Genomic DNA, 288,358 nt, shown 5'->3' on the forward strand with positions numbered 1-288,358 from the left:
TTCAGATGGAAGGCATGGACCAAAAATAGATTGTTCCTGGAATGGATCGAATATTGACTGAAATGGAGCAAGAGAATGAAGGATGGATGGTCACGGTTGGAGATCATTAATGGAACACTTTCGGCATTTCTAATACATATAAAACCGATTTTGAAGCAGTGACAGAAACAAAACTTCGAATGGTTGGAAAGAATACCAACCTGGAAGGGGCTTCAAACAAAATAGAATGGATGAAGCAGATAGCAAAGGAGCAGATAGAGTTGGAAGTTGGATGCTGATTACCAGATGTCAATTAATGCAACAAATACAAAGAATAATAAACAGTGCCAATATACATTAAATTACTTGATTCTACTAGACCTGAACAAGAGAAAGATTTGTGGAGTTCTGGATCATTGAAGTTGCCAGCAAAGAATGCACAGCAGGAATGGGAGCAAGTAAAATCTTGGATTGTAACCAAGTAAGCAACGAGCGCTTGCTTGCTTGCAATTTAGCATTTCACTTAAATTTACAGTTTTAAGTTTCAGCTTGAGCAGGGCTAATCAGGCAAATCAAGCACTCTGCTGGAGAGCCGTGAGATCAACAAATGAAGTAACTGGCCTAATCCGGCTTTCTAAGTGCCACATCATGGACTCATCTGAATCTCAGGAGGGTCAATAACAGAGGTTAATTTTCGGAGGGCATGGAGTGCAGTTGGAACAGGGTGTAATCACTGTCAGTTTGCTGACGAAGGGAGTTTGGGAAGGAGGGGAGGGAGGTTCCGTTTTTTTGATCTTTTCCTTTTCTAGTGTCTTTCTAGTGACATGTTCCCCGGGGGAGCCCAAACTTCCCCTCTAACTCCCCCAAGCTCGCGAACCTCCCCTCCACAAACAGGTCCCTCAACCTCCTAACCCCTACCCTGTGCCAGCCCCGGAATCCGCCATCAGTGCTCCCTGGAACAAACCGATGGTTCCCCCGTATCGGGGCCTCCATCAAGCCCTCCACTTCTCCCCTATGCCGTCTCCATTGCCCCCATATTTTGAGGGTAGCCGCCACCACCGGACTTGTGGTATACCTCGTTGGAGGGAGCGGCAACAGCGCCGTTACCAGCGCCTCCAGGCTCGTGCCCACACAGGACGCCATCTCCATCCTCTTCCATGCTGCCCCTTCCCCGTCCATTACCCACTTACGCACCATCGCTGCGTTGGCAGCCCAATAGTACCCACAGAGGTTGGGCAGCGCCAGCACCCCCTATCCCTGCCCCGTTCCAAGAACACCCTTCTCACCCTCGGAGTCCCATGCACCCACACAAATCCCGTAATACTCCTGTTGACCCTCCTAAAAAAGGCCTTCAGGATAAGGATGGGGAGGCACTGGAACAGGAACAAAAACCTCGGGAGCACCGTCATCCTAACGGACTGCACCCTCCCCGCCAGTGACAGTGGTAACATATCCCATCTTTTGAACTCCTCCTCCCCCATCTGCTCCACCAACCTTATGAGGTTGAGCTTGTGTAGGGCCCCCCAGCGCCCAGCCACCTGGACTCCTAGGTACCTGAAGCTCTTCCCTGCCTGCTTCAGTGGGAGCCTACCAATCCCCTCCTCCTGATCCCCTGGATGCACCACGAACAACTCGCTCTTGCCCAGGTTCAGCTTATACCCAGAGAAGCCCCCGAATTCGCTGAGAATCCTCATCACCTCCGGCATCCCCCCCACCGGGTCCGCCACATACAGCAACAGGTCGTCCGCATAAAGCGACACTCGATGCTCCTCCCCACCCCGCACCAGGCCCCTCCAGTTCCCTGACTCCCTCAACGCCATGGCCAGGGGCTCAATTGCCAACGCAAAGAGCAAGGGGGACAGGGGACACCGCTGTCTCGTCCCCCGGTACAGCCGAAAGTACTCCGACCTCCTCCTATTCGTGGCTACACTCGCCATCGGGGCCGCATAGAGCAACCTCACCCAACGGACAAACCCTTCCCCAAACCCAAACCTTTCCAACACCTCCCACAGATACCCCCACTCAACCCTATCAAAGGCCTTCTCCGCATCTAATGCCACCACTATCTCCTCCTCCCCTTCCACAGCCGGCATCATAATAAAGTTGAGGAGCCTTCGTATGTTTGTATTCAACTGCCTTCCCTTCACAAACCCGTCTGGTCCTCGTGAATGACCCCCGGCACACAATCCTCTATTCTTGTGGCTAAGATCTTTGCCAGCAGCTTGGCGTCTACATTTAGCAGCGAGATCGGCCTATATGACCCACACTGCAGAGGGTCCTTGTCCCGCTTCAGGATCAAGCAAATCAGCGCCTGTGACTTAGTTGGGGGCAACGCCCCCCCACCTCGTTAAAGGTCCGGACCAACAGGGGGCCCAACAGGTCCGCATTTCTTTTATAAAATTCGGCCGGAAACCCATCCGGCCCCGGCACCTTCCCCAACTGATCGCTCCCTATCCCTTTAACCAGCTCCTCCAGCTCAATCGGTGCCCCCAGTCCCTCCACCTGCCCCTCCTCCACTCTCGGAAATCGCAGCTTGTCCAAGATGCGCCCCATTCCCCCCCCTCCACCGGGGGTTCAGGCCGATACAGTTCCCAATAAAAGTCCCTAAAGACCTCATTAATGTCTACCCCCCTCCGCACCACCTTCCCAACTCGATCCGTCACTCCCCCAATCTCCCTGGCCGTGTCTCGCTTTCGGAGCTGGTGTGCCAGCATCCTGCTCGCCTTCTCCCCATATTCATACACCGCCCCCTGTGCTTTCCTCCACTGAGCTTCCGCCTTTCTGGTAGTCAATAGATCGAACCTGGCCTGAAGGCTACGCCGCTCCTCCAGCAATCCTTCCTCCGGAGCCTCCGCATATCTCCTATCGACCCTCACCATCTCCCCTATCAATCTCTCCCGCTCCCTCTGCTCCCCCCCTCTCCCTATGGGTTCGGATGGAAATCAACTCCACTCTAATCACCTCCTTCAATGCCTCCCAGACCGTCCCCACTCGGACCTCCCCGTTATCGTTGGCCTCAAGGTACCTCTCAATACACCCCCGAACCCTCCCGACCACCTCCTCGTCTGCCAGCAGCCCCACCTCCATGCGCCAGAGCGGATGTTGGTCCCTCTCTTCCCCCAGCCCGAGGTCCACCCAGTGCGGGGCATGATCCGAAATGGCAATGGCAGAGTATTCAACATTCTCCACCCTCGAAACCAGCCCCCTGCTCAGGACAAAAAATTCAATCCTCGAATAGGCCTTATGCACGTGGGAGAAAAACGAGTACTCCCTGGCCCTTGGCCTCGCAAACCTCCAGGGATCCACCCCTCCCATCTGAGCCATAAAACCCCTCAACACCTTAGCCACCGCTGGCCTCCTACCCGTCCGGGACTTGGATCGATCCAATGGGGAAATCCAGCACCATGTTGAAGTCACCCCCCATGATCAGGCCCCCTACCTCCAGGTCCGGAATGCGGCCCAACATGCGCCGCATAAACCCCGCATCGTCCCAATTTGGGGCGTAAACGTTCACCAACACAACCCGCTCCCCCTGCAGCTTGCCACTCACCATCACATACCTCCCGCCACTGTCAGCCACCACCCTCAACGCCTCAAACGACACCCTATTTCCCACCAGGATCGCCACTCCCCGATTCTTCTCATCCAGCCCTGAATGAAATACTTGACCCACCCATCCCTTCCTCAGCCGAACCTGGTCTGCCACTCACAGGTGTGTCTCTTGGAGCATGGCCACATCCGCCTTCAGCCCCTTCAAGTGCGCAAACACCCGGGCCCGTTTGACCGGCCCGTTCAGCCCCCTCACATTCCAGGTTATCAGCCGGATCAGAGGGCTCCCTGCCCCCCTCCCCTGCCGATTAGTCATAACCCATCCCCTGCCCGCCACTGGCCAGCGTCCCCCGCTCGGCCTGTTCCCCACGGCGGCAAGTCCCCCCCCCAGCCCCCCCTGCACACTCCAGCTCCTTCCTGGCCATTTCAGCAGCAACCCAGTACCCCCCCTCCCCCCAGGCTAGGACCCCTCCTAGCCACGCCCCTCCCTCCATAGCACTCCCGTGAGCCAGCTAACTTCTGCTGACCCCGGCGACTCCCGCCATACCTCCGACTCCTCCCCACGTGGGACTACTCCTCCTCCTTCGTGCCCATCAGCAGGCCCCCCCCTCCCCGCTCTTGTGCGGGAAAATAACAGCCAGCAACGGCCCGCGCTTCTCAGCCCCGACCCCGCCCCATCATCCCACAGCGCGGGAAACCAGAGAAAAGCCCGCACTTTCGCCCTGCCCAACCCCACCTCCTCTAGGGCAACTCCCATTGCCAGTCCCCACCACCAGCTCCCCGCACTCCCAGTTTACCTCCCTGCCCGAACCCGTCCACCAGACCCATACAAAAAGACATAACGACATCGCCCCACCCACCCTAAAGCCAACACACACCTTGCATTAAACAGAGAACCCCCCCCCCCCCACCGCAAAAATCAAACACAATTACATTATCATACATAAACCCCCATCTTTGACCCTCAGTTTGAGTCCAGTTTCTCGGCCTGCACAAAGGCCCACGCCTCCTCCGGGGACTCAAAATAATGGTGGCGGTCCTTGTAGGTGACCCATAGACGCGCCGGCTGCAACATGCCAAACTTCACGCTCCGTCTGTGGAGCACCGCCTTCGTCCGGTTGAACCCGGCCCTCCGCTTAGCCACCTCCGCACTCCAGTCCTGGAAGATCCGCACCTCCGTGTTCTCCCACTTGCTGCTCTGCTCCTTCTTGGCCCACCGGAGTAGGCACTCTCGATCAACGAACCGGTGAAACCGCACCAACACCGCCCACGGCGGCTCATTCGGCTTGGGCCTCCTAGCCAGAATTCTGTGGGCCCTCTCCAACTCCAGGGACTCCTGGAATGACCCAGCCCCATCAGTGAGTTCAGCATAACGACCACATAGGCCGCCAGGTCCGACCCCTCCAGCCCCTCCGTGAGGCCCAGGATCCGCAAATTCTTCCGCCTCGACCGGTTGTCCAGCTCTTCGAACCGCTCCTGCCATTTTTTATGGAGCGCCTCGTGCATCTCCACCTTCCCGGCAATGGCCACGGCCTCATCCTCCCTTGCGGAGGCCTGCTGCTGCAGCTCCCGGATCGCGGCCCCCTGGGCTGTCTGAGTCTCCATCAGCTCTCTGGTGGTAGCCTTCAGTGACTCCAGCAGCTCCACCTTAAGCCCCTTGAAGCAGCGAAGCAGAGTCTCCTGCTGCTCCTGTGCCCACTGCCTCAGCTCCTCGAGGGCTCCGCCGGCTGCCATTTTGTTTCCCTTCCCCCACTTTTCCAAGGGCGCTTCCACTGCTTTACTGCTCACCCCACTCCTGGTCCGGACCATAGGACCCTAAGGATCTACTCCAGACCCCTTCCCACATCGGGAATCGTTGAAGAAGCTCCGTTAGGGGCCCTGAAAAGAGCCCCAAAGTCCGTTTTTAGCGGGAGCTGCCGAACGTGCGGCTTAGCTCTGCATAGCCGCAACCGGAAGTCCACTTACCTCCTCCTTGACCTGTTATTTTCGGTGGGACCTTTAAACTCACCTGCTTGATGCAGCTAGTGCCGTAAAAAAGGGGACGTGTCCTCCTTCTCTCCGATTATATTCGGGGACCCGCTGTGCCACCGAGATCTCCTCCATCCTTAGTGAAGAAGGTGGGGTAAGGCAAGTGGTGAAGACAGCGCAGGTAAGTGGGTAAGGAGTGGTAATCCAACGCTGACTGCCACTCCAAGGATGTTATGACCCAATGTGAAGAGCTGGTGGGACTAGAGGTAGACACTGGTGCAGCACATGAATGCACTGTGTAGTTCCAAGATCAGAAACGGTATGATTTCTGAAGGAACGGCACAAGCTGCCTGTAACACTTCAATTTGGTGTAAACTACTGCACAGCCCAAGACCACAATTTTCACCACATGTTTTCCAATTTCTTCTCTTTCACTTCTCTCCTGAAAATTGACACTGATGCAGGGGATGAAACTTATTTAAAATGTTCTTACCTCGCACAGGAGACTAGGAAGTGCAGACTGGTTAACAGTTAAAGTAAATTTACATTTAACAGGTCTGAATTACAAAAATATGGTTTTGTTAATGCTAACAACTGTTTGTACATTGCCTGTGATAATCATTTTACTCTTCAGAAGCAGCTAATTACCCTCTTCACCCCAGTGAAGCAGGAAATGTTCGTGGGGCCAGCTGTGAAGTGTGGAAGTCTCAACAGAAGTGGCAAAGAGAGTACCTTATGCAAAGCTTGCTTCAGCAACTGGGACTTGGGAGGGAAAAGTTATTTTTGCACATACACTTGCAAGTAATTGCACTAAAATGTGATTGGTAGCCATACTTTGAGATCCTGAATACACGCCCACCTTAACCAAAGTGCATGGTGAAGGGTTAGTTGTTCAGTTGTTACTTATGGAGAGTGAAGAATGCCCTGATGCCAAGAGTGCCCAAGGTTCAAAAGGGAGAGTGGCTGTTGTGTTGACTTGTCTGCCCTAGGCCCTAGAGTTGAAATTTTCCATGGTTCTTGGCAGTGAGAGAGTGGAGGATCAGTGTCAGTGCCACCTCCTTCCACCTGCTACAAAACATGCCTCTGATGCCCAACTGTCTCCTGATTTCAGTTTCATTGAGGAGTGTTTTGCACGTCCAACTCCATGAAATTGTTTTCTATTTTCCGGGCTCTGTGTAAAGTCCTTGCACCTTCTTTGACTATCTGCAAAATTGCTCTGTGGTAAATATCCCTGCCAAGTCACAAGTTAAATAAAATATATTCATTTGTTGACGGGATGTTTGCATTGCTGGCGAGGGCAACATTTATTACCTGTGCTAGTTGCTCTTGAGAAGATGATGATGAGCTGCCTTCTTGAACCCCTGCGGTCCATGTGGTGTAGGAGTGAATGACAAAACATCCAATCAAGTAGTTGACAGTCCACTCACAAAAGCGAGCGCGAGTTTCCATGGTGGTAGCCCAGCTAGCTGATGCTGCAATCATCATCTGCATCTGGCATTTTCAAAAGTTGTACTCTAATTTACAGGATTATTCCTATTCCACAGAGCTTTTACCAGTCACTACTGCAGCAGATATGCACTGAAGGTGATCAGGAAAATCTCGTGTAACTGCCTTTCCAAATTATTGGTGACACAATTTATTTCCCATTGGTGTAAAAGCAGGGCAAATGATGATGGAGTCATTCTTCAAACTGCACCGCTGAATGGGATTTGTTCCGTGTTGGAAGCCAATCTGCAATGCAGTCACTGAAAAATCCCACTCAATCATTTTGGACCTGAAGTGATGTAAGGTGAATAAGATTAATGTTTCATCACTTTTAGCATCCTGTAATCTAAGGTTGACTTACCATCGTTTATAAGTAGTCGCAGTTTGTATCAATCTAACCTGCTGCATGTGATGAAACATGGAGAACTAGCCTTTATACATGATACTCACGCTTCCCCCGTTCTGTGTTTAGTTGAACATTATAAAGTGGCCTTCGTACAAAACATGACAAACATTCACATTACATACATTTTGTTTAATTTTCTGAATACCCTCTCAGAGTTTGCACCATGTGCTCCACTTGAGCCTCATCCCATTTTCTCTTATCGAAATCTGTCATTATAACCATCTACTTGCTCTCTCCTCAGAAGCTCACATAGTTTCCTTTGAATTTCTGCCACGTTTGGTCACCGATCATGCTCACTCACATTAATCTGTAATTATATTTAAGCTATTGTATTTGTTGTGTTTTTTTAAAATATCTGTGACAAATTTACCAACAATAATCAACATAGGAGGTTAACAATGATCGGTGATGCTATTCAATGATTGCTGAATGTATTGGTCATTTTTTTTTTGTCCGCCAACGTTAATGGGAGCGTCATTAACCCTATCATTTTAAATGTGTGGCATTTCTCACTTAATAGCAGAGAAAAGCTGAAGTTAGCAGCCTCTGTGTGAATTGTGATCTTGAGGCTCGATCATTTGCATCAGGAAAACAGTTATGTAGTAAATGAGGGAATAGGAAGGATGATCAATGCAGATATAGCGCACGATGTGGCGGTCTTAAAACAAAGTCCGCTGTCAGGCACGTTTAGCGGTGTGTTTCTCGGTGGCTGCAGCGCTGAGAATCACCCCGCTATTCAAAGGCACTTTGCCGTTTTTTTGGGCCTTGGGCCGCGAGTCTCAAGGCCGAGACCACACTGAAATATTTCCTGCTCACGAGCTGATCGCGTCAGCAGGAAAGGCTGCTCTCTGATCAGGGTGCCATTTTGTCTGACAGCCTTGATTTCCCCGCCCCCCACCCCTCCCCAACCTTCCCAAGGTCCCTGGGAACCTCCCTTCAATCCCCTTATGGGTAAGGCCCAAACCGTGGCAGTGTCAACCTGGCATCGTGCACCCTTGGCAGTGCCATCTGGCAGCCTAGAAGTGCCAGGGTGGCACTGCCAGGGTGCCAGGCCAGCAGTGCCAAGGTGCCTGGGTGCCAGGAGGAGTGCTAGGGTACCACCTTGCCCTGTCCCCAACCACGCATGGCTCTCCAATTGCCTGTGAGCCGCTCCCCCCCCCCCCCCCATCCCCCGAGGTGCCGTTGCACATGGTCCATTTTTGTGTGGACCATCACTAAATGTGAGGTCTCGCAGGCACGGTCGTTCAGTCCCAGGTGTCAGGTAAATCCAGCATCCGGGTATTCAAATGAAAAATTAGGCTGATCTGCATCACGGCTAGTGAAGGTGAGATCCAGATCACGGTGGGTAACTCACAATTGGCCCGGCGCGGAGCCCGTTTCATCCGTTGGGCCGGGATCCCCGCTAGGCACGATGGAGTCACTGAATCAGGTCCATAATTTCTTCCAACTGTTAATTATTTTAACCAATCATTTGCATAAAGATTACCATCCTTTGACACATATATTTACAACCCTTAAATAAATCTTAACCATTCTCAGAAATAAAACTGATGATTTATTAATTGTCGTTTGCTGATATTTACCTTTGGTATTGCTGAAAATAAACATTTTGTCAAAGTTTTTTCTTTTTGTACTCATCAGGACAATCACAAGAATACCAATGTGAGGGGAAACTACAACTCTGTACTGTTTGAGAAGAGAGTGCTGATTGGTTGGCAAGTGCACTCTGGTTAGTAAAGGTGGTGGCATGGAGAATGCACCAGTTATTGGTGACTGCCAGTTTTTAAAAAAAATAATTTTTATTGGAATTTTTTGAAAAATATATATCAACAGAACAATAATAATAATAACAATAATAATAAACACTCCCCGGCACCCATAACAACGCATGTAACAGACCCCCCCCCCAACCCCCCCAAACCCAATAAACAACAAAATAAATTAACAATGAGCAAATTAACTTAAACAATACCCCCCTGAAACCCCCCCTTCCCCCCTTCCCCCCTCCCCCCCCCCCCCCCCCCCCCCCCCCCCCCCCCCCCCCCCCCCGGGTTGCTGCTGCTGCTGACCTAGTTCAGCCAGAACGTTGAGCCAGAACGTCGAAGAAAGGCTACCACCTCCTGAGGAACCCTTGTACCGACCCCCTCAGGGCGAATTTGACCCTCTCCAGGTTAATGAATCCCGCCATGTCATTGATCCAGATCTCCACGCTCGGAGGTCTTGCATCTTTCCACTGCAGCAAGATCCTCCGCCGGACTACTAGGGACGCAAAGGCCAAAACATCGGCCTCTTTCGCCTCCTGCGCTCCCGGCTCCATCCCAACCCCAAATATCGCGAGTCCCCAGCCTGGCTTGACCCTGGACCCTACCACCCTCGACACCGTCCTCGCCACCCCCTGCCAGAATTCCCCCAGTGCCAGGCATGCCCAAAACATATGGGCATGGTTCGCTGGGCTCCCCGAACACCTAATGCACCTGTCCTCACCCCGGTGACTGCCAGTTAAGTGCCAAGCATTATTTGAAAATGTAAACTGGGCAGCTTGACTCTGGTCAAGGCATTGCCTCGAGGAATGAACCATTAATGGCTATCATTTATTTTGTCAGCTGAAACAGGTGCAATTTGTGCACATGTTTTTTCTGTATTAATATGTGGCTTCCAGTACATGCAAATGTGCCATTCTGTGAGCTCATCTGATGATCGTAAATTTGTTGTCAACATTATTCTTAGCATATTGAGGATTGTTCAATTGCAGAATCACATCTAATGTTGGACACTGTGGGTGGAATCTTACCAAAATTTGGCAAAGTGACAGGTTCACACAGAAAACTAGCATCCATAGACCGGTTTTCACACAGACTCTTCAGCATCTTTGGCAAAAAACAGTGACTAGGCGTGGTTTACACCGTAACTCTTGCTGGGCCTCTTAGAGCCAAGACCTTGCTCCAAATCGATTTGGGCGCCTTCTTTAAAGTGCGCTCCGTCCAGCTCTAATGGCACCCAGCCCACAACCAGGAGGTCTCAGAGGCTTTACCCCTCCCGACCACATCGCCCCCCACACTATTCATCATCAGCAAAACACCCAACAACCCCCCCCCCCCCCACACCGATATTCATCACTGGTGTCACCCCCACCAATGTCCGCTCTCTCCATCCGCCCACCACACATATACACTGCCCCCTGGTGCAGGTTGATCTGTGCAGAGGCAGTTCCAGGGCACTTCCCAGGCCTGTCCCTCTACACCCCCCCCCCCCCCCCCCCCCCCCCCCCCCCCTTTACTGGGGGGCTATACCCATCTCTCTCTCTCTATGCTCCTGGAGGGATCCCCTCACCTGCCTCACACCTGGTCCAACCTGTTGTGAACAATATTCAGAGAGGGGGGCTCATTTGGCATGGGTGGAGGGGGGGGGGGGCGCTAGATGTAGAGGGAAATGTATTAGAATTGATTAAAATGAATTTCACACGCTATGCAGGCATGAATCTCGTGACATCACTGGCAAGGGATGGGAAAAATTAAGAAATGTGATCACCCTTACTGCAGATCCTGCGGGCGGCAGGAGTGGCCTCAAGATTTCCCCAGTGTTTTCAGTTTTTGCAAGTACGGGTTGGTTGTGTTTGGTCTGTACCTTTCTCAATGCAAACAGTGAAAGGATGTTCTGTTTGATACGATTTACCAGCGAAAGGGGCATAGGGCCGACATCACACTGGCACTGAAATTTGCATACCACATTACTCATCTGTGTAATGGGCAGAACGTCTGTTTGGCTTGACGGCAGCATTCTGTTAGCGAAGAATACCACTTGTGTTGCTACTGCACAGTAACACTGTGAAACGGCGAGCTCCACTTGTTTCTCAAAAGCTTTGTCCTTTTTCAGCAATTTATCAATTGATTGCATAAAGTTTACCAGCATCATAAATCAGATTAATAACAAAATGACCTTGAACTACCATCAGGGGGACCCCTCCAGATATTCCCATGCAAGGATTGCATGGGAACTTTCTGGGAAATTAAATTTAAACTTCCAATGGGCAATTATCATACACCAGGAACCATCCAAAACTCTGATTTAAAACAAAACATTCAGATGGTTCCTACCCACTTGGCAGTAAAGTTACCCAGAAAAGTCTAGATGAATTAAGACCACTTCTAACTCTGGGATAATTATGGTGCTGAGCCCACTCCCTTGACTACTATCCCATCGAGCACCCCCACAACTACCTTCCTCGACCGGCCAACTACGCCCCAGTTCCCATCACCCTTCCCCATCCGTTAACTACCCGCATGAACCCCCCCACCCCCACAACTACCCTCTCAAAGCCTGCCAAAAAGGAGCAGAATGGCAATTTGACAGTACAAATAGGATTGTTAGCATGATCATTTAGAAATCAGTTTGCGTGTTATTTTTAAAACGTGTGCAGATTGTTGCTGCATCTGCAGTTGCTTAATTATGAGTTGTGTTTCAGTTTCTCAATTAGATTGCGTGTGGTTCCATTTTGAAAGTGTAATTTTCACACGTCTCTCAACCTTTGAATTGATAAATGTTCCTGATTGGCTGGAAGTGATGCAATGATTTATAACAAGGCTGCAGTCTAATCAAGGAACCCAGATGGCATTATAAATTGTAAAGTTGGTGCTCTGATATAAATGCCATTGATTCAGAAGATATTTAAATTGTTTACATGTTTACTTTGGATGGGTGTCACAATACTGGATTTTACGCATGACCTTTTGAAAATACAGATCAGTTATGAACTGTTGACCTCTGTTCCCAGAATAAGGTGAATGTGCTGGTGCAAACTGCACATAGATGTATCAATGTAATTAGCCAAATCTTTACCCCTGAACAGCATGGTAGTTTATCCATTATGTTTGTCTGGTGATGTGCAAGTAGTGTCAAGCCCCACATCACAATGTGGAGCAGCTTCTGGAGGTCATTGCACATAATTATGCTCGGTCAATCGAAATTTTCAAGATTGAGATTTTAAAAAATTGATTCGGAAAATATATCAAAAGACATGAATCAATGGAAGGTGAATAAAGTTGAAGTAAAGTTGAAGTACAGATTAGGCATAATCTAATAGAACGATGCAAGTGGTTTGAGGATCAAATGGCCTATCTTTGTTTGGATTCTCCTATTTAACTATATCAAAACTGTACATTTCAAATGCATTTCATTCACATTGTTGGTTGTATTTTGGATGACATCTATGTTTTAATCAGCACCTTTGAATGGTGGAAAATATGCCCGTTTATTCCTAGATTCTAAAGATGTGGCCACATGGAGTTGACCTTCTCCTGCTGGTGTTATGTATAATGAAAATAATTTAAAATAAATGCAAGAGGCCCTACCAAAGAAGTTTTGATATCAGTTTTTGCAGGGGGGATTGGGGAGGAAGATTGGTGATGGAGAAAGGGAAGAGGGGAGGGGAAAGGCATGAGAAAAGGGGGTGAGGGGGAACGGGTATTGGGGAGGGATGAGGAGCCTGTCAGGCGGTTGGGATGAGCGGTTAGATGGGGGGTCACTGGGGTCAATAGCATAGTTACTCAGGACTGATTTAAATCCTTCCGATTTTTCCGAGGTGACTGTTTTGCAAAGAAAGTAGAAAGCCATAGAATCATAGAATCCCTACAGTGCAGAAGGAGGCCATTCGGCCCATCGAGTGTGCACTGACTCTTTGAAGGACCACGTTACCGAGACCCAATCCCCCGGCTTATTCCTGCAACCCCACCCTCAGAGGCAATTTAGCATGGCCAATCCACCCAACCTGAACACCTTTGGACTGTGTGAGGAAACAGGAGCACCCAGAGGAAACCCACGCAGACACGGGGAGAATGTGCAAACTCCACGCAGTCACCCAAGGTTGGAATTAATCCCGGGTCTCTGGTGCTGTGAGGCAGCAGTGCTAAACCAATGTTCAAGTCCCATTTTAAGGCGAAGATTCGAATGGGTCCAGGCACAGGGTAATTGACTATTGCAAGTGTAAATGGAAAATTCCCTTACCTGGTAGATGTCGGGGGGTGGAGTGGGGGAGTCCACCAGTGCATTTTCCATGGTACCTCCGCAGTATGACCTCCTGGGAACGAAAGTTCCAGGGTCCTTTAGAATTATATATCCTACTGGATGTAAACCTGGTTTAACTTCTCAAGTACCTGTCAGGGAGTTCTCACTCATCATGGAATAGGCCAGTCACTCTTCATGACTCTAAGTATGATATACACAGTACATTTTTCCCACATAAAGCTAACATTGTGGTTTCAAAGGTCCTATTCCAAGATTTCAATGCATAATCAAGATAATAATCCATTGTGTATTATCAGCAGTGTTGTCATTCAGATGTGATGCCATGAAAAATGCTTTTGACGATTTCTGAGTTTTCTAATATAAATGTTGACTTTTGCCAAATTTTGTCTGATACTCCGAGGACATTTTAAAATTAAAAGCATTATATAAACTCACACTGTTGTTGTTTTGTAAAACAATTCATAATTTATTTTGGAAAATTTGCCAGAATTTGTTTAATGCACTGCTCCTCCAGATCCTGATATCCCCACTATTAGAATCGCTATAGTGATTTGAGCACTGGTCCTATGTTAAGCAACCTGCACATTGCATGCACTGCATCAGCTGGAATTTCAGGAAATACGTCTGAAACTTTTCAGCTCCGTGATGACTTTAGGCATCAGTTGAATATCTTCGCTAAGTACATTAATGCTGATGATGTTGTTTCAGCTTCATTACCATAGCACTTGATCGCCAAATGATGTCAGCTGAATGTTTTATCTAAATATTTGTAATTGATGTGGTTTGAGTGTGATTTCGTTTCAGGACAGTGATTTCATTTGATCACTATTAGCTGTCAAATGATGACTGAGAGATCGCTTTGGAATGCAGATCATTGCAAACTGCTGCAAATGGACACGAGTGCAGAACGATGTCAAAGGTTTGGGGTGAACAAGTGCCTTTACCATTGCAGTAGACTGCGAATGCGCTGACCTGGTTATTGTAGTTTTCACCTCGACTCAGCTGTTGGGTTTTCTGAGCTCCAATAAACCGAGCCAGCAAATGAGCTGAAGCATGCCAACTGTTTCTGGAAGCAGGATGGTCTCCAGCCCTTCCCAGGTTTCTTGGAAGGTGTGGTGGAGTGGGGGGGGGGGGGGGGGGGGGGGGGGCGGCTGCAGGAGATGGTGAATGGTTAGCGCTCACACACTGGGAAGTGCTGAAATGCAAGGTAGGCTCACGCTAACCCCCCCCCCCCCCCCCCCCCCCCCCCCGCCCTCCGCTGCCCATGCTCTGCCACTTCTCAGTGAGGGTGTCACCATGTGGAATGCTCATCTGTCATGGTCACTGTGCCCCCCGCACCCACCCTGCCCCCCGTCCCACCCGGCAGATTCACAGCTCCCACCCCCAAACCCTCCTTCACACCCATGAGAGAGGGGTTAGAGGCAGATTGGACTGGTGGTGCAAAACGGTATTTAATTGTGTGTATTTCCAATAAGTGTACCTTTACCCCTAACTATTTTCTATCCACTACACAGGTGCCAACATAGGTATCATCTGTCTTCCTAATCCTTTGTGGCCTCCCACTCCTCTGATGTATTTCCCAGACAGCATATCAGAAGTGGAGGTGGCCTGCTGCTTGTCTCGCCCTCTGACCTGCGATGCCCCTGGTAATCGTCCTCTGGGTTGCCTAGGCCTGGATGAGCCAACATTCAGTGTCAAAGGTGACAACATGTCACCCTTTTCTGTTTGCTGCCCATGAGGTGCGCGAGTGTCAGTTAGGGGAGGATTCTGAAGTGCTAAAGTGTTCCAGCACCTCCCTTACGGGAGGCACCGGCATGGACTCCTTCTCCCTCAGGGGCCCAATGGCCCCTGGTTACTCCCTGATACAGAGGTGAGGTCGGAGTGAGCTCTGGAGGCACCACTGTCACCTGCCACTGCAAGTCCTGGAGGCCTACTCTCATTTGAGCCATTGTCAATGCACTCAGCCATGGCGCAGTGAGACTGGGACATGCCCCTCAATGAGTACAACATGCCTCTAAGTGCCTCAATGACTGGCCAAGATCAGTCAGTGCCCAGCCAATGCTTTCGATGCCTTCAACCATGACCTTTTGTCAATGGGCCAAGTTCTGGAGCGCTGCTGCAATGTCCATCTGCACCTGAACATGTCCGCCTGTGACTGCTCTCTCCCTGGGATCGGGCAGCCCTCCGATTGAATGCTCACTGGGGAGTCCCTGACTCCACTTAATGAGCTGCAGCAAGTGTGTGGTGCTCCCCAGATGGTGAGCCAGGAGTTTAATCACTAAGCTTGCCCAGCGAGGTGAAAGTCTCTGTGATAGTGGATGGTGCTGGTGAAAGCAGTGGCGAAATGGCAATGTCTTCCCCAGAGTGGTGCTCTGGGGTGTGCTGGGAATCTTGTTAATGGGCAGTGACCCCGGTCGGCCCTTCCTCATCTGATGGTGATCCTGCGAGACAAAAGACCTGGACCGGGATTCTCCCCTACCCTGCAGGGCGGGTGGTCCCGGCGTGTTGGAGTGGCGTGAACCACTCCGGCGTCGGGCCGACCCGAAGGTGCGGAGGTCTCCGCAACTTTAGGGGCCAAGCCCTCACATTGAGGGGCTAGGCCCGCGCCGGAGTGGTTCCTGCTCGACTGGCTGGCGTGAATGGCCTTTGGCGCCACGCCAGGCGGGGCCGAAAGGACTTCGCTGGCCGGCGTAAGTCCACGCATGTGCCGGAGTATCAGCGGCTGCAGTGGAGGGGGTCTCTTCCGCCTCCCCCATGGTGAAGACCATAGCGAAGGCAGAATGCCCCCATGGCACAGGTCCGTCTGTCAATCAGTGGGCCCCGATCGCGGCGCAGACCACCATGGGGGCACCCCCTGGGGTCAGATCGTCCTGTGCCCCCCTCACCCCCCATCCAGGACCCCGGCACACGCCCGCGCCGCCAATCCCGCCGGTCAGGTAGGTGTTTTGATTCCTGCCGGCGGGAGAGGCTTGTCAGCGGCGGGACTTCAGCCCATCGCGGGCCGGAGAATCGCCGCAGGGGGCCCACCGACCGGCGCGGCACGATTCCCGCCCCCGCCAAATCTTGGGTGATGGAGAATTCGGGACACGGCGGGGCAGGATTGACACCATCCCCGGGCGATTCTCCGACCCGGCGGGGGGTCGGAGAATCCCGCCCCTGGGGTAAGATCTTGGAAAGAACTGATCTGTGGGAGAAGGGTGACTCACATGTGGGCACATTTGCATTGCTTTGTATTCTCATTTGTTTGTCACTTGTCAATCTCCACCGCAGCCACTGCCCTCCCCTTGGCCTCCCCTGCAAGTTGCAGGGACCACTCCTCTGACAGACTGGAGCTGAATGTCTGGGATGCCCCTTCCTATTTTCTGACGCTCCCACTGATTATGGGCCGCTTTATCCTTAGGGACACAGAAAGGACATAATGAGATGCTGGGAGGCAAGTTCTATGGTGGATTTGTAGCTAGTGGCATGTGTATGCGAGGCTCCTTGCCAAAGAGGACGTGAGTTGGGGTTTGGTGGAGGGGGTGGGTTTGTAAGGGAGATGAAGGGAGGTCGTGTTGTCGCCCTCTAGAGGATTGGGGGCTGATGTGAGGAGCGATGGACGGGAGTGATGCAAGGGGCACAGAGGTGGTGACTTACACGAGCTGCCCCAAGAGGTTGTTCATCCTCTTCCTGCATTGCCTGCCGATCCTTCAGGTGAGGCCTGTAGTACTGGCAGCCTCTGTCACCTCATCTCAGGCACTGTTTGTTTATTTATTTTTTTAAATGTAGAGTACCCAATGATTTTTTCATTTTTTGTTTCCAATTGGGGGGCAGTTTAGCATGGCCAATCCACCTAACCTGCACATCTTTGGGTTGTGGGGGTGAAACCCACGCAGACACGGGATAATGTGAGAATTCCACACCGAGAGTGACCTAGGGCCGGGTTTCGAACCCAGGTCCTCAGTGCCGCAGTCCCAGTGCTACCCATTGCATCACCATGCTGAACTATCTCAGGCACTGTTGATAAGGATGGGCTTGAGTCTCTGACCCATTCTGGGGAAGAGGGTGTTCCTCTTCTCCCGATGGCATCCAGCACCGTCTCATGGAATCGAGTGGCTGGTCTTCATGTAGCCATCTTCTTGGCTGGATTGACAGTCTGTGGTGAGTGGAGAGCATAAACCCTGCTCCTGCTTGTGAGGCTTTTTAAAACGAATCCCGATCCCAGTGAATCAGACGCCAGCAGGGCCGGGAATCACTCGGTTTCAGGTGGGCAGTGTGCTGGCCTATTTGCCTCTTAGTCTCCCAAATGGAGAATCCAGCCCCTGTCAATAATGCCGCAGTGTTTTGGATTTCTCACAACCAAAGGTCGCAGTAAAAGATCTCACAGGAGAGTGGGCAAATGTTAGTGTCATAATTGGCACGCGGTTGGGAGAATAAAATCTATACCATTAATTTTGTTTCATATTTGCCAAATTTCTTCATGGCTCGTTTGTTTATACCCAATCGTCAATAAATATTTTAGTTGCTTTTACCTTTGAAACCTTTGGTTTGCATTTGCTCTTAGAAGCGGTTCAAAGAAAGTATACTAGAACACAAGGTCACACGGGCGGCACGGTAGCACAGTAGCTAGCACAGTTGCTTCCCAGCTCCAGGGTCCCAGGTTCGATTACCGGCTTGGGTCACTGTCTGTGCGGAGTCTGCACGTTCTCCCCGTGTCTGTGGGTTTCCTCCGGGTGCTCTGGTTTCCTCCCACAGTCTAAAGCTGCGCAGGTTAGGTGGATTGGCCATGTTAAATTGCCCTTAGTGTCCAAAAATGTTAGATGGGGTTACTGGGTTACAGGGATAGGGTGGAGGTGCGTGCTTAGATAGGGTGATCTTTCCATGGGCCTGTGCAAGCTCGATGGGCCGAATGGCCTCCACTCTATAAATTTTACGATCTATGGATACCGCAGATAAATTAATTGTTAACCCGACTGTCCATGTCCCCCTGCAGAAAAGTGTAGCTTTTGGGTTGGCGGGGACAAGTATCGGAATCTGTAACACCTGCCTGAAATTAGTTTAAGATTTTCAGGACAGGCAAACGGCCAAGTTGGAGTCATGTTTGGACGTAGATGGCAATCTGCAGCTCCTCAAGTGGCCACTCTGCTGTAGTTCACCAGGTGTGTTGAACTGAGTGACAGGACAAGTTGGGAGTTGGAGTTGGAAGCTGGGGCCAGTCAACACATACCGGCAATGAGCTGCCTTATTGTTGCTGGAACCACAGAAATGGAGAAAATAAAAGTTTGGGGTCCTCTTGCGAAGTGACCATCAGTGACTCTTAAGGCAAATTTGCCGTTGGCAGACCTTGGCCATCAACGAGGCAGTCCGGGTCTCCCCCACCCCCCCCCCCACCTGTAATTCTCCGGTCAGCTATTCCATCAGGTGACAAATGGCAGTTGAAAATTGCCCTGCACATCTGCTTGCAGGAAATGTACTGCAGCAGTTGAAAGAGAAAGTATTCTCCAAGATCTCAAATGTTAAAATTATCAATCTTGTCCAATTATCAGGTAAATTGAAACAGACTGCCTAAGCTTTCGAAGTGTGTGTGTGTGCAGGTGGACACACTGTTACAGTGTGTGCTGAATGCTGCTGATGCGATCTCATCACTCAGAGAAGGAGAGCTTGTCATTTAACGAAACAAGTTAATTAAAACCAGACTACAGTGTTATTCACTTTACATGATGTATGAGATAACAGTAATGGAATAATACAAATACATCTTCAATAAGGATCAGAGGAGGCGTGTCAAATGAAAAAGTTCCAAATGTTAAAAAAATTGTTTCGATACAATACTTTTTTAAAAATGTATTCTTGGAATGTCGGCATCATTGACAAGGTTGACATTTATTGCCCATCCCTGGTTGGCCTGAGAACTTTATTCTTGAATGGTTGCATTAACAGTTGTTTAGAGTTCAGTTAAGAAACAGCCATCTGAATATGAAAATAAACAAAAATGGATTAAATTGGTCTGCCCCGGTAATGTAATCGCCCATTTAACACAAAATAGTTAGTTTAAAATTAATTCTACTTTAGATGCAATTGCTACAAATTTGCATTTTGGGTAATAAATTACTGGGGAGATATATTGCCACATGAAGAGCAAAAAACAAATGAGCTGATTATTAAGTGGCTGATCTAGCTGAAATAACTCAACCAGCTATTTAGTATTTCAAAATGTCAAAAAATGTGCCTATGCTGTAAGTCAAAATTTGTGTAATATTAAATAGTGCTTGCACAAACTATTGCATCGAGGAACAGCAATGTCTTGTGTGAACACATAAGCAGCAGATGCCGTCAACAGAGAAAGAAGGGAAATCTTGAAGTTCAGCTATATCCTTTTAGCTTAATTTACTACTACAGAACAATGATTTGATAGCATAACATATAGCACCTCGGTAAAGACTCTCTTCATTGATACCAGCAGTTGCATGGAGCCCTTAACATTACACTTAGTGATTGCTTTGAATGTGCACATTAAAGCAATCAGGAATCTTATTCCATCACATTCAACCATTAAGCAGTTTAACAGGAGGTGACTGACTTACTGTTAATGATGTTTTTTAACTGTTCATTTTCTCAACTAATTACTGAACGGGGGTTCTCTTCCTTGATGGAGTTCCAAATGTGATGGTGTTATTAACAGCATGAATATTGAAAAATGTGCATCTAGTCGGAATGTCTTTCCCTATATAGATATTCAGATGATGGCTACAAGTGGAATCACCTGATTCAGAAAATTATAACCTGGTCCTCAACACAATTTGTATCAAAACAAGGCTGCAATATGACTCACTTCACAGAACATAATAGGCATTGGTACTGAAACAAAATGGATATAAATACTCATACAACTCAGACTAAACACATGACTCATCTATTAACTCTTCATATTTGAAAAAGGAATGATAACCATCAGAGAACTTTTACCTGTACTTGAGCCTCAACAATTCAGAATATATTTAATGACTTAGACAACACATTATAGAGCCATATATCCAAGTTTGCCAATAACATAAAGGGTCTAAAATTGGGTTTGGTAGTATTAGTTGTTTCGGCACAATGGATTCTGTTCAGGAAACAAAATTACTTCTGACCTTGGTGCACAAGTGGGTATTCTGCTTAAAAGGTAGTATGACTGGGAGAATGTGTAAAGTAGAGTCTGTGTGGAGTCTGCACGTCCTCCCCCTGTGTGCGTGGGTTTCCTCCGGGTGCTCCGGTTTCCTCCCATAGTCCAAAGATGTGTGGGTTAGGTGGATTGGCCATGCTAAATTGCCCGTAGTGTCCTAATAAAGTAAGGTTAAGGGGGGGGGGGGTTGTTGGGTTACGGGTATAGGGTGGATACGTGGGTTTGAGTAGGGTGATCATGGCTCGGCACAACATTGAGGGCCGAAGGGCCTGTTCTGTGCTGTACTGTTCTATGTTCTATGTAGAGCAAGACAAGATGAGAGAAGAGGGAGGAGGGGATAATGGTTTACTGCAGCACCATTTTCAACCCAAAGTGTTCAGAAACCAATTCTCCTACCTGAACCTTAGCGAGGAACAATGTGTGAGTCATCTGCACTGAATAGGGATGTCATCGCTGAAATCTGCCTCCTGCTGCAGCCAAAACAGAACAGCTCAATTATTGCATTGCCTGAGGCCGTGAAGATGATTGTGGCAATGGACATCTATGTGTCTGGTTCCTTCCAGTTTGGAGCTGGAGGTACGTGTTCTCAATGTCTTGTCAATTACATTCTTAAATTTTGTTAATGTTAGTTATTTCATTAAGGGAAACAGGTGATGGGTATATGAACACAAAAAAATAGGATAGCTGGGACACTGGATGTAAGTGAGGAGTGTTGACGCTGAAGAAAGTAAATAAACTCTCTCTGACAGGGAAGGTTCTGTGTCTTAGTTTTGACTTCACAAACCAGCATAAACCCTGTTAACATTCGTAGCAGAGGCTGGTTGGCCTAAAGGCGAAGATGGGAAATTACGATACCTATTCAGACAGAAGATTGTAATTTGAGTTATTTGGAGAAGAATGGCTGAAACCAAGTGTAAAGTATCAGGGAATGATTTTCCACTGTTGTTATATGAAGCTGAACCTTATGATCAATGGAAGGTGGATGCATAGACATGGGTTATGTCCTTCCTAAAGAAAAAGCAAGGTATGGCCTTGGCACTTTGCTTCCCACCAGAAGCAAGATCAGGGGCAAAGTATGTTCAGGGCTAGGGGCTCATCATTTGGACATTGAGAAAGGTTTGGGCATTTGAACATTTAACGGAAAGGTGATCTGTTAAATGCATAGGAAGCATTGTCAGGTTTTGATAACTTTAGACAGATGAACAGTTATTCCATAAAATAATATTTCATGGAATGTCACAGGTTATATAACAAATTGCAAAAATCCTGGACTGGATTCTCCGTTAGCCGACACCGAAATCGGGAAACGCGATCGGGCACAGAATAGCTTCCGACGACGAAATTGCGGTAGACGCTGGTTTGATGCCAAATCGGGATTCTCTGGCATCCCGCAAAATGGTGTAATGCGGCGCTCGCTGAGTGGCCTGAAAGTACAGTAGGCATATAATTAGCGGGTCTGCCACCTGTGCTCAGGGGCCTCTGTGATTCAGCGCCTCCAATGGGCCAATTACCCGATGGCGTGGTTCACTTGTGGTTTTAAAAATCGTGAACCTGGCGTCCTGGCTGCTGAGCGAGAGAGAGGCGGTAGGAAATGGTGTGGAGTGACTGTGGGCTGCTGGCCCGGACACCGGCCGTGTTGGCTGCGGGGGGGGGGGGGCTGCCAAAGCCGGGGGGAGGGGGAGGGGCAGGGGGGAGTGCGGGCCAAGCAGCCAGGGAGCCCCTCCCCTCCCAAAGGATTGGGGCGGTGCCCAGGCACTGACCGCCTTTCAGTGGCCACCTTGCTGACCACTCACCTCGGCCCCTGGTTCTACACAGTGACACCGGCCCTATGGGTGTGCCCCCTCACCACCCCCCAACACCCCACCCAACCGGCAGCCACCCACCGGGGGACCACCCAGGACCACACCGACGGCAGCCCCCAGTGAGGTCAGTTCCAGCCAACAGTGCCCCTGGCAGCAGGGACGGGCGTCAGGGCCAAGGGCACCGATGTGGCTGAGATGCTGGTGGAGGGTGAGACATGTGTGGGAGGAGTCCACATTGCCAACGGGGACACCATGTAGTCCATGGCACCTGGTTGGGCATGGGAGTATGCGCCATGCTAACATGTGTGCCTTTCACCCCCTGCAGACAATGGCTTTCGGACACCAACCCGTGATGCTGGCCGCCGTGGCGATGGCCGCAGCTCTGCATGAAGCCCTGTGGCAGCGTGAGCGGGGACCGCTGCAGCAGAGGAACGGGCTGCAGAGGGGCAGGTGGCAGCCACTCAGGCTGGAGGGCCGGATGCCCAACAGGCCGCGGAGGAGGAGGAGGAGGTGCCAAGGAGGCACCGCATGATGCCCCGCGTGTACTGCACCCGCATGTCGTTTGAGGACCTGCCAAACTGGGCATGCAGGAGGCGACTGCGGATGAGCAGAGAGACAATGCGACACATCTGCCAGATGATGGCATACCTGGCACCGCATTGGCATGGTGGAGGACACCCGCTCCTGGTGGCTGCCAAGGTGACAGTAGCGCTCAACATCTACACCCGGGGTCGTTCCAGTCGCAGAGTGGGGACCTGTCTGGAATTTAGCAGACCTCGGTGCACAAGTGCATCCAAGCCATCACGGATGCCCAATATGCCCAAGCAGACCAATCCATCCAGTACCCTGTGGTTCATGCCCACCAGGATGCCAGGGCAGCTGAGTTCACTGCCATCGCCGGGATGCCCCAGGTCCAGGCGGTGATCGATGCGATGCATGTTGTCTTACGGCCACCCGCTGATAATAGGCCGCAATACACGAACAGAAAGGGCGACCATTCGATGAATATTCAGCTGGTCTGCGACCATCAGATGTGCTTTATGCACGTCTGCGCCTAATACCCGGGCAGTGTGGACGACACATTCATCATGGCGCACTTGGTGATCCCTGACATGTTCAAGGGGCACCCCCCCCCCCCCGGCTGCGGGGCTGACAGCTGGGCGACAGGGGTTACTCGTTGCGGTCGCAGCTGATGACGCCTATACAGAGGCCACAGACCAACGCGGAGACCCACTACAATGATGCCCTTACAGCGACGAGGAGTGTTTTCAAGATGTGCTTCAGGGTCCTGAAGATGCGCGTCAGGTGCCAGCACCGCTCTGGAGGGGCCCTCCAATACGAGGCTAGGAGGGTCGCCCGCATCGTGGTGGTCCACTGCGCCCTCCACAATATATCCAGAGGGGCAATTGCTGGAGGAGGATGAGAGGAAGGGCAGGCCTCATCAGATGAGGAGGTTGAGGGGGAGGGGGACAATTAGCGGGACATGGGGCCTGGCCAGGCATGGGAGGCCGCACAACGCCCTACACTTGTGCCAACTGGTGTCTAACTTTCTGGCCTTATGGGGCCTAGCACTGCGCCTAGGTGGTTCCCCAAATGGTACAGCAGGAGTGGAGGCGGCCTACTGTGACTCCTGCCCTGTGAACAGGGCCACCGTTGGTGGCCTCCTGGGGCAGCCTGGCTTGGATGGGCCCGGCTGCTGCTTGAGTGTCCCAGGTGGCATGGTGCTGCCCTGTTCTGCCCGCTGCCCACCAGATGCACTCGGGACAGGAGGAGTGGAGTCCGAGGTGGTATAGTGTTCTGGCACCTTCCCTGCAGGGGTCACCGGCAAGGGCCCCAGCACCACCTCCTCCTTCGGGAGTGCCCGATGGCCCCCGGGCTACTCCATGGGACAGGGGTGCGAGCGGAGCCATCCCCTGAGGACCTCCCGCTGCTAATCCAGGAGACACACTCTGGTCTCGACAGGGGTCTGAACATTCGCAGCCATGGAGCACAGGGAGTAGACCATCTCCGTCTGGGACGTCACCACATCACGCTGCGACTGTGCCATCACACTGAGGGTCGGTGCTACATCAGCCAGTGACTGGGTCACGTCCCTCTGGGTCTGTGCCACTTCAACCAGTGACTGGGCTGCGTCCCTCTGGGTCTGTGCCACATCAGCCAGTGACTGGGCCGCGTCCCTCTGGGTCTGTGCCACTTCAACCAGTGACTGGGCTGCGTCCCTCTGGGTCTGTGCCACATCAGCCAGTGACTGGGCCGCGTCCCTCTGGGTCTGTGTTACATCAGCTAGTGACTGGGCCACGTCCCTCTGGGTCTGTGCCACTTCAACCAGTGACTGGGCCACGTCCCTCTGGGTCTGTGCCACTTCAACCAGTGACTGGGCCACGTCCCTCTGGGTCTGTGCCACTTCAACCAGTGACTGGGCCGCGTCCCTCTGGGTCTGTGCCACATCAGCCAGTGACTGGGCCGCATCCCTCTGGGTCTGTGCCACTTCAACCAGTGACTGGGCCACGTCCCTCTGGGTCTGTGCCACTTCAACCAGTGACTGGGCCACGTCCCTCTGGGTCTGTGCCACATCAACCAGTGACTGGGCCACGTCCCTCTGGGTCTGTGCCACTTCAACCAGTGACTGGGCCACGTCCCTCTGGGTCTGTGCCACATCAGCCAGTGACTGGGCCGCATCCCTCTGGGTCTGTGCCACTTCAACCAGTGACTGGGCCGCGTCCCTCTGGGTCTGTGCCACTTCAACCAGTGACTGGGCCGCGTCCCTCTGGGTCTGTGCCACATCAGCCAGTGATTGGGCCGCGTCCCTCTGGGTCTGTGCTACATCAGCCAGTGACTAGGTCACGTCCCTCTAGGTCTGTGCCACTTCAACCAGTGACTGGGCCACGTCCCTCTGGGTCTGTGCACTTCAACGAGTGACTGGGCCGCGTCCCTCTGGGTCTGTGCCACATCAGCCAGTGACTGGCAACATCCCTCTAGTTGCGGGCGACGTCCCTCTGCGTGTAGCCCACCTCGTTCTGAGTCTGCACCACGCTGGCCGGCACCTGGGCAATGCCACCAGCACTCTCAGCCATGGCATGCAGTGATTGGGCCATGCTGAGGAGCACCGCTGCGATGTCCAGGTGGCTCTGGCACATGGCTGCCTGTGAGAGGGCAGCCCTGTCCTGGGCCTCGGCAACCGCCTGCACAGAATGCTCCAGGCCTTGAACACTCTGACCCATATCCGACAAGTCGCCCCCACTGCTTCCACCGCGGTGTTAGCCTGGGTGGCATACATGACCAGCACCACCCCCTGTTCCTGCACGTGGATGGACTCATCCACCTGTGCCTGAAGTTGTTGGATGCTGGCCGTGATCCACTCCCATAGTCTCTGGGTCTCTGCTTGCCTCTCCACTGTGGGTGGGACAGGATGTTCCAGGAATCCGGAACCAGTCTGGGACGCAGCACATTCCTGGGTCCGGCCTGCCCTACGACTGTCCGGCCCCTTGACAGCTCCTACCTCCACCTGGGGGGTTGCGGCCGGGGATGAGGGTGAGGGTGAGGGGGAGGTGTGGGGGGTGAGGGGGAGGTGTGGGGGGTGAGGGGTGAGGGTAAGGGGGTTGTGGGGGGGTGAGGGGGAGGTGTGGGGGGTGAGGGGTGAGGATGAGGGGGTTGTGGGTGGGGAGGGGGTGTGTGGGGGGTTGAGGAATGAGGGGTTGTGGGGCTGTGTGGGGTGGTGGGGAGTGAGGGAGGAGAAGGAGGGTGAGGGAAGTGTGGGGGGATGAGGGGTGAGAGTGAGGGGGTGTGGGGGGATGAGGGGTGAGAGTGAGGGGGGTGTGGGGGGGTGAAGGGGCGGAGAGTGTAGGGGGGTCCACACATGTGTCCTGAGGATCCACAACTAAGCAGGGGGTCTCACTTCCTCGCCCACCGACCTCCCTTTCCTCTGGGCCGCTGAACTCATACAGTGCCCGCTGCTCGGGCACGGTAAGGGGCCACAGGTCTGCTGGTCCCCCTCCGGTCTTCTCCTGCTCCCGGTGGTTGTGCGCAGCCTTCTCCTAGGGGAGAGGGGCAAACACAAACAGCGACACTGTTAGACAGTCCAGCGCATGCAGCCCAGGGCTTGAGTAGATGATGGTCTCTGTGGCAGGCATGGGTGCAGGCATGTAGGGCAGGGTAGGGGTTCGGCCGTCTCCCGGGGTGGGGTGGGGAGGCGCTTACTTTATTTGGGGGGGGGGGGGGGGCTAGGGGGGTTCATGCCAGGGGCACAATGCAGCCTACTCACCCTGGCCGCCCTGAGGAGGTTGTGCAGTTTCTTCCTGCATTGGATGCCAGTGCATCCAATACGTCGGCAGCGGAGCTGACCGCGTCTACCACCTGCGCCCAGGCACGGCGAACCACGGCGCCTGTTGGTCTTCCTCCCGAGCCGGGATATGGGGTCATCTGCCTTTCCTCCACGGAGTCCAGGAGGGAGTCCAGCTCAGCGTCCCTGAAGCATGGCGCTGCTCTCCTTCCAGCCATCTTGTTGACTAGGACGGTGTGTGTGGGGGAAGAATCATTTAAATGCGGCTGTGACGTATGAGTCTCATATGCGGCAATCACTGATCCAGCGAATCCGCCGCCGTTTCGCTTGGTTGCGTTCCATGTGGCGTTGGTGCTGAATCGGTACACCTGTTGCGCCGTTTTTGCTGTCATAAAACACCACTGTTTCCATGCCGGCGTCAGCACTTAGTCTCAAAATTGGAGAATCCAGCTCCTTATTTGGAAACCCCTAATTCTGTGCATTCTTTCAAATTGTTGGATTATGCTAAACACTGATTGGCCTCTGGCCTTGACCACAGTTGGCTTCACAGAAAGATTTCAAACTGATTGCTGAAGCTTTGAAGATAAATCTGTAGATTGTGCCCCAAATAAACTAAGTTTGTAATCCCTGGAACAGGAAAATGGTCAGGCGTCATTTGATTGCCGATTTGGGGATTTTGAAAGGAACTGGCAGGGTAGAGAGAAATGTTTTTCAGCTGGCCATCGTGATTAGGTCAAAGGGACTGTGATGATATGATCTGCATACTCGTCTGCCATTGGGCCAGAACGTCGGCTTACCATTGGCCCTGGTCGGTCATGTGCCTCTCGACCGATTGGCCGAGAGGCTGAGTTAACCACGCCTCTATCAACGAGGTATAAATGCTCAGAAGCCTGACGATCGTTCCTTTCCACTGTAGACGATCGCCAGGCTGTGTTCTAGTTAATTAAAGCCTGACATTGGTAAATCACTCGCCTCGCGTGCAATTGATGGTGCATCAGGGACATAACTTAAAATCAGAGCCAAGCCATTCTGGGGAGAATTTCACAAACAGTGGTTGGAATGTGGAAATTTCTTCTGAGGGAAGTGAGTGAACAATGGCTTTAGATGCTCCCAAGAGGAAGAAATCAAGGAGGGAATAGAGAAGTGTGCTGAAAGGCTGAGTTGAGGTAAATGGAATGAGAGGAGATTTGTGAGATAGAGACACCTAAACAGACTTATTGAGTTAAATAACCTGTTTCTCTGCTGTATATTTTATGCACTTTCCTCTCCTAAAGGCTGCATTCCCTCCAAAAGGAAAGCAATTGTTATGTAGATTAATCATTTTAATTTTGAGATCAATAGGTTATAGTTAGCTGGGAATGTGAAAGAATGTGAAGCCAAGCCAGGTGGATACATGATCTCATTAAATTTGGTAGCACAGTGGTTAGCACGGTTGCTTCACAGCGCCAGGGTCCCAAGTTCGATTTCCGCTTGGGTCACTGTCTGTGTGGAGTCTGCACGTTCTCCCTGTGTCTGCGTGGGATCCTCCGGGTGTTCCGGTTTCCTCCCATGAGTCCCGAAAGACATGGGGCTGGATTCTCCGCACCCTAACACTGAAATTGCGTCCAGCACCGAGGCGGAGAATCCATTTCTGCCCATGGGTTCGGGACCGGCGCTGGTTCCTTGATTTTCCAGCCCCCGTAAAATGGCGTACTCTCCTCCGGCCATTGCTGAAGGCCCGCCCCGCCATTCTCCGCCCCCAACCGGTCCAAGTCCTGACGGCGTGGATCTAACATGGTCCTGCTGTTCGGGATATTCGCGTGGCGGCTGCAGACTCAGTCCACTGGCCGCCATGGTCGGGGACGTGCCGATTGGAGGGCAGGGGGGCCTCAAACGGCACCGGACTAATTTTGGCCGGGCGGTCTGGGTCGGGCGCGCGGCTGATCGGGGGCACTATTTGCGAGGTATAGCTCCATGGTCTGAGTCCGCCATGGAGCACGGCGCGGCCGCTGGAGGCCCCCGCCATGCGCATGCGCAGCCTCTGACCCAGAAGTGAGGAGGCCCGTATCTGCAGCAAAAGCTGCTAGATTCACGATGGGTCCTTGCTAGTCCCCTGCAGAACTATGAATATGTGGCCTTTTCACGCATGTTTTTCTGGCGTGAAAGGCCGCAGTTTTTACGATGGCATGGGGACATAGTCCCTGAAATGGAAAATCCAGCCCGTGCTGTGAGGTGAATTGGACATTGTGAATTCTCCCTCTTTGTATCCGAAGAGGCACCGGAATGTGGCGACTAGGGGATTTTCACAGTAACTTCATTGCAGTGTTAATGTAAGCCTACTTGTGACAATAATAAAGATTATTATTATTATTAATTGTAGAACAAGCTAAGGGGTTGAATGGTCAGCTTTTATGGCCCTATATGGCATTGTTGATGACTCCACTCCAAAATGGGCAATTACTAAGCTAACAAAATGAGATGCACAAAAGAAGATTTTGAGCATTGCGGGAGAAAGAATGTTGAACGCTCCCAAAAAATAGTCTCTCAAGTATGAAGAGCTGTGTAGCTGTCCACGTAACTACAAACCATGCAAGGTGACATGTATTCTTAAAATGTATCACGTCAAATATCATTGATATTTCAATCTTGAATCATATAATCCTAAAAACTGTTCAAATGTTTGCAATTTAGCAAGAATGTTTGGACCTCATAGATAATGAAGACATTTTGATACCGGGTGTAAGCCTTCGTTCCATGAATGAGCTCCCTCTATCCTGAAGAGTTGGGTATTTTTCCACACTCGCTTGAATTAACTCCTGTCATCTAAAAACCTAAATGCATGTGATCACAAAGACCCCTATCCCTGATCAACTGCGATGTTGTCATGCTTATACTGGGGAAAGCACACATTAAAGCCATTCACATACGTTTAACACCATGTTCACTTCCTGAAAAGGAAAAGGTCGTGTACAAGCATTTTGAAACCTGGAACGCAAGAGGAATACCAATACTGGAAACCTTTGTCCACATGAAGAGGAAACTCTGCAAATAATAGGCAGACAGACTGGGGAAGCTGTGGGAGGTACCATTTAATTTCCCACTGTGTGGTTCAGAGTTCTGAGATACAGCAGGCAGCATTAGTAACTGATGAACTCTTTGTTGATTCTGATAGAACTGCGAGCAGTCTCGTGGTTTAATTTGCAAATCGAAGCAGAAGTTCTCTTCTGTGATCATTTGTAAAGTGTGCCATAAAAGAGCTTTCCAATGTCTTCTTGCTTGAATTATGCTGCTTTGGTATAGAAAAGTGTCCTTCCTGCACACATGCCGAGAGCAGATTGTTTAGCACTTCCCTGGGGATATTTTCCTCAGAACAATTGCAAAAATCCTTCAGAAAGATCATAGCTATAATTATCTTCCTTAATTTGGACCATTCCTAAAGAAGCATTACCCTCTGTTAACAACATTATGTTGCAAACCGTGTCCGATGTTTAAAATACACAGGAAGCATTGCAACATTGATTTAATGTCCGGTTAATACTTCAGAGCTGCTCCCATTCTGCTAGCATTCCGTCGCCATATGTGTGGTTTTTAAACAATGCCCTATTACAGTGCAAATGAAATCTTTGCAAAATTCTCAGCACGCTTTCCATTTTGGGGATACAAAATTGGGTGAAATGCAGAAATCTTTGCCACTAAAATAATTGGTTATGCATTTTATTGAGTACAGAACTGACAACAGAAATAACAAAAGACTGCAAATGCGGAAATATAGGTCAGACAAATTCAAGAAAGAAAAGACAAGTTTCAGGTGTACACCCTCCATTAGAGCTGCTGCGGATGATGAGTGCATACACAAAGTATTGATTTCACTTTTTACAGATGCTGATTTAGCCTGCAGGATATTTCCAATTACAACGTCCGAGTTCAAGATGTTTTTGAGGTGCAGCTCTGTCACCAGCAACAAGGGCGACAGGGTGGCACAGTGGTTAGCACTGCTTCCTCACAACGTCAGGGCCCAGGTTCGATTCCGGCCTTGGATGACTGACTGGGTGCAGTTTGCACATTCTTCCTGTGTCTGCGTGGGTTTCCTCCGGGTGCTCCGGTTTCCTCCCACAGAAAAAAGTACAACAGGTAATGCTAAATTGTCCCAAGATGGAGTTACAAGGATAGGGTGGGGGATTGGGTCGAGATAGGGTGGTCTTTCAGAGGGTCGGTGCAGACTCGATGGGCCAAATGGCCTCATTCTGCATTGTCAGGATTCTATGATAAGGGTGAAAAGCACTTGTTACGCCATACTGGGCAAGTGCGCGATCAATTCCAGCCCCCCCCCCCCCCCCCCCCCGCCCCCCGCATCCATCCCCCCACGTGTCCCAGAGTCACAACCCAAGCGAATTAACCAATAACTCTTTTTAAAATTCCCGAAGTGTTTGGCCCTTGGCTAAGCAATAATTACAGTCACCAGGTTTGGAAGTAAAAACATGATTACTGTTTATTTATAATGGGAATGACAATGAAATATGCAGTTAACACAACTGTATAATGACAAGCTAACTTACTTCCCCCTTTAACTGTCCCAACTTCTACCCATACACACAAGACATACAAACACAGAGGGGGGAAAGGTGTAAAAATAACAAAGGTTAAAAGATAAGAGTCTTTGCTTCAAATGATAGTTCTTTAGCACGCTTTCCTCACATCACGTTGGTTGCTGCAAGTCTATTATTTGCAGCTGGTAATGGACTTCTTTGCTGAGTCATTCAGTCAGAGTCCCCGCAGTTAAAAAAAAATAGTACTCACTTGCAGCAGGCTTTCTGAAGACGTTTATTTCTTATCAAACTGGGCCTTCAGCTCGAGGTTCACATCCAGGCCTATATCTTTCATAGTCACTTTATTTCACGTCAAACCTTGCTTTCACCTCATGGTTTGACTTCCAGCCTTTGCAGTCTCAAGAGAATGATGCCCAGTCTTGCTGGAGAGTGAGAGATTCAGCCCTCACAGTGGCCTTGCGGAGAGGATTAGTTATATCTTCTGCGATAAAATTAGCTTTCTGGAGAGGATTTAGCTGGGACTCTTACCTCCCTGTTGCCAAAATGAAACTGAAAGCTCCATCGGTCTCTGAGCCATTTTATAACGATTGGATAAGGCCAATCACCATCTGTTACCGGGCAGAGCACAGCCTATTGGGCCTATTCATTGACCACCAGCCAAATCAATCAAACCGAGTCATCAGTGATGTCAGCCAGTCTAAAACAACACAACCTTCTGGATCCTTCTGTTTGAACTAATAGTAAAGGCTGCTTACCGGCTTCTCTACCTTAAAATGACAAGTCCACTCAACATCCATGGATCAAAAATGTAATGGCAAAAAATAAATGGGAAAATAAAGGAATAATCAGGAAGGACCCTTATACACTGCATGTTCTTGGTGGTATCAGGTGTATTCAGAGCGTATATTCCATATAAAATCAATCGGGGTCCAGTGGACTATGTTTCTGGCCTTCACATTATGGTAATAATAATATCATACACGCTTATTGTCACAAATAGGCTTCAATGAAGTTACTGTGAAAAGCCCCTAGTCGCTACATTCCGGTACAGGAATTGAACCCGCTCTGCTGCCTTGTTCTGCATTACAAGCCAGCCGTTTAGCCCACTGTGCTAAACCAGCCACGGGTGATAGTTTTTGGAGAGAGCAGCTGTTTGAGCTACTCAATGGGATGGGGCGGGGGCATTCTGGAAAAGGCAAAGGGGGTGCCGATGAGGGCAAGGGGGTGCATATGCCAATACGAGAGGGTAGGTGAGTGCCAGTGAAGGTGAGGGGGTGCTAGAGAGCCCCAGAAAGTGCGAGGCAGGTGCTGGCAAAGGCAAGGGAGGAGGGTAGTGGCAGAGGCACCAACGCCAGAAGGGACCAATCAATGCACTGGATCTAAGAGATGAGGGCAAAGGGCTCAGGGCCAGAAGGGGGGAAAGAGGTGGGCCTAGAAGGCGGGAGGGTGCAGTACCAAAAGGGAAAGGTAGTCAAGTCTTGAAATGACCATTCCTGGGGCTGTCTTCTTCTGCTGCTGAACCTTTGTCTTCTTGGAGACCCCTGACACAGGGAAAGGAAGTCTGGGATAGTGCAGTGAATGGGTGGTCAGTCATCACAGACTGTTGGATCTAACCAAATATTGTTGGGGGGGGCAGGAAATTGCGAGCTCATTCCTGATAAGGACAAGTCTAATGGTGAGGCATGTCAGTAATGAACATTCAGTTGCAGCTGTGAATATAAGAATATAAGGGGCGGCATTCTCCGCCTCACCACACCAGTTTTCTGATGCAGCACACCCCCGCCGGCCAATAGGGTTTCCCAATCTGGGCAGCCCCATGCCATCGGGAAATCCCCGGGCGTAGATGCGCCATCGGCGCAATGGAGAATCCCGCCAGTGGAGAATCCCGCCCAAAACGAGAGACATGAGTAGGTAATTCAGCCCCTCGAGCCTGCTCCACCATTCAACACGACCATGGCTGATCTCCTCTTGGCTCAACTCCACTTTCCTGCCCATTCTCCATAACTGTTCAACCCATTGCTGATTAAAAGTCTGTCTATCTCGTCAAATTTACTCAATGTCCCAGCATCCACCGCACTCTGTGATAGTGAATTCCACAGATTCATGGCCCTTTGAGAGAAGTAATTTCTCCTCATCTCTGTTTGAAATCTGCTACCCATTATCCTAAAACTATGGGGTGGACTTCTTCTGTAATCGGCGGGGTGGGCAGCTCCGGTGGGACGGAGTGGCGTGAACCACTCCAGCGTAGGGTCGCCCTAAAGGTGTGGAATCCTCCGCACCTTCAGGGGCTAGGCCCGCCCAGGAGTGGTTTTCACCCCACTGGCTGGCGGGAAAGGGGCTTGGCCCCACGCCAACCGGCACTGAAGGGCCTCCGCCGGCCAGCACGGGTTGGCGCATGTGCGGGAGCGCCAGCGCATGCTGGCGTCATCCCCACGCATGCGCAGAGGGCTTCATTTCCGCACCGGCAATGGCGGACTGCTTCAGCCGCCAGTGCGGAACAATAGAGTGCCCGAACAGCACAGGCCCACCCGTGGATCGGTGGGCCCCGATCGAGGGCCATGCCACCGTGGGGGCATCTCCCAGGGCCAGATTCCCCCCGCGCCCCCCCCAAGAACCCTGGAGGCCGCCCGCACCGCCAGGTCCCGCCGGTAAGGACCTACTCCAATTTACGCCGGCGGGACTGGCAAAACACGGGCGGGACTTTGGTCCATCGCGGGCCGGAGAATTCGGGCAGCCCCGGGGCCCATTGAGTCGCACCGGTCCCCACCATTCTCCGAGGCGGGTGGCGCGATTCACGTCGGCCGATTTTTCGGGGGGGCGGAAGAATTTGGAGGATGGCGGGGGCGGGATTCACGCCGACACCCGGTGATTCTCCGACCCGGTGGGCGGTCGGAGAATCCCGCCCCCGATCTCTCGTTCTACATTGCCCCACAAAAGGAAGCATCCATTCTGCATCTATTTGTCAATCCTTTTTGTCATCTTATATATCTCAATTAGATCATCTCTCACTCTTCTATACTCAAGAGAATATGGGCCTAAACTGCTCAATCTCTCTTCATAAGACAGACCCTTCATTGCGGGAATAAATCTGGTCAAGCTGCAACTCAATTAATATGCCTGTAGTCTGACTGCTCACCCAATTTTGCTCACTAAATCATCACTGATGTGTGTGTACTGCTGCTTGCCACTCAACAGTTAACCCTTAGTGCACTGACCTTCACATTTAATGACTGCTGTGGTCTCCCTGCACCTTTAGCCAAGTGGGCAAGAAGATACATCTCCTTTGGCAATGAGCAAGGTCACACTGGCTGAGGAGAGCAGTCTGACACATCCGATATTGTGGAAGTGCATTTTGACAGATACCTCCCATTGACTGGGTTGCACACAAGGCCTTGGAGTGAAGCTTGCAAAAATGTCTGCACCTTATATGAGAGCTCAAGATGCAATACAATGGCCAAAGCTGTAGTCACTCGGTTGATTTGCATAGGAAAAGGCTGGTATGGAATCTTGTCCGTTCTGAGAGAAAATGAAGGAATGGTCATCAATGTGATGGTCTACACATGAGTCACTGGCTCTCGAGATGCAGTGACCAAGGGGGAATGGGTAAAGAGTGGACCCTTGGAGGCAAAAGCTAACCGTCAAAACTCTGTTTACTTTTGCAGTGATTAGCGAGAGGGCGAGATGTGCCTGGTTATCATTCCTCTGGCAGGGGAATGGGACAACTCATTGCCGCCGACTCATTGCCGCCGACTCATTGCCGCCGACTCATCGCCAGCCCAACTCATCGCCAGCCCAACTCATCGCCAGCCCAACTCATCGCCAGCCCAACTCATCGCCAGCCCAACTCATCGCCAGCCCAACTCATCGCCAGCCCAACTCATCGCCAGCCCAACTCATCGCCAGCCCAACTCATCGCCAGCCCAACTCATCGCCAGCCCAACTCATCGCCAGCCCAACTAAAAATTGAAATTCATGGTGTGCTCAATAAAAATTAATGGAGGTGAAAAGACTTATTTAAAATTGAAATTCATGGTGTGCTCAATAAAAATTAATGGAGGTGAAAAGACTTATTTTATGTTATGAGAAATACCGCGTAAATATTCAATAGGAATCCTTTCATTAAAATTTTGGACTATCCTAAGAATGCGGTTATCAGTATCTAGGTATCTTTTTAATTTTGCTGGTGGTGTACTGCCAGCTATAAGCAATTCCAAATAACAGTCTCATCCTTGAACTTTTCTGAGTGCATTAATGAATTTCCATATTGTAGGATGTTCCATCCCTAATTCCATTTGTAGTCTTCTGTTTGCTGCTTCTGCGTGGTTGTTGGTTCTGTCTTCATGATTTAAAGTTTGAACATACAAATTCCACATTTCCATTGGGAAGAGTGGGGCACGTCTGCTATTTCCGCGTCTGTTTAACCGACCTATATAATTGTTTTCGAGCCAATTCAGGATTGGCAAATGCTCTGTAGATAATTCGTCAACTAAGGCATCAATATAGGAATCTATATGTTCGACAGGGACAAATGCAAGAGCCAGTATCATCTTGACTTGTAACGAAAACTTGCTGTCGTTATTATAACGAGAAGTTAGACCCGAAGCCGCAATGTGCTTCTGCATATTTTGACTAAGGTGAAAGAAGCACCCTTTTAATTCTACGTTTGGAAATATTTCTTTGATTGCACTAAATGCCGCGAGTTCAAAATCACATACAATTGATTTCGGGTTTACGGTGGGCTCAATTTCTTTTATCATTTCAAATAACCTTGAATATGTAACTTTTTGCTTGTTAGGCAAAAGAGCATAAAGTACTGGGATGACACCTCCGAATTTTTGAGCCAGTACAATATAAACCTGAGAAAATAACTTCGGAGCTATCTTAAAGGTTCCATCTACATACCAAACTTCTGATGAAGCCAACTGTTGCAACCAACTTCTCCTTCCAAACAGCACGATTCTGTCTTCTCCGGGATCACTGTCTTTTAGTAAAAAAACTTCCTTCTGGTTTGGCTCCGTTTCGTAGGTCGCATATTCATCAGGGATTGCTAACTGATGAAGGTCAATTGGGTCTGGCGGAGGGACGCTAATTTGATTCCGTTTCCGTCGAATTGTTTTCTTCAGAGCAGACGCACACGGTAGTGATCCTTGTTCCGCTTGGGAAACATTCGCCAAAACTTCATTAATCAATACACTTGGGTTTCCCATTGTCTCCTCGGCTCGGGTTTTAATTTTTGTAGTCGTCCTTGCCACTTCTATTCGTATTGGTGAAGAGTCATGGGTGTGAGTATTTATGAATTTCACTACGTTTCCAAATCTTGTGTGAATTCTTGCTTTGCATCTGCTGAGCTGTTCACATCGCCAAAACATCAAATCGCCTTCGGTTTTACTGAATTTATCAAAAATGAACAAATATCCATTATGAGAAAACTTCTCTTTGCCTCGCTGACTTAAAATTTGCTCCATTGTAAAGGGTTTAAAATTGGAAGAAATAAAATTGAAGTTCCTGTCCTGAAGGTCATTTGTGGATCTAGTTCGGTTATTACTTGTTATGTGGAGGAGCAGATTTATTTGTTGACAAATAGGTGTGTTGGTAATTGAGTAACTTGTGGATCTAGTTAGTCGGTAATTACTTGTTATGTATGAAGAGGCGTTGCGTTGGTAATTGAGTAATTTGTGGATCTAGTTAGTCGGTAATTACTTGTTATGTATTTGTTTTTATTATTATTGTGGGCTGGCGATGAGTTGGGCTGGCGATGAGTTGGGCTGGCGATGAGTTGGGCTGGCGATGAGTTGGGCTGGCGATGAGTTGGGCTGGCGCTGAGTCGGTGGCGATGAGTCGGCCGCGATGAGTTGCCCTAGACCCTCTGGCAGATAGAGATGAGAGATGTCAATGGAGGACCTGGCTCTCTAAAGGCAGGAGCAAAACCCTGAGGAGGAAGGGGCACAGGACGTACCCCAGCGAGCAGTCACTTCGAGACACCGTCCATGACCCATGGTGCACAGACTGTGGCTGACCTTCCTGCAAATGAGCTAAAACTTCGCCTGTCAAGAGATCTGGTGGATCACTTATGCATCCTTCTGCAAGAGTTGGTGCCACGGGACCTGGAGGGCACCCAATGCCCAGGGCGTTGTCACAGCAGCCTTCAATATTTGCATGACTGGCTCATTTCAGGGCGCCATGGTTGACCTTTGCGACACCTAGCAAGCTTCTGCACATAGAGGGGGAGGAGCTGGCCACCTCTGAGGAAGAGCCGGACCAGGAGGGGCTGGAGGACGAGCCCGGGGAGGACCCGCAGGACTAGCTGGAGGATGGAGGACAGGCGGCAACGGTGAGGGCCTGGCAAGCCCAGAGGGCCAGAGAGGACCTCATCTCCGCCCACTTCATACAGGATGTAGCCTCATCCATCATCGCACCCCTATCCTCTCCCCCCCTCCAATCCCCCTCCTCCCCTTCCCCACATTCTCCCCTTATCCATTGCAACACCTTGCAAGGCGATGACGGACACACTCTTCAGAAGGGCACAACTATGTCCATTTTATGAGATTGAGCCCCCATTCTTTCTGTAGAGGAGTAATTCAGTTGTCTGACAGGCACAACAGGAAGACAGTTCATCAGGCCTAGGAGGTACAGAGAGGGTGCAATGAGTGAAGCAAACACTATCCAGAAGTGCTAAACACCCATGCCACCCTGTGTTACTAGACCTTTTTAACATTTCTAATCCAGCCGCTCTATCGTGGTCATCCCCAGGATCCACAATGGAGTTGGAGGCAGCCCGCTATCTGCCTGTCCTTGTTGTCTGGGATGACCTTGGCGGATGTCCTCTAAAAGCTTTAAGACCTGGAGGGCCCCGACCTATGTTCGGGCTCCTGCTGTGTGGCAGTGCCTCCTTCTTTAGCCTGTGGAGCTGGAACTCAAGCAGTCACAGGAAGAGGGGATTTGGATGGGCAGGACACTCCCAGATACTACCCCTGTTGTGTTGACTTGGTTACATCGGAGTGTCAGCACTATCTCCTTGGAGATGTGATAGGACTCCTCCATTTGCCTTTCTCTCCGAGCAGTGCATTTGACTTCTCCGCCTAATTTTCCCGACTTTGCCTTCAGACTTCCAGCAACTAAGGCATGACCAAGTCCAGAGGCACATCATCTGACTGGAACTCAGCAGATTTTGGCTTCCAGCAATCCTCTGAGTGCTGGCACCCTGGGATATCCCCGCCTCCGCCTGCTGTGGATCAGAGAGGGTGAGGTGCTCACCAGGTTGTGACCCCGAGGCATCTCTAAAGCTAGGTCCCACGAGGTGTGTCTCTGTAGTGGTAGAGTATGTGGGTGAAAGCCGTGATTGTTCTACAATATTAACATTTGAGAAATCATCTTCACTGCTGTTGGAGCTTTCTTGGACCCGGCTAGTGGACTCCCTGGGCTGCGCCTACATCCTCACCGATGTGTCTATGAGTGAAGAGAGATTTCATTAGTGCATGGTAGTAGTCTTCACATACTGGAGACATGACTCATGTCAGTTTGGTATGATGGATTATCGTGTTCTGGATCCTCACTTGATTTATTGGCAGCCATCTCATCATCGGCACACAAGTGCTTGAGTTCCTCCCCAGCCAACTGAGGGGCTCTTCCCTCGAATTTGGAGAGAACTTGCAAATTGGTCGTTTTGCCACCCATCTGGGATCTCACCACCTTTTTGTGAGCCAACTTGTCCTGCATGAAAACAGATGAAGAGAGGGTAAGCAGGTTACATGTCTGGACATCCTCATTTTGCTAAGAATGCCTGGCTTGTGTAGATGGTCAGTGGGAGCAGTGGTGTGACGAGGAGATGACTTACAGGGGAGAGCGAGTGGTGCTATTCCTTGAGTTGGCAGTGAGTGAGTGAGCTCCACGTGGCTATGTGATGGCTGCCTGAATGTTGAGAGTGATGAGAGGAGTGATTTACCCTTGTGGCATTATCATAACTATCAGCATTGCAAAGGTTAATGAAGTGTTGAGAGTAGCCACTAGAGGGAGCTACTGTTACAGCTATATAAGGCATCGATGTTAGACCTTAGGGCAGGAGATAGCTAGTGAAGGTCATTAGAGCAGATAGTGTGAATAAGGTTAGGTTATAGTTTAAATCAGCAGTGAGATTAGCAGTGGATGATTGTAGTTAGATGTTATTGATTGTGTATTCTTAAGCAGTATGTACCGAATCCAAGTTAGTAGTGTAACTAAAATCATAGCTTTGTTTAACTTAAAGCCATTTTGTGGTCTTTGTGAACTCTATGGTGATATGCATCACTGTAAATACACAAGGGGTTAATGTAAATACACGTAGACTAGCTAGACACTACAGAGAGCACCAGAGACATGAAACACAGACATTCAACCAATAGGCCAGTAAGATAGGACACGACCAATGGGCATTCATGACACACACACAGGGGACACTACCACAGGAGGGCATTACACCAACCCATATAAAAGGACACAGCACACATGATCTTCCTCTTTCCAGTGGAGACTCTTAGTGAGAACACAGGGTTGATTTGGAACACATCACACCCACCATGTGGATTGTAGCAGACTGGTTCATCAGTCTGAGTAGCTATAGCAGGATTAACAGGAGAGTCGAATCCAAGTAGGAGAATTGTTAACAGTTTAATAAATGTGTTAAAGCTATCTCCAAGTCTGAACCTTCCTTTGTCAGAGTGCACATCAAGGAAGCAGCTTATGCTACGTCAAGAGCATAACAAAACAAACACTACGACAACCCTCCTGAAATAAGCAACACAAAGAACACCACAACCCTGAGAAAAAAGAAGAAAGCATTTATCCTTTAAAGACACTGAATGCCTGTTTGCCTGTGCAGGGAGTTGGCGCTGTCCACCTCTGCCACCACCTCCCATGCTGGGTTGGTGTCCCTATTAGCTGGTCTTCTCCCTGTGCGATGGTAGTGGCCCCACTGCATCCAGCAGTATGGTGAGGGAGCCTTCTGAGAACCTGAGGGCGAACCGCTTTGCAGCCATGTGTATTTGTGGACCAGGAGGAAGTGGCTGGTGAGTGCGGAGGCAGCCTTTAAACGTGTCCAGCAGGGTGGGTGAATCAGAGGACACCTCAAAATCCTGCCAGTGCTGCAGGCGAGTTAAACACCGCTTTTCCCACCTGCCATCTCACTCTGACAAATACAAGGAAAATTCCACCCAATGAATTTGTGGAAGATTATGGCCAGTGGATCCATTGTTTGTTGCTACCTTTTTGAAAGACCATTGGCTGCAGGCCAAGACTTCAGATGCAAGTCATTAGGTCCTAGAGACTTGTCGGCCTTTATTCCTGCCAGCTTTCCCAGTACTTTCCTCCAGTTTGAAGTTTGATTGTTTGAAGTTTCTTTCTTTCTTATGCACCCTGTGTTTCTGCTATTTTGGGGATTTATTTTTTTCTCCTGTGAAGACAGAAGTAAAATACTTGTTCAAAGTCTCTGCCATTTCCTTGTTTCCCATTATTCATATTCCTCAGTCTCACCCTCTAAGGGACCAATATTTACCTTAGCTATGCTTTTCCTTCGTTTACATTTATAGAATTCTTCCTCTTTTTATATTTCTTGCTAGTTTGCTCTCATATTCTAATTTTTTCCTTTATATAATTTTTGTCCTCCTTTGCTGGTTTCGAAGTTTTCAAAAACTTCTATCCTACTATTCATCTCAGCAGCATTGTTTGCCTTTTCTTTCAATTTACCACAAACTTCAGCTGCCTTGCTGCAGGCAATGCATCCTTCTCATTAAATCTTTCTTTCTCAATTTAATACATATTTGTGCAGTTATGAAATACCTCCTTGCATGTGTACCATAGTGGATCCATCTTCTTAGAGTTCAGCAGGAACTGTTCCAGATTGCCCAGTGTGATAGCAGGGAAACTCTGGGGGAAATTCTGTGTGTCCACATTTAAATATGTAGACACCAGGGGCTGGGGTTTCCCAATTGAGTTACGATCGTAATGTCTGCCTCAATTCTGGATTGTGACCTTCCCGGAGGCAACCAATTAAGATGCTGCCCCTGGGAACCCCATTCAATTAAGAATGGCAGGCAGACCAGGGAAACATGAGGTCTCCTAAAGTGTCAGGTTAGCAGCCCCAGTGGGAGAGGTGGGCGTTGTGGAGACTGACAGAAGACCATGACAGCTGATCAACATGGAGGTGCCTTCGGCTGCTTGAAGACAAATCAGCAAATAAAGAGGCTGAAGCTGGTAAAGCCATTTGGATGGTGAGGAATCCCTCTACAAGAGAAGTGACAGATGCAGTATGATCCCGCTGAGGCAGAGAAATGGCTAACATTGTGACGTGCGTTCTGCTGATAAAAGAGGCTAACAGACTTGAGATGTATGAAACCCAGTACTCAGCAACATGAGTTATGTTGGGAAAAGGTGGAACAACAAGTTGGACATCTGGACTCTTCACTGATAACACTTTGTGTTGAAACAGCAAAAACAAGACTTTCCAAGGGAACTTGATGCCTGCGTGGTAAAGGATTGTTTCAAGAAAGAACTGAAACCTTATAAAATGAACAAACGTCTGAGATTGCAACAGCAACAACCCCGTTCAACATTCGCAGACAATGCTGAGTTTGGAGCTCACAGAAGAATAACAAACCCTCCAGAGTGGGCTTGGCCAGTTCTCTCTATCCGGTAGTATTTTGACTTCAAGTTGTGGGTCTTGAAACTTATGTTACTGTTCAAATAAGCACATAACTAAAGTCTTTGTGAGTTAAATAAAGTTGAATTAAATAAAGTTTGTACTGAGTATAATCTAGCCCCAGCCCAACTCCAATCCAGACTCTTCCGGTTTTACTAAAGATGGGACTGATAACCAGTCCACACTCACACGGTGGGCCAGTCACTAAAATAATCTAAAAAAGCTGCGTGCCAGATTTTAAAGGTTTATTGAGGGGCAGTTCTTTCAAATATTTTAGGCACCTAAGAACCTCAGAGGTGGTCAAAGTGGGGTATTTTCTTGTAATGCCAGTTTAGCCCCTGTTTGTTGCATGTGGTAATTTATAGTCAAATCCTATACATACTACTTCTATTTCTGATTCCTGAATTAAGATTCAAAAATCCCACTATCTTTAATTGCTTATATTATGTTTGAAACTTCTTCACGGATCAGTTAGTTGGTCTTGATCATAATGTTGATTCAATCTTATCTGTTGCTTTTAGCCCCAGCAGTTTTTACACCTGGGCCAGCATTTTATGGCCCTATCATGTCTACCCCCAATGGATGAGGTGGGCCATTTCAATTGTCGTTTACTAAGGTGGGACCATACTATCCTGCTGGGTGGGAGGGGCCATAAAATCCTTGCCTTGTTGTCCAATCTATGATTGAACATCTCTGGTGGCAATCTGCTGAAATATCTTTCCCTGCATTACAATATCTTACAGCAATAGGTTCATGGAATCAATCGAATCCTTGTTTTGGCAATGCTTGAGCTTAATCTTCATTACCGTTATATTACAGCCCCTGAGGTAATGTCATATCTCTTTTATCAATTACAGCCAGTACAATTTCTTTTCACATATTTGAGTACAGCACTTGGTGAGTTCCCTGAACCACCGGTCCATTATTAGGTCCCTCTTTAAAGTAAACTTTGTTGCATGCTATTTCATGGTCATGCGTTTGAGAATCCTGTACAACGGTTATTGATTTACACGTCCAGCCGGCTTGACAACCTCATGAGTGCATGTAATCTAATTTATTGCCTCTACATACTCATATTTGCCCCGATGTCTTCTGTAAGCATAAAGAAAATATAACTTTGACAATGACACAATGGTTCTTGGCATGACAATAATATAATTGACAGGGAGGATGCCCTGGACACGATTTGTCCATCTTCCAAAAGAAATATAATTTACTGACGTTTCAGATGAAAAGTAGCCTTTATCTTTAATCATACTCTACCAACATCCTGGCCCATACCCTGACTAGGCGTATACCTTAGAAACCATATATTGTTGATTGACAGTTGTATTGTGTATTCTAAGATCAATGATGAACTATCTTATACAATCACAGTTAGGTTTATGACTCTGTTAAAAGAGATGTGATTCCTTACGCGAACCTGTTCATCATCAAAGCTTGCACAAGTAAATCTAAATGTTACAGTAATCATAATGTCATCCTCGTCATCATGATGTATCTATATCTGTAAATTAAATATCTGTATCTATATTACTTATCAGACAATTTCTGACTACTCTTTATAGTCTGACCGAATAATGCAATGCTGCCTTTTTTGTATCTTTTCCATCATGTATTATTAAAAGGTACACAACTCAACTTATCCACAATTGAGAAAGATCCTTGCAATGATTATTTTTCTCATAACTAATATCATGATGGTGTCACCTATTTCATATTTAAATAGATCACATTTTAATCAAAATGCTTCCTAGGGTACGATTCCCCGGCCTTGTTGCGCTCACGCTCGAGTAAAACGAAGCCGGTGAATAGCGGGAGATGCTGATAACGAGAACTGCACCAGGTGCCAAACGGTTTGCGATGCAACCGGCCTGCTCCCATAAGCGAAATCGGGATCTTGCCGGAATGTGGCAAGAAACTAATTCTCACCACTTAAGCCCTATTTCCATACAATTAACAGGAGCCACCCCATATCCAACAGCCTCCTGTCATTCATCGGCCTCCCCAGCAAGTGGTCACGCTGGTGCCGAATAGTACTCTTTTTAAAAACGTGAACCTGGCGGAAGGTCTTCTGCGGGGAGCCGAGGAAGTGAGTAGCCATCTTTCCTCACAGGCAAAGTGAACGGGGCACTGGGCCTGCTGCCTCAATGCTTAGCAGGGGTTGGGGGACCCTCGGCTGGGGGGAGGGGACCCCGAGTTGGAGGAGGGGTCCCTCTACAGGGGTGGGCCACCATGGGAGGTTGGAGATGGAGGTGCTGGGTGGGGGGCAATCGCTCGCGTCACTATCACGCCAACCCCTGGATCATGTGTACCCATTCCGGGGGCAACCCTTGTCCCTGCCCGTCTGCCCCAAGACCACCCATAACCCCCACCGACTGCCGAGGCCTCTGGACATGTGGTTGAAGGCTATTGCTAATAGGGAATTGGCAATTATAGTTAAGTGAGCACTTCACCGAAGGGCAGCACGGTGGCGCAGTGGGTTAACCCTGCTGCCTCACGGCGCCGCGGTCCCAGGTTCGATCCCGGCTTTGGGTCACTGTCCGTGTGGAGTTTGCACATCCTCCCCGTGTTTGCGTGGGTTTCGCCCCCACAACCCAAAAGATGTGCAAGCTAGGCGGATTGGCCACGCTAAATTGCCCCTGAATTGGAAAAAATGAATTGGGTACTCTAAATATTTTTTAAAGTTAGCACTTCACACCATCCATGTGTACTTCCGTGGGTGGGCGGGCCATGTAGCACATGGGAGTCATTGCCTAGCATCCCGTACACACTGCGATGCCTGGACACTGTGCCTGAACACTGCAGGAGGCAACACCACACACGCAGCAACCAACATCTGAACACCCAGGGGATGGTTCACAGCTCCGGGGACATGTCCACGGCTGGAAGGTGGGTGAGTGCCACGGGGAGGGGAGCAGTGGCCGTCAAGGTGACATTATGAACAGGTATCCTGGGAACAGGATCTGGAGTCGGGTGAGGGGAGCCCGCTGTGGCCCGGTGTGCGTGGGCAGGACGCTCCGGATTGTGGGGGGTGGGGATCAATGGGGGAATGGAGAGTTCCAGGGTGGGCGCCACCGTTGTTTGTCAATCTAACACCCCCTCCCAATACCTGACAGATATTGAATGCTGAGCGCTGGTGCTCCTCAATCTATGCCATAGTCTGATCCCTGCCTGTCTGCTGAGTGCTCACTCAAACCCATCACCTGCACGCGGTGTGCTGGTGGGGGGGGGGGGGGGGGGGGGGGGGGGGGGAGAGATGCCTGGAGAGATGGGCCAAGAATTCAAAGGTCGGCCTGCATTGCGGAAGAATGTGGCCGAGGCATCTTATTGGTTGTGCTCAAGGGTTTTTAATGTGTCACAGGTGTCCAACAATTTCCCACTCTCCTGCTGATGCCTCACTCTCCCTACCAACCCCTCACCCCCTACCTACCCCCTCCCACCTTCTCTGACCTCCACAGATGCCCTCAGTGATCCCCGATGTGCTTGGTCTTCCTAGCTGTACCACTACGTCGATGTGTCTCCACAGGATGCACATCTGAAGTGGAGGCAGCCAGCTGCTTGCCTCATTCTGTGGCCTTATTTGCCCTGCAGAGCATCCTCCTCTGGGCCTGGACGTCCCCGGCACACCTGTCGATGGCACATGCACAGCTGTGCCGCCCTGTCCTGTGTGCTGACCTCGAGACGCGGCCTCATCAGAGGGGTCGAACTCAGGAGAGTTGGTGACCACCATCCCCAGTCCATGGGTCAGGTCCAGGTTGGCGCTCGGTGCTCATGTGGTCCCGGGATTCACCTCAGGACAGATGGACAGCTGGTTGGAGCCCTGGCTGTCCCTGCGTTGTATGGTGGAGCCAACCCTGGCAGCTCCCCGATGTCTGCACCATGGTGTCAACTCCTCAGTGATTGGGCCATGCTCTGCAGAGCCTCGGCAATGCCCACCCACGACTTGGACAAGCTCTGCAGAGCCTCGGCAATGCCCACCCACGACTGGGACAAGCTCTGCAGCGCCACGGCCATTCCCATCTGAGACTGGGAAATGTCTGGCAGCATCTCATCAAGGTCAGTCTGGTACTGGGTGACAACCCCCACTGAGTCGGACATTTGGCGGAGGCCCTCAGCCATGGCAGTCACCGACTGAGCGACGCCTTGGATACCTTTACTGATGGCGTTGATGTCGTGCACCAGGCTCTTCACTGTGGTTGCCACCCCAGCAGCGCTGGCCTTGGTGCCACGCGTTGCCGACAGCATCTCCTGCGCCAAGAGCCTCTGAATACTCCTGGAGTGTAGCTCACATCTCCCTCTGAAAGTCCGGGCCACACCCGAACAGCACCATCCCCAGGTAACTCTGTACCAGAGGCTCAGCATCAGATTGGGACCCAGCTGGGTCCTGGGATCCAGCAGACCTCCTACTGCTGTCTCACCTCGGGGTTCCTGCCTCCACCTGATGTGCATCAGCAGCTGTGTGTGCTCACCAGATTATGCCCCAGAAGCCTGCCCATTGACGTTTCCCACCGAAGTGTGTGTCTGCGCTGGTGGAGGATAGGGATGAAAGCTGTGACGCCTCGATCGTGTCTTCCCTCCGTGGTGTTCTCGTGGGAGGCAGGAGAGGGGGCCACCTGGGATGGGTCAGCGCCGTCGGCTGGAGGACCTGTGGCAGAATGGACATGTGGTCAGTAGGAGGGATGGGTCAGTCAGTAAAGCAATAACAACTCATGTTTGACAGATCCTCCGGGTGGGGCTGGTGGATCCTCACCTCTGCGGCTTCCGTCAAACTCCATGTTGGTGACCACTCTGTCCTTGACCACGCCCATCACCTCTAGGGCCCGTTCATCGAAGGTGGTGAGGATCTATAGTCTGGCACCCCACCGCCAGTCAAGGCCAATCCCCAGCAATTGTGTGAGAGCTCCTCCTGTGGAGACACAGAGGGGGCATCGTTAGCCACACGTGTGGCTCACAGTGGAGCGATGGGGGTGTGAGGGAAGGGTTGGGGGCGGAGTGAAGGGAGAGGGGGGTAAAGGAAGGGTTGAGGGTCGCATGGAGGGTTGGGGGTTGGGGAGGGGGTGGATGCCCGTGTGGGGGCAGAAATGGCTGGAGGGGTTGGGGGTTGGTGGTGTCAACTCACTCGTGCTGCCCGGTGTAGTGTGTTGACATCCTTATGAAACTGGAGGCCAGTCCTCCTGGTCATGCTCCAGCACCCTCGGAGGAACAGGACATCATTCCCGGCCTCCACTGCATCAAGGAGCAGCAAGGTCTGCATCTCCGAATCTTGGGGCACGTCCTCTTGGTGCCATGGCTGCGAGCTGACTGGGGTTGGCTGTGTAAGAGCTGATTAAGTGCTGCTCGACCTTGTTAGCCGGGGCTGGTGAGCGCAGTCCTGGTGAATCGGATGGTGAGCCTTCATTTACAATAAGAAGCCTGTGGGGCCTTGTTAAGTGGACCAATTAACATTGAATAGCGTTGCTGGCCTTGCTGGGCGGTGCACCTGGAAGCTCACAGCGGTTCCCGTTCGCTACTACACTTAGAAATCTTTCCGGAGAATCGCACCCCTAATCTCAAATCTTTGATTTTGCAATTATTGGATCCCATACCAAATAGTGATTTAGACCAGTCATGTTAGCCAACCAGGTTGCCGGCGTGGGAATGGTGGCGTTTTACGACCGAATATTCGGCGCAGAACATCCACCGATCCTTCCGTTGGTGGGGGTCTAGCAGACAGGCAGTGTAGAGCACCCAATTCTGGCTGCCGATACGGTCGTACTAGGTACTTAATTCCTTCGCTTCCTGTAATGCTGTAAATCCTTCTGTGCCAGAGTGCACCTCCCTTTAGGAGCTACATTTAGCACTATTTTAGCACGGGCCTGCACACTGCAATCACGGTGATGAGTGGGCAGCACATGCTGCGTGCACCACCTCAATCAGGCATGGGATAGTCTAACATGTAATCCCTGCGCCCAAGGAACAGCCCTGTCCAATTTTTAGCCCAAGATATTTTTTGGGTCACTTCTCACAAAATGCTGTCATTGATAATTGATTATGGATTGACAAGTACTATTGTAAGTTTCTCACCGCTCAAGAAACCTGAAGTATAAAAGGAGGTGAGAATGGTTGGATTCATATCCTGTGTCTTTGCTGCATTGCTTGTGGGTTAGGAAGACAATGATTGTTGATGAGCCATCAATCGAACGCGAGACGAGTTGCTGTACAAAAGTTAGGCTTTAATAAGCTAGAAGTTAGCCCTGCGGTCGACTACAGTAAATGGACGACCGCCGGGCGTTCTGGATATTTATACCTCGCTCTGGAGGCGGAGTTAACTCAGCCTCTCGACCAATTGGAGAGTCGTCACATGCCTGGTCTCAACCAATCGGTCGAGAGGCACATGACCGACCAGGGCCAATGGAAAGCCAGTGTTCTGCACCAATGGCAAACAGCTATGCAAATCACACCACCACATTCACCCCTTGCGGAGAAAGAAGGCGGGGGGGGGGGAGGTTATCAACGAGAGCCGGGGGGGGGGGGGAGAACTGGTGGTATGAGTAGCAGCCAGAGAAGGGAGAAAAAATTTTTTGGCTTCCCACTGGCCCAGACAATTAACAATAGTACATATTGTCCCAACAAGGTAAATGGAGTTGTTGTAAATTAAATCAATTCAATCAGTCTTTTCGCGGCCCGTGACGTTCTGGCAGACCGCCGCAGTGGAGTTGGTGACGTTGGTTCAGCCAATGGTGGTGGTTCCGCTGATGTCCTGGAGTCCGGGAGCGATGGTCCTTGAACAGTCTCCGTCACCCGGGCTGGTGGTGGAGACGCCATGGATGGGGAACGGATGGCCAGGGTGGGGCGCTGGGGGAAGAAAAACAGGTGGGGGTCTGTGGTGAAGGGGGAAAGGCCGCACGCTGGCGGGTGCCAGGTCCCGGAGGGAGACCATGTCCTGCCGACCGTCGGGGTACTCCACATACGCATACTGCGGGTTAGTGTGGAGTAACTGGACTTGTTCCACCAACGGGTCGGACTTGTGCACCCGCACATGCTTCCGGAGCAAGACGGGTCCAGGGATGGCCCGGGGAAGCGGGAGTATTCGTCGATTACCGCCAGGAAGTAAATGTTGCGGTTGCTAGAGGGGAGGGGCCCCTTGAAGTCAATGCTGAGACGTTCGAAGGGGCAGGATGCTTTGATCAGGTGTGCGCGCTCGGGGCGGTAGAAGTGCAGTTTGCACTCTGCGCAGATGTGGCAGTCACGGGTTACTGTCCTGACTTCCTCGATGGAGAAAGGCAGGTTGCGGGCTTTTATGAAATGGAAGAAACGGGTCACCCCTGGATGGCAGAGGTCCGCGTGGAGGGAGCGGAGGCGGTCTATCAGCGCGCTGGCGCAGGTACCGCGGGACAGGGCATCAGGAGGCTCATTGAGCTTCCCAGGACGATACAAGATCTCATAGTTGTACGTGGACAACTCGATCCGCCACCGTAAGATCTTGTCATTCTTAATCTTGCCCCTTTGTGCATTATCAAACGTGAAGGCCACTGGCCGTTGGTCTGTGAGGGGGGTAAACTTCCTGCCGGCCAAATAGTGCCTCCAATGTCGCACAGCTTCGACTATGGCCTGGGATTCCTTTTCCACAGTGGAGTTCGGAAGCCTGGAGGGTTCTGGAGGAAAAGGCCACGGGTCTGCCCTCTTGATTCAGAGTGGCCGCCAGAGCTACTTCTGATGCGTCGTTCTCGACCTGGAAGGGGAGGGACTCGTCGATGGCGCGCATCGTGGCCTTTGCGATGTCCGCTTTGATGCGGCTAAAGGCCTGGCAGGCATCTGTCGACGGCGGGAATGTCGCGGTTTGAATGAGGGGACGGGCCTTGTCAGCGTAGTTGGGAACCCATTGAGCGTAGTAAGCGAAGAAACCCAGGCAGCTTTTGAGGGATTTGAGGGTATTGGGGAGAGGGAGTTCCATCAGGGGGCGCATGCGTTTGGGGTCGGGTCCTATCACTCTGTTATGCACTACGTAGCCGAGGATGGCTAGACGGTCGGTGCTAAACACGCACTTTTCCTTATTGTATGTGAGGTTACGGAGCTTTGCGGTTTGGAGGAATTTCCGGAGGTTGGCGTCATGGTCCTGCTGGTCGTGGCCGCAGATGGTGACATTATCGAGATACGGGAAGGTAGCCCGTAATCTGTACTTGTCGATCATTCGGTCCATCTCCCGTTGGAAGGCCAAGATCCCATTTGTGACACAGACTGGAATCCTGAGGAAGTGGTAGAGTTGCCCATCAGCCTCGAATGCGGTGTACTTGCGGTCACTCGCGCGGAGGGGGAGCTGGTGATAAGCGGACTTAAGGTCCACAGTGGAGAAGACTTTGTATTTCGCGATCTCGTTTACCATGGCCGAAATACGGAGGAGAGGATACGCGTCCAGTTGCGTAAACCGGTTGATGGTCTGGCTATAGTCGATGACCATCCAGTTTTTCTCCCCAGTCCGGACCACCAGCACTTGGGCTCGCCAGGGACTGTTGCTGCCCTCGATGACCCCTTCCTTCAGTAACCTCTGGACCTCGGACCTGATGAAGGACCGGTCCTGGGCGCTGTACCGTCTGCTCCGGGTCGCGACGGGTTTGCAATCGGGGGTGAGATTAGCAAACAAGGAGGGGGGGTCCACTTTGAGGGACGCGAGGCTGCAGACAGTGAGGTGGTGTATAGGGCCGCCGAATTGGAAGGTCAAGCCCTGCAGGTTGCACTGGAAGTCCAGTCCTAGGAGTGCCAGTGCGCAAAGGTCAGGGAGGACAAGGAGTTTGTAATTTTTTTAAAACTTCCCTTGGACCGTGAGGTCCGCGATGCAGCAGCCGGTGATGCGGACAGAGTGCAAACCTGAGGCTAACCCGATTTTGTATTTTACAGGATGGACAGGGAGCGCGCAGCGTCTTACCGTGGCAGGGTGAACGAAGCATTCCGTGCTCCCACAGTCTAGCAGGCAGCCCGTCTCGTGGCCGTTGAGGTGGATCAGCGTTGTTGTTTTGGCGAGCGTGCGTGGCCGTGGCTGGTCGAGGTTGAATGGCCGCGAGCCGTGGAGAAGAACCGTCGTCGGCCGAGTAGTAGCTGGCAGAACCTTGCCTGCCAGTGCAGGATGGTGGTGCCCAGGATCCGCATGTGGAGTCGGGGTCCCAAGATGACGGCGCCCAGGACCCGCACGTGGAGTCGGAGCCCCAAGATGGCGGCGCCCAGGACCCGCACATGGAGTCGGCGCCCCAAGTTGGCAGCATCCAGGACCCACACGTGGAGTCGGCGCCCCAAGATAGCGCCGCCCAGGACCCGCACGTGGTGTCAGGGGCCCAAGATGGCGGCGCCCGTGGGGCCCTCGTGGTTGCAGGGGGCGGGGTTAGCAGTACCGGCGGGCCGACCAGAGCGGCTGAGAGCGGGGGCAGAGAGGTGAGCAGGCCAGGCGCAGGGGACCGGGGGCGGCGAGCAGAGAGTTGCGCGGTGCGCTGTAAGGGCCCGGAAAGGGCCCGGAGGAGGGGGGAGGCGCGTAGGGCGGGCGCAGGGGCCCGGAGGCAGGGGGGGGGGAGATTGGTGCGGTGTACTGGAAGGGCCCGCAAGGGCCCACAAGGGCCCGGAGGGGGGGATCCCCGGTTGCTGTGCGGTACAGCAGCGACCGATTTGGCCTGGCAGACGGATGAAAAGTGGCCCTTCTTCCCGCAGCTTTTACAGAGGGTGGAGCGGGCCGGGCAGCGCGGGCGAGGGTGTTTAGCGAACCCACAGAAATAGCAGCGGGGCCCCTCGGACTTGTCGGGGCGTACCGCGGCGCAGGGCTGAGGGAGGTCGGGAGCGGCGGATGGCGGTGGGGAATCGTGCCAGGAGGCTCAGGGTGCTGCAGAGCGGCTGGGGACATAGGCGTGGGCGTTTAAATCGGCGACCTCCAGGGAGGTGGAGAGAGTCCGTGCCTCAGTTAGGCTGAGGTCGTCTTTCTCCAGCATCCGCTGGCGGATAGCGGCAGACTGCATCCCAGCCATGTAAGCATTTCTGATCAGAAGTTCCAGAGAGCGTCCTGTGGGGATACAAGCCTGGGGGCCCTGGTAACGGCGCCGTGGCCGCTCCCTCCTACGAGATACACCACGAGTCCGGTGGTGGCGGCTACCCTCAAGATTTGGGGGCAGTGGAGGCGACATAGGGGGGAATTGGGGGGCTCGATGGAGGCTCCGTTAAGGGGGAACCATCGGTTCGTCCCGGGGAACATTGATGGGGGGTTTCAGGGTTGGCACAGAGCGGGCATCAGACAGCTGAGGGACCTGTTCATTGATGGGAGGTTTGCGAGCCTGGGGGAGTTGGAGGAGAAATTTGGGCTCCCCCGGGGAACATGTTCAGGTATCTGCAGGTAAAGGCGTTTGCTAGGCGGCAGGTGGAGGGATTCCCTTTGCTTCCCGCGAGGGGGGTGAGTGACAGGGTGCTTTCGGGGGTCTGGGTTGGGGAGGGGAAGATATCTGATATCTACAAGGTGATGCAGGAGGTGGAGGAGGCGTCAGTAGAGGAGCTAAAGGCTAAGTGGGAGGGGGAACTGGGGGAACAGATCGAAGATGGGACATGGACTGATGCCCTGGAGAGGGTTAACTCTTCCTCCTCATGTGCGCGGCTTAGCCTCATCCAATTCAAGGTGCTGCACCGGGCCCACATATTCCGGGTCTAGGATGAGTAGGTTCTTTGGGGGCGAAGACAGGTGTTTCAGGTGTTCGGGGAGTCCAGCGAACCATGCCCATATGTTCTGGGCATGCCCGGCACTGGAGGAGTTCTGGAAGGGGGTGGCGAGGACGGTGTCAAGGGTGGTGGGATCCAGGGTCAAGCCAGGCTGGGGACTCGCGATTTTTGGGGTTGGGGCGGAGCCGGGAGTGCAGGAGGCGAAAGAGGCCGGTGTGCTGGCCTTTGCGTCCCGAGTAGCCCGGCGAAGGATTTTGCGACAATGGAAGGATGCGAGGCCCCCAAGCGTGGAGACCTGGATCAATGACATAGCGGGGTTTATTAAGCTAGAGAAGGTCAAATTCGCCCTGTTAGGATCGGTAGAAGGGTTCTTTAGGCGGTGGCAACCTTTTCTCGACTTTCTGGCTCAGCAATAGGGTACTGGGTCAGCAGCAGCAGCAACCCGGGGGGGAGGGGGGGGGGACCTGGATCAATGACATAGCGGGGTTTATTAAGCTAGAGAAGGTCAAATTCGCCCTGTTAGGATCGGTAGAAGGGTTCTTTAGGCGGTGGCAACCTTTTCTCGACTTTCTGGCTCAGCAATAGGGTACTGGGACAGCAGCAGCAGCAACCCGGGGGGGAGGGGGGGGGGGGAAGGGGGACGGGGGAACGGGACGTTGACTATGTTTGCTTATTTAATTTGAATTTAATTTATTTTTAAGTTCTCTTGTTGTTTACTGGGTTTGGGGGGGGGGTGGATGGTGATACATGCGTTGATACGGTCTTGGGGGTGTTACAGTTATTATGGTGTTTTATCATTGCTTTTCATTGTTTGTTGTTATATTTTCTGTAAAAAATTCCAATAAAAATTATAGTAAAAAAAAGCTAGAAGTTAGCCCTGCGGTCGACTACAGTAAATGGACGGCCGCCGGGCGCTCTGAAGACGGGGTTAACTCAGCCTCTCGACCAATCGGAGAGTTGTCACATGACTGGTCTCAACCAATCGGTCGAGAGGCACATGACCGACCAGGGCCAATGGTAAGCCAGTGTTCTGCACCAATGGCAGACAGCTATGTAAATCATACCACCACAATTGTTTCTTCCAGACCCAACATAACTACCCATCCCCCACAATCTCTCTCCCCCCATCCATCCCATGATTGGACTGTCAGGACCACTATTCCAACCACATGCTACCCTCTGACCAATATTCGTGCCAGCCCTCTCCAGAACTCGAGACAGTGATTTGTCCCATCTTGTTGCTCCACCACATCCTTCTGCTGCACATTTTCTAGTCCAACAGGCAACCAGGCTTTCAACCAAGTTCCTTGTCAGTGCCAATGATTTAAACACCGCAAAGACATTCAGCAAACTCATAATTCTGGGTTCACTGACCATAATTTCTACCCTGATCCCAAAAAGGCCTCAGAAATGTTTTCAGGCCCGCGTGCCTATGAATGTTGGTCAATCTGCTTGGTTGAAGACTACTCGCTGTATTTTGTCCTGCTCAGAAATGCCAAGATGCCCTATCATGGGTAACGATTAGATCAGACACTGGATTTGAGTAAGACTCTACTCAAAAATCCACAAACACTTTGTCGGCAGTAGTCCACGAGGTGAATGGCAATGACCTTTCCTCTGCTGCTCGCTGCAAAATCTGGACCATTGTTTTCATTGGAGTAGCCCAATGGAAAGAACGCCAAAATTTCAACTGCCCAGCAGGATCATTTTTTCAAACAACCCAGTAATTTTATTTTGCATAGCTATTTGAACTGGAACTGCTCCCCGTAGACTTTCCATCCCTTTATGCTGATCTTTCTGATTCACATATAAATTGCATTTCCATTTATTCACTCAGCTCTGCAAACGTTTTCTATCAACATTCACACTCCTGATCTACTGTTAACTGATCTTGATTATCCTTAAGGCAAAATACGATAAAGAGCAGAGAAACAGGCTTTTCAATTTTGAGAAGGGGAGGGCATGTCAGGCGATTGTTTTGTACATTGAGATGTACAGAATTCCCGAATTTGTTTTCTCGAGCATGGCTAAAATGGGAAATAAAGCAAAGTGTCAGAGACTGCTAGATACCAAGGGCGGGACTTTTGTTTTAACATAGCAGCAAAGGTAGACACTGACCCTGCACAGTACCAGTAATTGGTTGTGTATGCTGAACGTGGCCTCATAATTGGTCTGACAAAGAGGAACCAGAAGGCTCAGTGATCCAACAATTGGGTTTGGAACCAAAAATGATCCAACATCTAAAAATATTTTGGACTTTCCGAGGATTGGCAAAGAGAGCTTGTATAAGGGAATTGATAACAAGTTATTGTAAGTTTCCTACCGCTCAAGAAACTGATCATAGAATTTTTACAGTGCAGAAGGAGGCCATTCGGCCCATCGAGTCTGCACCGGCTCTTGGAAAGATCATCCTACCCAAGGTCAACACCTCCACCCTATCCCCATAACCCAGTAACCCCACCCAACACTAAGGGCAATTTTGGACACTAAGGGCAATTTATCATGGCCAATCCACCTAACCTGCACATCTTTGTGACTGTGGGAGGAAACCGGAGCACCCGGAGGAAACCCACGCACACACGGGGAGGATGTGCAGACTCCGCACAGACAGTGACCCAAGCCGGAATCGAACCTGGGACCCTGGAGCTGTGAAGCGATTGTGCTATCCACAATGCTACCATGCTGCCCTATGCAAACCTGTGTAAAAAAGAGGTGAGAATGCTTGGATTCACATCATGTGTCTTTACTGCGCTGCTTGTGGGTTAGGAAGACAATGATTGTTTCTTCCAGACCCAACATAACTACCCATCCCCCACAAACTGGGAGGTTCCGCAGACTAGAAGGCCAAACAATGGAGGCCATCCAGCACTGAAGGAAAGGCAGCCTGCTGATGCAGGTTAGGGATGGAGAGGACACCTCAAGAAGGAGGCCTTTTAAAAGTATTGAGAATAAAAATGGACACAGCTGCCAGACAGCCATTGTGGAGGGGGAGCTCCTCCACAGTCACAGCTGTGATCACCTTTCCCCATCAGCAGCAGGAATAGAGGGGATTTCAGTTATTCTGCGCATTTTATTCACTGTGGGGGCTCCCGTTTGCTGACTGGAAAATTCCAGTTGGTCTAGAAGATGAGCCTTAATCGTCCTCTCACTTGCTTTTCAGCAGATAACCACCACTTACAGGTGTGTCGGCATTGCAGCTCCAAACCGGCCTGTTTGAAAATGGTCCAGAGACAGGAAGAAGCTGTCAGTCTGGAACGCTGCTCTTTCATGGCAATGTCTCTTTCTGGCTGCCTCCAATCCCCCCTCCACAACTATTAGAAAATCCAGCCCCAAGTTGACAGAGTCCCCGGATGAATTGGACGATCCATCAGGAGGAATCCTTGATGCTGCAGCAAAACTCTGCGAGTGAACAATGAACCAGAATTCGGGTGGGAGGTTGAGAGACAAGCAAACTGAGTTTCAAACATCTGCCAATTAAATTTGACCATACAGCCAGGTTTGTTGGACAAGATAATGTTTGGTGTGAATTGAGGATGTTAACACATATCACGGCTATAAAAGTCAAGATTGGCACATTTTTAAAAATATGTTCTAAAAAACATGGGAAGCTGAAAAATATAGGGGGCGATTCTCCGCACTCACGACGGTGCGGAGAATAGCGGGGGTCGTAAATTTTTACGGCCACGCTAGTCTGACGCCCTCCCGCTATTCCCCCCCCCCCCCACGCCCGCCTCCCGACACGAATCGCTGCCGCCGTTTTTTTATGGCCAGCAGCGATTCTCAGCTGGCCGATGGGCCGAAGTCCAAGCCCTTTACGACCGTTTTTAGGAACGTCAAACACACCTGGTCTGACCGTTCGTAAAGACGGCCGTAAAGTTGGGATCTTGGGAACCATGGCACCGATTGGCACGGCAGTACCACGGCCGTGCCAAGGGTGCCATGGGCCCGCGATCGGTGCCCACCGATCGTGGGCAGCGGGTACTTACCCCGCGCACTCTTTGTCCTTCCGCCGCCCCGCTGTATCCATTCGCGGGGCGGCTGAGGGGCATCCCGGCCCGCGCATGCGCGGGTTTCGCGCAAATGCGTGATGACGTCATCCGCGCATGCGCTGGTTGGAGTCTTCCAATCCGCGCATGCACGGCTGACGTCATGTGACGCATCAGCCGTCGCAAACTCTGGCAAGCGGGCTTAACAAAATTCGTTAAGCCCGCGATGCCGGAGTTCACGGCCGCAGCATGCTAGCCCCGACCGGGGAGCAGAATCGGTTCCCGGTCGGGGGGGCGGAGGCTGGCGTCAAACCCGCCCATTTTTGACGCCAGCCTCACGATTTCTCCAGGTTTCAGAGAATCACGGCCATAGGATGGGATTCTCCGTTGGCTGACGCCAAAATAGGGAAATGCGATTGGGCGGAGGATCGGTTCCGAAGCCGAAAACGGGACGGCCGCCAAGTTGAGGCCAAATCTCAGTTCTCTGTCACCTTAACAGCAACGTCAATACATTCCAGAACGTACGTACAGTAAATACCGTTTGCATATCATTAGCGGGCCCGACCCGGTATTCTCTGCATCCGATGGCCTGGGTTCCCGACGGCGCAGTTCACTTGAGCTTTTAAAAATTGTGAAACCGGCATTGAGGCTGATGAGGGAGAGAGAGGAGCTAGGACACAGAGAGGGGCAGCAGTGGGCTGCCGGGTCAAACACTGGCCAGGCTGGCTGTGGTGGTGAGGGGGGGGGGGGGGGGGGGGCCCTGCCAGGGCCATGGTGGGGTGGAGCCAAGGAAGAACAGGAGGCAGCTGCCCAGGATGGAGAGCCGTCCGCCCATCAGGCCGTGGAGGAGGAGGTGCCAAGGAGGCACCGCATGAGGCCTCAAGTATTGGCAACACCTGTCATTCGAGGGCCTGGTGGACCGGGCATTCTGTCAAAGGCACCGAATGAGCAGGGAGACAGTGCAACATATCTGCCAGGCCAGGGCGCACCTGGCACTGCGGGGATATGGGGGAGGACACCATCTCCCGGTGGCCGTTAAGTTGAAGGTCACCCTGCACTCTTACGCCATGCAGTCCTTCCAGGCGCCAAGTGGGGACCTGTCTGGGATCTGGCAGACCAAGGTGCACAGGTGCATCCGTGCGGATAAGGAGGGCTTATATGCCCAGTTGGCACAATACGTCAACTTCAATGTGGACCGAGCACACCAGGATGCCCCATCTGCAGGGTTTGCCACCATCGCCAACAAACTGAAAGGGGTTCCACTTGATGAACGTGCTGCTCATATGCAGCCATCAGACATGCATCATGCACGTCTGCGCCCGACACCCAAGCAGTATACACGAAGCCTGCATGCTCGAAGATTCCTGACGTGTTGATACACCGTTCCCCACCCCCCATCTGGGGGCTGGCTCCTAATAACAGGGGCTATGCACTGTGGTTGTGGCTGTTGACACCTACTCGGAGGCCACAGACTGAAGCTGAGACCAGCTTCAACGGCATCCAGGCAGTAACCAGAGCGTTATCGAGGGGTGTGTCGGCTTCCTGAAGATGTGGTTCAGAGTGGCCCTCCAATATTATGCTGAGAGGGTCACCCTCCATCGTGGCGGCCTGCTGCGTCCTCCACAACATCACGCAGCAGAGACACGACGTGCTAGAGGAGGAGGATGAATGCCAGGCCTCGTCCGATGAGGAGGATGCTGAGGAGGGTGAGGGTGGGCAAGAAGCGAAGCTCAGACAGGCACAGGAGGCCGCACAGCATGTGTGCCAGGGCCATCACATACAGAACACTCTGATCGCCTCCAGGTTCACCACTGCGGGGGGGCGGGGGGGGGGGGGGGGGGTAGTGTGGAGGGAGGGACAGGCAGGGGCATGGATACCACATCCCAACAGCACCCCCCCTTCCCCCCTGGCCACCCCCTGCCTGTAGCTCCATCCGTGATACATACCTGCCACACTCTGGGGTGTGGGTCCATGGCAGGCAGAACTGCGGGTCTAGTCAATGGGATGGAGGATAATGACAACCTGCTCTGCGATGAGCTCCGGTGCTCCGCATCGTATGACAACATCTGATGCCTGCCCATGGCAGCACTTTCCACCATCCACTGGGCTGATCCCTACATATGAGCTGGCCATTCCAACATACGGTGCCATCGGATTCCTGGCTTGACAATGGTGGGGATTGTCAGGCGGGGGGGAGGGTGGGGAGCCCATTCCACCACCCACCACCACCCCCCCCCCCCCCCCACCCCCCGCTCTCCCCCACATTCCCGCTCTGGTAAGCCAGACCAACCCACCCCTCAGACCGTCTGACAGAGCACCGAAGCAGATTGGAACAGTGTGAACAGGCGTTTAATGTGACAATGTTTATACAGTTTTGTGCCCTAGTCCCTATGTCCAAACTGTGTCCTGCACCCGCGCCAACTTCACTTGAGAGAAACAGAAAATGACAGCGTTAGACAGTCCGACGCACGCAATCCAGGGGTGGGTAGCTGGTGGCCTCAGTGCCAGGGTACCTGACCATCGATACCGGTATGTGGTACAAGGTGGGGGTTCAGCTGCTTCCGGGCTGTGGGTGGGGGTGTCGGGTTACAGGCGTGAGGGGAGGGTGTTGGGGCCAGGGGCACAGTGCTGGCTCCTTACTCTCGCCGCCCTGAGGAGGTTGTGCAGTTTTCTCTGGCATTGCTGGCCGGTCCGGAAGGTCGCGCTCACCACGTCTGCTGAATCGGGCACTGTTTCTCATTGGAATCGATTATGTTGCACATGGCGTCGGTGCTGGCCCCTTAAGAGTAGTTGAATTGGTCCCGGTGCGGCGCCCACTTTGTTGTCGTGGGACTCCATGAATCCTAGGCTGGAGTCAACCCTTAGTCTCATGAATGGAGGATCCCGCTGATAGATTTTCCTCAGAGAATCTGCAAGCACGTCTGTTGGCTCTAGTGAGGACTGACCACTGCATATTGTTACCATACAAATAAAAATTGAAACTGTTGCACAGAAAAGAAAACATTGCACTAGGCAGCTGAAATAACAAACATATTTTTCCATCCATTACTTTCCTTCCATGTGACACATTACAATCACAACTCAATATTGCTGTCAGGGTTGAGGGGCACCCTGAAGGATATCTTTGCAATCCAGTCTCTATTCAGTCTACACTGTCATCTAGCCACTGATGAAGAACATTCCATTTATACATCATGAGCAGCAGGAGTGTTAAGTCAACTATGTCAGTGCAATAATGGCTAGCATTGTGCTGATGCACTCTGCTGAACTTCCTAGTCGCTATGATTGTGTATCAGGACAGATCTGCTAAGGGTGCTACTTCGGACAAGCTCAATAAAAATGCAAAAAGAACACACAGAAAAATATCTTTGCATAACCTTATGGTGATGATCACTGCTGTGGTCTAGTCTATGTTGAAATTCATGAATTTTATTATCAAAAGCAGATTCTGAAAGAAGCCACAGTCGCTCTCTATAAAATATTTCTGGGTCGTTTTAACAATGTAGCTTACCTCTGAATTAATTGACACAGTCACTGTTCTAAATTTTCCACTGACTGATCTGCTTATGCATGTGCCTTTGACAGGAAAATTGCCAGATACTAGCCTTGTGAGTTTTTTTAATGCTGCTCATGGTTTTTTTCAATGGTGCACTCCAGGCAATATTCTTCTGTTTGTTATTGAGAAAAAGCATGCCTTAGGGGAGTCACCTTGACCCCAGGAAAATATACCTCTAAGTTTCAATGTTGTAACACCAAACGGAAAAAATACAATATCCTCTGTTTAATTGAGCAGAGTGATGAACAATGGCTGGGATTTTCTGGTCCACCCCATGGCGGGAATCATAGAATCCATACAGTGCAGAAGGAGACCATTTGGCCCATCGGGTCTGCACCGGACCTTGCAAAGAGCACCCTACTTAAGCCCATGCTTCCAGCCTATCCTCCTAACCCCAACTAATCTTTTGGACCCTAAGGGGCAATTTAGCGTGGTCAATCCACCTAATCTCCACATCTTTGGACTGTGGGAGGAAACCGAGCGCCCAGAGGAAACTCATCGTAGAGTTTGAAAAGTTTGATCGTCGAGCCAAATGTGCGGAAATTTACGATCTCGCAGCAGGCAGGACCAGAAATTCTCACCATCGCATTTTTTTTTCATTGTCACAAGTAGACTTACATTAACACTGCAATGAAGTTACTGTGAAAATCCCCTAGTCGCCACACTCCGGCGCCTGTTCTGGTACACTGAGGGAGAATTCAGAACATCCAATTCACCTAACAAGCACGTCTTTCTGGACTTGTGGGAGGAAACCAGAACACCCGGAGGAAACCCACGCAGACACAAGGAGAATGTGTAGACTCCACACAGACAGTGATCCAGGCCGGGAAGCGAACCTGGGACTCTGGAGCTGTGACGTAACAGTGCTACCCACTGTGCTACCATGTCACCCACTTTCTTTCCTTTGATCCAGGGAAGCTCTTTGTCTTAAGAATAGGATTGTCAACATGGCTGCCTGGGCAGTAAGTGGGACAAGTGCCTTTGTAGAATCCATCTGATAGTCATCTCATTGTTTTCACCAGAATATAAACTGGGAGAATTTGGCAGTGGTTAGGTGATTAAATCTAGAAGAAGATTGCTCAAATCAGAAAGTTGGAAGTTGCACCCAAATTACTTCTATAAAATAATCTATTGAATGGTTTCTATGCATTTCCTATAGTGCAATGGGAGACAACCTCTGTAAACATACTCTCAACTTAGGCAAACACCTATTTGAGGCATTGATATATCGAAAACAGCATGAGTTTCCATGCCCACTTGTAAAGATAACTTGAAAGAAGATTCTGACATTCCAAACGTGATTTAGACACAGCAGGCAGACACTTCATTTTTTTTTTACTGACATTGATATAACCGTAAGGCCTTGATCAGAACTAAAATACTTTGTACTGTCTATTGGCCTTTTAATTCTTTTCTCTGTCACAAGTTCTTCCGTGCCGGCACCAAATAAACCTTTTTTTCGACTGGTTTGGCATTGTGTGGCTCCTTTTATGAACCATCTCACAAACAACTCTTCCAAGGTTGTACAGTTTGTTTTTGACCTTCAAGATAAAGTTCTGCACAGACTATTCTTATATCTGCCCCCAGAAGATTTACCTCGCAGTCCATGGAGTTGATTTTCATCTGCGTGTGTAAAGCAGTTCGAAAGGGTAAAGAACTGCTGCTTATCTCATCAGAATGGTAATGTGCTAATAGCACTCAAATTTTGTGGGTCATATTATTTGCATAATTATTCACATATTCTTTCTTAGCTTTGGGACTGGAATCGGGAGCGTGCTGCTTGTGGAAATCAGTGTGCAAGCGAAATTTGGACAATTAAAGGGAAATGTCGCAATAAAGTGACAAGTTTCTAAAATCCTTCAGAGGGACAAACCCATCTGACACCGGCAACCTCAGAGGTCAGTCGCTTTATTCATATGTGTAAAGGACCCCGTTCAGGCTGGGCTCAGGGTTTTTTTGTCTGCTGATATCAATATGACAGACAGTTACTGAGTATGTGTTTCCTCTGCACCACAATGGAGGCTGCAGTCACTGTTTAGGAAATGGGTGTGTCATAATATACGCACAAGTATATGATGGTACACAGACAGGCATTGATTGACACACACGATGACCAATGAACACACAGAACACAGCAGCCAATCACCAGACAGGACACGGCCACTATAAAGCCAGAGGGCACTAGTTTTCCCGCTCTCTTGGGATGCAGCCTCTGAGACAGTCAGAGCCTGTGAGCAACGACTAGAACATCCACCATGTGGTAGTAAGATAGTCTGGTCAGGTTAGCCTCAGGTCTCCAGTCAACTCAGCATAGTGACAACCCACAGTTAAAGTATGTTTAATAGTTAAGAGTTCAATAAAATAGAGTTGCATTTATTCAAGTGTTGGAAGCCTGTCTCTCTCACTGCTGCAGTAAACGCAGTCCTCGCAGACCCAGCATACCCAAAACATCATGGTACCAGTGAGTCATGTTAGAGTTTGACGGACCTACCATGAGATAAGTCTGCCTTTGACCAGTGATCAGCCATTCAGTAACATGGATAGCGTCCGCCCGCTGCTCCGCATCGCCGGCAACCTCAGTGCCAACTGGAAGATTTTTAAGCAGAAGTTTCAGCTGTATCTTGAAGCCACCGACTTCGAAGCTGCATCGGATGCCAAAATGATTGCTCTCTTCCTCTCTACAGCCGGGGACCATGCTATCCACATTTTTAACTCCCTAACCTTTGCTGAAGGTGAGGACAAGACAAAGTTCAAAACATTTCTGCTGAAGTTCGACAGCCACTGTGACATCGAAGTCAACGAGAGCTTTGAACGCTATGTGTTCCAGCAGAGGCTTCAGGGTAAGGATGAACCTTTTCAGTCCTTCTTAACCCATCTCCATATCCTCGAGCAACCCTACAACTACGGCTCCACTTCCGACTCCATAATCTGCGATCAGATCGTTTTCGGGATCCACTCCGATCCCCTTCGCCAGCAGCTACTTAAAGTAAAGCAGCTCACCCTCACCATCACCATCGAGACCTGCGTCCTACACGAGCACGCTAATAACCGGTACTCCCATATCAAGGTGGCAGAGACGGCGTGGCAAGGCCCCCACGTTGCGGAGCGGGTGCAGGCCGTAAAACAGCTCCAGGGCCTGAGTCTGGATGAGGGCAGCCATTTTGCGCGCTTTTCCCAGGTTCCTGTGCATGCGCGCAACAACCGAGGGGACGGCGAGGCCGAGGACCGAACTGCGCAGGTGCGCGCATCGTTCAACCTCACCGCGCATGTGCGGTGGCGCACGGAGCATCCTGATGTCGGCGTGATGACGTGCAACAACTGTGGCTCCGCCCACTTAAAGCGGCAATGTCCCGCGAAATCTCGACGCTGTCTCCAGTGTGGCAAGCATGGCCACTACGCAGCCCTGTGCAGATCTGCTCAATTGCCCACCACACATCGATCCCAGTCGCAGCGCAGGAACGTTCGGTCAGTACAGCAACCTGTTATAGACTCCGACTCCGACATGGTTCCAGATCCTGACACCGAGGATCTCACATCCCCATTCCGGGTGGGCATCATCACCAAGCATACGATGCTTGCCGCAAAAAAGGCTAAACCGCTCCCAGTGATGAGCATTGATCTGGACGATGAGTGGTGTGCCACCCTTACGGTCAACAAACCTCGCATACGCTTCAGGCTGGACACCAACGCTTCAGCTAACCTCATTTCGCAGTCTGACCTGGATACCATCCACGTCAAGCCGAACATTCTTCCATCGGCCTGCCAGCTTCTCGACTACAATGGCAATGCCATTGCTGCCAGTGGCTCATGCCAGCTTGTAGTATCTCATCGTTCTTCAAGAGCCACCCTGTGTTTCGAAATTGTTGGGTCCAACAAAGCTTCCCTGCTCGGTGCTCAGGCCTGCAAAATCCTGAATCTTGTGCAGCGGGTTCACTCCATGTCGCCCGCTGAGGCATCAGCCTCGCCAGATGCCAACTTCCAAATCCAATTAAATGACATCATAGCACGATACCACAGCATCTTCGAGGGTGTGGGCATACTCCCCTATACATAGAAGATTCTTCTGAAGCCGAATGCCACACCTGTGGTTCATGCACCGCGTCGGGTGCCGCCGCCCCTTAAGGACCGCCTGAAGCAGCAGCTGCAAGACCTCCAGGACCAGGGCTCATTTCTAAGGTCACGGAACCCACAGACTGGGTTAGCCCCATGGTTTGTGTCAAAAAACCGTCAGGGGAACTGCGCATTTGTATCGACCCCAAGAATTTGAACCGTAACATCATGAGGGACCACTACCCTATCCCTAAGCGTGAAAAGCTCACCAGCAAAATGGCTCACGCCAAGTTTTTCACGAAGCTGGATGCCTCCAAGGGGTTTTGGCAGATACAGATGGATGCGTCCAATCGAAAGCCCTGCACATTTAACACCCCGTTTGGTCATTATTGTTACAACCGGATGCCTTTTGGCATCATCTCCGCATCGGAGGTGTTCAACCGGATAATGGAGCAAATGATGAAGGGCATCGAGGGTGTGCAAGTGTACGTTGATTACATTATTGTCTGGCCCACAACTCCGCAGGAACACATCGATCGCCTCAAGCGAGTGTTCCAGAGGATCCACGAGCATGGCCTCCGGCTCAACAGAGCCAAATGCTTGTTCGGTCAAGCAGAAATAAAGTTCCTCGGCGACCATATTTCGCAGTTCGGTGTGCAGTGAGATGCAGATAAGGTGTCGGCGATCAATGATATGAAGACACCGGAGGACAAGAAGGCGGTACTCTGCTTCCCAGGGATGGTCAACTTCCTTGGGAAGTTTATCCCCAACCTTGCACCTCACACCACAGCTCTCCGCCATCTTGTAAAGAAAACCACCGACTTCCAGTGGCTCCCCGCTCATGAGCGAGAGTGGCGTGAGCTCAGGGCAAAACTCACCAAGGCCCCGGTACTGGCGTTTTTCGACCCTGCCAAGGAGATGAAGATCTCCACTGACGCGAGCCAGTCAGGCATTGGGGCAGTACTCCTCCAGCGCGACAAATCCTCCTCCTGGGCATATGCATCTAGAGCCATGACACCTACTGAGCAACGCTATGCTCAAATCGAGAAAGAGTGCCTGGGCCTCCTCACGGTGATTGACAAAATCCACGATTACGTGTTTGGACTCCCCAAGTTTACGGTCAAAACGGACCACAGGCCACTGGTTCACATCATACAGAAGGACTTCAACGATATGACGCCACGACAATAACTTATCCTCCTCAAACTCCAATGCTATGATTTAAACCTGGTCTACACCCCGGGCAAGGAGCTCATTGTGGCCAATGCACTCCCTCGCTCCATCTCCATGCCGTATCGGACGTCGTCTGCCAGATCGATGCCCATGTTGAGTTCTGCGCATCCAACTTTCCGGCCACTGATGAAAGGGTCGTACAGATTCGTCATGAAACGGCCAGGGATCTTTTACTCCAATGGGTCATGCGCCATCTCACAGATGGTTGGCAAAAGGGCCAGTGCCCACAGTTCTATAATATAAAAGACGATCTGGCAGTGGTCGATGGCATACTAATGAAACTAGACAGGATAGTAATACCACAGAGTATGCGGGAGCTCGTCCTCGGCCAACTCCACGAGGGTCACCTGGGGGTGGAAAAGTGTCGCCAGCGAGCCCGAGAGGCAGTATATTGGCCTGGCATCAATCAGGAAATCGCCAACATGGTCCTCAATTGCCTAACATGCTAACGGTTCCAGCCGGCTCAGCCGAAAGTGACTTTGCAGCCGCATGAACTGGTGTCATCCCCATGGACCAAGGTTGGCATTGATCTCCTTCACACAAAAGGCAGGGACTACGTCCTCATTGTGGACTATTTTTCTAACTACCCCGAGGTAGTCAGACTGACTGACCTCACATCAGCAACAGTCATCAAGGCATGCAAAGAGACCTTTGCCCATCATGGCATTCCACTTACAGTCATGACTGATAATGGCCCATGCTTCTTCAGTCAGGAGTGGATGGATTTTGCCCGGCATTACAATTTCACGCACGTCACTTCAAGCCCCCACTACCCCCAGTCGAATGGGAAAGCTGAAAACTGGGTCCACATTGTTAAAAGACTGCTGTGTAAAGCGGCTGACTCGGGTTCAGATTTTAACCTGGCGCTGCTAGCCTACAGGGCGACTCCTTTGTCCGCTGGCCTGTCCCCAGCACAGCTGCTAATGAACCGCACACTACGGACGACAGTGCCGGCTATCCACATCCCGGACCTTGACAATTTTCCGGTCATGCAAAGAATGCAACTGTCTCGGGCCAAAGGCAAGTCGGAGTATGGCGCCCACGCCACAGATCTCCCTGCAAAGATTGTCAATAATGCACAATTTTCCAGCTTACTTCACACCCATTTGTTTGGGAATCAATGGGTAATTTTTTTCCAGCCCCTTGGTGAGAGCGCAGGGTTGGATGCAGGTGGACCGATAAATAGGAAGGAGCCACATCAGGATGGCTGCCTGGTGCTGTTCCCCAACAGCAAGCCCAGCTCAATAATGATAGACCATTATTATTTAATGGTGGGAGGCAGCCAAGTTGAAGAATTAAGTCCCCAATTAGGGGTAATTTTTGGGCTCACTGGCATTTTGCCTGCACTGCCTGGAGAGGCTACTCACTCAGTGGAGATGGCTTACCTGCAACAGGCTGGGGTGCAATCAGAACTGAAAGCTCCATGCCCCTTTGACAGGATTAGAGGATGAGGACGGCTCAAACAATTCCCCCTGAGAGCTTTCCTCTTGTTCCATCGGGCCTTTCACATTCTTCACTCTGCATGGTTAATTTGATTTGCCTCTGAGGCTACCTCCGGGTTAAGGTGCCCTTGATGTGTCCTAACAGCCTCAGTCGCGCCCACCTCTTCTGGTGGGGCTGTCAAAGCTACAGACCAGCAGACCCCTCTGATTGGAGCACCAACATCGACAGCCCACCAAAGCCCCTAATACAATGGCTCAGTCGGCCAGTTAGGAGGTGGCCTTCAGGGATAACGCAAATCCTGCTTACTGCTGGCAAATGCAGGCTCCAGACACCCATTTGCTTCCACGTCAGGATCCCAAAGCCCACAGGAAAACCTTGGCCAATTCCCCTGGAGGTCTGACAGACATTCCATGTCTGCTTATGAAAAACAAGAAAGAAACTACAAGCAGATAAGAATGTTACAAGCCTGTCAAGCAACTGAAGGTTGGAGTCCTGGAATGCATGATCTGGCGTTACTTGGCTTAAGTCAGAGAAAATGGAAAAGCATTGATATCCTTTATATTGTAGTTTTATGCATAGATAACTGATATTGGTTTTAATTGAGTCCAATCATGCCTGTTATTCTTTATTTTCATTTTACTGTGAAATAAAGTAGCTTATTGACATGTTACTGACGAGTGTCCCCTCTACAGACGAAGTAGCAGACTAATCACCTCAAACTCAGCAAATGAGGACACTATTGTTTGGCTTCAGAGATTTGCATTCCTACAGTTAAAAAAAAAATGACTGATATGCAGTCTCAGCTGACTAAATTATATTTGGTCTGCCTTTGAGAGATTAATTAAATATCCATGTACAAGGCATGAATACGTGGTTCAGATCACAAAGGGAAACTCATGGTCCATTCCCGGGTCCCACTATTATATAATCAGACATAGAGCAGTGTGAGTCAACCACCATTAATTTTAGATGCTCTGAGAGCTTGAGAGTGAATGATACCACCAGATCCAAGAAGGTATCTTCGAAGTTCCAGATTTTTAACAGTCCCAGCCTTGGATTTAGAATAGTGAAATTCCACTTCATCAACAATAACAATTCATATTTGTGTAGCGCCATCAATATTAGTAAAACATACCGACTCCCTTCACATGAATATTTGAAAACAAACGTTGACACCAAGTCGATAAGATTTAGGGAGGAATGTCCAGATCTCAGGGCCCAGCTAACTAAGAGCACAGCCAGTAATAATGAAGTGATTAAAATTGGGGATGATCAAAAAGCTCAACTTGGAGGAATGTAGATATCTTGAAAGATTGTAGGACTGGTAGAAAGCAGAGAGAGGCAGGGTGAGGCTATGGAAAGATTTGAAAACAAGTGCAAGAATTTTAAAATCAAGGTGTTGCTTGACTAGACGGCGATGCAGGACAGCAAACACAAGGGTGATGGGTCAATGGGACATGAGAACATGGGCAGAAGAGTTAGGATAATATCATAAGTATGGATAAAAGGTCCTCTCTACCATTCTGAGTGGCAGCTCCTACAATCTCCTTTCCTGCCCCCGTGCCTGGATCACGAACAATTCACTTTTTCCCATGTTCAATTTATACCCCGAAAACCTGCCAAATTCCCCCAAGATCTGCATAACCTCCCTCATCCCCTCCACCGGGTCCGAGATGTACAAGAGCAAATCGTCCGCGTACAGCGAAACCCAGTGTTCCACCACCCACCCACCCCCCAGAACCAGCCCCTGCCACTTCCTTGATGCTTTCAATGCCATGGTCAGCAGCTCTATAGCCAGAGCGAACAGCTATGGGGAGAGGAGTCACCCCTGCCTCATCCCTTGGTGTAGCTTAAAATACCCCGACCTCAGCCGATTCGTGCACGCGCTCGCTACAGGCGCCTGGTAGAGCAATTGCTCCCAGTCAATAAAGCCCTCACCAAACCCAAACCTTCCCAGCGTCTCCCACAGATACTTCCACTCCACCCGATCAAAAGTCTTCTCCATCGCTACCACCACCTCCGCCTCCTCTCCTTCTGAGGGCATCATAATTAATATAAAAGCCTCTGGATGTTAGCATTGAGCTGTCTACCCTTAACAAATCCAGTTTGGTCCTCCCCTATCACCCCCGGGACACAGTCTTCTATCCGAGTGGCCAAAATCTTAGCCAGCAGCTTGGCATCTACGTTCAAAATCAAAATCGGCCTATATAACCCACATTGCCTTCTCTCGTTTAAGAATGAGTGAAATCGAGGCCTACGCCATTGGGGGAGGACTCCTTTCTCTCTAGCCTCGTTAAAAGACCTCACCAGCAGTGGGCACAACATCTCGGAGAACTTCTTATAAAATACCACCAGGTAACCGTCCGGCCCCGGAGCTTTGCCCGACTGTATGTCCTCCAGTCCTTTAACAATTTCCTCTGCCTCAATCGGGGCCCCCAGCCCCTCCACCAGGTCCTCTTCCACCCTCGGAAACCTCAACTGATCTAGGAATTGCCTCATCCCTTCTGTTCTAGCCGGGGGTTCCAACTCATACAATTTGCTATGAAATACTTTTTAAACTTTGTTCACCCCCCTGGGCCCAACACCATGTTACCCTCCCTATTCTTTACTCTCCCAATCTCCCTGGCCGCCTCTCTCTTCCTAAGATGGTGCGCTAGCATCCTGCTCGCCTTTTCCCCGTACTCTTACCCTTACCCTTCTCAACTGCTCCACCACTCTCCCCATGGTCAACAACTCAAACTCCGCCTGCAGCTTCCGACGCTCCGTCAGGAGCCCTGCATCCGGGGCCTCCGCATATCTCCTATCCACTCGAAGTATCTCCTCCACTAATCTCTCCCTCTCCGCTCATTCCTCCTTTTATCGATGGGAGCGAATCAAAATTAGTTCCCCTCTTATAACTGCCTTCAGAGCCTCCCAAACCATCGCTGCTGAGACCTCTCCCGTGTCATTTGTTTCCAGGTAATTCTGGATGGACTTATTCACCCGCCCACAGACTACTTCGTCCTCTAACAACCCCACATCCAGTCTCCACAACGGACGCTGCCCTCTCTCCTCACTCAACCGTAAATCCACCCAATGCAGGGCATGATCAGAGACTGCAATTGCCGAATATTCCATCCCCGCCACCTTCGGAATTAGCGCCCTGCTCAGAACAAAGAAATCAATATGGGAGTAAACTTTATGGACAGGAGAAAAAAACGAAAATGCCCTCGGCCGCTCGAATCACCATGGGTCTACACCCCCCATCTGCTCCATAAAACCCCTCAATTCCTTCGCCGCAGCAGGCCTCCTCCAAGTCCTGGGTTTTGACCGTGTTAAAGCCCCCCCCCCCCCTCATAATCAGGCCGTGAGACTTCAAGTCCTGGACCCTGCCTAACATCCGCCTCATAAATCCCACATCGTCCCAGTTCGGAGCATATACGTTCATGAGCACCACTCGTACACCCTCCAACTTCCCACTCACCATTATATAATTACTCCCTTTATCTGCCACAATTCTTCCAGCCTCAACGCTCAACGTAGCAATATGATCAATATTGCTACCCCCCTGGTCTTTGAGTCCAGCCCAGACTGAAGCACCTGACTAACCCAACCCTTTCTCAATCTCGTCTGGTCTATAATCTTTAGATGCGTCTCCTCAAGCATTGCTACGTCTGCCTTCAGCCCCTTTAAATGCGTGAAAACGCCAGCCCTTTTGACCAGCTCATTCAAACTTATCACATTGCATTCCCCACCCCCCCACCGACTAGCCATAACCTTTTCTTGGCCAGCCCCGAGCCTGTGCCCCCCGCTTCCCCGAGCACCACCATGAGCAGCAGCCGTTCCCGACTTCCCATTTGTTCCCCAATAATTGTTAATCCCCTGCCAGCAAAGCAGCCTCCCCCTCCCCCCTCCCCCCCCCCCCCCCCCCGCCACAACAGCACCCTAAAACTAATTCACGAGGTCAAGCACCGACTTAGCACTTGCTCAACCCCCACCGCGCTTCTGAGAGTCAGCTGACCCATGCTGACCCCGGTAACCACCACCCCTGGTGCCAAACAGTCTGACTCCCTATTGTTCTAACCCATCTCCCTGCAGGAATAAACCATTTAACAGCATCACATTCCCCAGTAAGTAAACAACCTCAAATAAAAAGAAATAAACATAAACCAATGAAGAAATAATCCCTTGAAACAAAACCCAACCTCCCACAGAATAGTACCAACTTCAGGGCCCCCACCCCCTCCGCATCAAATCCCTGCAAAACAAAACACCCTCAAACCACCACCCCAGACCAATAATTAACCGAAAACTACATATAATCTTGTTTGAAATTATACAAAGATTACAAAAACTATGAACCACCGCCACAAAACGTCTTCGAGACTTAAGTGTCCTTTAAACATTTCTAACTTCTTCTTCTTTGTCTCAAAGTAAAATGCCGGTATTTGTGTGTAACCCACAACCGCGCTGGATACAGCATCCCGAATTTCATCCCCTTCTTGAAGAGGTTCGCCTTCACCTGATTGAACTCAGCACATCTCTTGGGCAGCTCCACTCCCAGGTCCTGATAGATGTGCACCTCGCTGTTCTCCCATCTGCTGCTCCGCTCTTTCTTGGCCCAATGCAAGATGAGTTCTTTGTCCGAAAAATGGTGGAAATGCACTACCATGGCCCTCGGCGGGTCATTCACCTTCGGCTTCCTTGCGAGGGCTCTGTGCGCTTCATCCACTTCCAGGGGCCGAGAAAACGCCGCAGCCCCCACCAACGTCTCCAGCATGCCCGTCACATACTTCCGCATTCGACCCCTCAATTCCTTCAAGGAGGCCAACAATTCTTAAGTTCTGCCTCCTAGACCTGTTCTCCAGGTCCTCCAGCTTCTCCTGCATTCTCTTGTGGCGCTCATCCAACACCTCCACCTTGTGCTCCAGCACGGTTAGATAGTCCTCCTGGCTGGACAACTTCAGCTTAATCTCTTGTATCGCTTTCCCTTGGGCCTCCTGATTCAATACCATTTGATCAACCGATGCCTTGATCGGGTCCAACGTTTCCTTATTCAGCTCAGCGAAACAGTCCCTAAAGAACTTTATCTGTTGCTCCTCAGACCACTGAGCCACCGCTCCCTGGTCCTGACTCTCCGCCATGCTGCGCCGCGGTACCAGCTCCGACTGCTTCACTCTATCAGGGCTGAGTCTTTTCACATGGCTATTTCTAGTCCAATTAGCCATACATCGGGGAGGGAGTCCTTCTTATTTTTGTCCACTTCACCGATCTATCTCATAAAGTCCTAGAAAAATCGTGGAAAAAAGGTCTGAAAGTCCGTTCCAGGCGGGAGCTATCGAATGTGTGACCTACTCCTCCGTGGCCGCCACCGGAAGTCAACTGTGAAATCTTTATTCAGCAAGTGCAACTAGGCTGCATTTTGGAACAAAATTGTTTATTCCTTTTTCAACAAAAATATTCCTTGTTTTATATAAGGGTGCTAACCTTTTGCAGTTTTGTTAATACAACGGAAAATGGGTTTATGGTAGAAAATAAGCATTTTAATAAGATTGCCTAATCTTCCACCCGTGAGTAACCAATGTTACACAATAGAAAATGGCCGAAACCTGTACATGACTATTTGCTAGTTTCACTGGCAGTGCCAGGTTCTTAGTAATTTTTTAAAAAGTACAAAAAGATGCTGGAAATCTGAAATAAAACAGAAAATGTTTGGAAATATCCTGCAGGACAGTTAGCATTTGTAGAGAGAGAGAGCGGGAGAGACAAATGCCAGGATTGTCTGACGGGCATCACCATGGGCGGGATGTGAAAATTTGGAGCGCCGTTGCTGTTTTCCAAATTTTCCTACCCACCCCAAGGCAATGCACGGCAGTGTCAGAGCCAGAAAACCCCACCCAATGTGAGCTTTTCAAGTTGATGGTCTTTCCCTGATGATCTGCTGACTTTACAATATTTCCTGTTTTATTGTTTGCAAATTAAACATTTATTTCAAAGCTTAAAAAAGATGTTAAACGGGCGCGATTCTCCGCAAATGCAGAGAGTCGTAAAGGCTGCCGTGAAACTGGCCGTGTTTCACGGCAGCCTCCGCGCCCCCTCCCGGTGTAGAAGTGGATTTCATTTGGAACTTCGCTGATAGGGTTAATATAACAGTTCTGAAAAGCTCTGTGAAAGAGATGTCAACAGGTCAAGGGATGAAATAAAGGGAGTGTGTCTGACCGTATCTGTAAAAGCAAAGATGTCAGAAGGTTATGGGATGGAATATAGGGAGTGTGGCATTGGTACTAATTAATGTTCTGACCCGTATCTGTAAAAGCAGAGAGGTCAAAAAGGCAAAGAATGGAATGAATGGGAACCGTTACTTTATTGCAGAGATAAACATAATTAAGCTCGTTTGACCAGTTGGAACAATTAAACATTGAAATGTAAGGGGGACTGTCTTTGGAGTGAGTTGAGCCATATGGCCATGGGATACAAAAACCTTTGTATTAATATTGATAGTGACTTGTGCTAATGATTATGTCAAAAATAACCTCCCGACCTCGAAGAATAATTCCATATATGTACATGTTCTGGATCCTTGCCAAATCATAGGTGTATCTAGGAATTTAAAGGGACCACCTCTAAGCTGTGATTGTATAAAGAGACAGTCCATATTTTGGACTTTGGCACTTCTCGAAGGTGGTTACTCGACTGCTTAGAGATTTGTCCCGGCCGTAAATAAACGAATATTCGTTACTGACGTGTTCGAGTGTTTTACTTCTGGACTGACGATCAGATACGTGAAAGCGCAATTCACATTTGGTGGCCCGTACGGGGATCTCCAGAGGGGTCTGCGCAACTAACCGGCGTAATCGACTGAGCTCGTTCAAAGTAGAGGACGAATTTGGCCCCCAACGTGAGTAAAAATTTCTTTTCCACCTTGGTATTCGCCTACTACTAGTTTGATCGTTGCTCAGCCTTGCCGTTGGTTTGTCGAGAAGCCTCTGCGAGATCCAGGTCAGTCCAGCGAACCCGTTTTAAAGAGGGTAAGTGAGTGAACCCTGTGGTTATCGTCTCTAGGGGCAGCCTGAGGAGCCGCCGTGATTCCAGGCAGCGTTCGCTGGAGTTACGGGCGGGGTTCTCAGGATTGCTAGGGGACGGTTAACGGGCTGTGGGCAGCCTGGGACTGCCGCCGTGATTCCAGGCAGCGTTCGCTGGAGTTACGGGCGGGGTTGCCAGGACTGTTAGGGGCAGCCTGAGGAGCCGCCGTGATTCCAGGCAGCGTTCGCTGGAGTTACGGGCGGGGTTCTCAGGACTGCTAGGGGACGGTTAACGGGCTGTGGGCTCCGGACGGGACTGCCGCCGTGATTCCAGGCAGCGTTCTCTGGAAGTTACGGGCGGGGTTCTCGGAGCTTATCCCCCGGTATAACCCATACTTTCACCGAAGAATTTTACCTACTTACCCCTTAATGGCAATTGTGTTCGGGGTCCTGCGTTATTAAGGAAGTGAAGTAAGCTAATAACCACTTAAAATCTGGTCTTCTTGAGTTGTATTAGCTGTTTAAACTCGGCTGCTTTCCTTGTCTTTCTCCAGCAGGCTGCGTCTCTCTCCCTCTCTCCCTCTCTCTCTCTCTCTCTCTCTCCTGTTGCTGTGACAGAGTGCTGCTGCTTCTGCTCCCTGGGTTTATATTCTCTTTCGAAGAGTTATTAAGTTTTAACGACTGTATTGTATATGGGCTTGTTTCACTTTGATAGTTTAAAAGTATCTTTGATGTAAACATCTTACTACAACTAATTATTCATTTCAGGCATATCGTCTCCTCACAGATTCGATTAAAAAAATTGCTTTCGTTTTAATAGTTAACTTTTATTTCTGTGATTACACATCGTTTAATTTTCCAATTGTCTACCGAATTAGATTTCCACCATGGGTAATACGGTAGACACTTGTAATGACTCGGGCAGTGCGCTCCAAACTCTGTGTGAACAATACCCTGAACATTCTAAGCAACTCCGACAATTGTCGGGGGCCCTCCATAAGAGCCTAGGCGAAGATAAATGGCCTCTGGGGGGACCTAAAGATTTGGGTCCTGTCCTGGAGGCCCAACAAGTAATCTGGAAAACCAATCGCGGTTCCACCGCAAAGAAATTAATTGCCTTGTGGAGGGAATACTGTCAGTCAGTGAAAGATGCCTCTATACTGGCTAGCTGGCAGGCAAATGCCTCAAAATTGGGTATTGGCCTCACCCAAGGGGGAATTGTTAAAACAGTAGAGGTTTTAAAGAGGGAATGTAAAGAATATAAAGAACGTAAGACTGCTATTCCTCCCCCGGCGCCGGTCAGCAATGCGAAGCAAGGTTGGGAGGAAGGGGACGATGGGGATGAGGAACATCTGTTCAATTGCGGGGGACGTCAAAAGCCCCCACAGCCCCCACAGCCCCCACAGCCACCTCCGCCACCGCCCCTGGAATGTGATCAGTATTATGAGTAACTCAGTATGTTCAGAACTACATTGGTCTCAGAATAAACAGATAAAGAATTTGTGCTGGGCAGTTTCGAAACTGCTGCGTTGAAATTGACACTGCATGGCTCCGCAGGGTCCTAGTGCCCGCAGATCACAAACAGTCACTAGCAGAACCGCCTCAAGGAGGCACTCCTCCAGGCCCCTGCCCTTGGTCGACCCTTATATGATCGCCCTTTTCAGCTCTATTGCACAGTCCTTGCCGACTGCGCCACAGCTGTCCTGACCCAACGCCACGGCGACCGCTGTCGCCCGGTTGCATACTACTCCTCTAAACTCGATCCGGTAGCCCTTGGCTATCCTATCTGTACCCAAATTCTTGCAGCTATCTACAACAGCCTGCAATCGGCTGCTAATATTACCCTCCAACAAGATGTCACTGTCTATAGTTCCCATTCTGTTACGGCCCTTTTGGGACAGCTACAGACTCAGCATCTCACGATGGCTCGTCAGAACAAATATGAGATTGCTCTCCTTAATAACCCGAAGGTCCAGTTTGCCCACTGCACCACTATCAACCCTGCTGACTTTTTGACGCATCCTCCCACAGACATGCGCGACCCAACTCATGACTGTCTGCAACTGTTGCAAGAAGTCTCCTCGGTTCGAGACGACCTCTCCGATATACCCCTCCCAAGTGCAGATTGTTCCTTTTTCACCGATGGAAGTTCTTCCGTCGGCGAAAGGGGGGATAGACAATCTGGCTATGCAATCATCGATCAAGACGGTGACGTAGTAGAAGCAGCAGCATTTGAAGTTCCCTTTTCTGCCCAACAGGCAGAATTGTTTGCGTTAATACGAGCATGCATATTGGCACAGGGGAGGAAGGTTAATATTTATACAGATTCCCGATACGCCTTCGGGGTAGTACATGATTTCGGGCAATTATGGAAAAACAGAGGATTTCTAACCTCCGCTGGTACACCCATCTCACACCAGCAGTTAGTAACCCAGTCATTGCAGGCCCTTATGCTCCCAGACAAGATAGCGGTGATAAAATGCGCAGCGCATACAAAAGGCACAGGACTGGTGGAAACGGGCAACAGGAGAGCGGACGAGAAGGCAAAAGAAATTTCTAAATCTGGCAAACTAATGGTGCCTAGAATGATGAGGCAGACTAAAACCCCCCTGGAAAAGTCTCCCTCTGAAAAACCTATGCCAACCATTGCTGACATAATCCAAATGCAGGAGGACGCTCCTGCAACTGCTGTAAATATGTGGAAAAACTTAGGATGTATATATGATATCGAAAATAAGCTGTGGGTCACCCCGGTAGGACAAACATGTATGACCGATGCATTAGCAGCCTGGGTGACCGAATGTGTACACTTTGCAACTCACTGTGGAGCTCGTGCCACAGGGGACATATTGTTAAAAAGCTGGTGGCACCCACGACTGCAAGAAATGGCCCAACAAATTAGCAGTCGGTGCCTAATCTGTCAACAGCACAACCCCGGTAAGGCCGTCCCCTGTGATCCTGGCACAACCCCCTTACCTGAGGGTCCATTTGAGACCCTGCAAATGGATTACATTGAGTTGGAAAGATGTCAATGCTATAAATATGTGTTAGTCATTGTGGACACTTTTAGCAAATGGATCGAGGCCTACCCGACTACGGATAACAAGGCCTCGACAGTAGTTAAGGTGTTAATGCGAGAAATTGTTCCGCGATTTGGAATTCCAGCCCGGCTGAGCTCTGACAATGGTCCCCACTTCATAGGTCAAATCAATAAGGAATTCTGTGCTCTGCTAGGAATAAAGCAACAGTTTCATTGTGCCTACAGACCACAAGCCGCTGGAGTGGTGGAAAGGGCTAATCAGACTCTAAAGACTAAACTCGCTAAACTACAAGCAGACACTGGGGCCACTTGGCTCAAACTCCTGCCTTTAGCACTCTTCCAGCTACGTGCCACTCCCGCAGGAAAAACTCGCCTAAGCCCAGCGGAAATACTATATGGCAGACCCTTTCGAACGCCTTGGGACGGCAGTGTTCCACGGAATGTTCAATTCCATTACATGACTACCGAGATGGCTAATTATATATTAACACTAACTAGAATTTTGAAAGGATTACACTCCCGAGTTCGTGCCACCCAGGAAGAAGTCCCATCCATTACTCATGACGTCTCCATCAACCCTGGGGATTATGTCCTAATTCGAAATTGGACACGTAAAGGTTTGGAACCTCGATGGGAGGGTCCCCTACAGGTTCTACTCACTACCCCCACTGCAGTAAAAGTGGAGGGCCGGAACGCATGGGTACATATGCACCATTGTAAGTTAATTAAGTATCCATGATGTTCTAAACTTTTCCTTTAAGTCCTAGGAACACGAGTACCAGGATGAAGTCCCTCTTCACCGTCACAATACTCGCCACCCTGCTCTCTCTCGCTGCATCCGGAAGAAGGAGATGCCCGTATGGAAGCCGACGTCCACCCCTGTGCCGAGAAGGAACCCCACGATGTGGAACAACGACAGGTCTCCGATGGATCACCACCCCTATCAACACCTGCCCGACCACCGTTCATCCCGACGACCAGAAGCCCCGATTCCTGACTACGTACATGGTTCTGATCTACGATCGCCGCACATGCCGGTGGAACCACCGGTGCATTGATAAGGACAGGGTACAAATTTTACCATCAAGGACTACTCACCCCTACTCGCCTTCCAGAAGGAAGCGAGCAACGCACCATGTAACGGCAAATTCTTTTCTGTTTATGTCCTATGTCTATGCTAAGAAAGTGGGTGTCTCCTCTTGCTGGGTATGTACACAGGTCCCGACCCATGCCCATGGAGGCATTCCCTTGATATCTGTTCCTTTCTCGATCGAACAGACGGCTGCATGGGTTATATTCCAGACAGTCCAGAGAATATCACGCGTCTGGTAACCCATATCAGAGATGGAGTACAGCGCTTGCGACTCGCCGGTCAGGCTGACTGGTGGAGCTGGATGTGGTCCAATTCTTGGGCCACTTACCTATTCCATGGGCTCATTATCTTCGTTACCATCTGTTTGTTGCTCTGTATCATAGCTACTGGTGTGAAATGCCTATGCAACCGTTTGGGTGCCACTGCATTACCACAGATGCTTCAGAGATCCGCCCTAGATGAAAAAGAAACACTGGTTCCACCTACCCCTGACCTATATGAGGAAGTGGCATCCTGCCGGAGCCTAGTAGAGGAGGAGTACCTCCGCCTCGCTCTCATTTCCATCTAAAGTATCCTGAGTGTTATGTGATCAAGGAATGATCAAAGGGGGGAATGTAGAAGTGGATTTCATTTGGAACTTCGCTGATAGGGTTAATATAACAGTTCTGAAAAGCTCTGTGAAAGAGATGTCAACAGGTCAAGGGATGAAATAAAGGGAGTGTGTCTGACCGTATTTGTAAAAGCAAAGATGTCAGAAGGTTATGGGATGGAATATAGGGAGTGTGGCATTGGTACTAATTAATGTTCTGACCCGTATCTGTAAAAGCAGAGAGGTCAAAAAGGCAAAGAATGGAATGAATGGGAACCGTTACTTTATTGCAGAGATAAACATAATTAAGCTCGTTTGACCAGTTGGAACAATTAAACATTGAAATGTAAGGGGGACTGTCTTTGGAGTGAGTTGAGCCATATGGCCATGGGATACAAAAACCTTTGTATTAATATTGATAGTGACTTGTGCTAATGATTATGTCAAAAATAACCTCCCGACCTCGAAGAATAATTCCATATATGTACATGTTCTGGATCCTTGCCAAATCATAGGTGTATCTAGGAATTTAAAGGGACCACCTCTAAGCTGTGATTGTATAAAGAGACAGTCCATATTTTGGACTTTGGCACTTCTCGAAGGTGGTTACTCGACTGCTTAGAGATTTGTCCCGGCCGTAAATAAACGAATATTCGTTACTGACGTGTTCGAGTGTTTTACTTCTGGACTGACGATCAGATACGTGAAAGCGCAATTCACATTTGGTGGCCCGTACGGGGATCTCCAGAGGGGTCTGCGCAACTAACCGGCGTAATCGACTGAGCTCGTTCAAAATAGAGGACGAATTTGGCCCCCAACGTGAGTAAAAATTTCTTTTCCACCTTGGTATTCGCCTACTACTAGTTTGATCGTTGCTCAGCCTTGCCGTTGGTTTGTCGAGAAGCCTCTGCGAGATCCAGGTCAAAGCGCAATTCACACCGGGACCCGATTCTCCCCCCCGGGCGGGGCTAGCAGTGCAGCCCCGCGAAGCACGACATTGCGGGCTTACCGACCGTCGCTAAGCCCGCGCGCCAAGCGTCACGGCGGCTGACGCGCACAATGACGTCAGACGCGCATGCGCGGATTGGACGGCTCCAACCCGCGCATGCGCAGATGACGTCATCACGCATATGTGTCAAACCCACGCATGCGCGGGCCGTCATGCCCCTCAGCCGCGGACTGATCCTGCGGGGCGGCGGAGGAACAAAGAGTGCGCGGGTATTGGACCCTGCCTAACACCCGCCTCATAAATCCCACATCGTCCCACACCGATCGCGGGCCCATGCCACCCTTGGCACGGCCGGTGCCATGGCTGTCCGGAACGGCACTTTGCGGCCGTTTTCACGAACGGTGAGAGCAGGTGTGTTTACGTTCGTGAAAACGGCCATAAAGGCCTGGGAACTCGGCCCATCGGCCATGGGAGAATCGCTGTTCGCCGTAAAAAACGACGAGCAGCGATTCGTGTCGTGGGGCGGCCGTGGGGGGGGGGGGGGGACAGAATAGCGGGAGGTCGGGAAAAATGTCGGGAAGGCCCTCCCGCTATTCTCCGACCCGTCGTGGGCAGCGGAGAATCTCGCCCGTTAATTTTGTCCTAAATAAAGCAGCTTAATTTTAAGATCCTCTGAAGCCCACGGACCCACCAGGGTGATCACTTTGACCTGGGAGCATGGCCAATTTTGCTCATGGGGGATCAATGTCCAAAGCAATGGCTTTGTAGCCAGTGATAAAAGATTGTGCATAATCAACGGGCGCTGTGTGTAATTTCTGCCCAAAATTTCTCAACCAATTGTGCTTTCCTCAACGTGAAGAAACTAGTGCTATTTAGTAGAAACCTTTTGTGAAGCAGATGTAAAGAAAAGGTCATGCTCTGAGTTTATTTTGACTCAGACAATCAGGGTGGACTTCTAGCTTCATTGCATCACTTACCCTTTAAAAAGGTTGTTCCACTTTGATGCCATGGGTTCCAATTTGGCAAAAGTCAGGTGACCACTTTAATGGATGAGCCAGCTGCTCAGCCAGATGATGCACACGTGGTGAAGTTGTATACTTGCCCAGTCATTACAACCATCCTTTAGTTATAGGGACATGCACGATTTAAGCATTCAGTCCTCTACTGCTTGATATTCTGAACAGAATTATGTGCTTGATTAATTAATAAATTATATGCACCTTTTTCAACATATCTATAATTGGATGGTGAAAGTGTAATAATTTAGATCTTGGTGTACCTTTGCAGCCCTATTTTTAATCGGTTTACTGAACAATCTTGGTCTGAGCTGTCAGCTATGTGGGTCAATGCTGCAAGTCTGGAATCTGCTGCCATATATTTCAGCGCGATACTTACATGCGTTGCCCAGGTGTGGATAATCCAGATAGCATTTAAATCATTATAGCCAAGTAGGTTTAATCCTGAATACCTAAAGGTAGTCCTGGTCAGCCTAATTGCATGTCTATGTAATAATGTCTCTGGGCAGAATTTTCCATTTTTGAAACTGAGTCTGGTGGTGGGCAGGTCCCACACTGCATTTCCCGTTGGCCAGCGTTGCGGGGAAATTGCACTCATTTTGCATTCATTTACTCATGAAATATGCAGAGGCAAATTACTTTCCGAATCACGTGATGGGTCTGGAACTCATTCATCCTCCTGACCATCATCTATTGGGCTCAAATCTGGGCGCATATTTAAAATCCACCCTCACTCCCTCCAGCCCAGATTTCAGAAGAGGATGTGTGGAAATGGCTTCTGTAAAGAAGAAAGACTATCAGACCATAAGACGTAGGAGCAGAAGGAGGACGTTCGGCCCTTCGAATCTGCTCCGCCATTCAATGAGATCATGACTGATCTCAACTTCATATTCCCACCTTATTCCCATATCTCCTTGATTCCCTTGCTGATTAAAAATCTGTCCATCTGAGCCGTGAACATACTTAACGACATAGCCTTCACAGCTCTCTGTGGTAAAAAAAATCCATAGATTCACTACCCTCTGAGGGAAGAAATTCCTCTTCATCTCTGTCTTAAATCGGTGACCCTTTACTCTGAGATTACGTCCTCTGGTCCTAGACTCTGCCAAAAGAGGAAACATGCTCCCAGCATCGACCCTGTCAAGCCCCCTGTGAATCCTCTATGTCTCAATAAGGTCACCTCTCATTCTCTGAACTCCAATGATTACAGGCGCAATCTACTTAACCTCTCCCCATATGAAAATCCCTCCATACCCGGGACTAACCTAGTGAACCTTCCGTGGACTGCTTCAATACCAGTATATCTTTCCTGAGTTAAGGCGACCAAAACTCTTCACAGTATTCCAGGTGTGGTCTAATTAGTGGCTTGTATAGTTTCAGCAGCACTTCCCTATTAATTAAAAATCTTTTTATTGGCATTTTCAATTTTACATAATAAACTTTGCGTCCAATATTTACAGTTTATGCAGTTCCTTTGTACATACAATCGTTCTTGGTTCCCCCCCCCCCCCCACCTCCCCTCTCCCTGACCCCCCCCCCCCCCCCCCCTCCCTGACCCCTCCTTCACATCTCCCCCTTTTGTTCTGGGTGTTCTGTCCCTAAGCTCCTGTTCTCCCCCCACCTTATTTTTGTGGTTTCTGTTGCAGACCTTGTGGGTTCGGAGGATGGGGGGGGAGGTCATCCCGCCAGCCCCCCCCCCCCCCTCGCTTCTCCCTGTAGTTCCCCTGAGTCTCTCCCTCCGCCGTTCCTTTTGTACCTCTTTGAATTGTGTATCTCTGTCTGCTCTCTCACGTCTCTCTCTTTTTCCCTCGTCACTGTAGGCCTTGAACAGATCTTGGAACAGGCCGACGAACTGTCCCCATGCTTTGAGGAAGCCTTCATCTGACCCATGGATGGTTATTTGATCTTCTCCAGATGGAGAAATTTTGCCAGGGCTGCCAGCCAGCCTGCAGCTGTGGGTGGTGCTGCCAATCACCTGCGTGTGATTTGGGAAACTAAAGCAAGGGTGTCGACCCTCTTCCCCATGTATAGTTCTGGCTGTTCTGATGCACCGAAGATTGCCTCTCTTCCATATTTTCATACTCCATTCCCTCTGAAATAAAGACAAACATTCTATTTGCCTTCCCAATTACCTGCTGAACTTGAATGCTAGTTTTTTGTGATTTATGTACAAATCCCTCTGTGCTGCGGATTTCTGCCGTCTTTCTCCATTTAATTAATATTCGACTCCTTTATTCTTCCTACCAAAGTGCAGAACAACTTCACATTTTCCCTGATTATGTTCTACCTGCCAAGTTTTTGCCCAACTCACCTAACCTGTCTATATCACTCTGTAGATGGTTTAGGCTTCGTTTCAGAGATTCACGGTGGAATTCTCAGTTTCAGAAACTGTATTGACGTGGGAACTGAATCGTAGGTGTTCTATGGCCCCGATAGCGGAGTCGGTCCCGGAGCAATTAAGGACATGCTAATAGTTCAGCACCGGCACCATGTGGAACTCATGCGAATCCAACTGATTCCGGCGTTGGATTCGCTGAGTTTGGGATTGGCACTGGAGAGTCTGGCAAGCTGGAGCTACATATAAGCACACCACTTCCCACACACTCTCATTCCAGCCAAGAAAATGCCACCCCGGACAGCAGCACAGAGATTTGCCAATGTAGAGCTGGAGGTACTGCTGGATGCAGTGGAGAAGAGGCAGGACACCCTGTTCCCCGGGTTGGGAAGGGGGCTGCCATCCGCTGGTGTCAACTGGGCCTGGGTGCAGATGGCAGAGGTCCTGGGCCCTACCGCCAGGGCCAGGCAGCTGTGCAGAAAGAAGCTGTATGACCTCCTCAGGGCAGCCTGGGTGTGTCACCACCACCACTGTGCCCCTGGCACCAACCCCCATACCACACACTCGTAGAATACCCACCTGGAGGGCGATCGAACCCCACCTTCCAGCAGGCCACTTGCACCCCACCCCATACCACATACCACCCACCATGGCCGGATGCCCTGCACACACAGGCCACTGGCCGTGAACCCCGAATGCTGCTCATGTCTGAGTGTCTCACAATGTACATTATCTGTCCTCCCAGGAGAAGGCGGCCCACAACTGAAGAGAGAGAGAAAAGACCGGAGGGGACCCGCCAAACCTGTGGCGCCTCACTGTAGCAGAGCAGAAGACGATGGACTTGGTCAGTGGGTTTGGAGAGCGGGCAGTCGCCAACGTGTAGGTCGGCATCGGAGATGCAAGTGAGCCCGCAATAACATGCAATGTCCCAATGGCACATGTGTGACTCCTCCCCCCCCCCACACACACCACGCCTACCCACAATCTAACCATGTGTGTTGTCTTATGTCTTGCAGGATGCCCTGGTGATGATGACACGGGTCCATCTAAGGTCCCTCATCCCCTGCGGCAACCCAGAGACTCACCTGGTGACGAGGCGGGACCTGCTCGTGGCCCACACCCCCACTGCAACTATGCAACACCTCAGAGCACATGTCCGGTGGGTGACACCGGCTTCTTTTCACTGCTGTCACCAGCACCCTCCACCATCCAGAGCCACTCAGCTCATTTGGGCAGTTTAGTGAAGAGGCTCCTGGGGCACTATCTGGTGTGCGCCACTCACATCCAGCAGTACATCAGATGGAGGTAGGAACACCTGAGGGGGCGGAAGGTTGGTGAGCTGTTTGATCCCAGGGACTAGCTGCCATCCAGATGGGTTTTGGGCTTCTGGAAAGGGTGGTCCCGTTATTGTTGCAGATGTAGACGCAGAGCCGGGGACTACAGGAGGGGGTGTCAGCAACCATCCAGCGCCTGTAGGTTCAGTTGGAGAAGGAAATGGTGTGGATCATGCGTATCAACCAGGCCAACACCCCGTGGGGTGGAGTCCATGGAGGAGGCCTTGTGTGCGAGGTTATCAGCCATGGGTCAAGATGTTTAAGAGCTGGGGCGCGATTCTCCACTCCCCACGCCGGATGGGAGAATCGCCGGAGGGCCGGGCGACTCATTTCATGCCCCTCTGGCATCCCCCGCGATTCTCCCACCCCCAGCTCCGAAGAATCGCCGCTCGCCATTTTTCACAGCGACCGGCGATTCTCCGACCCGGATGGGCCGAGCGGCCTGCCGTTCGCGACCGTTTCACGATGGCGGTAACCACACCTGGTCGCTGCCGTCGTGAACATGGGCGCCAAAGGCCCGTTTGTGACTTGTGGGGGTGGAGAGGTGAGTGAGCACCACGGCCGTGCTCGGGTGGGGACTGGCCCACGATCGGTGCCCACCGATCATCGGGCCGGCGTCTCAACGGGATGCACTCTTTCCCCTCCGCCGCCCCGCAAGATCATGCCACCACGTCTTGTGGGGCAGCGGAGGGGAAGACGGCCACCGCGCATGCGCGGGTTTGAGCCGTCAGCTGTCGTGATGTCAGCCGCACATGTGCGGGTTGGAGTCGGCCAACCTGCGCATGCGCGGCCAACGTCACATAGGTGCCGCCGTCGCGTCATTCTCGGCGCACCGCCTTGACGCAAGCAGCCGAGAATAACCTAGCCCCCCGGGTGGGCGTGAATACGGTGAGAGGAGCGGCCTCCGAGGCCGTCATGAAACTCGGCTGAGTTCATGACGGCCTTCCCGACTTTTCCCTGGAGCGGAGAATTCCTCCCCTGGGGTGCTCAGTGCAGACAGTGGCCATGACATGGGGCAGGCGGCCATCTCACAGGCAGCCATGTACCAGAGTAACATGGACATTGCAATGGCGCTCCAGAGCTTGGCCCAGTCACTACAGGTCATGGCTGTGGGCATCGAGGGCATTGGCCTGGTGCTGGCTGACCTGAGCCAGTCACGGGGACCTGATGGATGTGATACAGTTTCAGAGGGACATGGCCCCGTTACAGAGGGATGTAGCCCTGTCCCTGTGCTCCATGGACAGCGAGCATGGAGATCATGGCCAAGATGAGAGTGGGCCTCCAAGACTGGCAGCGGCAGGTGACAGCGGAGCCCCCGGAGCTTGGTCTGGCCGCGCTCTGTTTCATGGAATATCCCAGAGGTCATCAGACACCCCGGTGAATCCCACAGGGGAGGTGACGGAACACTGCAGCATGCCTAAAATCCCCCACCAGTCACTGGTCATTCGATGGGCAGCAGGCAGAACAGGCCGGACTGATACTTTAGTGCAGTACTGAAGAAGTTGCTTCACAGCTCTAGAGTCCCAGGATTGATTCTCAACTTGGGTCACTTTCTGTGTGGAATCTGCATGTTCTTCCTGTGTCTGCGTGGGTTTCCTCCGGGCACTCCAGCTTCCTGCCACAACTCCCAAAAGACGTGCTGTTAGGTGAATTGGACATTCTGCATTCTCCCTCTGTGTACCCGAACAGGCGCCAGAGTGTGGCGACTCGGGGCTTTTCACAGTAACTTCATTGCAGTTAATGTCAACCTACTTCTGACAATAAAGAATATTATTATTATTACTGCCAACCCAGGGCCAGCACCCTGTAGTGAAGCAAGGTGGAAAGCATGGAGGAGGGTGCAGGTGCAGGGTGGGAGTGGGATGGAGGTTCAAGCTGCCGGTGGACAGGCCCCCTAGTCGATGAACCTGGAGGCTGTCACATTGTCTGACGTGCATGTTGTGCAGCCTTCTGTGGCTCCCGGGCCCCTTGTCCTGCCCATCCTGGCACTCCTCTGCATCCTCCTCATTGGAGGAAGCCTGCCGTTCCTCATCCTCCTCCAGCATGTCGCCTCTTTGCTGCGCGATGATGTGGAGGACGCAGCAGGCCACCATGATTTGGTGACCCTCCGAGGACTGTACAGGCGGTCCCATCCAGAACGGTCCAGGCACCTGAACCGCATCATCAGCAAACCGATGCACCGTTCGATCATGTTCCTGGTTGAAGCATGGACATTGTTGCAGCAGTTCTCCATGCCAGTCTCCAATGTATGGACCAGTGCTAAACTGCACCATGGCGAGGTCTCTTGGACACGGGCGTTCATTCCTGAGCTTCAGGGGAATCGGGTGGCGACATATTTAAATGAGGCTAACAGCAATGGCGAGGTCCAGATGGTGACGTGTCGGGAGATCGTGTAAGATTTCACAAGACCTTCCGAACATCGTAAATCTCGCAAGAGGCCTGTCGCAAGATTTAATGACCTCATCGCGTCACCAAATCGGGTGCACCAAGGCCACTCGATCGCACTCGTTATCTGTTTCTAAATTTCTTTCCATCTAATCAATGTTTCGCCTGGTATGGTAGCTATCCTTTCCCTAATGCCATATACTTTAATTTTCTGTATTCATCACTTATTTGGTACCTTGTCAAAGGCTTACCTAAAATCCATGCACACCATAACCACTAAATTTCACCCATCTAATGCGTCTGTTACCTTAAAGTATTATATGAGGGACTAAAATCCACAAGAGGGCCAGACGGGATTTGCACCGGGTGATCTTAGTTTGAGATTTCTCCCCCCGCAACCCCCCCTCCCCTCCCCCAAACTGTCTGTGATGTCATAAGATTCATGGTCTCTGTTTTCCATTATTTAAAATAATTTTTAATGCAATTAAATGTCTTGCTGTGTGAGTGTCCCTGTAAGAAAAGTTTTATTTTACCACATCAGTGATGTCATTTGTGGGTGGAGCTGGGCTGTGGCTGTCAGATGAGAGGGGGCTCAGTTTTTTGGTTTCATTTTCCGTTTGTTAGTTTGGACTGCAGAAGAAGAAGCAGTGTAGCAAAGCTCTGTGTTAAGCTGCAGGAAGTTTTCTCTGTTTCTGTTTCATTTTAAAACTGTTCCAGTGAACTGAAAGCTAGAGTTGCTGTCCTGAAGGAGTTTTGAACCTGCTGGTTGGAAACTGGACCAGAATCTCAGGGAAAGGACCCGTCCCATTCAAGTGAGAATACAGTGTGCTGAGCAGCACACGTTAAAGGGGTTTTGGTTTATTGGATTTTGTATTGAATTGGAACAGCTAAGGGGGATTCATTCAGAGTTATATACATAGATTACTGTAGCTGTTGTGTTTTTTCATGTTTGGAATTGATAACAATTTCTTGCTGAGTGTTTTATGTTAACTATGTATGTATGTTAACTACAGTCTTAAAATAAACTTTGATTTATTGCGCCAAGGAAATCTGATGAATCACACCTAAAGTGAAGACTATTGTTCTCATCCTCGCCATATTCAACATAAAGATTGTAGGTCAGGTGAGCTCTATAATATACTTTGGAGTTTCTAAGCCCTGGCCCATAACAGGCTTTACGCCATTTCTGTGTGATGTTCTCCCCCCCCCCCCCCCCCCCCCATGGTGGCGTGACATCGAGCAGGCATGGCTCATTATTGACTTTTGAAATTGAAAACCATTCGTGATAACCATGCCAAAGATATAAAGTTGATTGGAAGCCCTGGGGTTGAGGCTGAAGCTGGGCAGTGCCCCTTGGCATTGTGGCAGTGCTAGGGGCAGTGCTAGGGGACACTGCGGGTGGCACTGAGAGGGGGAGAAGCCTTTGCCATTGGGGGAGGGGGATGTTGCCTTATGTGTGGTGGTGTGGGGGAGAGTGTGGTGCATGCTGGCGTGCATGTGGTGCATTTGAGCAGCACGGTAGCATGGTGGTTAGCACAACTGCTTCACAGCTCCAGGGTTCCATGTTCGATTCCCGGCTTGGGTCACTGTCTGTGCAGAGTCTGCACGTTCTCCCAGTGTCTACGTGGGTTTCCTCCGGGTGCTCCGGTTTCCTCCCACAGTCCAAAGATGTGCAGGTTAGGTGGATTGGTCATGATAAATTGCCCCTTAGTGTCCAAAATTGGCCTTAGTGTTGGGTGGGGTTACCGGGTTATGGGGATAGGGTGGAGATATGGGCTTGGGTAGGGTGCTCTTTCAAAGAGCCGGTGCAGACATGATGGGCCAAATGGCCTCCTTCTGCACTGTAAATTCTATGATTCTATGCTGGAGAATGTGAAGAGGCAGAGAGAAGGCAGAGTTCCCGCTGATATTTCAGTGGTTTGGGAGGGTCACCCTGTAGTCAGGAAGTGGGATCCTCCATGGGTGTTGCGTGTGGGAGGGAATTCAGTGTTCTTGCTGATCGGGGCGTCATCTTAACGCACCCCCAATCTTTGTGCAGTCGCATTTGCCGGCTTTATGAGTTCCTGCCATACCAGAGTGACAGGGCTAAACATGCCCAATGTTTATTACCTCACAAAGTAGATTGGCACAGGAAATCTGGCTGCGTTACTGGGGAGAAACAGAACCTGACACTTTGCCGTTTTCTCTGAAAACTCCGCCTGAGGTTTAACAAGCATCGGGCAGGGTTTACCGACCACCCCGCCGTGTGATTTTCGGCGGCGGAGGCAGCCCGGCAGCTGGATCTACCAGTCCCGCCGTTATCCATGGGATTTCCTGTTGTCAGCATTCCTCGTCGCGGGGAAACCTGTGGGCTGGCGTGGGACTGGAATTTCCCGCCGGCATGAACAGCCGGTAAATCCTACCCATTATGATCCCTTCTTAAACTCACGTAGGTAGGGAAAGCGAGAGACTTGCTCCAGCAAGAAATTCCTTTTTTCCTGCTCTTAGTGGGGCCTAGAGCAGGGTGAGCAGTGGTACATCATACCGGGCAGCTGAACAATACAAGGCCTGGGCTTCTAATTTAAAATGATCATTTTACATAGAAGGGCACAGGAGCACATGTAGTTTATTTTTATGAAAGACTCCCGAGCTCTCACAGAAACAAACAACTCTGACTGAGAATCCTGGCCTTTCTTTCATAGATGGCAGCCTTAGTAAAATGAGCACTTGGTAATGTTAGGGTAGTGAGGAAATTTCCCACTAATCCTGAAGATTCCACTCAGGTCAGTGGCAGAGGTCCCTGGCAGCTGCTTCTCAACACTTATGTTTGATGCACTGGTGGCTTTAAATCTCTCAATGGAATTTGTCTCAATCAACTTCCACATATTTCCTTTGGTCATGGTTGAATCTCAGGCTCCTTTTCTTTAATTCCGGTGAAGGGATGTGGGAGTCACCAGCAAAGCCTGCATTTGTTGCCCTTGAACTGAGTGGCTTGCCAGGTCATTTCAGAGAGCAGTTAAGAGTCAGCCACATTGCTGTAGGTCTGGAGTCATATGTATGCCGGATGAGGCGCCTGTCGAGAGAATATAAGTGAACCAGATGGATCTTAACAACAATCTCTGATCGCTTCATTGTCACTGTTACTAGCTTTCAATTCTATATTTTATCCATTGAATTTAATTTCCACCAGCTGCTGCGGTGGTGGGCTTAAATCTTTGGATTACTAGTCAGTTGATATGATCACTCCATAAATGACACAGTGCGTCCTCGGAGTGGTGACGTACAGAACCAAGATTGACGGAAAGATGTACTTAGAGACTTAAAATAAGGTCAAGACTTAAAATAAGGTCAAGCCCTGACAAAGTTCTAGGAATTTGTAGGTGATAGTGGCCGTTCTTGATCCTTGGCTTAACTTATTGCGATGATTGAAAACCTGGATAGTGAAGCAAATAAAATGGGTCGCCACTAGCTACAAACCTGCCAAAGTTATGTTGATGGTATTCAGAAAGGAAGGAATAATAAGTCAAGAAAACATTGATGGGAGAGATATGGAGTACCTGATAACTTTATGCACCCGGAGAAATACTAAAAGGTGGTGCAGGGACACATTGCAGAAAAGGAAAGTCTTTTTCCTGCAACCCCCAAAAAAGTTATTTTGGATGAAGAAAATTACTTCTCCCGGGGGGGGGGGGGGACCTAATTGACCAGCATAAGCTGCTGTAATATTTCTGACTAACATAATCATAAAAACATAGGGAGCGACTCTCTGGCTGCATTGCTCGGTGCTGATCCGTTATGTCGGGAGAATGGCGGAAGAGCCCAAAAACGGGAATCGTGCTGGGCGCTAAACTGTCTGCCATTCTCCCGGCCTGCTCCGGCTGGTATGATCAGGATCTCGCCCAGAAAGCGAGATTAGAGTACTGTCAGCTCCGGAGTCACCCATCCCCCAACAAGAAGTCACACGGGTGCCATTTAGTTCTCCTCTAGAAAAGCGGGGACTAGGTGCCATGGACACTGAGGGATGGCGAGGAGATGAGTCACCCTCTCCACTTACCTCCAAGCAGCTCAAGGGCTGATGGCCCAGTGCTTTGGTGGGGTGGAAGGGTCCTTCAAGGGGAATGGGGTTGTTTGTGGGGCTGGAGGGGGTCTGGTCTGGGGTCACCCTTGGGTTGGGGGGGTGGGGGACTGGTGGAAAACGGTTTGCGTATTTGAGACATTCATGTGACCTTTATATCTCGTGGACACCCATAACAGGGCCAACCACAGCTCCAGCCTGCCTGTCCTACCACAATCTCACAGGTCAGAGTTCAGCTGAATCTTGTCTCATGAAAGCCCATTTCACCCCCCCCCCCCCCCCCCCCCCCCCCCCCGAGGTTCCAATAGGCTCCGTGGTTTCAATGTTGCAGGCTGCCTTCTTTTCTACCTCTGTTTTTGGGTGTTCACATTCCATTTCACACCCTGTTGACTGTGACCAGCCTCTAGCTTGACAGCTGAAGGCGATTTCAAAGGAGGGATTAGCCTTGTAAGTTGTATAGCATTTGACGGTCCCTGAACTCTCAATACCTCCTCAAAATATTAGGTGGCCTATCTGAGGAGGATGATTAGTGGACTCGATGTCCTGCAACATTTGATGCCTGAACAGTGTGCTTGTACTCTAGGAGCATCTGCACCATATAGACAGCTGCTCACACTCAAACAAGCAGGCATCCACCACTGAGGACCTTCTCACGGCCAAAGAGTAACTATCTGGATGGGTGGATGACGGGTTTACAATGCTGGGTATCGACCAAACGTGTTTGTTTGTCCTCACGTTGACCCCGTTCACTTTTGTGTCCCCTCACGGTCCAATGAGTCAGGCCATTACAACCAGTTGGCCATCATCATTATGCCTCAGCACTCTCAGTGACATCACTCTCCAAGTCTGGGACAGGGGAAGACTCCCTGAAAAGGCAAGGGCTGAGGGTCAAAGGCCAGCCAACGTGAGTGGTGGCCAAGTGTTCCGGGCTCAGTGGTGGGTGGTCAGCTGTAAGACTCATGAAGACAAGAGGTTATGGGGAGGGTTAGTGAATTTGAGGATCCCAGGGTGGAAGACCTAACTGATTGTCAGTCTTCTCCTTCTCCAAATCCTTCAGGATATAATGATGAATGTTGGGATAGATCCTCCTGAGGTTGCTATTACCCTGATTGTCGCAGCCGCGGTGGGCAGACATTGCCGAAGCATTAAGGCCAACGCAGGCTGGAGCCTGCACCACATTAGCAGGGGGCTGCCGGATAGACAGAAGGGTACACTGATGACGAACCAGGATATTCAGGACTCGATGGTTCTTCAACAAGGTGATGGACACCATGTGCCACAGAAGACTGTGTCTCACCAGGGTGAAACTACGGCACCTGTGCCTCATTGCCAGGGACATGGCACCCTATGGAGAAGGAGAACACCTGCTCCCAGTTACCATGAGGTTGATGCAGCCCTGAATTTCTATGCCATTGAGTCATTCCAAGGTTTGAGCAGGAACATGTGTGGCATATGTCAGTTATCAGCCTACAGGTGCACCTGCGAGGTGACAGATGCTCCTTATGCCCAGGCATCTGACTACATCAGCTTCAACCTGGACCAGGCCCAACAAAATGACCTGGCTGCAGGATTCACTGCTCTCACCAGGATGCCCCATGTCCAGGGGGCCATCAATGCCACGTAAGTTGCTCTGTAAGCAGCCTAACAGGAAGGAATTGCACTCCCTAAATGTCCAAATCCTGTACTACCACCACCTGAGGATCATGCACAGATGTGCGCTACCCTGGAAGCATGCAAGACAGTTACATCCTGGGATTCCCAGTGTCTTCGAGGACCACCCAGGATGATGGGTTGGCTTGTGGGGAACAAGGGATACCTGCTTCAGTCATGGCTGATGACACCAGTGTGGAGGCCTGAGGCTGAGTTCTGCTACAATGAGGCCCTCGCAGCCACCTGTTCTGCCATTGAGCAGGGCATCGAGCTGCTGCAAATGCAGTTCCGCTTCGAGACTGCTGTGGTGGAGCATTGCAATACACCCCCAAAGGGTCTCCCGCTTTATAGTGGTCTGCTACATCCTCCACAACCTGGCACGGCAATGGGGCAACATGCTGGATGAGGAGGAGGAGGAAGGACATGCAATCCTGTCTGAGAAGGAGGATGAGATGAACCAGAAGGGGCTGTAACACAAGCGCGAAGAGGACCTGGAGGATGGAGGACAGGTGGTGGCAAGGGTTTGACTGGCTAGGAGGATTGGGGAGTCATCATGGCCTCCAGATCTACATGGCACGGGGCTGTGTGTTTGTCAGCTAAACACTACCCACACCACCTGTTCCCCGGTCTTCTTCTTCCCCCTGTACCCCCTTCCCCCTCGAAGGGTCTATGTGACAAAGATGATTGATGAGGGGAGGGTAGTGGATGATTTTACATGGAATTCAGTAAAGCCTTTGACTAGGTACCTCATGACAGACTGGTACAAAAGGTGAAGCCACACAGGATCAGAAGTGAGGTGGCTAGATGAATACAGAACTGGTTAGGTCATAGAAGGCAAAGGCTAGCAGTAGAAGGGTGTTTTTCTGAATGGAAGGTTGCGACTAGTGGTGTTCCACAGAGATCTGTGCTGGGGCCTCTGTTGTTTGTGGTGTACATGATTTGGAGGAAAATGTAGCCGGTCTGATTAGTAAGTTCCTGGATGACACTAAGGTTGGTGGATTGGCAGATGGTGTTGAGGATTGTCAGAGGATACAGCAGGAGATAGATAGGTTAGAGACTTGGGCAGAGAAATGGCAAATTAAGTTTAATCCGGACAAATGTGAGGTAATGCATTTTGGTAGGTCTATATACCGTCAATGGCAAAACCCGTAGGAATATAGAAAGTCAGAGAGATCTGGGCATGCAGGTCCAAAGATCTTTGAAGGTTGTAACACAAGTGGACAAGGTAGTCAAGAAAGCATACGGAATGCTTGCCTTCATTGGATGGGGCAGAGTATAAAAACTGGCAAGTCACGCTACAGTTGTATCGAACCTTGGGAAAGCCGGAATTGGAATATTGTGCACAATTCTGGTCACCACACTACCAGAAGGATGTAGAGGCTTTAGAGAGGGTGCAGAGGAGGTTTACCAGGATGTTGCCTGGTCTGGAGGGTGTTAGCTGTGTGGAGAGGCTGAATAGACTCGGATTGTTTTCATTAGAAAGACGAAGGTTGAGAGGTGACCTTATAGAGGTCTACAAGATTATGAGGGGCATGGATAGAGTATATGGGCAGGCACTCTTTCTCAGGGTGGAGGGGTCAGTCACCAGAGGTTATAGGTTTAAGGTCTGTTGGGCAAAGTTTAGAGGAGATGTGCGAGGCAGGTTTTTTACACAGAGGGGTGGTGAGTGCCTGGAATGCATTGCCGGGGAGGTTTTGGAAGCAGATACACTAACGACGTTCAAAAGGCACCTTGACAAACACATGGATAGGATGGGTATAGAGGGATATGGCACAAGGAAGTGTTGAGGGTTTTGGCTAAGGTTGGTATCGTGTCCGGTACAAGTTGGAAGGCTAAAGGGCGTGTTCCTGTGCTATCTTGTTCTTTGTTACATCATACTAGGGTGATGGGCTTGTGTTGGCAATGTCAGCGAATCACTATTCAAGGCAAGAGGGAGATGACCACTTACTGTGAGGAAAGCTCTGGTGCTCCTCAGGGTCTGATTAAGTCTACCTCCTGTCTTTCTGCTTATACCCATCCGCATGACGGAGTCTGCATCATGGGCTATTTATTTTGGACACTGTGGTGGATGGGAGGGAATGTATGTGTCCAGTGAATGATGAGGTTTTTAGTCGAGGATGTCCATCACTGAGAGTTTCCTAGGCTCTCACTGGTGGTGTTTCTTGGGGGGTCTTTCGCAGGAGACGACTGCAGATGGGGAAAGAGACCCACCCTGTTGTCGAGAGAAAAATGATAGACGCGTTGCATGTTTCACGTGTGACATATGTAATGTGATGATTATCCATTCCCCATGGCTACGAATACTAACCTCACCAGTGCCCACTCATTGCTTATAAAACTTTTTAATCCTCCGTGGTATCGTACTATGTCGAGGTGATTCCTCAGGATGCACATCAGAGGTGGAGGCAGACTGCTACTTTCCACTCCCTGTGGCCTTTGATGCCCTTGCCTGTTGTCCTCTGGAGGGCCTGGAGTCGGTGGACCCTGGCTGAGTTATCGGTGTCACAGGTGTCACCATGCCACCCTGTTTTGCTGCTGCCATTGAGATGTGACTAGGACATGATTTTGAGGCCCTCCGTCACCACTCAAGATGCGGATGTTGCCCTCCAGGTTTTCCACTGTGGTCGCCACCCTCGCAGTGATGATCTTGGCGCCACATATTGTTGGCAACATCTCCTGCACCTGAAGCCTTTGGAACTCCTCCAGTCGGCCTTGCAGTGGTTGGAGTGTTGCTGACATCCCCTCCTGAATCTCATGGCTGTGTCCTATCATCTGGACGAGCTCTGGGGGAACCTTTTCCAGCAGCTCAGTCGTAGGTTCCAGCAGCCCTCCGACTGCTGGCTCTCTTGGATGTTCTGCCTCCACCTGATGTGCATCAGCAACTGTGTGCTGCTCACCAGATTGTGTCCCGAAGCCTGACCACTAATGTCGCCCACCGTGGTGTGTATTTCTGAGCTGATGGAAGGTGTGGGTGATAAATGTGACGCCTCAGAGCTCTCTTCAGCAGCGGTCACTTGAGTGGCATGGGAGGGAACGATTCCGGATGGCCTGGCCTCATCAGTCAATGGACATGTGGTCAGTGAGATGGAAGGATCATTTTGCCTGACATGAACTACTCACTTGAGACAGGCCACCTGGGTGAAGGGGCAAAGAATCCTCACCTCTGTGACGCAGGCCAACCTCGCTGTTGGTGACTGCCCTCTCCTGGGGCAATCCTGTGATTTCCAGCGCCCGTTCCTCATAGCGGGTGAGGACTCGAATCTCTGGGACTTCGCCACTCCCTCCACCCTCTCGTCCTGGCCCTTTCCTGTTTATTTTATTATGGGCTATCTTCTCCTGCGGCGACAAAGAGAGAGGGTATCGTGAGCAGCATGCTTGATGGGCCAGAGGGGTCTATAGCAGGTGACATGTGTGTACACCACATCTGGACCTGAAAGCATTCTGCTTTTGGGTGCCAGGGGCTCTGAAGAAGAAGCATGATGATCAGATGTGGGGTGGGTGCGTAGTATCAGCCAGTGAATTGGGTGGGAATGGGGGGCGGGAGGGGGAGTGGATTTAGAATTTGAAGGTGGCAATTGGAACTGATGCCAGGAGGGAGGTGGTAACTTACCCTTGCAGCTCGGCGGTGGAGGTCATTGATCTTCTTCAGACATTGGGCAGTGGTCCTCCCTGTCACGCTGCCTGCACTGACAACCACTGCCACTGCCTCCCAGGTGGCATTGTTGACCCTGCTGCTAGTCCTCCGAGTCCATCCGGGGAAGAGGTGGCCTGTCTCTCATCCACAGCATCGAGAAGCCTGTCCAGGTCGGCATCTCCAAATGCGAGGAGCAAGTCTGCGCACGTCCATCCTTGTGTGTTGACTGGGAATAAGTCAGTGCTTCGAAGCAGCTCCCCCTTGTTAGCCATCAAACTGCTGAGGCGCGAGTAAGGCAAATCAGATGATGAAAGAGCAAGTAATGTTGAGAATCTTGACTAAGCACTGTTGAATACGGGCCGCGATTTTACCAACGCGGCCTTCATGAAACACCCTGCCAAATGCACCCAAAACCAGCCTTTGAAATTTTTCAGTTGAATCAAGCCCAGAAAATCTAGCTGACTGAAGATAGCTGCAAAGCAAAGAGCATAAGGATCAGATATTGTTGCAAATTGGTCACTTTAGCTATAGTGAGTGATTAATAGCACTGAGTTAACTGGGGTAACCCTTCCGAGAAATCTCTTATGCCTTTCTGAACTTTATTTTGTTTACAAGTGCAAGACAAAGGTTTGCCTTTCAGGTTTTTCTTCTTGTATTGTTTCAATTGTCATGTGAGAGTACCTTTAAGAAATGGTTGTTTATAAATGGGTGTGTATATAAATATCTGTAGTGAGAGTACCTTTAAGAAATGGGTGTTTACTATTGCAGTGATGTCAGAGAGTGGGTGGAGCTGGGCTGTCTGTCAGCTTTTTACTTTTGTTTTAGGCAGTTTGCTGCAGGGTGTATTTTAGTTTGGTTTTCAGAGTTGGAGCTGAAGCCAGACAGAGCAGGTGTACTGTTGATCTCTCTGCCATGAAAAGTCTATCTCTTGATCATTTGGTGAATTCAGAATTATAAATGTTTTCAGTAGTAAATGTAAACCTGGTGTGCTTCTGTTAAAAGGTGTTTCTTCTGTCTTCTGGATGTCGTTTGGGAAGTTATTAAGGATTACTTTGTGTTGTATTCTTTGGGGGCTGTATTTGAATTGATGGTTGCTAAGATGTTCACTGTATGTTTCAAAAAGGTTAACTTGAGTTCATAGAATAAACATTGTTTTGCTTTAAAAATTACGTTTCCATTTCTGCTGTACCACACCTGGAGAGTGGGCCGTGTGTTCCCCATACCACAATCTATTAAAAGTTATGGGTCAGGTGAACTCCATGATACATTTTGGGGTTCTCTAAACCCTGGCCCATAACACAATTCATGGTTTAGAAACCACAGCAAAGCACTAATTCCAAGTTTTCTTAAGTATAGGTTTTTTTTGGTGTTGTAAAAATAGTTCTTGTCAAATTAATTTAAAAGAAATTCAGCGTGGTCTGTATCTGAGGCAATAATAATTCTAGTGTCTTAATTTGCAGTTTTAAAAGTGGTTACATTGCTAAAGTGTAACTGTTATCACAGCTGGCATCCACTTTTGTGGATGTCATTTGTGATGCTCTTTCATTCTTTTACATTTCTGCATAATTAACTTTGAAAGGTGTTGATGCATTTAGGAAATGCATGTTGGTGCTACAGTGACAAATGTACCAGAGTTTTATTTATAGAATCACCTGGAAAGCATTTATTTAGCAGGTCCTGTTGTCGTAAATCCAGTGCATTTATTATTTGGAAATGTTAACTCTCTTCTGGTTGAATACATCACGCCATCTACCTGGCTCACATAACAAGATTTGTAAGATTTATGGGCGCGATTCTCCCAGACAGGGAGAAATCGTAAGGCTGGCGTCAAATCCGGGCGGGTTTGACGCCAGCCTCCCCCTCCCCGACCGGGAACCGATTCTGGTCCCCGGTCGGGGCTAGCATGCCGCGGCCGTGAACTCCGGCATCGAGGGCTTAATGAATTTCGTTAAGCCCGCTTGCCAGAGTTTGCGCCGGCTGACGCGTCACATGACGTCAGCCACGCATGCGCGGATTGGAAGACTCCAACCCGCGCATGCGCGGATGATGTCATCGTGCATTTGCGCAAAACCCGCGCATGCGCGGGCTGGGATGCCCCTCAGCCGCCCCGCGAAGTGATACAGCGGGGCGGCGGAAGGACAATGAGTGCGCGGGAATCGGACCCGCTGCCCGCGATTGGTGCCCACCGATCACGGGCCCATGGCACCCTTGGCACGGCCGTGGTACTGCCGTGCCAATCGGTGCCATGGTTGCCAAGATCGGGACTTTACGGCCGTTTTTACGAACGGCCAGACCAGGTGTGTTTGCCGTTCGTAAAAACAGCCGTAAAGGGCTTGGAATTCAGCCCATCGGCCAGCTGAGAATCGCTGCTGGCCGTAAAAAAATGGCGGCAGCGATTCGTGTCGGGAGTCGGGAGTGGGGGGGGGGGAGAATAGCGGGAGGGCGTCGGACTAGCGTGGCCGTTAAAATTTACGACCCCCGCTATTCTCCGCACCGTCGTGAGTGCGGAGAATTGCGCCCATTATATTTTGCGACTGTAGCTTTAAATTTTGGGTAAATGAAGGGGGCCTGTGACTTCTGACAGGAAGCCAGGGTGAAATAAAAGCAGAAATATTGGAAGGGAAAGGATCTGTGGAGTGAGAAACAGCATTAACCTTCAGAGCCCGGTATAACTCTTCTTCAGAACTGAAGGAAGGTAGGCATGTGATGGATTTTATACTGTTGAAAAGGGCAGGTGGAGAAAAAGAGAATGCCTGGGATAGGTTAGGGGGCGGGTAGATTAATGACAAAGATACTGCGGAACAAAAGGAAAAGGAAATGGTAATGACAGTATTAAAGAAAGTATGAATTAGTGGCTGAAATCGCCTCCTGCGCAGGGGCAGAGAATCGATGTTCCTGCAAGAAATCGGGACCGGCGGCGGTTCACCGATTCTGCAGGACCTGAAAAGCGCCCAGGGAATGCACCGTGTAAACTGGGACCTACCTGGGGTCATTGCCAGAGGCCGGCTCAGCCATTCTCCGCCCCGACTGGCCAAAGTCCCGATGGCATGGAACTAATGTGCTCCAACCGGTCGGGATACTCGCGTGGTGGCTGTGGACTCAGTCTGTGGCCGCCCTGGTCGGGGACAGGCCGATCGGAGGCCAGGGGGGGTGCATATAGGTGGCTAGGGAGCGCTTGTGCTGGGGTTGAGGGTTGGGAACGCGTTGGATCAGGGGGTCTCTTTTGTGGGTCTAGCTCCGCAATCTGAGTCCACGATGGAGCACAGCGTGGCCGCTGGAGGCCGCTGGAGGCCGCTGCCGTGCACATGGACGGCCTCTGACACGGAAGTGCGGGGGCCCGTATCTGCAGCAAAAGCTGCGATATCTACTCCGGGTCCCTGCTAACTCCCTGTAGGGCTTGGAATTTGTGTCCCTTTGAGCCAAGTTTTTCTGGCGTAAAACTTCACCGTTTCGACTTTAATTCAACAAGTGAGCCTGCTTGGTCCTCACGATCTCACTTACTTTATCATTCAATATTAAATTTTCTGTGTGGGTTGTTCATCAGAGGCCCTGGAACTCACACCAGCACTGCTTCGACCTGCTGGGAACTCCTCCGGCCTCTCTCTCCAGTAGGTTTAGGTGTGAGATCCTAGCCTGTTTGTGTCTCTGGCCCTCTCTTCTTTATTACAAAACAATCCATTTTAAATTTTACAGCCCTGTTGTTTGTTTGTGTGTCTAGTCTTATGACGAAAGATTTGGCGTCGCCCCGAACTGATGCTCCGTATTGTGGGTGGCTTGCAGCCGCGCCACGTAAAACTCCCACCATCCCCGACAGAAACAGTGGGGGGATTGCCGGGTCCATGGCCACTCATGTGTACTGCAGCGGTCGCGCCGTACAACATGGTGCCAGCCACGCGCGTGTCAGCCTGCGAGATAGTGCCCGCTGTAACCCCCCTCGCCACCCCGGACCACCCCCCCCATCCAGTGGAATGGCTCCCCCCTCGACTGTGGCGGCACTGGACACAGTCCACAGCCGTCATGCGAGCTTGATGAAACCTCAGACCACAAATTATCCACACTGTCGGGAAGTCGGCCCGTCGGGGGCGGAGCCTCTGGGGCGAGCCTTCAGGTGACATCTTGAGGCTAAACCAACGGCGTACTCACAGATGACTACGTTTTGTAAGGAGCGGAGCATCTGAAAACATGCACCGCTCCCGATTTTGGCATCAAAAGGGATTGTCTGCCCAATCGCCAAATGCGATTTCGGTCTCGGCAATCAGCACATCCCACCCTACAGCTCTCAAATGGGGAATTCTGCCCAATGTCTGCTTTGAACAAAATGTTATTGTCCCATAACCAGGCCTTTCCAAAAGCTTGTGGGTCTGGCTCAGGATTATGATACTGTGAACTGTCCATTTATTTCTCAGAGGAAATAGTTTGGATCAATGATATTCAATTAGCATTTCTACTTGGATACAGTGATGTCAAGGAGAAGAGGCTAGTGGAAGCCATTTTGCTGATTGCTAGAACATTCCATGGAGATTACCATGCATGTTAAGTATACAGGGGGAATGTCACTTGCTGTAGTTTAAAGTATAATTTGCCTCCAAAAAGATAACAGGTGTTTCATCAATAGTGTTTTCTTTTAGCCATTTATAACAAGAAAAGTTCTACAATGTTAAATCTTGTTGGTTTATTTTTTCAGCTAATAATTGGAAGTTTAAATCACTTTTTAAAAGTTATTGGTATCGACGAAGATTCTCAAACTATGCGATCTAAGGACTGTACTGCTGCTATTTCTGCTTCCATTATGTATAAAAAATGCAAGAAACACAGTGACATGGGGATAAAAGGAAATTGGTTGGGCACTTGGGGGAAAATAAACCTGTAGTGCTGCAAGGGTAAAGCAGGGAAGTGGGCTGACTAAATTCTTCTACAATGGAGTGCATGACTCCCTCTGTACCACAATGATGCGATAGCTTTGGATTAATGGAAGATTGGCAAATTAACTGGATTCACTAAATTGGAGGATTGTGGGCTCCAAAGCAGCCAATATCTTTATGAATTATACATTGGGCGTGATCAGCGGTAAACAAAGTTCAGTCGGGCCAAATAAAAGATACTAGCCTTAATTTTTTTCCAGTTGCACACGTGGCCTCAGAGTCCTGGAAGCTCGTGTGAAACGTGTTCCCAGCCACGGTTGGCCCCAGAGCGCAATATCACGCTGGCTGGCCAATTAACAGCGGCCCAGTGTGAAACGCACTCTGTGAAAGGCTGTGCACTGCCAGTGAGGACGGGAAGGGAGGGCATCAGGATAAGGGAGGGAGAGTGCAGGCTGGTGTTTCCAATGTGCTCCCTCAAGGGTACAGCCACTATGGAGTTGTCTCAGGGAGCTGCTGACATGTGGAAAAATGAAATTGATGTTAAAACTATGACACCAGTGTCGAGGCAGCACAATCTCACAGTCCTCAGCCCCCAGACACAGTTGCTTGTTTTATTTGAGCCCTGACCTGTCATCCAGTCCTGGATTGGAATTTTTGTTCAAAAGAAAAGGCTGTCTTGCCACTTGATCCGCCCACCAACCAGAGACGCAGATGGGCAATGTAGAATCCAATTAATTAATTGTTTAATTAATTTAAATCGGCTTCTTGATTGTCGGCGGGCCTTTTTCGACTCGCATATCACACCAGGACACTACATCGAGATGCATAGAGAATGTTTTCTTGTGCGATTTTATGCACTTCCAGGCTGGGTGCACACCTGAGCTTTAAACAAATTCTGACCACCGTCTATGTTGGAAGTTAAAAATGAAAGGCACATATTTTCACTGGGGAATCTGAGACCTGAATGGTTGTCGATTCATCGCTCATGTGTGAACTGATAGGAAACAAAGTGAATGCTGGGTTACATTGTTAAAACAATTGAGCTCAAATCCACAGAAGCCATGCTGAAATAATACAGACTGCTACCTGGAATTCTCCATACAAATCTGATGTGATCACTGTGACCCAAGGAAGCTATCAAAAAGCTGCAGGTTGTACTCCTAGAGGCTAATCCACCTTGTTAGTGGGCTGTGCTGCTAGACGCTATTCGCCAACCCAACATTCTTCACCCTCAAATTAAATGCCTCAAAATAAACAAGATACACCCCAAACAATACTGTCAGTTATATCAAAGCTGCAGGATGATACTTTACGGGTTTATGGTTGTGAAAGACAAATGTAGGGGGACACTCAATGGAGTAGTGCTTTACAGAGTTGGAGCACTACTCCATTGGAGCAAATTGTCAGTGAGTGTTGTGGAGACATTGAACTAATTTAAGAAATCACTGAATGGAATAAAGGAAAGAGAGCAGGGTCCTTGTTTTGGAAGGATGAGGTCAAATGGGCCAAATGATCTTTTGATTCCAAATCTTCTGCTTATTGACATTTCCATCTGCTTGTATTGGTGATATCTCTTATTCTTATATTTTTTTACTCTAATGTAGCAAAACATTGTCATCAATATACTCTGGCAAAGTACATAAAGTAGTAGAAACACATATTGAAACGTTTCCCTCTTCAAAATTGATGGGGATATTTCCCATGTTTTGAGTTGCTATTGGTCTGCAACAGTGACGTTGATTACTTGTCTCTTTTGTTCTATTTTCAGCTTGAAACAATAGAAACCGAAATTGTCTAAACATTGCATACCAAAAAATAATAATTGTTAAGCACATAGACAAGCCTTTATGTGGAGATTGAACTTCCTATACACAACAGAACAATAGCCTCAGTAGCACACCTAATTGGAAGTGGTGTGCCTAACTAACTGGAAAAAAAAGAAACCTGCATTTATTGAGTAAGATGTAGCCTTGATGGTGCTGCATATTCCAGGCACATGTTTAATACTATCTGGCAGCGGAATCCATCACATCAACCAAAGGGGTGCTAACTAAGCATAATAGAAATTTTATCTTTGTAAAGGACAAATGCATCAGCAATGAACCTCAAAAATACTTTGATGCTGTACAAAATGCAACACAATAAAAAAACAATCCATTTAATCAGCAAGCGAAGAGAGGAACTGAGTCTAATGGAGCTGCACACAATGAAATAGCAGTCACATAGCAGAGCTATTCAGCTTACAGAGTGGAGCATGAAATGGAATATTACACCAAGGGGGGTCTGGCAAGTCCCTAAATTATAGGGTTCCGATATACAATATCCATGCCAATTATACTGTCCAGAACTATGAATATAAGTATAAAAACATATAAAAATATATGCGTTTCATGAAACAAATTCCTGTCCTTACATATTATTTTTGCTGACATGATTATAAGAGTCTTGCTTGGTCTTCCTGAAACTGATTTTTGTTAATTTGCACATATTTTGCACAAATGTTTGTTTATCTCCATATTTTACCTCATTAGAACCAGATGAACAATGTCCAAAACAGTGAAAGAATTAGAACTCATTTCTCTGCATTTGTTTCTCTTGTTGACACATTTGTTCTCCACAATGTAATGTGGTAGGATTTCCTTTATTTAGCTCAGGCACATGTAGACACTGGGATCAATTTCCCTAAGGTGCATCAATTTCTTGGACTCTATATACAGAAACATGGAAGGCCAAGTGACATGCACGATCATATTTCCAACTGCAATTGGACAAAGCAGACATAGTGGCCCCATTGTCATGTGAAGGCAGGAAACAAAGAAAACACGCAGATTTAATTATGCAACATTCCAATTATGTTGGATGATACCAAAAGCAGGAGGGATACACATTTCCCAGCAATGAGAGGAGGAATCTCTGGCTCTGATTAATAAGGTGCAGTTGGCCGCAACTGAGTTGGTGAGCAGCAGGAGCATTATTCCTTGGTCTTGGACGCAGCACAGGAAATGATTTAGTGATAGGTCAGGACAAGTGGGTACATTTGCTGATTCACTACATCCTGTGTTTAAGCAGCACCAAGTCCCGAACCTCACTATGCTCTGTCTTGCCAAGTGTACACTGCCATATCTCTCTTTATGACCATTCAAATTTCTTCATGCACAAGTTTGAACAAGACCTCCTCATCGCACAGGACCTTCAACTGACATTATACACCAGATATATTGATGACATATTTTTCCTTTTGGACTCACGACAAAGATTCACTGAAATGACTACACGATGACATCAATAAGTTCCGTCCCACCATCAGACTCAACATGGACTACTCTCCAAAATCAGTTGCATTCTTGGACACACTCATCTCCATCAAGGATGGTCACCTCAGCACTTGGCTTTACCGCAAGCCCACGGATACCTTCACGATGCTCCACTTCTCCAGCTTCCACCATAAACACATTAAAGAAGCCATCCCCTATGGACAAGCCCTCCGTATACACAGAATCTGCTCAGACGAGGAGGAGCGAAACAGACATCTACAGAAGCTAAAAGATGCCCTCGTACGAACGGGATATGGCGCTCAACTCATCGATCAACAGTTCCAATTCGCCACAGCAAAAACCGCACCGACCTCCTCAGAAGACAAACACGGGACACAACCGACAGAGTACCCATCGTCGTCCAGTGCTTCCCGGAGCGGAAAAACTACGACATCTTCTTCGCAGCCTTCAACGCATCATCAATGAAAATAAACATCTTGCCAAGGTCATCCCCACATCCCCACTACTTGCCTTCAAACAACCGCACAACTTCAAACAAACCATTGTTTGCAGCAAACTACCCAGCCTTCAGAACAGCGACCACGACACCACACAACCCCACCATGGCAATCTCTGCAAGACGTGCCAGATCATTGACATGGGCACCACCATTACATGTGAGAACACCACCCACCAGGTACTCGGTACATACTTGTGTGACTCAGCCAATGTTGTCTACCTCATACGCTGAAGGAAAGGATGTCCCGAAGCGTGGTACATTGGCGACACCATGCAGACGCTGCGACAACGGATGAACGGACCATTGCACAACAATCGCCAGGCAGAAATATTCCCTTCCAGTTGGGGAACATTCAGAAATCTAGGGCTTTCAGCCTCTGATCTCCAGGTAAGCGTTCTCCAAGGCGGCCTTCAGGACGCGCGACAACGCAGAATCGCTGAGCAGAAGCTTATAGCCAAGTTCCGCACACATGAGTGCGGCCTCAACTGGGACCTTAGATTCATGTCGTATTACATTCATCCCCCACCATCTGGCCTGGGCTTTGTGAAATCCTATCAACTGTCCTGGCTTGAGACAATTCACAACTATATAACCTGCGGTTACCCCTATCTCTGGATCTGTAAAGACTTAATTACCTGCAAATGCACATATTCAAAGCATTGTCTTGCATCTTTGACTTTGTCTACATATATGTTTCTGGAACATACCTCTTCATTCACCTGAGGAAGGAGCAGTGCTCTGAAAGCTAGTGATTTGAAACAAACCTGTTGGACTTTAACCTGGTGTTGTAAGTGTTTTTACTGTGCTCAACCCAGTCCAACGCCGGCATCTCCACATCATTTAAATTTCGGCATTGCTAAACCACCACTTTTTATGCAATTCACAACTTTCCTGTTTATTGTAAGGAACCTCTTTACAATCCTTGTCTCCCCTTCTTAATTACTGCCTTGCTGGTTGCCTGAGAATTATAGACCCTGGGCGTGATTCTCCCAACGGGAGACTGAGTGCCGACGCCGGAGTGAAACCCGGAATGTTTCACTCCGGCATCGGAGGCCGCTCCTCGCCACCTATTCTCCCCCCCCAACCCCGGGGGGGCTAGGAGCGGCGGCGCGTGAATCCCGAGCGCCCGGCCTTGACGATTGCGTCAAAGTGGCGCGCTGGGAATGAAGCAGCCAGCGGCATCGAAGTGACGTCAGCTGTGCATGCGCAGGTTGGCCGGCTCCAACCCGCGCATGCACAGTTGCCGTCTTCCCCTCCGCTGCCCCGCAAGACATAGTGGCTTGATCTTGCGGGGCAGCGGAGGGAAAAGAGTGCGTCATTTACAGATGCCGGCCCAACGATCGGTGGGCACCGATTGCGGGCCAGACATCTGCTGAGCACACCCGTGGTGCTCGATCCTCCCTCTGCCCCCCATAGGCCCCACACTCACCTGTCGCACACTGTTCACGCCGGCGGCAACCAGGTGTGGGTTCGGGTTCGGCAGGACGTTTGGCCCATCCAGGCCGGAGAATCGGCAGTCGCTGTGAGAAACGGCGAGCGGCGATTCTCCGAGCGGCCTGTCGAAAAACGCGACACGCCATTTTTGGGGGGGGTGGGAGAATCGCGGGGGGTGCCAGGGCAGCGTGGCATGATTTGCCCGGCCCTCCTGCGATTCTCCACCCGGCGTGGGGTGCGGAGAATCACGCCCCCTGTTTTTAAAACTAAAGACTTTTGAAACCCCCCTGCTGCAAGCTGCTCTTTGACCTGGCCCAAGCTGACCCCTTGATTCAGTGTACTCTGTGGCAGAGTCTATGATGTTGTTTTGATGGACTTGGCCAGCAGCCAATACCCTCTTCTTAAATTCTGGGACATCTTCTGTTCTCGATTGGGATTAGTAGAGCCTTTCAGAAAATTATGGAACAGAATGCAGGTTCATTTTGGCTTTCAGTTTTTGTTCCGAGCTGGAGCTGAGCAGAAGCCTGTTAGATGTCCTCCCAGAAATGCTGGAACTTGTTTCCCCTCTGAGACCTCAGCTAGAGTGTGCAGGTCTGGACATTCTTTCTAGCAGACCTGTAAAGGTGTAATTTATGACTGAAAGACTACAATCAGTAGCCAGATTGGTGCAAGTTTAAATCTCTGTTTGGAAGGCTGATGATTTAAAATACTCTTCTATCAGCTAAGGCTGATGGTTAAAATACTCTCCAGCCAGGCAAGTGAATGTTCCACTTTTGATTAAAATGCATCTCAACTGATGGCATGTGTTTAAAGACCTTTCAATTGGCAGTCAGTTCAATCTGCAGGAAGGTCCAGTCCAGCACCACCTGCAAAAATAAGGGGCTATTTAAAATCCTCAGATGAAGGATTCAAATATTATCTCACGGAGTCTGAGAGCCAGTCTGGTGGAGGTCATTCAACTGAAAGTGGCTCCCCAGAAAGAATTCTACAGCCTGCTTGTTCTAATTCAAGACAATCATGAGAAGATCCAAACCAACCGATAATTTCAACACTTTGCATTCTTGGAAGGTTGCCAACTACAAAGACCACAACCTCGGCATCAAAGATTCAACTTTCATCCCCAGTTTAATCCGTTATTCTGAACCTTTTCTACCTGCTTCCCACCATGTGCCTACTGTGTTATTACCATTACATGATTAGCACTTCTCTTGTATAAACAACATTTTTTAATATTTTAATTACAAATCTGCTGCCTGTAAATCATTGGAGCAGATCTCAGAAAAACATACAAATTATTGGTTAATTCACTTATGTTGGGACTCTGGTGCCTGTGGGTCTGGGGGTGTCAGAGTATAATCCATCCATCATTGACATTCATCCCAATCCTTAATTAATCGGTTCAACCCTCTCTTGGGTTAGAATTTAAAGCTCCCAATGTGAGTTTGGAGGATGCGGAATTTAATCAGAAGGGAGAGTGCCAGGTAGGGACCCTGGCGTATTCCTACATCTGCCCCACTTGAGTCTGGGAGGAAAGGCACATGAACGTCTTCAACTATTTTGATTAAACCAAATAAACTAAATTAAATAAACTGAGGGGAAATTTAAAAGGGGGCAGCCCCTTCAACCCCCTCCAACTGGCTTGAGTGCTATATTGCCAGCAGATCACTTCCAATGTGCGTAAACTGACGAGAAACTCCCCAGGGCCCAAAAAAGTGACTCCGTGTGGTTAGATAGCGGTGGAGACCTCGCCAGCAGAGGCGATGGGAAACCTCCAGCAAAGCCCGCCACAAATGACACTTAGAAACGTTTCCATTAGATTGCATCCTCTGCCTTTCTCACAGCTTACTCTCTCACCTAGCTTTGCATCTTCAGCAAACTGGGATACATTATATTCAGACGTTTTTTGTAATTCCTTAACATAGATTGTGAATGGTTGAGGTTCTAGCACTGATCCTTGCGGAATTCCATTAGTAACAGGCTGCCAACCTGAAACTTACCCAATTATTCCTACTCTCTTGTCATTTCATCAATATTCTATCTATACTATTAAATCCACTAGCCCCTTGAATTCTTACCTTTTGAAATAATCTTTCATGCATCTCCTTATCAAATGCCTTTTGAAAATCCTAATCTACTGCATCTACTGGTTCCTCTCTTTCTACTCTGTGAGTTACATCTTCAAACAAAATTCTAAGAATAGATATGTCAAATACGATTTTCATTTTATAAAACCATGTTGACCATGAGCAGAATTTTCCACTCCCACGAGCAGCAGGAATTGTGACAGGCAGCAAAAAATATCTGTTTCCTGCAAAACTGATAAACTGCAAATATTGGTCTCCGGACTTTTGAGGCCGGTTTAGGGCTCATTGAGTTTCCTGAGGAAGAATGCCAAGAGCCCCATTTGCTTTCATTAACATCTGATGCATGCAAAGTCAAAAGCTACCTCGCCGGAATTATGTTTGTCCTGCAAATTATATTCTCCACCAGCGAAAAGTTATAACGTTTGGTTTCACAACTGTATATAAGTGACATACACCTGGCAAGCTTCCCCTCCTCCACGACATTGAGGTCAGCAGATGCCGCTTCCACCTTCCTGGATAACTTCAATGGAATGATGTCAGCAAATGCTGCACCAAAGCTGGACATAGGAGGCAGGAGACGGCTGGGATGTGGGTTAGGGTGGAAGGGTGGGGCGAAAACTGAATGAGGGAGGGAAGGAAAGCTTACTGAGGAAGAGTGAGGTAAGTGTCTCAGAAAAGGGGAGCAGAGTGTCTGGAGAAACGATGGGGGATTGTCTTGGGAAGGTGGTGAAGAGAGTCTGGGGAAGGGAGATCGGAGGTTGGGATTGGTGTTGTTGATGGTGGGGCCCTTGGCAGAGACTAAGGTGATAAGAGGAAACAATCACAGTCAGAGGGGGTAGTGAGATGCAAATGGGCAGTGGATTCGGTTTGTGAGTCTGATTGGTGGCGGTCTCATCAGATGGGTCACACAGTAGGGCTAGGCAGGTGACTTTGGTTACTGGAAGAGGCAAGATCAGTGTGGGCATGGGGACAATAATCGTTATCAACCCCGAGGGGAGGAAGGCACTTAGAGGTGGATCATGATAGGGTCCATGCTAATGGGGTGAGGTTCAAGGATGACAGAGGGCAGAGGTATGGTGATATTGGGTGAGTCAAGGATGATGGCGGGAGGTTGGTGAGTGACAGGGGAAAGGTAGAATGTGGTGGAGCGATTTGAAAGGTGACATGCACCATTTTCCCAATCTGACCTTGATCATGCAGTTAGTCGATCAGTGAGATCTTCAGAGGTGGGAGGAGGGTTTTTGACTGGGTGGAGTTCAAGGTCAGCAAAAGTGGCTGACTGAAAGACAAGAAAATAACTCTGAGGCAACTCGAGGCCTGTCTGTGGTCAGCACCAATGGAGCACAAGGGAGGTCAGCCATGCAGTGCAGGAAGATGATAAATGATCTCATCTATTCTGCCAGGGTAAGTCAGCCACCTCATCACCCTCAACACACACTCTCAGCAGGTTCCGCGATCCATCGCGGTGGGCACCATCGGATGATTCCGCTGTGATTTCAGAAACCCATTTCTATCCCTCCGACCGATGTTCCTCCTGCCCCCAGCTGCCATGGTGCCTATCGCAAACAGGAGTGGAAAATCCTGGCTCAAGTGTTGTGGCGGACGGTGTGCACTTCCTACTGGCCAGAGCGGTTGGTTACCATGGCAAATTGTTCATTTTCACTCACTATGCAGGGATAAATGATCTGCACATTGTATCTCGGGGAGGTGCAGGTGGGATTTGTCCACGCTTCCGCTACCTCATGGAATCTTATTTCTGGGCACCATATTTAAACGGCACCCACACACACATTCACTCCCAGCAGTGCGGAACTTGTCATGGCAAGCACAGGAATGGCCCTTGTAAGAGATAAGTGCTGTGCACCCGATTTCAGTGACAAGTGCACGACGAGAGGGGCAGGGAGGTTCTTTATCTCTACGAAGGGAGCCAGAGGCTCAGGGAGAAGTCAGCAGAGTGGTCAGTGTCTGCGGTCCTCAGGTGAGGACTGTACTCCAGTGCTGAAAGAGGATGAATGATCTCATTGTTCCACCAGGGTTAAGTGACCCTTCTTTACTGCTTGTCGCATCCGACAAAAGTCACATAGGTACACTCAGCACCAGCAGAAGGCATGGATGCTTATCACCTGCTTCAGCATCCATTCTGCTTGCAGTCTGTCCACCTGTCTTTATGCAGGATCAAGTCGTCCACAATAACAGGGAGATAACCTGGACAGAATGGGGAGATGCTCAAGCTCAGGTCACTCACCACCTAGGAAGAGCAGAGCTGCATGGTGAGGGCAGGGACCGTTCCTGTGCCAAAGGCAAGATCGGCAACTTTCAGCAATGCAGTGACCTTCTATCCAATTGTCTTCACCCACGCTCCAAAGCTGTTACTATTCAGTCTGTAATATTTCCCGCTCACCAGTTATAATAATGAAGTGACTGTGAAAAGCCCCTAGTCGCCACATTCCGGTGCCTGTTCGGGTACAGAGAGGGAGAATTCAGAATGTCCAATTCACCTAGGTAAATAACAACTGTAATGTTTATTTACATTTTTTTTGATCATGGGACGTGGGCATCGCAGGCTGTGCCACCATTTATGGCCCATCCCTAACTGCCCTTAAGGGGCAGTTAAGAGTCAACCACATTGTTGTGAATCTGGAGTCCCATGTAGGCCAGACCAGGTAAGGATGGCAGATTTCCTTCCCTAAAGGACATTAGCGAACCACATGGGTTTTTACGACAATCGGCAATAGTTTCATTGTCACCATTAGACTTCTTAATTCCAAATATTTTATTGAGTTTAAATTCCATCACCTGCTGTGGTGGGATTCGAACCCGGGTCCCCAGATCATCACCCTGGATGTCTGGATTATTAGTCCAGCGACAATACAACTAATCTAACGCATCCCCAAATATTTTGGATAAGAACCGCTGCGAGCAGGATTCGAACCTGCCTGTGGAAACCCCATTGGATTTTGAGTCCGACGCCTTAACCGCTCGGCCATTGCAGCTTAACTACAATGCAGGGGCTTGCAGCCTCGTGGCTGAGTGTCAGCTTTCAGGATCAAACTGATACAGAAAACCACGCTTGTTCGGGTGACCCTCCACCCTGGTCCCTGATTGGTTAACCAGATCACATGGCCCTGTCAGGATGTCGCCCTTAAAGGGAACAAACACTATGCAGACAATCACCAATTATCTCTTCTCTTTATTACAGCCACCAGCAAGAAAAGGAGCAGGCGCACTGCCAACCAGCCCATCAGCCCCAGCCCTCAGAGCACCTCAGATGAGGATTCTGAGGACACATTAGATGCAGAGCCTCTGATCACCCACACTCTCCACCAGTACAGACACACACCTCGATGGAACCTAGCTTTAGAGCAGGCTCGGGGTCATCAGCGTGTCATCACAGCACAGATTCTGGTCCACAGAATGTGGAGGCCAAGCTTCTGCTGAATCTGAGCCCAATGACAAGTCTCTGGAATCAACTCTCACAGAGATGTTTCAGATCCATAGACAGGCAGGATTGTCTGAGGCTGTCACCAAATTAGAATGGAAGGTGGAGGAGTCCATACACTTTCTACCTAGCATGTGGCATTGACATGCCAGCAGATCAAGTCACCGGTGGAAGGGTGGCAACTGCCGTTTGTGCCGGATATGGGCTCAGACTGCATACCACTGCTCTATCCATGAGTGAGATCCATCAATGGCTGTGTGAGAGGGGGAAAGGCACTCGATCTCCCTCCAGGAACCCTTCCTCATCAAGGCATCTTAAGGGGCTCTCAGACACCATCAGGGAATAAGAGCATAAACCGGTCACCTCGAGGAAATCAACCAAAGATTCTCCTGGGCTAACCAGCCATTCCAAGTCCCACCTGCCTTTAAGCCCAGAATGTCCAGCTGCTTTGGCAAAGGAGGGTGCACCTGGCCCATGAAAGTGTAAGAAATACAGGTCCCTTTAATTGTAGACCTGGACTAGAATCATAGAGCAATAGATACCCTACAGTGCAGAAGTGGGCCATTCAGCCCATCGAGTCTGCACTGACCCTTCAAAAGGACACCCAACTTGGCCCACTCTACCCCCCGGCCTATCCCTGTGAGCCAATAACCCCACCTAAATTACAAATCTATGGACACCATGAGGCAATTTTAGCATTGCCAATCCACCTAACCTGCACATCTTTGGTCTGTGGGAGGACACCGGAGCACTCCCCGCAAACACGGGGAGAACATACAAATTCCACACAGACAGTACCCAAGGCCGCAAGCAAACATGGGTCTCTGGCGCTATGAGGTAGCAGTGCTAACCACTGTGCTACCCTCCTGCCCCTAGCTTCAGAGCGAATTGAGAGAAGGTGATACTCATTGAAGCCTGTTCTTAAGAGCTGGGTTTCCCTCAGTAGGGGGTGGCTTCTGGACAGAGATAGGATCCAGAAAGAAAGAATGGAACTGGTATTTGTACTGAACAATTGTATAGCAATAAAAGAACTGTGAATCCCAGAATGTACTCTGCTGCTTAATTCGCTAAATGGATATCTAATTATTACACACCCAATGGCAGGAGACCAAAGTCTTCCAGGCCTCAGCACTAGAGAGAATGCCCACCAAGGTTACCACAGCAGTCTGTGACCACTAATTGGCCACTTGAGGGCCTCAATTGGGGTGAGGACTGGTTTCCCATCTGAGGCTTTGCCCACCCCCAGAATAAAATTGCAGTGAGGTTGGGAATGGCAGGAACCCGAAAAGTCAGACCCAAGAATTCTCCATTTGCCAGAGGACCAGAGGAAAAACAAATGACTTTAATTCTGGGTCACTGTTAGTGCATGACTGCCAGGTCAAGAAAATTATCTTCTAGACTGCTGTGGCAACCATCAACCTGCAGAAACACTGCTCTTCTGAGAATTCAAGGAAGCTGAGCCTCTGTCTGTACACCCTGTGACATGAACAGTGCTTCTTGTCATCTTCAGTCCCTTTTGTGTTCACCTGCTGTCCCCACCACAGGGCGTTGTCACTACCATGGCTGGCGAAGATCTTCCTCTTTTGAAGTATTGTCGAACAGATCCAATGCACCTGCCATCCCGATCTCAATTTGAAAGGCTTCAAACATTACAAAAAGCAGTATTAAAAGAAGAGCTCTCTGCCAAATGTTTTTTTTTGTTCCAGGGACACTTGAGGTACCAGCTGTAATAGCTGAGCTTTTGTTCAAGTGGGACGATCACCATTTTAAATACCCACATGACCCGTGGCTCAATCTCCCCTCCATTTCACTGAAGAGATTCACGAGCCACGGGAAACCCGTGCTGGAGCCGTTAAATTTAAAGGTCAGTGAAATTCAATTTAAAATGTCTCAGAAGAACATTAGTTGCTGTGATAATTAGCTGCCTGCCTGCACTAATTGAGGTTCTGATTGCAGTGATTCGTTTACTCACAGGTAGTATCCAAATGCTTCAATGTGAAACCTGGAAAGGGAGACCTAGGAGTTGGACCAAAAACCAATTATTTTAACTACCTATTCATTCTTGGGAGAGTTAAACTCTTCGCATTGTGCCTGAAGCAGGTGCTGAGATTTAATTTTGTTCCAAAATAAATTCAAATGATTTCAAAGTGGTTTCCAAACTTTCCTTTGGAGCACTGATCAGAGATCATGAAATGAACTTTAACCCCTTCCCAGAATGAGTAGGAAAGGGTCAAGTGGGGTTAACATTTCCCAAATCACAAGCCCACAGCCATGCTTCTAGTTTGAGCAGAAGTTACCTGCTCCCGAGAGATGGGTCCATAAATAAAATGTTCTAATGAGGCTGCAGGGCTCATATTTCATTGCATCTTTTAATTTAATCAAAAAGCTGGGGGCCGCGTTTCGTAGAGTTAAGGAAGCCGGACAATAGGGGCGAGGTGAGAATGTCCAGAATGATTCAACAGGTAAGGGCAGCACAGTGGTTATCACTGTTGCTTCACAGCGCCAAGGTCCCAGGTGCGATTCCCGGCTTGGGTCACTGTCTGTGCGGAATCTGCACGTCCTCCCCGTGTCTGCGTGGGTTTCCTCCGCGTGATCCAGTTTCCTCCCACAAGTCCTGAAAGACGTGCTTGTTAGGTGAATTGGATATTCTGAATTCTCCCTCAGTGTATTCGAACAGGTGCCGGAATGTGGTGACAAGGGGCTTTTCACAGTAACTTCATTGCAGTATTAATGTAAGCCTATTTGTGACAATAAAGATTATTATTATTATTACTCTTCCAGCACAAAAGCTTCTCCCCAGACCCTCCACCAAGTTGTGTCCTGATGAAAGGTTACTCGACCTGAAATGTTAACGCTGTTTCTCTCCACAGATGCTGCGGACCTGTGAGTTTTTCCAGTGCTTTGATTTGTTTTGTGTTTATTCCTCCAGCAAGCAATCATGGTTTCTTCCCTATGATTGGACGAATCGCTTTAGGTGCCCGATTAGCATAAAAGACCTAATGCCTCTTTTGGCCTCTGTGGTTCGAAGCCACCGGCTGCCACTTCTAAGGAAGAATTGGCATCAGAGATTGTGGCCGGAAATTATTCCCTTCGACTCCTATTTTTCCTTGACAAATCCAGCGTGACAGGGACCAATTCACACCCTTTACCATCTTATCCCTCTACAATGTTCAATTTGATTCTCCATATAAAACATATCTAACTGCTCAATCTCCTACCTGTTAGTAATCTCTTTGAGGCACATAGAATTCTTTTCACAGGCCAAGGTTTTATGGTTGATCCTGCCCAGTGGATATTACGGTCCCGTCCAAAGTAAATGGCAATTTAAATAGTCCACAATTTAAATATTTTAAATATTCTGGCCATAATGAAGAATGTTACCAATTTCTGTGACGTCTGCAAATTGTGCAACTGAGCTTCCTCTCCACTATCTGGATCATTTACATTTGCATCTTTGCAAATTTGCATCTTTGCAACCTGGGACCCTGCAGCAGGGTAGCATGGTGGTTAGCATCAATGCTTCACAGCTCCAGGGTCCCAGGTTTGATTCCCGGCTGGGTCACTGTCTGTGTGGAGTCTGCACGTCCTCCCCCTGTGTGCGTGGGTTTCCTCCGGGTGCTCCGGTTTCCTCCCACAGTCCAAAGATGTGCGGGCTAGGTGGATTGGCCATGCTAAATTTCCCATAGTGTCCTAATAAAAGTAAGGTTAAGGGTTAAGTTGTTGGGTTACGGGTATAGGGTGGATACGTGGGTTTGAGTAGGGTGATCATGGCTCGGCACAACATTGAGGGCCGAAGGGCCTGTTCTGTGCTGTACTGTTCTATGTTCTATGTTCTATTTGTAATCCAACACTGAAGAAGACTCCATTGTTTGCAGCCCTCCAACTGAAAAAGGTATTCTGTTTTTTACATTGTCTGCCCTAGGCAACAGCTTATCCATGATGTCACATTCCCTTTAAAACTGCAAACCTTAATTTTGGGTGGGATTTTCTAGCCTGTTCCTCCAGCAGGATATCCCGGTCCCGCCGAAGATTATTCCAGTGGCGGGTTCCCCGGCGTCAGGATGGATGAGCTATGCTAAACGACGGAGGCATTAATGAGGCCAGAAGGTCCCACTGGCAGTCAATAGCGAGCCACTTCCACCACCAGAACACAGGCCTAGGGGGACGGAAAGTCCAACCCTTTTTCAACAAGCCCTCCATGTGCCATTGGCACATTGACCCCAGCAGAATGTGCTTAAAGAGGTACTGATGGTTAACAGGTACCCTTAAGAAACTGAAGGCTAAAAAAAGACGTGCATGGCAGGAAGGAACATTTCAGAGACGTTGGTATGGTTTAAAAATGTGAGACAACTGTGTGGGATCCTGATGGGGTCACTGAACATTATACACTCTGCAGCTGTGCTTTGCTTGTGTTGGTGGAATTTGTCACTTCTGCCATGCTAATGTTTGCACTGCCATGCTTACCCAATGCCCATGTCAGATTGAACTGTTTCTCCCATAATTGCTGCCACATATTTCTTTATCTGCAGAGCTAATTTCTAAAGCTAAATAGTAATTTTCCCTTTAAGCTGTAACTGACTTTTCCTGCCCACTGTTCACACGTAACAGAAAGCAGACTGTTGGGATAAATGGGCCATTTTCGGGTTAACAAGCTGTAATTACTGGAGTGCCACAGGGATCATCAGTGCTGGGGCCTCAACTATTTACCATCTATATCAATAACTTGGATGAAAAGACCTGGGGCGCGATTCCACCAGAACATTTCTTTGTTCGGGCGTGTTTAGCAGATGGATCCTCGGCGCTATAACCCCGTTATTCAATGGCACTTTGCCGGTTTCTTTTGGCCTCAGCAAGGAACTCTGCACTGGCAAGCTCAGTTCACCAGTGTAGGAAGAATACCCACAGATCGGGCACCATTTTTAAAGGCAGCCCAGATCTCCCCCCCCCCCCCCCCCCCCCCCCCCACTCAGCAGCCCCACTGTGGTCTCCGGAGCCCCCCACAAACTTCACCTAACTTATCTCTTCCACAGTATTCAAGACCACCTCACCCCAGCCCTTATGGGCAAGGCACTCCCAGACCCGATCTCTGGCATGGACAAACTGGCACCTGGGCATCTTGGCGCTGTCAGCCTGGCACCATGGCAATGTCAGGATGCAATGTCATGGTGTCCGCGTGGCAGTGCCAAGCTGCCAGGCTGACAGTGCCAATGTGCCAGCATGAGTGCCAGGGTACCACCCTGTCCAATGCCAGGCCCCGGGCGAATCTGGCGAATGCAAAATTAAATTAGCCTGATGGACCTTTTAAAAATGCACATCTGGATCTCACCCAGCAAGAACGAGATGCAGATTGCGATGCCTTGCAAGATTCCGTTGAATCTCACGAGACGTTCCAGGCGTCGCGAATCTCGCAAATGGCCGCTCGCAGGATTCAATGGCCTCGTCCTGACACCAGGTCAGGTGTGACAAGGCCACAAATGTATAGTTGATAAATTTGTTGATGAAAAGCAGAATATTATTTTTATGGATGGATATTGCAGAATTCTGAGGTACAGAGGGATCTTTATGTCCTGGTACATGAATCACAAAAAGCCAGTACCCAGGTACGTCAAGTGATAAGGAAGGCAAATGGAATATTGTTGTTTGTTGCAAGGGAAATGGAATATAAAAGTAGGGATATTTCCCTCCAGTTGTCCAGGGTATTATTAAGACCACTTCTGGAGGACTGGGTACAGTTTCGGTCTCCTTACTTGATATAGAATATCATTGCACGAGAAGCAGATCAAAGAAGGTTCATTTGACTGTTTCTTTGACTGAAGGGGTTATCTTATAAGAAAATACTGGGCAGATTGAGCCTCTAGCATTTAGAGATTAGAAGAGTCAATGATCTTATTGAAACAGATCCTGATGGGATTTGACAGGCATGATGCAGAGAGGATGAGTCCCCAAAGACTAGGGGCCTGAGTCTCCGGACAAATTTCGAAGTGTGCTGGCGAGCGGGAATTGTCACGGGTTTCCCGGTGCATTTGTTCAGCCAACCCAGCCAGCTCACAACAATGACATCGAGGAGACCAGCCCCAGGATTCAGGGATGCTGACCTGGGGAGGCTCCTGGACGCGGTGAAGAGCAGGAGGGATGTACTGTTCCCCTGAGGGTCCTGGAGGGTGAGCCACAAGGTAGCAGTGCTGCCTGGGACAAATAGGTGGCAGCAGTCAGCTCAGGCAGTGTGACCAGGAGGACTGGCCTCCAGTGTCAGAAGTAGTTCAATGACCTACACCGGGCAGCACGAGTGAGTAGACACCAACGTCCCGCCCCCCCCATCCCCTAAGGGGGCATCCCTCCAAGCGACCCCCAATCCTCTCTCTACTCCCCTCCCCCTTCAGCACTCCCTCCACCCCAGACCTTCCTCTACCCCCATCCCACTTCCATCCTCCAACCTCCTACCCCTTCAATCCTCCCTCAACCCCAACCCTCCCTTCACAGCCCCCCGACAACCGTGAACCATGCGTGTGGCTAACAATGTCCGCTCAGGAAAAGCTCTCCCATAGTCGGCGGGAGAGGGCCCAGACTGGCGGTGGGGTGCCGAACTTGAGAATCCTCCACTCCTTCAAGGAGCAGGCCCTGGCGGTGACTGGTGTGGCCGAGGACAGAGCGGTCACCAACGCGGAGGCTGGTGGATGCCGCAAAATTGAGAAACCACCGGGACTCACCCTGAGGACCTGTCAAATGTGAGTTGCTATTGCCATACTGACTGACCCATCCCTCCCACTGACCATATGTCAATTCTCCTGCAGGTGCTCCAGCCAACAGGGCCGGCCCATCCCGGGCCGCACCCTCCCAGATCCTGAGGGAAACAACTCGGAGGAGAGCTCCGCGGATGCAACTGTTATAGCCGTGGCACAGCTGTCATCCCCACCCTCCACCAGTGCAGATACACACACCTGGGTGGGACATGTTAGTGGACAGGCTTTGGAGGCGCAATCTGGTGAGCACTACACTGCTGCTGATGCACAACTGGTGGAGGCAGGAACACCCCCCCCCTCCCCCCCCCTCCCTCTGTTAATCTCAGGGCCCAGTTGGGTCTCTGATGCTGAGTCTCTGGAACAGGGTTACTCAGAGATAATGTAGAGAATAAGGAGCAGCTGGGACATTCAGAGGGAGATGCCAGCATCACTCCAGCAGGTCCAGAGCAGATTGGAAAAGTCCCAGAGGCTATGGACGCAGGAGATGGCGCCGGCAATGAGTGGCACCAAGACACGATATCGGCACCAGTAGTGGAGCTGTCCAAGGCGTCGCGCAGTCGGTGACGGCCATGGCTGAGGGTCTCAGCAGTATGTCTGCCTCGCTGGGGGATATCACCAGTACCTGGCCAACCTTGATGAGGTTCTGCGGAATATGTCCTGCTCTCAGTTGGGAATGGCCAAGGCACTGCGGAACTTGTCCCAGCCGCAGGTGGGCATGCCAAGGCACTGAGGAGCATCGCCGAGAGCATCAACGCGTTAGTGCAGATAATGGGGAACCGCCAGGGCTGGCAGAGTTAGACGATGCAGGGTAGCCAAGGCTCGAAGCTGCAGCCCCTCCATCCTAAGGTGAACCCCAGGGCCCGATGGGCACTGACCAGAAGGAGGAGCGCTGAGTCCCCTGGGGCGTCGACGGTGGCCACCAGCTCTCCTGTGTTCCACCCCTCTGATAAGGTCGCGTTTCGGGGTCAGCACACGGGACAGGGCGGCACGGCTGTGCATGTGCTGCTGACAAGTGAGCCGGCGCCCTCTGGCCCCAGAGCCCCCAGACGATGCCCGCCAGGGATGAGGTAAGCTGCTGGCTGCCCCCACCTCAGAAGTGCATCCTGGGGACACACCTAGATGTAGTGGTAGAGCTAGGAGGGCAGAGCACATTGAGGATTACTGAGGGCACTGGGGGAGGGGAATGTGGTAGGTAGGGTGTGAGGGGTGGGTGGGGGCTGAGGCGGTGGGGGTTAAGGGGGGTTTCCACCATCGGTAAATTGGGGGCATATATTGAACAATAAACACCCTTGTGCGCAACCAGTAGGAAGCGTAAGCCACTTTCTTCCACAATGCATCACTGCATGCAGGTGATGGGTGTGAGCGAGCACTCAGCAGACAGATAGGGGTCAGACTGTGGCATAAATTGAGGGGCACCAGCGCCCAGCTCTCTGGGGGTTACAATCAACCCACCCCCCCCCCCCCCCCGTCCTCAACAGTGACTCGCTGACAATGCCGACACAGTCCCAGCATCCTGGAGTGATGTGACACATACCCTGGGAGGATGGGAAATGGGGGTGGTAGGTGGGTAAGGATATGACGATGGACTAGGCCACGTCCGAGGTGAATCATGCCAGTATGAGGGCCTTCCTGGCCCTCTGTGTCATAATATCCACTCATGTATATAATGAGATGCAGACAGGCAGTGATTGACACACAGGGGAAGCACGGTAGCATTGTGGATAGCACAAATGCTTCACAGCTCCAAGGTCCCAGGTTCGATTCCAGCTTGGGCCACTGTCTGTGCGGAGTCTGCACATCCTCCCCGGGTTTCCCCCGGGTGCTCCGGTTTCCTCCCACAGTCCAAAGATGTGCAGGTTAGGTGGATTGGCCATGATAAATTGCCCTTAGTGTCCAAAATTGCCCTTAGTGTTGGGTGGGGTTACTGAGTTATGGGGATACGGTGGAGGTGTTGACCTTGGGTAGGGTGCTCTTTCCAAGAGCCGGTGCAGACTCGATGGGCCGAATAGCCTCCTTCTGCACTGTAAATTGTGTGAACACAGAACAACCAATCACCAGACAGGACACTACCACTATAAAGTCCACAGGGCATTAAGACTCTCCCTCTCTCAGGACCCAGCTACTGCATTATCTTCATCCGGTGGTCGCACACGAGCTGTATGTAGAGGGAGTGGAAGCCCTTTCTGTTAAATAGGTCAGCCCCAAATGGCCCAGGGAGCAGAGGGCAACATGCGTGACATCTATGACTCCCTGGATCTGGGCATCCCGGTGATGGTGGAGAAACCTGCTGCCCGGGCATTCTGTTGGGCCTGGTCGATGTCAAAACGTCTTCTGCCCGGGCACACAGGGCATTTGTGACCTGCCGGATGCACCTGTGTGCTTTGGCCTGTGAGATACCACACAGGTCCCCACTTGATCCCTGAAATGATCCTGTGGCATAAAAGTTCAGGGCTGCTATGACCTTGATGGCCACCGGAAATGGGTGTCCTCCTCCTCCACGTGATGCCAAGTCTGCGAGGACATGGCACAGATGTTGCACCGTCCCCTTGTTGAGGCGGAGCCTCCTGTAGCACATGCTGTCCGTCATTTGTTCGAATGACCAACGGCACCTGTCCTCCCTGGGCTACTCACCTTCTCAGCTTCCCACAGAAGCCCTTCAGCCACGTTCACAGTTTGCAAATGGAGTACTAATCGGCGGCGACGTGACCACTTGCTGGGGAGGCCGGTGAATGACAGGAGGCCATTGGATATGGAGTGGCTCTCGTTAATTGTGTGGAAATGGGGTTTAAATGGTGAGAATTGGTTTCTCGCCACTCTATGGCGGATCCCGATTTCGCCTCCAGGAGTGGGCCCGTTGTATCGCAAACTGTTTGCCGACTGGCGCGGTTCCCGTTTTTGGTCTCTCCCACATTTCACCGGCCTCGTTACGCTCGAGCGTGAGTGTAATGAGCCCAGAAGATCGCACTCTTGAACTAGGGGACACAATTTAAAAATAAAGTGTTTCCCATTTAAGATGGAGATAAGGAGAATCTTTTTCTCTCAGAGGGCGACTAGGCTGCCGAATACCCTTCCCCAGAGAACACTGGAGGCTGGGTCATTGAATTATTTTAAGACTGAGCCAGGTGGAATTTTGATTGACGAAGGAGTCAAAAGGTATAGGAATAGACAGGCAGTTAGAGTTGAACCTACAGCCAGGTCAACTATGATTTTATCAAAAGGTAGCCATGGCTTCCTCACTTGAGGAAGGAGCTGTGCTCTGAAAGCTAGTGATTCGAAACAAACCTGGTGGACTTTAACCTGATGTTGTAAGACTTCTTACTATTATCAAAAGGTAGAGTAGGCTCAAGGGGCTAAATGGCTACTCCTGCTCCGAATTCATTTGTTTGTACGTATATATGTAGCATATTAACATGGGCAGTTTTAAATAGGTTGACGTCAGATGAATCCCAACAGAAAACCATTTGACATCTATCGGCGTCGATCAGAATGGGGGTGGCATCAGTTTAACTCTGTACTGATTCAACATGCAACTTTATTATTGCGGGCACCAGTGTGAATCTGATAAGTTGGAGTGGCAATGTCAATATGGTCAATTCATGAGTCAGATCAACAAGATGGATTCCTTTCATGGAATTGCTCTGGACTCAGATTGCTCCTCATCTCTACTGCAACTGCAGGAATAACACATCCTGATCTCTAAAAGCAATCCATGCAACAGAAATTTACACATGCTGCGATCTTTACAGCCATGACAGATCCTGCAGTGCACAGCAAAGAGCATCTATATACTAATACCTTGTTTCTCAAAAAGGTTTATGAAACTCATAGAGGATCAGTCTCCCTTTTTCCTGTGGGAATGGCCTGGTATTGAGTCTCCTCCGTTGTGTGTTTATCATCCTTTCCTCCTGCTCCTTTCTGAACAGATCCATTTCAGCCACAAGTGACTTAGCCATATTTGCATTTATATTAGAGATTTTAGGTCTGGGGCATCAGCAAAGGCTGATTCCACTGGGAGCTGTGGAAGACATGGCACAAAAACTGACTGCTATCAGAAAATGACAACGAACTTGAGCAAATGCGATCTGCCTCCCTCCAGAAGTGGCAAATGTTCACCTGAACCATATCAAAAAATGCATCTTGGCAATAATATATTCTAAAAATTATTAATGCCAAGCTTCTTATTTTCTGATTGGCACTATATCAGCAAGAAAATTGCAGACAGTCAGAAACTAGGTTCTTAGGTCATCTGAGTCTTTATATTTTAAATTATTGAGCTGAAAAAGAATGCCTGTGCCTAACATGTAATTCCGAAGGAGACCATTTGGCCCATCGAGTATGTGCCGACCCTCTGAAAGAGCACTCCACCCTAGCCCACTTCCCTACCGTATCCCAATAACTCCTTAACCTTACCTTTTTAATAATCTTTATTGTCACAAGTAGGCTTACATTAACACTGTAATGAAGTTACTGTGAAAAGCCCCGAGTCGCCACACTCCGGCGCCTGTTCGGGTACACAGAGGGGGAATTCAGAATTTTGAATTCACCATACAGCACATCTTTCGAGACTTGTGGGAGGAAACCAGAGCATCCGGAGGAAACCCACGCAGACACGGGGAGAACATACAGGCTCTGCACAGGAAGTGACTGTAATGAACTCCAATTGGCTTTATTGGTTGGCCAATTGGAGTATGAGCTCCCTCAATGATAGCTCATTGAGGGGGCCCATATAATCACCTGTGTAGGCTTTGTGAGCAGTCTTAAGTTTGACTGGACTGCTAGCAGCACTGTTTGTCGCTGTTCCTGTAATATCGTTATTATAAATAAATATTGGCATGGTGACGGAACTCCTGCCTCCCGTGGATTACAGCAGTGGCAACGAGGTAAACTACGAATTTTGCGGAGACCAGCTGCCGCACTCGGAGCCTTGCCATTTTAAAAATGCCGTTCTTTGGGAGGTTAGAGGCATTCGACCCGGCTATTGAGGACTGGTCCCAGTATGTGGAGAGAATGTGTTACTTCTTCCGGGCAAATGATATACTGACGGACGAAAGGAGACGGCTTATCCTGCAGTCGGCGTGCGGACATTCCGATTTCGCCATTATACGTAGTCTGACTTATCCCGATGCGCCAGACACGAAAACTTTCCAAGAAATAACGGAATTGGTGAAAGAGCACTATGACCCAAAACCACCCCTCATTTTGCGTAGGTACAGATTCTACAGAGCGAAGCGGGAAGACAGGGAGTCAGTCACGAATTTCTTGACCCGCCTGAGAAGACTGGCGGAAAAATGTGAGCTCGGCCCGACGCTAAATGAAATGCTTCGGGACCGGTTAGTGTGTGGTATAAACGACCTCACAATACAGAAACGCCTGTTGGCGGAACCGGAGCTAGACTGCAGGCAGGCGTTACAGCTTGCACTGTCCCTTGAAAAGGCAGCAAGTGGGGCGCAGGAACTACAGGGCACGCCAATGGAGGTAGATACCTGTGAGCGGGACTACCACAATGGGTCCTGCTACCAGATAGCCACTCTCAGGAAAAACCTGAGGAATAGAGGGAAAAAGGAAAACCCCAGAACTGCCCCCAAGTCTGCCAGGACTAACTGGAGAGAGAGGGAAAGTACCAGCTGAGGCTCCCTCAACAGAGAAGGACTGTTTCTGGCACCAGACAGAGTGGGGTAACAACAACAGAAACCCTAGAAGGAGGTGGCAAAAGAGGAATAGCAGATGGGGACGCAGGGAAGTACACAACCTAGACGCCCCATCCTCCTCCGAAGGGGAACAATTATATAATATTACAACGAAGAAAGCAGAACCCATTAGGATTACCCCACGGGTGAACGGGCGGCCGACAATAATGGAAATAGACACGGGTGCGGCCATATCAGTAATGGGAGTAGCAGCATTTAGAAAAATCAAAGATGGACTCCAGCCACTAACCCTAACAAAAACATCGACAAAACTTAAAACCTACACGGGGGACACCTGGAAGTTCTAGGCACGACTCATGTACCCGCGGAATATGAGAAACAATTGCTCAGATTACCATTGACGATAGCAGAGGGCTCCGGGCCGAGCTTAATTGGACGGAACTGGCTGAAAGACCTAAAATTAGATTGGATGAAAACTTTCCAGAGTGGAAGCGGACAGTTGAGTGGAGTACTCCAAAAATACCCGGAGGTCTTCCAGGAAGGTTTGGGGGAAATCATAGGTGCCAAAGCAACTTTGCACGTGGACCCAGAAGCCCTTCCAAAATTTTGTAAGGCCAGGTCAGGCCGGTACCTTTTGCATTTAGAAAGAAAGTAGATGACGAAATAGAAAGGTTAAGGCACGACGGCATTATCAGACCAGTACAATTTTCGGAATGGGCAGCACCGGTGGTACCAATTCTGAAGCCAGACGGCTCGATACGTCTCTGTAGAGGTTTCAAACAGACAGTAAACAAATACGCACTGCTGGACAAATACCCAATCCCAAAAATAGACAACCAAATGCCAAATTGGCAGGTGGGCTTTTGTTCACGAAACTAGACATGAGCCATGCCTACCTGCAGTTAAAACTGGACAAGGGCTCCCAGAAGTTCGCTACGATCAACACCCCGAAGGGCCTTTTTCGTTATACTAGGCTACCTTTTGGAGTGTCATCAGCCTGCGCTATATTCCAGCGTACGATGGAAAAAATTCTGCAGGGACTACCGCAGGTGCCGATTTATTTGGACGATGTCTTAATCATGGGTAGGACAAACAGGGAACACTTAAGGAACCTGGAGGAAGTGCTCAGGCGTTTCGCAAAGGCAGGCATATGGTTAAAAAGGGAAAAATGTGTTTTTCTGGCCCCACAAGTGACGTACCTGGGATATAAAGTAGACGAGTCAGGCTTACATCCATTAGAAGACAGAGTAAGGGCAATAAAAGAAGCCCCAGCTCCCACCACGGTCCAGGAGTTGCGATCATTTCTAGGGTTGGTAACCTATTATGGAAAATTTATTGAGAATAGGGCATCCATCCTAGAACCCCTCCACCAGCTACTAAAAAAGGGGCAAGAATGGAAATGGTCCATTTGCCAAAACCGAGCATTTAGGGATATTAAGGAACAGCTGTCATCCGAAAATGTCCTAGAGCATTATGACCCAAGGAAGGAGTTGGTAGGGGCAGCACGGTGGCCTAGTGGTTAGCACAACTGCCTCAAGGCGCTGAGGTCCCAGGTTCGTTCCCGGCTCTGGGTCACTGTCCGTGTGGAGTTTGCACAATCTCCCCGTGTCTGCGTGGGTTTCGCCCCCACAACCCAAAAATATGCAGAGTAGGTGGATTGGCTACTCTAAATTGCCCCTTAATTGGAAAAAACAATTGGGTAATCTAAATTTATAAAAAACAAATTTTAAAAAGGAGTTGGTGATCACTTGTGATGCATCCCCCTACGGAGTAGGAGCCATCTTAGCCCATAGAGGAAGGAATAAGAAAGAACGGCCAATAGTCTATGCTTCGAGGACCTTGGCGATGGCTGAGAGGAAGTACGCTCAAATCGAGAAGGAAGGACTGCCGGTGATATTCGCAGTAAGAAAATTTCACCAATTCTGTACGGGCGGAAATTCACCATAGTGACGGACAATAAGCTGTTATTTGGGTTATTAAAAGAAGACAAGTCAATACCCCCGATTGCATCAGCTAGAATCCAATGCTGGGCGTTGCTACTGATGGCATATAGATACATTCTGGAGCACAGACCGGGAACGCGAGTAGCAAATGCAGATGCTTTGAGCAGACTTCCCCTCCTGGACACTCCGCCGCAAATACCAAAAGTAGAGGAGACAGTAATGACTCTGAATTTTTAGGACACCCTACCAGTAGACGCACAACATATTCAGTTGTGGACGCAAAAAGACCCAGTTTTAGCCAAGATGAAGCATTTACTGCTAACAGGGGAACTGGAAAGACCAGTGGAGCCCCAGATGCACCCATACTGGAGCAGAAGGGACCAAATAACCGTAGAAGATGGTATCCTACTATGGGGAGCCCGGGTAAGGGCCGTCCCAGCTCAGGGCCGTCAGGCAATCTTAACTGAGTTACATCACGGACACCCAGGGGTGTCTAAAATGAAGATGCTAGCTCGACGCTACGTTTGGTGGCCAAGTTTGGACACAGACATAGCAGCCTTGGTACGTCGGTGCCAGGAGTGCCAACAGGGGCAAAGAGTGCCACCAGCGGCGCCATTGCACCCGTGGGAATGGCCAGGCAGACCGTGGCCCTTTCATGGGCTCAATGTTTTTGGTGATAGTGGACGCCCACTCCAAATGGTTGGACGTCCACCGGGTAAACACGGCAAGCACAGCATCGACAATTGAAAAGCTCAGGGCCTCGTTTGCAACACATGGACTTCTGGAGGTATTGGTGTCGGACAATGGAACGGCATTCACAAGTGGGAAATTTGGAAAATTCCTGAAGGAAAATGGAGTCCGTCACATCAAAACGGCCCCTTACCATCCAGCGACCAACGGCCTGGCAGAGAGAGCGGTCCAGACACTTAAAGCGGGACTCAAGAAGCAGCCGGCAGCGTCAATAGACACAAAGCTCTCCAGCTGGCTGTTTGATTACAGGACCACACCGCATTCCACAACGGGCATACCGCCAGCTGAACTCTTAATGGGAAGGCGGCTGCGAACGAGACTGAGTCTCCTTTTCCCAAATTTAACGGGGAAAGTGGAGAAACAACAGGAGGCCCAACGCAGCAGAGACATTTCCAGGTGGGGGCACCGGTTTGGGTCAAGAATTATGGGAATGGACCAACGTGGGTCAAAGGCACGGTAGAGTTCCAAACAGGGCCCATATCCTATGAGGTTTCAATAGGAGGTAAGGTGCTGAAGAAACACCTAGACCAAATAAGGGCAGCAGAACCACACCTGGAGGCAGGCGAAGCAGGACCGCCTCAAGCTGGGATAGCCCAGACGGAAAGGATACCCACACCCCAGCCCCGAGCAATTTCTCCAGACCCCGTCATCCAGTCATCAGAGTCGGAGATGGAAACACTCGACGAGGCCGCCGCGACACCTCTCCCCGAGGAGGAGGAAGAACAACTTCCAAGGAGGTCGTCAAAGAAAAGACGGGCACCTATAAGGTACACCCTGCCCACTTCGGAGAACGACCCAGCGGACGACACAGAGGTGACAGACCCAGGCATGAGGAGCAGGAAGAAGCTCAGAGGAATGCCAGCTGGCAGGAATTCCTCGGACCTTGGGGGGGAGGGGTGTAATGAACTCCAATTGGCTTTATTGGTTGGCCAATTGGAGTATGAGCTCCCTCAACGATAGCTCATTGAGGGGGCCCATATAATCACCTGTGTAGGCTTTGTGAGCAGTCTTAAGTTTGACTGGACTGCTAGCAGCATTGTTTGTAGCTGCTCCTGTAACATCGTTATTGTAAATAAATATTGGTGTGGTGACGGAACTCCTGCCTCCCGTGGATTACAACAGTGACCCAAGCGACAATCGAAGCTGGGATCCTGGTTCTGCGAAGCAACAGTGCTAACTACTGTGGTGCCGTGCCACCCATATGCTATCCTACACAACACTGGACACTAAGGGACAATTTAGCATGGCCAATCCACATAACCTGCACATCTTTGGACAGTGGAGGAAACTGGAGCACCCGGAGGAAACCCATGCAGACAGAGACCCAAGGTCGGAATTGAATGCGGGTCCCTGGTGCTGTGAGGCAGCAGTGATAACCACTGTGCCACCATGCCACCCTCCCGTGCCTCATTGGGGGTGGGGTCTGTTATATTTGTTGGGGGGAGGAGCCCCCGATGCTGATGGTGATGGTGGGGGTGAGAGTCATCCCTGAATTTGATTGCACCTGATGATCCAGAGTGAAGAGCAGCTCCAGGTCTTACTGATATCTCGATGTTATGAAATTAATAAGCCAGTTAATACAGGCTTCATCATGGAGAGGAGAACACAGGTAAGCATGGTTAATTATTAGCAGCGCGTTCCTTTTGTTGGCCACTTGTGCTGGCCTTGAACTTCACCCACCCGAAAAGATCCTCCTTCTATCTCGAGGGAGCTTACTGACTGACTAACTATCTGGTCAAGGTCAGTTTTGAACAATTGTGCATGTCACCGTTCAAACTTGTTCCACATGTCACCCACCCACATCACCATCGACACACACAATATCACCATTCCTCTACCCTCTGTAACATTTGAACCTCCCTTCGTTCCCCTGAACACTATCACAATCCACCTCCACCTGACTATGGTGCCTCAAGGTTAGTGGAAGCAAGTGGAATAGTCTGAGTGTGAGGCTTCTTGCACATGGCTGTCATCACCCTTGTCAAAGAGTAATGTCTCCATGTTCATCCAAGTATGAACGGGAGGAACTTTACCTGCAAGGTGATACAGGGCCAGGTGGGGAAAGGGCTTGAGCAACAAGATGCAACAGGATCTTAAGGATGCTGGCGAACAGGGTCCATCCATTGCACTCGCGAGCATTGGCCCGACTATGGGTGTAGCACAGATGGTGTTGTTATCTGGAGATGAGGGAAAAGCAATGCCGAAGGCATCTTCCTATGTCCCGGGAAGGGATTTCACATATCTGCCAGCTTCTCCAGTCGCAAGGATTCTGGAGGAGTAATATGGAGTCCCTGGCATGAACTGAGTGAATGTCTGGGTGCCCTTTAAATATAGCAGCAGAAACTTTGACCCCATGAGATAACGGTATGGTGGGAAACTTCTTGCCTGCTCCATCATGGAATTTGCCATGCTCCTTATGAATGCCAGGTCATGAGCTGAACAGCAGAAGATCATGCATGCTGAACAATCCCACCGCCCAGCAGAAATCAGGCCAATTTTCCTGCCCGCCACTGGACTTAGATTCCAGAATAAGGAAAACAGTCATGTATGGTGGCAATGCAGAGAACACCAATGGGCCTGATCACTGTGTTAATGATCTGAGTCATTGTGGAAGATTGAAGGCAATTCTACACCTAAAAAGCAGGTCTCTTACAGGTGAACATAAAGTGATATGTAAAATTAATAAGGGAACAGATAATATTAACCTAGCATATTACTTAGGTTAAGCTGTATCAGTAGAACGCCAGACAGAATTGAATAAAAAGTAATCGTAAGACAGATTTCAATTCAGAATATCCAATGCACCTAATAGCACGTCTTTTGGGACTTGTGTGAGGAAACCGGAGCACCCGGAGGAAACCCACGCAGACACAGGGAGAGTGTGCAAACTCCGCACAGACAGTGACCCAAGCCGGGAATTGCACTGTGAAGTAACAGTGCTAACCACTTTGCTACCATGCATCCACAGTATTTGTGAAGTAATTAGAATCGCAAAGGAAGGCAAGAAAATGTGAAGCTACCTTTTATGGATTAATTAGAATGGATCAAGTGACCTTTCTCATCAGTCTTTATTTAACAATATTGTGAGCTAGAGCGTTTGATTCTGGACAGGGGTGACAGATCTTCAAAAATGAGAAGAACATCAAAGAGCTCATTTTCTGAATTTCTGTTTCTGACAGAAAACCATAATCACCAGAGCACAGTTTGAAAATTCGAGTGCATGTTCAGTGATTTTAAAACTGTTTAAATTATCATTTGGAATAAATTACTGAATGCATTCATATTTGAATAAAAACTGGCTGAAGTTTTGTGCTAGGTGTATGAAGTTACAAAACGCCCCTTGAGAGCTTGTGTAAGCAACAGAATAGTTCTAATGATTACCTTATTGACAAAATATTTGAACAATATGAGTTAATAGTTTACTAAAATTAATCTCAAAGAAATTCAGCAATTGCACAATATTCATGCTTTCGGTGAATTTTTGTCATCATTAAAGTATAAAATGTTACTACTCAGTAATTGAATACCATTACACATTCAGCATCCAAGTTTTGTAATGTTTATCCTTTTTAGAAACTGCCAAAATGACTTTTTTTCTCGACCAGCAAATCAATCAAAATCTCTGAGATGAATATTCCAGCCGTTCCCTCCAGCAGGATCTTCCGTTCCCGCCGATGGCAACTCCCCGCGGCGGGTTACCCAACGGTGTGGCCAGCGAGCCGCGTAAAACATCATTGACATTAGCTGCACCGGTAAATCCCACCGCTGACCAATGGCGGGCTTTCTTCACTGCTGGAAAACATTCTCCGGGTTCGGAAAATCCTGTCCTATAGATGGGATTTGCCGGCCCTGCTGGCCACCGAATGGACTTAGGCTAACCGTTGAATCCCCCATGATGAGCAGGTCCCGCCATGACGAGTTTGGGAAATCTGAGGCGGGATTCGCTGAAAATGGGACTATGTCCCCACGCCGGCGGGAAATCCGGCGCCAACCACTCCGGGATCAACAGCCCCTGAAAGCGAGGAATTCTTCAATTTTTCGGGGGCTAGGTTGACGCCGGAGTGGTTGGCACTGCTCCAGCCGGTGGCGAGATAATGGCGTTATCTCGTGCATGCGCAGATTAGCCGGTGTATTTCTGCGCATGCGCAGACCGGCTGGCATATTTCCGAGCATGCTTGGGGGTTCTCTTCTCCGCGCTGGTCCCCGGGCAATATGGCGGAGCCCTACAGTGGCCCGGCGCAGAGGAAAGAAGGCCCCCGCAGAACTAGCCCGTCTGCAGGATCGCAGGCCAGGCCACCATGGGGCCACCCCCCCCCCCCCGGCGACCCCCCCAGGATCGCCCCCGCACATTTACCTGCCAGGTCCCGCCGTGCGTGTGGTGAGTAATTCACGCCGGTGGGACTGGGCAAAACTGGACGGCCACTCATCAATGCTGTCAACGGCCTCCGACTGGCGTGGTGGGTATCCCGTCGGACCCCGAAAAACGGCACCGGAGAATAGGGCAGCCAGTGTCGGGTGGAGGGGCGGGATTTGCGCCTCCCCCCGGGGATTCTCTGACCGTGCACAGGGTCGGAGAATCCCGGCCCTGATGTTTTTGAAATTCATAAACAGAAAAAAAAGAGAGGAAGCACCAGAACTAATATGGTCTCCAAGTCAGACAGCTGCATCTCCCAGTTCTCAGTCTGTATCCCTTGTATGTTGGAGCACCCAATCCAAGTGTTTTTTTTATGTAATAAGTGTTTCAACTTCTCTTATCCCTTCAGGCAGTGATTTTCAGACCCCTATCACAATGGGTGAAAATTGAGGTTACTCCTTAACTTCCCTCTACTTTCTGCCAGTTAAATTAAATGGGAAACTTTTAAATGACCTGAGCATTTATTTTCTACTTAAGCTTCAGTGCAGTACTGATGCATACAGCATCATTGGAAGTGTTGTGTTGAGGATAAATGAACTGAGACATCATCTTCTTGCTCAAGTAGGCATTAAAGGACACATGGCTCTTTTCAAAGAAGCGCAGGAAGTTTCCCCCTTGCTGTGGCAAACATTGCTCCATTAAACCCAATGTAAATGGATTGGGCGAGATTCTCCGGAAAGATTTCGAAGTGTTGTAGCAAGCAGGAACTGCCGCGAGCTTCCTGGCACTTGGCCCAACAAGGCCAGCACCACTATTCAACATTAATTGCTCCATTTAATGAGGCCTCACGCGGCAAATGAAGGCTCGCAAGCTGATTTGGTGACACCGTGCTCATGCCCTCCGCTACCAAGGCCAAGCAGCACTTAAGCAGCACTTCCTCAGCCAACCATAGCCAGCTTGCAACAATGGCGCCCACGAGATCAGCCCCAAGATTTGGGAATGCAGATCTGGGAAGGCTCCTAGACGCAGTGTAGGCCAGGAGGGATGTTCCGTTCCCTGTAGGTCCAGGAGAGTCAACCACTGCTACCTGGGACGAGGTGACGGTGGATGTGAGTGCTGGGAGTGTGAGCAAGAGGACTGGACAGTGCCGGAAAAGGTCAACGATCTACACTGGGCAGCACAAGTGAGTAGACACCGACGTACAGGACCTTTCCACCGTTATGGGAGCACACGGTTTGTTCTCCAGATGTGGTAGTACAATTATGGACAAATGGGTTTTTAAACACAAAACAATGTTTATTCCATGAATTCAACTTAACCTTTTAAATAAACATTGGATCTCTTAACACCCTTTACTTCAAAGATAACCCCGAAAATAATACAACACTAAATAATCCCTCAAAAAGTCCCTTCAAACCTCCAAAAGACTTAACACCTTTAAACAGAAACATATCAGGTTAAAGACATTACTATTATGAGTTTAAATCACCCAAATGATTAAGAGTTAGTCTTTTCTGGCAGAGGTCACCGCAGATCCAGCTCACAGCAAACACAGACACACCCAAGCGCTTTACCTCAAAACTGAAACTAAACACTGTAAAATGGCTGAGCTAAAAACCCAGCTCCACCCACACTCCGGCATCACTTCAGTAATATGAGCTGCTGCATTTCTTAAAGGTACATTGCTTAAACATCCCCATGCAAGCAACCACCACGGACTCTCCATGCAACCGCCAACACTCCCTCCAACCCCCTTACCTTCAACCCCCTAACCCTTTCTTCACACACCCCCCCCCACTCCAGCCCATCACCGTGAACCACACATGTGGCTAATGATGCCCTCTCTTGTCTCCTCAGGAAAAGCTCTCCTCCAATCGCCATGAGAGGACCCAGCCTCTGTGCTGGACATAAGAATCCTCACCACCTTTGAAGAGCGGGCCCTGGAGATGACTGGGGTGGCCAAGGACCAAGCAGTCACCAACGCGGAGGCTGGCAGACACCACAGAGGTGAGGAATCACTGGGCCCCAGCCAAGGGACATTTCAAACGTGAGTTGTTGCCTTACTGACTGACCCATCCCTCCCACTGACCACACGTCCATTCTCCTGCAAATCCTCCAGCTGACATTGCCAGCCCATCCCAGGTGGCCCCCTCTCCAGCCTCCCAGCATGGATGCGTCACACAGCAGCAGGCTGGGGTGAGGCCAACTCTTCAGGTAGGCCTTCAGGCCCTCTCTGTCTGCCTGGCTGCAGGTGCAGCCAAAAGTGCCCTGTTGTATAATTTACCCTTTCCGAGCTTCTCCACCCAACACCCAACCACATCCTCCATCAACGACGGCACAACTATTTTCCTATTTATTTAGTTGCATTTGTAAAAAGTTGGTGAGGAGGCGACTTCACGTTGAAGTTAATTGTCAGTCACTTCCCATTCCCGGCAGACTGCTGCTGCCTGCCAAGCTGGAAGGTGTCTGATTGATCCTTTAGTTTTAAGCCCGCCTGCAGCCTTAATTGGACAGGAAATCAGCCTCCATGATGATCACAGGGTGCTGAGGGTAGCTATGATTAAATATATTCCTGGAGGTCATCACATGACTCGGCCCCACACTTATTTGGCCAACAGATCCATTCTTGTGACGCAACGCCTTCCTACCCCAATCGGGAAGCCAAGATCTCGCTATCGTTTGAATGATACTTGTCTGTAATCCAACCAGTCTTTTTGGCCCTATTTATATACGGTAAAGAAAATGACAAACTGTAATGCACAAAAACAGAAAATACTGTCAGCAGGTCTGACAGCATTTGTGGCGAGAGAAGGGAGCTAACTTTTCGAATATGGATGACTCTGTCAAACAAATGTTATGTCCAGATGATTTTTCTCCAGGGTTGTACATAGCAGTGTTCTGGAGATTGATCTTCAATTCCTGAACACTTCAGACCACTCTGGAATGGTTAGAAAACCTATAGGTGCTCCAGTCAAAATCCAGGCGTGTTTGACGCTGGGCAGGGTTGGAGGGGGGGGGGGGGGGGATCCCTATGGGCTGTATCATAGTTGGTGTGAGACCTCCACCCAAGGTGGGTGCACAGACTAACCATGTGGTCTCCAGACTAAGGTCATGTGACCTGGGACCTGGCTATAAAGAGAGGCACAGCCGGCCATCTTCAGAATAGGATTGAGAGAGTAATAAGATATCCATGCAATTGGTCAGCACAAGGTGCAAGTTCCAGAGAAGTAGCAAGACTCCATGATAACATGCTCTGTATCAGATTGGCATCCTACTGTACGAGACACAATAATAAAAGGATCTTGGTTTGGACAGATCAAAGTGTTTGGTGAGTTCTTCATAAAAGTATAAGGGAGCAAACACAACAGTGGGGGGGCACGTGTGGGACCTCGGAACACTCAACCTCTCAACTCACTCAATCCAGGTCTTTCTTTCCTTTACAGTTTTTAGGCAGTTAATAATCCACTTGATATAAATCTCCAGTAGAATTTTGGCATGCACAATTGGGGCAGAGAATGTGTTAACTAAACAACAAAGTTCAATCTTAGCAGCAATGCACTAAAACTCCTCATGAAATTCATGGGACATTGCCAAGACATTTTTGAAGTTGCAAGACAGCCCCACATATGTGAACAATAAAGTAAGTGTGGACTGTGACAGAGATAATGAGCGATGTCCGCTGTCGGGCCCTTTTAGTAGGATGTTTCACAGTGCTTGCAGCGGCGAGACGCATTCCGCTATTCAACGACACTTTTTTGTTTTCTTTGGTCTTGGGGAGATTCTCTCCACCAAGGCCACACTGAAGTGAGATTTCCTGCTGGCGAGCTGAAGCCATTTTGCAAGGCTGTCCCAACCTTCCCTCCACCCCACCCCCCATCCCATCTTTCCTGCCGCCCCTAGCTTTTGATCCCCCCCTCACCACCTTCAACCTTCGGGAGGCTCCCCGGGAACCCCCGTCATCCCTCTCAACCCTCATCTACCTGGTAAGGCCCCCCCCCCCCCCTCCACTCCCCCCCCCCCCCCCAAGACCCGATTCCTGGCTGTTCAACCTGGCACTGGGCACCCTGGCACTGCCAGCCTGCCAGTGCCTCTTCCAGCCTGGTAGATCCACCTGGGCACATTATCAGTGCAGGGTGGCACTGCCAAACTGTCCGGGTGTCAGGGGGAGTGCAGGGTGTCACCCTGACCTCTCCCCAAACACCCGGGGGTCTCCAATGGCCTGGGTGACGACCCCACCCCCAGGTGCCATTATGCCTAGTCCACCTCTGTGTGGACCAGTATTAAACGGCACCCTGGCGTGGCCATTGTGTCCTGGGTGCAGGATGAATCCAGAAAATGTATATTTAAATGAGTCTAATGGTTCATTAAAATATGCCCAGTGAGGGGTTAAAATTAAAATACGCCTCGTGAGATTCTGTTGAATCTAGCGAGACGTTTCGAGTGCCGCAAATCTCGTGAGAGGCCTCTTGGGATATCAGCGGCCGCGTCCCGACTCCAAGTCAGCCACGGTGAGGACCCTGAACCACGCCCAATGCTTATTAAAAGACTAGGAGGGCATGTGGGATGTGAGAGAAGAAATGCTTGCAATCTTAAAAAGCTGAAGGACTGAGGCATGCATCTTTCAGGGAAGTAGCAGCACATTAAGATGATGGAAAGTTGGAGTTGCTAAATTTAAATGCAAGGAAAAGCTGTGCTGACACAGAGATTTGTTAACAAGGATGTATCAAGTGAAAAACAGCGGGCTTATGCAAATTGCATTACACATGCCAGTGTGGGAGAGGGAATGAATTGTAGCAAGCAATTTCAACAAACTAAATTACCATCTATTAATCCTTATTGCTTTTATTACATGAAAAACTGACACATATTTGTAAGAAACAGAATAGACTATGTTAAAGGTCCCAGACCACAAACTATTGACACCCACAGAAAGCAACCAGCTTTGTCAAGCTAAAAAGGGATACTTTTGGCAAGCTCCAAGATGCAAGAATCACCTCAGTTCACTTGGCAGCGTCCCCACTCCTGGATGAGAGGGTTATAAGTTCAAGTCACACAACAGAGCTTGGACCCACCTGGTCAACCCACCTCATATGGACTGTTTAACGTGGTGCCTTTTCTGATGTCAAAGCAAGATCCTGGATTCTTATTCCTCTTTGACTGGACTAGGCTCTAAAGTAACATGGCAGTTTTGACAGTGGACCCAACCATTTTGATCAACTTTCTTACTGTAAGCAAATCATCTAGTGCAGACCAACAATGTAAAAAGCAGTTTACACTTATTAACAATAGCTTTGTACCAGCATATAGTCATGCACAAGCAACAGGTGGATCTAAAAAAATATATCCCAGAGTGGCCCTGGCAAAATAAACTCTGGCAATAATACAGATCCACTAATAGATGTGGCTCATCTTCTGAATTCTCTCCAGCCAGCAAGTTAAAAGCCATATAGCAATTTGACTTTTCAAATGTGAAATACTGGGCGGGAATCTCCAACCACCCGCCGGGCCAGGGAATTGCCAGGGGGCAGTGTGAATCCCGAACCCGCCCGCTGCTGAATTCTCCAGCACCGGGATTTTGGTGGGAGCGGGAATCGCGCCGCGCTGGTTGGCGGCTGCTGGCAGCGCCCCCACCCCCCGGCGATTCTCCGGCCAGCAATGGGCCGAGCGACCACCCATTTTAGGCCGGTCCCGCTGGCGTAAATTAGACCAGGTACTTACCGGCGGGACCTGGCTCTGCGGGCAGCGTCCGGGATCTTCGAGGGGGCACGGGGGGTTTGGCCCCGGGGGTTGCCCCCACAGTGGCCTGGCCCGCGATTGGGGCCCACCGATCCGCGGGCGGGCCTGTGCCGTGGGGGCACTCTTTCCCTCCGCACCGGCTGCTGTGGACCTTTGCGGAGAAGAAACCCCCTGCGCATGCGCTGGGATGACGCCAGCACACGCTGGTGCTCCTGCGCATGCGCCAACTCGTGCTGGCCGGCAGAGGCCCTTCGCCACCAGTTGACGCGGCGCCAAACCCTTTGACGCCGGCTGGCGCGGCGTAAACCACTCCAGCGTTGGCCTAGTGTCTGAAGATGCGGAGGATTCTGCACCTTTTGGATGGCCCGACGCTGGAGTGGTTCATGCCACTCCACGGTGCCCGGACCGCCCGCCCCGCCGGGTAGGGGAGAATCCTGCCCACTATTTTCCATTTCAATTCTTTCCCCGCACCTAGCGGTTCACTTAAGACAGACTTTTGTCTGTTTCTATTGCTAGTAGTTCCCAGAACAGGTCTGTCGCAAGGGACTTGCTTATAGTTTGAGGGGCGCCACTCCATATCAAGCGTGACTGACCAGGATACACTCAACCTGTTTAACCCCATTATGAACGCACTTTCCTTGTCCATCGAGTCCCGGGGTGCGACTGGAACCCAGAGCTTCTGGCTCAGAGATAGGTAAGCTATATATTGTGCCACTATTAGTACCGACAAGGATCACCAAAACAGAGTGGTTCGTGACATTCGAGGGATAAGCAATAGAAACATACTTGAAAATTTCATGTGGGTCCCCCATCTCAGCTGTTTGAGAGTTCCACTGGCCTCACGCTGAAATTATGACAGATGCCTCTGTCTCTCAAGATAATAGTTGTACTTTCTGTATCTTCCTTCCTGCCCCCTCTGATGTATCATGAATAGCTGTGGTCCCAACACTGACCCTGCGGAACACCACTAGTCACTGTCTGGTATCCTGAAAAGGCCCCCTTTATCTCCACTCTCTGCCTTCTTCCAGTCAGCCATGCCAGTACCTTGCCCCTAATACCACGGGCCTTTATCTTATTTAGCAGCCTCCTGTACGCACCTTGTCAAAGGCCATCTGGAAATCCAAACTGGAATACAAGCCCCATGAACACTAGTACTTATGGTAACCGGGTGGAGGCCTGCCTAGCTGGGGCTTATTAGCAGGATATTTAGACCCTGACCGACAGTTCCCGATACTCCTCGCCTGGGGACATTTGTTTGTGTTCCGTGGTAGTGGCTTTATTTTCAATTTAAAATAAACCAGCTTGGCCTTTCACGTTGCACATCCTGGAATTATTACATTGGCGATGAGGATGAAGCACGAGATTCTGAGCAGCCTTTTCGAAATTCCCCGACAAGAACTCTGGTAAGAAACAAAGCAAGTAAAAAACCCGAGAATGCCCTTGTTGGGAAGCTCAAGCCTTATGATGTGGGCATGGTAGACTGGCCCCAGTATGCTGAACGCATGCGCTACTTCTTCTGCATCAATGGCAAAGAAGGGGGGGTGGCAGACATGAAGTAATCCTTTTGACATCATGTGGAGCATGATCATGTGATTAGTAAAGGGATCAGGGGTTATGGGGAAAAGGCAGGAGAATGGGGATGAGAAAATATCTGCCATGGTTGAATGACGGAGCAGACTCGATGGGCCGAGTGGCCTAATTCTGCTCCTATGTCTTATGGTCTTATGGCCCCGACATTCAGCATTATTAAGAGTTTAACTTATCCTGCAGCCCCTGGACACGAGAAGGTTCAACGAGCTTGTAGATTGAGTAAAGAACCATTATAACCCAAAGCCATCTGTAATCCTCCAGGTTTACCGATTCAACGTGGCTGGGAGGACTCTTGGGGAACCTGTGACTGAATTCCTGGCTACATTAAGGAACTGGCTGAATACGGCAAATTTGGTCTATCACCGACCAAGAAGCAATGCAACCGGCTCGTGTACGGGATACAGGAAGTCACGATATAAAACAAATTGCTGGAAAAACCCACCTGAAACCTCAAAAGGGTATAGAATTCACACTAACCTTGGAGAACACCAAGCAAGGGGCCCAGGAACTCTAAGGGATGATGGACAGTAGCATTCTCAGGCTGTGGGGAGGACCCTCATACAGGAAAACCAGCATTCCCAGCAAAGGTTCCCACGTGTCTCACCTACCACCAACTCAGCATTCAGCCAGGATATTCTGGCATCTCAAAAGACAGCCACATAACCATGGAAGTACCAGGGAAGCCTCCCCGAAACAGTACAAATATCAACCGCAAGTCTGTTGTAAATTTGGTCAAAGGGCACGACCCAAGTAAGGCTGCCAGAATCAGCAGTATGCATGCCGTCCAGGTCAGAAGTGAAAGCCACCTCTGGCCCACGCCTTACAAGTCTATCAACAAGTAGAGGACGGAACAATGCAACTAAACTGCATCATCAACTTAAGATTGCCCTGATAAAGATAACACTCTTGGTCAATGGCCATTCCCGAGAAACGGAGGTGGATACAGGAGCTGTCATCTCCATTGTCGGGGAACAGACTTTCCGTTGTCTCCAGATAGTCATCTTGCCCCTATGCCTGTGAGAAACCAGGGCCACTAGGTTGGCCACATATACAGGGGAAACGTTGAAGATTATGGGGACCACTATGGACCAGGTTACCTCTACGCAGCAGGTGGCCCTGCTCCCACTCATTGTTGTATGAGGATCAAGACCCAGCCTCTTGGGCAGAGACTGGTTCCAGATGATCCATCTGGGCTGGGTCAGTTAGAATCATAGAATTCAGTCAGATAGAATCATAGAATTCCTACAGGCCATTCAGCCCATCGAGTCTGCACCGACCCTCTGAAAGAGCACCCTATCTAAGTCCACAACCCCATACCCCACCGATCCACCACATCTTTTGGACACTAAGGGTCTATTTAGCATGGCCAATCTACCTAACCTGCACATCTTTGGACTGTGGGAGAAAACCGGAGCACCCGGAGGAAACCCACACAGACACGGGGAGAACATGCACAGACAGTCACCCAAGGCCAGAATTGAACCTAGGTCCCTGGCACTGTGAGGCAGCAGTGCTAGCCACTCTGCCACCTTGCCGCCCACTGGCTACAAATTTTTAAACTAGGAACCTATCATTGTCATTACAAGATACAAGGTCATTGGCAAACATCCTAACATTTGAAAGAAGGCCTTGGTAGAATAAAGGGAGCAAGAGCAATTATTTATGTGGACCCTGACACCCTACCCAAATATTATAGGGCACAACCAGTCCCATTCGCTTTACTTATCAAAGTAGAGACCAAACCTGAGTAGTCAGAGAGCATCAGGATAATACAACCAGTGCAGTTCACAGAGTGGGCTGCACCAGTAGTCCCCATCCTCCAGCCCGACAAGTTGGTTTGCCTTTGAGGAGACTGTAAACTAAATGTGAATAAAGCCTCATGTTTAGATCGGTACGCCATGCCACACATAGAAGATCTGTATGCCAAACTGGCAGGGAGTCAAACATTCACCAAACTAGTTATGAGCCGTGCCTACCTCCAGCTAGAACTAGATAAGTCATCCAGGAAATATGTGACAATTAATACCCATAAGGGTTCATATGAATATACATACCTGCACTTCAGAGTCTTGTCGGCATGCACTATTTCTCAGGGGCAACCTAAGTTGGCAGTGTACTTAGAAGACACATTAATCACAGCAGCCATGTAAAAAGAGAACCTAGTAAACCTGCAGGAGGCTTCAAGATGATTTTCTGATGCACAAGTCCGTCACAGGAAAGAAAAATGTGTGTTCCAGGCAGACAAAGTGATCTACCCAGTGTACCGAGTAGATAAAAAAGCCTATACCCCGTGGAGGATAAGGATAATGCCACCAAAGAGGCACTGACCCTATGAAATTGTACTGAATTTTCTTCATTATGCCTCGTAAACTACCAGGAAAATTTATCCCAACTTGGCCATTTCATTTCCACCCTGCACACAGGTTAGAAAAACACCAGAAGTGGTCATGCAGGTGCTGCAGGGTGAAGCCTTCACGAAGATGAAGCAGCAGTTACAATCATCAAACATCCTGCCTCATTATGACCCCATGCGAGAATTGGTATTAGCATGTGATGCCGCTCCATATGGAGTAGGGTCAGTCCTTCCCCATCGATGGGACGTGAGTGGTCAGGGATATGAAAACCCTCATGAGTACCAGAGGGAATCGCTGACTTATCTCCCTGTGGAATTCATAGAATACGAGTTCCTGTGGTGGGTTGGTGGAGGCACACCCAGCTGGGAAACGTTAGCAGGACCTTTGAATGTAGCTCCCAGACCTGGACCGGATGTTCCCGATAATCCTGGGCTGAGACGTCTGTTTTGTCTGCCACCATAGTGACTTTATTTTCAGTTTAAAATAAACCAGTTTGGCCTTTCACTCTGCGCCTCCTGGAATTATTATCGGGCCGGAGATTGCATGCCCAGCGAATAATGTTCACATCGACCCAAGGTGATAGAGAGTAGCAACTGATCTGTTCCACTTGTATACCTTCGATGTAAGTTTCCATTTTCAGCAGCAGCCACCCTGTGATTTCTCTGATTAAGAGGGTTTTGTTCCTGTATCAGGAGAACTGGATTGAGAATGCATGTCGTCATTTTACCCAAGATCCTTACAATCCAAAGAGCATCATTTTTCAACCTCCCTGTAAATGCTGAAAGACAGAGCTGGTTCATCATTATACCCAGTTCACCAAAAGCGAGGCGGCTCCCCAGGTGACTGGTTAGTTTAAGTGCTGACTTGGAACAGAAGGGGATTGCAATGTGGGCAAGGGGTTGGAACGAGTTTATCTGATTAATATTTATTAGCGCCAGGTGTTTTACTCTGCCAAACACCCAAGCTGAAACTCATCCTTCTCAGGATTTGTTCTGCAAGAGGCTGCAATATTCTATATTTGTTCTGGATTTACTGAAGCAAAGTATTTATTTCATGGCAAAGCAGAAGGAATCCAGATACACAGTGAAATAAACATCTCTAAAGCCTGAAAACTGGCACCACAAAGCAATGGATTAAATGTCACAGAAATTAGCCCATTGGTACTCCAGAAACTCTCTTCAACAAAAGGTGATTTAAAAAAAATTCTGTTGGTATGTTGGGCCAATGTCAAAAGGACCATGGAGCAGAATTCTACTTAATTTAAAACAAATATATTTTTATTCTTCCCCTTTTCACATTTTCTCCCAAATTTACACCCAACAATAAACAATAATCAGTAACAAATGTAATGTCAATCCCCATATCAATAACAACGATCCCATCCTCCCACCAAACCCCCAAACATTAGCCCACACGTTAACATAATGACAAAAAAGAATCAGGAATCACCCATAGTCACCATTAACACATACAGAGCCCTCCCCCCCCCCAACACTCACAGCCACCACCACCCCCAATATTTGATGTAATCCAATTCTCGAAAGTGCATGGTGAATAATGCAGATGAATTGTAGAACCCCTCCATCCTTCCCCTCAGTTTACATTTGACCTTCTCAGAAGTCAGGAATTTCAGCATCCGGCAGGTCCCCCCGTCAGGGCACAGGGTGGAGAGGCGATCAACGAGGCAAAGGCTACAACATCTGCCTCCGCACCCGTTTCCAACCCCGGCTGGTCAGACACCCCGAATATGGCCTCCCGAGGGCCCGGGTCCAGTTTCACGTGCACCACTTTAGAGATTACCCGAAAAACCTCCTTCATATACTCCTCCAGATTTGGGCAGGTCTGAAACATATCGACGTTGTTTGCACCCCCCCCCCCCCCCCCCCCGCAATGTTCACACACATCTTCTACCCCCTCAAAGAGCCAACTCATCCTCGCCCTTGTGAGGTGTCCTCCATACACCACCTTCAGCTGTATCAGCCCCAACCTCGCGCACGAGGAGGAGATGTTCACCCACCGGAGCACTTCACACCAGATCCCCTCCTCCATTAACCCTCTCCCAACTCTTCCTCCCACTTTGCCTTGATCCCTTCCAGTGGTGCTTTCTCCTCTTCAAAAATAGCCCCTTAAACCACCGATACTACCCCCATCTCCAGTCCCCCTGTTGTCAGCACCTCCTTCAGCAATGTGGAGGCCGGCTCCTCCAGGAAGCTCTGTATTTCCTTTCTGGCAAAATCTCGAACCAGCAATTATCTAAATATTTCTCCCTCCCTGCAGCCCATACTTCGCACCCAGCTCCTTCAATCTGCAAACCGACCTCCAAGAAACAAATATTTTAGTGTCCTAATTCCTTTTTCCTCCCATCTCCGAAAATTTCCATCCCACTTCCCTGGCTCAAATCTATGGTTACCCTGAATCGGCATTTCTCTTGACCCTGCCCCAACCCGAACTGCTGGCAAAACTGCCTCCAAATTCTCAACAAAGCTATTACTACCGGACTCCCTTAGTAATTCCCCAGGGCTGTCGGGAGCGGCGCTGTTGCTAGCGCCTTTGAACCCGAGCCCCAACACAAACTCTCCTTCATTCTGACCCATTGGGAGTCACCCTCTCTGACCCAGCTTCGTACCTTCTCCACATTAGAATTCCATATAATTGGGACTAAATGTCTCCCCTCTGCTGTGCAATGTTGTGCAGGATGCAAGGCAGTCCAGATACCTGAACTGCGTCTTCAGGATGTTGAAGCACTGCTCGATCACATTCCTAGGCGTGGCATGGGAGTTGTTGTAGCTGGTCTCTGCATCGGTCTGTGGCATCCGGATGGGCGTCATCAGCCATGGCAACAGCAGGTAAACCCTGTTGCCCAGGAGCCAAACCCCCTGCTGGGGTGCACCTCGAAAAGGCCAGAAACTGTTGAGTGTGCCACTAGGATAAAGGTGTTGTGCACACTGCCCGGGTATCGGAAGAAGCCATGCATGATGGGATGTCAGAGTCACACACTAGCTGCACGTTCATCGAGTGGAACCCCTTTTGTTTGTGAAGAGCAGCCTGTCATCTGCAGGTTTTCGTAGGGTGACATGCATCCCATCGATCACCCCCAGACCCAGACCATCTCGGCAATGGTGGCGAACCTCATTGTCTGGTGGGCTCAGTCCACAGTGAAATGGATATATTGTGGCAACTGGGCATATCGGGCCTCTGTGACGGCGCGGATGCACCTGTGAACTGAGCTGTGTCGGATTCCTGACAGGTCCCCACTCGACGCCTGGAAGAACCACGTTGCGTAGAGGTTCAGGGCGACCTTGATGGCCACCGGGAATGGGTGGCCTCCCCTGTTCCCCCACGGTGCAGTTGTGCCATGATCCGGCAGATATGTTGCACTGTCCCCCTGCTCAGCTGGAGTCTTCGACGATATGCCCGATCCAACCGCTAATGATAAGCAATTGGCGTTAATGTACTTGGGAAGTGGAATGTATTGATATTGCTGTCGAGGCACTGGAGAATTGTGATTTGGGGTGAACCCGGTGCCTGCCACGTTTTCGACATCAAGACCGATTCTCCGCCCAGTTGCCTGTCCCGATTTTGACGTGGGCCATCGGAGAATCCTGCTAATGTGGACCAAATCAGCAAGATCTGTGCTATATACATCCTGAAGCAAACACTAGCTTACCAAACACTTTTACGGTAGATGTGGGATTTCAGGAAAGCTTTATTTAAAATAAAACCAATCACAAATAGATCTTTGAGATAGCTTAGTGATCCTGTAAGTATAAACAGTTATGGGATTAATTTATCTGAGATAAGGCCCGCTGTCAAATCTTTTCTTCACCTTCTTTCCCCTTGCAATGCCTGAATAGAGGTTTCAGCAATGGACAACCAGGTTTCAATGGAAGCAATTACAATGACTGAAGTGTTATTGGGCAGAATGCTATTGAAGCAGTGAGTGCGCTGTCAGCGGCGGATAGGCACGGAGCCGCTGCTTGTTGACAGGATAGTTGACCATACGAACAGCCAATTAGCTATGTATAGTTGAGGGGCCGGGCTAATTGTGCGGTGGGGACAGTTGGGAGGTCAGTGGCCCTGTCATAACCTCATGGGGATCGAAGTTGCAGGCACTATATTTACATTGCACCTGGACAGACATCCGTTCCTGCAAGCCGGTATCATCATTCTGCCTGACGGCAAGGCCGAATTTGAACTGCTGCCAAAGGTGAGGAGATAGCAGATGATCAGGATTAACAGTTGGCACAAGCAGCACGGTGGCACAGTGGTTAGCACTGTTGCATCACAGCGCCAGAGATCCGGTTTCACTTCCAGCCTTGCGTTACTGTGTTGAGTTAGTACATTCTCCCGTGTCTGCCTGGGCTTCTTCTGGGTGCTCTGGTTTCCTCCCACATTCCAAAGATATGCAGATTAGGGGGATTGGCCATGCTAAATTGCCCCTGAGTGTTCAAAGGTTTAGGTGCTTTTCTGAGTTACAGTGATAGGGTTAGGGCGTGTGTCTAGGTAGAGTGCTCTTTCAGAGGGTCAATGCAGACTCGATGGGCCAAATGGCCTCCTTCTGCACTGTAGGGATTCAAATATTCTTCTAATTAAAAAAAAGTGGGTCATGTGTCCAGCACAGAGAATGAGGACCCTGACATTTTAGCAGGACTTCACTGCAGGTTTCCCTCCAGGCCATCTGGGAATGGCGGGAGGTCCTGTTTCCCAGTGATGGCAGCAGGGGACCCTCACACCTGGTCAAGATGGCTTGGATGGAGATTCATAGAATTAGAATTTACAGTGCAGAAGGAGGCCATTCGGCCCATCGAGTCTGCACCGGCTCTTGGAAAGAGCACCCTACCCAGGTCCACACCACGCTATCCCCATAACCCAGTAACCCCACCCAACACTAAGGGCAATTTATCATGGCCAGTCCACCTAACCTGCACATCTTTCGACTGTGGGAGGAAACCGGAGCACCCGGAGGAAACCCACGCAGACACAGGGAGAACGTGCAGACTCCACACAGACAGTGACCCAAGCCGGGAATCGAACCTGCGACCCTGGAGCTGTGCAGCAATTGTGCTAATCACAATGCTACCGTGCTGCCCACTTTTTTCTTATAAATTATTTTTTAGGGTCCCCTTTATTTATACTGATGACGACAACTTCAAAGAATTTTAAGAAGGTTTTTGCGCATGATGTCCCCTTTTTGAAGCCATGCCGAATCTCAGAGATTCAGTGGAGATTGCAGTGGAGATTAACAGACATGGGGTCCACAAGTGAAACTGGGTCCAGTGCCACAATAGGATGGATTATTTCCTGCACTCCTCAGTAGTAAATGGAAGGTGTAGTCACTGCAAAGTGACATCAAGAAATATAAATACGTGTGAGTGGAGAGATATGCCAGAGAGGACCTCAGTCCTAAGCCTCAACATCGAGTCCTAGCTTGCTGGGCGGCGACGTCAGTTTAACTCCAACTGTCGGGATGCGGGAGATTGTGCACATCCAGGCTGGCCAGTGTGGGAACCAGATCGGGGCAAAGGTTTGTAAACGTAGCCGCAGAGTATTGGGGGGGAATCGGGTGCGGAGTCAGCCCTTACCGCTAGCGAAGCCCTGAGTTATGGTGGTAAAGCCGATAGACGGTGCGGAGATATACCTCTCACCCATGCGGCCCTGGGCTTCGTCTTTAACGTTTGCGCGGGCTTCCGAGAGCGCACGCGCGTCTTTAACGGTCGGGCAGCCGCGCGCATCGTTCCTGGGAGTTTGCGTAGGCTTCCGAGAGCGCACGCGCGTCTTTAACGGTCGGGCAACCGCGCGCATCAGTCCTCGGAGTTTGCGCGGGCTTCCGAGAGCGCACGCGCGTCTTGAACGGCCGGGCGCGCACGCGCAGATCATGGAGTCACGTGGGCCGTTCCCGCAAGCCGCACGAGCTGGTGCGAGCGAGATTTCACTCGACTTGCGGGTGGCGAGACCCTGTAGGCGTTTTAAACCCACCTCCTCCGCCTTGAAGTCGGTTAATTCACAAAAGGCAAACATTGCACAGAGAAGATTTACAAGAATGATTTCAGGGACAAAGAAATATGAGGGTTGATTGGATAAGTTGGGAGTGGTTTCCTTGGGACGGGAGGAGACCTGATGAAGGTCTTCGAGGTCCTGATGGGGATGATCAGGAGTAACGTGAGGAGCTGTGCCCGCTCAGAGACAGCATCACGAACTAGAGGGTGCAGATTCAAAAGATTTCGTCAAAAGGAGTATAAGTGATGTGAGGAAAAGATATTTTTACCCAGAGGATGTTTGGCGTCTGGACTGAACTTCCTGAGAGGGTGGAGGAGGTCCCCTTCTGCTTTGTATAAATCCTGCGATTGTTGCTGCATTGATGAATTTTATTAAGGGGCAGTTGCAAAAATATGTTGGTAAATTCAGAAATCTGATTTTGTCGACCCAGATTAAGAGCTATGGTTCAGGCTCAAGTTGGGATACATGTCCAGTTGGCTAATTATTAAGTGTCATAAAAGGGCAGCCAAATACCTGAGTGCAAGAGACATAATTATAAGGACGTATGAATTGATCAATTTGGAAAATAACACCAAAACCCTGAGTCCAAAAAAAGGGCTGAATGATTCCCACTAGTTCTGAGTTTTTTGGTGAGACCGCACCTGATGTACCGTGCACAATTTTGGTCGCCCTATCTAAGAAAGGTTAAGATATGCTCGCTATGAGTATCGATGGAACAGTTCATTCTAGAAAGGAGGCACCTGGCCCGATTGTGAAAATTGGGCAAGGAGAAGCAGGTCCATGGTACCACAAGATACAAACTTTCCATTATCAGTGAAATGTCTGTGAATGATCTTGTGGAGCAATGGAGATGACTAATCTTGAAATCTTTTAAGAAGCAATTCCATGCTGCCTCCAATCGGGAGAGCATAGGATCCCTTTCGATGGACAAATAAAGATTGGAAAAATGTCTGCCGATGTCTCCAATTACCTTGATTGTGATGATGTGATGTTCCAACTGAGGTTCCACGTGTCACTCAAATATATGTCTGCGATCTATTTGAAGGAGAGCAGAGAGTGCCCCTCGTGTAAGTGCAACATTCGGCCTTTAGTTTAACAAATGACACTTTTATTCATTCTTCCTGAGGATGTTAGCATTCCTGGAAAGGTCATCATTTATTGCCCATGAGAAGGTGATGGTGACCAGTCTTCTCACTGCAGTCCATATGGTATGGATACACCCACAGGCCTCTTAGGAAGAGTTCCAGGATTTTGACTAAGTTACAGCAATGTAAGTCAGAAAGGTTCCCACTAGTTCTGAGGTTTTTGTTTGCTGTTCGTTGGATCGTGATGTTTGCCCACTGCATTTCAAGACATTCATTGACTGCAGATGTAGTTAGATGCCATTTATAACTCCCTTGTTCTTTCTTGGTTTATATTTTATTGAATTAACTATCTACTTTTGATTTTTCTAATTATAGACAACTTTACACCTTGAGTGATTGGATATGACTAGAAATAACTTTTTACAAGTGATTTAATAGTAATTTTGAAATGTTGTATTTTACTCTAGTTAATTGCAGGCTATCATTATGTATGTGTTTCTGTGGATCTTTTTGTTCATCATAATACAAATCCTGAGACATCAACCTCTTTCATTTGGCATCTCGTTTTGCAAGATGGTGTCTTTGCACGGTCTTCCTTAATAATCAGATGAACAGGCTGCTTATGAGGCAGGAGACGAGAACGATTGAGGAAGACGACAATTAATTCAAGAGCAATTATTGCGAAAGGAATCAGCCATCGCCTTGGAACAAAAGAAAAGTCGAGAGGAGCAGAACTAATAGAAGAGCTGAATTGAAGTTTAGAAGCCAAGAAAAGAATGGGATTGAAGTCTTTGCAGTTCTGTTGAGTGGTGGACTGAGAGCAATAGATGTTGCTCCCAGCATTGACTGTGAAACATTCAATAAAAATATTGAGTCCGCCTGAAACACTACCATCCTGGACAAGAACTGTTGGAAGAATAATGTGCTAAACAACTAGTGCAGATACTTATGAAATTATGCAAACATGTAATTTTAGTTCAGAGGTGGATTTATATATCAGTCTGCCATTGTTATGTTCTTCTCTTTGATGGTACACACCAATTGTACACCGAAGTTTATTTAAAGGTAATGTTCACCAAGAGGCTAGCTATGGTATATCTGATCTCTACTTTGCTGCATGCTGACTGCCTACAAGTCATGGGACATCATAGCCTGTTGGGATGTGTAATGATTGACAGTAGCTTAATATATGATTCCTTAAAGATATATGCAAATCACAGTAGCCATCAAATATGGCTAGAGCACTCATTATAATTTTACGTTCGCGAGAAAAGATGCAACTTGATGTCATCTCCTTATTTTCAGAAAGTTACTGTAACTTTTTATATTTATTGAATTTGGTATTAAAAGTTTTATTTTACCATTTGTTCCCTCCATTTTATCATTTTTTTTCTCTAGGAGAAAAGATAGCGGAATTCTCCGTCGGCAGGATCCTCTGGTCCGCAGGCAGAGCACCCACGGGTTTCCCGACGGCATGGGTGGCCACAATGGCCTCATTAGCCGGCTGCGGGAACGAAGAATCCTGTTGCCGACGGGGGTGCGCGCGACAGAAACTATGGCTGGCAGACCGGAGAATCCCCCCACTTCTAAGTGTGGAAAACTCTTTTTAATATTTATGGTTCCTGCCATCCACATGGTTGGTCTCTCCTTGTTGCAGTTGTAGCTCTGTTGATGAATGCAGATATGCATGAGGTCATCCCAGACTTCAAACTTGACCTAAATTCACATGCTATCTGCCTGAATATTTTTAAACTTAATTTGGCAAGATCCCTTTGAGATAAAAATCGGAGAAAGTACAGAAGAGTCTTGTGGTTGCGAAACGTTAACACTGAACACGATTATTTGGCCTTGTTGTTTAGGGCAGCACGGTAGCATGGTGGTTAGCATAAATGCTTCACAGCTCCAGGGTCCCAGGTTCGGTTCCCGGCTGGGTCACTGTCTGCGGAGTCTGCACGTCCTCCCCGTGTGTGCGTGGGTTTCCTCCGGGTGCTCCGGTTTCCTCACACAGTCCAAAGATGTGCGGGTTAGGTGGATTGGCCATGCTAAATTGCCCGTAGTGTCCTAAAAAAGTAAGGGGGGGGGGGGGTTGTTGGGTTACGGGTATAGGGTGGATACGTGGGTTTGAGTAGGGTGATCATTGCTCGGCACAACATCGAGGGCCGAAGGGCCTGTTCTGTGCTGTACTGTTCTATGATGAGGCCAGTGAATACCAGGAGAGGCCAGGAACGCGATCCTCGCCGGGCGCCAAACAGTTTCTGATGCAACTGGCCCACTCCCATAGGCGAAATCGGGATCTCACCGTAGCACAGCGAGAAACCAATTATCACCACTTAAGCCCCATTTCCATACAATCAACGAGAGCGACCCCATGTCCGACGGTCTCCCATCATTCAGCGGCCTCCCCAGCAAGTGCTCACACTGGCGCCGATTAGTACTCCTTTTGAAAAACGTGAACCTGGCAAAACGGCTTCTGTGGGGATCCAAAAAGGTGAGTAGTCATCTTTGCAGACAGCCAAAGAGCCCGGGGGTGCCACCCCAGTGCTTGGCTCTGGAGGGGGGGGCAGAAGCTTCGTAGGGGTGGGTCGTTGGGGTTGGGGTAGCATGGTGGTTAGCATAAATGCTTCACAGCTCCAGGGTCCCAGGTTCGATTCCCGGCTGGGTCACTGTCTGTGTGGAGTCTGCACATCCTCCCCCTGTGTGCGTGGGTTTCCTCCGGGTGCTCCGGTTTCCTCCCACAGTCCAAAGATGTGCGGGTTAGGTGGATTGGCCATGCTAAATTGCCCGTAGTGTCCTAATGAAAGTAAGGTTAAGGGGGGTGTTGTTGGGTTATGGGTATAGGGTGGATACATGGGTTTGAGTAGGGTGATCATGGCTCGGCATAACATTGAGGGCCGAAGGGCCTGTTCTGTGCTGTACTGTTCTATGTTCTATGTTCTATGATCAGATGGAAAATGTGGACTCCATCTGTGGGGGCCAATTCATGGTGTGAAAGTTGTACCAGCTGTAGGAGTGTGTATGTGCAACACTTACTTGGGAGGTGACATGAGCTATCATAGGCCGACATGCTCTTAAAGGGGTTTGCTGTCCATTGAGTTGATCCTCGACCCTTCTGCTTCCCTGCAGGATAAAAGAGTGCATAACACTCTTGGGGCAGCAGGGTAGCATGGTGGTTAGCATAAATGCTTCACAGCTCCAGGGTCCCAGGGTCGATTCCCGGCTGGGTCACTGTCTGTGTGGAGTCTGCACGTCCTCCCCCTGTGTGCGTGGGTTTCCTCCGGGTGCTCCGGTTTCCTCCCACAGTCCAAAGATGTGCGGGTTAGGTGGATTGGCCATGCTAAATTGCCCGTAGTGTCCTAATAAAAGTAAGGTTAAGTGGGGGGGGGGGGTTGTGGGGTTATGGGTATAGGGTGGATATGTGGGTTTGAGTGGGGTGATCATGGCTCGGCACAACATTGAGGGCCGAAGGGCCTGTTCCGTGCTGTACTGTTCTATGTTCTATGTTCTAACATCAGGGAGCGCTCGAAGACTAGTGGTGGGGCCCTTGACATCCTGGAGAAGAGGAGCAGGCAGTCGAACTGGCCGGGAAGCAGGGTGAATGCTCAGCTGTGGACAGCGAGGCCAGGTTATCCACATAACAGAGGGATCTTCACAAGTTGTTGTCAAGAACTGGACATATAGGAGGCGCACATGATATGGCACTTGTGAAGAAGGATTACCACAAGACATAGGAGTGGAGGTAAATCATTCGGCCTATCAAAACTAATACTTTGTGCTCTCCATTTCACATCCTCACATGCAAGGGGCAGGTTGCCCAGAGCCTGCAGAAAGCCAGAACTCCACCTCTGAGATTGATAACACAGAACACTCAGAGGATGCACCATCACATCATTCCCCCACCCCCCTTGACCAGCTCAGAGACAGTTACTTCAGTGGGAATGTATTCATGATTAGACTTGGGAGTCACACCTGCTGAACTAATCACAGATGCATCACAGCAAATGATGGAGGATGTGACAGCCAAGGTCCCTGATAGTGGGAGGACTGCAGAAGATCAGGCCCATGCTGGGCCCAATATTGATGGTGTGCCCCTGGGAATGGCCACGAGAAATCTGCTGGAGATGCAGATACAGGCAGGAAAACATCTGCCAGAGATGCCAGAGGCATTGAATGAAGCTGGATATCTCGATCCAAGCCATCTTACATGGACAAATCGGTAATGACCAAGGAGTGCCAGGTCCAGCAGAATATTTACTGGCTGCTGGATACACACTCAGTCCTGCATTCTCTCACTCTGGCTTTATACATGAGAAGAGGACGAGGCATCTTACCTCCTTGCAGGTGCCTCTTCTCCTCATGGAGTTAGGGAGTAGCATCATTCACAGACTGGGTGGAAGAGTGTCAGCCAATCAATTTGGGGGCATCATCTCAGCGTGCTCCTCTGTCAGTGACCCCAGTGACTCGGTGAGATCAAAGAGCATGCACTCACAGCTGTGCAGGAGGCCCTTAGCGGGCTCTGGCCACGAGTCGACTTCTGCCAAAGTCACCTCAGACAATGGGGCGCAGAATTCAGCAGGCTCCCTCCACCTCAGCTGCGGATGTTGAGGCTGCGCCAACGTTTGATATTGAAATCTTAACGAAAAATCTTCAAATGGCACAAGGTGCCATTGATGTTCAACCATTCTATCACATTGTACGTTTGCGTGTAAATATGCAATTTTATTCATGTGTGTTGAATGGTCATGTTCTATCCTTAGTTGTCCCAATATAACAATAATAATAATAATAATCTTTATTCTCACAAGTAGGCTTATATTAACACTGCAATTAAGTTACTGTGAAAAGCCCCTAGTGCACTGAAGGAGAATTCAGAATGTCCAAATTACCTAACAGCACATCTTTCAGAACCTGTAGGGGGAAACCGGAGCACCCGGAGGAAACCCATGCAGACACGGGGAGAACGTGCAAATTCCGCACAGACAGATACCCAAACTGGGAATCGAACCTGGGACCCTGGGGCTGTTAAGCAACAGTGCTAACCACTGTGCTACCGTGCTACAAACACTTCCCCTCACTCACAGAACCGTCTGACATTTGCTTTTCATTGACCACTGTTATCCTATTAACACTTTCCACTGTCTGACTTTTCTGCAACTTGTTATGAGACATAGAAGCAAAATTAGGCCACTCGGCCCATCGAGTCTGCTCTGACATTCAATTCATTCAGCTAATATTTTCTCATCCCCATTCTCCTGCCTTCTCCCCATAACCCATGACCCCCTTATTAATCAAGAACCTATCTATCTCTGTCTTAAAGACACTCAGTGATTTGCCCTCCACAGCCTTCTGCGGCAAAGAATTCCACAGATTCACCACCCTTTGGCTCAAGAAATTCCTCATCTCAGTTTTAAAGGTTCGTCTCTTTAGTCTGTGTCCTTTGGTTCTAGTTTTCCCTGCAAGTGGAAACATCCTCTCCACGTCCACTATATCCAGGCTTCGCAGTACCCTGTAAGTTTCATCCTTCTAAACTCCAACAAGTACAGACCCAGAGTCCTCAACCATTCCTCATACGACAAGTTCTTCATTCCAGGGAGCATTCTTATGAACCTCCTCTGGACCCTTTCAAAGGCCAGCACATCCTTCCTTAGATACGGGGCCCAAAACTGCTCACAATACTCCAAATGTGGTCTGACCAGAGCCTTATACAGCATCAGAAGTATATCCAGCACAGTTTTGTGAAGGAGAGGTTGTGTCTCACTAATTTGATAAAAATTTTCGAGGAGGTCACAAAGATGATTGATGCAGGTAGGGTAGTGGATGTTGTCTATATGGAGATGAGCTGGCAAGATGGATACAGAACTGGCTAGGTCATAGAAGGCAGTGAGTAGCAATGGAAGGGTGCTTTTCTGATTGGAGGGCTGTGACTAGTGGTGTTCCACAGGGATCAGTGCTGGGACCTTCACTGTTCGTAGTATATATAAATGATTTGGAGGAAAATGTAACTGGTCTGATTAGTAAGTTTACGGACGGCACAAAGGTTAGTGGAATTTCGGATAGCGATGAGGACTGACAGATGATACAGCAGGATTTAGATTGTTTGGAGACTTGGGCGGAGAGATGGCAGATGGAGTTTAATCCTGACAAATGTGAGGTAATGCATTTTGGAAGGTCTAATGCATGTAGGGAATAGTCAGTGAATGGTAGAACCCTCAAGAGTATTGACAGTCAGAGAGATCTAGGTATACAGGTCCACAGGTCACTGAAAGGGGCAACACAGGTGGAGAAGGTAGTCAAGAAGGCATACGGCATGTTTGCCTTCATTGACGGGGCATTGAGTATAAAAATTGGCAAGTCATGTTGCAGGTGAATAGAACCTTAGTTAGGCCACACTTGGAGTTTAGTGTTCAATTCTGGTCGCCACACTACCAGAAGGATGTGGAGGCTTTAGAGAGGGTGCAGAGAGGGTGCAGAAGAGATTTACTAGGATGTTGCCTGGTATGGAGGGCATTAGCAATGATGAGAGGTTGAATAAACTTGCTTTGTCCTCACTGGAACGACGGAGGTTGAGGGGCGACCAGATAGAGGTTGTCAAAATTATGAGGGGCATAGACAGAGTGGATTGTCAGGGAATTTTTCCCAGGTAGAGGCGTCAATTTCTAGGAGCATAGGTTTAAGGTGCGAGGGACAAGGTTTAGAGGAGATGTACGAGGCAAATTTTTTACACAGAGAGTAGTGGGTGCCTGGAACTCACTGCCGTAGGAGGTGGTGGAAGCAGAGACGATAGTGACGTTTAAGGGGCAACTTGACAAATACATGAATAGGATGGGAATAGAGGGATATGGACCCCGGAAGTGTAGAAGATTTTAGTTTAGACGGGCAGCATGGTCGCCGCAGGTTTGGAGGGCCGAAGGGCCTGTTCCTGTGCTGTACTTTTCTTTGTTCTTTGTTCTATCCTTGGTCTTGTATTCTAGCCCTCTTGACATGAATGCTAACATTGCATTTGCCGTCTTAACGGCCGACTGAACCTGCATATTAACCTTAAGAGAATCGTGAACAAGGACTCCCAAGTCCCTTTGTGCTTCTGATTTCCTAAGCATTTCATCATTTAGAAAATAGTCTATGCCTAAATTCCTCCTTCCAAAGTGCATAACCTCACATTTTTCCACATTGTATTTCATTTGCCATTTCATTGCCCACTCTCCTAGTTTGTCCAAATCCTTCTGCAGCCCCCCCTGCTTCCTCAATACTACCTGTCCCCCTACAGATCTCGTATCGTCTGCAAACTTAGCAACAGTGCCTTCAGTTCCTTCTTCCAGATCATTAATGTACATTGTGAAAAGTTGTGGTCTCAGCACAGACCCCTGAGGCACATCACTAGTCACCGGCTGCCATCCTGAAAAAGACCCCTTTATCCCCACTCTCTGCCTTTTGCCAGTCAGCCAATCCTCTATCCATGTCAGGATCTTACCCGTAACACCATGGGCTCTTACCTTATTTAACAGTCTCCTGCGCGGCACCTTGTCAAAGGCGTTCTGGAAATCTAAATCAATCACATCCACTGGTTCTCCTTTGTCTAACTTCCTTGTTACCTCCTTAAAGAACTATAACAGATTCGTCAGACATGACCTCCCTTTGACAGAACGCTGACTCAGTCCTATTTTACCATGCACTTCCTCGTACTTTGTGTATCTGGGAATACATTCCTGCTCATTCTGCATACGTGATACATAGTGACATGAGCAGAGTGTTTGCATGGGCTTTGAGCAGATCACCATCTTGATTGTATTGAGCAACACCCTGAATAGGCCTCTCATTGTGTTTTGCAAGAATCCAGAGTGTGAGCACCTCCAGACCTTTTCTTTTTGCGACAAGAAAAAAATCTAACGCCACTATTTGCAATTTCACCTGATGAAGGAACTGCTGTCCAAAAGCTAGTGATTCAAAACAAACCTGTTGGACTATAACCTGGTGTTGTAAGACTTATTACTGTGCTCACCCCAGTCCAATGCCGATATCTCCACATCATCAGCATCTATTTAGTTCTTAATGCTACCATTAACAATCCCTTTGTCTTGTGTCCATGATATCTTTGTCAATCTCTCCTCAGCGCCAACTTATTCCTGACCTTCTATCTTGCCCCACCTCCTCCATCCCCCTCCCCAACTACATAATAAATTATATTTCTGCCACTGTCCAATTTTGTAGAAGAGCCATACTGGAGTCAAAATTGTTTATCTCTCCACAGATGTTGCCAGACCTGTTGCGTTTTTCCAGACTTTCCTGTATTTATTATTTTGAAACACAATGTTGGCTGATGGGGTGGGGGGGGGGGGGGGGTGGTGTGGAGGTTGGTGGCGGTGGTGGGTATCATAATATACACATCAGTATATCATGGTGCAGACACACACTGACTGACATACTGCAAGACCAATAAACACACACAACACAGCAGCCAATCATCAGTTCGGGCACGCTCACTATAAAGACAGAGGGCACTAATTTTCCCGCTCATTCGGGATGCAGCCTCTGAGAAGGACAGAGCTCACAGCTTGTAGCACAGATCTTTACCATGTGCTGATAGTATAGACTGGTTAGGATAGGCATAGGTCTTCAGTTTAATCTAACATAGTGTCAACCCACAGTGAAAGTATGTTCAACAGTTCCTAGCTTAATAAAATAGTGTTGTGCTATTTCAAGTGTTGGTAGTTTGTATATGTTACTGCTAAGGTAAACGCAGTCTCCACAGATCCAGAGTACCCAACACATCAGTGGGAGGCGGTGGTTGTAGTTCTGGATACATCATTTATTGTAGAGCTTCAAAAGTAGTGGCATATCTGAGCTTCTTGATAGATGGTGGTTTCTATGTTTGTCAAGTGCAACCTCTGCAGCTGAGATATTCCACAGTTTACAGATGAATACATAGAGTTGCCAAAATGTAAGTGTTTGCGAGACTGAGTCCTGTGTGACATCCTTCCAAGCACATGTTTGTAATGGGTCCATGCACATGTGATTGTTCATGTCACGTGTCTGCAGCCATTTTCCTTCTAGGTTTCAAAGGTGGGCCTTGGTTTGGAGGGACTGCACCAGATGCAGTGTCAATTCCACAGCAACATGTTGTCTTGAGATGGAAATCAAGAGATCCTGTAGGGGTTTCAGCCTGGCTGGGTGTCCTGGGCCAGTCTGGCACGTCACTCCATTGCCCTGTCATCTGCAGCTGGAGCTGCACAACACCACACCCGAGTGCCTTCTGATTCTTCCCTTTCATCCTCACCTGATGATGACTCCATCTCCTCCATCTCCTCCTCTGCAAATTCATCACGTCTTTACTGTGCAAACTTGTGTAGGGTGCAGCAGGTCACAATGATTCTGGAGGCTCTTTCTCGTGCATACTGCAGTACTCGGCTGAATGATCCAGGCAATGGAACCTCATCTTCAAGAGTCATAGAAATCACAGAATCCTTACAGTGCAGAACAAGGCCATTCAGTCCATTGAGTCTGCATGACCCTCCAAAAGAGCACCCCACCCAGGCCCAATTCCCCACTGTATCCCCATAACCCCATTAACCTTTGGACACCAAGGGGCAATTTAGCATGGCCAATCCACCTAACATGCACACGTTTGGATAGTGGGCAGAAACAGGAGCACCTGGATTTCCCCAAGAAGAAGGGACAATTGATTATACATGTGGTCCTTGGGGGTTCCCTGGGAATAGACGGAGAGGGATTTCATTCCATAAATGTACAGTTGGTTTGTGATCACCGAAAACAAACCCTGCATGTGCACATTCGCTACCCAGGGATGACACCATTCTCATTCACTCTCAGGTGCCACAGCTATTATAGCCCATCCGCCACACAAAACTGCAGGGATGCCTCCTGGGTGACAAAGAATATGCACAGAAGATCTGCCTCAGGTCACGTGTGAGGAACCCACAAAACCTCAGCAGAGAAGAGGTAAATCTTCCATGCCGCATCAAGGGTAACAGTGAAACAGACAATTTGATAATTGGCTGCACGGTGGCACAGTGATTAGCACTGCTGCCTCACAGCGCCAGGACCCAAGTTCAATCCTGACTTTGGGTGACTGTGCGGAGTCTACACGCCCTTCCCGTGTATGTGCGGGTTTCCTCTGTGTGCTCTGATTTCCTCCCATTCACCAAAGATGCGCAGGTTAGTTGGATTGCCCATGCTAAATTGACCCTTAGCATCCAAAGATGTGCAGGTTAGGAGGGGTTATGAGGATAGGGCAGGGGAGTGGGCTTGGGTAGAATGCTCTTTCAGATGGTCAGTGCAGGCTCAATGGGCTGAATGGCCTCCTTTTGCACTGTAGGCATTCTATGATGTCAATGGTTCTCTGGGTGTCTGCCATCATGGTGCCGATCTCCTCATCACCAGTTTTCTTTGTGGTATTTTTAAAGTATGGCCTTGCAGTCCACAAATCTACAAACAGCTTTATGGGAAAGGAGTTTGCTGTACAAGCAGTTAGGATAGACTGGCCAATTGCCCATGCAAATGGTCGATGATGTCATCAATAATCGGACTCTTAAAGTGACCTTGTTCTAACTAGGAAAAAACATGAATGCACAACAAAGACCCACACCAACTTCCCCACAGGACACTTTCCTCACATCCCTGGCCCCTGATGGACTCCTCCTATCCCCAACTACCCATCCCCATGGGAGTCCTCCCATCCTCCACTAACCACACACCCCAGCCCTGTCTCACCATGGGACCATGGGATTCTCCACCGACCTGAAGGAATTACACTCCCGCAGACTCGAACCCCCTCCTCCAGCAGACCTGACCCCCCCAAACCCAAACCAACCCGACCGTCCTCGCAGTCCCGACCTAACCACAGATCCCCAACATAAGCCACTCTAATGCCCCCTCCTCACTTCCACCACGCATAAAGTCAAAGCACACTCAACCTCTGACCTGCCGCTAATGTCCATCTCCCCCATCCTCCCACCGAGGTCTCACCCTATGACCTATAATTCACCTCAACCCCCCAAATCTTACCTTACAATACAGACTTACAGACTTTCCAATAAAAACTTGCAATATAACACTCACTGTCACTTACCTTACAAACTTCTACATGGCCTGTCAACATTAACTTATCTGGTTTACAACAGCCAGTGTCATAATAAAAAGGGAGCATGTCCTTCTTCAATCTTACAGAGCTGGACTTCAACACTGGGGCTCAAGAACTGTTGTGCTTCCTGGATCTCACCTGACCTGAGTCAAAACATTGGGCTAGACCGACACCGGAAGAAAATCCACGTGTGTTAATGGACACAGAGTGACAATCTGACTCTGATTGACTCCGAGGAAGTTATGACCCCATGTGTTTTAAAGAATGTGCATGACATGTTAATGTAGGAAAAATTGTTCCTTACATTTGCCGTTGAGAGTCACAGTCTGCATTTAGTCCATTGCTAACTCAATTCGAAATTTTCATCCTACTGTCAGGAATCTCATTTGTCAACTCCGACGCAATTAAGTACCACCGACTCTTGTTTCCCACTTGTTTCCCACTCTTGGGATTCAATTCCATCCATTCTGTTGGAAGGGTGAATTTGTTTTGATGAACACCTCAAAAGTAATGTCAGTAACAAATCTTTCATATTCTGAAATATTGCTTTGTCCCAGAATACTCTTTTGCTCCAGTCGTGGAAAATCAAATAGCTTTCATCAAATATTCAACCATTTAGGTGTTTAGTTAGGGCAGTCAAAGAACAACACAGAGGGATATTAATGATAGACATTAATGAGTCAATGTGGGCACAAGACTATATTAGATCAAATTCTTCCATAAAGAACTATCATGGGTTTAATTTCACGCTTGGCACGTATGATCAGTGGCAAAATCGGAAGCAATCATGATTCCCAGTCATAGATTATCATAGAATTTACAGTGCAGAAGGAGGCCATTCTGCCCACGAGTCTGCACCGACTCTTGGAAAGAGCACCCTACCCAAGGTCCACACCTCCACCCTATCCCCATAACCCAGTAACCCCACCCAACACTAAGGGCAATTTTGGACACTAAGGGCAATTTATCATGGCCAATCCACCTAACCTGCACATCTTTGGACTGTGGGAGGAAACCGGAGCACCCGGAGGAAACCCACGCACACACGGGGAGGATGTGCAGATCCAAGCCGGAATCGAACCTGGGACCCTGGAGCTGTGAAGCAATTGTGCTATCCACAATGCTACCATGCTGCCCGTGCAGACAGTCCTGTCCGTTTCCAATAAAAACTTGCAATATAACACTCACTGTCACTTACATGCAAAAAGATCAAATTCAGTTGGTCCTCCTGCCTCTGTGACAAACTTAAAATCCGCATGGACATTGTCAGTTGGGGTTTGAATCCCATTAACTACCTCCATTATTGGCGATGGGAGGCTATGCTGTAGATTCATGCCTGCACCCACCGACCAGGATTTCGCCTGAATGTACAACAATGTTGAGATGTGCGCCCCAGATCATTACATGCGGTTTAATGGTGTCTCAGGTCTGGCTCGAGTCTGCCCAGAAAATATGTGTGTGCATGACAAATTGAATTAAAGTACGCAGCACGGTAGCACAGTGGTTAGCACAGTTGCTTCACAGCTCCAGGGTCCCAGGTTCGATTCCCGACTTGTGTCACTGTTTGTGCGGAGATTGCACGTTCTCCCCGTGTATGCGTGGATTTCCTCCGGGTGCTCTGGTTTCCTCCCACATTCCAAAGATGTTCGGGTTAGGTGGATTGGCCATGCTAAATTGCCCCTTAGTGTCCAAGAAGGTTGGGTGGGGTTACTGGGTTACGGGGATAGGGTGTAGGCTTGGGTGAAGTGCTCTTTCGAGGGGCCGGTGCAGACTCGATGGGCCAAATGGCCTCCTTCTACACTGTAAATTCTATGATAAATCTATGATAAGACTACAGATGGTTAGACTGCAAGGTTAAAAACACCAAAAGTTGTTAGGTATGAAAGCAAGCATGCTGAAGTGGGTAAACTGAAGTTACACAAGTGTTAGATGGGATACCGCTGAACAACATGGCTAGAAATTTGCATTATGAGAAAGGTGAACTCAAGTTTAGCTATTGTTTTTCAAAGGGAAAATTTACAACTGGCAAATATCATAAATCAGTAAAGTATTAAGTTGATTTTTATCCCAAAATAAGTAGGTGAAAAAAACAACACAAAAGATTTTTTATATCCCGGGTGGGCAACTTATAAAGAAATTTAAGAACATGCAGGAGAAAAAACATATTGAAAGAGAGGTTGGAAGCAGTTTAGGGAGAATGGCCTTGGTATCCTGAGGAATGTACTGTGCTTTGAGAAAACTGTCAAAGAAGCGAAGTGAGTCCGAGCCACCCACACATTGTTTTGTCTGCAGGGTTTTGATGCAAGTCTTGGGTTTCCATTATTGAGAGAGAACAAGAGAAGCCCTGTGAAGCAAAGTGAAGCATAGTGGTATAGTGGTTAGCACGACTGCCTCACAGCATCAGGGATCCATGTTTCATTCTGACCTTGGGTGACGGCTTGTGTGACATTTACATGTTCTCCTGTCTTTGCGCGGGTTTCCTCCTGGTGCTCTGGTTTCCTCCCACAGTCCAAAAATGTGCAGATTAGGTGGATTAGCCATGCAAAATTTCCCCTTTACATCCAAAGGCATGCAGGTGAGGTGGGGTTATGAGGATAGGGTATTGAATGGGTCTAGGCGGGGTGCTCTTTTGGAGGGTCAGTGCATGCTTGATGGGCCAAATGGCCTCCTTCTGCATTGTAGGAATTCTTTGATTCTATGACTATTTCCCTAATAATATTAGTGGATGTCATGTGGTAATCTTGCTGGGATTTTTATACATTAAAAATCTAAAAGGATTGGAAAGGGGTGTAGCTCTGTATTTAACTCAGCATAAATCTTTTGGGAAATGGTTATGGAACTACTTTTAATTGTGCACATGTAATTTTGTGTGTTTAAGTTTTCTTTATTTTTTTTGATAAATGTTTCAATTTAATGCTTAAAATCTTCAAATGTGGTTTCAGAATTCTTGCTCCTTACTTTAGGGCACATACCTTCTTGTCATAAAATATAAATTACAAATCGTTGTGTTAGCTTGTCCAAATTTCCTTTCGGTATTTGGGCAGCCTGGCAAGTACCACCTGCCAGATCATAACAACAAGACTTACAGAGTTTTAATATTCATTGCTAGGTCTATTGACTGAAAGTATACAACAGTGGTCAAGAATAACGTTTTGAGGGCAGCACGGTGACCTAGTGGTTTGCACAGCTGCCTCACGGCGCTGAGGTCCCAGGTTCGATCCCGGCTCTGGGTCACTGTCCGTGTGGAGTTTGCACATTCTCCCCCTGTCTGCGTGGATTTCGCCCCCACAACCCAAAAATGTGCAGAGTAGGTGGATTGGCCACACTAAATTGCCCCTTAATTGGAAAAAATAATTGGGTAATCTAAATTTTAAAAAAAAAGAATAAAATTTTGAAATAATTTTAAAAGAAAGTTGACCAGATTCCCCATTCCTGAAACTAAATATTGATGCCAGGGCAGGTTAGTGGAGTTCTACGACAGCAATACTGGCGCCGCACCTGGACCAATTCATAGACCGTTGAGGGTCTAGTACCGGTGCCACATGGAACACCGTCAATTCTGACGCTGTCAGATTCTCCGAGGTCTGGATGGATTGGCACTCGAGAGGCTGACAAGCTGCAGCCGCATATTAGCACTCCACTCCACACACACACTTATCCTGGCCAACAAGATGGCACCAGTTGTGTTGGAACGTGTCCATCCCGTTGATGGGTCAGCTGGGGTCAGAGGGTACCTAAGAGAGTGGCCTGGGGGGAGGGGGGGCAGAGGCGGGGGGCACCCATACATACCCTGGAGCTAAGTTCACAGTGGGCAATTAACGGTGTGCACAGCTGCATGTCTGCCTGGCAGGCTGCAGCAGTGGTATTCCGTGCCCGTCCACCCTGACCCCACAGCCCACCCTTCTGGTCACCCCCTGCTATCCTGCCGGCCCTGGCAGAAGCCCACTGGCCAGTGTCACAACTGTCAGCATACAATGGCAATGTTGGACATTTTTCATACTCCCCCTCTCTCTCCCTCATCAGCCACAGCGCTTTTTTCACGATTTTTGAAAGCGCAAGTGAACCTTGTCATCGGGACTCACACGCCCCCTCCCCACAGTGGAGCAGAGGATTGCGGAGGCCCCAAAGAACACCAGGTGAGGCGCGCTAATGATGTGCCGATGTGTTTACTGTAGAACGGAGTGGAACCCATTGACACCACTGTCGAGGCACAGGAGAACGAGGGGCGGGGAAAATTGGGATTCGTGATCTCCAAGGCGAGAATTGTGATTCTCGTGAATTGTGATTTGGTGTGAAACCGGCGCCCACCACGATTTCGGCATCTAAACAGATTCTCCACACAATCGTGTTTTGCAATTCTGGCGTGGCCGATGGAGAATCCTGCCCAGTATATTTTGCTCATTAATCTTGCAGGCATTTCTGAAGAACAGAACTTCAAATGTCAAGATTTAAAAAGAAATATCCCATCCTTTCTTCGTGGCTGATCAGATGAGCCATGATCTTAATGAATGGAGGAAGAGGCGCGAGGGGGTTGAGTGGGCAACACCTGCCCCTAATGCACATGTTTGTATATTTGTTATTGTTCTATGTCTATTTTGTTTCACCAAATCCTGAAATTGTCTACTCACAATTATTCATGCAGTTTGAGCAACTAAAAAGACCTTTCTGTGACACGTCTATAAATAACACCATGGGATACCTGTGTATGGACACAGCCTGTGCATCTGAGGTTCATCTTTTCTGTTTTAGCAGTCATACTCAAGCAAAAGGGTCAACCTTTTCACTGAAAGGTGAGAGAGAATTTCAGATTAAGTAAGCAGTTCCACACTTTCTTTTACTTCAGTGGTTTGACGTTAGTTTTTCGCCTTCACAGAGAATAATTTCATTGAATGGAAAATGTACCTGCCTGTGCACTGTGTTATCTGATTTTGCTGAATTATGAAGTTGTCTGCACACTGTATTATCTGATTTTATCTGTAACACAGTATATCTCAGTCAACCCAATTTGCCAGCAATTTGTAAGTGAACTTTGGTTCAGACAGACTTCACTAATTAAGGCAAAACAAAAGGAAAAGGGTACACTTAGCAACTCGGGACATTGGTCTTTACAACATAGTCCAGGTGATCAGTCTGTTGAATTGTAAGCCTTCACCTTGGACATAGTCCCATTTGTTTGGATGGGTACGTGGTCCATGCCTCATGAGTCCTCAGTACTTGGTTAGGAACAAAATACAATGGACACTTGGCTTTCAACCTACACCAGAGAAAGGCTTTTCCTAATTTATGAATTGGCTCTATCTGTTGCTAAATTAATGTGATTGGTTCTTTGTCACAGTGGTCACATAGCCCCAGTTGTACCTCAGACTAGAATACAGTAAGATTTTTCAGACCAGGCGGAATTCAAGTAAGATCCCGCCCACTGGATCGGTGGCAAGCACGGAAAGTGTCACGAGAATCACGATTCTTGCCTTGGGGATCACGAATCCCAATTTTCCCCGCTCCTCGTTAGTGGTGTCACAGACTTTATGCCCACAAAGAGTATGAGCGCCATTTTAATCAATTTTAATTAATTTCTATGTACTTAGCAGCGCTCTCCATTAAATGATCGTCACTCACTAAATATTCATAACTCACCAACATGCTATCAGGTCAGTGAGGTTTACATCAGGTTGGTACAGGCGTGAGGCAGTCGAGGGGATCTCTCCAGGGGCACAGTAGTAAGTATGGCCCCTGGGAGAGCAGAGGGACATGCCCGGGCAATGCCTTGGCATGCCTCCTGGCACAAACTGGCACTGCTAGGTAGGCATGCCAACCTGTGCCAGGGACAGTGCTGATCTGGTGGTGTCAACCTGTGCCAGGCCACACTGTCAGAGCAGACCCGAGTGGGAGTCCCATGGGGGTACGTGTATATGTAATGGGTTGGGGGGAGCGCGAACATTGAGGGGTGGGGAAATACAGGCGATGAATGTTGGGGCAGGGAGGATTTGCTGGTGATGAATGTCAGGGGGGGTGTGTTTTGTCGACAATGCATGTCAGGGGGAACTTGGTGATGTGGGCTGGGGGCTGTAAGGTGACAGCCATGGTCAGGTCACCCTTTGAAGTTGATATCCCAATCAATTTGGAGTTGGTTCCTGACTCTTAACAGATCCTGCCCCACCCAGTGATGGCGTAAACCACACGCTTTCACTTTGTTGTGGCAATGAGGCTCAAGATTCCATGATGGTCTGTTGGACGGCACGGTGGCGCAGTGATTAGCACTGTTGCCTATGGCACTGAGGGTATGTTTGATCTATAAAGCTACGATGTGCTTTTATTAGGAATCTTTATTGGTGGGAAGCTTTTCTGCGCCCCTCACGGCATGTTTCTTGGCGATGAATGGCGGAACGCCATTGGTTGGTCGCACGATCTTCTGGTCCCACCACAGTCAATGGAATTTCCTGTTGGATTCACACCAGGAAACCTGTGCTGGGGATTCGTCGTCAGCAGGATCAGATGATCCCACTGGCGAGAACAGCCAGAAAAGCCCTGACATGAATTTAAAAGGCTTCATTGTTAGAACAGTTTGTCTGCAACTGCACTTTCTCACGCAAACACAGAGTCCTGAAATTGAATTTGACAAGTTTGAAATACAGTATTGCTAAAAAAAGAGATATTTTTTGTCAAAGCTTTTCATCTAGCACTTGTGAAGACAATTCGTAAGAATACCAAATGCAAAGGGAACAACAATTTTTACTACATGAGAAGAGAGTTTGGTAAGTGGACGCTGATTATTCTTTGCCCTGTAGAATGTGTCAGTTGTTGGTGACTGGCAGTTAACTGCCGAACATCGCTTCAAATTTAAAGCAGACAGCTTGACTCTGATTGGACAAAGCATTGCCCTGAGGAATGAATTAGTGAATGGCTGTCACTTATTTGTTTAGCAGAAACAGGCTCAATGTATGTACATGTTATTTCTGTCTACAATACATGAAGCTTACAGGGTACATAAATGTGCCACATTGCAAGCCCAATTAACAACCTTCAATTGATTGTCAACCTATTAGCACACTGAGAATCACTTCACAAATGGAGGTCACAATTCACCACAAAAAATCTATGTCCAATTTCGAACGCATTTCTTGGCAGCTGTTGCACTGAGAAACACCCCCTATTCAACGGCATTTTGGCTTTTCATTTGCCTCGAGGAGTTTCTATCCGCTGAGGCTGTACTTGAGTCATTCTATGCTGGCACCACAGGCAGGAAAGGCTCTTTGCAGATTGAGCGGTATTTTATTTGGCTGCCCTGATCTTCCACATGTCTCTTTCACCACCTACGTTTTGGCCATCCCCCCCCCCCCCTCCCCCCCTCCCCCCCCCCCCCCCCCCCCATCCCCCCCACACACACTCATCTCCCTCCACTTGGGAAGGGCTCCAGGGCCTGGCAGTGCCAAACTTGCACCTGGGCAACCTGGCACCACCAGCCTGACACTCTGGCAGCGACAAGGTGCTCAGGTTCCAGAGGGAACCAACCATCTGGGGGTCTTTCATGGTCTGGGTGAGCACCCCCCCCCCCCCCCCCCCCCCGCCCCAGGTGCCATTACGACTGGTCCATGTTTGTGGAAACTAGTACTAAACGGCGCCCTAGTGAGGTATCCCAGGTTCCTGGAGAATCCCGTGAACGCATATTTAAATGAGCATCACAAATCGCGGGAGAGACCTTCACCGGCTTCGTCCTGAACCCAAGCCGGGCGCGATGATGCCACTAATTTGCACCCATAGTCACCCAATGCGGAATAATTATTGGTCCACTAATTATATCTCAGTCAAAGCTCATTATTGCCATGATATTTTTCATGACTGGTTACGACCATAACAATAATTTGATGAATACATGTAGTATATACAGAATCATAAATGACTTCTTTAGCTATTGATTAGAATCAAAGTATTTTGCTTGATTTTTTAGTTATTACAATGGATACAATGTAAAAATAGTCAAATTGAACTAAAATCTAACTACCAGGCCAACTTACAAGTCCCCAATTTGAGGGTGAAATACTTTGGCACTATGTTAAGCTCTCACAACTTTTCACAATGACTTAGTTCTTTTTAGGCATGAGAGCTATTCGCCAGTTCAGATCAGAGGTTGGTTTTGACAACCATCTCATGAGGACCCTCAAGAAGCAGGTAGCGAAAATGACAATTGTGGGTATCAATTGTACTAACGCAAAGATAGTAGAGATAGTTCTGAGCCCAGGGTGTTCAGTTGCATTCACATAGTTTGCCATAAGTGGGTTTTCTCATTCCTTTGTCCCCTATTCCTCTCTCTCTGTTCCCCTCATATTTTTGCACCTCAGCCACATACCTCTGGAAAGCATCAGTACATTGTTGCGACCATCAATTCACACGAGACGTTGAGTAGAAGTAAACAGTGGTTATAATCAGCTGGATCTGTGCCTGCCTGTGACTGCTCTGTACTGAGTGCTGCCTATAGGCTGCAGATCTATATACCTCCCCCGAGGGGGCGGAGCCATAGGCGGAGCCCACAAGGGTATCAACATAATGCAATACAATGTAATGCAATACAATGGTGAATGGTAGCAGTAATACATTCACCACAGTCGTCTGATGGTATTCTTTAGATTTAAGGACAAAGGCAGTTTGAAGTGTCTTAGTTGGAGTATGAACTTTCCTGCTTGTTCCTGAATTCCAAATTTGATTTAAAGATCAGTGACATTGTGGGTATCTACTGGGAACATGTCATCACACCCAAACTATGTGATCTGAGTGGGTTGAAAACAAAACATGGGTCATGCAATGGGAACATCTGTATCCCATATTTCATAACCAGACCATTAGTGGTAACACAATAGACTCGTTCCCATGTCCAAATGTTGGTTCCGAACCTCATCCTGCCTTTGAAGGCTCATTTTACAAGTTGGTGATTCAGGATCTAGGGTGAACCCACAAGATAGTTTCCCAGTACTCCTTATATTACTACGGCACATGAAAACACCATACAATATTCAAGGTTAGACTGTCCTAAGCATACTGTCGATGGTTGGGTTGTTATGAAACTCACATGTTGAGTTTTTCTCCATTGCCTCTGTCTCTAAATCATCTTTGAAACTTTACGGTTCCTGAGTGAAGGGACTTATCCTTGTTAATATCGATGAGGTGCTGACCTTATGGCCACTAAACACATTGGCAAATGTACGTCCGTTGAGTGAGGTGATTTGTGTAAATGATTTCAACATTAAACACAATGTTCTGTTCCCCTTTTTCACCACTCCTGAAGCGTGAATGATGACACATGATTCCCAGATGTTTTTGCATTTGAGGAGAAATTACTCCTGTAAAATGTTAGCCTTAGCTATTACCTACCTGTAATAGCACTCCTCACCTACATGCCACTTCACTCAACATTCTTTTCAAAAGTGCTACCGTGGGCTGGAGTCAGACATTGTCAGAGCACCAGAGCTCAAAGCAGAGCGGGTTGGCATCATCCTCAATCCCATGGATCATAAGTACTGTTCCTGCCAGCCCAGGGCCTCACCATGTAGTGCGTCAGGTATGTAAAATGGAAGGGTCTGCAGGGAGGTGTTGCGAGTGCGGGGGGGGGGGGGGGGGGGGATGTGGTGTCTGTGCCCCTGGCCAGTTTTGCCCCCCACCAGTCAGTGAACCTGGAGGCGATCAGACCGTCCCATGTGCGTTGGGCCTGGTGCACACATGGTGCGGCCTCCTGTGCCTGCCTGGGCCCTGTGCCTTGCCCACCCTCACCCTCTCCCGCATCCTCCTGATCAGACGAGGACTGGTGTTCATCCTCCTCCTCCAGCACATTGCCCCTCTGCTGCGCGATGTTGTGCAGGGCGCAACAGGCCATCACGATGCGGGCGAGCCTCTCAGCATCATACTGGAGAATCCCTCCAGAGTGGTCCAGGCACCTGAACCGTATCTTCAGGACAGCGAAGCACCGCTCAATCACGCTCCAAGAGGCCCAGGATGGAGAGCTGTCAGCCCAACAGCCCGAGGAGGAGGAGAAGGAGGATGTACAAAGGAGGTGCCGTATGAGGCCTCGTATGTACCGGCAGTACCTGTGATTCGAGGACCTGCCGGACCAGGCATGCCATTGAAGACTCTGGCTGAGCAGGGAGACAGTCATTGTAGCAATTGTCAGTGCTGCTCTATGGCCTCCGGATAGATGATCTCAACCATGACCGCAGCGGAGAAACCCTTTCGCCCAGGGGCCAACAACCCCAGCCGCGGGCATCTCAAACATGTAGGGAATCATCAAGAGTGCCAAGATGAAGCATCGTGCACACTGACGGCTATCGGGTGCAGACGTGCATGATGCGTATCTGATGGTCACAACACACCAGCTTCACGTTCAATGACTGGAACTCCTTTCAGTTGGTGTAGAGTGGCCTGTCATCTGCAGATGCTCGTAGGGGTATGTGCATCCCGTCGATCACACTCTGGGCCCAAGGCATCCCATCGATGGGGGCAGACCCTGCTGCCCGGGCATTCTGGTGGGTTCGGTCCACAGTGAAATGGATGTTTGTGCCGACTGGGCATATAGGGCCTCCATGACAGCGCAGATGCACCTGTGTGCGGAGATCCTGGAAAGGTCCCCACTCGGCTACTGGAAGGACCTCGTAGCGTAAAGGTTAAGGGCGACCGTCAGGTGGACGGGCACCAGGAGCCATACCCCGCAGTGCCAGGTGTGCCATGATCTGGCAGATATGTCGCACTTTCTCCCTGCTCAGCTGGAGTCTTCGATGGCATGTCCGGTCCGGCAGGTCTTCGAATAACAGGCTCTGCCGGTAAATACGAGACCTCATACGGCGCCTCCTTTGCACCTCCTCCTCCTCCTCCTCGACCTGTTCGGCAGCCGGCTCTCCATCCTGGACCTCTTGTTCCTCTGAGGCAGGCACCCCTGTTACACACTCCGTTGCTGCAGCTTCTTCCTCCCCCAGCAGCGCCAGCTCGTACAGCCGCAGGGCATCCCCAGGGCTGTGGCGACTCGGAGGAAAACCACCATTGCTGGTTGAAGTCCAATATCCATTGTCTGCAAGGGGTGAAAGGCTGACATGTTAGCATTGTGCATGCCCCCATGTCCAACCAGGCCCACCGGGCTACATGATGGCCCTGATTGGCACTGTGCTCTCTTTCCTTGCATGCCCCCCATCTCCACAACCCTGGTGCCCGTCCCTGCTGCGAGGATTACCTTCGGCTGGCGATGCCCTTGCCACCGGTACGCTCTGCGACCCCCACCTGGCGCTCCCGTAGAGGCCACAGTGGGCATTGTCCTTGGTGGGCAGCCTGATGCCCTTTCTTTGGGTGGCAGCCGGCTGAGTGGTGTGGATTCTGGTGGATGGTGGGGTGCGGAGTTGCAGGCATCTTTACAGCCGGTGTCACTCTGCAGAACCAGGGGCCAAGGTGGGTGGTCAGTGGGGTACGCACCAAGATGGATGCCTTGCAGGCCATGGCAATGGTGGTCTGTCCCTGGGAACTGTCCCAGTCCCATGGGAGGTCACCCCTGCCCCACGGCCCTTCCCCTGCAGGCTGGCCGAACGGTGTTGCGCATGGTGCTTACCGCCTCTGCTACCTCTGCCCATGCATGGTGAACGGCAGCAGCTGGCAGTCTCCTTCCTTGGCCGGGGTACAGGATTCTGCACCGCGTCCAGGAACGTTTCAAGCTCGGTGTCCGTAAAATGAGGGGCCCTGCATCTTACTGCCATCTTGTTGGCTGAGAAGGCGTATTTGGGGAGTAAAGTGTGTTTACGTGGCTGCAGCTTGCAATGTCAATTGCGAATCTGGCAATTCCGGCACCTTTTTCATTTGAATCGATCGTGTCCCACGTGGTGCCGCCCCTCGCGATGCTCCAAGGATCGGTCCAGGTATAGCGCCAGTTTTGCTGTCGTGGATTTCCACCAATCCTGCTCCGGCATCAACACTTAGTTCCAGGTACGGAGAATTCCGCCGTCTGCTTTTAAACTAAAACCTGCATCTACTAGTTTGGTGATCTCAAAAATCAGCAACCATGGAGTCTTCCATCCATTGCTTTCCAATAGAGTTGTCTGTATTTGATTGGCAAATAGCTGGAAGTGACTACTTTCCCAAAATATTTGTTAGGGAAGCAGGGAATTGGTCTAGGAGCGTGTCTCTTCCATGAAGTCAAACCCCTGTCAAAACAAAGGGATTCTCCTTTGACCGCGCCGGAATTGGGAATCGTGATTGGGTGTAGAATCGGTAACCAAAATCGCAGCGGGCACCGGCAAATCGCAATTCTCCGTTGTCTCGAGAGCGGCATCAATTTGTTCCAGAATGCACGTACAGTAAACGGCATTGGCATATCATTAGTGGGCCTGACCCGGTATTCTCCACGGCCTCCGCAGTCCTCTGCCTCCAGTGTGCCAAATGCCCGACGGCGCAGTTCACTTGTGCATTTAAAAATTGTGAAACCGGCTTCTTGGCTGCTGAGGAGAGAGAGGAAAGTGTCCAACATCGACATAGTTTGATGACAGTTATGCCATTGGCTGGGGGGCTTCTGCCAGGGTTGGGGGTAGTAGTGGGGGGCTGACCAGGAGGTGGGTTGTGTGGTCAGGGTGAACGGGCACAGAACACAATAATTGCCACAGCTGGCAAGGCAACCATGCTGCTTTGCACGCCGCTGACTGCCCACTGTCAATTTAGGGTCACGGGTTGTATGGATTTTCGCCCAGGCCTCCCCTTGATGCCCTCTGGCTCCAGCCGACCCATCAGTCGTATGGGTGCACACCAACGCAACCAGTGCCATCCTTATGGACGGGATTGTGTGTGGGGAGTGAAGTGCGTATACATGGCTCCAGCTATTGGCCTCCTGAATGTCAATCACAAATCCGGCAATTCGGGCACCATTTCTCAATGGAATCTATTGTGATGCACGTGGCGCTGGCGCTAGCCCCTTAATGATCATTGAACCGGTTCAGCTGCGCCGCCAGTTTTGCTGTCGGGGAAGTCCACAATTCCTGCCCCAGGGTCAACACTTAGGGAAGGATTCTCCAGCCGCGCTCACCAGGTGACCGGAGAATCCAGCCCGGGGTCAATTAATTTTTCCATTGTCGACGTCTCGCCTATAGCGATCTTGCAGAGGGCGCGACGGAAGAATCCAGGCCTTAGTCTCAGGAATGGAGAATCCAGCCGCATATGTCTGGTAAACATGAAAAATGCATGTCCAGTCCTGTAACCTAAAAGCCAATACAAACTCCAGTATTTCAAGGTTCAACTTTTACAATCTCTTATCAAAATCCATAATATACTCTTCCATTGACTAATCGTCTGTTTTCTTAAATCTAATGAAAGTCCACCATACGTCATATGGGGCAGAATTCTACGACCCCCGCCGGGTCGGAGAATCGCCAGGGAGCGGCGTGAATTCCGCCCCGCCGCTCCAACGCCGACTGCTGAATTCTCCGGTGCCGGTGTTTTGGTGGGGATCACGCTGCGCTGGTCGGGGGCCGTTGGCAGTGGCCCCCCCCCCCCGGCGATTCTCCGGGCCCCAATGGGCCGAGCGGCTGCCCGTTTTTGGCTGGTCCCGCCGGCCTGGATTAGACCAGGTCAGTACAGGCGGGACCTGGATTTGAGGGTGGCTTGCTCAGTCCTCGGGGGTGAGCGGGAGCATCCGGCCCCGGGGGGGGGGGGGGGGGGGGGGGGGGGGCCCAAAGTGGCTTGGCCCGCGATCGGGGCCCACTGATCTGCGGACGGGCCTGTGCCATGGGGGCATTCTTTCCCTCCACACCAGCCTGTGTAAAGCTGCGCCATGGCCGGCACGGAGAAGAAACCCCCTGCGCATGCGCAGGAATCACGACAGCGGTTCTGGGAACAATCTCTGCAGAATTTGCCTGACCGTCTTGCTGGCCTCCAGGAAGGAATACTCTCTCACTCTTCTGACATTCTTGCCAAGTCTCTCCAATGCTACACTTGAATATCTGGAGGCTCTTATTGCTCTTTCAGCAATTTCTTGCCCAAAGGCATGTCATGCATGCAGCCATATTGCATCTCCCCTCTAAGAGGAGAACAGGAGAACAGTGAATAAACAGAACAGTTCGAATAAGCTGCATGTCTTGATGCTTGATGAATTGCACACCATTATAAATAACAATGAAGCAGAATACTCGGAGGCCTTGTTCATTGTGGTCGGGCGCTTCAACCAGGCCAACCTCAAGAGTGCACTGGCAAAATTCCACCATCACATCCCCTGTCCCATTAGGGGTGACAACATCCTCAACCACTGCTACACAAACATCAAGGGCACTTACCGATCCATCCCCCGACCGCACTTTGGAAAATCGGATGGTGCCCCTTCTCCCGGCATACAAGCAGAAATTTAAGTGGGAGAATCCGGTGAAGAAAGTTGTGCAATGCTGGTCTGAGGCAACAGAAGTGCTCCTTCGCAACTGCTTGGAGTCAGTGGCCAACCTAAACGAGTATGCCACCACCGTCACAGACTTAACCAGCAAGTGTGTAGAAAATTGTGTGCCAAAGAAGGTATTACATATATTCCTCAACCAGAAACATGGTTTAATTGGGAGATTCACTCCCTACTGAAGGCCAGATCTGAGACGTTCAAGACAGGCAACCCTGTCTTATACAAGAAATCCAGGTACGAACTTCACAAAGCCATCAGGGATGCATAGAGACAATGCCAGACTAGGCTAGAGTCACAGACTAACACTTGTCGATTCTGGCAAGGCTTAAACAACATAACGGGCTACAAAACAAGGCTAAGTAGAATCTCCGACAGCAGTGCACCCCTCCCCAATAAACGCAATGCGTTCTCTGCTCAGTTCGAGCAGGAAACTATCAAACCGTTGTCAACTTCCCCAGCAGCCCCAGACACACCCAGACCTACCTTCATAGCTTCCAAAGTCAGATCGTCTTTCCTGAAAGTGAACCCTCGGAATTCAACGGGTCCTGACGGTGTCCCTGGTCATGCACTCAGCTACAGCGTGGACCAATTAGCGGGTGTATTCACGGACAAATTCAGCCTCTTCCTACTGTGTCCCAAGGTTCCTACCTGCTTCAAGAAGACCACCATCATAAACAGTGCAAAAGAAGAACCAGGCAATGTGTCTCAATGACTACCTTCTGATGGCTTTGACATCGATCATTATGAAGTGCTTTGAGAGGTTGGCCATGAGACACAACAACTCCATACTCCCAGATGCCTTGATTCACAGCAATTCGCATACCGCCACAACTGGTCCACTGCAGACACCATCTCCCTGGCCCTACACTCATCCCTGGAGCATCTCAACATCAGGGATGCCTACATCAGACTCCTATTGATTGCCTACAGCTCCGCCTTCAACACCATAATCCCAGCAAAGCTCATATCAAAACTCCAAAACCTAGGACTTGACTCCTCCCTCTGCAACTGGATCCTCGTCTTTCTGACCCATGGACAACAATCAGTAAGGATAAACAACATCATCTCCTCTGTGATAGTCCTCAATATTGGGGCCCCGCAAGGTTTCGTACTTAGCCCCCTACCATACTCCCTATTCACATACGACTGTGTGGCAAAATCTTGTCCAACTCCATTTACACGTTTGCTGATGAGACAACCGTAATGGATCAGATCTCGAACAACAACAAGTCAGAATGCAGAAGGGGATCGAAAATCTAGTGGAGTGCTTAACGACAACAATCTATGCCTTAATGTCAGCAAAACTAAGGAGTTGGTCATTGACTTCAGGAAGCAAAATGTCATACACATCCCTGTCTGCATCAGTGGTGCCGAGGTGGAGATAGTTGACAGCTTCAAGTTCCTAGCTGTACACATCACCAACAATTTGCCCTGGTCCACCCATGTCGACGCTATGACCAGGAAAGCACAACAGCGTCTATATTTCCTCAGGAAATGGAGGAAATTTGGCATGTCCATGTTGACTCTTACCAACTTTTACAGATGCACTATAGAAAGCATCTTATCTGGCTGCACACAGCCTGAAATGGCAACTGCTTGGCCCAACACCATAAAAAACCACAGAGAGTCATGACCACAACCCAGTCCATCACACAAAACTGCCTCCCATCCATTGACTCTGTCTACACCTCCTGCTGCCTGGGGAAAGCGGGCAGCATAATCAAAGACCCCCCTCCCCACAACCGGGTTACTCTCTGTTCCAAACGCTTCCATCGGGCAAGAGATACAAAAATCTGAGAACATGCACTAACAGATTCAAAAACAGCTGCTTCCCTTCTATTACCAGACTCCTAATGACCCTCTTATGGACTGATCTGATCTTTTCACACATCTTCTTTACTGAGTAGTACTATACGCCATATGCTCACCCGATGTCTGTGCCTATGTATTTCGTTATGTATTTATGTATATCCTACGTTTTTTCATGTATAATTGATCTGCCTGGACTGTACGCAGAGCAATACTTTTCACTGTACCTCGATATACATGACAATAAATCAAATCAATCAATCAATATCTGTTTGATGATAATGAGGTAGGTGCAGCAATCTCTCGTACTATTTGCAACCACATGAACGATTATGTGCAATCTGTGAAAAGCCAACTTTCAGTCTGCAGTAAAGTGCAAACAAATCTGGGTGCCGAGATTTTTAAGGGTAGTTTCAAGTAACTGGACTGCATCTATATATTTTTGTAGCTGCACCTTTTTTCTGACTCAGGCTGTTGCAGTGATTTTCGATGGAAAAAAACGTTCAAAATGTTCGATCATTGGTAAAAATTAGTAATATGGGCACCAGCAATATTGGGGTTCCATTTTCAGTTACACAAGAACAGTTTGTACAGGTTTTACTGGTTCTTCTAGTTTTGTTGGGGATGAAATCTGTCTTGGATGGGCGTGTGTAAAATGGGTGATAGCCATCAACAGACTGTTCTCCTGCAGCATCCATGCGTCTACTTTCATGCAAGTGGAATCCTGAAAGGGTTGACTTCTAAGGTGAGAGAAGGGGCAACCAATATCAAAAATTAGAATGGGGAACAATATCCTTGGTGTTTTTCCTGCTTAACTGCCTTAAATGCGGTAGGTACTCCATTTACACTTTGAACTGAATTCCCTCCAACGTCACGTCACAGGGTAGAAGAAGCCGTGAGGAAAGTCGTCCCTGATATCTCTCATGAGTTGGGAGAATTTTACCCTGTTCACAGATGATGGAAGCACTTAATACTGAAAGCATTTCCTCTGTGTAATCATTCTCCTCTAACATTTCATATAATTATAGTACAAAAAACAAAACTCATACTGATGCAGTTGAACAGTGAAGAGGAGGAAAGGTTAATGCTATTCTAGCCACTGAACATAGAAAAAGATGACTAATTTGTGCATTACTGAAAAAAAAATCCTCTTTCAATCCACGCTGCAATGTGAATAATATCTCTTAGACAGCTTCATTATTTGCATGTCTAAAATAAGTACAAACTCCAGTACAGTGAGCATTATGTGTATTGCAACCCTTAGCTTGGGTTGAAATTGGAAAAGGTAACATTTTCTGCAGTTAGATGGACAGTGATGCTTAAGAAGTGATGCTTCTGTTCACAGTTGATGCTTAATTGGTTGCCATGTAAAAATAAAATGGCTTCTACTTTTACAGAATGATTGAGAACGATAAGGGTTATTTAATCATCAATTCGGTAGGTGAATCTGTTGGCATCCAGATTGAAGTATTATGGGATATGAACAGAAGGTATCTGTAGACTACACATACTGAATGAGGAATATGTATTTCTGCATTGTTATTGCCTGTGTGTAGTTGTATGGGTGTTTCTGGCCACCTTTGGCCATGTGTTACGGTTAAGCCTGACAGTAAAGTAAGAAAGTACGATCTCCCAAATTGGAACAGAATCCCATGACCAGCATGTTTGCCGGGTGTTTCCCAGTGCTCGCAGCACCGAGAACCACCATGCTATCTATTGGAACACTTCCAATTCAGGGCCTCAGCAGGAAACGCCCCGTCGAGGCTGCACTTAGTCCAGTTTCCTGCACTGAGGAGCTCCACTCGTCGGAACTCCTCAGTGCAGGAAGAGATTGGGATGCCTTTTTTAAACAGCATCCCGATCTCGCGACCCCCCCCCCCCCCCCCCCCCCCCCAAACTCTCAACTCACCAATAAGGAAGTCCTCGGGCACCCCCCGCATCCCATCTCACAGACGCAGGGCATTCCTGGGCCCGATCCCCACCATGGGAAATATGACAGCCTAGCAGTGCCCTTGAAAGCTGGTAGTGCCACCCAGGCACCTTGGCAATGCCACCCGGACACCATGGCAATGCCAGGCTGGCATCCGGCTGCGCTGCTAGGGTGTGACCCTGGGCAAGCTGGTCAAGCACCTGGAGGCTTCCGATCCCCTGGGAGAACCCACAAGTGCTGTTCGTTCATGTCACTGTTTGTGGGGACCAATGCTAAACGGCGCTCGCCTGAAGTCTCTGAGGCAAAGGGGTTAGATTCCAAAACCTAGATCAGGGGAGTGCATATTAGAATGATACTAGCTGCCTCGCTGGAGCATACAGATTTGCAAAATAATGATTCCGCCCACAATAGGCAGGATTCAGATAGCGATATCTCGCGAGATTACATTAGATCTTGTGAGGCGTGGCGAGCCGGGTAAATCCCAGAAGAGGGATTGGGCAGTACGGCAGCATTGTGGTTAGCACAAGTTGCTTCACAGCTCCAGGGTCCCAGGCTAGATTCCCGGCTTGTATCACTGTCTGTGCGCAGTCTGCATGTTCTCTCCGTGTGTGCGTGGGTTTCCTCCTGGTGCTCCGGTTTCCTCCCACAGTCCAAAGATGCACGGGTTAGGTGGATAGACCATGCTAAATTGCCCTTAGTGTCTAAAAAGGTTAAGTGAGGGTTACTGGGTAACAGGGATAGGGGAGAGACGTGGGCTTGAGGGGCTGCTCTTTGTAATGGCTGGTGCAGGCTCAATGGGCCGATTGGCCTCCTTCTGCACTGTGAATTCTATGATTCTATGATGGAGCTCCTGGCATCTACCAATCGCACTGTCTTTCAGGCGCAATGCGGCCAGTAGATCGCACTCACTCTCCCGCTTCGCTCTTACCCCGCTTAATGGCGAGGGATCAGACTAAAGAATATGGCGAGATAGGTTTGAGTTGGACACCTTGCCAGGCTGAGCCAAGGATAACATACAGTTCAGCAAGGAGGAAGGTGGAACCAGATGAAAGGAAGGGGAAGCCAAATGAGAGAAATCGCGCACTTGAAAATAATGAAAAAGGCTAGAGTTAGACAGCTGCCAATTCTCCAAAACGGGTAAACCTCCCCTCAACGAATAGGCCAACAAAATGCTCAATTCCTTTTGCTTACCACGATTTAAATGTTGGGTTCAATCCAGAAGGTAAGAGAAGATGATCATTCCAGATAGGGGCAAGTGAAGATAGGGAAAGAGATTTGAAATGTTGCAGTAACTGTTTCCAGGACTTAAGATGGAAGACAACCACTGGGTTTGAGGAAATTCTAGCGGGTGAAAAGGGTGCAGTAACTATGGCAAGGAGAATGGATCTAGTGCAAGAACGAGCTTCCATTTAGCCCCAAATGGAATCAGGATCACTGATCTACAATAAAACTTTTTGAATATTAGCAGCCCAGTAATAAAACAATAAGTTTGGGACGGTCAAGCCCCTGACCACCTATCTCTGGAGTAGAAAGCTGTGGATTCTGGGCTTCTTACTTACCTACCCAAATAAAAGCAGATATCAATGTATTAACCTCAATATAATAGGATTTGGGCAGAAAAATGGAGAAACATTGAACGAAAAAGAAAAAACTATGAACTACATTCATTTTTATTGTTTGAACCCTACCCGACCAGCTCTTTAGTTTTGCTGGCATTGAGGGATAGATTGTTGTCGCTGCACCACTCCACTAGGTTCTCTATCTCCCTCCTGTATTCTGACTCGTTATTATTCGAGATCCGGCCCACTATGGTCATATTGTCAACAAACTTGTAGATGGAGTTAGAACCAAATTTTTCCACGCAGTCGTGTGTGTACAGGGTGTATAGTAGGGGGCCTATAGTACGCAGCCTTGCGGGCCCCAGTATTGAGGACTATTGTGGAGGTAACAAACCCATGGATAAGGAGTCATTAAACATATCTAATAACAAAGGTGCGAGCTGTCCGAGAACTTCTCATAAAATTTAATTGGAAAGCCATGAGCCATGTGGCCCAAGGGCCTTGCCAGTCTGCATTAACCCAATACTTTGTAAAGTCATGTCTGGGCATAACGGGGAGTCCAAATTACAGCTCTTTTGTCAAATGACAGCCGAGATGGGCAGACGGTCCTGAAAATCAGATATGACCGATTTGTACAAGGGGGAAGGGGGGGGGGGGGGGGCTCCGATTAAGACAGGTTATTTTAACAGGGCTTAAAAGTCAAATGGACCTGGAGAGGGGCGAAAACGAGGTTGCCGCCCGGATTACGTATCTGGGGTATCTCAAGGCAGGCCGCTTGACGTTTGAGTTGGTGAGCCAGAATATAACTGGTCTTCTCCCTGTACTTGTAAAAAGTACCCCTGGAGTGCTGTAACTGGTGTACTGCCTTATTAGTGGACAATTGCTCAAACTGTGTCTGCAACTTTTTTCTGCTTGCGAATAGCTCTGGAGTAGGATTGAGCGAGTATTGGTGATCCACCTCTAAAATGGAATCCACCGGCCTCTGCTGCTCCAACTTCTTTGTCCTCAGCAAGTCTGCTCTATAAGAAGTAATCTCCCCCCTAAAGATGGCCTTAAGAGGCTCCCACAACATGGAGGGGGAGATCAAGGCAGACTGATTTCACTTGAAGTAGTCGTCAGTAGAGGTGGACAGGAGTTTCAAAATATTTTAATGGCCAGCAAAGTAGTATCCAATCTCCAGGATGGGCATTGGGCAGGGCCGGACCCCAGCAACAGATCAACAAAGTGTGGGGCGTGGTCAAAAATTACAATTGCTGAGTACTCAGCCACCAAAATGTATGGTAGACATGTGAAAAAAAGGAAAAATCCCTCTCATTTAGTTGCAAAAAGCGCCAGGGGTCTACTCCCCCTGACTAAGCCATAAAAGAAGACAAAGCCCTGGCCATCCCTGATGGGACAAGAGATTTAGGTTTAGATCGATCCAATTTAGGGTCCAAAACACACCTCCTACAATAAGCTGGTGCGAGTCAAGATTGGAGAGGGAAGTGAACAGAGAGTTAATGAGATTTGTATCATCCCAATTCGGGGCATAAATGTTCACCATAACTACTGGGCTGTTTGACAGGGAGCTACAAACAATAACATATCGACCATTGGGGTCAGCTAATAATCTGAGAAGAGGAGAACTGGACTCTTTTATTCATTAAAATCGCCGTACCCCTGCCCTGCCATTAAAACTGGAATGAAATATTTGCCAGCCCAACCCTTGCATAGCCTGGTCTGATCCTTGATACGTAAATGGATTTCTTGCAAAATGCAATTTCAGAGTTTAGATGAGTGAAAGCTCTTGACCGTTATCCAGGGCCCTTCAAACCCCTCATGTTCCAGATAACCAGGTGGATTGGAGGTCTCCCTCCACCCTTCAAACCGGAGTTACCCATTGCCAAAGAGAGGTATTGAACAAGAGACACAACTAGGATAAAGTAAAAAGATCCACACAAGATGGCCACAGAACCATGTCACATGACTTGCCAAAAGGAGACCAGCAAACTAACACTAAAATCTATTCCACCCTCCCCCATCCACCGTAAAAACGCCATCATAGTTGAGTATAACCACACCTAAAAGCAAATGGAACGGTGGCAAACTGTAGCTTACCCTAAAGCCTACAATTAACAAAACAAAAGTAAACACAAACTCTAAGCTCACTTTAAAAACTATTGTCATGAGCTTCAGCAAATCCTCTAATGCCACTCCTGTTAACTAACACTCCTTGTCAGCAGGGAGACTCCCAACTGGAGAGTAAAACTTATTTGTCTTACAACACTATGCTGGTGAATAAAAGTCCTGCCACAGTTAATAATGAAAAGAGAAAGGGAACAATCGATTAATGTAAGAAACAAACAGCAGAAATCTCTCAAATATAACTAAAGGCATCAAGAGTACACCCAAACAGCGACTAGTAAAAGAGTCAAAATTTAAAGTGCCTATACACAGCCAATAAACAGATTATACAGCACACAACTTGTGCTTTTGGACAAAGGAGTCACAAAAGTGGTCTTTTTCTTTGAACATTACTCGAAGGCGAGCTGGATAAACCATCCAAAACATGACTCCACTCTTGTACAGGATGGATTTCACTCCATTAAAAGCAGCTCTTTTCTTCCCTAGGTTCACAATCATATCCTGGTACAGCCTAATAGAGTGGCTCTCACTTGAAATCTCCTTGCTCTTTTGCCCATCGAAGAACCAGCTCCTTTTCTTTGCAACTATGATATCTTGTGATCACCGTACATGGAGGATCTTCAGGCCGAGGCTTAGGTCCAAGCGAGCGATGGGCCTGGTCTAATTTACAGGAGGGTGGAAGCACACCATCATGTGGAATAAGTCTGAGAAATATTCAGCCAGGCTGAGGCCCTCGATCCCGTCCGGTAACCCCACAATATACATATTCTGACCTCTGGATCTGTTCTCATTCAGCTTAGTTAAGGTTCTGTTCACCTCGACCACAGAAGCAAGGTCAGACTCCAAGGTGGCGACCCTGTCACTATGATCTAACAATGCAGCCTCCATGCCCTTAATTTGTGGCTTCATGAGCTTCGAGGCTTTTACTAGTGGCTTCAAGAACTAAACAAATGGGGTCCAGGGCCTCTTCTGATGGAGTTTATCAAGCTCAATCGCCAAATATGTGGTGAGAGCTTCGGCCATTTGGGAAGTGGTCCGAGAAGACGCTGACTCCACCAACTTACCTCCAGTAGATCTCCGAGAGGCTTCAGAGTCAGTCGATGAGTTTCGGACCAATTCCTTTTTGGCTCTGCCTCTCTTGGATATCTCAGGTAAGAGAGAATTCTACACAACCAAATTTCAGGATTTTTCTGAGGGATTGAAGACCTATGATGCCAGGAAAAAGGGTTAAAAAAGGTTAGGTTTCCAGCAGGGGCCACCCCGTGCACAGCATCCTCTCACATTGCGCCACCAGAAGTCGGAACTGCCCTTCTGACCACCCGCCCACTTCCCCATCAGAGCCTGTCCACCATCTACAAGACAAAAGTCAGGGGTGTGATGAAATACTCTCCACTTACCTGCTTGAGTGCATCTCCAACAGCGCTCAAAGCCCACTATCATCCAGGACCAAGCAGCCCACTCAGCCGGCACCCCAGCCATTAGATCATTTTCTCCAACATTGCACACAGTGACAGCACTGTGTACCAGAGACAAGATGCAATGCAAGAACTCACCAAATCTCCTTCGACAGCAGCTTCCAAGCCCATAATCTCTGCAACCAAGAAGGACAAGGGCAGAAACTTCATGGGAACTGCACCAGTTACAAGTTCCCTTCCAAGTTGCACACCATCCTGACTTGTAACTAAATTACCATTTCTTCATTGTTGCTGCACTAAAATCCCCGATCTCCCTTCCTAACAGCAGTGTGGGTTCACATGCACAAAACGGACAGCAGCAGTTCAAAAAGACGGCTCTCTCGCACATTCCCAATGGGAAATAAGGGATGGCTAACAAATGCTGCCATTGCCAGTGATGCTTGCATCCTGTGAAAACATTTTTAAAAAATTGTGCTGAGCTTTCCCAGCTCATTGACGATGAGCTTGGAGGCAGGACAGCTGACAAAATAGTAGGGAGGGCAAATGGGGGCAACATCGTCCCACCCCCATGCCATATTTGCAGTGGCAGGAAGGTATGGTGCCTTGGTCGCCCACCCGGTGGACAATTGAACCATTTTAGTGACCAATTGAGGGTCATTTCACACTTTCCTGCATCAGGAGAGCCAATTGTTGCATAGGGAGACTGACCAGTGAAACCTGGTGAGCTCCCAGCAGTTTTTAAGTGGGCCTTCCTTGCTGGGCACTCCATGGCACTCCATGGCTCATGGACGCACCCCTGGCAACACTGGCTGCTGTCCTGACAACAGCACCATTCATGAACCATAGTCCAACCCCCGATTGCTAGGAATAGGCTGCCTGCCCCCAGCACCACACAACCTAACAGAGGGTGGCCTGCACTGATGCCCACTCTCCTTGGAGCTAATGAGGTTAGGGATAGGGGGTGGGACAGGGGTTTGGGAGGGGGGGGGGGGGGTTATTGAATTTGCATTGCCTTTGGCTGGCATTAACTGGCTGATAATGGCCACAAAGTAGAACAACTAACCTAACTGCCCAGTTAATACTGATGATGCGACTGACAAAAGCACCCACCTGTTCCATGCAATAGACCCATGTTAATCTGGAAATTGGCATCCGATGACCTAACCAGGGCTGTAGTTTGTATTTTAAGTTGGAACTGGAAGGAGCTTGTGCGCTCCAACTCCATAGGCAGTGAAACCAAAGAGGCTCACCAAAGTTAAGCAACAAAACACTTTTCTGGGCCATGAAAGGGTTCAGCTCTCCTGCTGCTCCTGGGACAATCAAAATAACCTGGCGCACTGCTACCCCAGGACACCCATCCGCTACGGTCGTCATCTACCCCCCGCAATTTTCCTTGCTGGCAACTGTCTGACCCAAGCTTGAGGTCTCTATGCATGCAAACTATATCGGGACACCTGTTTAGAACCCCATGGTTTACTTGCTAAATTTAATTCTAGCCTCGGTCTTATAAACACCAGGGCCTCTTGTGGAACAGGTGGGTGTTTTTGTCAGTCGCGTCGTCAGCCAATTATCTGAAAATTACAATTAACCCAACTGAGCCTGAATGATGAAGTATTTGAAAAGAAAGAATTGTTTTACTAGATTAGTGCATGCCATCGTCCTATACATCATATATTTCCGTTTAAAACCTAGTGTGCTCGTCTACCTCTTGTTGCTCTGGCCCAATTGCTCCTGAAAACTGAAAGCATTACTATTACATTATTCCAGATATGTGATCAATGTTGTCAGTGATAAACTGTGAATGGCTGGAATTATGGCATAAATGTAAACACGGAAATAGTGAAAGCTTGCTCACAATAGAGTTATGGCACCTGAGGGAATCATGATTTTAAAACCAACAACAACCACCTAAATAATGCAACTATTTCCATTTTTGACATTTATCGTTTTGATAAGTGACAGTTTTTTGAAAAATTAGACATAAAATATCTGAATGTGGAAAATTAAACATGCTGTCAGCTTAATTCTCCAGGATAACATCATGCAACTAGTAATATTTAAAATATTAGCAGGTGATGAGTAAAGGCTAACTATACAGCACATCAATGAATCTATTTTTGCAGTAATTATCCAAACATTGATCTGTAGCTATAGTTGGTATGTTGAAAGATATCCAAAGAGTCCACTTGTAAAGTGTTGGTTTTTATGACCTTTAACTCTTAGTAGCCATGGTAATCCAACCCATTACCTGAAATAGAATCCAGTCAATTGAATTTTAAGTGTCTATTGAATTTTAGCTTCAGGAAATGGAATCAGATCCTCTGCTGAATAGCTCCCACTTGCATTGAATGAACTGTAATTAACCTATGGTGCTTGCTATTTTGTCAGCCTTGTTCGGTGGCAGCATTTCATTTCTAAGTCTGGAAAGTCGTGGGTCCAAGCCCCAACTAATAGCAGCACAAATATCAAAATTGGAATGTCAGTTCATTTCAACACTATAGTAGGTGCCAACCCCTTGAGTATGATGTTACGCTAACATCCTGCCTGCCTGTTCAAGTGGGTATAGTATGTTCTGTTGCACTATTTAATGAAGCTCAATGGGGGCCTTCCAGCATTCTTTCTAACATTCATTCCTCAGTTAAACCCATAATGATAGATTACCTGTTTAATTATCTTATCCATTGAGCCCCTACAGTACAGAAGGAGGCCATTCGGCCCATCACATCTGCACTGACCCTCGAAAAGAGCACCTACCTGGGTGCACACTCCCACCCTGTCCCCGCAAGCCCAACTAACTTGCACATCGTTGGACTGTGGGGGGAAGCCGACACAGACACAGGTAGAATGTGCAAACTCCACACAGACGGTCACCCAACACTGGAACTGATCCCAGGCCCCCTAGTGCTGTAAGGTAGCAGTGCTGACCACTGTGTCACTGCGTTGCCATTGCTATATGTGGGACCCTCCTCTGCATAAATTAACCCACCATATTCACCTACATTGACAGCTCTTCATGAAAGCTTTTATCCAGGTGCAAACACCTCTGTAAAGATGATTATGCTACTGTTGGTTTGCATGCACATTCCTGCTTTTGTCGGTTTGAATCTGGAGTTGCGAACAATTAAACTAAAAATATTCGACTGTAAAACTGAGAGCCATTGAATCATCAGAGTCAAATGGCTCTTAAAGCATTGAAAACTAGAACCAATTTACATTGGAGTCATGAATTAATATTCTAACTCAGGTGAATAGGAATTATTTGGTTTGGAAAGTTGAAAACAGCACCATTAAAAATCAAATGAATTGGCATTATTATAAGGTCAGAATATGCTGTTTAATTTGTTGTACAGGGTGAAAAACTCCAAGTGGCTCAAAGTGAATCTGACTTCCAGTGCGTTTCCTGAGTTTTTCATTTTCCACAAACACGAGGAAGGGTTTGTGCGGCAAAAAATGTGGGAAATAACAAAATATGTACCGACGCAATATTTTGACTTCACTCAATTAAGATTAAGTAATATCTAACCCCTCCAATGCAAGTTAGTTAATTGAAGGAAAATAAGTATTTAAGAATGATTAGGGATGTATAAGAGTTATGCATTATAGAATTTAATAATACACATTCAATGAAAGCACCATAATATAAGAACCCATTGTAAACATTATTTTAAAAAATAATTTCCAATTAAGGGGCAATTTAGCGTGGCCAATCCACCTATGCTGCACATCTTTGGGATGTGGGGGTGAGACCCACGCAGACACAGGGAGAAAGTGCAAACTCCACACGAACAGTGACCCAGGGCCGGGACCGAACCCAGGTCCTCGGCGCTGTGAGGCAGCTGTGTCAACCACAAACATTCTTTAATGCAACTTACAATTCTCTACTTTTAGTACAATAATTGAATCATTAACTCAAGACTTACCCATATAATTATGAATATGTGGTGCCATAATAACTATATTACATAGTAGTAGGACAGTCTATGATTATGCCTATTCAATGCATCTGTTTGAAACAGTATGTCCTGCAGGTGCACTACGACGACTGGCTTTGGATTGCTGCAATTAGACAATACAACATATTTTGCTCCTTTTGAACCTCTGTCCTGTTGGAGAAAGCTAATTTCTGAGTCCAGAACTCACGTGATCACTTGCCACAAAGTTTCACGCCACACGTGGGGCAGCCTGCCGCAGAGTCACTCATCCGGCTACAACTTAATGGCTGCAATCAGTGTGGCGCACCATTTAAGCGCCTCAACAACACTTGTTTCACATCCAATCGTGGGGATGGCCTCCAGAAAGATTGCACCATGCTTCACTTAGGGAGCTCCCAATAAGCTTTTGATGGGGTTCAGAAGAGGCAGAAGGCCCTCTATTCTTCACCGGGTAAACGTCCCGCAAACGAGGTCACCAACTTAACCTGGGAGGCTGTGGCCGCGGTGGCAAGCACCAGCTCACTCCTTAAGAGGACAGGGCTGCAATGTCGTAAGAAGATGAGTGACCGTTCTGTGCAGCCAAGGTACGCCTGCTTTCTCTCATGTCCCGCAGACCCCCGAACACATGGCTCACACCTCCACAGAGACCGGACTCTCATCCACCTCGCAGGGTCGAACAGTTGCCCTGCCACACTCACCCCCCCCCCCCATTTATCCTCCACGTAGCTCCTCTGCTCCTCATATCCACACCGTCACGCATCCCTGCCACGCATGCCACACAACACTACCATCTGACGTGGCGTGACTCCCGCCTACACTCTCCCCATTTCATAGAATCACAGAATCCCTACAGTGCAGAAGGGGGCCATTCGGCCCATCGGGTCCGCACCAACCCTTTGAATGAGCACTCTTTGCCCACTCCTCCCTATCACTGTAAACCCATAAACGAACCTGCACATCCCAAAACACTATGATGACCAATCCATCTAACACACACAACTTTGAACTGTCTCATTACAGGACAAATTCAATCAAGACAGGCTTGAATGGGCAAGCTGGCTGGAGTGGTGCCGGAGCTAAAGACCCAAATCCCATTTGAAGAATGGGCCCTTGAACTTGCAGCGAAGAGCAGGACCGCAGCTGTGCAGTGGGTGAGGTCATGACCAAAGACACATGTGAGAACCCTCAACACATCCAGCCATGGCGTAAGCCTGACATGAATGACCTTTCTTCAATCAGTGTTCCCCTGTCCCACATTAATGTGATTGCACTTCCATTGCAGATCAATCAGCAGACATCCACATGACCCCTGGACATCATGGACACATGCAGCTCCGAGGCTGATATCTCAGAGACCGACATTGAAGAGGTGTCAGATGTTTCACCTGCACCCTCCACCAGTGCAGATACTCATATCTCGGTGAGATTAACCAGTCGGCAGGAAGGCTTCTGGATCACTCACTGGTGAGTACCTCACTCCTAAAGATCCATAGCAGACAGAGGCAGGGACATCCTAGGGAACCAGTGCTCAGAGAGATGCCAGAACTCTCAATCTCACAATGAGCTTCCAGGTTTTACTGGGTGGTCACCCCACATGACGGAGAGACCCTGCTGCTGGCATTCAACCATTAATTGGCCGCTGAAGGGAATCAATTGGCCTATGGGTAAGAAGACCGTCTTCAACCTTTCCCACCCCGAATGAATCACAGGGAGTATGGAAGTGATGTGCATGTCACCCCTGCGCTCCCTCCCAATTCGATGCCCACCCCACCTCCCAGCCCAATCCCCAGGAGCAGAATTAAATTTCACTCATATGGGGTCATGTCTTTCTCCTCACCTTCCAGCTCACAAAATTGAAAGAATTCTCAGACCCAGATATAAGACAAAAGTCAATACTAAAATCGTTTCCTGGGTCCTACTTCATCACTTGATATTTTATTCTCTCAAAAATGCTCCCAGTCCATTGCCTTCCTCCCTCCAGCTTATGGTCTCAATGACTTATCACTTTAATATAGAGTTTTTTTTAAGTAGTTGGGATAATGAAATGAAATGAAATGAAAATGAAAAGCGCCTATTGTCACAAGTAGGCTTCAATGAAGTTACTGTGAAAAGCCCCTAGTCGACACATTCCGTCGCCTGTTCGGGGAGGCTGGTACGGGAATCGAACCGTGCTGCTGACCTGCCTTGGTCTGCTTTCAAAGCCAGCGATTTAGCCCAGTGTGCTAAACCAGCCCCTAGGCCAGAATCAAATGCTCCCAGTGAGGAGCAGCACTTCCAGAGAGCACAGGGTACAAAATTATGGGATGTCTCACTTGTCGTCGTACAGCCCAGGAATATAGATGCACATTTCCCACCATTTCCTTACGAGGAAAATAACTGTTTGGAAAATGATGTCAGGTGGGCTTCCAAATCTCCAAAATTCACTCTTGACAGTGGATGCTTCCCAGCAGAAATGCAGATGTGTACAGTTAGAAATTCAAACAGCTTAAAATCAACAAATTCTGTCGCTTGGCTTCTCCAGCAAGATGTCTATGAGAGGTGTGGTGAGGCAGGATACAGATCCTGGCATTGGTGCTGTAGGGAATGCTGAATCCAGTATTCATGCCCAGCAACAAACCATTGCCAGCAACAAGGGTGTAAAGTATTTTCAGTTTGATTGCCTCAGTTTCTTTCCAGTTAGGGGCAGGAGTAGTAGTGGAGTCATCTGTGTATCAAAAAGAGAATTGATGGATTGATGCTGATACCTCTTTGAATCACAAAGTTTACAGAGAAAGCAAAATCGATCCTGAGGTTATATTTGAACAAACGGGTACACCAATTTCCCCATGGACAACAATGATGACCCATGTAGCCCAATATGCTCCTGCATAGACATAAAACTGAAATGGCTATTCTTCCATATATGTCCAGCATTTGTGTCCCCACTCTATTAATACAGTGGGTTAAAATCTCTGACTGCAGCCATGACTACCTGATAACAGTCAATAGTACCACAATTGTTTGTAGATACCCAAGAAATTGAGTGCTTGCATTCTGGGAGAACAAGGATACCACTGATGGTTCAGCTTTTTAATCCTCTGTCTCTGACCTCAATGGAATTGAATAACAGATCGTGTGTACAACCAGCGGTCAAGACGATACTGGAGTACAGTTTACAGTTTTGCTCTCCTTATCTACGGAAAGATACCGGATTGGATTCTCTGCTGTCGGGATTTTCCGTTGTGCCGGCAGTGCACCCACGCCCAGGGATTTCCCGATAGCATGGGGCCACGCAAAATGGGAAACCCCATTGGACGGCTGGCGAGGCGGAGAATCCTGCCGTCGGCGAGGCGCGACGCACCTGAAAACTGGTGGAGCGGGACGGAGAATTCCGCCCATACTTGCATTAGAGGGAGTGCAAGATTCTTGCCCTGAGAGGGGAATCCTACGAGAAGAGATTGAGTAGAATGGGTCTCTACAGGATAGATGTTGAGAAAATAGAAAGTATTTCCCCACGGTGATGTTGGGATAATTTATAGGGTCCCAAGTCCATACTTCTTGGCAGTGCAGCCACAGGTACAATTTTATGGGAAGTGGTCTACTAACTGGTCACCTCTGCATTTGCCATCCAGTTAGGTACATCAGGTAGGACAGTGATGCAGGATTGTCAATCAGGGATCCCAAAGGGATGGCAGCTCCATTGGAAAAGTTAAGTGTTGTGCAGGCAAAGGGAGAACTTGGAGGTGCTTCTGAAAGGATGCAGCGAGCATGTTTAAAAAGAAAGCCTAGAGCAGGAGGACCTATTAGAATGGAGGAGAAATGCTTCCACAAGGAAGTGTTTGGCCCTGAATGTACCACTTTCAACCTTTGGGCTTTTTGATAATGGAATGTGCATTTTGCCTCCTTTGCAAAGAGCCTCTGCAAATATTGCTGGGGCTCTGGACACAGAGGAGAGCCTGAGCAATGTCAGCAAGCATGCCTCTCTCTCTAAAAATGGCAATAATATGGCTTTAATCATATTGATTGCCTGACCAACTCCAGTGAGTGGGTTGCTGATTCCAGTCGCATACTGCCACGGGAAGCATGGATAGAGTGGAACCAATTAGGGATAGAACATGGAACATTACAGCGCATTATCAAACTATTCGGAAAGACAGAGTGGATGGTAAGGGAGGTGGTGTTGCTCTGTTATTTAAGGATGACATCCAGGCAATAGTAAGGGATGACATCGGTGCTATGGAGGATAAGGTTGAATCCATTTGGGTGGAAATCAGGAATAGTAAGGCGAAAAAGTCACTGATAGGAGTAGTCTATCGGCCACCAAATAGTAACGAGATGGTGGGGCAGGCAATAAACAAAGAAATAACTGATGCATGTAGAAATGGTACAGCAGTTATCATGGGGGATTTTAATCTACATGTCGATTGGTTTAACCAGGTCGGTCAAGGCAACCGTGAGGAGGAGTTTCTAGAATGTATCCGCGATAGTTTCCTAGAACAGTATGTAATGGAACCTACGAGGGAACAAGCGGTCCTAGATCTTGTCCTGTGTAATGAGACAGGATTGATTCATGATCTCATAGTTAGGGATCCTCTCGGAAGGAGCGATCACAATATGGTGGAATTTAAAATACAGATGGAGGGTGAGAAAGTAAAATCAAATACTAGTGTTTTGTGTTTAAACAAAGGAGATTACAAGGGGATGAGAGAAGAACTAGCTAAGGTAGACTGGGAGCTAAGACTTTATGGTGGAACAGTTGAGGAACAGTGGAGAACCTTCCAAGCGATTTTTCACAGTGCTCAGCAAAGGTTTATACCAACAAAAAGGAAGGACGGAAGAAAGAGGGAAAATCGACCGTGGATATCTAAGGAAATAAGGGAGAGTATCAAATTGAAGGAAAAAGCATATAAAGTGGCAAAGATTGCTGGGAGATTAGAGGACTGGGAAATCTTTAGGGGGCAACAGAAAGCTACTAAAAAAGCTATAAAGAAGAGTAAGATAGAGTATGAGAGTAATCTTGCTCAGAATATAAAAACAGACAGTAAAAGTTTTTACAAATATATAAGACAAAAAAGAGTGGCTAAGGTAAATATTGGTCCTTTAGAGGATGAGAAGGGAGTTTTAATAATGGGAAATGAGGAAATGGCTGAGGAACTGAACAGGTTTTTTGGGTCGGTCTTCACAGTGGAAGACACAAATAACATGCCAGCGACTGATAGAAATGAGGCTATGACAGGTGAGGACCTTGAGAGGATTGTTATCACTAAGGAGGGAGTGATGGGCAAGCTAATGGGGCTAAAGGTAGACAAGTCTCCTGGCCCTGATGGAATGCATCCCAGAGTGCTAAAAGAGATGGCTAGGGAAATTGCAGATGCACTAGTGATAATTTACCGAAATTCACTAGACTCTGGGGTGGTCCCGGTGGATTGGAAATTAGCAAACGTGACGCCACTGTTTAAAAAAGGAGGTAGGCAGAAAGCAGGAAATTATAGGCCAGTGAGTTTAACTTCGGTAATAGGGAAGATGCTGGAATCTATCATCAAGGAAGAAATTGCGAGGCATCTGGATAGAAATTGTCCCATTGGGCAGACGCAGCATGGGTTCGTTAAAGGCAGGTCATGCCTAACTAATTTAGTGGAATTTTTTGAGGACATTACCAGTGCAGTAGATAATGGGGAGCCGATGGATGTGGTATATCTGGATTTCCAGAAAGCCTTTGACAAGGTGCCACACAAAAGGTTGCTGCATAAGATAAAGATGCATGGCATTAAGGGTAAAGTAGTAGCATGGATAGAGGATTGGTTAATTAATAGAAAGCAAAGAGTTGGGATAAATGGGTGTTTCTCTGGTTGGCAATCAGTAGCTAGTGGTGTCCCTCAGGGATCCGTGTTGGGCCCACAATTGTTCACAATTTACATAGATGATTTGGAGTTGGGGACCAAGGGCAATGTGTCCAAGTTTGCAGATGACACTAAGATGAGTGGTAAAGCGAAAAGTGCAGAGGATACTGGAAGTCTGCAGAGGGATTTGGATAGGTTAAGTGAATGGGCTCGGGTCTGGCAGATGGAATACAATGTTGACAAATGTGAGGTTATCCATTTTGGTAGGAATAACAGCAAACGGGATTATTATTTAAACGATAAAATATTAAAGCATGCCGCTGTTCAGAGGGACTTGGGTGTGCTAGTGCATGAGTCACAGAAGGTTGGTTTACAAGTGCAACAGGTGATTAAGAAGGCAAATGGAATTTTGTCCTTCATTGCTAGAGGGATGGAGTTTAAGACTAGGGAGGTTATGTTGCAATTGTATAAGGTGTTAGTGCGGCCACACCTGGAGTATTGTGTTCAGTTTTGGTCTCCTTACTTGAGAAAGGACGTACTGGCGCTGGAGGGTGTGCAGAGGAGATTCACTAGGTTAATCCCAGAGCTGAAGGGGTTGGATTATGAGGAGAGGTTGAGTAGACTGGGACTGTACTCGTTGGAATTTAGAAGGATGAGGGGGGATCTTATAGAAACATTTAAAATTGTGAAGGGAATAGATAGGATAGATGCGGGCAGGTTGTTTCCACTGGCGGGTGACAGCAGAACTAGGGGGCATAGCCTCAAAATAAGAGGAAGTAGATTTAGGACTGAGTTTAGGAGGAACTTCTTCACCCAAAGGGTTGTGAATCTATGGAATTCCTTGCCCAGTGAAGCAGTTGAGGCTCCTTCATTGCATGTTTTTAAGGTAAAGATAGATAGTTTTTTGAAGAATAAAGGGATTAAGGGTTATGGTGTTCGGGCCGGAAAGTGGAGCTGAGTCCACAAAAGATCAGCCATGATCTAATTGAATGGCGGAGCAGGCTCGAGGGGCCAGATGGCCTACTCCTGCTCATAGTTCTTATGTTCTTATGTTCTTATGTTCTTATGTTCTTATGTTCTTAGTACAGGCCCTTTGGCCCTCGATTTTGCGCCGACCTGTGAAACCGCTCTAAAGCCCATCTACACTATTCCCTTATCATCCATATGCCTATCCAATGTCCATTTGAATGCGTTTAGTGTTGGCGAGTCCACTACTGCTGCAGGCAGGGCATTCCACGCCCTTACTACTCTCTGAGTAAAGAATCTAGCTCTGACATCTGTCCTATATCTATCTCCCCTCAATTTAAAGCTATGTCCCCTCGTGCTGGACATCACCATCCAAGGAAAAAGGCTCTCAATGTCCATCCTATCTAATCCTCTGATCATCTTGTATGCCTCAATTAAGTCACCTCTTAACCTTCTTCTCTCTAATGAAAACAGCCTCAAGTCCTTCAGCCTTTCCTCGTAAGATCTTCCCTCCATACCAGGCAACACCCTTGTAAATCTCCTCTGCACCCGTTCCAAAGCTTCCACGTCCTTCCTATAATGCGGCGACCAGAACTGCACGCAACACTCCAAATTCGGCCGCACCAGAGTTTTGTACAACTGCAACATGACCTCATGGCTCCGAAACTCAATTCCTCTACCAATAAAAGCTAACACACCGTACGCCTTCTTAACAACCCTCTCAGCCTGGGTGGCAACTTTCAGGGATCTATGGACATGGACAGCGAGATCTCTCTGCTCGTCCACACTACCAAGAATCTTACCATTAGCCCTGTACTCTGTCTTCCTGTTATTCCTTCCAAAATGAATCACCTCACACTTTTCTGCATTCTTTCCCAGCCACAACCTCCAAACACATTAAAAAGGGGCCAAAAAATCCTTCTAATGTGCCGTCTGGATTGAAAGCCTAGAACTCCAACAGTAACAACTCTTTTTTGTATAGCGCCTTCAACATAATAAAATGTCCCAAAGCACATTACAGGAGCATTATACAACAGTATAAGCAATGTAAGGAGATATATGTCAGATGACCAGGAGCTAGGTCAAAGAGGTATAACTAAAGGAGGAACGTCAGTTAGAGAAACAGAAACATTTAAGGAAGGAATTCCAGAACTTGGGGCTAGATAACTCATTGCATATGTGGAGCAGATATAATTGGGCATGTACGCAAAGCCAGAATAGATGAGTACAGATGTCGCGGAGCGTTTAGGCGTGGAGGAGATTGTGGAGATAGAGAAGATTTTGCTAGTCTTCTGCCGTGATTTTAATGACAGCGGAAAAGTATCAATTTTTGTTCACATATTGGCCCCAACTTTCAACCTCCGGATCAAATGGGTAAATTTTCCCATAGAGTGGCATGGCTATTCGACTGTGGTTGATGTTGTGTTACCTGTGTGGTCAATATCACATGTTACTCAGTCCTTGGTTAATGGTGAGGTCCTCTGAATCTTGTTGAAGAAGACTTGAACTCGTCCAGTAACAAATAAGATTTATTGAGTAACTGTATAAATGCATGAGTTCTTTACCTTAACATGAAAACTAGGAATTGGTTAACAAGATTTAACAATAATAACTAAACGTAACTCCACTAACTATCTGTGTGATTCTGATGTTACCCTGTTCACAGTACACCCACGAGTTAGAGAGAGAGAGACCCCGTGTGGCTGCTTTTTATACCCCTGTTGGCCCAGCCCTCCAGTGATCATGTGGTGCTGCTATTTACCCATTAACCCCTTGTGTGCATGAACCTACAGAGATCACTACATCCCCTCTTTTTAATGAGTTACAGATTTTCTGCATGGTGTAACAAAAATTGAACAAACATAATGAATTAAGTCAACTGTGAACAGAAAAGTAATGCTGTGTACAGAATGTGATGGTAATAATGACTGTACAAAGTCAATCAATGTTTAAAAAGTCCAATCCCAACTAAAAACTTTGTGCGTCCAGACTGTATGAGTTTGATCAGGTGGGTTGATCTCGTTGCCTGTCATGGAGGTGGCAATGTTGATGTCGTCATGTTGTGACCACCGTCAGTGTTTATGTGTGTACGTGAGTACATCACGAGACATCGGAATGGTTGAATCACTTTGTTGTCTGATTTATACTTTTTTTTATGCTTGTGGTAGCGATCGATTCTGTGTTACATCTTTCTTGAAAGCTGTTTTTTTTGTTTGTTGTGCAGCAAATGTGAATTTGTGAGATTTGTTGCCACGCCATGGCATGTTTGTACTCTCGTTGTGCTCAATGTGTGTTCCATGTGGATAATTTGAGTAATTGGCAGTTATTGGTGTCATTTACATTGAGCGTTTTTTTCTTGAGAACTGTGAGAATGATCTGATGTCATATTGACGTTGGTGACATCAGTCATTTGTGGTGGATTTGGTTGCTCTTCTTTGCTGCCTTGGTGCTCCTCTGCTGGAGACATTTCCGGTACATTTGAATCATCTGTGATCTCTTTATGCTCCTCTTCAGGAGTTAAAATCTTCAAGATTTCAATTGATGTGGTCTCACTGAACCCAAGAGTAGTCCTACTCTGTGCTTCTGTACAGACGACCTGAGATCTGTCAGTCTTGCTGTGATCCTGCACACTCTGTATGCCGAGTGTGATCACTTTGTCACTGTTTTCACATACAGTGGGTAAACATTCAGTGTCTTCTTGCCGATTAAATGAGCTGGGTAGACTTTCATAGTCTTCTGGTGGCTCAAATAAGCTGGGTAGACTTTCATAGTCTGCTGCTGGTTGCTCAGATAAGGTGGATAGACCTTCATAGTCTTTTCATGTACGGTTGTCGCTCTGGAGTCTTTGCTTGCGGCCATTCTGGAGCCTGTCAACGAGCTCGCTATGGAGGCCAGTTTCACTTCCTCAGTGGAGTCTTGCAGTGTTCTCTCTGTGGAGACGATCTGTGCACTCTGTGTGGCGTCATCTTCTTCTTGGGTATTGCTGTCATCCAATGTATCGACGATCTGCCATGGCATCATGGTATTGGATTCACCTGCCATGAGAAGATTCGTGTTGAGCTTTACAACCATGTTGCTGATGCAATGATCATCAATTCCGAATAACTCATCCATGTCTGAGCAGTAATCGTCAATGAGCAAATCCTCTCTTTCTACTTTGGATTTGTCATTGTGCCCTTCTCTTTGGATGTTGCAAACGGTATGTTTCCGGGTGCTGCGGCAGTGACTTTAATTTCCAGAAATAGATTAAAGTGTTGAAGGAAAATTTTCCAATAATACTAGAGATTACCAAAGGTTCTGAGGGGCCCTGAAGATGGAAGTGAGTCCATCTTACCGTTTTTTTCTTGCCCAAGAAGTCCGACTGCTGCGATGCCTTCCGTAGTCGAATATTTATCCAAATTTGTTTTCTTTTTCTTGTCTGTCGAACCTAATCTAGCTAGTTTCTGTCTTTTTTGTTAAGGTCAACTCTCCTTGATGCCATGTTGTGTTACCTGCGTGGTTGATAACACGTGTTACTCAATCCTTGGTTAATGGTGAGGTCCTCTGAATCTTGTTGAAGAAGACTCAAACTCGTTCAGTAACAACAAAGATTTATTGAGTAAGTATAACTATAAATGCATGAGTTCTTTACCTTAACATGGAAACTAGGAGTTGGTTAACAAGATTTAACAATAATAACTAAACGTAACTCCACTAACTATCTATGTGATTCTGATGTTACCCTGTTCACAGTACACCCACGAGAGAGAGAGACCCCGTGTGGCTGCATTTTATACCCCTGTTGGTCCTGCCCTCTAGTGATCATGTGGTGCTGCTATTTACCCATTAACCCCTTGTGTGCATGCACCTACAGAGATCACTACAGTTGATTCTTTACCTTTTTGCTGAACACCGAGAGACCACTCTTCACCCCTTCCGAAAATCAACAACGTTTCTTTCGACTGGACTGATTTATTCTCATCACCAATATTATATTGCGAGGCAATGCGACGAGACAGTGGTAAATCTGTGATTTACTTAACAAAGGAAGAACTTTATATTACAGGTCAGCACAACTTAAACACAGGACTAGTTCTCACGACTCCCAAACTTACTCTGATGATCCCCCACTACCTCAGACCGCGTCCAGGAACCCGATAGGTTCAGGTTCACGCGATCCATCTCCATTGGCTCTGGGCGGGTTACGAGGCCCGAAAAGGATTGCCACTTAAAGGGGCTACGCTACCACAGGCAGGATTTTCAGACCTCCCCACCATAGCGTGTTTTACAGTGACGGAGGTGGTTCACCATTGGCCGTCAACAGGATTTTCCAGTCCAGCCAATATCTACGATTGTGTGAACCAGTGCTAAGCGGAACCCAGGCGAGGTCTTCCAGGCGCAGTCATAGAGTACCGGGCGCCAGTTGAATGTGCCATCTTGAATAATTAAATGAGGAAATGTTAAACTCAGTGAAAGTATAATTTACAAAGTGAATCCGGAGAATTATTAATAGAAAATAAGGAAATGCAGATGAATTGAACAGACATTTGCTTCTGTTTTCAAAGTAGAGTTTACAAATAACATCCCAGAAATAATTGTGCAGCAAGAGGTGAAAGGAAGGGAGGAACTTAAAACAATTACAATCAACAAGGAAAGGGTACTGAGAAAACTATTACAACTATTATTAGAGAATTATTAAAAGCTGAGACGTCCCTCAGTCCTAATGGGCGTTATCCAAGCATGTTAAAAGAAGTAGCTGCTGAGTTAGCACATGCATCAATTTTAATTTTTCAATATTTCCTAAATCTCAGAATGGTCCCATCAGATTGAAAAATACCGATTATGATTCCTTTATTTAAGAAAAGAAGGAGACAAAGATCAGGCAATTGTCGACCAGTTCGTTTAACATTTGTCACAGGGAAAATGTTGGAATCTATTATTAAGGAGGATACAACAGGGTACTTAGAAAATCTTAATAAAATCAGGCAGAGTCAACGTGGTTTTGTGAAAATGGAAATCGTGTTTCACTAATTTATTCGAGTTCTTTGCTGAAGTAATAAGCAACATGGATAAAAGGGAACCTGTGGATGTGGTTTACTTAGGTTTCCAAAAGACGTCTGACAAGGTGCCACATCTAAGGTTACAACACAAAATAAGAGCTCATGACATAAGGAGTACATATTAGCATGGGTGGAGGATTGGATAACTAACAGGAAACATAGTGCAGACATAAATGGATCATTATTGGGCTGGCAAGAGGTAGAAGAGGTAATGTGTGGAATGCCACAGGCATCAGTGCTGGGTCCTCAACTATTTGCAATCTATATTAATGACTTGGATGACAGGACTGAACGTATGTTTGTTAAATTTGCTAATGATACCATGGTAAGTGGGAAAGTAAGTTGTGAAGAGGTCATAAGGGGCTGAATTCTCCGCCGTCGGGATTCTCCGTTTTGCCAGTAGCCGGGGGTTTCCCGACGGCATGTGGCTGCCCCACAATGGGAAACCCCATTGACCAGCCAGCGAAACAGTGTGCCGCTCCAGAAATCTGGTGCTGCGGGGCAGAGAAACCCACCCCAAGAAATCTACAAAGGAATGTGAAATAGGTGAAGTGAGTGGGCAAAAATCTGGTCAATGGGGGGGAGATTTGTTAGTGGTCTTTGGGGGGGTTTAAACTAATTCAGCAGGGGCATGGGAACCTGGATTGTAGTTTTGGGGTACGGGAGATTGAGAGTATAGAGGTCAGGAGCACAGATTTGACTTCGCAGGAGGGTGCCAGTGTTCAGGTAGGTGGTTTGAAGTGAGTCTACTTCAATGCCAGGAGTATACGAAATAAGGTAGGGGAACTGGCAGCATGGGTTGGTACCTGGGACTTCGATGTTGTGGCCATTTCAGAGACATGGATAGAGCAGGGACAGGAATGGTTGTTGCAGGTTCCGGGGTTTAGGTGTTTTAGTAAGCTCAGAGAAGGGGGCAAAAGAGGGGGAGGTGTGGCGCTGCTAGTCAGGGACAGTATTACTGTGGTGGAAAGGATGCTAGATGGGGACTCTTCTTCTGAGGTAGTATGGGCTGAGGTTAGAAACAGGAAAGGAGAGGTCACCCTGTTGGGAGTTTTCTATAGGCCACCTAATAGTTCTAGGGATGTAGAGGAAAGGATGGCGAAGATGATTCTGGAAAAGAGCGAAAGTAACAGGGTAGTTGTTATGGGAGACTTTAACTTTCCAAATATTGACTGGAAAAGATATAGTTCGAGTACATTAGATGGGTCATTCTTTGTACAATGTGTGCAGGAGGGTTTCCTGCCACAATATGTTGACAGGCCAACAAGAGGCGAGGCCACATTGGATTTGGTTTTGGGTAATGAACCAGGCCAGGTGTTAGATCTGGAGGTAGGTGAGCACTTTGGAAACAGTGACCACAATTCGGTGACCTTTACGTTAGTGATGGAAAGGGATAAGTATACCCCGCAGGGCAAGAGTTATAGCTGGGGAAGGGCAATTATGATGCCATTAGACATGACTTAGGATGTGTTGGTTGGAGAAGTAGGCTGCAAGGGTTGGGCACACTGGATATGTGGAACTTGTTCAAGGAACAGCTATTGCATGTTCTTGATAAGTACGTACCAGTCAGGCAGGGAGGAAGGGGTCGAGCGAGGGAACCGTGGTTTACCAAAGAAGTGGAATCTCTTGTTAAGAGGAAGAAGGAGGCCTATGTGAAGATGAGGCGTGAAGTTGCAGTTGGGGCGCTTGATAGTTACAAGCAAGCGAGGAAGGATCTAAAGAGAGAGCTGAGACGAGCAAGGAGGGGACATGAGAAGTCTTTGGCAGGTAGGATCAAGGAAAACCCAAAAGCTTTCTATAGGTATGTCAGGAATAAAAGAATGACTAGGGTAAGAGTAGGGCCAGTCAAGGACAGTGGTGGGAAGTTGTGTGTGGAGGCTGAGGAGATAAGCGAGATACTAAATGAATACTTTTCGTCAGTATTCACTCAAGAAAAAGATAATATTGTGGAGGAGAATGCTGAGACCCAGGCTATTAGAATAGATGGCATTGAGGTGCGTAGGGAAGAAGTGTTGGCAATTCTGGACAAGGTGAAAATAGATAAGTCCCCGGGGCCGGATGGGATTTATCCTAGGATTCTCTGGGAAGCCAGGGAAGAGATTGCTGAGCCTTTGGCTTTGATTTTTAGGTCATCATTGGCTACAGGAATAGTGCCAGAGGACTGGAGGATAGCAAATGTGGTCCCTTTGTTCAAGAAGGGGAGTAGAGATAACCCCGGTAACTATAGGCTGGTGAGCCTAACGTCTGTGGTGGGTAAAGTCTTGGAGAGGATTATAAAAGATACGATTTATAATCATCTAGATAGGAATAATATGATTAGGGATAGTCAGCATGGTTTTGTGAAGGGTAGGTCATGCCTCACAAACCTTATCGAGTTCTTTGAGAAGGTGACTGAAGAGGTAGACGAGGGTAGAGCAGTTGATGTGGTGTATATGGATTTCAGTAAAGCGTTTGATAAGGTTCCCCACGGTCGGCTATTGCAGAAAATACGGAGGCTGGGGATTGAGGGTGATTTAGAGATGTGGATCAGAAATTGGCTAGTTGAAAGAAGACAGAGAGTGGTAGTTGATGGGAAATATTCAGAATGGAGTTCAGTTACGAGTGGCGTACCACAAGGATCTGTTCTGGGGCCGTTGCTGTTTGTCATTTTTATAAATGACCTAGAGGAGGGCGCAGAAGGATGGGTGAGTAAATTTGCAGACGACACTAAAGTCGGTGGAGTTGTAGACAGTGCGGAAGGATGTTGCAGGTTACAGAGAGACATAGATAAGCTGCAGAGCTGGGCTGAGAGGTGGCAAATGGAGTTTAATGTGGAGAAGTGTGAGGTGATTCACTTTGGAAAGAATAACAGAAATGCGGAATATTTGGCTAATGGTAAAATTCTTGGTAGTGTGGATGAGCAGAGGGATCTCGGTGTCCATGTACATAGATCCCTGAAAGTTGCCACCCAGGTTGATAGGGTTGTGAAGAAGGCCTATGGTGTGTTGGCCTTTATTGGTAGAGGGATTGAGTTCCGGAGCCATGAGGTCATGTTGCAGTTGTACAAAACTCTAGTACGGCCGCATTTGGAGTATTGCGTACAGTTCTGGTCGCCTCATTATAGGAAGGACGTGGAAGCTTTGGAACGGGTGCAGAGGAGATTTACCAGGATGTTGCCTGGTATGGAGGGAAAATCTTATGAGGAAAGGCTGATGGACTTGAGTTGTTTTCGTTAGAGAGAAGAAGGTTAAGAGGTGACTTAATAGAGGCATACAAAATGATCAGAGGGTTAGATAGGGTGGACAGCGAGAGCCTTCTCCCGCGGATGGAGGTGGCTAGCACGAGGGGACATAGCCTTAAATTGAGGGGTAATAGATATAGGACAGAGGTCAGAGGTGGGTTTTTTACGCAAAGAGTGGTGAGGCCGTGGAATGCCCTACCTGCAACAGTAGTGAACACGCCAACATTGAGGGCATTTAAAAATTTATTGGATAAGCATATGGATGATAAGCGCATAGTGTAGGTTAGATGGCCTTTAGATTTTTTTCCATGTCGGTGCAACATCGAGGGCCGAAGGGCCTGTACTGCGCTGTATCGTTCTATGTTCTATGTTCTAATGTGCGAATATATCAAGTTCGCAAATCTTCTTTTTGGGGAAGAAAATCTGTCATCCTTATCTAGTCTGGACTTCTTATGACTCCAGAGCCACAGCAATGTGGTTGAATCTTGAATGTCCTCTGCAATTGCCCAGCAAGCCACGCACTTGTACCAAATCACTGCAGACACAGTTCAAATTTTCAAATGTAGCCTTAAGGATGACTTCATAGGGTGTATTTGGGACAGTTCCTTAGAGCAATACATTCTGGAACAAACCAAGGAACAGGCTATTTTAGACCTGCTAATGTGTAATGAGACAGGATTAATTAATGATCTCACAGTAAAGGATCCTCGAGGCAAAATTGATCAAGAAATTTCATGTTGAGTTTGAGAGTGAGCATTTTGGGCCTGTAATTGTTTTTATTCGTTCAAGGGATGGCAGTATTGTTGGCAAGGGTAGCATTTGCTGCCCTAATGCCATTTTTAAGATGGTGGTGAGTTACCTTCTTGAACTGCTGCCGACCATATGGTGTTGGAACACCCACATTGCTGTAAGGAAGGGAGTTGCAGAATTTTGACCCAGCGACAGTGGAGGAACAGCGAAATAGCTCCAAGTCAGTATGGTTTGTGCCTTGAACGGGAACGGGTAGTGTTCCCAGGAATCCACTAACCCACTGCTTCCAGGTGGTGGAAATTGGCAGTTGAAAATATTATTGAAGGAGCCTTGATGAGTTGCTGGTATGGACCTTGGTGGTTCAGTGGTAGAATTCTCGCCTGCCACGCGGGAGGCCCGGGTTCGATTCCCGGCCAATGCATCGCACCTCTCTGGGGCCTCACGGTAGCATGGTGGTTAGCATCAATGCTTCACAGCTCCAGGGTCCCAGGTTCGATTCCCGGCTGGGTCACTGTCTGTGTGGAGTCTGCACGTCCTCCCCGTGTGTGCGTGGGTTTCCTCCGGGTACTCCGGTTTCCTCCCACAGTCCAAAGATGTGCGGGTTAGGTGGATTGGCCATGCTAAATTGCCCGTAGTGTAAGGTTAATGGGGGGATTGTTGGGTTACGGGTATACGGGTTACGTGGGTTTAAGTAGGGTGATCATTGCTCGGCACAACATCGAGGGCCGAAGGGCCTGTTCTGTGCTGTACTGTTCTAAGGACCTTGTAGATGGTACACACGACTGCCACGGTACATTGGTGATGGAGGGAGTGAATGTTTAAGGTGGCAGATGGGGTGTCAATCAAGCGGCTGCTTTGTTCTGGATGGTGTTGAGATTCTTAAGTGTATTGGCGCTGCACTCATCCAGGTAAGTGGAGAGCATTCCATCACACCCCTGAATCGTGCCTTGTAGGTGGTGGACAGACTTTAGAGAGTCAGGAGGTGAATTACTCGCTGCAGAATTCCAAACTTCGGGCCTGCTCTTGAAGCCACAGTTTTTATATGGCTGGCCCACTTACTATCCCAAGTTGAAGTGTTGTTAAGATCTTGCTGCATAAGGATAGTATCAGTATCTGGGGAATTCTAAATGGCACTGAACATTGTGCCCACTTTTGACATCCTGATGGAGGAAACATCGTTGAACCTTTTGAAGACGGTTGCGTCTTGAGCACAAACTTGAGGAACTCCTGCGGTGATATCCTGGGGCAGGGATGATTGGCCTCCAGCAACCTCCAACAGCCTTCCTTTGTGCTGGGTATAACTCCAATGAATTACACCGTTCCCCATTGACCTCAATGTTGCTCTTTGATACCACACTCAGTCAAATGTTGTCTTGATGTCATGGGCAGGCAACAGAGCTTTTGGGACTCATTCTCTCAGCTATTGAGAAGGGGTTAGTTTAGCTCACTCGGCTAAACCGCTGGCTTTTAAAGCAGACCAAGCAGGCCAGCAGCACGGTTCGATTCCCATACCAGCCTCCCCGGACAGGTGCCGGAATGTGGCGACTAGGGGCTTTTCACAGTAACTTCATTGAAGCCTACTCGTGACAATAAGCGATTTTCATTTCAATATCTATCCAGCTAACTACACTCTCCCTACTAATCCTCCTACACTCATTTTTATTCCCCCAACATTAATGGTACCCACATGCTTTATTAAATTTTGACATCCTTCCTGCAGTCTTTGTTCTCATCCACAGAGTCTGCAAAAAACTCACATTTATTGGACAATTGCAAAGGCTAATGCTCCCCTGTTTTGCCTTCTCGATCCCTAAACCTGTCTCATATGTAGTCACATTCTCCGGCCCAGGTTCACAAATCTAATCTGATGTCCTGAATCTAAGGGGTGTGGCTGCCTCCAGAAACAAAGTTTCCAGGTAGTTTTCTCCCTCTCTGATCCTTTGCAATGTCCATAGCTCAGACTCCAACTCATCAAATCATAGGTATCATAGAATTTGCAATGCAGAAGGAGGCCATTCGGCCCATCGAGTCTGCACCGGCTCTTGGAAAGAGCACCCTACCCAAGGTAAACACCTCCACCTTATCCCCATAACCCAGTAACTCCACCCAACACTAAGGGCAATTTTGGACACTAAGGGCAATTTATCATGGCCAATCCACCTAACCCGCACATCTTTGGACTGTGGGAGGAAACCAGAACACCCGGAGGAAACCCACGCATACACGGGGAGGATGTGCAGACTCCACACAGACAGTGATCCAAGCCGGCATCGAACCTTGGCCCTGGAGCTGTGAAGCAATTGTGCTATCCACAAGGCTACCGTGCTGCCCAATGTGGGCCAAAGTTCCTCAAGCTGCAGGCACTTACTGCAAATGTTGTTGCTGTGGATCACACTGAAATGTACCAGCTTCCACATGCCACACCTGCCCTGCCATTTCTACTGTATTTTGTTTAACTAATTAGGGTTTCAAGCTGAATTTGAACTGAGAGTAAAAGAAAAGCTTGTCAGATAATGCACTGAAGTTGCGGGTTACAAATGAGATAGTGCTGAACTATTTCAGTGGCAAATTCAGTTACAGTATTTTAGAGTAATGGAAGGTAAATCAAGGGGTAATTGTCAAAACAGGCACTAAGTTGGTGGAGTTGTCAACAGCCTGAAGCATATAGCCAAAGGCAAAAATAATTTTCAGTCCAAACCAATTTTGAATGTAGTCAATGAGCTGCAGGCACCAAAGAGGCGTACCTGTGCACTTTATCGGCTGTGAGACCATGGGGAATCAGTTGGCCCCTATGCTAGAGCCAGCAGGTCAAACCTACTGGTGAAGTTGTAGCTGACCCCAGAGAGAGGGTAAGAACATGCCACCATATCATCACAGTGCTGAGAACAAGTGAAAAATGTCTCAGACAGGCCTTGCACATTCAAGGGGTAGATGAGCTGTCCCCTCCCTAACTGTCAACTGCTGGTCACCCATTTATCAGATGAAGAATTAGAAATGGCCCCGACTTCGGCTGGAACGTCACTGGAAATTCCTACCATGCAGTTTTTACTTCTCAAATAAATCTTAGGTCTTTGGCTACACATTCATAAGATACTGCAGCAGTCAGCAATTAGCTCCCACCTTTAAAGGCCATGGGCGCGATTTAATGACAAAAGCGAGTCCTGTTTGGGCACGTATAGCTTTTTTATAATAATAAACAGGGTGCTTCTTGTCACCCGCAGGGCTGAAAACAATCTCGCTATTAAACAGGACTCTGTCTCTTTTCCTGGTCTCAGTCAGGAATGCTTTGCCGAGGCCGCACTTATCTCATTTCCTACACTTCTAAGAAGAGATCGGGATGCCAATTTTAAATGCCACCCCAATCTTTCGATTGGCATCCCCACCATGGCCGCTGGATCCCCCATTGCCCCAACTTACATCTTAGGAGATCCTCAGGGCCCCCACTCACCCCACCTCTTAAGGGCAGTGCACCCCTAGGTCTGATCTCTGGCACAAGCAACCTTTCACCTGGGAATCTTAGCAATGCCACCCTGGCACCCTGGCAGTGCTAGGTCATGCTGGCTGTGCCAAGGTGCCAGGCTGGCTGTGTCCAAGGTGCCCGGGTGCTAGCAGGAATTCTACAGTACCATCCTGCCCAGAGTCTGACCACCAGGGGCCTCCAACGGCTGGGAGACCCCCCCACCACCACCAGTTGCTGTTACACCTGTTACAAGTTTGTGTGGACCAGTGATAAATGGTGCCATGGCGAGATCTCCCAGGTGAGGTCGTTAGTTCCTGGGCCTTGGCAGAATCCGGCACAGATGGTTTTTTTCTTTAAAATTTTGAGTACCCAATTCATTTTTTCCAATTCAGGGGCAATTTAGTGTGGCCAATCCACCTCGGCTGTGGGGGCGAAACCCACACAAACACGGGGAGAATGTGCAAACTCCACACGGACAGTGACCCAGAGCCGGGATCGAACCTGGGACCTCGGCGCCGTGAGGCAGCAGGGCTAATCCACTGCGCCACCATGCTGCCCGGCATAGACGTATTTAAATCAGCCCAATGGCTTATTTAAATATGTTAATCTGTATCTTCCCCCAGCGGGGGCAAAGTCCAGATCGCAATGTTTTGCGAGACCTCATTAGATCTCAGAAGGCATCCCGATAGGAGCTGGTTTAGCACAGTGGGCTAAACAGCTGGCTTGTAATGCAGAACAAGGCCAGTAGCGCGGGTTCAATTCCCGTACTGCCCTCCCGAATAGGTGACGGAATATGGCGACTAGAGAGGCTTTTCACAGTAACTTCATTGAAACCTACTTGTGACAATAAGCGATTATTATTATTACATTGCGAATCCTGTGAGACATCTCTTACGAGATTAAACAACCCCATCGAGTCACTAAGTCGGGCACGACGAGGTGATTAACTCGCATCCCACATGGAATTAGCTGCTTTACTTTCACTATTTCTGCTGATCCAGTATGGCTACAAGAATTCACATGCTACAGGGAAATGTCAAATTTCACGGGCGGAATTCTCCGCTGGTGGCCAAAATCGTGGAGGCCGTCGTGAACTCGGCCGAGGTTCACGACGGCCTCGGGGCCCGCTTCCCGCATCTAATTCACCCCCACCCGGGGGACTAGGAGCGGACCCCCGTCGTTCCCGGCTGCGACCTCGGGCGCCAGAAATGACGCCCGAATGGCGCTTCGTGGATGACATCAGCGCGCAGACGACGCGAACCCGCAGTGCCGTTTTTCTCCACTGCCGCCCGGCAAGACGTGGCGGCTTGATCATTCTGGGTGGTGGAGGGGAAAGAGTGCGTCCGTTTTGGACGCAGGCCCGACGATTGGTGGGCACCGATCGTGGGCCTGTCCATATCAATGGAGATATTGGGGGAAATTTAAGTCTTGTGGTGCATCAGGTGCAGACCTGGGCTCTCCAGTTAAATAGTGGGAAAGGCCAAAATCGAGGTTCGTGCCGGTTGCGAATCGGGTTGCTATTAACCAGGTCACTCCCGATGGCGGGTTCCGGATCACGGCCAAATATGGAATGCATATCATTTACCCCAATTAGCACCAATTTGCATCTCATGAATGAGATGGAAGTCGAATATAACACCCTCCTGGGAAGTAAATGCTACCCAGTGAGAAATCATGCAGGCGCCGTTTAGTGTAAGTTTTTGAAAACGTGAAGCTGATGCAATGGCTGCTAAGGAGGAGAGTAGCTATTTCCGTTTTCAAGCATGCAGCTCAAGGGCACTGGAGGTGGGGGGGGGGGGGTGGAGGGGTATTGGGGACCCCTCAAGGGGATTGGGCTTGGTAGGGGGGGTAGGTAAAGTGATCCAGGTCGGCGGTCGCCCCGAGGCCGGTGTTGGGGTCGTTGAGCAGCTTTTCATCTCTGAGGCCTTCAAGCCATCTCTAAATATTGTGGATACTCATAACAGGGGCAATCCAGCTGCTGCCTGTCTGTCCTACCAAACACTTCCAGGACAAACTCCTGTTCCTGGTTGTATGCCAGTGGTCACTTTAGCTCCCTTTGATTGTGAGCAGCCTCTAGCTTCACAGCTGAAGGCCATTGTTAATAAGGAATTGACCTTGCTAGTTGTGAGAGAACTTCACAGCTGCAGGTTGTGTTTGCTGCTTGCTCCTGCTGGTGGCTGCAAATGCCTGGAGGCTGTGTGTCTGTTAGTTGCCACCTCTTTTGCTTCTGTGGCCTGGAATGAGGAAAGGAAGGAAGTAAGATGACCCCACTACCAGTGCTGGAGAAGGGCAAAGGGTGGCGGACAGATTCGACTGAGTGACTTCATGAAGATATTGAAGAAATGGTTTCGCAGATTGCTGGTGACTTTATTGTTCTGGTGACTCTTCAACGATAAATGCCTGGAAACCGTGTGTCTATTTTCGGCCACCTCTTGTGCTCCTGTGGCCTGGGGCGAGAAAGTAAGATGACCCACTACCAGTGCTGTATTTTTCATTATTTAATGTTTAATGGTTGGAAGTCGTGTAATTGTCTGCTGCCCTGCCCCCGCCCCCCCCCCCCCCCCCCCCCCCCCCCCAAGAGTCAGTGAGGTGACCTACTATCAGTGATGGGGAGTGGGAAGGGGTGCTTCTTCGTGCTCCTGACGTGTTCTGCTGCAGCTCCGTTTGCTTCTGTGGCTTGGAGTAAGTTACCTACACCAGTACTGGAGAGGGGAAGGGCTGCTGTCTCGCTCTTCTGCTGTGCTTTGTGTCAGTGTGACTTTCCAGTGTATTGTTATGCTACAGCATAATTGTCTACAATATAGTCTATTGCTGGGAGCTGCGGGAGGGTGCGAGAGCAGTGGGTTGCTTTGGAAGCTGCTGACTTCATTGTACTGTTTTATGTTTTATTTTATATAAATTTAGAGTTCCCAATTCTTTTTTTCCCCAATGGGGAAATTTTGAGTGGCCAATCCACCTTGCCTGCGCATCTTTGCGTTGTGGGGGTGAGACCCACGCATAAACGGGGTAAATGTGCAAACTCCACAGGGACAGTGACCTGGGGCTGGGTCGAACCAGGGCCCTCTGCACCGTGAGGTGGCAGTGTAACCACTATGCCACCATGTCACCCCGACTGTTTTATGTTTAAAGTGTGGTTGGGTTTCCTTGTATAAATGTACCATTGTAGTCTCATGTTTGTACTGGTATTCTGTAGCGAAAAGGTGCTTGTGTGTGTATAGCATGGTGCCTTTTCCTTGATGGTTGATGGTTAATGTGATATATGGACTGTTAACTGGTATCTTTTTTATAAAGGAATTGTTGAACGTTTAATAAACAAAATGTCTTCAGTGCATTCTCGTTGGTACATGTGTCATTTCTCAGACGAATATTATTGCATCGCTTTTCAATCAAACTTTGATACCTGAACAGTTTGCCTGAACTCTAGAAGTGTCAGCACCACAGAGGCAGCAGCCATCAATCAAACACTCAACAGCTGGGCTTCAGCACTGGGGATATCTTCACGACTATAGGTAAGTGTGTGGATCAGGGAGTCACCGAAGCATAGTCTCCCTAATATTCCGGCAGGGGTCTGGGGGCTCCTGCTGTGGCCGGGGGGAAATGTGTAGTGAGGTTCTCCAGCATAACTAGCTTGGTGGATGGCACTCTGAGAGAAGACGGGGTATGTAAGGGTGGGGGAGGCTTGGGCAATTTCAGGGTCCCAGGATGGAAGCCTGAACTGATTGTTGGTCTTTCTCCTTCTCTAATTCCTTACAGGTATCAAAATGTGGTGCTGACCCCACAGAGGATGCCCTTGCGGTGTTGGTGGCAGCCCAGGTGTCCAGACGCTAGAGAAGGCAGGAGCATCGCGCAGGCTGGATGCGGCACCTCCATGTGCACCACACACCCTGCAGACCAGGCCATCCAGCAAGCCGAGGAGAAGTCCAGAGGGGGAGGCCTGCGATGGCCCAAGGTGTCATTGGCCGTACAAGGAGATGTCAGAAGCATATGCCGCAGGAGACTCAGTCTCAATAATGAGATGGTGCAGCACCTGTGTAGCATTGCTGAGATGCCCCAGGTCCGGGGGTAATTGATGGCACGCATATCACCTTGTGCACACCAGGGCATCAGGGAGTACTCTTCATTTGCAGGAAGGGGCTCCATTCCCTAAATGTTCAACTCATGTGCGACCACCACCTCCGGATCATGCACGTGTGTGCACGTTGTCCAGGGAGTGTGCATGACAACTGCATTCTGGGACACTCAGAGATTCCCGGCATCTTCAAGGATCACCCCAGGATGACGGGTTGGCTTTTTAGGAATAAAGTTGACCCGCTGAGCTCCAGACTGATACCGTCAGCACGGATGCTGGAAACCGAGGCGGACACCTGATACAACGATGCCCACGTTGCCAACCGTGCTGCCATTGAGCGGTGCATCGGACTGCTTAACATGCAGTTCTGATGCCTGCACTGTTCTGGTGGTGCCCTGTAGACCACCCCCCTGAGGGACTCCCGCATTGTGGTGGTCCGCTGTGCCCTCCACAAACTGGTACAGCAGTGGGAGGAGGAGGAGCATGCGGCCTTATCTGAGGGGAGGAAAAGGCGGATCTGGAAGAGATGGTGCACGAGGCTGGGGATGACCCATAGGAAGAACCAGAGGATGGAGGACAGGTGGCGGCAACGGTCCAGCATGCCCAGGGCACCAGTGAGGCCCTGATCATTGCCTGATTCTGGCTGGACAAAACTTTGTCCATCAGCTCAGCCCCTCTTCACCCGATTCCGCTCCTTCCACCCATTCCCCTTTACCCCCAATTCCCCTCTTTCATCCCCATTCCCAACTCTCCCACCCCCGCCCCAATGACCCTTTTCTACCTTCCAGGGATTGGTGTAACATCACCCCAGGGTGATGGGCCTGTATCGCACTGTGAGCAGGTCAATAAACAGCAGAAGAATGATGATAACTCGCTGTGGTGCTCCTCAGTTGATGCTGAAGTCTGACTCCTGTCTTTCTGCTGACAGCACACTCACACCCATCCTCTGAACGGGGTCTGCATCGGGGGCGTTTGATCTTGGACCACGGTGACTGTGGAGCAGGTAGTGGATGGAGTGGAGGGCAACACGGATGGAGGTGCAGGCAGACCCACTATGAAGATAAACGTGACAGAGGCTTCCCGTGTATCTGGTGTGACATGTTATAATTGTGAGCCTTTCCATTCCCCCTAGCTACACATTGTGACCCGCCCCCGGCAAATGCCCACTCAGTGATCCTCAATCTTCTTCATCTTACATGGTCCAGTGCTACGTCTAGGTGTGTCCGAGTGTGCACATCAGAGATGGAGGCAGCCTGCAGGTTTTCATGCACTGTGGCCTTTGATGCCCTTGATGGACATCTTCTGGAGGGTGTGGAGCCGGAGAGCCCTGGCCAACATACTGGTGTCACTGGCAGCGCCATGTCACCCTGCTATACTTGCTGCCCTTGAGATGCACCAGTATCAAGAGGGGGGGATTCGGAAAAACTGGAGACCGCCATCGTCTCCTTGGTGGCAAGCCCCCGGTTGACCTACAGTGCTTCTTCCTCCCTGACAGTGTCCGTAGGGCCCTGAGGGACTCCATGGGACAGAGGGCAGCTGGATGAGCTCCAGAGAACTCTGTGTGATCTGACTGTGCCAGTCCTGGTACTTCCCCATTGTTTGCACAATGGTTTCAATGCCCTCAGCGATGGTTCTCAGTGACTGGGCCACTCTCTGTAATGCCCCGGCAATGTCCACCTCCAAAACCGACAAAGAAGGTGTAACACCTGCTCCTTTACCTCTTCCATGCTTAACATCCCAGCCCCAAAACACTCATTCCAGGTTAAGCAGCGTTTCACTTGCACCTCATTCAATCCGATCTATTACATTCGCTGCTCCGACTATGGTCTCCTCTATATCGGAGAGACTTAACGCAGAATGGGTGATCACTTTGCTGAGCATCTTCGGTCTGTGCGCCTTCAGGACCCTGACCTTTCCGTTGCTTGTCATTTTCACACAAAACCCTGCTCCCTTGCCCACATGTCTGTTCTTGGCCTGCTGCAATGTTCCAGTGATGCTCAATGCAAACTGGAGGAACAACATCTCATCTTCCGGTTAGGCATGCTACAGCCTTCCGGTCTCAACATCAAATTCAACAACTTCAGATGATTAGCTCCACCCCACCTCGACCCATTTGTCTTCATCCCATTTCATTTTAACTGTCTTTTACCATTCCTTTCTCTCTTGTCTTTCTTTATAAATATTTAACCCCCCTCCATCTTATCCAACTTTCCTTACCCTTTCTCCCCTTTGCTTCCCCCTTCCCCTCCCCCCCCCACATCTACATCATGGGGCAGCACGGTAGCATGGTGGTTAGCATAAATGCTTCACAGCTCCAGGGTCCCAGGTTTGGTTCCCGGCTGGATCACTGTCTGTGTGGAGTCTGCACGTCCTCCCCGTGTGTGCGTGGGTTTCCTCCGGGTGCTCCGGTTTCCTCCCACAGTCCAAAGATGTGCGGGTTAGGTGGATTGGCCATGCTAAATTGCCCGCAGTGTCCTAAAAAGTAAGGTTAAGGAGGGGGGGGGGGGGGGTTGTTGGGTTACGGGTATAGGGTGGATAAGTGGGTTTGAGTAGGGTGATCATTGCTCGGCACAACATCGAGGGCCGAAGGGCCTGTTCTGTGCTGTACTGTTCTATGTTCTATCTGTTACAGTTTACCCTCTGATGTTAGTTTCTCTGCTATTTGACCTTTCACACCTTTTCTTTTCCATTGGGACTGCCATTCACACTCTTTCCCCGTGGTTTCTGTGGTATTAGCACCCGGTTTCCCTGGGTTTCTGTGGCTATGACTCATCATTCATTCTCACTCCACAGTATAAATATTCCCCACTTTCTCTGCCTTATAGCTTTGACAAAGGGTCATCTCGGCTCGAAACGTTAGCTCTTTTCTCTCCTTACAGGTGCTGCCAGACCTGCTGAGATTTTCCAGCATTTTCTCTTTGGTTTCGGATTCCAGATCCGCAGCAATTTGCTTTTATCCAATGTCCATCTACATCTGGGACATGTCCCTCAGCAACTGGGACATGCTGTGGAGCGCCTTGGCAAACCCCACCTGCATCTGAGACACGGTCCTCAGCGGCAGGGGCATGATGCTGAGGCCCTCAGCCATGGTCCTCACAGACTGAGCCATGCCTTGGGCACCACCACTCAAGATGCTGACGTCGTGCTCCAGGCTCTCCACTGCGATCGTCACCTTAGCAGTGTTAGCTTCGGTGCCACGCATTGTCTCTTGTGCAACACCTCCAATCGGCTCTGCATTCGACAGAATGTCGCTGACGTCCCCTCCTGAATCTCTCGGTCGTGTTCGAGCGTTTACATCAGCTCCGGAATAACCTTGTCCAGGGGATGGGCATTTGACTGGGCCCAGCCAAGTCCTGGGTCCAGCAGACCTCCAACTGCTGATTCTCTTGGACATTCCTGCTCCACCTGATTGGCATCAGTAACTGTGTGTGCTCACTAGATTGTGCCCCAGAAGCCTGTCCTCTAATGTTGCCCAGGTGTGTGCCTCTGCACTAGTGGAAGGTGACGGTGATAGCTGTGATGCCTGGATGGTGGTCTCCTCGGTGCTCTCCTCCAAGCTGGTCTCTAGGGTGTTTGGGCAGGTGGTGGGTGCGGGTGGTGGGGGGCGGGGGGGGGGGGGGATTACTCCAGATGATCTGGCCACATTGGATGGAGATGCAGAGAGAGAATGGGCATGTGGTCAGTGAGAAATAAGGCTCATTTTGTCTGACATTAACAACTCACTTAAGATGTGTTATCACCTCAAGGGGCAGTGGATCCTCACCTGTCCCAGACGCAGGCTAACCTTGCTGTCAGTGGTGCTTTCTCCTTGGTCATCCCGCGACCTACTGGGCTTGCTCCTCATAGGGGATGAGGGCTCGGATCTCTGGGACTCCATCCCGGCACCTTGGTCCTTTCCCGCCTATTATGGGCTATCTTTTCCTGCGGTGACAAAGAGACAGCATTATGAACTGCACAATTGGTGGATCAGAAGCATCTATAGCTCGTGCTTGTGTGGGCACTGCAACTGTACATAAAGCGGTTGTGCTGGTGTATTACAGGGAATGTTAAAGATCAAGCACGAAGATTGGATGTGGTGAGGGTTCGAGGCGTCAGCCAGTGATTTGTGGGGGCTAGGGGCGTTGTTGGGAATTTGAGATGTGGCATGCAGAACTGATGCCACGAGAAAGGTGGTAACTTTGTTTTACCGCTCGTGGAGGTGATTTGTCTTCTTTCGGCATTGTACAGTGGTCTTCCTGGTCATGGTGCCTGCACTGCCAGCCACTGCCTACCAGGCGTATTGGTGACCCTGCTGCTGGTGCTCGGACCCCCTTGGGAAAACAGCATGCCCCTCTGGTATCCTTAGCATTGAGAGGCCTGGCCAGGTCGGCACCACCAAACTGAGTAACAGGTCTGCGCACTGCCATACTTGTGTGTTGACTGGGAGTGAGTGGTGAGGGAGCGTTTAAAAGCAGCTCTCCTTGTTAACGGCAAGGTGCATGTCTGGTGAATCAGATGGTGAGTCAGCCAGCAATACCGTGAGTCTTGTGGGGAGCTCATTTCTGGCATGAAATAGGAGACACGATCTCGTCAACGCGGCCATCGGGAAATACCCTACCAATCGTGCCCAAAATGACACTTAGAAATGTTTCCGTTAAATCACGCTCGTTGTGTCACAAACCTACTGAACCAACATTAAAATGGTGCTCAGAAAGCACAACATTACTCACTGAAGTACATCATGCTCCGGTTTCCTTCCACAGTCCAAAGGTGTGCAGGTGAGGTGGATTGGCCATGATAAATTGCCCCTTAATTTCAAGGGACATGCAGGTTAGATTATCGGGTTATTGGAATAGAGTGGGGTTGGTGGGGGCGGGTGTAAATGGGTAGAGTGCTCATTCGAAGGGTCAGTGCAGACCTGATGGGCCGAATAGTCTCCTTCTCCACTGTAGAGATTCTATGATTCTATGATAATTTGAACGTAAGACAGGAGGATTCGTGTGAGAGTACCTTTGGATGTTTAAGAAATGTGCCTTTAAGAAATGGGCGTTTATCAGTGATGTCAGAGTATGGGTGGTGCTGGGCTGTCCTGCCAGCTTTTTACTTTTGTTTTAGGCTGTTTGCTGCAGGGTGTGTTTCAGTTTCGTTTTCAGAGCTGGATAGCTGCAGTCACAGCCAGAAGGGGTAATAGTCTCTCTCTCTGAAATGTAAAGACTGTAAATCAATCCTTTGGTGATTTAAAACTAATAACTGCTCTCAGAAGTGACTTTAACCTGATGTGCTTCTGTTAAAAGTGTTTTTTTTAAAGTCTTATGGATGTTAAAATGACAGCTTAAGGATTACTTAGTGTTGTAGTCTTTGGGGGTTGTATTTAAAGTAATGGTTGCTAAGATGTTCAGTGTATGTTTTAAAAAGGTTAACTTGAGTTCATAGAATAAACATTGTTTTGCTGTAAAAATACTTTTCCTTTTCTGCTGTACCACACCTGTAGAGTGGGCCGTGTGCTCCCCATACCACAATCTATTAAAAGTTGTGGGTCAGGTGAACTCCATGATACACTTTGGGGTTCGCTAAACCCTGGCCCATAACAAGAAGGTGTCCCTGAATGGAGAAATTAGCAAGTATTGCTGTCTTGGCAATAGAAGAGCTGCAAAGATTCATTGAAAAACAAATTCATCGGTGTCTGACATGAGCTACACTAATGTCTGAGAGCAACAGGCAGGGCACAATGGCATCTGTTATTAAAACAAACAAAAATGTGTTGCTTGCTTGAATAGTAATGAAATCAGTCAGTAGATGCAATTACTTTATACCTTACTTCAACACATGAATCAAACCACAAGCAAAATAATCTGTCTTCAGTGTTCAAACAATTTATAAGCAAAATATCATCAGTAGCGAGGAAACTATACATACTTCTTGTACAAGCTGAACAAAAGAAAATGCTTGTACTATTGTTATGTATGTGTAGCTGTGATGTTATAGATTTTTGTGGAAAAAAAGCTAACCTTCCTTTTAAATGGACACAAGGAGCCTTAAAGATGGCTGTCAAAATTCAAATGGCCTTTTCCATGTGCAACATGGTCAAGCTACAGAAGTGTGATGAATGGTATCGGTAACTGTTGTAACTGTACCTTGCCTTTAATACATTGGCCCTTTAAGACCGGGCTTGGAACCCTGGGGGACTCCGCCACTGGCTCCGCCCCCAGGAAACGGTATATAAGGTGATGCTCACTGGGCAGCATGCTGTAACCACACTTCTCAGCAGCTGTCCGGTTCTCTGGTAATTAAAGCCTTTGAATTACCAATCTTCTCTCCCGTGTCATAATTGAGGGTCCCTCAAGAAGGCTCCAAATGGATTGCAGGTGACACATCCAGACATGTGGTGGCATTTGAAATTCAATTTGCATTTCCACAAGGGTAAACAGAAACTCATTGTGGCTTCCCTGGAGGCATCTTCTGAAACCTTGGGGAATGGGAACCATTTAATTTAATGGCAAAGGTATTTAGAGTTTAATTGCCTTGGCTAAAATGGAAGTATGATTTGATATTTTGGCATTGCAGCAATTTCATGTTTTGGAACGGTATAAAGACTGTTTAGAACAGCCATTTTATTTGTGGAACCCCAAGAAGAACGCTGAGAAAATCCATGAGAGAAGTTTGTGACCAAAGGAGAACAAAGACAAATCAACTGCTCTTCTCCAGTTGAGGCAGTCTGTAATTGCTGTAACCACAGAATTAGTGAGGAACAGGAAACCTTGGGCTGGCATCTCCATACCACAACGCCAAAATCGCAGCCGGCGCCGGGGCGGAGAATCCAGTTTGACGCCGTAATCAGGCCCAGCGCCGGTTCTCCAGGCACCGAAAATTGACATCACCAAAGAATACGGCATGCCGCTGGGGGCCATAGACAGAGGCCCCTGCGCCATCCTCCGCCCCTGACTGGCCGAGTTCCCGACGGCGTGGAACTAACGTGCTATTGCCGGTCGGAATACTCATGTGGCGGCTGCGGACTCAGTCCGCAGTCGCCCTGGTCGGGGGCGGGACAATCAGAGGCCAGGGGAGGCCTTATAGGCGGCTGGGGAATGATTGTGCAGGGTTTGAGGGTCGGGTGCCGATTGGGGGGGGGGGGTCTCTTTTCCGGGTCTAGCTCCGCGGTCCGAGTCCACCATGGAGCACGGCGAGGCCGCTGGAGGAGGCCGCCATGCGCATGCACAGCCTCTGACCCAGAAGTGAGTGGACCCGTATCTGCAGTAAAAGCTGCGTGATTTACTACAGGGAGGGATTCTCTGACCCCCTTCCGGGTCGGAGAATCGTCGGGGGGGGGGGGGGGGGGGGGGGGGGGGGGGCGGTGTGAATCCCGCCCCCTCCAGCTGCCGAATTCTCCTGCACCGGGGATTTGGCGTGGGTGGGGATTGCGCTGCGCAGTTCGACGGCCGGTGGTAGCGGCCCCACCGGCGATTCTTCAGCCCGCGATGGACCGAGTAGCTGCCCGCTTTCAGCCAGTCCCGCCGGCGTATAGGTATTTGCTGGCAGGACCTGGCTGCGCGGGCGGCCTCTGGGGTACTCGGGGTGGGGGGGGGGGGGTAGGCGGGGGGGATCTGGACCTGGGAGGTGCCCCATGGTTGCCTTGCCCGCGATCGGGGCTCACCGATCTGTGGGCGGGCCTGTCCCGTGGGGGCACTTTATTCTTCCGCATTGGCCGCTGTGGTCCTCCGCGATGGCCGACGTGGAGATGAGGCCCCCCCCCCCCCTCTGGGATGACGCCAGTACACACAGGCACTCCCACGCATGCGTCAACTCGCACCGGTCGGCAGAGGCCCTTCGGCGCCGGTTAGCGTGGTGCCAAGCACCTTCGCCGCTGGCCGCCGGGGCGCAAACCACTCCGACGTCGGCCTAGCCCCTGAAGGTGCGGAGGATTCTGCGACTTTGGGGCGGCCCGACGCCAGAGTGGTTCATGCCACTCCTCGGCGCCGGAGTTGCCCGCCCCGCTGATTCCCGCAGAATCCTGCGCCAGGTCCCTGTGAGCCCCCTGCAGGCCTGTGAATTTGTTTCACTTTTTTTCCAGGATATTCAGGAGTAAAACCCCACCGTTGTGATGCCGGCATGGGGACAGTCTCAGTCAGAGAGTATCCAGCCCCTTCTCTCTCTCTGAAAAACCTGCTGCCTCTTCCTGAAAAGAAAAACCTCTGACCTAAACCCTCTTCACTTTGGAAAGAAGGAACAACAATATCTCACAGATCTCCAATGCAGGCAGATTTTAAATCTCATCTTGAAGTTTTAAAAAAAATTGTTGTCTGAGTTTAATCATTGTATCTGCATTTAGTTCATAACTGCATCACTTTTGCCTAAATGCCTTTCAGCAATTTTAAAACAAACTAACCTTCATTTTTTTAAGACTGAAGCGTGTTTAAAGTAGAATTATTCATAAATTAAAAGGGGGCTACAATACTCATACACAAATCCTTTGTTCATAGAGCTGTTTAAGGAAACACATTTTCTGTGGTTGTGACATTATATGCAATTTCTCCTTTTCAAACCAACGTTTCTTTTCCCTCTCTCGATTGGTCCATTTACTGCACATTGCTTTATATAATAACCTTTTGCCCAATTCTGAGTGTTTTATCATCTTTATTGTGCATCACCAAACGTCAACCATCTCATGATCCCAACTGCATTTGCAGTGTCCTTGTTATTGTCTGGATTATATTATTGGCAGAACATTATTGGCTGCACGGTAGCATTGTGGATAGCACAATCGCATCACAGCTCCAGGGTCCCAGGTTCGATTCCGGCTTGGGTCACTGTCTGTGCGGAGTCTGCACATCCTCCCCGTGTGTGCGTGGGTTTCCTCCGGGTGCTCCGGTTTCCTCCCACAGTCCAAAGATGTGCAGGTTAGGTGGATTGGTCATGATAAATTGCCCTTAGTGTCTAAAATTGCCCTTAGTGTTGGGTGGGGTTACTGGGTTATGGGGATAGGGTGGAGGTGTTGACCTTGGGTAGGGTGCTCTTTCCAGGAGCTGGTGCAGACTTGATGGGCCGAATGGCCTCCTTCTGCACTGTAAATTCTATAGGAAAAAAAAATCAAGTTTCTGCCCCCTGGTCTTGCTTCAATTGTGAACATACTGACTGTTGCTGGGCTGATCTTTAACTCACCTTCTCTCTCTTTCATGGATCAGCATCCCGTCAGTGCCTTAGTGTCTCTCAATTTGAAAGCAGTGCCTGTATAAGTTGACCGAAAAGTGAGCAAAGCATGAAATCGCAAATTGGTGACTATTTTGACTTGGTGCAAAATTGTGTAAGAGGAGTGAGAGGTAGTGGACAATGCATTTTACATCTTTCCTGATTTTCATTTCCATTGGTCACTGGAAATAGACAGCAGGAGAAATATGAAATGTTCTTCTGATTAACAATCACCAGTTTTGCACTATCTCAAAAATCCAAAATTACCACCAGCAGCAAATTGGACTATAACAGGACTACCCTTCATAATGACCAGCGTAAGAAAACAATAGACTCATCAGCCACCAACAGATGCACAAGAAGGGCAGCACGGTAGCCTTGTGGATAGCACAATTGCTTCACAGCTCCAGGGTCCCATGTTCGATTCCGGCTTGGGTCACTGTCTGTGTGGAGTCTGCACATCCTCCCGGTGTGTACGTGGGTTTCCTCCGGGTGCTCCGGTTTCCTCCCACAGTGCAAAGATGTGCAGGTTAGGTGGATTGACCGTGATAAATTGCCCTTAGTGTCCAAAATTGCCCTTAGTGTTGGGTGGGGTTACTGGGTTATGGGGATAGGGTGGAGGTGTTGACCTTGGGTAGGGTGCTCTTTCCAAGAGCCGGTGCAGACTCGATGGGCCGAATGGCCTCCTTCTGCACTGTAAATTCTATGAAGACCCAAAGAATATCTGATGACTTAGCTATGTTGATGTGAGAGAGGGTTTATATATTACCGTGGTCTTTATTGCAAATTCCCTTCCTAAACAATCTTTAATTCTCAGCCCTGATGGACTGAAAATCGTGGGCAACGTGTTTGCGATCTGATTGGTGTCAGTGCCAGCACAGCCTGAAATTGACACTAATTTGTTTTATTCTAAAATAATGGCATGGATTTTCACCCCCTCTCCCGCTCCAGCCATGTGTATTTTCTCGCAGTGGAGGCTCCTCGCCATTGGCCACCGGTGGAATATTCCATTCCCGTCAAAGTCTGAGGCGTTTTGCGTGCCTCCACTGCATCCTATGAGGATGGGGCTGGGCAGTGGGTCGAGGTAGAGTGCTCTTTAGGGGGGTTGGTGCAGACTTGATAGGCTGAATGGCATCCTTCTGCACTGTCGGGATTCTATGTGAGTCTAGTCCCAAACAGTTGGATGCAGTTCAACAAGAAGCTCAATAACCTTCCGCAAATGTTCAAATCAGTGAATGTATCTTCAAATGCCGTATTCCACCAACTGCACCACTCACCTCAGTTACTGCCCAGCGCACCCTCAACATTCCCCCAGCAACAATTTCTGTCTGGACTCATAGCGAACATGGATATGCTTCACCTCATTCTCAATCACTTAAGTCTGTTGCAAACCTCATAGTTACATCTTACACAAATCACACTCTGAAAGCTATTCAACCGTGGTCCAAACAAATTGCACCATGTTCATTGATACACCTTCCTCTCTCTTGCAGGAGGTGATGCATAACTGCAGGGGGTAAGAGCTAATCAGAGGGGAGAAGTGCACGTCGATGTTCAAAACCCAGGGAAAAGACAGACTCTCAGCATTATCGGATGTTCTTTGCTGAGGCTGTGGACACTAAAGGGGCTGAATCCATTAAAGTGAAGGATGTTCCCATGTGGAGATAATGCAGATTGAAATCCTGTCTTTTAGGCCCAAACCCACTCAAGACCATCCTATCAGGATATTTACAATCTCCTCCACTGTGGTGTGTAAAATGGTTACTCCCCTCAAAAAACATTATTTACATGTCATGGACTCAGAAGTTACATAAAGATGGTAAGTGTAGTAAATGCAACGATTGGCGACCACCATTTGCCAAACGAACAACAAAGGGTTTATTAACAAATGAGCTATATACGCAGCACAGTTAACAATGTCTTCATATTTGGGCTGGAGTACCCAAGGCTAGGGGAGGGGGACAGGGCTACATTAGAGGGGGCGATAATGGAGCAGGAGATAAAAGATGCGATTGAGAGGAAGCAGTTGGGGAAGGTGGCAGGGCCGGATGGGTTTCCGGTAGAATATTTTAAAAATTCAAAAATAAGCTGGTACCGCTGATGGTGGGGATGTTTGAAGAGGCGATAGGGAAGGGGGTGTTACCACAAACTTTGGGGCAGGCATCGATTTCCCTGTTACTTAGGAAAGATAAGGGTCCGACGGAATGTGGGTCATATAGGCCCATATCACTTATAAACAGGGACGCAAAGATATTGGCGAAGGTACTGGCAGGTAGGTTAGAGGAGTGCCTCCCGAAGGTGATAGGTGAGGATCAGAAGGGGTTTGTGAGAGGCAGGCAGCTCTTTTCAAATGTTAGGAGGGTATTGAACGTGGTTATCAGCGGAGGGGAAGGAAACCGAGGTAGTTGTGGTATTGGACGCCAAGAAAGTGTTTGACCGGTTAGATTGGGGGTACTTGATGGCAGTTCTAGAGCGGTTTGAAATTTGACCCAGATTTGTGGACTGGGTAAAGCTATTATATAAGGAGCCGAGGGCCAGTGTCCGCACAAATAACATCAGCTCAGAATATATTCCTCTCCACCGTGGGACTAGGCTGGGATGTGCTATGTCCCTCCTGCTGTTTGCACTCGCGATTGAACCATTCGTCATCGCATTAAGAAGTTCAGGGATATGGAAAGGGATAGTGCGGGGGTGAATAGAGCATAGGGTGTCCTTGTATGCCGATGACTTGTTATTATACGTGTTGGAACCAAGTGTGTCAATAGTGGGAATATTGGAGCTGCTTCGGGTGTTTGGGTCTTTCTCGGGGTACAAATTAAATCTAGACAAGAGTGAGTATTTTGTGGTATGGGGGCAGGGGTGAGGGGGGGTCTGCCATTCCGTAAGGCAGGGACTCACTTTAGATACCTGGGGGTGCAGGTTTCCCAAGATTGGGAGGGGTCCGTAGGTACAACATTTCTAGTTTAGTGGGGAGGGTGAAAGCTGATTGGCAAGGTGGGATGGTCTCCCTCTGTCATTGGTGGGTCGGATACAGGCGGTTAAAATGAATGTGCTGTCGCGATTCCTGTTTATGTTTCAATGCCTGCCGATTTTCCTGCCAAAGGCATTTTTTAGAGAGATTGAAGAGATGATTACCTCATTCATATGAGGAGGGAAGGTGGCCAGAATTAGAAAGGTGCTATTACAGAGAGGAAGGCAGGCAGGGGCTTTGGGTTTTCCAAACCTGATGTATCATTACTGGGCGGCGAATGTAGAGAAGGTACGGAACTGGGTCAGAGGGGTTGACTCCCAATGGGTCAGAATGGAGCAGAGTTTGGGTAGGGGGTCAGCATTGAAGGCGCTAGCGACAGCACCGCTCACGACGGCACCAAGGAGATACTCAGGGAGTCCGGTAGTAATAGCTCCGTTGAGAATTTGAAGGCAGTTTTGCCAACACTTCGGGTTGGGGCAGGGTCAAAGGAAATGCCAATTCTGGTGAACCGTAGATTTGAGCCAGGGAAGTGGGATGGAAATTTTCAGAGATGGGAGAAGAAAGGAATTAGAACACTAAAAGATTTATTTCTTGGGGGTCGTTTTGCGGGGTTGAAGGAGCTGAGAGCGAAGTATGGGCTGGATCAGGATGAAATATTTAGATACATGCAGACTTTGCCAGGAAGGAGATACCGAGCTTCCCGGAGGGACCAGCCTCCACATTGCTGCAGGAGGTGCTGACGACAGGGGGACTGGAGAAGGGGTTAGTATCGGCAGTTTAGAACATAGAACAGTACAGCACAGAACAGGCCCTTCGGCCCTCAATGTTGTGCCGAGCCATGATCACCCTACTCAAACCTACGTATCCACCCTATACCCATAACCCAACAACCCCCCCCTTAACATTACTTTTATTAGGACACTACGGGCAATTTAGCATGGCCAATCCACCTAACCCGCACATCTTTGGACTGTGGGAGGAAACCGGAGCACCCGGAGGAAACCCACGCACACAGGGGGAGGACGTGCAGACTCCACACAGACAGTGACCCAGCCGGGAATCGAACCTGGGACCCTGGAGCTGTGAAGCATTTATGCTAACCACCATGCTACCCTGCTCCCAGTTTACGGGGCTGTTTTGGAGGACGAGAAGGCACCACTAGAAGGGATCAAGGCAAAGTGGGTTCTGGTGTGAGGTGCTCCGGAGGGTGAACGCCTCCACCTCGTGTGCGAGGTTGGGGCTGATACAGCTGAAGGTGGTAAAGAGAGCGCACCTTACAAGGACGAGGATGAGCCGGCTCTTTGAGGGGTTAGAAGATGTGTGTGAACGTTGCGGGGGAGACCCTGTAAACCACGTTCATATGTTTTGGTCCTGTCCAAAGTTGGAGGATTACTGGAAGGAGGCGTTTTGGGTAATCTCTAAAATGGCGCACGTGAAACTGGACCTGGGCCCTGGGGAGGCCATGTTCGGGGTTCAGACCTGCCGGGGTTGGAAACGGTCGCGGAGGCAGATGTAGTAGCCTTCGCCTCATTTATCGTCTGAAGGCAGATCCTGTTAGGATGGAGATCAACCTCTCCACCCTGTGTCCTCGCATGGCAGGGGGACCTGCTGAAATTCCTAACGCTTGAAAAGGTCAAATTTGAACTGAGGGGAAGGATGGAGGGGTTCTACAATTCATTATACACTTTTGAGAATTGGATCACATCGAACATAGGAGTTTGGGGGCTGGGAGGATTGGGGGGAGGGGGACTGTATGTGTTAATGGTGACTATGGATGATTCCTGATTCCTTTTTGTAATTTGTTAATGTAAACATGCAGGCTAATGTTTGGGGTTTGGTGGCAGGATGGGATCGTTGTTATTGATATGGGGATTGACATTGCATTCGTTACTGATTATTGTTTATTGTTGGGTGTAAATTTGGGAGAAAATGTGAAAAAGGAGGAGAATAAAAAAATATTTTATAAAAAACAATGGGCGGGATTCTCCCCTACCCAGCGGGGTGGGCGATCCTGGCGCCAAGGAGTGGAGTGAACCACTCCGGCATCGGGTCGCCCGGAAGGTGCGGAATCCTCCGCACCTTCAGGGGCTAGGCCGGCGCAGAAGTGGTTTGTGCCGCGCCAGTCGGCGTGAAAGGGGCTTGGCGCCATGCCAAACGGCGCCAAAGGGCCTCCGCTGGCTGGCACAAGTTGGCGCACGCGTGGGAACGCCAGCATGCGCTGGCGTCATCCCAGCGCCTGTGCACAGGGGTTTTATCTCCGCGCCGGTCATCGCGGACTGTTACACCAGCCGGCGCGGAGGAATAGAGTTCCCCCACAGCAAAGGCCCGTCCGCGGATTGGTGGGCTCCGATCGCGGGCCAGGCCACCATGGGGGCACCCCCCAGGGCCTGATCGCCCCCCCCCCCACCCACCCTGTGCCCCTCCGAGGACCCCTGAGGCTGCCCGCAGAGCCAGGTCCCGCCGGTAAATACCTGTCGTAACATACGCCGGCGGGACCGGCCGGCCACTCGGCCCATCGCGGGCCAGAGAATCGCCGGGGGGGGGGGGGGGGGGGGGGGGGGGCACTGCCAACGGCCCCCGATCGAAGCGGAGCGATTCCCACCCCGGCCAAATCCCCGGCGCCGGAGAATTCGGCAGCCGGCGGGGGCAGGATTCACGGCGGGGGGTCGGAGAAGCCCGCCCAATGTCTTCAATTTTAAGCACTTGTTTCACATCTGGCTGTAAAGTCCGTGCTCTGCACCAAGATCCCCGCGCTCATTCCCCGTTGGTCGATCGGGTCACATGACCATTCTGAAGCACGCCCCTTAAAGCTTCGAGCTACTACATCTGTCCCCCTCTAAATCACTCAATACATGGCACATTGATAAGTTATACAACTTTCAAAACATTAACAATAATAACCAATTTTTTAAAAACACAATTCACCAGAAACACTGTCTGTTGGGACTTTTTCTTTCTCTGGAATCAGCGTATCTCACTGGTGGAGGTTCTGCTGTCGAGACAGCTTCGGTTGGACTTGCTTCACCAGGACTCTCTCTTGTTACCAGCACATCACTTTCTACTATTTGCTCAGTTTCATTGGGAGCAGCACTTTGGCCTGTCATTGGCTTATCAGTCGCTTCACTCCTTGGACAAACAACACTGTTTGCTAGCACAATTAGATCAGGCAGTAAGACTGCATCTTGGGGCAGCTGCTTTCTCTGCAAATGATCTATGTAATTCTTCAAAAACCTATCCTGCACTTTCACTTCGTAGGACAGTCTTGGCCACCATGACTCCTGTGACCCAATATGGCCCACTTCCAAAATTCTTTACAAAAACTGGATCGTCTAACTCGAATGCTCTTTCACCATTTGCAGAATCACAGTTCCTTTTTTGGCAACTCTGCTTTGCTCCGCCCTCCCTGCCAAATTTGTTACCACTAGCCTCTAGCATTTTCAAGCGTCGGCCCATCAGCAGCTCAGCTGGAGCTATGCCAGTAGTGGTGTGCGGGATGGTTCTGTAGGCTAACAGGAAGCATGCTACCTTGGTTCCTAGTGACGCTCGGGTTTGCTTCTTTATACTAGCCTTCAATGTCTAAACTGCGCATTCAACCAACCTATTCGACGAGGTGTGATATGGTGCAGTCTGAATGTTTTATTCCATTAGACGTCATCAACTGCTGGAATTCTGCACTTGTGAACACAGTTCCCTTGTTCGAGACAAGTACTTCTGGTACACCATGGGCGGCAGAACAATGGTGCAGTTTCTCAACTGTGGTGTATGAAGTTGTTGACTTAATTTCAAATACCTCCACCTATTTTGAGTGGACATCCACTTGCAAAAGGAACATAGCCATCTACATGAGCTCACATCCAATGTCAACCCAGCCATTCTCAGGGGTACAAGAGAGCTGCAACTGGCGACTTATGGTATGGGTCTCATTGCTTCACAACCCTTTCTATATCTGCATCGATTCCAGGCCACAACATGTAGCTCCTCACCAGCATTTGTATCTTGGACATGCCTGAATGGGCATGATGTAATCCTTCAAGCGGTGGTTCTCCTCCTGGAATGGGGACAACCACTCTCGTTCCCCAAAGGGGGACACCATCCTCGCAAAGAAGCTTATCTTTCCTGAGTTGATAAGGCTTCATTTTCTCTGAAGCTTTCTCATTCTGCCATCCATGGAGGGTTGTATGTTTAACCTGCGCTAACAAGGGATCTCTATCAGTTCAGTAGTTAATTTGGTGTGTTGTCACAAGTAAGGGGACTAGAAAGTTGAAGACCACTGCAATCTCATGCAGTACTAGAGGAGGTGGCATGCTTTCTGGTAGCAAAAATCTACTTAAGGCTTTGGCTATATGAATCCCAGGCAAACGTTGGAAAGTACATTCGTAGGCTGAAAAAGAAAAGTGCCTAATGCTATATCCTAGCCGAAGCAATTGGTGGAATCACCTTGTCTTCCTTGAAGAGCCCTAAAAGTGGTATGTGGTCTGTGATAAGAGGGAAACGTCTCCGGTATATGTATTGATGAAACCTCTTGATGCTGTAGGTAATAACCTATTTCTACTTTGGAGTATCGTCATTCCACAGTGGGATTCTCCGTTCTCGAGACTAAGGGCTGGATTCCCTGATTTTGAGGCTATGTCGCATGGTACAAAATGGCGTTAGCTGGGCGCGGGCAGCGTCGGCCCTAGGGTTGCTGGCGCCCCGGCAAGCTGAACTTCGGCGGGGCCGGGGGGGGGGGGGGCGGGTGGGGGTGGGGGGGGGGGGCGGCCGGGGGGGGGCCGGGGGGGGGTGGGGGCGGGGGGGGGACGGGGCGGGGTGGGCCGGGGGGGGGGCCGGGTCGGGGGGGGCCGGGGGGGGCGGGGGGGGGCCGGGTCGGGGGGGGGGAGGGGGGCCGGGGGGGGGGGGGGGGTGGAGGGGGCCCGAGGGGGGGGGGCCGGAGTGACCACTGGCGAGCCTGGATCCATCCGCCATGTTTGTGCGGGGCGGCCTGAGGGAGGGCGGCCACCGCGCATGCGCTGGTTGGCACCGGCCCAACTTGATGGCGCCCCCTAGCACATGGCGCCCCGGGCGACTGCCCGAGTTGCCGGTACCTTGAGCCGGCCCTGGGCGCGGACCCGGCCTGCCAGATGGTGTCCCCTTGTAACTCCCCCCTCACCACCCCCCAGCCTCCGCCGAAGCCTCTGCTTTTATAAATGTACACGTTTCTGGGGAGTGACTATCCCCTCACTAATAGCACTCTGTATTATTCCTAGGCTGTTGTTTCAATCTTCAATATCTTGTAGCTATTACGGCATCTGTATTATTCTCTCTACTTAAAGCAGCACCTTTACTCCTGGCACCACTGCTGCTCGCAGTTTCCTGCCCTAACCAGTGAACCTCATCGCTTTGGGCACTTTGCAGCTCCTGGATACCCTTCTCAGTGCTCTCTGTCACTAGCACCATTTCCAGCACCTTCTTAAAAGTAAACTCTGATTCAGCTTAAAATTTTCTTTGTATAGCTGGTTTACACCATATACCAATCGATCCCTTAACATGTCATTCAACACTGACCCAGAACCGCAATGCTCTGCAATTTGTCTTAGTATTGATACGAAGGCTACAATGAAAATCGCTTATTGTCACGAGTAGGCTTCAAATGAAGTTACTGTGAAAAGCCCCTAGTCGCCACATTCCGGCGCCTGTTCGGGGAGGCTGTTACAGGAATCAAACCGTGCTGCTGGCTTCCCTTGGTCTGCTTTCAAAGCCAACGATTTAGCCCAGTGAGCTAAACAGCCCCAATGGTCCCCTCAATGAGCTCTGAAAATATGTTTCTGTCAGGAGCATCCGGGAACGTTAACTTCCCGATCAAGTGCAATGTCTGGGTCCTACATGCAGTCTGAAACATGACCTTCTTTCTATCCGCCCCCTCCTATTTCATTAGCTTGGAAAGAATATTCCAAATGCCCCACATACTACACCCAGTTCTCTGTAGCAGCATTGAAAGCTTCTAATTTTCTGAAGAGAGTCATGACTACTTTGCTCCTTTGTCAGACAGGACTTGATTGGACCTGACTCTTGCAATCAAACTTGTGTTCAACATTATTTTCTCTGGTGTAATTTGAGTCACTGTTATTTTTCCGCGTCGTCAATGTAGTAAATGCAATGAATGAAAACCACCAGTTGGCTAACGAATAATGAAGGTTTAATTAACAAATTAATTATATACATAATACAATCAACAATGTCTTCATTTTCACTTTGGAATCACAACTGGCTGCAAAGCTCACGTTTTGCACTGAGATGCCCACACTCATTCCACTTTGGCTTATTGGGTCACATGACCCTTCCAATACATGCCGCCTTAATGGGGTGAGCTGTCACAGTAAGGCACAGTGTACAAAGATATCTATCCAAACACACTGTAGGTCAGAGTCTTCCATATGACATTACTAAAATCTCAAAAACCAGCCTGGGAGGAACCAGGTGCGTAAAGATTGTTAGCCACTGTCACCTTCGCAGCCTCTGACAATGTGGCTCTCACCATGCTGTCAGGTTGGAGATGATGTTGCAGCACATGCCAGATTTCAGTGAAGACCTCCTTAGTGAAATACAGGTACAGTTCCTCATTGAGGCTATGATAGGTTTTGTTCACAGAGAACCCTGGGTGACTGCGCCCCCCCCCCCACCACCACCCCCCCCTCCCCCCCCTCCCCTCCCCCCCTCCCCCCCCCCCCCCCCACCCCCGCTGAGCTGCTGAGAGGCCTGGTCCCCTGCTCCTTCTTCCAACAACATCTCCTGCTGTGTGTGTAGCCTCCGCCCACTCACTGAAATATGTTTGATTCCAAGAAATCCATGGAGAATCCATATCTGGATGCAATTGCTTTGAGTAGAAGTATTGAAAGTAGTTCAGCAGCTGCCACATCACTCCACTGTGCATTTGTAAAACTTGAAATAATGGAAAATAGCAAAAAATATGGAAACCTACTGCGTAAGTCAAAAAATAAACCAGCAACTAGCCTGTATGTAATGATGATGCCTTTAGGTTTTGCACAGTAAGAAGTCTGACAACACCAGGTTAAAGTCCAACAGGTTTGTTTTAAATCACTAGCTTTCGGAGCACAGCTCCTTCATCGGGTGAGTTTTGCTGCTGGAGTGTTGAGTGGGGTGGGCGGGGGAGGATGTTGATGTGATGTGGGATGGTGGGTATCCTTTGTGTTGTTTAAAATGCGCTTGGCTGTGTGAGGGTAAGAGAGTGTATAGGCTGGAGTGTGGTGGCGAGGCGACATCAGCATTGCACACCAACCTCTCTGCTCTGTTTTTCTTCATATGATGCAAGTGTATATCCTAACCCGTTTACCAATATAGCAACTGGAGCATTGCACATCTGGAAGTTTGAATGTACACAGCGGGCACCATTTTGGAATTTTAAGGGGCCTCATAGCCAGAAATGGGCACCACTGAACCCAATTGCGTCCCTCCCCACAGCTCCTGTAGTGAAATTTACTGCAGTCCTGTTACATCCTGAATGTAGCAGCTTTATGCATATTGCTTTTATATGGATAGTTGACTAATATCCCATGTAACTGGCAGAATGTCAACATATTACAATCTATTGATACTGCAAGGTGGATGGCCCCAGAGATGGAAAATCAGTAATATGATTTATCACCTCGCATTTTGCACACAAGCTAAGATACTAGTCAAGTCGTTCATTTCTGTCCCCAAAATCTCATGTTAATCAAAATTACCCAGGATTGCCCTCACCATCATAATCTTCCTCCTCCTCTTTTATCTTCCTTTACTGGGCTGGCCCTGCAGGCGCAGAGAAATTAGATAAGAATGATTGTGCAGTACTCGGAGAAGATGACCAGATAGTGACAGTCTAAAATACGACAGTAGTTTTAATCTCCACAGATTATGAATTATGAAAAACCGAGATAGAGTGGGTTTGAAAGACTTATTTTTATTAGCAGAGAGTTCAGTAACCAAGGGCCATAGATTTACAGTAATTGTCGATGGATTAGAGGAGAGTTGAGGAGTAATTACTTTTCCCAGCGGGTGGTAAGAGCCTGGAACTCACTGCCTGAAAGAATGGTAAATATAGAAACCTTATTGTATTTAAAATGTACTTGAATTTGCACCCAAAGTGCAGTAACCAACACAACTACTGTCCAATAACTGGAAAGTGGGTTTAACTAGCTCTTTTGTTTTAGCTGGCACAGACAAAATGGGCCAAAATACATCTTTCTGTGCCATAAATGTTCTGTTTTCATTATTTGATGAAGGGTCACTATTTGGCAGCCCTCTAACTCAGTCACAACAGTGCTGGTGTTCATTTCAATAAAGGAGAATCAAGAACACCCCTCCTCTTTATTGATCAGTGATTGTTGTACATTCCTCTTCGATCGAGTTACTGCCGCTAATTTATTTTAATTTCTGTGCCAACAGTAAAAACTATGACACCTTAATCTGAAAATGAATGCCTGCTTGTAATCTTCATGCAGCATTCTTACTGCAACATTCAATAATGGAAGGCATTCATTTTCATTTTTCCTTATCTGTACAAAATTATAAAAAATGAATTAGCAGATGAAATAGATATTGGAGAGCTGTTCCATCTTGTTAAGAGAAAGTTACTTGGGGCATTCCCTTTAATCATATTCAGCAATTAGTGGAGCTCAGACTACGAAAATAAGATGAATTCCTTGAGGGAAAACAAAATTAATGCACAGCAAATTTTGTGTCAAGAAACCATGATCTATTCCATTGCCTGGCAGAAGTCATGTTGATTTAGAACTCAATCTCATAATATATGGAACATGATTAGGAGTACAGTGATACAGACTGCACAGGGACAAAAGCAAAGCTTGTGTGAAACTTTAACTGGAATAGTGTAGCGAGTGGATTTTTCAGCATAGCAGGTAGATCAAAGGAACTAGTTAGAAATGTTAACTACTGAGGGAAAACTGGCTATGCTCATAAAGAATAACAAGAAAAAGAGGGACAATTCTGAAGAAATAAAAACAGAAAATGTGGGGAACTCTCCGTGGGTCTGGCAGCACCTGTGAAGAGAGAAACCTAGTTACAACTTCTCTGATTTCAAAATGCTTAATTCAAGAGATTTGTTCGTTCAAAATTGACGGCAAATGTACAGGAGCTGACTTTATCTGCAGGTTATATGAACTGTTTTTCACAGGCAACTTTCCTGGATTGCAAGAAGTGCATACGGAGTTCATATGAATTGCAGTGAATCGTTGCACTGTCCATTAAAACAATAACTAAGAAAGGAAAAAAACTTTAGAGCGGTGCTACAAATTAAGAGTCAATCCTTGTGGGACGTTTACAAATTCTTGTGTAACCGAGTGCAGTTAATTAAGAACCCTTGTAGCTACTGAAGCACAGACTTTTTCCCTGATGAAGAAGCATGGTTTATTGATGTGTCATGGTCCTTGGGTTGATAATGCAGCCTTAAGGGCCATTATCATTCTGAACATCAGCAATTATCTTTGGGTTTCTCCATAGCTACCACCATACCTTCAGCAGTAGTTTGCTGAAAACCATATTTATGTGCATAAACCTCGAAAGTTACTCTGCTGGAGGGGGCAAAGCCCTAAAATTCTCAACAGAAATCCAGTTGGGTTAGACACTGGGAGAAATGGGGAGAAACAAAATTATTAGAAATGTGTTTTTGTGCAATTCTTTGCTTTTCACAATACTATTTGTTAACATGTTTACAAGAAATTTGTGTCACTGACCAGTCATTTTGGTTGATTAGTTGATCACAGGTGGAACTATTCTTGAGAAGCTTTCTGAAGTTAGAGTCATTCACTCAACCAGGTTCTGGACGTTGAGAGAGGGGCTGAATTTCCATCTCGGCAGTGGGAATTGGAAGGCTGGACTAAGCCCATTGTCGCGATCTCACCTCCGTTGTCTGGCTTCTGAGATGAAAGTGGGATGATTCTGGGACTTGTAGATTGGAAGGTCCATTCCGTCCCCATAAAACCCAGTCCATTCTTCCATGGAAGAAGCAGCTAAGGTTGGGCAACATCCAGTTGGCTTTGCTGTTTTTATTTGACAGTTACCAGCTGGTAGAGGTAACAATCTGGAAAACACATTGATGTATTGCAATGTAAACCTTTCTCACCCTAATACAGTCAGTGGGAGAAGCTCAAGGCAGCATCACTGCTGCTTTTTTCTACACCCTCTCTCTTTTTTATCATGCCTACTCTCTTAACAGCTTTAAATGACCTCATATTTGGTCACATATTTATCACATGACTCACTAAATTGATGAGCAATTTAAAATTGAAGAAACATCTGTTTGTCACAGACTGGTGGGACGGTGGCACAGTGATTAACATTGCTACCTCAGGGACCCAAGTTTGATTCTGGCCCTGGATGACTGTCTATGTGGAGTTTGCACGTTCTCCAATATCTACGTGGGTTTCCTCCGGGTGCTCCGGTTCCCTCCCACAGGCCAAAGATGTGCAGGTTAGGTGGATTGGTCAGGATAAATTGCCCTGTAGTGTCCAAACGTTTAGGTGGGGTTACGGGGATAGGGCTGAGGCATGGGCTTAAGTTGGGTGCTCTTTCAGAGGGTTGGCGCCAAAGATTCGATGGGCCAAAATGCATACTTGGACACTATTATCTATGATCAATTTCTTCCTATTACAGCACTGTCAGAACTCATCTCACTGAGCTCATGTTATAGCACTTCATGATGAACTGTAAAGAAGGCAGAACCATTGTACCTATTGTTTAAACTCTTTCCTCCTCTGATCCGTAGGTCAATGCTCCATGCAACCGATGTAAAATCTAAAGTCTGGCCGCATCCCTAAAAATCTCAAATCTTATCTGGGGCTGACTCTTCATGAGTCCACTACAATATTAAGTGGGTCATCAATAAATGTAGGCTTGGGTTCAGCCTGTGCCCTGTACTGTGCTACACAAAATGGTACTGATGAAAATGGAGGTGGGATTTTGCCATTTTATTTTCCATCCACCCTTTGTTTGTGCAAAGACCAGCCCAAGGTTTTGAAACATTTTAAGAAGGCCTTTGAAAGTTAAAAACAGGTTTAAGAATGTGAGATTTTCATGAAAGTTCTTCCAATCTCTCACCATAATTTAGGTCGTAGATCATTGGAAAACCTACAGCTAATTTGTAACCTCTACATGTTTTCCAGCAATCTTCTGTCAAAGTTATGGTGGAAGGTCAGGAAAAGTACCTGTGGAAATTATGTCCCACAAGATTTACAAATCTTTTAAATCAAAGTAAAATAAGTCAGGAATGTAACCCTATAGTAACAGTTAGTTAATAACCTAAATTTTGAATTGAGAGAAAAAATACAGTAAAACAGCCATAAAAACAGCCATAGTTGCAGAGGTTCAGACTTCCCAGCAATGTCGAGATGGGATTTTACCATTGAATATTTTAATTTTTCCTTTGATAATTTATTCCTTGCATGGCTGATTACAATACGCTGCAGTATCTTTAGTGGTGTTCAGTTAATCGCATGTTCTTATCATAATTATCACTCTTTGCTGATTCCCATATAGGTTCTTAGTGGCATGAGATTCACTGTTTGTTGATAGCATAAGAGTAACACCAACCAATCATCTGTTGACAAGATATCTTAAGAACATGAGAATTAGGAGCAGAAATGGGCCATTCGGCCCTTCAAGCCATTCAATAAGATCATGGTCAGTTTTCTTCAGTGAAGGAGTTACGTTCCAAAAGCTAGTGATTCCAAATAAACCTGTTGGACTTTTACCTGGTGTTGCAAGACTTCTTACTGTGCCCACCCCAGTCCAAAGCTGCCATCTCCACATCACTTCTTCAATTTTATTTTGTGCACTATCCCTATATTCTTGATTCTCTTAGTATCCAAAAAAAATAATTTGATCAACCTCTGTTTTGAATATATTCAACAAGTGAACATCCACAACCTTCTGGGGTAAACAATTCCAAAGATTCAGAACCTCTTTGAATGAAGAAATTTCTCCCCATCTCAATCTTGAATGTTTGATTATTTGAGCTGGATGTTACTGTCCCTCCTCCAGCTCCATATTCTAAGACAATGACCCCTAGTTCTGACTCCTGAGTGCTACTCAACATCTATCCTTAAGATTTTTATATGCTATGAAACAGTCTACTCAATCTCTCTTCATTAATGGATAAAATTCAAGAATCTATGATTAGGGATGTGATAACAGAGCATTTAGAGAGTCATATTATGATTGGGCAGAGTCTCATGGCACCGAAACCCAGGTTCAATCCCGACCCTGGGTCACTGTCTATGTGGAGTTTGCACATTCTCCCTGTGTCTATGTGAGTCTCACCCCCACAACCCAAAGATGCGCGAGTACGTGGATTTGCCATGCTAAATCGGCCCTTAATTGGAAAAAAAAGAATTGGGCACTTTAAATGTACTTTTAAAAAAGGTTTGGGCAGAGTCAACTTGAATTTCCGAAGGGGCTGTCTTGTTTAACAAATCCATTTTTTAAGTTTGTAATTAATAGGGTAGATAAAAGAGAGCAAGTTGGTGTAGTGTATTTGGATTTTCATAAACATTCTATAAGGTGCCACACAAGATTATTGCACAAAATTAGGTCTCATTGGAGTGAGGATAATATATTAGCATGAATAGAGGATTCGAGGCCAGGGCCGGGATTCTCCCCTACCCGGCGGGGCGGGGGGTCCCGGCGGGACGGAGTGGCGTGAACCACTCCGGCATCGGGCCTCCCCAAAGGTGCAGAATTCTCCGCACCTTTAGGGACCAAGCCCTCACATTGAGGGGCTAGGCCCGCGCTGGAGTGGCTGCCGCTCCGCCGGCCGGCGCAAATGGCCTTTGTCGCCCCGCCAGCCGGGGCCGAAAGGCCTTCGCTGGCCGGCGGAAGTCCGCGCATGCGCCGGTGCGTCAGCGGCTGCTGATGTCATACCGGCGCATGGGCAGGGGAGTGGGTCTCTTCTGCCCCCGCCATGGTGAAGGACATGGCAAGGTGAAAGAAAAAGAGTGCCCCCCACGGCACAGGCCCGCCCGCCGATCGGTGGGCCCCGATCGTGGGCCTGGCCACCGTGGGGGCACCCCCCGGAGTCAGATTGGCCCGCGCCCCACCCTCCAGGACCCCAGAGCCCGCCCGCGCTGCCATTCCCGCCGGTATCAGATGTGGTTTAAACCACGTCGGTGGGAAAGGCCTGTCAGCCGCGGGACTTCGGCCCATCGCGGGTCGGAGAATCGCAGCGGGGGACCCGCCGACCAGCGCGCCGCGATTCCCGCCCCTGCCAAATCTTGGGGGCGGAGAATTCGGGACACGGCGGGGGTGGGATTGATGGCGGTCCCGGGCGATTCTCTGACCCCCCGACGGGGGTTGGAGAATTCTGCCACAGATACCTGAGATAGACTGACGAATATTCACAAGTAATTTTAAGATGCTTTATTAAGAAGCAATAGTTTAGACACAATGCACTACTTAATTCGACAGAAAAAGTATACGATCTCAAAGAACGAATGGACACTTGGCACACTGTGTGTTGATCTCGATAGCTTTTGATAGCAACATTCTGCTCTCTAATCAAAGTGTCAGGGAGCTCTACCCTCGCTCTTCCACCGTCTCTGCATCTCCCTTTTCCATCTGAAGAAGACGGCTGACTGATGAGCACTCACCACCTCAGGATCTGCCGGCTCGCCCCTGAGGACTTAATGAGATACTTTTATTGGGGAAGGCTAGTAGCTTCTCCAGTGTATTTCTAAAACAAAAATTGGAGTATCGAATTCTGCTTTTTCTGATTAAGAGGCAGTTTAGCAAGGCCAATTCACCTACCCGGCACATTTTTGGGCTGCGGGCGTGAGACCCACTGTTATGGGCCAGGGTTTAGAAAACTCTAAAGTGTATCATGGAGTTCACCTGACCGACAACTGTTTATTGAATATGGCTGGGATGAGCACAAGAGCCTGCCTTTCAGGTGTTATTTGATATAGTTCTTAGGCGCTTTTAATCAAAAAGAAACTTTATTCTATGAATTTAGTTAAGATTTGTATAAGCACACAGATGCAAGAATTTTTATCAATGACAAACATAAATACCCTTAATGAATCCCCCGCTTTACTGCTCCAATTTAATAATAACCAGAACCCCCTTTTCAAAGGTGTGGCCCAGCACATGGCACTCTAACTGGTATTAGACTTGGTATTGATACTATTGTTTCCTTTCCAAACAACAGGTTTGAATTCCTTCCAGAAAGCAATTATCTCTTTTAAATTATCAAGCAGTCCGGAAACAACTTTTAAAATGAAGAGAAACCCTTCTTTCAACCTGTGCAGTACAAACCAGTCCAAACTCGAAACAAAAGTAAATGTCAAAAGCGAAAGCAAACTTCCAGAGGCACAGCCCAGCTCCACCCACACAATGACATCACTGAAGCCATGTGATAAGACAAAACATTCCTTAAAGGGACACTCACATGACACCACGCAGACATGAGGAGAATGTGCAAACTCCACATGGACAGTGACCCGGGGCCGGGATTGAACCACTGATGCTAACCACTGCATCACCATGCTGCTCAGCCTCTCCAGTGCCAATCACCTTTTCAAACCCTTCTGACCAATGGATACAGCACAGATACACAAATTATCAGGGTGTTAACCTCCTCCCCTATTCATCACCGTACAGGAGGTCAGTTTTCTAGTTTACATCCTGCCAAGGTTTATACCCTGGTCCTTTCTAACCAATTGCATTGATAAAGGAGTGTATAAAATGCCATTCAAACAATTTATGAATGTCAGCATGGCAGTCTGAACCAAACGACCTGGGACTGGTTAGAAAATTTTAGAAATTGCCTTTCCAGAGAGAGAATCAATGCTGTCTAGCTCATCTCATAAAAGTTCTTTACTATGTGGAAAATACCAGTTATTGAAATCCCCAATTTCTCACAAATTGTACAACGTCTTTGTGAGATGATACCTAGAATACCGCGATTCTTTCAAACATTGTGAATTGCAGTGACTCAAAATTATGGATCTGTGGAGACAGGCTTTGGGTTTTAACACTTAAGAAAGGATTTACCAGCCTGGGGGAATGGACCGAAACTTCACTGGACTGATTCCTGGGATGAGGGACTTGTCCTCTGAATGAGAGGTGATTGCCTTGAAATGTAAACAATTCTAAAATGGCTTGGTAGGCTAGATGCTGGGATGGTGTGTCTCCTAGCTGTGGAATCTCAAACTAGGGGGCACATTCTGAGAACAAAGGGTCATTTAGGACTGAGGAAAGGAGAGATTTATTCACTCAAATGTTTGAAGATCTTTAGGTTTCTCTACGCCAGAGAGATTTTGAAAATGAAATGAAATGAAAATCGCTTATTGTCACGAGTCGGCTTCAATGAAGTTACTGTGAAAAGCCCCTAGTCGCCACATTCCGGCGCCTGTCCGGGGAGGCTGGTACGGAATCGAACCGTGCTGCTGGCCTGCTTGGTCTGCTTTAAAAGCCAGCGATTTAGCTGAGTGAGCTAAACCAGACCCTTTTTTGGATGTTTATTGAATATATTCAAGAAATGGATCAATAGATTTTTCTATACTTTGGAAATTAAAGGATGTGGGGATATTGCCAAAAGTGGAATTGAGGTAGAAGATCAGCCCTGAATGGTGGAACAATCTCAAAGGGTAAAATGATCTACTCCTTCTAATTCATATGTTTTTATCCCAAGTATCAGTCCTACCCATGTTGTTTGCACTCTCTCCAAGACAAGGGTATCCTTCCTTTGATAAGGGGTCCGCAACTGTACATAATGCTGCAGACGTGTCTCAGGAATAATTGGAGTAAGTTTTCTTTACACTCATACTCCAATCCCAATAATTTTGCCACAGATATTTGTACTGTGATTGAAAGATCATCAGACTCCTGGCATTAACTTGTGCAGTATGCCATTTTATCCATTGATCTTAAAATGTGATTCTTTATCATTTACAGATTTTTCAAGGGACATTCTGGGTGGTAATAGAATTCCAATGCATGAGTACCACTGACTGCTTTGCCAATGTACGAAGCATTACATGGTGGTTGTGAGAGTGTTGATAGGTATTTAAATTTTCGATTGATAAAGCTTTTATTATGGAATTATACAATGCCAGTATTGAATGAATACTTTGAAATAAATCATATTTGTTGTAAATTATCGATGGCTAAGCAAATTGAGCTCAAACGAATTGAAAAAAACACATTTAAGATCTCAACAAACATTGTTGAAGCAATAAATCATACTGCTGCCAGGTCACTAGAGCCATTACTTTTAATTCTAAGTTGCAGCCGTGTGGAAACTGTCTGAGATGTGAGATATATATTTTTGATCGGCAAGGGTTTAAACTAACAGTTAACGTGAAGCTTGGGTTAAAATGTTTCCGTAGTTAGAATCAGGAGAACGTAATCCGCACAAGCGAGGATTTACAGGAGAGCAGGAGCTGCAGTTGACAGCAGATGGCCATGCACAGGAGAAGAACACGTAAGGGAGCTGCCAGCACAGCTTGCAGCCATCTTGGATCGCACAGGTTTTCTTTTCTGATCTGCAACCTGTGGGGAAACCTAAATCTACATCATCTTTCAAACTTGGCTTCAAACTCATGGATTCCTCCCAATATCAAGACATTTCCTGCTCTGGAATGCACTGAGGATGGCCTACTCTGAGGAGATAAAGCAAAAAGCTTCTGCCATGGGACTGGGAAGGTGTGAAGTTGGGGATGGGGTGGGGTTGATGTTTTGGACCAATTGAGTGGGGGGTGGTGTGACGCGGGGGTGGTACTGGTTGGATGCTGATGATTATAAAAGTGGGGAGAGGGGTGCTATGCCTGTGACCATAAGAATGGGGAGAGGGTTTAATGTAACCAAAATTTCTATTTTATCTTGTGGCGCCTCAAATTTATCGTTTCTCTGCTGGCCAACTGAAAAACTTTCAGACCCGCTCAAATCAATCAACTGAGAATCTGAGATTCAGTCTCCTGTCTGAGATGATGGCCATTAGCATACAACCACAGCTCCGTTTTTAAAAAAAAAAAAATGCCCAGGCCTTCCACTCATCAAAATGAAGTTTGGGACCTGGCGTCAGGACTCTCATAGACAACCTGAACAACAATAGACCTGACCGCCATGTCACCATCATCGCTCAGGAACTCAACATTTACATTGTCACCCTAAGTGAGGAGAAGCCAACTGTAGGAGAAAAGCAGCAGCTACACCTTTCTTTAGATGGGCCTTCCAGAAGAGGAATGATCCCTCCATGGGCTAGCCTAGCCATGAAATATTAGTTTGTCTGGTGCTTCAGAAACTCCTCCTGTGGAATAAGCAAACATTTCATGACTGTCTGACTCCTGCTACCAAGCAATCAGCATGCCACATTCTTCAGAACATACGCTCCTTCATTTGATGCAACAGATGAGGCCAAGGATAGACTCGACTCTGACCTTGAGCAACTTCAAACCGGATTACTAGCAGGCAACAAACCTGTCATCCTCAGAGATATTAACACCAGAGTTGAGAAGGACATTAATCTCTGGAAAAGTGTGTGCAAAGAAAGGAGAGAGTAGGGAAACTCCAATGGAGTTCTCCTCCAAAGAAATGTCTAATAAAAGAAATAACGGCCAACATTCCATTTGCTTTCCCAATTACCTGTTGAACTTGCATTTTAGCTTTTTGTGATTCATGCACGAGGCCCAAACCCCAATGTGCTGCAGTTTTTTTGCAGATTTTCTCAATTTAAATAATATTCAGATCTTTTATACTTCCTACCAAAGTTCATGGGTGGGATTCGCCATCAGGCGGTGCCGGATTCGGGGAATGCGATTGGGCGGAGAATCGCGTGTGAGGTGGAAATTGTGGACATGGGGATGGGGGCTGGGGAGGGGGGACAGGCGGGAGCATGTGCTGCAGTGCAGGCCGGGGCCACCAGTAGCCCAGAGCGGACCTGGTTGGGCATGGGGGAAAGCACCTGCTCGAGGAGGACCCTACTGCGGCAAAACCTGTCCCAGTGGAACAGGAGCCAGCCAGTGAGGATGGAGAGCCAGTCCCCCAACAGGCCGAGGAGGGGGAAAGGAGGCGCCGTAGGAGGCCTTGGGTATACCGACAGCGACTGTCATTTGTGGACCTGCCGGACTATTGCAGCTACACAGGGGGACAGTGCAACCTATCTGCCAGATCATGACGCATCTGGAGCCGCTGGGGTATGGGGGAGGACATCTGCTCCTGGTGACCATCAAGGTGACGGTCACCCTGAACCTTTACGCCATGGAATCTTCCAAATGCCGAGTGGGGACCTGTCTAGAAGGTCACTGAGCTCGGTGCGGCACAGGTGTATCCACACCACCACAGAGGCCCTATATCCCCAGTCGGCACAATATATGAAATTCAATGTTCACCAAGCCCACCAGGATGCCCAGGCAGCGGGTTTCACCGACATTGCCAGGATTCCTAAGGTCTAGGGGGTTGATGAACGAGATGCATGTTGCCCTGCGAGCACCGGCTCATGACAGGCCAGTCTTCACAAATCAAAAGAAGTCCCACTGCATGAACGTGCAGCTGGTGCGAGTCCATGAGATGCATATCATGCATGCCTGCGCACGATAGCCAGGCAGTGTGTATGACGCCTTCATTCTGACACACTCGATGATTCCTGATACCTTCGAGGCACATCGTCGTATGAGGGGTGGGCTATTGGGCGACAGGTGTTATCCGCTGCTGATATGACTTATGACGCCTATCCAGAGGCCACAGACCGAAGCGGAGACCCTCGATAACGACAACCAATGCAACGACCAGGGGTGTGATCGAGCGGTGCTTCGGCATCCTGAAGATGTGGTTCAGGTGCCTGGATCGCTCTGGAGGGACCCTCCAGTAAAGTGCTGGGAGAGGCTCCCACATTGTGGCGGCCTGTTGCTTACTGCACAACATTGCGAAGCAGGGGGGCAACGTGCTGGAGGAGGGGGATTAACGGCAGGCCTGGTCTGACGAGGAGGGTTGCGGAGGATAGCCATGACAGGCAGGGCATGGGGCCCCGGCAGGCATAAGAAGCCGTACAAAGGGTTAGCGCCTAAGGGACGCTCTAATCGCCTCCAGCTTCACCACCAGACTGATGGCGTTGACATCCCATCCTAGTTACAAAACCTCCCATTCCTTACAACCCCTCTGTAATTCCTTCCTGGGTTGGCAGTAACAGTGGGTCTGGACCATGGAGCGGACGATAATGACAACCTGCTCTGCAATGAGCTCTGGTGCTCCACATCATTTGACATTGTCTGACTCTTACCCATGTTGGCATTTTCCACCGTCCACTGACTGATCCCTGCAAGCAAGCTGGCTATTTCATCACATTGTCCCACCAAACCCTTGGGGTGGCGGAGGTGGGGGCGTGAGGGGGGGGTGCCTAATGGACGAGAGGGGCAGAGTACTGGGGCGATGTGCAGTGTCCGACCTGAGGGCCCCAGCCTGTGACAAGTCCCACCATCCGTCCACCCACCCCACTCCACAGCGCACCACACTGCATGTGTACCGGCACGGTCCCCATCACCTCCTCCTCCCTCGGGGTGCTCGATGGACCTTGGGCTACTCTGTGCGACTGGAGCGAACTCCGGGGCTCTCCCACCACCTGGTGTCGTCAGTCCTGGAGGCCCACTCTCATGCCTACTCGGGGTCTCCAGGCTCGCGGCCATAGAGCACAGGGAGTAGCCCACCTCCTTTGGGACTGTGACACGTCACTCAGTGACTGAGCCACCTCCCTCCAGGACTGGCGCAGGTCAGCCAGTACCCGAGCATGCCGAGTGGGCCCTCAGCTGTACCCCGTTGCGACTGGGCCAAGCCCTATCCTGTGCCTGGTGCACTTCCTGCACAGAGTGCCGCAAGCCTTGTACATCTTGACCCATGGCCGAAACCTTCAACCGGCAAGGCCTCTGCCTTGGAAGCCACAGTGCGGTGTTGGCCTGGATGGCATCCATGATCGGGACCACCTCCTGCCCCTGAAGGCAGTTGAACTCCTCCAACAGCACCTGCAGGCACTTGATGGTTGCTGATAACCCCTCATTTAGTCCCTGGCTCTGTGACAGCATCTCCATCATCAATGGGACCGTCCTTTCCAAAACCTGAGACACATTTGAATGGCAGCTAGTCCCTGGTGTTGGGCCGCCCTCCACCTGTCTGCCTCCTCGGAGGTTCCTACCTCCACCTGATGTTACCGCAGCACGCTTGTGGTGCTGACCAGATTGTGCTCCTGGAACCTCTTTGCTAAAATGTCCAATCAAGGTGAGTGTCTCTGGGATGGTGAGGTTGTTGGGACAGCTATGACAGAAAGTCAGTGTTGTCCCCAGACTGGTGCTCCAGGGTGTCTTGGGCTGGTGTTTGGGGGCTTGCTTCAGTTTTCATGTCCACCTTGTTGCTGGTATCCACTTGTGGTTGGGTTTGGGGGACACCAGAAGTGCCCACATTGTTGCTAGGTGATCCTGCAAGACAGAAGACATTGCGCACGATTGGTTCATAGGTTGGTTTGGTGAGTGGATGGGATGGGGGTGGTGAGATGGGGTGCAGGTGGTGAGGGGGTGAAGGTTGTGAGGGGTTGTTGGGAGGGCTGGGGCAGTGAGGGATAGGGTGGTGAGGGAATGATGAGGGTGAGATGAGGAGGGGTGTGAGGTAGTGGTGGTGATGCCACTCATGCCATGGGAAACTTCAGCGCAGCGGGGTCTCACTTGGTTGCTCGATGCTGACCTCCACCTCGGTGACAACTCTCTCTCTGGACCCACCGACCAGGTGCAGTGGTAGCTGCTCCACTGCAATGAGAGGTCGCAGTCCAGGGGTCCCTATCTAGTTTTCTCCTGCTCTCTGCGGTAATGCTCCTCCTTCCCCTGGGGGTGGGAGAGACAGAAAGCGCACAGTGTTAGACAGTTGGACATGAGCAGTACAGGGAGTGGGCAGTTGGTGGCCTTTGTGATCAGGGCACCCAGCCATGGCGGGCGGTATGAGGGCTGGCATGTGGTACAGGGTAGGGAGCGTGCACACTGCCAGCGGGTAGGGTTCGTTCGCTCTCTGGGTTGGGGGAGGGTGACGGGTGTTTGAGCGGGGTTTGGTGCCAGGGACACAGTGCTGTCTACTCACCCTGGCAGCCCTGAGGAGTGATGCAGCTTTTCTCGGCATTATTGACCAGTCCTGGCTCTGCGGCTAATGGGCTCTGCCACATGTGCCCAGGCCCGGTGTACGGTGGCAGATGGCAGCCTCCTTCCCACCCTGGGGAACAGGGTGACCCGCCTCTCCTCCACAGCATCGAGCAAGATCTCCAGCTCCGCACCCTCAAACCGGAGTGCAGCCATCTTGTTGGCTGGAATGAGTCCATGTGGGGAGTGGAGTGCTGATATGTGATTGCAGCTTGTCAGCCTCTCGGGTGTCAATCCCGATCCCAGCAAATTGGGCACTGTTTTTAATAGGAAGTTCCACATGGAGCTGGTGTTCGCACTTTAACCGCTCATGAATTGCTCTGAGGCTGGTGCCAATTTCGTGGATATAGAGGTCCACCAATTCAGTCCTGACGTCGCAACACTTAGGGGTGGATTCTCCGATTGCCGATGCCGAAATCGCGTTCGGCGATTGGCCGGAGAATCTATTTTTACGCCAAAATCATCCCGCCAACTCACCAACCCAACCTATTTGGGATGCTGCACCACCTCAAAAACGGCATCATTGCTGATTAGAACGGGCTGACTTCCCGACAGCGTGTGCACTCGCGGGGACCCTGTGTGGTGGCTGCGGACTCTGTCCAGCGCCGCCACAGTTGGTGGGAGCCGTTCCACTGGCCGGAGGGGGGGGGGGGGTGCTTCGACGGGGGCTGGGGGGACTGGTGTGGGTTGGTTTGGGGGGTGGCGAGGAGAGCTACAGGGGGGCACTATCTGGCAGTCCCGGTCCGCGCGTCGCCAGCGCCATGTTATAAGGCAAGGCTGCCACAGGTCGCTGCCATGCGTATGCACGGCCATGGACCCGGCAATTCTCCGTCCGTATCTGCAGGTAAAGCCGTTACATGGCGTAGCTGCTGACTCCCCACAGGGCGTAGCATCAGCGTGGGGGCAGTGCCGACGATTTGATTGTAAGACTAGACACATGCTCAACATCAGAGAATCCAGCCCTTAGTTTCTGAAACGGAATATCCCGCCCCATTTTCCTACATTATAGCCTATACTTGTTTTGTGAAACGTGAACATCTGTAAATGTATTTTGCTTCTTTAATTTGATTATTTTCATCCCGTAATCATCATTTTTTGCACTTTTATTGGCAAGCTGCCTTGACTAGGCCTTTGGCATGGGGTTGCTGATCATTGCACATTTGGTGGCAGGTTATTGTGTGACTAAACAGGATGGGAAGTGAAATAAAGATCAGAGTTGTACATTTTCTGAGTGAACTGACAAAAGTCCTGAAGGAACGGCTGCTAAAATAAACATGCTTCCGTCAATAAAGGAATTATATGTGAAAATACCCATGTGACTTTGTCCTCACCAACCAACCTGATGCAGACACATCAGTCCACAATAATGCCGAGATTATGTTTACTTCTGGGTGTCGGTGGTCATGAGCATGGACCTGCTACAGTTGGAGCCATGCCAGAGAAAGTGTACTTTCCCACTACCTGGCACTGTGTAATCCTTTGATGAGTTTCGTTGGTTTAGATGGATAGGCGGTCCATCATTTGCCCTTTTTCCAGTCAAGCGCTGGGCACTCCTGCTAGATAGCATGCGAGCTGTGTGAGACCAGATGTTCTGTAAATTCTATTATCATGGCTCTCTCAATCTCAAGCCTCTGATATCCGGGTAAGCGTTCTCCAAGGCGGCCTTCAGGACGCGCGACAACTCAAAATCACCGACCAGAAACTTATAGCCAAGTTCCGCACACATGAGTATGGCCTCAACCAGGACCTTGGATTCATGTCACATTACCTTAATTCCCCACCATCTGGCCTGGGCTTGCAAAATCCTACCATCTGTCCTGACTTGAGACAATTCACACCTCTTTAACCTGCGGTTACCCCTATCTTGGATCTGTAAAGACTTAATTACCTGCAAATGCTCGCATTCAAAGCATTGTCTTGCATCTTTGACTTTGTCTGTATATATGTGTCTGGAATCCACCTCTTCATTCACCTGAGGAAGGAGCAGTGCTCCGAAAGCTAGTGATTTGAAACAAACCTGTTGGACTTTAACCTGGTGTTGTAAGACTTCTTACTGTGCTCACCCCAGTCCAATGCTGGCATCTCCACATCCTTAGTAAGAGTATCCTTGATAGAATGTGTGGAAGTGTTTGATCTGACTCCCTTGTAGATGTTTGCGAGATAGCCAGTAATTCCATGGTATACAACAGTTAGCACATTCCATCACACATTCACTAAAATCCCTTGCAGCAAGACAAGCACTGCCCTAAAAAGATATCGTCAAGGTCTTTTGTTCAGAAATTCACAGCCTTCTAAAGGTAAACCAAAAAGAGTGCCAAACTCTTTAACCACTTGGGCTGCACGCCTAGAAAGTTTATTTATTGTGCATTTACCACTTGTTCTTCTTCACTTATGAAATTTGTCTTGGCCAGTGCCACCTCCTCATCTCACAACCTATTTGTCTCAGATTTCTTGAATCGATGTTACTTTTTAAAGTAGTTATCTTATTATGTACTAGCTACTGTTACTCAGCAAGGTGGTGTGTAAGAGAAACATTGGCATGGAATTTTCTCAAGCACTCTATCTCTCTGTCACATAAATGGGATTTCCAGGGCAGCACGGTGGCACAGTGGGTAACATTTCAGCCTCACGGTGCCGAGGTCCCAGGTTCGATCCTGGCTCTGGGTCACTGTCCATGTGGAGTTTGCCCATTCTCCCTGTGTTTGCCTGGATTTCACCCCCACAACCCAAAAGATGTGCAGGGTAGGTGGATTGACCACGCTAAATTGCCCCTTAATTGGAAAAATGGATTGGGTACATAAATGGGATTTCCAGTGCACTTTGAGTAAAGTTATGGCAGTAGAATAGTCAGCACTCCGAGAGAATTCCTGGCACTTTAAAAAAAATAAAAGGAGGTAACTTTCTGGGAACCAGTACCATGTTTCCAAGCTCTCACTTGGGGTGGAGTTAGTCAAATCATTTTCAGTCAGGCCCTTATGCTGTTGTCACAGTTCCACCTGGGTGAAGTTTGAAATGTCACCTGACAATGGCAGTGTGCTAGAGTTCTCGCAAACCGTTTTCTGATTTTAAACATTGGTCCGAAGATCCCAGTGGTGTAGGGAAGCAGAAATACTTAGGCAGTAATTTTAAACTTTGTTTTTTTTCCCAATACTTTTGTTGTGAAAATTGTTCGGATGCAAACCAAGCTTTATCCAGTTCATGGATCTAATTAGCTCTTATCTATCAAAGTCTTTTCTCCAACAATGTTTGCCAGAAGAATTGTCCAAGTCTCACTTAAGCTTATCTATTTCAAAAGAAAGATATGGATAATTGCAGTACCTCCAGAAGATTAAACAGGAAAAAAATGATTTAAGTAAGAATGCTGTTCGATAAATATATGGAAAATTTAAACGACAACTTTGAAACTGGAGATTAAAATTGTTATCAAGGCAAAAGAAAAGAATGTAAACCCATAATGCATTGGGATCACCTCACTTTACACTATCATTATGTGGTAGCAGCTCTGCAAAGTGCTCAGTTCCAATTCTGTCAGGAGCCTGTTATTAGAGAGACTCTCCTCACATACCATGTACCGATATGCAGCACAAATCCCACAAAGAAACTACTCTCTCAGATCCTGTAAGAGTTGGAAAAAAGATCAGTGACTGTGACATTACACTTGCCAGCACCTGCAAACATTCCCTCATGCCACAAACAAACTACTTGATATATGAACATCCTCTTAGTTTGGAAAGTAAACTACTCAATCAGCTTCACAGTAGTGTTATTGAGAGACTGCTGAAGCCAGGACCTGTATGTCTTAATTTAGAAAATCAAAACTTGGCACCAAATGAAACCTCTCAGAATTTAAGAACTCTTGATATTTGTGGAAAGATGTGAAGTTGTGTTTGGCATACAGTGAATGCCGCTTTTATAGTGATTAATGTACGATAAATAGCAGTTTGCTAAAATTCAGTTCAGTCACTTGGATCAACAAATGCAATATTATTCTTACTATGGTGGAGTGTACTTTTAGCACTCACTTTATCAAAAAGGGCACAAATCTAAAATATATTTCCAATGAAACCTTCCAACTCTGTTCATGCGCTCTTGAATTTTGGTTCATTCATGTTTTATCTTTTAAATAATCTACGAAGTGGCATATTAAGGTTTTGGCACACTTAACCTGAAATGTTCCTTGCAGTGAAAAGGATTGCATCAGCATTCTGACTCTTCTGCCGAAATTGAGGGAACCTTTGTGTTTTCCTCTCTGATTAATAAAATATTTCTAAAATCATATTTTCAAATCCTTCAAAGATGCATTTTTCTGTGATTTTGATTTTAGTTCATTGAGAAATTAAGGTGCCTTCCCGATATTTGTTTCTCAATCGATAGCAAGGAGCGATATAGGATCAGAAGACATAGAATCTCTGTGGGTAGGGTTGAGGAATTGCAAAGGTAAAAAGACCCTGATGGGAGTTATGTACAGGCCCCCTAGCAGTAGTCAGGATGTGGGGCAGAAAATAAATCAGAAGATAGAAAAGGCATGTAAAAAAGGCAATATTACAATAATCATGAGGGACTTCAATATACAGGTGGACTGGGAAAGTCAGGTTGGTAGTGGATCCCAAGAAAAGGAATTTGTGGAATGTCTAAGAGATGGCTTTTTAGAGCAGCTTGTGACAGAGCCTACTAGGGAACAGGTAATTCTGGATTTGGTGATGTGTAATGAGGGAGACTTGATTAGGGAGCTGAAGGTGAAGGAACCCTTAGGGAGCAGTGACCACAATATGGTAGAATTTACCCTGCAGTTGGAGAGGGAGAAGCTGCAATCAGATGTAACGGTCTTACAATTAAAGAAGGGGAACTGCAAAGACATGAGGGAAGGGCTGGCCAGAGTTGATTGGAAAAGGAGCCTAGCGGGGAAGACAGTGGAACAGCAATGGCAGGAGTTTCTGAGGTTATTCGGGAGGCACAACAGAAATTCATCCTAAGGAGGAGAAAACATACTAAGGGGAGGACAAGGCATCAATGGCTGACGAGGGACATCAAGGACAGCATAAAAGCAAAAGAAAAAGCATACAAAATGGCGAGGATTAGTGGGAAGCCAGAGGATCGGGAAGCCTTTAAAAGCGAGCAGAGGACAACTATAAAGGCAATGGGGGGGGGGGGGGGGGGCGGGGAGAAGATGAAATATGAGTGCAAGCTAGCTAGTAATATAAAGTAAGATAGGAAGAGATTTTTTCAATATATAAAAGGTAAGAGAGAGGCAAAAATAGACATTAGATTACTGGAAAATTTGGCTGGAGAAGTAATAATAGGAAACAAAGAAATGGCAGAGGAACTGAATAGTTACTTTCTATCAGTCTTCATGTTGGAAGACACCAGTGGGATGCAAGAGCTCCGGGAGAACCAGGGGGCAGAGGTGAGTGAAGTGCCCATCACTAAGGAGAAGGTTCTGGGGAAACTGAAAGATCTGAAGGTGGATAAATCACCTTGACCGGATGGACTACACCCCAGGGTTGTAAACGAGATAGCTCAGGAGATTGTGGAGCCATTGGTGGTGATCTTTCAGGACTCACTGGAGGCAGGAAACGTCCCAGAGGACTGGAAGTGGTGAATGCAACACCGCTGTTTAAGAAGGGAAGGAGGCAGAAGACGGAAAATTATAGGCCGGTTAGCCTGACTTCGGTCATTGGTAAGATTTTAGAGTCCATTATTAAAGATGAAATTGCGGAATACTTGGAAGTGCAAGATAAAATAGGTGTGAGTCAGCACGGCTTCGTCAAGGGAAGGTCATGTCTGACAAATCCATTAGAGTTCTTTAAAGAACTAACAAAGAAGTGAGACAAAGGAGAACCAGTGGATGTGATTTATTTAGATTTCCAGAAGGCCTTTGACAAGGAGCCACATCGGAGACTGTTAAATAGGTTAAGAACGCATGGTGTTAAGGATAAGATCCTGGCATGGAAACAGGATTGGCTGACTGGCAGAAGGCAGATAGTGGGGATAAAGGGGTCTTTTTCAGGATGGCAGCTGGTGACTAGTGGTGTGCCTCAGGGGTTGGTGCTGGGACCACAACTTTTCACAATATACGTGAATGATCTGGTAGAAGGAACTGAAGGCACTGTTGCTAAGTTTGCAGATGATACAAAGATGTGTAGAGGGACAGGTAGCATTGAGGAAGCAGGTGAGCTGCAGAAGGACTTGGACAGGCTAGGAGAGTGGGAAAAGAAGTGGAGATAGAATACAATGTGGAAAAGTGTGAGGTTATGCACTTTGGAGGGAGCAATAGAGGCATAGACTATTTTCTAAATGGGGAAATGCAGAGGCAATCAGAAGCACAAAGGGACTTTGGAGTCTTTGTTCACGATTCTCTTAAGGTTAAAGTGCAGGTTCAGTCGGCAATTAGGAAGGCAAATGTAATGTTAGCATTCCTGTCAAGAACGCTAGAATGCAAGACCAGGGATGTACTTCTGAGGCTATATAAGCCTCTAGTCAGACACCATTTGGAGTATTGTGAACAGTTTGGGGGCCCGTATCTAAGGAAGGATGTGCTGGCCTTGGAAAGGATCCAAAGGAGGTTCACAAGAATGATCCCTGGAATGAAGAGCTTGTCCTTTGAGGAATGATTGAGGACTCTGGGTCTGTACTCAGAATTTCGAAGGATGAGGGGGGGATCATATTGAAACTTACAGGATACTGCGAGGCCTGGATAGAGTGCGTGTGGAGAAGATGTTTCCACTTGTAGGAAAAACTAGAAGCAGAGGACACAATCTCAGACTAAAGGGACGATCCTTTAAAGCAGAGATGAGGAGGAATTTCTTCAGCCAGAGGGTGGTGAATCTGTGGAACTCTTTGCCGCAGAAGGCTGTGGAGGCCAAATCACTGAGTGTCTTTATGACAGAGATGGATAGATTCTCGATTAAAAAGGGGATCAGGGGTTATGGGGAGAAGGCAGGAGAATGGGGATGAGAAAAATATCAATCATGATTGAATGACGGAGCAGACTCGATGGGACGAGTGGCCTAATTCCGCTCCTATGTCTTATGGTCTTATGGAAAGGAGGAATTCCACCACATCCATTAAAAACAAACAGAATTAGAAGAAGGAATTTAACGATCTATGGATTCTTGAGCAAATGTGCATTTCAATGGCTACTCGTGTGTCTCAACTTTGATCTGATAAAATCTGAAAATAGTTGTGAAAATATAATGAAGCCAGTGATTCCGTTTTCCTGTCTTCTACCTTAATAGTTAGTCTCTGAGGGAAGTATCATTTTAGCAAAAATAAGAAGTATGTAAATTAAAATTGCAATTAATTTATCACATGATACCGGACCTTGGAACCTTCTGAAAACTTTATGCAGTAGATCTGCAACAGTGATGATTTTTCAACTGGAATAGTCTCCTGAAAACATGGATGGGATATGTGCTGATCTCACCTAGTCGTGTGGGTGCAGGGACCATGTTGAATTGTTGTTTCTAGTTCATTATCAGGAGTCAAGCATACACTGTGAGCTGGGCACGCTTTTCATTATTTGTATGTCTGTCTGGAGGGGATGGGAACTCAGACTTGTCTGTTGTCACTTGCGGGCTGAACAACATCTCTGAAAAAAAATGATGAAGCACATGAGGGCAGCACGGTAGCCTTGTGGATAGCACAATTGCTTCACAGCTCCAGGGTCCCAGGTTCGATTCCGGCTTGGGTCACTGTCTGTGCAGAGTCTGCACATCCTCCCCGTGTGTGCGTGGGTTTCCTCCGGGTGCTCCGGTTTCCTCCCACAGTCCAAAGATGTGCAGGTTAGGTGGATTGGCCATGATAAATTGCCCTTAGTGTACAAAATTGCCCTTAGTGTTGGGTGGGGTTACTGGGTTATGGGGATAAGGTGGCGGTGTTGACCTTGGGTAGGGTGCTCTTTCCAAGAGCCGGTGCAGACTCGATGGGCCGAATGGCCTCCTTCTGCACTGTAAATGCTATGATAACTATGAACATTCTGGCTGCAGAAAGCAGATTATGATTGTAAGGCAAGAAATGGCTGCAAGACCTGTGTGGTAGTGTGACCCATTTAAGGGGACAAACTCCACTGACCATGTGACTGGTTCGGGGCCAATTATGCAGGAGCATGCAAACCCCAGCCAATGGCAGATTGCGCGGGCCCCTCGGAGCAGGACCCCGGGAAGTGTAGACCAGGGAGTTGAAGAGTAGAGACCTGTTGTATAGTGTTCTGCGTCTTTCACCTAAATGAGCCACCTTTCATCAATAAACCCCTTTGTTAACTACTGGAAGCCTCCGGTGCATGTCTCGAGCCACCACAACTTGCTGATTAGACTCTCAGGTTTTCTACTGCCATTGATCCAGGTAGCAGACAGGTAAAGGGAGATCCGGTTCCCCCTAGAGGTAAGACAGCAATGTTGCCAGTGAGAAAAGGTTGCAAAGGAATTTAATCTCCCAGGGCATGGGTGCAAGACAGGAAGAAAATCCAATGGCTTCACCCTATCTAAACCTGGCAGTCAGCTCAGAGACTGACACAATGTGTACCTGGTTGGTGTTTTCAGGAATTTCAGCCAGGTAGGTCCTGATTTTTAATTTAAAAAGAAAGAAATGAAAGATTTACATTTATATAACATCTCTCTGAGCATCACATCTCAAAGTGCTTCACAGCCAATGAAGTACTTTTGAAATGTAATCACTGTTGTAATGTTGAAAATACAACAATCAATTTGCCCACAAGAAACTCCAACAAACTACATGCGATAATGAGCAGAGGCACTGATTTTGTGACGTTGATTGATATCGATATTGACCAGGACACAAGTGCTAATTCCCCCGCTCTTTTCCAAAATAGTGCTGAAATACTTTACCATCTGAGGGCAGAAGAGGCTTTGATTTAACTTCTCATCTGAAAGATGGCACCTCCAGCAGTGCAGCATTCCCTCCTTACTGCACTGGACTGTCAGCTTTTGTGATCAAATCCCAGAATAGGACTTGAACCCCCAACTTTCTGCCTCAGAAACATTTAACTCTGGGGTGGGATTCTCCTGTAATCGGCGCGATCGCCGGAATCCGGCGCCAAAAACGGTGCGGATCACTCCGGTGTCAGGACCCCCCAAACGCCGCAAATTCTACGGCCCGGAATGGGCTAGTAGCGGGTGACGCCATTCGCGACAGCACAAAAGGCGACACTCCCCTCGGATACCCGACAAGATGGCCACCCGCCACGCAGCTCCGAGGTTCCAGGAGCGTGACATCGAGGCACTCCTGGATGCAGTAGAGCAGAGGAGGGAGGCCCTGTACCCCGGACACCGCCGCAGGTTTACCCCACGCCTCAGCCGGTGCCTGTGGAGTGAGGTGGCAGAGGCTGTCAGCGCTGTGGCTGTGACACCAAGGACAGGCGCCCAGTGCCACAAGAAGGTGAATGACCTTGTCAGGGCAGCCAGTGTGAGACCCCCCCCCCCCCCCCATCAATGTGCAGCACGCCCCCAGGTGCAACTAACCCTAACCCTAATGTGCTGCGCACTTCTGCCAATATAAGCACAACAGCTGGCTGGCATGTATATCCCTGCTTAACACTGTTGCCCTTTATGCCTGCCACCCACCCACCTGCCCCCCCACAGGAGAAGCGCGCACACAACAACAGGGAGCGTGAGAGGGCCGGAGGGGGCCCAGCTGATGAGAGACCACACGCCATTCATGAGGAGAGGGCCCTGGAACTGGCAGGCGGACCCGAGGACTGGGAGTTGTCGATGCAGAGGTCGGGGGCGCAACACCAAGTGAGACCCCCCACAGCCTGTCCCCCTCCCCCTTCCCCCATATCCCCCCTCCCCCATATCCCCCTTCCCCCATATCTCCCCTCTCCCATATCACCCATATCCCCCCTCCCCCATATCCCCCCTCCCCCATATCCCTGGTATCCCCCTTTCCCATATCCTCCTTCCCCCATATCCACCGTATCCCCTTTCCCCCATATTCCCAATATCCCCCTTCCCCCATATTCCCCATATCCCCCCTCCCCCATATCTCCCGATCACCGCCCGCGTGTCTAACCATGCAGCTGTATTGTGTATTGGAGGACCAAAGGTCGAGGCACCCGTCCCCGCGGATGCCGACCGTCTCCAGGATGCCCCAGGGCGGCCACGAGACAGGGAGAAACCCGGCCCCTCCAGCATGCGACGCCCCCAGGATGCCCCAGGGCGGCCACGAGACAGGGAGAAACCCGGCCCCTCCAGCATGCGACGCCCCCAGGATGCCCCAGGGCGGCCACGAGACAGGGAGAAACCCGGCCCCTCCAGCATGCGACGCCCCCAGGATGCCCCAGGGCGGCCACGAGACAGGGAGAAACCCGGCCCCTCCAGCATGCGACGCCCCCAGGATGCCCCAGGGCGGCCACGAGACAGGGAGAAACCCGGCCCCTCCAGCATGCGCGCCCCAGGACGCCCCAGGGTGGCCATGAGACAGGGACAGGCCCGGAGCAACCTGGAGACGACGCTCTGTCTCGTGCGAGTGCGGTAACGCAGGCGTGCGACACCCAGCAACGAGGGGGGCAGCCACATGCCCCCTTCGCAGCCGAGCCAGGACACCCCTACTCAGGACACCCCTACCCAGGACACCACTACCCAGGACACCCCTACCCGGGACAGCCCTACCCAGGACACCACTACCCAGGACACCCCTACCCAGGACACCCCTACCCAGGACACTCCTCCCAGGACACCCCTACCCAGGGCACCCCTACCCAGGACACCCCTCCCAGGACACCCCTACCCAGGACACCCCTCCCAGGACACCACTACCCAGGACACCACTATCCAGGACAGCCCTACCCAGGACACCACAACCCAGGACACCACTACCCAGGACACCACTACCCAGGACACCACTACCCAGGACACCACTACCCGGGACAGCCCTACCCAGGACACCACTACCCAGGACACCCTACCCAGGACACCACTACCCAGGACACCACTACCCGGGACAGCCCTACCCAGGACACCACTACCCAGGACACCCCTACCCAGGACACCCCTACCCAGGACACCACTACCCCGGACAGCCCTACCCAGGACACCACGACCCGGGACAGCCCTACCCAGGACACCACTACCCGGGACAGCCCTACCCGGGACACCACTACCCAGGACACCCCTACCCGGGACACCACTACCCAGGACACCCCTCCCCAGGACACCCCTACCCGGGACACCCCGACCCAGGACAGCCCTACCCAGGACACCACTGCCCAGGACAGCCCTACCCAGGACACCCCTCCCCAGGACACCCCTACCCGGGACACCCCGACCCAGGACAGCCCTACCCAGGACACCACTGCCCAGGACAGCCCTACCCAGGACACCACTGCCCAGGACAGCCCTACCCAGGACACCACTACCCAGGACACTCCTACCCAGGACAGCCCTACCCAGGACACCTCTACCCAGGACAGCCCTACCCAGGACAGCCCTACCCAGGACAGCCCTACTCAGGACACCACTACCCAGGACAGCCCTACCCGGGACCGACACACATGACACCGGCACACAGAACACTGACACACAGTGGGCGGGTGGACAGGAACCGGCACCCCAGGGAATCATGGACTCTGGGTCGGACGATGATCACGACGCAACGCCACTGCTATCTCCAATACCCTCCACCATCGCAGAGACACACACCTCGGTTGGGCACTTTAGCGATGAGGTTTCTGGCACACTCACTGGTGCGCACAACACAGCCGTACCGGTACAGCAGGTGGAGGTAGGAGCAGCCGAGGGGCCGGGCGGTGGGAGGGCAGGCTGGCCCCAGCAACCATCTGCTGCCCAGTTGGGTCCTGGGTTCCTGGAGTTACCACACCCACCCATAAACCCGATACAGTCACGGAACCAGGGACGACCGAAGGGGGTGACGGCCGGCTTGCGGCGGCTGCAGACGCAGGTGGAGGAGTGCACCCGCATCCAGGAGCTGGGAGTGGTGCCGGTCATGCGTGCCACCCAGGCCGAAACCGCACAGGTGGCGTCCAGGTTGGAGGCAATGGGTGCAATGGTGTCAGACATGGGGAGCATGATGCAAGGCCTGGGGCATGCCGTGCAGGCAGTGTCTGCGGCCTAGGACATGGCTGCCCTCTCACAGGAAGCCATGAGCAATAGACAGCGGCAGATGGCAGAAGCGCTCAAAGCCATGGCCCAGTCCCAGCAGGCAATGGCCCAGTCTCTGCAGGCCATGGCGCAGTCTCAGCAGGCCATGGCCCAGTCCCAGCAGGCAATGGCCCAGTCCCAGCAGGCCATGGCCCAGTCTCAGCAGGCAATGGCCCAGTCTCATCAGGCCATGGCGCAGTCTCAGCAGGCAATGGCCCAGTCTCTGCAGGCAGTGGCCCAGACTCAGCAGGCAATGGCCCAGTCTCAGCAGGCCGTGGCCCAGTCTCAGCAGGCCATGGCCCAGTCTCTGCAGGCAGTGGCCCAGACTCAGCAGGCAATGGCCCAGTCTCAGCAGGCAGTGGCCCAGTCTCAGCAGGCAGTGGCCCAGTCTCTGCAGGCAATGGCCCAGTCTCAGCAGGCAGTGGCCCAGTCCCAGCAGGCCATGGCCCAGTCTCTGCAGGCAGTGGCCCAGTCTCTGCAGGCAGTGGCCCAGTCTCAGCAGGCAGTGGCCCAGTCTCTGCAGGCAGTGGCCCAGTCTCAGCAGGCCATGGCCCAGTCTCAGCAGGCAGTGGCCCAGTCTCAGCAGGCCATGGCCCAGTCTCTGCAGGCAGTGGCCCAGACTCAGCAGGCAATGGCCCAGTCTCAGCAGGCAGTGGCCCAGTCTCAGCAGGCAGTGGCCCAGTCTCAGCAGGCAGTGGCCCAGTCTCTGCAGGCAATGGCCCAGTCTCAGCAGGCAGTGGCCCAGTCCCAGCAGGTCATGGCCCAGTCTCTGCAGGCAGTGGCCCAGTCTCAGCAGGCAGTGGCCCAGTCTCAGCATGCCGTGGCCCAGTCTCAGCAGGCAGTGGCCCAGTCTCAGCAGGCAATGGCCCAGTCTCAGCAGGCAGTGGCCCAGTCTCAGCATGCCGTGGCCCAGTCTCAGCAGGCAGTGGCCCAGTCTCAGCAGGCAATGGCCCAGTCTCAGCAGGCAGTGGCCCAGTCTCAGCAGGCAGTGGCCCAGTCTCAGCAGGCAGTGGCCCAGTCTCAGCAGGCAGTGGCCCAGTCTCAGCAGGCAATGGCCCAGTCCCAGCAGGCCATGGCCCAGTCTCTGCAGGCCATCGCTGAGGGCATCAGCGCCATTGCCCAGGTGCTGGCCGGCGTCGCTCAGACACACACAGGGATGGCCAACTCCCTGAGCTCCATGGCAGCAAATTGCAGACCCTTGTCGATACCAAGGTGGGCCTCTAGGACTGACAGCGCCATGTGTTGGAGGGGCATCGGATGGCCGGTCCGCTCGCATCCCCGACCCATGTAGAGGCCCGGGGGCCATCGGGCACCCTGAGGGAGGAGGAAGTGCTGGGGCTCGTTCCGGCTTCCCCTGTAGGGGAGGCCCCCGGAACACCGCGACACCTCGGACTCCCCCCTCTTCCGTCCCAGGTGCATCTGGTGGGCAACAGGCAGGACAGGCTGGAAGCTTGCCATCCCAGTCGCCCGAGCCGCAGCCTGGCCCATCTAGGCCGGGCCGCCCCAAGAAATGGCCGCCAAAGGGATCCCGAGTCAGAGGGCAGGAATCACAGGAGTCAACCTCCAGTTCTGCTGTACCATCTGGGGAACCACCGAGACGTAGTCAAAGGGCCCGTAAGGCCAAACAATTAGACACTCAGTAAGTTGGCACGGGTGCAGGACACAGACGAGTTATAGGGGCTAGGGCACGTGTATGGACTGTTTGTTATTAAAATCACTTTCACACCTACAGAAGCTGCCTTTGTCTTCTGTCCGAAGCGTGCGGGGGTGTCGTGTGCATTGACCGCCAGTGTGTGTGTGTGAGGGGTGGTATTACGTCGGCCCCAGATGAGTGTGCATCCCCCTCCCCCCACCCCCCGGGTTGCCCTCGCCATCCCCCCCCCCCCCCCCCCCCCCACCCCCCGGGCAGAGGACGGGACCGGGCGCTGCAGTCTCACAACCGCATGCAGGGATGGTCTAGGTGGAGGGTGGCACTGTGGCCACGGGTCAGACATTGTCCAACGATGTAGAGCCCAGAGCTCATCGCAGAGCGGGTCGTCACCACCCTCCATGGCCTGCAATAGACACGCTTCCACCGGCGACCGTGTGAGCCCGGCCCATTGTGCCGCAGGTGGATGTGCAATGGAGGGGTGGGGTGCATGCGGGTGGGGTGGGAGTGGTTGGTGGTGGGTGGGTGGGGGGGGGGGGGGGGGGTGAGTGTGGTTGGTGCTGTGTGAGTGGTGGGGGTGAGGTTGTTGGTGGTGTGTGGGCGGGGGGGGTGAGGGTGTTGGTGGTGGGTGGGTGGGGGGGTGAGTGTGGTTGGTGATGGGTGGGTGGGTGGGGGGGTGAGGTTGTTGGTGGTGGGTGAGTGGGGGGGTGAGTGTGGTTGGTGGCGGGTGGGTGGGTGCGGGGGGTGAGGGTGTTGGTGGTGGGTGGGTGGGGGGGTGAGGCGGTGGTGGTGGGTGTGTGGGGGGTGAGGTTGTTGGTGGTGGGTGGGCGGGGGGGTGTGGGTGTTAGTGGTGGGTGGGTGGGGGGGTGAGGGTGTTGGTCGGTGGGTGGGGGGGGTGATGGTGATCGGCTGGTGTCGTGGTGTGCGGTCTGTGCCCATACTCGGCGATTCCCACGCCCCCTAGTCAGTGAACCGGGCGGCTATCAGCCTGTCCCGTGCCCGCTGGCCCAGCTGGTAACGGTGGGCAGCCTCCCGTCCATGTCCAGCCCATCTGCCCTGACCATTGCCCCCATCCTCCTCATCTGGGGTGGACTGCACCTCATCCTGCTGCGCCTCCATTTCCCCCTCCTCTGCCTGCGGCACATCGCCCCTCTGCTGGGCTATATTGTGCAGCACACAGCACACCACAATGATGTGGCCGGCTCTATCAGCGGGTACTGGAGGGCCCCTCCAGAGCGGTCCAGGCACCTGAAACGCATTTTTAGCAGCCCAAAGCACCTCTCTTTCACACCCCTAATCGCTCCATGGGCATCGTTGTAGCCGTTCTCCGCGTCACTCTGTGGCCTCTGTGTAGGTGTCATCAGCCACAACCGCGACGAGTAATCCCTGTCGCCCAGCAACCAGCCCCTCAGCCAGGGTGGGGGTGGAGGGGCATCCCTCGAACATGCCGGGGATGTAAGACTGCGCCAATACGTATGAGTCATGTACACTGCCCTGGTACCGGGCGCAGATGTGCAGGATCATCATGCGGTGGTCACAGACCACCTGAATGTTCATGGAATAGGTCCCCTTCCTATTGGTGAACACGGCCCTGTTATCTGCAGGGGGCCACACCGCGACGTGCATCCCATCGATCGCGCCCTGAACCATGGGAAACCTGGCCACGGCAGCGAAGCCCGCTGCCCGGGCTTCCTGGTTGGCCCAGTCCACAGGGATCTGGATGTAGCGGTCTGCAATGGCATATAGGGCGTCTGTCACTGCCCGGATGCACCGGTGCACCAATGCCTGCGAGATGCCGGACAGGTCCCCACTCGGCGCCTGGAATGACCCCGTGGCATAAACGTTCAGGGCCACCATAACCTTGACAGACACGGGGAAAGGGTGCCCTCTCCCAATGCCACGCGGTGCCAGGTGTGCCATCAGGTGGCAGATGTGTGCCACAGTTTCCCGGCTCATCCGGAGTCTCCTCCTGCATGCCTGGTCTGTGAGGTCCTGGTACGACGAGCGGGGCCGGTACACACGGGGCCTCCTCGGGGGTCTCCGTCGCCGTGGTGCCACCACCTCCTCCTCCCCCTCCTCCTCCTCTTCGTCCTCCTCCTCTTCATCCTGTCGGACGGGCAGCCCTCCAGCCTGGGTAGCTGCCACCTGCCCCCCTGCAGCATGCTCCTCTGCGGCAGCCTCTGCTGCCTCCCTGGCACGCTCCTCCTCCTCCCCCAGGGCAACATGTAGAAGTGCAGCTACCGCCACGGCGACCAACATCGCCAGCTGATCAGCAAACATAATGGCCTGCAGGGGTTGGGAGTGGGGGGGGGGCGGAAACAACGACATGTCAGCATTGCCCATACCTCCCCCCACCCCCCCCCGCAGCCATGGGCTGCATGGTCGTGTCTGTTGGAAGCTGGCACCTGGCCAGGTGGACGACCTCCCTCGCCCTCTCCCCTCACCCCGGCACTCTCCCCCCTCCCCGACACTCTACCCCCTCCCTGCCACTTGCCCCCTCACCCTGGCCCTCTCCCCTCTCTCCGCCACACGCCCCCTCACCCCGGCACTCTCTCCCCTCCCCGCCAGTTGCCCCCTCACCCCGGCACTCTCCCCTCTCTCCGCCACATGCCCCCTCACCCTGGCACTCTCCCCCCTCCCCGCCACTCGCCTCCTCACCCCGGCACTCTCCCCCCACCCCACCACTCGTCCCTCTCCCTGGCACTCTCCCCCCCCCCCCCCAACACTCGCCCCCTCACCCCGGCACTCTCCCCTCTCTCCACCACACGTCCCCTCACCCCGGCACTCTCCCCCCTCCCCGCCACTCGCCCCCTCACCCCGGCACTCTCCCCCCACCCCCGCCACTCGCCCCTCACCCTGGCACTCTCCCCCTCCCCGGCACACTCCCCCCACCCCCCCTCCCCAGGACTCGCCCCTCACCCTGGCACTCGCCCCTCTCGCCGACACTCTCCCCCTTCTCCGGCACTCGCCCCCTCACCCCGGCACTCTCCCCCCTCTCCGGCACTGGCCCCCTCACCCTGGCACTCTCCCCCCCTCCCCGGCACTCTCCCCCCCTCCCCGCCACTCGCCCCCTCACCCCGGCACTCTCCCCCCTCCCCGCCACTCGCCCCCTCACCCCCTCACCCCGGCACTCTCCCCCCACCCCGCCACTCGCCCATCACCCTGGCACTCCCCCTCTCGCCGACACTCTCCCCCTTCTCCGGCACTCGCCCCCTCACCCCGGCACTCTCCCCCCACCCTGCCACTCGCCCCTCACCCTGGCACTCTCCCCTCTCGCCGACACTCTCCCCCTTCTCCGGCACTCGCCCCCTCACCCCGGCACTCTCCCCCCTCTCCGGCACTGGCCCCCTCACCCCGGCACTCTTCCCCCTCCCCGGCACTCTCCCCCCACCCCGCCACTCGCCTCCTCACCTCGGCACTTTCCCCTCTCTCCGCCACACGCCCCCTCACCCCGGCACTCTCCCCCTCCCCGCCACTCGCCCCCTCACCCCCTCACCCCGGCACTCTCCCCCCACCCCGCCACTCGCCCCTCACCCTGGCACTCTCCCCCTCCCCGCCACTCGCCCCCTCACCCCCTCACCCCGGCACTCTCCCCCCACCCCGCCACTCGCCCCTCACCCTGGCACTCTCCCCTCTCGCCGACACTCTCCCCCTTCTCCGGCACTCGCCCCCTCACCCCGGCACTCTCCCCCCTCTCCGGCACTGGCCCCCTCACCCCGGCACTCTCCCCCCTCCCCGGCACTCTCCCCCCTCCCCGGCACTCTTCCCCCTCCCCGCCACTTGGCCCCTCACCCCGGCACTCTCCCCCTCCCCGGTACACTCCCCACCCCCCTCCCCAGCACTCGCCCCTTCACCCTGGCACTCTCCCCCTTGTCCGCCACTCGCCCCCTCACCCCGGCATTCTCCCCCCTCTCTGGCACTTTCCCTCTTCCCCGGCACGTGTCCTCTCCCCCCTCCTCTACCCCCCTTCAACCCCCTCTCCCTCTACACTCCCCTCACCACCCCCCCCCCCCTCCACACCGACTGCGGCCACACCGTCACTTCTCCTGCGACCACCCCACGCCGTGACCTACCTCCATGCTGTCCGGCATCAACACTGGTTGATGCCGTCATATGAGGTGGTTCAATTTACGCCAGCGTGACCACGAGTCATGCCGTCGGGACTTCGGCCTATCTGGATGGGAGAATTCGGGCAGCCCCGGGGTCCATGGCGTCGCGCCAGTCCCCGCCATTCTCCGTGGCGGGCGGCACGATTCACACCTCGCCGGCTTTTGGGGGGTCGGAGAATTTGGAGGCCGGAGGGGGCAGGATTCACGCCGCCCCCCGGCGATTCTCCGACCTGGTGGGGGGTTGGAGAATCCCACCCCTGATGTTCTACCTCAGTGGAAAAGCGTTAGAATTGTTTTTTTAGATTACTGGTGTTTTAAGAAATATATGTGCACATGGAATCCTTTTATTCCGCTTTATGCTTTCTTTTGTCAACAGTGATAGTGTACACCATTAATAATTCATTAATGCATAATGATATCCACATTCAGAATTCTGACTTCAACAAATTGATTGGGTAATAACCAATGTTAAAGGGGTGAGGTTCACTGATAGACCAATAACATCATACAAAGAGGAGAAATTGAAATTTAGGCTTTGCATTGTCTCCTAATCCTTCAAACTGGCATCTGAGATGTGAGCATTTGCATTTAATGGGAAATGCACCGGCTGCCTTCTTAATAAAGGGGGCGCAGTGCAGGCAGATTATGATACTGGCGCAGATTGCTGATTTCACGGGCGTGCTGCTGTAGTTGACAGCCACACTGCAGCCTGAGCAATGTTTCAAACCTGCACAGCTGAATTTGATGTTAAATGGCATGAAGGACCCACATTCCACCACCACCCCCCTCACTCCCCATCCCCCCCTCCTGCTAGCCCCCACCCCCTTCCCCAGCCACCACCACTGCCAACACAAGCAATGTTATTTAAAGGAACCATGAACTACTTGCAGGTTAGTTGCTGGCTTATCTTCTTCTGGATTCTTGTGCAAGTGTATATAATCTTTCCCATACTTAACTAAAGTTTCATGCATCTACAGGGAGTTGTCTGACTGCTGCCAACACACCTTCTTTATAATTTAAAGGCTGGCCCGAATAATAATAAAAAAGCAAAATACTTGAAATCTTAACAAAATACAGAAAATGCTGGAAAATCTCATCAGGTCAGAGAGCATCTGTGGCGAGAAAGAGAGATAAAATGTTTCAGGTCAATCACCCGACATAAAGATTAGCTGTGCTGGACAAGTTTCTTTCAGGTATGGATGAGCTTGTGGACCTTCTGCTTGGCAGAACATGAATCAGAGAACAAGTAGTGGCCACGCAGAGCAAGACTAGCTGCTAGATGAAGGAGGAGGAGGAAAGTTCTCGGGAGGATTGTTTAGAGAGCAATTCTTTTATTTGAACTACAGCTGGGACCAATGCTTAAGGTATCTGTGCTTTTCCAAAAACGTCAACACTGAATTATGCCAACTGCTACAGCCAAGTGCATGAGAAGAAATGCATTTTCAAGGTGACCATGTCTCTGAAATTTTGTGCACCTGGCTCCTTCAAGGCTGCTGCTGGAGTTAAACCGATATCTCGTAATTTGCAGTCCACTGCTGCATAAGGGAGGTTAATGAGATTCTCTTTACAGTGGGATCATTTCATCTCATTTATAGAGAGAAGCAGGCGTAGTGAGACCAATGGTTTGCATGGATTGGAGGCTTCCCACATAGTGCAAAGTACTGTGCATGTTTCCCTGTGTGTTGCTCATCTGAACTCAGCCATTCATGAATCAAAAGCAATTCCGCTCTATGGTAAATCAGATGCTGGCATTTGATGACAAGGGTTTTGATATGGATCATGACTCCAGTCCAGAACCCATGAACAATTGCATTGAAAGCCTACAATGCAAGCCATTCAACAACAAGGAAAATTATAGGGCACACCTTTACCACCCTCAAGACATGATTCTGCTGCCTGGGCTGCTCTGGAGTAGTTCTCTGGCACACAGCTTTGAGTACCATGATGCATTGCATGCTGAACAACCTGGACACCCGGAGGGAACTGCCACCACTTTTCAGGCTGAGCAACAGGAACATGAGGGAAAGGACGAGGAGGAAATGGAGGAGGAGGTCCAGCGAGAGACAGAGGAACATGGAGAGAAAAGGAGGCCACAATATAGACAGCTGCTTACTGCTCAGGGTCTCCATGATGCAATAATTCCTGAGTGATATCAGTAACCACAACCATACCTCCCCATTCACCGAGCATCCACACTTCTCTATTACTGATAATAACATTGGTTTTCTTCAACAGCACAAAATTAAAAACCACCAGAAAATGCACATTATAATTCAAACTTATAAATTCAACCATTAAATAATGCATATATAAATAAAAGCAAATTACTGTGGATGCTGGAATCTGAAACGAAAGGGAAAATGCTGAAAAATCTCAATGGATCTGGCAGCATCTGTAGGGAGAGAAAAGAGCTAATGTTTCGAGTCCGATGACTCTTTGTCAAAGCTAACAGACAGAGAAAGTGGGAAATATTTATACTGTGGAGTGAGAATGAAAGATGAGTCATAGCCACAGAAGCCCAGGGAAACGGGTGCAAATGGCCACAGAAACCAAGGGGAAAGAGTACTAATGGCAGTCCCCAGAGAGGACAAAAGACCTGAAAGGTCAAACTGCTCCTATCAGATGCTACCCAGTGGCTACAGCATGGATGTTGGGAGGCTGCTAACAGGAGATTGCAGGTGGTTTGATAGAAACCTACTTTATTATAGGTAATAAAGGTTTAAGCGAAGAAATTATTTAGTGACATTATACTATTAAAAATCATATATTAAGCCATGACAGCAGAAAATGCTGAGAGCATGGGAAAAGATCTGATAAGGAAGTCAGTATTCAAACTGACTATCCACATTGTAGAATAAACTCATTGTTATCATTACTGGACAAACATCCCAGTTCTGGAGGACATGGTGGGAAATTGGTGGTCTGATCACACCATATTATAGAAACATAGAGAAGTTTTCCCATGCCATATTATCTCTTAAAACTTGATAGACAGACATTTCGGTCAATTAGATGAATAATACTTATTTTAACCCAATCACAGACAGAAAGAGGACAGAGCCTAAAAAGATTATGATTTCTTTAAGAGACCGGGAGAAAACTTCTGCGCGCTCTCTGAATTCATCTTTAACCTAACCTTTGAAACCTATTTCTACTTTGCCTTGCAACCAGTTATTTACTTTTGTTTCATTTTTGTATTGTGCATTTTGTTCAGAAGAAATTACCTCGAACTGAATTGTATCTTGAATTCAACTCAACCATCTGTATTTGCGTTGGACAGACAACTTTTTAGATTCTGTATTCGTATAAAATTTGACTTGATCAATAGACTTTGAAACTGACATATATAAAGATATACTTGACTTCACCCAAGAAGCTCAGTCTCGAGTTCTGTAAGATTGATATATAGTGTGGCGACAAATAAATATATTAACAAAATACAGGTCCAGCATGGTCTTAGAGGGAGGCCTGGAGCAACTGTTGTCTGGAAGGCCCAGCTTCAGACCGTACCATGCTGGGGTACAGCAGCCTGGGCTGGTTGGCTGAAAGGTAACATCAAGGCACTGGGGGAAATGCCAGTATGAAAGAAGCAATCCCTCCATCTGAGAGTAGGGTAGGTTCTGACTCCATGGAGCCATGGTCATTCTCCTGAAGAAGCACCTCAGAACCCCCACTGATCTGTTGGAGAACAGGTTGATGGACAACAATAATGTTCCTTTGAATGGCGGTATCCAGAGCCACGATGGAATCAGCCTGAGCTAGTTCTGCAGCACTTCGAGCTTTGATACAAACTGTTTCTGCTGAAATGGACATCATCCATCAGATACAGCAGCATGGTGGGTTCCATAAGCATGATGATGGAGGCGCACCACCTTGGACAGGATGGATATGCTTTGTGCAAAGGTTTTCACCCAGTTGCTGCTGGACACCTTCATTCTCCTTGACATCCAGTGCAAGATTTCTGGCAGGCTTTCAAGTGCACAAAGCATGGGCATAATAATAATAATAATAATCTTTATTAGTGTCACAAGTAGGCTTACATTAACACTGCAATGAAGTTACTGTGAAAATCCTTCAGTCGCCACACTCCAGCGCCTGTTTATGAAGGGAGAATTCAGAATGCCCAATTAACAGCACATCTTTCGGGACTTGTAGGAGGAAACCGGAGCATCTGGAGGAAACCCACGCAGACACGGGGAGAATGTGCAGACTCCACACAGACAGTGACCCAAGACGGGAATCAAACCCAGGTTGCTGGCACTGTGAAGCAACAGTGCTAACCTCTGTGCTACATCTTTTGCAGTCTGGATGAGTCATGATTATATGCAGCCGAACTACTATGCAACCTTCCCTTCTGGTTCGCTGGCCCCATTTTTATGGTCTTGCTCACTTGTGCCTGCTGTTTTGCCATGTGCAGGCCCTGCCTCTACCCTAGCCTCAAATTATGTGCAGAATCAGTCTCTGAGCTGGTGGCAATGTTTAAACCATAGATCAGGGAGCTCGAGGTGTTCAGCAAGCAGTGTTTTCCCTGGGGCTCAGGTGTTTCAACATGCTAATGGATATCTGGGTTCTCAGCCAAAACTCATTATGAATCTTTGTTGAGAGCCCAGAAATGCATGAAAGTACTAAAGCAGCTGATCTCCCGAGGAACCAGCGCTTAATTGACAATTCTGGTTCTCAATTTCACAATGTTTATTTACACAAGATAAAAAGGGTTCAGTTTCTTACAGTTTCTACAGTTGATACTTTAAACGACTGGATGATTGACCCCACTTCTATGGTGTTGTAGTAAAGAAATGTTTTTTAAATGTGATGTTATCAATGAATGACTAGTTTTAAAACGATATTACATGGCCTAATCTCGCTGCAGTGTTCATTGCTTTGATGCAGAGTAAAGTGGGTGAATGGCATAGAAGTACAATTACTTGGTAAGGGGGCATGAGGAATTGTGTGGTTTGTTTGGGGGATATCTTGGAATCAGGGATTGGGGAGCCATGGGGGGGTGGGGATAGTGTAGAATAGGGAGCTTGAATTACAAAGGGCATCGGGTAGAAAGCTTGGAGTGGCATGGATGGGCATGGGGTGTATGTGGGGGATGGGCAGTTGTGAGTGGTGAGGGCTGAAGTGTGTTTAACTGGGATGAAGTCCCACAGCGTTGAGATGGGCCTTTTTTGATGGGCTGGTTTAGCACAGTGGGCTAAATAGGTGGCTTGTAATGCAGAACAATGCCAGCAGGGCGGGTTCAATTCCCGTACCGGCGTCCCTGAACAGGCGCCGGAATGTGGCGACTAGGGGCTTTTCACAGTAACTTCATTGAAGCCTACTTGAGACAATAAGTGATTATTATTATATTATTATTAAATAGCCCACCTCCACAGCTAGCAGTTCCTGTGGCTGCGTCCAAACCTTTTCCCCAGCTTGGCTAGCCCACCCAAATAATGTTAATGGGGCTGATTACCCAATTTCAGCCCACCCTCCGGCTTTGTGGCTAAGGCTGGTGTCTCTAATTTCAGGTATACAAAATGACTGAAAGGAATTTGCATTTCATTGGTCATGAAATTCCTTGTAGCTGCTCCCACGTTTCCGCATTCCTGCATCAGAAACGCAGAGCTCGCATGCAGTCTGTGCATAGCACCTAGCCACTTCCTGTGACGTGAAACCGGCAGACAGAAGAGGCTTTTGGCCATCAAGGAGTTTGATGCATATCTTTCAGTTACATTTTTATGAATTGGTCCTCATGGTGTAGATCCTCATGTGGGAATTTGCAAGTGGAAATCAGTGCCACCACATAACATTCAGTCCAGTAAGGTATTCATAAATGGGTTAGTGCTTTGTGTCATTGTTGTCGACTTTAAACAATGAAGTTAATGGCTGCAATTTAGAAGCCACATTAGCCGCGGAATGAAATCCCATAATGGTTGCATAATTTCACGAGAGGCCAGAAACAGGATTTGCGCCGGTGAGATTTCTGAGCGAGATCTTTCCCACCCCTCATTGGTGATGTAATCAGTTTTACACGGAGAATGGTATGAGCATGATTTGCATAAATTAACATCGCCATTAGCGGGCTTGACACCCCAACTTCCGCCCTCATCCTGATTACCCACCTAACTACTGTGATGGCACACTGGCGCGAATCATGATTGGTTTACAAAGACAAAACCAGTTGTGATGACCAAGCCAGGGTGCACAGGTAAGTGTGACCCCCGGGTGGTGAAGGGCATCCCTAGGCATTATCTCCTGGCACTCTGGCAGTGCTCCCTCTGGGAGCTCCATTGTAGAGGTTCCCCTTATCAATGGAGTGATGGGGCTGTCCTTCTGAAAAATGAAATGAAAAATGAAAATCGCTTATTGTCACGAGTAGGCTTCAATGAAGTTACTGTGAAAAGCCCCTAGTTGCCACATTCCGGCGCCTGTCCGGGGAGGCTGGTACGGGAATCGAACTGTGCTGCTGGCCTGCTTGGTCTGCTTTAAAAGCCAGCGATTTAACCCAGTGAGCTAAACCAGCCCTGCATGTGGGGTTGTTCCCCTTGTTCATGGGGGGATGGAGGGGGTTGCCCTTCTGTGTATGGGGTCACGATGTTCATGGTGGGGGATGTTGCCTGTGTCCATAGGGGTTTTCAGTGCCTGTGAAGGGGCAGGGGCTTTTATATAAATAAGTGGTCAGGGTGCCCTCGGCTTTCTTAGGCCCTGTCTCTCCAGCTGACTGTGTGACTATGGCTTCACCGTTGGAAATTGCAGAGTGTTGTTCAATATGTTGTGAATAGTTGGCAGTGCAGCCTGCCAGCTTCACACTGGGTTTCTCACCTGAGCCAATGCTGCATTTTGGGAAGATTCCTCAATATCAAAAATTCCATTGCCCCATGCTTTCTACCACCAGGGTGGAAAGAGAGGTGTGAAAATCAAAGTTGTCCAGAGAGTTGACAATTTTTATGTCAATATTACTAACATTACCTGAAAAGTCACATGATTCTGTCCAAATTTCTATGGCAACAACCGTCATGGAACAGTGCAGACTCTCATGAAAAGTACAGGAGCAGTATTTTGGTTGCCACCTGCTGCTATTGTTGTTGTTGCAATAACAACAGCAATTGAAGCAAATGGGAGAAACTGGTTTACCTTCTGAACTAATTCCTTCCACATGATGTGCAGGTCTGATAAATTTGAAGAGTTTCATATGTGTATAATGTCAAATTGAACCATATCTTGATTATGTTCAGCTTTTTTTCGCACGCCGACAATTCTTCCTGATTGTAAATCTGTCAGTGCTCTTTCTCTTTCTTGCCCTTTTTGATTTACTGGTTATCTCGCCAAACTGCTGTGACAGAATAATTGTCTCCCCTGATTACACCTCGAGGTGTGAAGTCAATGTGAAGTGAGAAAAAATAATCAAGTGCACATTTGATAAAGGTGGAGTCACTCAGTGTGAATTATATATTTGAGTGAATTAACCAATCGCTTCATTGATGAGGGATTTAATTTGTCTGCAAGCCTCGGATGTTTAGCATAGATCCAGGTGACGAGGAGATGGTTGCGACTCCTCAGATACCGAAGCAGTCCGTGTCTGTTTTATGCACCAAGACCTGGCTTAGGCTGATAAGTGGCAAGAAGAATTCATGCCATGCGAGTGTCGGTAATGAACGTTTCTAATCAGAGAGAAAGGATTGGATTGGAAAAGCACAAATGTAACAGCCCTGTTCAAGAAAGGAAGGAGACAGAAAATAAGAAATTATAGGGCAGTTAGTCATTGAGAAAATGCTAGAATACATTATTAATGAAGTAGTAGCAGGATATTTGGAAAACTATAATACAATCAGGCTGAGTCAACATGGTTTTGTGGAAGGGAAATTGCATTTGACTAATTATTAGAGTTCTTTGAGGACGTAACAATCAATAGATGCAATGGGCTGGATTCTCCTTTCCTGAGACGAAGGGTGCAATTCTCTGGAAAGATTTCCAAGTGCTGTAACAAGCGGAAATTGCTGCGAGCTTCCCGCCGCTCGGCCCAGCGAGGCCGACAACACAATTCAACGTTAATTGTTCCCCTCAACAAGGCCTCACAGGCTTCTCACTGCAAATGAAGGTGATGTGTTATCTGTGTTGGTCGAACATCGACTGCAATTGGATGCAGTAAAACGGGAAACAGGCTTCCGACACAGGAGATGGTCCAACACTATTTTATTGACCCTGTTGATTGCTGTACATAATCTGTTCTGGGTCGACACTCTATTAATCTAACTGATAACCTCCTACTGGCTTGACCAGACTAGCTCTCTATCACATGGTGATGATGTTCATTGGCCTGTGCACTGCGACTATCTCCCTAGCCGTGTCCTGTGAGAGCCTTGTGGACAGGTGGGATCACTGCCAGATCGGTGGCCTCGTGGTGCAAGACATCCGGAGGAGACATGATGACATGCGGAGAAGTGTGGTCGGGTGGTGGGCAGGGAACTTTAGGCAGCGCCCTCCTGTTGCGCCGTAAAATGGAGCCATCAGCCATTTGGACAATTTGGGAGCCCTGTCTGACGACAACACCTGAGACTGACCAACCTCCCTCAGGCAGCTGAACGCGAACAACATCGTCTGGAGCCAGCACAGGCAGATCCGTGTCATGAGCATCATACATGATCTTTTGCTGGTCCCTGGATCGCTGCACCTTCTGCAGCACCGTGAGGTGGTCAAGGTCTGGAACATGGATGGCTGGAACAGTCGTCCTCAGGTTGCGCTTCATGAGCAACTGCGCCGGAGACAAACCAGTCGACAGAGTGGTTGCCCTGTATGCCAATAGCGCCAGGTTGAAATCCGAGGCTGAGTCTGCAGGTAATGGGGACTGGATGTGATGTGACTAAAGTGGCAGGATCGTGCAAAGTCGGACCATTCTTGGCTGTAGAAACATGGACCGTTGTCACTCATTACCGTGAGTGGTATCCGTGCCTGGCAAACGTCTCTTTTCAGGCTTTGATGACGGACTTGGACGTGAGGTCCGACAATTTCACCACTTCCGGGTAGCTGGAGAAGTAGTCGACCAGGAGCACGTAATCATGCCCATTGGCGCGAAAGAGATCGATCCCCACCTTGGACCACAGAGAGGTCACGATCTTGTGCTGTTGCACCATGTCCTTGGACTGAACTGGTTGAAACTTCTGGCATGTTGTGCAGTTGAGGACTGTGTTGACAATGTCCTGGCTGATGCCAGGCAAGTAAACTGCCTGCCGAGCTCTGCGTCGACATTTCTCGACCCCCAGGTGACCCTCATGGATCTGTCTGAGCACCATGCTTTGCATGCTTTGGGGAATGACAATTCTATCTAGTTTAAGAAGGATCCCCTCAACAACCGTCAGCTCGTCCTTAACATTGAAGAACTGGGGGCATTGCCCCTTTTGCCAGCCATGGGCGAGGTGCTTCATCACGCGCTGCAGTCGGGGATCTTTGGCAGTTTCTTCGCCTATTTGTATAACTCGTTCATCAGTGGCTGGGAGGTTGCCGGCACACCGCTGCACCTGTGCTTCAATGTGGCGAATTAAGTCGCCCTGTTCACATGGAGTGGTGACGGATAGGGATAGGGCATCCATGATGATCAGCTCCTTACCCGGTGTGTAGACGAGATCCAAGTCATATCGGCGGAGACGAAGAAGAATTCGCTGCAGCCGAGGTGTCATGTCATTTAAATCCTTTTGGGCGACCAGTTGGAGGGCAGGCCGATTCGAGGAAATAGCTGCTGTCCAGACTGGTTTCAGGTTTCTGGAATGGATAGTCCAATCAATTGTTGAGATGCAGTCACAGAGCCAGGGACTACATTGGATTGGATTGGATTAGATTGGATTTGTTTATTGTCACGTGTACCGAGGTACAGTGAAAAGTATTTTTCTGCAAGCAGCTCAACAGATCATTCAGTACATGGAAGAAAAGGGAATTAAACAAAATTCAAGAAAATACATGAGAATACATAATAGGGCAACACAAGATATACAATGTAACAACATAAGCATTGGCATCGGATGAAGCATACACAGTGTAGTGTTAATGAGGTCAGTCAATAAGAGGGTCATTTAGGAGTCTGGTGACAGTGGGGAAGAAGCTGTTTTTGAGTCTGTCCGTGCGTGTTCTCAGACTTCTGTATCTCCTGCCCGATGGAAGAAGTTGGAAAAGTGAGTAAGCCGGGTGGGAGGGACCCTTGATTATGCTGCCCGCTTTCCCCCGGCAGCGGGAGGTGTAGATGGAATCAGTGGATGGGAGGCAGGTTCGTGTGATGGACTGGGCGGTATTCACGACTCTCTGAAGTTCCTTGCGGTCCTGGGCCGAGCAGTTGCCATACCAGGCTGTGATGCAGCCCGATAGGATGCTTTCTATAGTGCATCTGTAAAAGTTGGTAAGGGTTAATGTGGACATGCCGAATTTCCTTAGTTTCCTGAGGAAGTATAGGCGCTGTTGTGCTTTCTTGGTGATAGCGTCGACGTGAGTGGACCAGGATAGATTTTTGGTGATGTGCACCCCTAGGAATTTGAAACTGCTAACCATCTCCACCTCGGCTCCGTTGATGCCGACAGGGGTGTGTACAGTACTTTGCTTCCTGAAGTCGATGACCAGCTCTTTAGTTTTGCTGGCATTGAGGGAGAGATTGTTGTCGTTACACCACTCCACTAGGTTCTCTATCTCCCTCCTGTATTCGGACTCGTCATTATTCGAGATCCGGCCCACTATTGTCGTATCGTCAGCAAACCTGTAGATGGAGTTGCAACCACGTTTTGCCACGCAGTCGTGTGTGTATAGGGAGTAGAGTAGGGGGCTAAGTACGCAGCCTTGCGGGGCACCGGTATTGAGGACTATTGTGGAGGAGGTATTGGTGTTCATTCTTACTGACTATGGTCTGTTGGTCAGAAAGTCAAGGATCCAGTTGCAGAGTGGAGAGCCAAGTCCTAGAGTTTGGAGCTTTGATATGAGCTTGGCTGGGATTATGGTGTTGAAGGCGGAGCTGTAGTCAATAAATAGGAGTCTGATGTAGGAGTCCTTGTTTTCGAGATGCTCTAGGGATGAGTGTAGGGCCAGGGAAATAGCATCTGATGTGGACCGGTTGCGACAGTATGCGAATTGAAGTGGGTCAAGGTGTTCCGGGAGTATGGAGGTGATGTGCTTCATGATAAGCCTCTCGAAGCACTTCATTACAACTGACGTCAGGGCCACCGGGCGGTAGTCATTGAGGCATGTTGCCTGGTTCTTCTTTGGTACCGGTATGATGGTGGTCTTCTTGAAGCAGGTGGGGACCTCGGAGTGGAGTAGGGATAGGTTAAAGATGTCTGTGAATACCTCTGCCAGCTGGTATGCGCAGGCTCTGAGTGCACGACCAGGGATCCCGTCTGGACCCATCGCCTTCCGTGGGTTCACTTTCAGGAAGGCCGATCTGACTTCGGAAATTGTGATGGTGGGTATGGGTGAATTATGGGCTGCTGGGGCACTCGACAGCGGATTGTTGGTTACCCGCTCAAACCAAGCATAGAATGCATTAAGTTCATCGGGGAGGGGTGCGCTGCTGCCAGAGATACTGCTTGGCTTCGCTTTGTAGCCCGTTATGTTGTTTAGTCCTTGCCACAACCGCCGAGAGTCTGTCTGTGACTCTAGCTTAGTTTGATATTCTCTCTTGGCATCTCGGATGGCTTTGCGGAGGTCGTACCTGGATTTCTTGTATAGGACAGGGTCGTCTGCCTTGAACGCCTCAGATCTGTCCTTCAGTAGGGAGTCAATCTCGCAGTTGAGCCATGGTTTCCGGTTGGGGAACGTACGTACTGCTTTCTTTGGCACGCAGTCGTCCACACATTTGCTGATGAAGTCTGTGACGGTGGTGGCATACTCATTTAAGTTAGTCGCTGAGTTCTTAAATATGGACCAATCCACTGTCTCTAAGCAGTCACGTAAGAGCTCTTCTGTCTCCTCGGACCACCACTGCACAACCTTCTTAGCTGGATTCTCCCGCTTGAGTTTCTGCTTGTAAGCCGGGAGAAGGAGCACAGTCTTATGGTCTGATTTCCCAAAATGCGGTCGGGGGATGGAACGGTAGGCGCCCTTGATTTTTGAGTAGCAGTGGTCAAGAGTGTTGTCGCCCCTGGTGAGACAGGAGATGTGCTGGTGGAATGTTGGCAGTACACTCTTGAGGTTGGCTTTGTTGAAGTCTCCGGCCACAATGAACAAGGCCTCCGGATGTTCTGTTTCATAGTTGTTTATAACTGTGTACAGTTCGTCCAGCATCTTCCTCACTTCTGCCTGGGGTGGGATGTAGACCGCTGTGATAATGGCTGAAGTGAACTCACTTGGAAGATAGTATGGGCGGCACTTTACGGTCAAGTATTCCAGGTCTGGGGATCAGTAGGTCGCCAGGGTCACCACATCCAAGCACCAGGAGGAGTTGAGGAGGAGGCAAACCCCTCCACCCTTCGCTTTGACTGAAGATGCCGAGCGGTCCGCCCGATGAATAGAGAAGCCTTCAGGTTGTATGGCACAGTGCGGTGAGGCGGGGGTGAGCCATGTCTCTGTGAAATAGAGCACACAGCAGTCTCTTACTTCCCTCTGAGAGGTAAGTCTGGCGTTAAGTTCATCCAGCTTGTTTTCAATCGCTTGGACGTTTGCTAGGAGTATGCTGGGGAGAGGGGTCTTGAAACCGTGTTGCTTCAGTCTAACCTGCAGACCGCTGCGTTTCCCTCGCTTTCTCGGTCGGCGGCTGCTGCCGGATGATCTTGGGATCCGATGGGAGACGTCCGCCCTTGTGGAAGGTAGGTGGTTGCGTCTGGCGGGGTCCAGGGCGCTAGCGAGGTCCAGGGCGCTGTTTACATTTCCGGGGTCGCGTCTGGCAGGGTCACGGGCGCTGGTTGAGGTAGCTGGGTTGCTGGGGGGGTGAGTTTGCGATCCGGATGGGTCCCAGCGTTCTGCGGGCGCGGGAATACCTTGCAGCGTGTTTGGGTCCTGGCATGCGGTCTCCGTTGTTTCTGGTGTCCTGGGTCGTGGGCAGGGGCTTCCAGGGGCAGATTGGGCTAGGTCCCATGGTCTGTTCCCTCCCTGGGCGCTCCTGGGGTTGGATCTTGAAGTCGGAACGGTGGGGCCTCCATGTGGATTTTTCTTTCTTCCACCAGGTAGGTCAGGTTTCTGGGCGGGCCTCTCCGGGTCGGGTCGCTGGGCGGGTCTCTCGGGGTCGCGTTGGGCCGGGTTTTGCCGTCGGGGGGCGGGTTGGGAGATCCGGGGACTAGGCCGGGCAATCCGGGGGCTGGCGTCGGTTGGTAGGCCGGGTTTGGAGCTCCGAGGACCGGGTCGGCTCCAAATCGAGGTCGGGGCTTCACTTCCGGTTTGGCCCCGATCTTCTTCCAGATCACGGAGGTCAGGTCAGTTCGGGTCAAAAGGTCTCCAAGGGCCTCGGAGGATCTTCAAGCCTGCAAGAGAAGATAAAAGAGAGAGGTTAGTAATAATGTTAGCTTTAGAATTAATTTTTAAAAGGTTAGAACGAGTATAAGTTAAGTTAAAAGTGGATCTGTTGGGGAGAGCTTGCAGAGAGTCGCCTCGCTCCGGCGCCATCTTGCTATCTTGCTATGAGGGGATGTCGGTGAGCATCCAGAATCTGGAGGCCCAGATGGAGAAGCCCAACTGCATGCCATAGCAGGAGGTGACCATGCTTGACACCCAGGCCAACACTTCACCGTTGGCTTCTGCGGTGAAGGGATTGGAGGTGAAGGTTTCAGTCATGGGTCAAGATGACCAAGATGACCAAGGCCTGGTTCAATCTGTCCAGATACTGGCCGAAACCCAGGACAGGGTTGTCACCTCACAGGCAGCCATGTGCCAGAGCCATCTGGAAATTGCAGCGGCGCTTCTGAGCGTGGCCAGGTCATAGTGGATCATGACTAGGAACGTTGGCAGCATTGCCTAGCTGCTGGCCGACATGGCGCAGATACAGAGAGACATGGTCCAGTCCCAGAAGCAGATGGCACAGTGACTGGTTGATGTGGGCAGCACGGTAGCATGGTGGTTAGCATAAATGCTTCACAGCTCCAGGGTCCCAGGTTCGATTCCCGGCTGGGTCACTGTCTGTGCGGAGTCTGCACGTCCTCCCCGTGTGTGCGTGGGTTTCCTCCGGGTGCTCCGGTTTCCTCCCACAGTCCAAAGATGTGCGGGTTAGGTGGATTGGCCATGCTAAATTGCCCGTAGTGTCCTAAAAGGTAAGGTTAAGGGGGGGGGGGGGGGGGGGGGAGTTAATGGGGCTCCTGCCGGGGACTCCCAAAGGGAAGGTGCCAGAACATCGCAGCACCTCAGACTCCCCCCTCCTGTCTGGTGGGCAGTGGACAGAACAGGGTGGCACTGTGCCACATGGAACACACAAATAGCAGCCGGGCCCATCCAGGCATGGTCGCCCCAGAAGACGCCCGACAACGGAAAACCAGGTTACAGGGCGAGCATCACAATACCTCCACTCCTGATGTACCATCTTGGGATCCTCTTAGATGTAGCATTAGGGTTCATAAGGCCAGAAAGTTAGATACCAATTAAGTTGGCATGGGTACAGGGTATGAAATGAAAATCGCTTATTGTCACAAGTAGGCTTCAAATGAAGTTACTGTGAAAAGCCCCTAATCGCCACATTCTGGCACCTGTTCGGGGAGGCTGGTACGGGAATTGAACCGTGCAGCTGGCCTGCCGTGGTCTGCTTTCAAAGCCAGCGATTTAGCCCTGTGCTAAACCAACCCCTGTTTGTATGTTTAGTTATAGGCGCTAGGGCATGTAGCAGTAAAGATTTGTTCACATTAAACACCTGTGCACAATGTTACAACCTGCCTCGGTGCTCTGTCAGATGTGTGTGAGGGATGGGCTGAGCTGGGTAGAGAAGGGTGCGGGGTGGGGGGAGGGGAGGGGAGGGGGGAATGAGCGGAGGTTGTAGGTGGGCTGGGCTCGTCATCCTCCCCCTGTCTCCCTCCGACCGTCCCCACCATGCCAGGGATCTGATGGGTCCGTGTGATGGAATGACCAACTCGAATGCAGAGATCACCCAGGTGGACGTGGATAGTATAACCGTGGGCAGAAGTCAGACATTGTTAAATGATGCGGAGCACCAGCGCTCATCGCAGAGCGGTTTGTCTCGAACATATCAGGAAACGTCGAGTGTGCCAGGATGAACGCGTCATGCACACTGACCGGGTACCGGGCAAGACATGCATGATGTACAGCTGATGGTCACATATCAGCTGCATGCTCACCGAGTGGAACCCCATTCAGTTTGTGTGAAGCAGCTTATCATCTGCAGGTACTAATAGGGGGTACAAGCAACCCGTCAATCACCCTCTGCACCTGGGGCATGTTGGCGATGATAGTGATCCCTGACATCCTGGCGGGCTCGGTCTACATTGAAATGGATGTATTGAGCTGCCTGGGCATAAAGGGCCTCTGTGACGGTGCAAATGTACCTGTGCACCAAGGTCTCTGAGATCCCGGACACGTCCCCTCACTCAATGCCTGGAAGGACCCTGTGGCATTAAAGTTCAGAGCGAACATTTCCTTGACAGCCACTGGGAGTTGGTGTCCTCGCCCATTCCCCCGTGGTGCCAGGTGCGCCAGGATCTGGCAGATATGTCGCACTGTCTCCCTGTTCAGCTGGAGTCTTCGAAGGCATGCCCAGTCCAGCAGATCATCAAATGACAGGCGCTGCCAGTACACACAAGGTCTCTTGCAGCGCCTCCTTTGCACCTAATCCTCCTCAGCCTATTGGGCTGCTAGCTTCCATCCAGGGCGACTGCCTCTTGCTCCTCTACGGCACGCTCAACTGCTGCAGCTTCCTCCTCCTCGAGAAGCTCCAGCTCGTACAGCCGCAGGGCATCCCCCAGGGCTGCGGCGATGAGGAGGAAGGCCACCATTGACGGTTGTATTCCAATATCCATTGTCTGTAGGGGGCAACGTTCGACATGTTAGCATGGTGCGTATCCCTGTGTCCAACCAGTTCCAACAGGCTACATGGTGGCCCCACTTGACACTGCGGGCTCTGCCCTTGCATGCCCCCTCTGCACCTCTGGCCCCATTGGTGCTGAGCACCGTGGGGGCCTCTGGCCCTGGCACCCATTCCTGATACCAGGGGTACCATCAGCTGACACTGCCCCTGCCAGTGGTATGCTCCATGGTCTCTGCTCGGCACTATCGTAGGGGCTACAGTATGAGTTGCCCTTGAATGGGCCACTTGATCCCCAGCTGGCGATTGGCTATTGGTTGGGTGGTTGGGGGTGTGGTGGAAGGTTGGGCGCAGGGGTGAGAGCTGGGGTGCGGGGGTAAGGGCACCCATACAGCTGGTGTGACCTTGCAGAACCAGGGGCCAAGGTGGGTGGTCAGTGGGGTATGCAGCAAGATTGCAGACCATGGCAATGGCGGTCCTTTGCTAGGCACTGTCCCAGTCCCGTGGGTGTCACCCATTCCCCCATCACCTCCCCTCCCCCTCATGGCCTCCCAAACCCCACCCAAGCCAACCTGGCAGCCCACAGTCATGTCTCTCCGTGTCCTACCTTCTCCCACTCCCTCATCAGCCATGACACTGGTTTCACGGTTTTGAAAAGCACGAGTGAACCGCGCCGTTGAAAATTTGGCCCATTGGAGGCGGAGAATCGTGGAGGCCCCGGAGAATACCGGGTTGGGCCTGTTAATTCAATACAAATGGATGTTATGTATGTGCATTCTGGAATGCAAAGTCGCCACTGTTGATGCGATGATTAATTATGTTTAATGTCAAATCGGTACCTACCGCCATTTTGGTGTCGGAAATGATTCTTCGCCCAATCGCGTTTGCCGATTTCAGTGTCGGTCAACGGGGAATTCCACCCATTGTATTTGGACTTTCAAAAGGCATTTGATAAGGTGCCACGTAAAAGGTTAGTACATAAAATAAGAGCATACGATGTTACGGGTGATATATTAGCATGAATAGGGGACTTACTATGGAATAGGAAATATAGAGTTAGGTTAAAAGCATAATTTTCAGGTTGGCAAACTGTAACTAATTGAGTGCTTCAGGGATCAGTGCTGGAGTGCATCAGAGGACTGGAGGTTGTCAATATATTTTCAGAAAAGGACAACGCAAGTAATTGCAGGTCAGTTAGTTTCAATTAACTTGTTTTACTCAAAGCAGTATCAATTCAAGCTATTGCCTTTAATATCCCATGAACTTAAACCCCCAGATCTTGCTGCTCTTTTCCAGAACTGAGCCTACTTCCATTCATGGCATAACACCTTCTATTATTTTTTAATCAATGTTAATCGCTGACATTGAATGTAATTGGCCAATTGTTAACCCTTTCTCCTATTTTATCAATGTATCTGCAGCTTTCATTCAGAATTAACTTTAATTTCTATCGTGATTTTGTCAGCATTACTCTCGGCCTAAATCCAGATCGTACAAGTGAATAGCAGTGGTCGCCAGAAATTAATCTTGTGGATGCTGTAAAATGCACCCAACTTCTCTGCAAATATGCCCTAATTCCTACCCACTGTTTTCTCCATTTTAACTCATTCTTAGTCCAGTTTGAATCCCACTCTGGACTCCCACTAGCAGGAGTTCGTCGGCAGCCTGTCAAGCAGGCAAAGAAGGGATGCCAAGGGCAGGAGAAGGGGTCGCAGGGGCAAAAACCACAGATAGGAGAACCTTCATTCCATGAGTAATGAATAATAACTCACTGAATTTGCATCAAGAACTAACAGTAATGCTGATAGCACACAGGTGCCACACATAACTAACTGTAATCCATAAATCCCTGATGGAACTGTCTGTTCATATTGTGACAAATGGAGGATTGTTTTTGGTATAAATTTAGAGTGCCCAATTCATTTTTTTCCAATTAAGGAGCAATTTAGTGTAGCCAATCCATCTACTCTGCACATCTTTGGATTGTGGGGGCGAAACCCATGCAAACACGGGGAGAATGTGCAAACTCCACATGGACAGTGACCCAGAGCCGGGATTGAACCTGGGACCTCGGCGCCGTGAGGCAGCAGTGCTATCCACTGTGCCACCGTGCTGCCCTACAAATGGAGGATTTTAGGAATATTGGCTTCTAAATACTGGGAAAAGTTAAGGGTTAAAACCCTATGTTTGTCTGTAGTGGTCATGTTTTCAAAAACGATTTTATTTTTCTTCTGGGAAAACAGGTGAAATTGACGAAAGGAATGTGGTTTGACTGAGAAAGTCCCTGGGGAGTTAATGTGCTTTTGTAGCCTGCAGAGGTCATTTGTTTTTTCAGTTTGGAGAGATGAAGTCACTGCTGGTTGGAGCCCAGGAATGCAGAGGGGCAGTGGGTTGTGGATAAGCTTTTGGGGAGAGAAGAGATTAATTCTGATCTGCCTGACCATGCATCACAATTCTCTCACAGTAGGATAGTTATGAAAGAGTAATAATCTGTAAAGGGGAGCAGTCTTGTCAGGGAACAATGAAGAAGCTGAAACACTGCAGGTGAACCAGCTTTTTGGAAGATATTCAGCCAGAGTCTGAAGGGGTTCTAATGGAGCAAACCTTTTTTGCAAAGAAAGTATTACTCTGTACCATGCTATTTTTTAAGGTAGATTGAGAGCTGAATGTTTCTTATCTTGTTGTTTATTGGGAAATTGAGCAGTAGCGTTAAGAGGTAATTGTATACTGTTCTTTCTGGGAGTGAAGTTAAAAGATTTATTATTGTATTCCTAATAAAGTTTTGTTTTAGAAATACCAAATCCCTATTTCTTCATGCAATCACTCCTGAAGCGAATCATTATTTCCACACAGTCTTACAAATAAACTAAAATATTGGGGTCTGGGATTGTAATAAAATTCACCCTATAACTACAGCCAGAATCCCCAATGTAATATTAGAGTCATAGAATCTCTACAGAGCAGAAGGAGGCTATTTTTCGCATAAGGTCTGCACCAACCTTTCAAATGAGCACTCTGCCCATTTACAAGTGTTCACCCCTACCTATCCCCGTAATCCCATAACCTAATCTGCCTATCCCTGTACACTAAGGGCCAATTTAGCATGGCCAATCCACCAAACCTGCACATCTTTGGGCTGTGGGAGGAAACTGGAGCACCTGGAGGAACCCCACGCAGAAACGGGGAGAATGTGCAAACTCCACACAGTCACCCAAGGCCGGAATTGAACCTGGGTGGCGCTGTGAGGCAGCAGTGCTAACCGCTGTACCATCGTGCCGCCCTATTGTCAGGCTCCTCAGTCAATACCGCTTTAAACTCTCCCTATGTTCTTGGCTCTGGTTTGCACTTAAATTCTTTGTGATGGTGACAGAGCCAATCTGTACTTGGACTTTGCACATCATCACCTATATTAGTGTCACAAGTAGGCTTACATTAACACTGCAATGAAGTTACTGTGAAAATCCCCATCCAAGCCAGATTTACCTGAACAAACCCAAGAGGCTGTACAAAGGGCAATGAGTTTAGTGTTTGGGACACTTCTTAAATTCAACAAGTATTGTGGAATCATTCTAATCCATTCTTAACAAAGGAGAGCTTTCATAATATGACAGAAATTACAGCACAGGAAAAGGCCTTTCAGCTTGAAATATGGAAGAAAAAGAAAGTACATCAGTACGTTCTTGAATTTGTTGTGCTTAACATTATTTTGGAAATTGAGCTTTCTTCATGACATCTTGCATTAGTGTCAAAGCCAGTGCTCGTTAGTGAATGTTATTCAATGTCTTGATTCCCACAAACAAAATTCAGTAAAGCTATGGTATTAAATTCAAATAGACCCTTTTATTTGGACTTTCCATACTAATTTAGTTTACATTTCATATCCAAACATGTGCAAACCAGCCTAAAATCTATACTCAGTTTGCAAACTTAAAAGCCCACATCCTCCTGAATCCTCACCTGCGGGCCACATGCTGGCCAGCCACCAAAAAGCAATGCAGAGTAAAGGAACCATTCAACAGAAACCTGGGAGGTAAGAATGTGAACAGTCAGGTAGAGACTGGACTAAAGTTCTGAGTAATGGGATTTTCATCTTGTGGCTGAGAAATGACATTGAGTCAATTTGTTTCCGATATCATTTTTTAAAAAAAACGCATTTTATTCAAACTTGTATCAAAATAGTTACAGCAAATAAATACCCCAGGAAACATTCTTCCCAACAATCAACTATATCAACATTTTGTACAGATTTTCCTCCTTTTTCACTCCCCCCCCCCCCCTCCCATCACTCCCCCCACCGCGACGAACAGCTCCAACTAAGTTAATTTGTGGCAGATTTTTCAGGGAGTTTTTAAGCACCCTTTAAAACCTTTGTCTTCACCAAGATTTTGGTCATCTGAAGAAAGATGATAGTTGCCCTGAACATCTATGCCACGGGGTCCTTCCAGTCGCCGAGTGGGGACCTGTCAGGATCTCACAGGCCTCGCTGCACAGGTGCATCTGCGCAGTCACGGAGGCCCTATATGCCCAGGCGCCTCAGTACATCCCAGTTCCATGTGGACCAAGCCCAGCGGGATGGCCAGGCTGTGAGGTTCGCTGCCATCGCCGTATACCCCAGGTCCAGGGGGGCGATAGACGGAATGCATGCCGCCCTACGGGTTGGGTCGGGGTCTCTTGAGATCTCTTGCTACACCGAAAAGTTCCGGCAAGCTCCTTAGTGCAGAAAACAGGACCATGTGCGCACATGTTCCTCACTGAGATCTGTTATCTGCCCCGAGTACTGTTTGATAGCATTTTGTTTCTCGACGCTGTGAGCACTGGGAAACACGTGAGTAATGTGCTCACAATGGAACTTAGTTCCCATTTAGTTAAATCACAATCATTGGGTCAGATGACCAAAATCTTGCTGAAGACAAAGGTTTGAAGGGGTGCTTTGAAGGAGCAAAATGAGGTAAAGAGGTGGAGACGCATTGGGTGGAAATTTCAGCGCTCAGGGCCTGGGCAGCAGAAGGCAAGGTCAAAAATGGTGGAGTGATTAAAATCGGGGCGGTTGAAGAGGCCAGAATTAGATGATGCCTCAGAAGGCTGTGGGGACTGGAGGAAATGACAGTGACAGGAAGGCGGGCAAAGCCGGGGATGGAATTTGAAAACAAGAATGAGAATTTTAAAATCAAAGATGTTACTGGACTGGGTGCCAGTTTAGGTCAGTGAGCGCAGGGATGATCGGTGAAGCAGGGTTTTTGATGTCCACAGGTTTACAGAGAGAAAGAGCCAGGAACACTGCCAGGAATAGTTAAGTATAGAGGTAATGAAGGCCTGTTTGAGATTTTCAGCAGCAGCTGAACTGAGACAGCAGCAAAGTGAAGCAATGTTACAGTGGTAGAAATAGGTGGTCTTGATGGTGTAAATTTCTGTTCGGTAGCTCGTCTCAGGGGGAAATATGACACCAAGGTTTTGTCGCAGACTGTCTTCAGGAGAGGTCAGGGGTCAATGTTATGGAACGGAGTTTGGGGCAGCAACCAAAAACAATGGGTTCACGCTTCCCAATGTTTCATTGGAGGAAATCTTTGCTCATCTAGTACTGAATTTCGGATATTTTGGCATCAATGGAGGAGTCAAGAGAGGCGATGGTAAGGTAGAAGTGAGTGTTATCATTGTACACAGAGAATTAAAAAGGGCCAAGGTGCTTAGAGTGGGGAGGGGTAACAGTGGGAGAGAAAGAAGGGAAGCCATTGCAAGCAATTTTCTGGTTATGATTAGATAGATAAGAATGGAATGCAACAAGTGCAGTCCCACCCAGCTGGATCACACTGGAGAACCATGGAGCGAGGATGGTGTGGTCAACTGTATGAAAGGCTGTAGTCAAGAAAGTTAAGGAGGCATGGTTTACCTTTGACACAGCCGCATAGAATGTAACCGCAGAAATGTATTTCACCACAATCTATAACTTCATGGCCTGACTTATTCCTCACTCTACCAATACCATTATTCCCTGGTTCAATGAGGAGTGTTGAAGAGCAGGCCTGCAGCAACACCAGCCGTACCTGAAAATAAGGTGGCAACCTGGGTGAAGCTACAGCCACAGGAGTTCATGCTGACTAAATGACAGAAACTGGAGGCAAGAAACAGAACTATGCAATCCTACATTAAATTAATCCGATCAAAGCTCTGAGGTCCTGTGCATCCATTTATGAATGGTGATGAACAAAAGAATGGACATCCAGAGGTGAGAGGAGCATGACTGCACTTGACATCAGGATATTTGACCAGCATTGAGTGTGACATCAAGAAACCTTAGTAAAGTTAAAGTCAATGGGAAACAGGGGGAAAGCTCGTGACATGTTGGAGCCATACCTGGCACAAAGAAAGATAGTTGTGGCAGTTGTCATGTGAGTGTACCTTTAAGAAATGGGTGTTTTTTTATGGCGTGGGTGTACCTTTAAGAAATGGATGTTTATTACTGCAGTGATGTCAGAGTGTGGGTGGAGCTGGATTGTCTGTCAACTTTTAGTTTCACTTTGAGAAAATCTTGGGTGTGTCTGTGTTTGTTTGGTTTTGTTTCAGTGTTGGAGCTGCAGTCAGCCACAGCATGTGTAATGTTGTTCTCTCTGTCATGTAAAGACTATCTCTTGATCATTTGGTGAATTCGGAGTTATAACTGTTCTCAGTAGTGAATTTAAACCCGATGTGCTTCTGTTAAAAGGTTTTTTAAAGTCGTAAGGATGTTAAAAGGAAAGTAAGAATTACTTAGTGTTGTATTATTTCTGGGTTGTATTTGAATTGATGGTTGCTAAGATGATCACTGTATATTTTAAAAAGGTTAACTTGCGTTCATAGAATAAACATTGTTTTGCTTTAAAAAATACTTTTCCATTTCTGCTGTACCACAGCTGTCGAGTGGGCCGTGTGCTCCCCATACCAAAACCTATTAAAAGTTGTGGGTCAGGTGAACTCCATGATACACTTTGGGGTTCTCTAAACCCTGGCCCATAACACAGTTGTAAGTCAATCATCTCAGCCCCAGGACATCACTTGCAGGATGTGCTCAGGGTAGCGTCACTTGCCCAACCATATTCACCTTCCATTATATGAACAAAAGTGGAGATGTTCGCTGATGACTGCACCATGTTCAGCACCATTTGCAACTTCTCAATATCCAAGCTTTGGCCAAAAAGTGGCAATATTCCCACCACATAAGTGCCAGGCAATACCATCTCCAACAAGAGAGAATCTAACCATCTTCCCTTGACATGCAATGACATTTTCACTGCTGAATCCCTCACTATCAATATCCTGGGGGTTACCATTGACAAGGTACTGAACTGGACTAGCCATATAAATACTGTAGCTATGAGAGCAGGTCAGAGCTAGGAATCCTGTGATCAGTAACTCACCTTCTGAATTCCCAAAGCCTGTCCATCAAATACAGGCTCAAGTCAGGACGTTGATGAAATTCTCTCCACTTGCCTGGATGAGTGAAGCTCCAACAATACTCAAGAGGCTTGACACCATGCAGGACAATTGACCCTCCATCCACCTGTAGCCACCTAAGATGGACACTGGGCTACAAAATGGAGAACTGCTAAGGCTGCAGGGAAAACCAGTCTTAGCAAGGACAAGCAGTTTGCAGGAGACTAATTAGCATTCTGCAAGTACAGAAACCAGTTTGTGGCCTGGTGCAGAGTCTCAGCCAAAGGTGTAAATGGCAACAAGATCTACATAGTAATGAGGTGATCCAGATCCAGACCCCACACAATAGAAACATTTAAGTATGAATGGATACTTTTGAGTAGATGCCCAGACAGAACGGCACCACTGTATCCAACACAAAGAACCATAGGGACAGCCCACCCATCGAGAAACGACCCTCAGATTGGGGGGTTTGGAAGATATCGATTGGGAAAGGCCCAATCGATACATGGCAGGTAAAAGGCCCGCCCCGAAGGGGCACGGACTTCTAGGGACTATAAGAATAGACCCCGCACATGGTTCGGTCTGTTGCTTCCAGACTCCGGCCCAGACTTGTTACATCGCATCCTGACTCCAGTTTCAGCACCGGCCGTTGAGCATCAGCCATCGAACTGTAAGTGCCAATACAACGAACGCTACGTGATCCAGACTTTGCTAGATCCTGACAACTTTAAGTACCTGAGAGTTGCAGACCAAGAACGGGACGAAGGCCTTGTTCCCTGACCTTGACTGTTCCTGTCTAGATAAGTATTTTAGTTGTTTAGTATTAGAAGTAAGTTAGTCTCTTTAGCGTATGCATGTGTATTTATTATATTTGTCATAATAAATATCAATCATTTGGACTTACTAATCGGTGTACAGATTTATTACTTTGAACCTGACCTTGATATACTTGTGAGGTGTCTAAATACGGCACCTGGCGACTCCTGAGCATAATTACATACACAGAGCCATAGCAGTGTTAAGCACACGGCCTTTAAACAGAGGCGTGTTAATACACTCCAGTAAAACGAGCAACACACCTTCACTCCTTCCAACACTGGGAAACAGCAGTAGTCATGTGTACCATCTGTAAGATGCACTGCAGGAACTCACCAATGCTCCTTAGACAACTCCTGCCAAATACACAACTGGCATCATTGAAAAGGGCAAGAGCAGATACATGGGAACACCATCACCTGAAAGTTGTCCTCCAAACCACTCACCATCCTGACTTGGAAATATATCGGTGTTCTTTCACTGTTGCTGCGTCAAAATCTTGGAACTCCCTTCCTAACAGCACGATGGGTATACCTACACCACATGGACCGAAGCTGCTCAAGAAAGCTGCTCACCTTCTGAAGGGCAATTAGGGATGGGCAATAAATGCCTTTGCCAGCAATGCCACATCTCATTAATTAATAAAACAAAAGGCAATCTTCATTTTCTTCATTCAGATTATACTTTACTCCCAAGCACTGAGGAGGAAAATCAGACAAAACATTTTATTTTCAAGCCTACCAAAATACTTGTGCTGCATGGCTGGTTGTTTGAGCAACTCTGGTGCCTGGCTTTAATTTGAGGTTGAATTCTTCCATCAGTTGCTGCTGCTTGTCTTCTCCTGCCTACTCCATAGTAAAAACCATTTCAGCGCAAAGATCACCTTGATACATCATTTGCACAAATGAATTGACTGACTGAGCGAGTCAAAATATAGGTGACCTGCACTACTTCAATTGTGCATAGCTGGTCTCAAGCTCTGGCAGGTAGCTTGTGCTGATGTTTGCAAGGGTACAATGGTACACATACTCACACTGATATTACCTATGACAGCCACTGACAGCCATCCTCATCCTGAAGTAAACTCTGTTTCATGCTGTGGGATTGTGCAGTGATTCTGAGGGAATCACATCTTGTTGACAAACAAACAGAGCCCTGCACATCTGCCCATGACTGAACTTACCCAATTTCTATTTCCAATATTGAAGGTGAAAATAAACCCCAAAACAAACTCTGCATCAAAGTACAACTGTGTGGCCCACAAACAAGGGTGACAGCAGAGAAGTTGCAAATTATATAGAAAGCTCCAAACAAAATATCCTGAATAACACAAGTAAAAATTGCAAATAGAAACTAACATCAAGAAACTCTCACATTTTTTCTGGAAAACAGCCAAGCAGCAGAACACGTTAACATCCACAGAACAAAGCAATACTGAAATAGATGGAAGCAAATAACTATCTAACGGGAACAAGCCATTTCTTTTTTTGAAACTTATATGAGAGATTGCCATGAAGTTCTTCTTTTATACAGGCATTGAGTACCTGGCACACTCTTCAGATGCTCCAGAGGCATCATGCTGATGGTCCTTAAATAATTAAAGACCAGACCCTTAATAAGCCGACGACACAGTAGGTGCACAGCTCTGAGACACTTCATGGGTGCTTTCGCCAGCTTGCTGGAGTTCTCTGGCAAAGAAAAAAATATTTTCTCAGAACTTGTTACCTCTTTGACTGTCCATCTTCAAAACATTCACATACATTTATAGCCTCATACGTTTATAGCTGTACTGCAACATTGCACACATGCAGACTGCAAATACACCAACAATTATTGGAATAGTGAAATCGTAGAGAGGTTTTGGGGGGGGGGGGGGGGGGGGGGGGGGATTTCCTTTTCTGAGACTAAGGGCTGGATTCTCCATTTCAGCAACTAAGTGCCGACAGCGGTGCTGGGTGAAACCCCGGCTCCCACGCCGAAAACGGACGGACAATGGCCGGGTCCCTGGCCCTGGCTGTAAAACATGTGTGCGGACCCGATCTACCAACAGCGACCCCACAGGACAGCCCATGCCCACACCCCACAATTTCCTCAGCCCTCACGGAAGCCCCCTCCAGCCAGCAACACGGATCACGCCGGGTTTTGGGCCGCTGCACACATGCCGCAGCCACCATGCTGGGTTCCCGATCGCTCACGCCATATGTCCACCGTGCGGTTGGGAAGCTGGCCCATTGGGGACAGAGCTTCACGGGAGGGCCTGCCCATGATGCGCCAACAGCATTGCATCAAACTGCTGCCGACCCTGATTTGGGTGTCGGAATGGATTGTCCGCCCGATCGCCAATTACAATATCGCCGTCGGGCAATGGAGAATCCCACCCTAAGTATTGACACAAACGCAGAATTCCTGGACTTTCATAACAGAAAAACTAGCGCTGCACCTGGGCCGATTCAATGACCATTAAGGGGCTAGCACCGGCGCCATGTGAACACAATCAATTCCAATGAGAAACGGTGCCGGATTCACCGGTTACACAATTGACACTCAGGAAGCTGACAAGCTGTAGCCACATGTATGCACTTTACTCCCCACACTCACCATCCCAGCCAACAAGATAACAGCGAGGAGAGCAGTCCGAGGTTTACCGATGCCGAGCTGTAGGTCTTCTTGGATGTGATGGAGGAGAGGCAGATAACCCAGTATCTCGACCCGGGAAAGAGACTGCCAACTGCCACCTCTCGTCATGCCTGGGCGCAGGTGGCAGAGGCTGTCAGCGCAGTGGACAACACCGCTCATACTGGCCAGCAGTGTGGTAAAAAACTGCACAACCTCCTCAGGGCGGCCAGGGTGAGTAGGCAACCCCTGGCACTATCCCCCCGTCCCACACACCCGTAGCCCGACACCACCCCCCCCGCCCCATCCGGAGGGCGGCCTATCCCCCATCCTGCACCACATGTCAGCACCCATACTGGCCGCCATGGCCAGATGCCCTGGCCACTGAGGCCACCAGATACACTGAGGCCACCAGATACACTGAGGCCACCAGATACACTGAGGCCACCAGATACCCACTCCCTGGGCTGCAGGTGTTGGACTGACTAACACTTTTGTTTTCTGTTTGCCCTCATCCCCCCTCTAGGAGAAAGCCGCGCAAACAGCTGGGAGCAGTACCGGCGTGACCTGGAATTGCACTAGGTCTCGGTGGCACAATTAGGATGTCCTGAATTGATCCGGCACTGGCGCTGCCATCGGGACCGTGGAACACTCGCCGTTCAGTCCTGAGTGACGCCGGAATTGCAAAACTCGATTGGGTGGAGAATTGCGTGTCAGCCGAAAATCAAGCCGGCACCAGGTGCCCAATGGAACGTCATGGTCCAGTGTCTCGACAGCGGGGTGATTGCATTCCAGAGCCAGGGGGAGTAGCGGGGAGATAAGCTGTGGGGTCAGGTAGGATGGACACGGAGCATCATTTCCGTAGTTGGAACGGCAGCAATGCTGTTGCGCACGCTGCTAACAGCCCACTGTAAACTTAGGGCCATGGGTCATATAGGTGTCCCCCCAGGCCACCCCCCAAGGTGCACTCCGGCCCTTAGGCCATCAGCTATATTGGCGTGCTCCAGCACAACCAGTGCCATCTTGTTGGCTGGGATGGTGTGTGTGGGGATTGTAATGTGTGTATGCTGCTGCAGCTTGACAGCCTCCTGAGTGTCAATCACGGACCCGGCAAATCCCACACCATTTTTCATTGGAATTGATCGTGTTCCACATGGTGCCAGTGTTATCCCCTCTACAGTCACTGAATAGATCCAGGTAGCACTGCCAGGGTGCCAGGATGGCAGTGCCAAGATATCTGGGTAGCACCA

General features: G+C 49.2%; 2 non-coding genes across 2 annotated transcripts; one reads left to right on the forward strand and one right to left on the reverse strand.

Annotated features, from left to right (window-relative positions):
- Positions 1-110,906: 110,906 nt before the first annotated feature.
- trnal-caa lies at positions 110,907-110,988 on the reverse strand. The gene has a single exon. It is a non-coding gene; the product is annotated as a tRNA-Leu (tRNA).
- Positions 110,989-202,025: 91,037 nt separating this feature from the next.
- On the forward strand, positions 202,026-202,096 carry trnag-gcc. The gene has a single exon. It is a non-coding gene; the product is annotated as a tRNA-Gly (tRNA).
- The last annotated feature ends 86,262 nt before the right edge of the window (positions 202,097-288,358 follow it).

The sequence above is a fragment of the Scyliorhinus canicula genome, chromosome 3 (assembly GCF_902713615.1).
Source record: "Scyliorhinus canicula chromosome 3, sScyCan1.1, whole genome shotgun sequence".
NCBI classification, from domain to species: domain Eukaryota; kingdom Metazoa; phylum Chordata; class Chondrichthyes; order Carcharhiniformes; family Scyliorhinidae; genus Scyliorhinus; species Scyliorhinus canicula.